The sequence below is a fragment of the Tamandua tetradactyla genome, chromosome 12 (genome assembly GCF_023851605.1).
Source record: "Tamandua tetradactyla isolate mTamTet1 chromosome 12, mTamTet1.pri, whole genome shotgun sequence".
Classification (NCBI taxonomy): domain Eukaryota; kingdom Metazoa; phylum Chordata; class Mammalia; order Pilosa; family Myrmecophagidae; genus Tamandua; species Tamandua tetradactyla.
Genome location: NC_135338.1, coordinates 56,285,852 through 56,516,698, shown reverse-complemented (window position 1 = coordinate 56,516,698; position 230,847 = coordinate 56,285,852). Strand labels below are relative to the sequence as shown.

The 230,847-nt window shown below is 45.7% G+C and overlaps 1 protein-coding gene, 2 long non-coding RNA genes and 1 other non-coding gene across 10 annotated transcripts; 3 read left to right on the top strand and 1 right to left on the bottom strand.

Moving 5' to 3' along the window:
* Positions 1-59,061: 59,061 nt before the first annotated feature.
* LOC143651524 (uncharacterized) lies at positions 59,062-66,770 on the top strand. The gene is made up of 4 exons (XR_013160008.1): positions 59,062-59,337; positions 59,415-59,506; positions 61,559-61,687; positions 66,598-66,770. It is a non-coding gene; the product is annotated as an uncharacterized LOC143651524 (long non-coding RNA).
* Positions 66,771-81,178: 14,408 nt separating this feature from the next.
* Positions 81,179-86,010, bottom strand: LOC143652170 (uncharacterized). The gene is made up of 3 exons (XR_013160460.1): positions 85,133-86,010; positions 84,722-84,808; positions 81,179-83,221 (listed from the first exon to the last, which is right to left on the bottom strand). It is a non-coding gene; the product is annotated as an uncharacterized LOC143652170 (long non-coding RNA).
* Positions 86,011-86,396: 386 nt separating this feature from the next.
* Positions 86,397-204,779, top strand: CLMN (calmin). 7 transcript variants are annotated; one of them, XM_077123460.1, is made up of 14 exons: positions 86,397-86,519; positions 169,998-170,059; positions 172,985-173,080; positions 175,091-175,174; positions 181,493-181,585; positions 182,970-183,160; positions 185,619-185,812; positions 186,653-186,735; positions 190,152-191,819; positions 197,537-197,727; positions 201,771-201,831; positions 202,431-202,501; positions 202,905-202,971; positions 204,558-204,779. In XM_077123460.1, exons 1-14 carry the CDS (start codon positions 86,438-86,440, stop codon positions 204,717-204,719), a joined length of 3,105 nt encoding a protein of 1,034 aa, XP_076979575.1. In that variant the 5' UTR covers positions 86,397-86,437; the 3' UTR covers positions 204,720-204,779. The 7 variants fall into 7 exon arrangements, with proteins under 7 accessions (XP_076979575.1, XP_076979574.1, XP_076979576.1 ...); XM_077123459.1 differs by having other exon boundaries at positions 202,905-203,001; positions 204,561-204,779; XM_077123461.1 differs by lacking the exon at positions 202,905-202,971 and having other exon boundaries at positions 204,557-204,779.
* Positions 180,903-181,066, top strand: LOC143652745 (U1 spliceosomal RNA). The gene has a single exon (XR_013160809.1). It is a non-coding gene; the product is annotated as a U1 spliceosomal RNA (small nuclear RNA).
* Positions 204,780-230,847: the final 26,068 nt, after the last annotated feature.

Here is a 230,847-nt window from a genome sequence, read left to right as displayed (position 1 = left end):
GAAAGGCTTTGCTTCTTCCATAATTTGTTCCTCCAAATGAGAATACTTTTTAATCTGCCATTGTTTTAGTAATGCATAGCTTTCCAAAGCTTTGGCATCTCTGTTATCTTAAGAAACACTTCTTACATTTTGAGAGGAGAGCAACAGGGCCCCTGAGGTAGGAAACAGTGAGTCCATAATCCCTCACTTTTTAAGTAACTGCTGAAAGGAAAAATCAAAGTTCTGGCCACCATCTCAATCTAAGGAATGCTAGAACTGTGAACGAACCAGCAGGACTTTGAAATGTCTAGATCAGGGATGCAGCTCAGCTAACACACCCTGGAGTTCAATGCTGTTCAAATCGATCTCTGAGTTTTCAAGCATCTATGAGAAGAACAAGGACTGGAAAAGGCTGTTGTATCATTAGGAGAGGAACCTCGGTTTTCACAGACCAACTTAGCTCAAAGGCAGATGGAACGATGGGGCCATGGGTGTACAGCTTGTCCAGCCACCTGTGTCAAATGGCAGAACTTTTCACTCTCAGATGGCAGTAAGACCAGCAACTCGAGGTCAATTTTTGCCACAGGAAATTACAGCGGAAAGAAGGGATAATGGCAGGCATTTCTGGATCCATTGTTTTAAGTTTTAGGGTAGTGCCAAATGCCCTCAAAGAAACTCTTACAAATCTTGTGGTCCTGGATAATGAGTCCTCTCACCTTCAAATTAGTTGTCCAAAAAATAAGTAAGACGATGGGCCATGGTGGCTCAGCAGGCAGAGTTCTTGCCTGCCATGCTGGAGACCCGGGTTCGGTTCCCGGTGCCTGCCCATGTGAAAAATAAAAAAAAAGTAAAGCATATTCCATGAAGAAAGACAGAACCCTGCCCACTGGGATACTCTACCATTCAGGTTTATATGGAATTGGTTGTGGATTTAGCCTGTTTAATTGGTTTTCAAAAGCCTTAATCTGTATGTCATAAAGGTATGTGCCACGTGTCATTTCTATTAACTAAACACGATGGGCCTGTTTATTTCTGCAGAAGAGACAACAAACCTCGGATCAGGAACTTCAGTCTTAAAAAACACTGTTTCAGTGAGAAAACTAGATACAGCTTCCCTCATTTTAATTTAGCACCTCTCTGGGGACTCAACCCACTGTGAAAGTAGCATTAAACACACGATTTCTAGATCTTCGTGGAGGTCTTTCTCTCTCTCTCTCCTGTTCCTGGCTGGCTGATCAATTCACTCTGATGACTGTGTCGGTGGTTTTTTTTTTTTTCACCACCAGGTGTCCTATAGAAGTAATTAGCATACCTCCATCTTCTTCTTTGGTTTCCAAATGCAACTATGACGTGTTTAATTGGAGAGATTCATCATCTTGTTCTAGAAGCCTCTTGAGCGACGTGGCCTTGTCAGCCTCCGCTGTCACCGTCTCCCCAGCCCTGGCTTCCACAGCCATCACGTTCGGGGTTTACGTGGCTGGGATTTTGCATTGCAATTGCCCTCGGGCATGCTTTCTGGTTCCCATTCCCAAGTCAAACTTGGTCTTCCTCTGGCCTTCCCCTGCCACTTTCTAAGGGGGGTCGGGGTGGGGGCTCCCCTACCAAAGGACACTCGGGGAAATTGTTTCCAATTGCCCTGCAGCACAGCCTGGTCTGACACTGCAAGTGCGGGCTTCATGGCCTGGAGCGTGTGCAAATAACTGAGAACCTTTCACTTTGGAGTGAGGTGATGGGATGACAAAAAGAGAAGGCAATACTAAATGCAATGTGATATCCTGGACCGCATCCTGGAAAAGTAAAGAGATAAAGGTGGAAAGACTGGTGGAATGCAAATAAAGTCTGTAGTTTAGTTAAGATCGTGCCTGGTGTTCATCTCTTGGTTTTGACAAAGCTATCATAGTTATGTAAGATGTTCACAGGTAGAGGAAACTGTGATGGATGGGTACATGGGGTGATGGGTAAATTTTTTTCAAATTTTCTAAAATTATTCTTTATAAAAAATATTTTTAGAAATATGGTTTTTATGGCCCTGGAAAAATGTCAGGGTTTTCTTTCGCCCTTGACTTACTCCCTTAAGAATATGGATGACTCTTGTTGTAGGAAAAAGAAGATCGTACCCAGAAAGAGAGGGAGTGGTAAGAAAACCTTTTCATCTGGGCATTAATGAAGCATGGACTTGCAGACAGCCTGATCAGGTTTGACTCCCAGCAACCCCACTTGTATGATATTTGACTGCGGGCAAGCTGGCAATTTTCTCAATTTTCCTGAATATTAACACCTACCTTGAAGAGCTGTGGTTGTGAGGGTTAGATGAGATAATATGTGCAAAGGGTTTGGTAGGCTCTTGGTACATAGTAAACACTTAATAATTTGGCAACTATTTATTCTACCATCATCGCAACTGCCTCCTCGATTATGCTAGTCAGGTTCTGAAGATGTGCCTTCTCCCAGACATCCAAGCTTGAAGTTCTCTAGGATGCTTAGTTAGACCCCAAAGCACTGCTTTTCCCTGCCCTGTCACCACTGCTATGGATTTACAAGTGACCTGGAGATACTTGTTGAGAAGAGAGTATAGAATCAGTCAAGGTTCAGATGCAAACAACAGACTCAACCCTGACTAGTTAAGGAGAAAATAATTTATTATGGGATATTAGATGGCTCACAAAACATTAAAAGGGCTGAAGGGGCAGACTCTAGCCTGAGAGTCCAAGAAGAGCTCCTAGCCCCATGTCAGGCTGTCTCCTCATGTACTCCTCTTCCATGCTGAGATTCCTGCAGGAGAGTCTGAGCTGGCACCACTTGGGTCACATCCAGAACTTGGCAGCAAAGGAATCAGGGAACTGTCATTGCTAACTTTACCCTCTGTTGGGGACTGAATCATGTCCCCCACAAAAGACATGCTCAGGTCCCAACCCCTGGTCCTGTGGTGTGAACCCATATGTAAATGGGACCTGTGAAGATGTTATTAGTTAAGGTGTGCCCAGACTGAATGAGGGAGGGCCAGAATCCTTAATCTGGTGTTCTAGTTTGCTCGCTGCTGGAATGCAATATACCAGAAACAAAATGGCTTTTAAAAAGGGGAATTTAGTAAGTTGCTAGTTTACAGTTCTAAAGGCTGAGAAAATGTCCCAATTAAAACAAGTCTATAGAAATGTTCAATCTGAGGCTCCAGGGAAAGATACTTTGGTTCAAGAAGGCCGATGGCATTCAACATTTCTCTCTCAGCTGGAAGGGCACAGGGCGAACATGGTGGCATCTGCTGGCTTTCTCATGGCTCCACCAAAAGGGACTTTTTCCAAAATGTTTCCTCTTTTAAAGGCTCCCAGTGAGCAACTCCACCTTCAATGGTGGAGACACACCTCCATGGAAATTATCTAATCAAAAGTTACCAACCACAATTGAGTGGGTCACATCTCTATGGAAATAATCAAAATGCTCCCACCGAGCAATACTGAATGAGGATTAAAGGATATGGCTTTTCTGTGGTCCACCAGAGATTCAAACTGGTACATCTGGTAGGTCTGAAGTCCTCATAAGCAAAGGGAATTGGACACAGAAAGAAAAGCCCCAGGCAACAAGAAGCTGGAGCTCAATGGGGCCCAGAAAAGAAAGGAAAAGACACCACAATGTGCATTGCTATGTGCCAGAAAAACCAAGGACCAAGGATGGCCGGCAGCCTGCCCCAGAGTGCCACAGTTTTCAAGAAGAAAGCATCACCTTCCTGACACCTGAATTCTGGATTTCTCTTAGCCTCAAAACCATGAGCCAATAAATTCCCATTTTCGAAGTCATCCATTGGTATTTATTTGAGCAGATAGGAAACTAAAGCACCCTCTGCATTATAAGAAGGCATACTGCAAGAAGTTTAATGGTGATGAATGAGCAAATTCACAGTTTCTCCTATAGCCCACCCTTTTGGATACTAATATCCATGCATGCCCCTATTTCCATGTCTCAGCTTCCAAACCAAAGCAGCAGCAGCAACAAGCCCCGACCCATCTAATGGGCGTGCTCAGTGGATCACTAGTCGGTGGATCCACCTCTGTGTTTTACTCATTCATTTTCCTCTGGTTCATTCACAGTCTTAACTTGATGCCCTGATGTTTAAGAAATAAATTATAAAGTAACAACTACCACATCCCAATATATCATAACAAATAATAAGAAAAAAGAGACGGGGAAAGCTTAATTAATATATGTAATGTCTACATACCATGTAGGTAGCTTCTATTGCCTTCATTTCTGCAACTGGTCATGAGATTATAGTTGCTATATCTATACATATATCTATATCTATCTATCTATCTATCTATATATATATATATAATCATTCCATCTTTTCTGTTTCTACACTCTCTTTACCTTGAGGCAGCACCTCAGCTTATCAGGGGGAAGGGAACTTACAGAAAAGTTAACTTTCATTCTGAGACATCTGAACACTTCGTGGGCCTGCTGTAAGGATTGCTTTGGTCTCTTGTGCCATGAGACATAGTGGCATGGAGACAGCCCTAGAAGATAGAGCCTTGTGTCTTGATTGTTTATTCAGTACACAGTACATATACCTCATCTCATAGGACAGCACCCCACCCTCAGAAGCTGTTGCCCCTTACCTGACACTTATTCATTCTCAGTAGACCATTCCTCCATTCTATGTCATCCGCTTCTGCTTGAAGAGGTACATGTTAAGACCAGTGAATCCTATGAGCACCAATCTATTTCTTTGGTCATGAGTTCATTGTCCAGAGTAATGCTTAATGAGATAAATATTGAGGTGTGAGGCACTAACTGAGATTCTGGGTGGTGTTGTTGAAGCATGACAGAGAAGGCAAATCCTTATCAAGAAAAGAATCTACAAAAGAATCCTGTGTCTCTGGTCCCACTGGGAGGCCACCAATGTAATTAGTTCTAGTGGGAGGCGAGCTGGTCCCTATAGAGAAATGGGTCATATCAGGGGCCCTCTGCTGGTCTCCCTTATTGACAGATTGAAAATGTGTTGGAGGCAGTGGACAAATTAGCTATGATGAGAAAAAATCCGTTGTTGGGTCTATGCATAGGCTCCACCTGCCACCACTCTACCACGCCTCCACCACTCTACCACGCCTCCACCCTTGCTACCACGCCTCCACCACTCTACCACGCCTCCACCCCTCTACCACGCCTCCACCCCTCTACCACGCCTCCACCCCTCTACCACGCCTCCACCACTCTACCACGCCTCCACCACTCTACCATGCCTCCACCCCTGCTACCACGTCTCCACCACTCTACCACGCCTCCACCCCTCTACCACGCCTCCACCCCTGCTACCACGCCTCCACCACTCTACCACACCTCCACCCCTGCTACCACGCCTCCACCCCTGCTACCACGCCTCCACCCCTGCTACCACGCCTCCACCACTCTACCACGCCTCCACCCCTGCCACCACGCCTCCACCCCTGCTACCACGCCTCCACCCCTCTACCACGCCTCCACCCCTCTACCACGCCTCCACCCCTGCTACCACGCCTCCACCCCTCTACCATGCCTCCACCCCTCTACCACGCCTCCACCCCTGCTACCACGCCTCCACTCCTGCTACCACACCTCCACCCTTGCTACCACGCCTCCACCCCTGCCACCACGCCTCCACCCCTGCCACCATGCCTCCACCCCTCTACCACGCCTCCACCCCTCTACCACGCCTCCACCCCTGCCACCACGCCTCCACCCCTCTACCACGCCTCCACCCCTCTACCACGCCTCCACCCCTCTACCACGCCTCCACCCCTGCTACCATGCCTCCACCACTCTACCACACCTCCACCCTTGCTACCACGCCTCCACCCCTGCTACCACGCCTCCACCCCTGCCACTGTGCATCCATCCACCAACCTTGCCACCATGACTCCACCCTTCCACATGACTCCATCCCCTGCCACCATGCCCACTTTACTCATGAGCAAGCAGTGGGATAGCTGGGGAAGAGACTGACTGACGTCCATGGGATGGGCCATCTTATCACCTGATTACAAGAGCCTCCTCTATGTGGATCGACTTTTGGTGAGCATCCATTTAGTATATGCATTCTTACTTGGGAGACCCACTCTGGAAGGGCTACATGTGTATCTTCTCCTCAAACCGTTTGCCACCAATCCTCCAATCTTGGGCTTTTCAAGTCCTTGGTCATCCTACTAAACCATTCATTCACTAAAAAACATGTATCAAGCTCCTACCATGTGTCAGGTATAAATAAAATTGTGACCTAAACAAACAAAAGGCCCTCCCTTCATGGAGCTTACTTTCTGGTGATGGTCACTGCTCATTTATCTATGTAGATATGAAAGTCCAGTTATTTCTCCTCCCAGGCAAAGTGGACAGCCATGTGAATAGCTCAAATGCCCCCCTGAGAGCATCTGCCTTCCTCACTGTGCTTCGTCCCCAGCCTTCAGGGGGCTGTACTCTGTACCACTCTATTTCCATCAGGTCATGTAAGGTCATGTATAAAGTGGACTCAAGTTCCTTGCTCCTACAACATCTGGTCTTGGGGAATTGTGATGTGTCTATGGGTATGGGATGAGGAAGAGGTGACTATGTGGCAAGAGTAGATGTCCTCGGGGTGAGAGCCACGTACACGTGAAGGTCACAGGGTAAGCCAACGAGACAGTGGGAAGAGACCTCACCCAGCAATTGGGCCCCGGCACTGGGATCAGACAAGGTGAGGTCCCCACTCATGGAGAGTCTAGACAAGCAGGTACTGAGGCCCTTGCAGCCCACGTATGGCTTCTGAGCACTTCAGCACTGGAATAGCTCTCTATCGGCTCATCCCGGCACCTCCTGGGAAGAGGACTCTCTCTCTGGCAACACTCTGGGATTGACCTCCAGGGACCTGGGATTCTGCACCCCAATCTCTAGCAGCTCATTTGTGACCATTGTTTTGTGCCTTCTCATGCAAGGCCCTGTGTTGCTCTTTATATGCCTCTTGCTCCATCTCCAGGTCTGCCTGCTCAACCTTCTTGCCTTGGCTTCAGCTACTGCACCCATGAATTTAGGTCTGTTTATGTTTGTTCTGATGCTCATTCCTCTAGGGCAGGGGTTGGCAACTGCAGCCTCTGCCTCAAATCCGCAGCGGCCACCTGTATTTGTACAGCTCAAGAACTAAGAATAGTTTTTACATTTTTAAGTGGCTATATTATTAAACTGTTACATTTTAAATGGGTAGAAAAGGTACCTACATAATATCTTCAATTTTGCCTCTTGGTCTGCAAAGTTCTAAAATATTTACCATTTGGCCCTCTACAGAGCCCCCGTTTGCTTCTGCTGCTCAAGAATATTGCTTGCTCATTTTCCTGCCTCCTTCTCTCCACCACCCGCATCTCTGCATGTACCCACCTCTTCTCCCCAGGATCCTAGCAAGGCCCCTCTATGTGACAGACCCAAGGCAGGCTGCTCGGACCTCCCTGAGGGCCAGGGAGAAACCGCACTGGACCCAAGTCAGGGGAATGGCTCCACGGACAACGCTGGTAAATTTTGATAAGTCATGCCCCCTCATGCTCCAAGTTCCTCTCTGTGAAAGGGGGAGTTTGGGTGCGAAGCCCTTAGGAGAGCTTGCCCAGCAGCTTCTGTCCTTTTGAAGCCACACAACCATGAGAGCAGGTGGAGAGAGAGCAGGGCACCCGGGACAGCAGGGAACTGAGCCAGGAGACCTCTTTTGGGTAGGGGCAATGCACAGTGGATGGCACGGGCACATGTGTGCACCTGTGCAGACACACAGCACACACGGACACACAGACCCACACACACTTGTGTGCTTTCACATACATACCACACACACACTACACACAGACACAGAGCACACATGCCATACACAGATCACACCACACTCACAGACACACACCACACAGGAGACATACACACACCACATGAAGGACACACATACCCCACAGACAGACTCACACCACACTCAGCAGACACACACCCTACACAACAGACACACATGCACCACACACAGACTCACACGACACATGCACACACACACAGCTCTCTCTGTCAGGCCTTTTGTGACCCTGTTTCACTGCTCAATAGATGGGGGGGCCACACCCGAGTTCAGGGGGCATGTCCCTGGGGATTCCCTCCTCGTCTCTCGGCTCAGCTAAGCAACTCTTTAGAAACCAGAAAATTAAATTTGGGGCCATTTCTCGGTTCTGGATATTGTGAATAATTTGAGGATTACTCTGGGCAAGGAAAAGAAAATGGGTTTTCTCTTTTGAAACACTGGGCTTGAAAAGAAAACCATGGATGTGTGGGTTCATGAGCATTTGGTGGGCGAGGCTGGGAGCAAGAGGGGTCCAGGGCAATCAAGAGAACATCGAGGCACTCAGCAAGCACAGCCTTTTGGGGTCGGACGAGGAGTGGGTCATACAGGGGCAATAGGGAGAGAGCTCACATTTAATAAAAAAAAAAAAAAAACATCTTTTTACAATCACGTTGTTGCTGAAAGATATGTTTGACCTTGACCCAGGAGCCTGGGCCAAACACAAATTGCGTAGTTCTCAGTTCTGAGATGACCTCCAGCTACATCTGAACATGCATCAAGTTCCAAATTTATCTTCGAGCTGGGGGAAGTCAGGGAGAGAGACTTGACGTTATGGGTAATCCTTACCAGGCTTTACACAACACAACATCCGCTGTTTGCTGAATGCTTCTACCCACATTATTTCTTTTGATTCTTGGAACAGACAACAAAGGTATTATCATGTTCCTTCTACTGAAGAGGAAAACAAACCTGAAAGAGGAGAGAAGGCTTCCCCAAGGTCACAGCTGGGAAGTGGCCCAGGGCCCTCCAGCCCCACCCTCCACTTGTAACACCACCACCCAGCTATCCACTGATTGCATTTCCTCAATCTGCAACCCCAAGACTACTGAGGGCAGAAAAAAGAGCAAGTTCTTATGGTTAAAAGAGCAGAGAGTTGGGGCACGAAAATCAGTCACCGAAGTAGCTAATTGGTTGTAGGAATGGCTGCCAAGAGCACTGTGTTAAGAAGGACTCTGAGGCTGTGATCAAGGAAAGTGCTCCATTATCTCTTCAGGATGGTGGCTGTGGGGAGGGGCATATTTGCCATCATTCCATTCGCCTGCCTAGTTTTATTTCTTTTTTTTTTTAAAGGTAAAATTTTTGTTTTTGTTTTTCAGTCATCGCAGTTGTGTATTCTTCACCATGATCCCTTTGAGAACATTTGCATTCCTCCAGAGAAAGAAATGGAAAAAAACAAACAACTCATACATCCCATACTCCTTACTCCTCCCTCTCATTGACCCACAGTATTTCTTTTTTTTTCCTTATCAACTATTTTAAAATTGTTATTTGTGCTACATTCCTTTTTTTTTTAGTTTTAAAATATGAATGACCATCTATTTTCAATACCCCACAATACTGACATTCCTTTGTTCTTCCTCATGCAAAAATATTTTTTAATTTGTACATTTAGTCACTATCATTATACACTCTAGGCATTCCTAGATTATACCATCTCAGTCTTTACTGTCTATCTTTCCTTCTGATTTCATTTGTGCCCCAGCCCTCCTCCATCATTCTCACATTCAGTTTCATTCAGTGTACTTACATCACTGTGCTACAATCATGTAGTATTGTGCTACCCATTTCTGAATTTTTACAATCAGTTCTGTTGCACAATCTGTTTCCCTTCAGCTCCAATTATCCAATCCCTACCCTATTTCTATCTCCTGATAACCTCTGCTCTTAACTGAAATTCTCCAAGTTCACTCATTAATGTTAGTTCATATCAGTGTGACCATGCTGTAATTGTCCTTTTGTTTCTGGCTAACCTCACTCAGCATAATGTCCTCAAGATTCATCTGCATTGTTACATGCTTCATGATTTTATTCTGTCTTACAGCTGCATAATATTCCATCATATGTACGTACCACAGCCCGTTTAACCACTTACCTGTTGACTGCCTCATCTCTTCATCTATAAGAGTAAGGAGATTGCTCTTACTCTGGGCCTGTAAACTCACATGCTTAATTAGTCCAGACAGGGAAGACAGATGAATAGAGGAAGCCAAGTACAAAAACTATTGTGAACAAAGATTATCCACGTCCAGTTGTTGGCACGTGGATAGTGTAAGCTTTGGTTTACTGAATCGTGCAATTTGAAGATAATCCAGGATTTCAGATTTTAGTGTAAATTTTAATTGCCAATTTTTAAATGGAAACATGTGAATACTTAAAAAATATCGTGCAAACTGTGTGTGTGAGCACGTGCACATGTGTGTGTGTTGGGTGCCTTCGGTCTGGATGTGGCCCACATGCCATCATTGCTTACGGACTTTGGTCTAAATAACTCCCCAAGATTTCTTTCAGTTTAGAACTTCTAAAATTGTATGGGGTTCTCAGTAGGACCCATCGTTCTCAACTTGATCACTTATCCACTTGACCTGGGACCATTTTGAGCACCTATTGTGTGCTGAAAGTCAGGCTTTTACATTCATTTTCTCATCCAGGCTTCACGAGGACTCTTCAAACTGTCTCTTTTTCCCATTTTATGCAGCTGCAAACACAAGCTCAGAGAGGCTATTGACTTGCCCAGGTTTACACAGTACATAATCAAATTAAAATTCACTCCTTGGTGAGTTTTCAAGCTTCTGGGATTTGTGGATGGAAACTCCATGACATAATCGACACTAGCGGAAAAACACTCCCCCAACAGGGATAAATGCATAAAGTTAGGTAGAACTTGACCCCAAGTTGCATTTTCTCCACCTCAGCATTTTCAGGGTTCCCAAGGACTGTAACTTGATCTTCTCCAATGAATAACCTAACAGGCATTATCAGAGCTGGGCCAACAAGCCCTCGGTGGCTGTCCAACCCATAAATTGTCCTAAAGGGCTGCCTGGATTTGGCTGTTGATGGAAGGTGGGTGAGATGGAGAGGCCCCAAAAGGCAGTATCTGTCCCATCTGGTCTACATTACAAGGCTGTTAAATATTTCACGCTCTCCATTGTACCAACAAGTGAAAGCAGAACTAGTCTCTTTGTTTAAGTTCCCTTGACTGACACTGCTGGTGATGAAGCAACATGCTTATTTTCTCATAACTGAAGCGGACTGATTCTGTGGGAGGTTTAGGAAAGAAAATAGGCTCTTACCCCACGAAGGCAAGTGGAAAGCCTCCTGATGCTGACGGAGGTAGGAAGAAATGCAGCCTAGAGATGGGGCTGGGAAAGAGAGATGCTTTGCGACGGGCTTGGCCATGAAGATGAGAAGCTGGAGGAGACAGGAGACTTTCCATCCACCTATCCATTCACTGATTCATTTCTCCATTCAACCAGTTACTGATTTGCAAGGACTTTCCATGGTTCAATCCCTGCAATGGGCTCAGGGCAATGTAAGAAGGTATGAGAAGATAATTTTTTATCACCAGAGTCTTTACAGTACACCAGAGGGGAGTGTCATGCCATGTGAAAATATGAATGAAGTGTTCGTTTAGGGTTTATTGTGGTCCCACTACATGCCAGGTGCCAATGTCAAGTAGGTATATAGACATATATTCTACTCTTGAGAAACGAAAGAAAAAAGAAGAGAAGCATGTGTTTCTGAACACCTACTATTCACCAAACTGTAGGGAGGCCCTTTTCCTTTCCTTGGTGAGATGGGAACTCACCATTTTTTCTTTTCCTTGGTGAGATGGGAACTTTTATTTCTATACTTAATGGCAAGGAAGCCAGGGTTTTGAGAGGTTAGGGGTCTTGTCCATAAATGGAGAGAGCGGGAAAGGAGATGGGAATGGCAGCATCCACATCTTAAAATCTCACAACTGATTCCCAAGACCCTGATGAGCAGCTGCTGCCTTCCCTTGCATGACCTTGGTTACCTGGCACAGCCACCCTTTGAAGCGGGTTGAGAACTGACACCCAGAATGACAGTGGATTTCACCCGAGATCAGATATGTAGAGGGAGGCAGAGGTAGAACCCAGCAGTTCCTCCTGTGTTGTACATTTGGCAGCAGAGCAGCTGAGAAAATTCTCTTGGCATCTACAGGTGTCACGCAGTCTTGTAGGCATCCAGGATGGTGGTTAAGATCCTGGGATGAGAAAGACCACCTCAGCCAGCTGTGAGTCTTTGGGCACATTTCTTACCTTCCACAGTCTGTTTCTCCATCTGCTCAGTGGGGATGAAAATAGTACCTACCTGTGGTAGACCAAATGATGGATCTCCTAAAAGGTCCACATTCTACTCCTGGAAGTCTTTGACTGTTACTTACCTTACCTTACATGACAAAAGGGACTTTGCAGATGTGTTATTTAAGGCTCTTGAGATGGGGAGATTGCCCTAGACCACCTGGGTGGACCAAAGGTCATCACATGGGTCCTTATTTGAGGGAGGCAGGAGGGTCAAGTCAGAGAGAGAGAGGGAGGGAGCAGTGGTTGAAGGGATGCCACTGCTAAAAGCGAATGCAAGACTGGAAAAGGCAAGGAATATATTCTCTCTGGGAACCTTCCTTCATTCCAGATGGAATAACTCCTTATCAAAACCTTGACTTTAGTCTTATAAGACTTATTTTCAGACATCTGACCTCTAGAACTGGCAGATAAGAAATTTATCTTACTGGAACCACTAAGTTTGTGGTAATTTTGTTACAGCAGCAACAGGATGCTAATACACAATTTCATAGAGTTTCTGTGAGCACGAAATGAGCTGATCTCAGCCAAGCACTTAACACAGAGGTGGGTACAAGTAAGTGCTCAAAAAATAGAGGTCACTGTGATTTTTACTGTTGCCACCATTATCATGTGTTATGGGGCCACAGCCCGGGTGCTCTGAGGAGCTCTCTGTTCTAGGGGAGATAAGAGCCTGTGCCTTACCTGATGGAGCACCTGGATAAAGGGGAGATGAAAAGTAGCTCAGATAATGAGTAATGCTCCCCCACGGGGGCACAGAGCTTCAGAAGGAAGCTCTCCTGAATGTCATCAGTGATGTCAGAGCATCTTACCCAGCTCCAGAGCAGACTGCAGGTGGGACGGGGAGGGGAACTTGTCACACCCTGTTGGGGACCTGATTCCTGGTCCACCATCCTTCCAGGTTCCCTGTGCTAGTTTGAATCTATTATATACCAGAGAAAAGACCATGTTCTTTTAATCCATTAATGTGGGGGCAGACCTATTGTGGGTGGGACCTTTTGGTTAGGCTCTTTCAATTGAGATGTGACCCACCCAATTCAACGTGGGTCATAAATCTTCACTGGAGTCCTTTGTGAAGAGTATAAAAGACTTACTGTCTTTTCTCTATAAGCCCAGAGAGCTTATAGAGAAACAGCCTGGGAGAAAAAAGCAAGGACCCACAGGACCGGAGAAAGACAGCCATTGAAACCAGAAACGGGGAGAAGGACCAGTCGATGTCTCCATGGGTCTCCCCATGTGACAGAAGAACCTGGGATACCAGCAGTTTTTCCTCAGAGAAAGTATCTTCCTCTTGATACCTTAATCTGGACATGTTCATGGCCTTAGAGCTGTAAATTTGCAACCGAATAAAATCACACTGAAAAAGCCAACCCATTTCTGGTATAGTGCATTCTGGCAGCTTTAGCAAACCGAAACACTTTCACATAGCCTACAAGGGCACTTTCTTGTGCATTGACTTATTTAAAACTTATTGAATCCTTATAATAATCCTCTCTTGTTTTCCAAGCATTATTTTTAATTTCAAAGTGGAAATAGCTGAATTATTTTCTGATAAAAATGTAATGCATACTCCTTGGAGCATATTTGGTAGATGTGGAAAGTGTTATTTTCTAAAGCAGCATTTGTGACTGATGGATTGATTGGATTAATGGCCCTGAATCTTCACTCCTTTCTATAACCCCTCCTTTGGGACCCTCCCACTTTAGGTGGGGGATTTCCCATGCCCTGGCTCTGGGCTTAGCCATATATGTCTTGTTTGGGTCAATGGAATGGTAGCAACCTGACCTGAGCAGAGGCCTGAAAGCAGTTGCACCTTTGCTACCACTGTAAGAACAGGTCTGAGTGAGCCAGCTGGAGGACGAGACACCTGTGGCTCCATGTCCACCACATTCCAGCTGACAGCCAGCTGATGTCTAGACTCATGAGTGAGCTCAGCCAAGACCAAATGAACTGCCTTGCTGAGCCCAGCCTGGCTAAGTGAACTCCAGATTCATGAGTTCAATAAATGCTTATTGTTTTAAGTCCCTGAATTCTAGGATAGTTTATCATATACCATTATTGCTAAAACACTTAACTGAAACAAATAACAGTTAGAACAATTATCACTGGCATGTTCTGAGGCTTTACTCTGGCTAGACACACTCTTTCTTTCTTCTTTTGTAGACACATTCTTAAATGCTTTATAGATGTCAGGGTTTCTTACTGACATACCTGGGTGAGAATCACTTAGAAGCTTGCAGGAGTGTCCCCAAGCCCTAACTTAGTTTATGTTAATCAGGGGGGGAAAAAACCCTGAGGAAGGGTCTGGGAATCTGAATGCCAGCCTTGATTCTTGGGCATCACAACGTGTTGAAGCCGTTTAACACTGCTGGCTTCCTTTTGGCCTACCAGCAACTTCACCAGACAGAAATTCCCATGCCCATCTTACAGATGTGGAAAGTGAGGCTTAGAGAAATTAATTTGACAGTTTAAGGTGGAGCCAGACTTGAGCCCAAATGTTGTCATAGTCAAAGACCAAGATCTCAACCAGTCACTGAATGCCACCACTTGTGGTCAGATGCTGTCCCTGGTCACCAGTGGTAAGTGTGTCTGTCCTGAGCTCATCTGAGGGTCTGGGCCTGCTCCAGACAGAGCTGAGAGGTGGCCAGGGATTGACGAAGTCTGCTTTCATTACTAAAATGGAAATTGATGTTAAATAAGAACATAAATATTTGATTACTCACAGTGAAGACTCTGCATAACAATTTCAAGTCCAAATTCGATATGAAGTCAGCACAAAGTAAACATGACACCTGGGTACCAGGCCTATACGTTCCTAAATGAAGTCGGCTGCTTTTATGCTCACTCGCTCCGCATTTCCCTTCCCACCTCCTGCCCTATAGAGGAGTCTTTGATTTTGTCCTCACTCACAGTGCTTCCAGGTGATGGAAAGTGCCGGTACCTGTCCACAGCCTTCTGGCATTTCTAATGGCTTTGACATTAAAAAAAATCTCACCTCTTAGCCGTTAGGAGCCCTTTGAGTGCAGTCTCCCCTGTCTGAGGTGAGAGGTGATGGTGGCACGGTTTCCTCAGGCCATTGGTTGTTCCTCACAGCTCCCCAAGCAGCTTGTTGAAGGGATTCTTTTAACTGTTCTCTCCATTACCTACCCCCCCTTGCCTTGCCTCGATTTTCCCTCATCTCTTCCATGGCCCTAACCCGAAAGAGGCAGAGTTCTTGGGTTACCATGGTCTCCACGGTCTCTACGGTCTCCACGTAGTGTAGGAAAGCTGCACCCCACCCAGCGACGCTTCCTCCCAGCCTCTCCCCTTTGGCCCAAAAGGATTCTCTTGCCCATCAAATGGCCGGGCAGCAAATCACCCCTAGGCAAAACCCTTTAGCCATTAACACTTCGTGTCCCATCTGTGGGACATGCTCAATCTCCATCTAAACACTATTAAAGACAACATTAACAGGACCTTGAAACAAATTCCAAGAAGTTTCTCCCGATGGGCAGAAACGTGAAGTTGCTTAGCATTTGGGAGCCTGGAAGTTACCAGGTTGGCTGAACTGTGGGGGCAAAGGAGAGGGTGACAAGATGTGAGGTTGTAAAGATGTCCGACAGCCGGCTCGCGCAGAGGAGAATAACAAAAACAAAACAACAACGTCAGCAGTAGTCACAGCTAATTCTTACTGTGCGCCAGGGGTGTGTATTCACTCGTCTGCTCTTCACACTTGCGCTGCCAGGTGGACACTGCTGTGACTCCATGGCCAAGGCGTAGAAGGTAAGTCTGCCTTGCTCCTGCCACTCATAAGCCAGCTCTCCAGCCTCCCAGTACCTTTGAAGGGCTGTGCCCTGTCTCTACTATATCCTTCCAGAACATCCCCTTTGGGGAACATTACCCAAGATTGGCTTTTGTTGCTGCCTCACCCAGGGCTCCAAGCACCGTTTGTCCCAATTTTGCTCCCCTACCCCAGAGACTCTTTGGCAATGTCAGGAGACATTTTGGGTTGTCACAAGTAGAGATGGAGTGTGGCTGGCATCTAGTAAGTGGAGGCCAGGGATGCCACTAAACATCCCACGAAGCACTGGGCAGCCCCTTCTCCCCTCCCCCAGCAAAGAATCCTCTGGCCCCAAATGTCAATAGTGCTAAGGTTGAGGAACTCTGCTCTAAGCCTAAGACCCAGCTTTGTTCTCCCCTGACCTGAATCTGGCCCCCAATATCAGGGTTCTACTTCTGAGTCCCCCCTTTGACTAAACTCCTGAGAGCTCCTTCTTACTTCCACTTAATGACTGCACCTACATTCCGGGTCTTCAGCTCCCTGCTGAAATTAGGGAGGGGGATGGACATCTGCACCCAGTCACCATGACCACCTGCAGCCTGGCCATCTGGACATCCTCCCACCCCCTGCAGAGGGGCCACCTCACACCCTCTCCCTCCCGCAATGCCGACCCTGCCACACAGGCACAACTGTGCCCAGATCTTGACCAAGACCAAGAGTCGTCACCTTGTGCTGCACAACACAAAACAGACCCCACTTGGGACAGCCAGAACCCCTGGCCCTCCCCACCACGGCCGCCAACTTCCTGCTGGTCCATTTCCCAGGCCTCCCAGAGGGCCAGTTCCCTGGAGTTCCAGTGCGGGGGCGAACCGGCAGTAAAATGAAAAGTCTCTGTGACCCATGCCTAAAAATAAAAATATTATTCAATTGGCATGTCTGCAGACTGAGCGCCTGACACAGAAAGCAAACCCATGGCAACTGGGCAAACACTTGGGGAGCCTTCTCACTCAGGTGGATTAGAAAGAATCACGGCTTGGCCTTTGGGAGACAGAGAATGAACAGGCGTCTCCTGGGCATGAGAAGCTCAGCTCCCTGGTTTCTGGGCTTGGGTGTGTTTGGCTGGGGAGAGGTGGAAAGGAGAAGGGTGATGGTTCCCTCTCGGTCCCGTTTGTTTGGGCCTCTGTTGCTTCTTGTCGTATCCCCTCCCCCTCCCTTCCCCACCCTCCCACCCCAGTGGAATGTAGATTCAGAAGTGGATTTCCACCAGAACAGGGGGGACCTGGAGTGTAAATACAGCCATGGGTCCCCAATTAAAGCAAACCTCTTTCCTTTTTCACCCATGTGAAACTTTGGGGTATGCACTAGCCAGACAGAATTAACCCTGGTTCCTCCAAACACTTTGCTGACTTGAGATCTTAGCTTCTGCTCCTTGCCTTGCCCAAAATGCCCTCCCCTCCCATCTTTGCACCACTTAATCTGATCTGCCCTTCTAGACCCAACTAAAACTCCGCTTCTGACAAGGATTTCCAGATTTGTTCCTTCTACCTGACCATGCAGGGTTCCCATGGGACTGTGTCCAAGTTCATATTGTGTCCTTGTCTCAGCAGGGGAGGGGTAGGAGCAAACAGGATGCCAGACAAGCCCCTGGGTAGCTGTGTGACCTTGGACATCCAACCTTTCTATACCTTCACCTCCTCTCCTATAAAATGGGCCCAGCAGCTGCCTGGCAGGGCTGCTGCGATTTCAAAATTGCATAATCCAAGTTAATTGTCTGCACAAGGTAAGACCCTGAAAATGGCAGCCATCACTGTCGATGGCTTCAGGCAGAAAGAGCCTGGGCTCTGCAGTCGGATCTGGGTTCAAGGTCCAGTCTCACTGCTCAATGGATACTGGCCCCTCTGGGCCTTGGGTTCATGAGCTGCAACCGAGGGATAAATAATATTTACCCCGAAGGGTCATTGTAGTATTAAGAGAGTTAACAGATGTGTATGTACAGGTGCTGAGTTAATATTGATAGAACCTGAAACTCAACTATTTTTAGAAAAATGAAAGAGGCTTGCAAGAGTGGGGAGAGATGTATGTTCCCAGCCCAGCCCAGAGGGAAAAGACATGGAACCCTAGCAAGAAATCCAATCAGCAGTACCTGCTTTCATAGCTCTGTCTATATTCTTGCCACGTCCCATGAAGGTAGACATGTATAAGAACCCTCATTGGACAGTAAAATAGAAAAAAACTGACCAGAGGAAGTACAGATGGAATAGAAAAAGGAGGTAGCGTTTTTAAATATCTCTTAAACATCCAGGGCTCCTGCCAAGCTACACCACCAGATGAGGTGGTGTAGGGATCACCTGCTATTTCTGTTTGCCCAACATCCCTTCCCACATCTTCTTGAAATAGGCTTTTCCTCCTTTGAACTGCTCTGTCCTCAATCCATGTGTTTTCTAACACAGCTGCTGTTCAGCCACTGGCCAAAGAGGTAGCCCCGTGCCCAGGCCTGGGCAGTCAGAGCCTCCCATCTCTCTGGCTGTAGTAGTGGTGATAGTCTGGACAACTCACATTAGACCAATTCCTAACTGGGGCTCTACCTGTTGAGACTGGGAAAAAAAGGCCTCTTTTACCTACAAGGTAACCAAGCTGAAAGGACATACGCCCAGAGCTTTCTGTAGCCAATACTTCTTCTGTCTTACTGCAAGGAGGGACTCTCCTGTAGTAGAAAAATCTAGGTCAACACACAGTAGTAAGGGGGTGTGTGTATGTGTGTAGGAGAGGGTGAAAGAGTAACTGAGGCCTGATGACATTATTTGAGTCCTTGGGACAGCTCCATCCACAGACTTTCCATGAGCATTATTAGTCAATTCCTTCTCTTTTTCATTTTAACCAGTTTGAGTTGCGATTCTGTCATCCACAGGTGAGAAAGTCCTGCTTAGTCCAGGAGGGATGATAAACATGAGGAGGGGTTGGACAGCGAGGACCTGTTGGAGAGCACATGAGGTCAGGAAAGAAAGATTCCTGCCCGAGGTGGCAAGAGTGATGGTCTCATCTGAAGTGAGTCTGCTGTAGCTCCCAGAAAGAGGTTCTTTTCAGGAATGCTTGTCTGGCCCCCAGGCAAGGAAGCCTCAAACCAACCCTCTATGCATCTGCCAGAACCATCACCTTCCCAAACCTAAGCTGGGTTTTGCCCATACTGCCATCTTAGTCAATGTGCAGTAGAGATGCTGGCTTATCGCCCATCATGGTCAGTTCCCCTTTGCTTCAGGCTTCCTCTCCCATAGGCTCTGGAAGTGGCCAAGTGACCCAACACCTCTCAGAACTGGTTGGGCCAAACCATTCCCTCTCAGGTAAGCAATAGAGAGACTGTGGACCTATAGAGTTGTGTCAGAGTTAGCCCCTGACAAGCCCAAGCGCTGGCAGGGGTTAGGAACCATGGATAAACTGAGGAAGGGGCATTAGGGCCGCCAGGGAGAAGCAGAGGAGTGGCCATGCTGTCTCCAAGAAAGAGCAGCTTGACATCTTTCCAGTTCCTACGAGGCCCAGCTGTCCTTCCTGTACCTCCTTTCTGGGAGATCCCCTCCGTCCATCAATAACCCTCTTTCACTCGAGTTAGGTGGATAAAGTTTATTTTCCTTGCAACTAAGTCATAATAGTATCACCTTCATTGCCTGTTAGGCAATTTATCTGTAAGAAACAGAAGTTGACTTTGCTTAATTAAGCAAGGGGGAATTTACCAGAAGGCCGGGACAGCCGAACAATCTGGCTTGGAAGAGACAAGTGTCAGGAATTTCTGAGAGTTTGAAAGCAAGAACTGCTCAATTGAGCACAAAAACTGGTATAAATCAATTCCAACTGGGTTTCCCTTTCTCAGGTCCCATGTGCTATCAGAGACTCAAAGACTTAGGAGAGCTGGTCCAACTGGCCACATGTACCCACACGCAGACCCCATGGTTGCGCTCGACAGTAAGAGGGAGGATCTGGTCAAAGGAGCTCTTGAGGCCCCTTGGGCTTCTATAGTGGGAAAGAAGGGACATAAATTTATCACTTTACCAAGATTTCCCAGATTCAGGGAGAGGCAGGTCACCCAAAAGAAGTAGAATTGTTAATAGGGAGAAGAACAAATGCTGGGAAGTCAAAACATGCACAAATGAAATCTCCCGATCTCTAAAGCTTAGGGTCACTCTTCATTGGTCTGATTCTAGTTGCCAAAATCTAAGCCGATGGAGAAGGACGGATAGGGATATAAGTGGTTATGTTCCTTGCAACTAAGACATGATGGCGCCAACCCAGGAAGGGTGGGCAGAAATCAGTGGAGGGAACCTTCAGTGGGGGACTGGGGTGGGAAACAGATCCAGAGCACACAAGGAGGAATAGGCCTCAGGCTAGAGGAAGTTACCTTTTTTGCTAAGACTGGGAAGGAAGAACAAGCAAGACTGTTGGACGTGAGCTGGGGAGTGCAGAGGGCAGGCATAAGGGACACACACACAGGAGCGCTGCATTTCTCCCTGTGATTGGGTTGTAAGTCTTTTCCTGAGAGTGAAGAGGCTGGAGAGAAGGGGAAGCTTGCAAATTAAAAGCTGTGTGTCAGTGAATGAGCATCTATTCACCCAGCAGCCCTTGGCAGCCAGGGGAGGAGCAAAGGAGGCCAAGGTTGGGCAGAGACAAGGTTAGGTGTTTGCAGAAGAGGTGCAGAAAGAGGGAAAAGGGAAAGGACACTGAGGGTGTGGACCAGAGAGGGGCTGGAGCCAAAGGTCATCAGAAAGAGGCAGCTGACAGGAGGAGAGCAGAGCGGTCCAAGGCCTGGTGGTCCAGGCAGACAGGAGGCTGCCGTCAGGCAGGGCCCACAGAGACCTCTATCATGACCGCTCCCAGTGGCCAAAGCAGAGAGGGAGGCCTCTGGGAGCCAGACGCTCTGGTCATGCATGTGCTCCCTGATGTCCCCCAGAGGAAGGCAGGCCTGCAATGGGTGAGAGAACCAGATGCAATCAGGCTGCTTCCAAACCATGGCTCAGCAGCTTTGCGACCATTGACCTTGAGCTGGTTTCTTCACTTTTGGGAGTCACTATTTTTTTTTTTAATTTGCAAAGCAGGTTGTGAGAGAATGGACAGGTGATGATTCAGCTAAGACTTAAATAATGTGAAAGCAGGAGCCTATGGTGCTCTGGGAGAGAGTGTTTCTGGGGGGAAAGCAGTAGTGCAAAGGCTCTGGGGTTGTGAGGCAAACAGCCGTGCCTGGGCCCTGTTCCCAGCTCACCCTGCTCATGCCCTTCTCTTCCTCAGGTCTTTGCCCGACTGTCTCTTGTCCCACAGGCTCTCCAGACCATCCCTCTCAAACAGCACCTGGCCACCACACAGCCACGACTGGCCTGCCTGGTTTGTCTTCACTGCTCCTGTCATCCCCTGATACAAATATGTATATCAGGGATGTATGCCACGGGCCTCCAGGACTTGTTCTTGGTTGGAGGAACACGGTACAGGGCTTTGGAGGTTTCAGTGAAGAGTTCTGGCCTCATTCAATTCAAGGCCTGGAGCCATTGGAGGGATGTGCCAGGCTCTGGGTTTTGACAAGACCCCTCTGGCTGTTGTGGGGGCCCAGGGCAGTTGTAGGGAGCAAAAGGGAAACAGGGAGGCCCCTTGAGAGATTATTCTCGCATTCAACACAAGGGAGGAATGTGGGTGGAGTCAGTTCAGACCCTGAATACACAAGGGCCACACTTGCAGAGTCAGAGAAGTGATGGGAGCTCCCAGCAAATACTTGTCATAGGTGGACAAGCCCCCCTCTCCCTACCCCACCCCCGACACACACACCTGCCCAGGGCAGAGCCAGGCTATCTGTGGGGCAGAGGGCCAGGTGAGTGGAAGAGGCTGAAGTGAAGCCAAAGAAGCTGTGAGAGATGCAGGTGGGGAAATGGGGTCCTGCTCTGGAAAGCTGATAACAGGCCAGGGCGCTGGGAGAAGCTGGTTCTCAGAAGGAGGGAAACTGAGTCCCAGTCCCAGACACAGAGGCTTTAAAAGCAGCAGGGTCTCTCTTGGCCTTTTGCTAGAGAGCAATCCATGCTTAATGCAAGGAGATGATTCTTTCTTGTACCTCTCCTATGCTGGTTTGAATCTCTTATACCCAGAAAAACCATGTTCTTTTAATCCATCCCTATGGGGGCACATCTATTGTTGGGTGGGGCCTTTTGATTAGGTTGTTTCCATGGAGATGTGACCCTGCCCATTCAAGGCAGCTCTTAGTCTGCTTGCGGGAGCCCTTTAAGAAAAAGACATCTTGGGGAGAGCTCAGACAGAAACGCCCCAGGAGATGCTAAGTAAGGATCCACAGAACCTGAAGAACTCAGAGCCTGGAGAGACCTGAGAGAAGCTAAGAGAGGACCCACAGATGTTTAGAGAGGGAAATGCCTGAGAAACATCAAGAGAAGACCCGCAGGACACAGAAATCCAGGGAATCAGAAGCTGAAAGAAACTAACCTGGAGCAAGCACCAGCAGATGCCAGGCACATGACTCTCCAGCTGACAGAGGTGCTCCAATGCTGGAAGGCTTTCTTCAGAATCCAAGTATCATCTTGTTGATGTCTTAAATTCAGCCATTTCCATGGCCTTAGAACTGTAAATTTGTGAATCAATAAATCTGCTTTTAAAAGCCAATCTAGGGCGGTGGCTCAGCAGGCAGAGTTCTTGCCTGCAATTCCTGAGACCTAGGTTTGATTCCTGGTGCCAGCTCATGCAAAACTAAAAAAAGAGAGAAAAGCCAATTCATTTCTGGTATATTGCATCCCAGCAGCTTTAGTAAACTGGAACCACCCCCTCCCCCACCTCCTCACACACACCTCCCATTTGATTATACTATAGCTGATCTAACTCGCTTTGAGAAGTCTATGCTGGGTGGAAGACCGACAAATAAATAGTTGCTGCAAAGAATGCCGGAGCTGTGATGGACAAGCCTCTGTAGGGCTGTGTGAGTACAGTGCAGAGTGGGCCCTGGCCTGGGGGTGAGAAGTCAGGGCAGGTTTCTCAGAGGAGGTGACACTTGAGCTGAGCCTGGAGAGTGAGTAGCATTTGGACGAAAGGACCTTTTTATATATGACGTTGCCACATGATAACATGTCTCTTTGGGTTATGTAACCCAAAGAATTAAAAAGAACTGAGACCTATCGCAATTCCTTGTGGCCCCATTGTCCCAGAAGGTAAAGTGTCACTCAATAAGAAAATACTAGAATGTGCACATACCAGCATCTACAAATACATATATATATATAGAGAGAGAGAAATATATGTAAATAGTGTTCAGACTCCTCAAAAGCCAGAGACCCATGATCAGCTATAGGATTTTCATTTGCTGCCAACACTTTGATGGATTGCTGGGGCTTAAAATGAGGCTTCTGTCACCTACTTCTCCTAATTATCTTACAGGTTGGAACCATGGGCTTGGCAGACCTGCGTCTGTGTCCTGTCTTTACCACATTCAACCTAGGACAACTCCTCTGAGCCTCAGTTTCTCACCTGTGGCCCTCCCTGGGGTTGCTGTCAAGACTAATGAAGCCTTATACGTGAAGGGTCCCAGCTCATGCCAAGCCCGTAGAAAGTAACCAATAAATGCATGTCCCCTCTTTCTTTCTTTTTTTTAATAATTCAATTTTTTTTATTATATCTTAATTTTTGTTTTATGGAATTTATAATTCAGAGTCTTTAGAAAGATACACAAGGAAGGATTTACAGTGTGGTAAATTTTTTTGTCTCCAGGCCAGTAGTTTTGTAACACTTAGCAAAACATTCTGTGACTTCCTTTCTAAGACCCCCATCTCAATCTGAGGAAGCACTGGTCTATAGTGTCTTGGTCTTTTTCTTTTTCTTTTTTTTATTAATTTAAAAAATATATATAACAACAAACAAACACCAACGTTCTTAACCTACGATCGTTCCGTTCTACATATATAATCAGTAATTCACAATATGATCACATAGTTGCATATTCATCATCATGATCATTTCTTAGAACATTTGAATCAATTCAGAAAAAGAAATAAAAAGACAACAGAAAAAAATTCATACATACCATACCCCTTAACCCTCCCTTTCATTGATCACTAGCATTTCAATCTAAATTTATTTTAACATTTGTTCCTCCTATTATTTATTTTTATTCAGTACGTTTCATTCATCTGTTGATAAGGTAAATAAAAGGAGCATCAGACACAAGGTTTTCACAATCACACAGTCACATTGTGAAAGCTATATCATCATATAATCATCTTCAGTAAACATGGCTACTGGAACACAGCTCTACATTTTCAGGTGGTTCCCTCCAGCCTCTCCATTGCATCTTGACTAACAAGGTGATATCTATTTAATGTGTAAGAATAACCTCCAGGGTAACCTCTTGACTCTGTTTGGAATCTCTCAGCCATTGACACTTTATTTTGTCTCATTTCGCTCTTCCCCCTTTCGATCGAGAAAGTTTCCTTTCCTCAATCCCTTGATGCTGAGTCCCAGCTCATTCTAGGCTTTCTATCCCACGTTGCCAGAAAAGTTTACACCCCTGGGAGTCATGTCCCAGGGAGAGAGGGGGAGTTTGCTTGTGTTGGCTGGAGAGAGAGGCTACATCTGAGGAACAAAATAGGTTCTCTTGGGGGTGACTCTTAGGCCTAATTTTCAGTAGGCTTGACCCTTTTGTGGGGTTAAGTTTCATATGAACAACCCCCAAGACTGGGGACTCAGCATATTGCTTTGGTTGTCCCCACAGCTTGTGAGCATATCAAGAATTCTCCACTTGGGGAAGCTGAATTTTCCCCCTTTCTCACCATTCCCCCAAGGGGGCATGTCCCCTCTTTCTCCAGACTGAGGCTGTCTGAGCTATATAGAATATAGCCTGGTGCCTGGCTCAGATATGGGGTTGGACAAATGATTGGTGAATTGAATTGACTCTGCGGTGGGACAAAACACCCAGAGAACACAATCTGACAAACAAATCCTATTTTGGAGTCTTCTCCAAATAGGGAAAGGAAACCAAGATGCTGAACTCTGATGACCCTCTCATCTTCCCCAGTGGCTACAAATCCCTGCCAACAAGTTATCAGTAATAAATACTTTTCTTGCCAAGCTTTGACATTCTTTTGAACAATAAAGGTGACCCTATGGCCCCACTTATCACTTTCCATGATAAAGTCAGACTTCAGTGATGAGCCAGTTTGGAGGCCATAGAAACATCTGCTTGAGAGCAGGAGATACTATCCATTCGGGACAAGGGCTTCAAACGGGAGAGTTCCATGAAATAGAAAATCCCAACTCCACTTCTCTCACTGATAAATGTCCTCAGAAACCCAATCTGATTTGGGTCCCAAACGAGAAAAATAAAACCAGAAACCAGAGACATGAATACCAAATTTTGTTTTGTTTTCTTACCTGCGTGCATGCATTCTAAAAGAGAAAGGCCAAAGTCCTCCTATGAGGATTTTACTTTCAACAAGGTTAAACTTCTTACTGAGTCATTGCTCGCAGAGCAAATATTATGAATTTTAAGGTTTGGAAATATTTTATTGATGTGCACAAAGTTTCATGTCTATGAACAGAAGGAGAGGACTAGAATTTCCCTGAACAGACACTGTCTGTCTGGTCCGTGGTGATATCCCCAGCCCCTAATATAAGGCCTGGCTCTTAGCAGATGCTTATCCAATATTTGCCCATTAAATGAACTAAGCTGCAACCTCAAACATAGTTAAGACAATCATACTCCAGTTTATAATTATTTTAGAGTCACAGTAGCTTTTCCTTTATGTCACTGGAAAACCTAAAATAGTTCAAGTCTAATATATCCAAGCTTCAGAAAAGGCTATGACTCAAAGGAAAGTACTCGAACACCTCAACTTCATATCAGGACCCAAGTCACACTCTCTCTCCACCCCTTGGGTAAGTTAAACAACCCTTCCTAATATAGACCATCTGTCCTCTTCCCATTTCTCATTTGAGGAATGTCACACACACAGTGAAGCAGTTGCCATCAATTTATTCTTCACCAGTCACATGCTGGCATGTCACCAGCAGAAATGACTCTGTGAAATTACTAGGAAGAATTCAAAGTCAGGGGTTTCTACATCTCCAGCTATACAGCAGTGAACAGGAAAGAGCACAGGACCGGCCCCAGACTGAGGAGGAGCTGCTTGGAGTATAACCAACACTGAGTAATGTTGGGACTTAAGGTGATGGAAAAGAGAAGGTAATGAAAAGTGAGGGGTGGAAACAGAATCGAGAAACTCAGCTGGACACATATATTTTTTTAATACTACATACCAAAAAAAAAAAAAAAAAAAAAGAGAGAGAGAGAAAGAAAGAAAAAAAACAGAAGGAGCTCTGTGGAGCTAGAAAAGTTATCTAAACTAAGCCTCCTTATAAAAGCTCAAGAACACTAAGTTCACACAAAAACGAACAATAGAAAATTATAAGGGAAAAATCCTTCACCAAGTTACAAGAAAAAAAGAGAATAAGCAGCAAAATGATATCCCTACAGGCAATGAAAGCACAAGAGAAAGACATATTCACCAAATAGATCAAAACTGAAACCTACTACTTTGAAATAAGCTAAAAGTCACTAAAAATATCATTTAGGGCTCAAAAGAACAACACAAACTAGAATTTGAAGAACTAAAACAATGAGGTGAGAAAACTTAAGAATTGGAAATAGAAAAAAGAGATTAATTTAGGGATGAAGACAAAATTAGAAGAAACACTGTCAGAGACAACACAAAGAAAATATAATAAGAGAAATAAAAGGAGAAAATTAGATAAGTTTTAAAAAATTAAAAAATGAATAAAGAGATAAAGAAGATTTGAGAGGAAGTGACAAATATTGAAAATAGGCAAAGATCCAATATATGGATAATAGGAGACCCTATTTTTAAAACAGGGGAAAGGACAACAGAAGAGAACAAAGACTAAAACTATAAATCAACATTTTTTCCTGGAAAAAATTTGAAATTACATGTTAAAAAAGCACACTGTATACCTGAAAATACGGACCAAGAACAATCAACAATTCCAAAGCATATTATATTAAAACCGCTGTCCTTATGGAACATAGAAAAAGTCCTTTGGGGGTTTAGGTAAAAAAAAAAAAAGAGCATGTAACCTATAAGGTAAAGAGAATTGGATTATCATTAAATTTTGTTTTTATCATTAGATTTTAAAAATAGTAACAATTATTCCCAGAAAATGGAATTACTTGGTTCAGTTATTCATGGAGAAAAAAATGTGAACCAAATATTTTATTTCCAAGGAAACTGATTTTTAAGGATAAGGAATGTAAAGATAACACAAACTATTGTTAACATGTAGAAATCAGGAAATATTTTTCCTGTGATTCCTTCCAAAAGGAAACTACTGGAGAAAAAATTTCAGATGAGCAAAATAATAGAGGCATTAAAAATGACTGTGGTGAGCAATAAATAAATACATACTTACAGAATTAAAGCCAAATTAGCTTGAGAAGGAGGATTATTGTATGTACTGGGCATATGTTCTGATGAAAGTGATATAATACACTAACAGAAGAAAATGGGGAAAAAGAAGGAAATATGCAGAAACATTTTAAACAGTTTTCAGGAGTCATAATTGGGATAGTGGTATTAGTTTTTTTATCCTGAGATTTTTGTGGATATTGGGTGAGATAATGCAAATGAGTAGTTAGTAATATTTTAAATATATTCTCTCTCTTTCTCCATATATATATATATATATTTACATTTATTTCTTTATTTGTATTTGTGTATATATTGTTGAGAACCAGATGCGCACTATGAATAAAAGGAAATGCAAATTTAACAGAGGAGAAAATAAGTTTAAAAACATTTGTAGTATTGATTTGAATTAAAAACATCAGTTTGAACTCATGAAGTATGTTTTTGCTCATCATATATATATCCTAGCTCTATGCATTGTAAAGTCCTAGAAACAATATATCACCATATAAAAAAATTCAAAATAAATCATAGACCTAAATGTAAGAATTGAAACTATAAAATTTATAGAGGAAAATGGGAAAAAATTTTTGTGACCTTAGAATAGAAAACATTTCTAGACAAAATATAAAAAGTACTATTAAAAAAGTGATCCATCAGATTGCACTCAATTGAAATAGAGCTTTGATTTATTTGTTTGCTTTGATCATGGTGATAGTGAGATTACTATCACATTTAAGCTTGACAAAGCCAAAATAAATAAAAATGAGAGTGAAAGACAAAACAAAACAAAACAAGTCACCAACTGGAAGAAAATATTTGCAATACATGTACCTGATAAAGGACTTGTACCCAGAATACAGAGCAAACTCCTAGAACTTAATAAGGGGAAAACAAACCCAATGTTTTTTCAAAGTGAGCAAACATATTGTGAACCATTGGGTGTGCACTTTGCATGGATACATGGTATGTGAATATATAATATACATCAACAAAAATAAATAATTTAAAAAATAAGCAAGCAATTCAGACACTTCATGAGAGAAGATCTTGAAGTGGCCAATGGACGTGAACTACCTCTGCACACATGCTAGAACATCTAAACCAAAAATTCCAACAACAGTAAGTGTTGGCAAGGATGTCGAGTATTGTTGGACTCTCCTAGATCGCTGGTGGGCATGTAAATGGCACTAACAATTACTGTGGGGCAGTTTGATAATTTCTTATAAAGTTAAACATATACCTACCACACGACTCGGCAATTTGCTCCTAGGTATTTAACGAAGAGAAATGAAAACACAGGTCCACACAAAGACTGATACAATAGAATACAATTCAGCAACTGAAAAGGAAAGAACAAAACAAGCCAATTGTAAAATAGAGCATTCTGTCTGCTTCCATGCGTAAGAAGTTGCAAAATTATTCTGTCCTGACTGAAATCAGATTAGGGTTTGTTGCTGGGGTGGGTGTTTGGCTTAAAAGGACATAAGGGAACTTTCTGTGATGATGGAAATGTTCTTCTCTTGATTGGGGTAATAGTTACACAGGTATAAAATTTGTCAAAATTCATCATACTGTAAAATTTTTTCTAAAGCATGCCTCGATAAAGTTGACAAAAATAATAGAGAGGATTGTGGGAAGATGGTGGAGTAAGAAGCCCCAGGAATCTGTTCTGCTAAAATAACTATTGAACTCTTATTAAACTGTCTGAATCAATTACATTGAAACTATGAATCCAGTGGATCACTGTGCAGGATCCAGGGAAGAGCTTGACAGAGATATGGTAAATTGCAGTAAATACTGCTGAATTTCACTTATTTTTTTTTTCATCACATAGTTGTATATTCATCATCATGATCATTTCTTAGAACATTTGCATCAATTCAGAAAAAGAAATAAAAAGAAAATAGAAAAAATTCATACACGCCATACCCCTTACCCCTCACTTTCATTGATCACTAGCATTTTAATCTACTAAATTTATTTTAACATTTGTTCCTGCTATTATTTATTTATTTTTAATCCATATTTGTTACTCATCTGTCCATAAGGTAGATAAAAGAAGCCTCTCTGTTATGCCTTAACTAAAAAGGTGATATCTATTTAATGCATAAGAATAACCTCCAGAACAACCTCTCAACTCTGTTTGGAATCTCTCAGTCATTGACACTTTATTTTGTCTCATTTCTCTCTTCCCCCTTTCGGTTAAGAAGGTTTTCTCAACCGAAAGTGCTGAGTCCCAGCTCATTCTAGGATTTCTGTCCTAAGTTGCCAGGAAGGGCCACACCCCTGGGAGTCGTGTCCCACATAGAAAGGGGGAGGGCAGTGAGTTTGCTTGCTGTGTTGGCTGAGAGAGAGGCCACATCTGAGCAACAAAAGAGGTTCTCTTGGGGGTGACTCTCAGGCCTAATTTTAAGTAGGCTTAGCCTATCCTTTGCAGGGTTAAATTTCATATGAACAAACCCCAAGATTGGGGTCTCAGCCTATTGCTTTGGTTGTCTGCACTGCTTGTGAGAATATCAAGAATTCTCCACTTGGGGAGGTTGAATTTTCCCCCTTTCTCACCATTCCTCCAAGGGGACTTTGCAAATAGTTCAAATCACTCTGGGATTTATTGGGAGATTACTGTAGACAAACATACAAAATCTCATGCTCTACTCAAGGTTCCATGTACTTATGATGTTCAATTAAGCTGCCCACATAAGTTATATTAGGAAATGTACTAGTCAAAATATAAATTTTGTACCAAATAAATATTTTTTGCTTTACTCCCACACATAAGTTAAAGTTTTTAAATATTAATTAGCATCTATTTTCAATACCCTGCATTATTGACATTCCTTTGTTCTTCCTCATGCAAAACGTTTTTAAATTTGTACATTTAGTCCCTACCATTATACACTCTAGGCAATCCTAGATTATACCATTTCAGTCTTTATCGTATATCTTTCCTTCTGATATCCCTTGTGCCCCCAGGCCTCGTCCCTCTAGCATTCTCACATTCAGCTTCATTCAGGGTTCTAACATTGTTGTATTACAGTTAGGCAGTATTGTGCTATCCACTTCTGAATTTTTACAATCAGTCCTGTTGCACAAACTGTATCCCTCAGCTCCAATTACCCAATATCCACCCTATTTCTACCTCCTGATGCCCTCTGTTCTTAACTGAAATTATCCAAGTTCATTCATTAATGTTAATTCATGTCAGTGAGACCATGTAGTATTTGTCCTTTTGTTTCTGGCTAATCTCACTCAGCATAATGTCCTTAAGGTCCATCCATGTTGTTACGTACTTCATGACTTCATTTTGTCTTATAGCTGCATAATATACCATCATATGTGTATACCACAGCCTATTTAGTCCCTTGTTTGTTGATGAACATTTAGACTGTTTCCATCTCTTGGCAATTGTAAATAATGCTGCTATAAACATTGGTGAGCAATTGTCCATTTGTGTGTTTGCCCTCATGTCCTCTGAGTAGATACCTAGCAATGGTATTGCCGGGTCATATGGCAATTCTATACTTAGCTTCCTGAGGAACTGCCAACTGCCTTCCACAGTGGTTGTACCATTTGACATTCCCACCAACAATGGATAAGTGTGTCTCTTTCTCCACATCCTCTCCAGCACTTGTCGTTTTCTGTTTTATTGATAATGGCCATTCTGGTGGGTGTGAGATGATATCTCATTGTGGTTTTGATTTGCATTTCCCTAATAGCCAAGAAGTTGAGCATCTTTTCATGTGCCTTTTGGCCACTTGTATTTCTTCTTCTGAGAAGTGTCTGTTCATGTCTTTTGCCCATTTTGTAATTGGGTTGTCTGTCTTTTCATTGTTGAGTTGAGCAATCTCTTTATATATTCTGGATACTAGAGCTTCATCTGATATATCGTTTCCAAATATTGTCTCCTATTGTGTAGGCTGTCTTTTTACTTTCTTGATGAAGTTCTTCGATGCACAAAAGTGCTTAATTTTGAGGAGTTCCCATTTCTTTCTTTCTTTCTTCAATGCTCGTGCTTTGGGTGTAAGGTCTGTAAAACTGCCTACTAGTATAAGATTTATAAGGTATTTCCCTACATTTTCTTCTAACAGTTTTATGGTCTTAGATCTAATGTTTAGGTCTTTGATCCATTTTGAGTTAATTTTTGTATAGGGTGTGAGGTATGGCTCCTCTTTCATTCTTTTGCATGTGTATATTCAGTTCTCTAGGCACCATCTATTGAAAAGACTGTTCTGTCCCAGGTGAGTTGGCTTGACTGCCTTATCAAAGAGCAATTGTCCATAGATGAGAGGGTCTATATCTGAACATTCTATTCTATTCCATTGGTCAGTATATCTATCTTTATGTAAGTACCATGCTGTTTTGACCACTGTAGTTTCATAATACGCCTTAAAGTCAGATAGCATGAGACCTTCAACTTCATTTTTCTTTCTCAGGACACTTTTAGCTATTCAGGACACTTGTCCTTTCAGATAAATTTGGTTATTGGTTTTTCTATTTCTGAAAAGTAAAGTTTTGAGATTTTAATTGGTATTGCATTGAATCTGTAAATCAATTTAGGTAGAATTGACATCTTAACTATATTTAGTCTTCTAATCCATGAACACAGTATGCCCTTTCATTTAGTTAGGTCTTCTGTGATTTAATAATTTCTTACAGTTTTCTCTGCATAGGTCTTTTGTCTTTTTAGTTAAATTTATTCCTACATATTTGATTCTTTTGGTTGCAATTGTAAATGGAACTTTTTCATGATTTCCCCCTCAGATTGTTCATTACTAGTGTATAGAAACACTACAGATTTTTGAGTGTTGATCTTGTAACCTACCACTTTGTTGTACTCATTTATTAGCTCTAATAGTTTTGCTGTGGATTTTTCGGGGTTTTTGACATATAGTATCATATCATCTGCAAACAGTGAGAGTTTTACTTCTTCCTTTCCAATTTTGATGCCTTGGATTTCTTTTTCTCGTCTAATTGCTCTGGCTAGAACTTCCAGCACAATGTTGAGTAACAATGGTGAGAATGGACATCCTTGTCTTGTTCCTTATCTTAGGGGGAAAGTTTTCAATATTTCTCCATTGAGGATGATGTTAGCTGTGGGTTTTTCATATATTCCCTTTATCATGTTGAGGAAGTTCCCTTCTATTCCTATCCTTTGAAATGTTTTCAACAGGGAAGGATGTTGAATTTCCTCAGATGCCTTTTCTACATCAATTGAGATGATCATGTGGTTTTTCTGCTTTGATTTGTTGATATGGTGTATTACATTAATTGATTTTCTTATGTTGAACCATCCTTGCATACCTGGGATGAATCCTACTTGGTCATGGTGTATAATTCTTTTAATATGCTGCAGGATTTTTGCATCTATATTCATAAGAGAGATTGGTCTGTAGTTTTTTTTCTGTGATGTCTTTGTCTGGCTTTGGCATGAAGGTGATGTTGGCTTCATAGAATGAGTTAGGTAGGTTTCCCTCCTCTTCTGTTTTTTTTGAAGAGTTTGAGCAGGATTGGTACTAATTCTTTCTTGAATTTTTGGTAAAATTCATATGTGAAGACATCTGGTCCTGGAGTTTTCTTTTTGGGGAGGTTCTTAATGACTGATTCCATTTCTTTACATGTGATTGGCTTGTTGAGGTTGTCTATTTCTTCTCGTGTCAATGTTGGTTGTTTATGCCTTTCTAGGAAGTTGTCCATTTCATCTACACTGTCTAGTTTATTAGCACAAAATTCTTCATAGTATCCTCTCATTACTTCCTTTATTTCTGTGGGGTCAATGGTTATGTCTCCTCTTCCATTTCTGATTTTATTTATTTGCATCCTCTTGTTCTTTCTGTCAACCTCACTAACGGTCCATTAATCTTATTGATTTTCTCATAGAACCAACTTCTGATTTTGTTGATTTTCTCAATTGTTTTCATGTTCTCAATTTCATTTATTTCTGCTCTAATTTTCATTATTTCTTTCCTTTTGCTTGCTTTGGGTTCATTTTGCTGTTCTTTCTCTATTTCTTACAAGTGGACAGGTAATTCCTCAATTTTTGCTCTTTCTTCTTTTCTGTTTTAGGTATTTAGAGCAATAAATCTCCCTCTTAGCACTGCCTTTGCTGCATCCCATAAATTTTGATATGTCATGTTTTCATTTCATTTGCCTCCAGATATTTACTGATATTGTAATTTCTTCCTTGATCCACTGTTTGTTTAAGAGTGTGTTGTTGAGCCTCCACATATTTGTGAATTTTCTGGCACTTTGTCTATTATTGATTTCCAACTTCATTCCTTTATGATCTGAGAAAGTGTTTTGTATGATTTTAACCTTTTTAAATTTACTGAGACTTGCCTTGTGACCCAGAATATGGTCTATCCTTGAGAATGATCCATGAGCACTTGAGAAAAAGGTGTATCCTGCTGTTGTGGGGTGTAATGTTTTATAAATATCTGTTAAGTTTAGCTCATTAATTGTATTATTCAAATTCTCTGTTTCTTTGTTGATCCTCTGTCTAGATGTTCTGTCCATTGATGAGAGTGGGGAATTGAAATCTCCAATCTTATGGTAGATGTGTCTATTTCTCTTTTGAGTGTTTTCAGTGTTTGCCTCATGTATTTTGGAGCATTCTGGTTTGATTCATAAACATTTATGCTTGTTATGTCTTCTTGTTGAATTGTTTCTTTCATTAATACATAGTGTCCTTCTTTATCTCTTTCAACTGTTTTCCATTTGAAGTCTAATTTGTTGGATATTAGTATAGCTACTCTTGCTCTTTTCTGATTATTTGCATGAAATACCTTTTCCCAAAAGATACGTTTCACTTTCAACATATGTTTATCCTTGCGTCTAAGATGTGTTTCCTCTAGACAGCATATAGATAGGTCCTGTTTTTTAATCCATTCTGCTAGTCTATGTCTTTTGATTGGGGAGTTTAATCCATTAACATTTAGTGTTATTACTGTTCTCAGGGTAGTACTCTCTTCTACCATTTTGCCTTTTGGATTTTATATGTCATACCTAATTTTCCTTCTTTTTACCTTTATGATAGTCTTTATTTTCACACTCTTCTCCACACATCTCTCCCCTGTCTTTTCGTATTTGTCTCTAGTACTCCCTTTAATATTTCTTGCAGAGCTGGTCTCTTGGTCACAAATTCTCTCAGTGATTTTTTGTCTGAAAATGTTTTAATTTCTCCCTCATTTTTGAAGGACAATTTTGCTGGATATAGAATTCTTGGTTGGCAGTTTTTCTCTTTTAGTAATTTAAATATGTCATCCTATTGTCTTCTCACCTCCATGGTTTCTGCTGAGAAATCTATGCATAGTTTTATTGGGCTTCCCTGGTATGGGATAGATTGCTTTCCTCTTGCTGCTTTCAAGATTCTCTCTTTTTCTTTGATGTCTGACATTCTGATTAGCAAGTGTCTTGGTGTATGTCTATTTGGATCAATTTTGTTTGGGGTACGCTGCACTTCTTGGATCTGTAATTTTAAGTCTTTCATAAGAGTTGGGAATTTTTCAGTGATAATTTTCTCCATTAGTTTTTCTCCTCCTTTTCCCTTCTCTTCTCCTTCTGGGGCACCCACAACATGTATATTCATGTGCTTCATGTTGTCATTCAATTCCCTGAGTCCCTGCTCATATTTTTCCATTCTTTTCCCTATATTTTGTTTTGCTTGTCGGATTTCAGATGTCCCGTCTTCCAGTTCACTAATCCTATCTTCTGCCTCTTAAAGCCTGACATTGTAGGTTTCCATTGTTTTTTTCATCTCTTCTACTGTGCCTTTCATTTCCATAAACTCTGTGACTTTTTTTCAGACTTTTGATTTCTTCTTTTTGTTCATTCCTTGCCTTCTTTATATCCTCCCCCAATTCACTGATTTGATTTTTGATAAGGTTTTCCATGTCTGTTTGAACATTCTGAATTAATTGTTTCAACTCCTGTATCTCATTTGAATTGTTGGTTTGTTCCTTTGACTGGGCCATAGCTTCAATTTTCTTAGTATGAGTCATTATTTTTTGCTGGCATCTAGGCATTTTAATTACCTTAATTAGTTTATTCTGGAGATTGTTTTCACTTTTTTACCTAGGATTTTCTTGCTGGATGTCTTTGTTTTCTGTTCTTTGACATTCAGTTCAGCTTATTCTGGACCTCTAGCTTAGGTTTTGTTTAACAGATCAGAATTTTTCAGTTTTTGTTTTCTTGTTTCTTGCCCTGCCTGTATGGTACCTTTTTTTTTCCCCCTTAGGAGTGTCTGCTTAGTTATTATACACCCAAGCCAGGTTTTCCCAGACCAAACTGGCCTCCTGTCAGGAGGAAAGAGTCACCTGCATCAGTTTTCCCTGAGGGTGAGACCCAGCAGGTTGAAAGGCTTTCCTATGAAGCCTCCGGACTCTGTTTTTCCTATCCTGCCCTGTATGTGGCACTTATCTGCCTGCAGGTCCCACCAGCATAAGATGATGCAATACCTTTAACTTCAGTGGACTCTCCCTGTTGGGGGCGCGGTGGAGACAGAGGAGAGGTTGTGGTCTGGTTTTAATTGCTTCACTTTTCCAGACCCTGGGGGCTGAACTCCTTCAGGGAGGGAGGGGTTCCACCTGAGCTGGGCCCCACCCTTCTCCTGGGGAAGGCACAGGCTGCAGACAAACACTCAAACAAGCTTAATTCTGCCTATGCCTGGGGCAGTGGAGCCCAAGAAGCCCTGCAGCTGTATAAACAGCAGTTGAGCCATAGAAACACAGTCACCGAAACAAAAGAGAAAAATCCTTTTCAGAGCAGGACCCCCATTCCTTGGGTTTGCCAATCAAGCACTTAAGTTGATACGTTGCTCTGTGCATCTCCAGGTCCTATGTGTTCCTCCTTTCCTGCAGGGCCCAGACCTTTGAAATAAAAAAAACCCTCTGTTTTGTTTGTTTGTTTGTTTTCTTTTTCCATCAGCCCTGCCCCCTCTGTGCTGGGGCAAAAACCAGCAACCTCCACTTTTACTTGAGGTTCAGTTGAACTGGGGCCTATTTTTAGTAGTCAGAATTTGTTGATTAATTCCACTATTGAAGTTTTGTTGTGTTCAGCCCCAGCTCCTGGTAAACTCTCCTCCCTTTCCCCTCTGGGAAGCAGCCTGTGGGGGGAGGGGCGCTGGCCGCCCTAAGCGTTCTTACATTAGAACTCTTAGTCTGAGACTTTAAACAAGTCTCTTAAATATGTTCCAAGAGCAAAAGGAATCTATATAGAAAGAACTAAAGTAAATTAGGAATACATTGTTGGAACAAAATAAAGAGATAGAAATTATAAAAATAAAAAGAATAACCAAACAAAGTTCAAAGTATAATCATTGTAATTAAAATGGAAAAACTCAGAATCAGATAGATTCAACAGCAGACTTGGACAGGAAGAAGAAGGAATCAATGAACTTGAAGACAAACCCATTGAAATTATCCAGTATAAGAAACAGCTAGAAAAAAATAATGAAAAATGAACAGAGCCCGAGGGACTCATGGGGCACCTTCAAATGTGTCAATGTACACATCATTGAAGTTCCAGAAAGATGAGAGTGAGAAAGGGACAGAAAAAGTATTTGAAGACATAAAGGCCTAAAACTTCACGAATCTGAGGAAAGACACAGATATACACATCCAGGAATCTCAATGAACTCCATGCAGAATAGACTCCGAGGAATCTACACCAAGACACATTATAATAAAACTGTCAAACTCCAAAGACAAAGAGGATTTTGAAAGCAGCACCTGTCACATATAAGTGATCACCAGTAAGACTAACAGTGAGTTTCTCATCAAAAGTCAGGGAAGCTGGAAGACAGTGGGATGGCATATTTAAAGTCCTTAAAGAAAATGTCTGTCAACCAAGAATTCTATACCGGGCACAATTATATTTCAAAACTGAAGGAGAAATTATGACATTTACAGATAAACAAAAGCTGAAAGAGTTAATTACCAGAAGAACCGTCCAACAGGAAATGTTAAAGGGAGTCCTTTATGCTGTGATGAAAGGACACCAGACAGTAACTTGAAACCAAAAAAGAAATAAAGAACATTGGTAAAGGTACCTAAAAGGTAAATCTAAAAATCCTTTATTATTGTACTTTGGGTTTGTAACTGCTTCCATCCCCCCAAATGGTTGAACAAACAAAAGTGAAAAATAACATTTAGCATCTATGCTAATGGGCATACAATGTATAAAGATGCAATCTGAGAAAATAACAATATAAAGGGGGCAGGGATGAAGATATATAGGAATAGAGTTTACAAATTGAACTAGGTTGGTATTAGTCTAACTAAGTTGTTATTATTTAAGTGTTAATTGTAATTACAAAGGTAACCACTAAGAAAATAACTAAAAAAATGGAGAGAAAGAAAGAAGGAAATCAAAATGGTATACTACAAAAAAACAACTAAATACAAAAAAAAAGGCAGTAATGGAGTAACTGAGGAACAAATACCATACAAGACACATAGAAAATAAAGAGCTAAACGGTAGAAGGAAATCTTGCTTTCTAAAGTGAAAAGACAAGTTATAGAATAGGAGAAAATATGTGAAAATCACAAATCTGATTAGGGTTAAATATCCAAAATATATAAAGAATTCATATAACTCAATAACAAGAAGACAAACAATGCAATTTAAAAATGGGCCAAAAACTCATATGAGTGACAGACCCTTCCAACATGAAAAAGTAAGAATGGCCATAGCCCAAACACACCTAAAGTGAGGAATAGAAAGATCAAAGGTGCTGGTGGAGTTACACAGAGAAGATAGGATGTAACAAATGAATATGAATGCTAACTCATAAAATTGATGCCTCTTTTAGTCTCCAGTATCTTAAAGCAGCTAGAAGTAATAACCTAAAATTGTGGAATCAAAACATTTTCAAGCTCTGAAATATGCTCTACAACTAATTGTGGTGCTGTGCTTTGAAATTTATAGCTTTTTAGTGTATGTTATTTTTCACAAAAAAAAAGAGAAAGAAAACAGTTGATTGTGGTGATAGAAAACTATTTATTCCTTCTAGCCTTCTATATTCTGGAGCAGCTAGAAGGAGAAATCTCAGAGGATCGTAGGGTAGCCCATGACAAACTCTGAGATCTGTCCTGTAACTTCTTGTTGAAGAGTGCTTTGAAAACTATTGCTAAGTATTTCTTTGCTTTGTTTATATGTTATACTACACGATAAAAAAGTTTTTTTAAAAATGGGCCAAATATTTGAATAAACATTTCTCCAAGGAAAATATTCAAATGGCCAATAATTATGTGAAAAGATGCTCAACATCATGAGCCATTAGAGAAATGCAAATTAAAACTACAATGTAATACCACATCACACCTACGGGGTGGTTATTATTTAACATTCTGAAGAGAATGTGTATTGGTGAAGAGGCAGAGAAGCAGGAACCCTTGTATATTGCTGGTGAGGATCTAAAATTATGCAGCCACCGTGGAAAATAGTTCAGCAGTTCCTGAAAGTTAAACACGGGGCGTGCTATGGTGGCTCAGTGGCAGAGTTCTCGCCTGCCATGCCAGAGACCCAGGTTCGATTCCCAGTGCCTGCCCATGGAGGAAACAAAAGAAAGTTAAACACAGAAATATTGTGTGACTGGATAATTCCACTCACATGTCCCTGGTGGGGAGCAAGGAGCCTGGAGGACACAGGACCTGGTTCCTGCATGAGCAGGGGCCTAGGGTCTGATCAGAGCAGAAGTTCCAGCCCCGACCTCAGCCTACCCCACAGAGGCAGTCCCAGCCCTGGCAGTCCACCTCCTATGTCTCTTTACCTGTGTCACCTTCTCCAGCAGCCAGAGTTTGCCAGAAATGTCAGGAGCTACTACCCAGTGTAACCCTCAACAAATGAAGGCTGGGGTGACTCGAAAAGCACCCCAGCTTCTTGCCCCTTGGTGGGGAAATTCTGAAGCATGCCCCAAATAGCTTTGCAGAGGGTCCCGGTGGGACAGAGCTGCGGTCACCCAGCACTGCCTCTCTCTTTTGTGACTTTCCTCCCTTCTCCATCTCTCTTCCCCATTCTCCCCTGCACTTCCTGAAACAACCTCCCATTTACACCCAGTTTCTGGGTCTGCTTCTCAAGGAACCCAAACTAAGGCACTGAGCGAATGGACAGAAGTGAAGGATAGCTACAAGGAACTAGGAAATTGTCGTGGATTGCTCAGGGGTAAAGCAAACAGCTCCCAAGTCCTGGATGGACCAGCATCTCTACCATCATATGCCATTATGGGGCCACCCCTCAAATCCATCTACCAGAAAAAATAAAGTTCAACCTCATAGTTTCCATCTTATTGCTAATCTTGAATCTTCTATTAGTACTAGGCTGGTTATTCATTTGGTTTGGGGGCCAGCCATATAAAGAAAGGGCCACCCCCGGCCAACCTGGGGACAAGCGGGGCTCCCAGAGCTGGCCCTTGCTCCCCACACTAGTCCTTTCCTTGCTTCAAGCTCAAGAACACTCCTGCCATCTGTTAGCTCCAAGCTGAGTGCAAACTTCACGCCCGATGGGAGTTTTACACTTAAATCCCCTTAAAGAGGCTATTTAACCCACCAGCCTCTTTCCCGTCTGGGACCCCAGAGGAATTGGGAGTCATGGAGACCCAGTAATTCTATCTTCTCAGGAGCAAGTGGATCCCCAAGGCCTGCATGACTTGGAGTGCTTCTTATTTGTGTTTTAATGTTTTCAAACTCCTGAGTCTTTCCCCTGAGCTCTGAAGAGGCCTGAAGTCTTTCCACCCCACCTGCTGCCTCCCAACACAGAGCTCTGTCTGCATCCCTGCGGCCAGGGGAACGGCTACCCTCACACCCCCTCATCCACCGACAGGCCACTAAAGCCCAAACTCGAGGTGAGGATCAAAACAGGCCAGGCCAAGGCGCTGCCAAGCCCGACACAGAGGGCACAGGGGGCGCGCCCAGCAGAGAAACCCGATTCTCCTGGAAATGGCTGTTCGCCATGTCTGCAAGGCCAGCTCCAATAAAGCTGCTCCAGAAGGCCTCAAGAACCCCCACCATCCTCCATCTTTATGGAGGTGCCAATAAAAATCTTAGAACATCCAGCCTGTGAGTCCCTTGGCACTGCCTCGGGGCTGTAAACTGGGATATGAGCAGCTGGGGAGCGGGGAGGGAAGAGGTCTGCACTGGAGAAGGCCCACCAGCCACCAGCCTGCATGGGTCAGAGGATCTGGGAGCCGCTGCTAGGGAAAGGGCAGGCCAAGTTTCCCTGGATGGGGTGGGCGAGCCTGCCTGCTGGGCCCTGGGGCCTCTGCTGCAAGACCAGCCCAGAGCTGTAAGATCCATGGGAAAGAGTCACAACTGCCCAGCAACTACAAGTTCTTAAAGAAACTTGGGAGCAGCTGGGTCAGGAAAACTGCAGACCCTGTGGCAGTAAACTCAACTCCAAGGACCCCTTGGGGACCCAACTGTGTTCACTGACAGAGGGGGATAAAACATCGGCATGTTCGCATGTGTGCGTCCATGGATGTGTGTGCATCCGAGTCCACGAGTACTGGGCAAATACCAGTCCTGTCTGTGGGCATATGCATGAGTGTGTGGGGCATACACAGTGCACAGCATGTCATTGTGAGTACACGGGATAGCCAGATTTAACACATCAAGTGTGGGATACCCAGTTAAATTTGAATTTCAGACAAAACATGAATAAGGTTTTAATACGACTATGTTCCAAATATTGCATGGGACTTGCTTATATTAAGAAATATTTGTTGCTTATCTGAAATTTAAATTTAACCAGGCGTCCTATATTTTATCTGGCAACTCTATATGTGCATGAGTGCCCAAATTCAGTGTGGCACTTGACATTTTGAGATTATAGGACAGTCTTTGGTAAGGAGGTAAATATATATATATGTATGTTAGAATGATAGGCCTCAAAAGTTCTCTTAGTAGGTTGCTAGGTCAGACTCGCTCAGTAAGGGAAAGGCTATTTGTCTTGAACGGTGTGATTGTAACTTACATGGACTTAACAAGCAAATTTACCTCTCAGGGCTTGCAGAGAGAAAGAAGTAACAAATGGAAATGGCAGGGGAGGATCTTTCCTGCTACTCCCCCCAGTGAATGGAGTCACCCAAGTGAGTTTGGGTTTGGAGACTTGAATTGGAGGCTCCCTCCACCGTCTCAGCCCCCATCATCCCTCCCAATAGGAGGACCAGCCAGCCCAGGGCCCTCTACTGTTTAAAGACATACATTTTACTACCCTATGACTCTGAAATGTTAGCCAGCACCTTCATTTGTGGCTTACTACAGATATAGCAATCTGCATGGAGAGTGTACTAGTTTGCTAGCTGCCAGAATGCAACACACCAGAAATGGATTGGCTTTTAATAAAAGGGGATGTATGTCATTAAAAATGTGTAGTTCTTCAGAGGAAAGGCAGCTAACTTTCCACTGAGGTTCTTTCTTACGTGGGAAGGCACAGAATTATCTCTGCTGGCCTTCTCTCCAGGCCTCTGGGTTCCAAAAACGTTCACCAGGGTGATTCCTTTCTGCATTTCCAAAGGCCTGGGCTGAGCTGCTAGTGCTGAGATAAGCTATGCTGAGCTACTTGGGCTGTGCTACATTGAGCTCTCTCATTTAAGTGTCCAGCCAATTAAATCAAACATCATTCATTGCAATAGGTACACCTCCTACCTGACTGCAGATGTAATCAGGAACAGATGAGGTTCACATGCCATTGGTTCATGTCCACAGCACTAGAACTAGATACCTTCACTTGGCCAAATTGACACCTGAATCCAGCTACCACAGAGGGCAATGGAAATAACTGGTTTATACCTTCTCCTGGGCTCCAGATAAATTGAACATCTAACACAAAGTCTTTTTGCCCCTTTGGAAATGGTCTCAGCTTCAAACGTCCAAACACTATGAGTATCCCAAAGATAATGCATTCACACTCATCACTGCATTCCTGCCTAAAGTAGTAAGTGTTTCCAAACTCTTCTTTTACCTAGTGCTGGATGTAGAATGTGGAGAAAGGGGAGTCCTGGATCTGCTGGGGGTGAGAAGAGGATGTGTCCACCCAACTTGGCCCTAGAGATACTCCCATTGAAGAGTCTCAAGCTGGCAGTCTGTTGGTCAATTTGGGCTGGCCAGCAGCTTACTGTATTTTTTAAATGCTAGTGTTCAAATGCTTGTATGCACGGCATGCTCCCTTCAGTTTCACCGTGTACCTCCTACCACTGTGATCTTTGAATCAGCTGTTAACCCATGCATGCTACCCAGAGGAAAGGGGTGCCCACAGTACAGACGGGGTTGGAATGTGGGTCTCCCCACTCCCAGCCATGACACAGGTCTGTTCTCCTTTCCAGTGTGCAGACCCAGCTGTGGAGGAGTGAATCCCCTCATCCAGGGTACAGAGGCAGGACATGATGTCCCCAGCCATGTCAATTTGGGAAGACTTCTTAGCAAGTGAAGACCTGGGAAGATGCTACCCTCGGCTCTGATCAGGCAGAAACCATGTGTCATAATGACCCAGCTCTGTTCACAGGTCTTTACCTCTTTCCCTCATTTAAATTAATTCACTGCTTGGAATCCCAAGCCTCTGCAAATGGACCAGAACCCCTTTGTTCCAATGGGGATGTTTTTGGTATATAGGGAAATCATGAAAGCCAATTGTTAATTTTTCAGGAATTTTGTAATTACTAGAAACAATAAAAATGAAATTATACAAGCTTATGATTAAATAAATTATATTAAAAACATAGATAATAAATACTTGAAACTCATCACTTCTGTATTACCAGAGTTCTCCAGGGAAACAGAACCAACAGAAGATACACACAAATGTATCATGAGAATATTATGAGATTTATTATAGTAATTGGCTCCCATAACTGTGGGGATGAGCAAGTCTGAATTCCACAGAGCTGGCTGCAGGCTGGGAACTCCAATGAAGGTTTCGACGAGTTCCCTGGGAGAAGCTGGTTGGCTGAAGTAGAGATAGAAATTCTCCTTTCTGGCTGCCTGAAATCCTCAGTTCTTCCTTGAAGGCTTCAATGGATTGGATGAAACTTCCCTCATTGCTGAAGGCAGTCTCCTTTGTTGGTTGTAGACGTATATTATCAGCCATAGAGGTGACCAACTGACTGATGATTTAAATCCATGAAATATCCTCACAGTAACAATCAGGCCAGTGCTTATCCAAACTGGATGCTATGATCCAGCCAATTTGGCATGTGAACTTAACCATTACAATTTCCTAATTATTTTGCTATTTTTTACTATTCCCCATGCTCTTAAGGTTATTTACATCTATTATATCTGCATGGTGGTAATATTATGTAATAGGCTCTGTGAATCTCTTCCCTATTTCAAATTCAATAATGTCACTGACATAAATAGCTTGAAATCCATCATGGAAGGAGTATTTGCACCATAGAAATCAGCAAATGATTTATTGTTTCATTTTCTGTCTAGACTTTAGAAGGTAATAGAGAAAATTTAATATGCAGATTGTTAAAGGATAATTTGTAAAACAAAAAGGTCAAAATCATGACTCATACAGATATAAAATGGATTCAAGTCAAATATTTTTTTTAATTCATCAATTAAATGAACTCCTTACTGAGGAACAAGTAAGGGGTCATAACTTGTTCAGTGAGGATTTGTTTGCCTTACAGAGGTTTTTCTGTTTTCTACCTGACAAAATTCATTTGCTTAGTCCTGAAGAGGAATCATTTGCATAGCCATGCAAAGAAAACATTTTCATTTCTATCAATTTTCAAATTACAAATTTAACTTCTCTGCAGAGCTGTAAAATACCTTTGTCAAAGGCAAACAAAGGCATAGATAATCCCTGGAATGTCTAGAGTTCCATAAAAAGAATATCCAGTAATCCTCTTTTGCCCATTTAAAAATCATCCATAAGTTTTCCTAACAAGATCCAATTTGAAAGTGTGTTGCTCCAGAAACAAAAGGACAAATATTGTATGGTCTCACTAATATAAGCTCACTATAATGAACAAATTCTGAGGGTTAAATTCAAGAGCATAGGTTACCAGGAGATAGAAAGTGGACAGAAATTGGGCAATCAATGATTAAGGAGTATGGAATGTTCAATAAGATTCATTGTAAAGGTTCGGAAATGAATAGCACAATACTGTATGATGGTAGTACAATACCGTAAGTGTAATTCACGTAGCTGAGTGTGAGTATAGTTGAAAGAGGAAGGCTAGAGTTGTGCATGTTACCAGAAGGAAAGTGAGATGTAAAAACTGGGCCTGTATAACTTAGGGAAACCCAGAGTGGAAATGATGGTGTTTAATTGTACAAAAATAGGAGAGTTCTTACATGAATAGAACAAATGCACATCACTATTACAAGGTGCTAATAATAGGGCGGTATATGGGAAAAAACCCACAATTAATGTAAACTAAAGTCTATAGTTAACAGTAACATCGAAATATTTTTTCCATTAATTGTAACAAAAGCACTATATCAAAGTTAAATGTCAATAATAGAGGGATAAAAGGGGTATGAAAGTTTTTTCTTCGGAAGAAATGAGAATGTTCTCATATTAACTATAGTGGTGAATGCATAACCATGTGATTATACCAAAAGTCATGGATTGTACACTTAGGATAGATTGTATGGTATGTGAATAAAACTGTTTTTTAAAAAAGTGTGTTGCCGCTGTCACTGTCACATTGTAAATAGCACAGAAATTGAGAAAATATTCTTCCAAGATTTGAAAACTATTGTCCAATTCAGTAAAGAAGTTGTTTACATCATTGTGGGATAAGTGACATTTTGATGGGCATCTTTATTATTTCATTTTTGCCTTACTCACTAAATTAAATGAAAATGCCAATCAACATTCATGTCAGGACTGCAATCATTAGTCAAGGATGTAAGCGACTTCTTTGCTGCACTGGATAACAAACGTTTACTTGCTGTGGTCTGATTTTGTCAAATAATGCTTGAGTGGTGACCATAGGTTGGCTGCAGATTCAGCATACAGCAAAATTCAATGAAAACATTCTATGAGAACCAGTTAGCCATATGGAATTTATGATAAGGAGCATTATATTTTTATTATTGGTAAATTGTATGCCACAATCCCTTATACCAGTAAAACTTGCTGCAAACTATGTACATAATATGTCTGTATACATGTTTTCCTAGAGCCCCAGCTGTTAAAAATTTGCTGGCACAGCACTGACTGAGAGCCTTCACACCCCATCTAGACCATAGCATTTGATTTCTTTTTTTAAACTACAAAAGTAAGAATATTTTATATATCAGGAGCCAGCCCCCACATACATACACCCCTAAAAAATCATGAAACAATTATTTTCTCTTTACTCGGGATGTATTTCTGATCTATTCTGTTCTATTCTATTTGATTTTGTTCCTTAAGATATCTACTATCATATCCTAGCCTCTCACTGATTTCAGGAAGATCCCCACTTGCAGCTGAAAACCCCCTTACCTAAACTCACCTCTCCCCAGCCCTCTTCCATTCCTCTTCTCGCTCTCACCATCACATTTTTAAGTCCATCTCGGATGCTTTCCACATCAGCCTTCAGGCTGACTGCTGCTAGATTAGCTCTCTCTGATAAGCTCTCTCTGTTCAGGGTTCCAGCATTTTCTATGCAACCGTCCATCACAACACTTTTTTCACACTGCTACTATTTTATGATCACCTGTGTCTGGCCCTCCTGACTTAAACAACACAGAGATGGGGTTAGCTCATATTCATCTTTGTAGCTGCAGTGCTTGACGCAGTGTCTGCACAGAGAAGGCACCCAGGAGGGTCTGTGAATGAATGAATGAATGATTGAGCATATGAAGGAATGAAAATGACAGTGCACTACCTCTAATGGAAAAATAGTCTTTGGTTGAGTAATCACTTATTCAGCCTTGCAGAGACTCATAGGGAGCAGCTAGAATTATCATGCCCATTTTACAAGACACTAAGGAGCTGAGACACCTGCATGGAGAAATACAGGCAGCTTCACTCTTTGGCAATGCTGGCACTGGGAGAAGAAAGGGGGCGGGGTGGAGATGGGGGGCGGGTACAGCAATGATGATTATTATGCAGAAGGAACGGGCACATTTTTTCCACACTGGCTGAAACAGGACGCAAAGCTGAATGCTGATTTGTAGCTGTTGGAAATCAACATGCATCACTTGCAATGGAATTCTAGAAATATGTAGGGCCAAAAACCAACCAAACAAACAAACAAACGAAACCAAACACACGCACACATTTAGTTTCTTGGGCAATGGTAACAATCAAATCAGATGCTAATCCAAAACACATCTGTTATTTTAGCTTTTAATCCCAGCTGACAACTTTCTAGCCTGTTTGTTATATAAGCTGACTCGGCTCCAATTTTGGTATGAATTGTGTTAGATATGGTCACCTGGATTTTATTCATAATAAAATGCTATTATATACCAAGGTCTGACTATTGTCAGATTCTTTTTATATAATCTTTTGTAAATCTCACAATAACCCCATGAGGTAGTGATTGTTTATGGTGGTTTAGAGCTATGGACCCCAGAAAAACATGTTCTTAAACTTAATCCATTCCTGTGGATGTGAACCCATTGTAAATAGGAGATTTTGATGAGGTTACTTCAGTTAAGGAATGGCCCAGCCTAATCAAGATGGGTCTTAATCCTATCACTAGAGTCCCTTTTAAGCAGAAAATTCAGACAGATGGAGAGGAAGGCATGGGACCCGAGGAGCCAGGAGAGGCCCCATGTGCGTTGCCATGCGATAGAAGAGCTAAGGACCGAGAACCGCTGGCATTCAGCCCCAGCACACCGCAGTCTCCGGAGAGAAAGCATTGTCTTGCTAACATCTTGATTTTGGACTTTTCCGAGCCACGAAACCATAAGCGAATACATCTCTGTTGTTTAAGCCAACCCATTGCGTGGTGTTTTGTGTTAGGATTTGGGAAACTAAACACTGATATCATCCCCAGTTTAAGATGGGGAAACTGGATTGGAAGAAGTCCTTCAGTCAGCAAGTGGCCAAGTTAGAATTTGAATTCAGTGCTCCCAAACCAGCCTTCCTCCCACATTTATGTCTAGAGCTACACAAGGGCTGAAATATCAAAGGAGTCTGTAGCAAAGCATCCATGATCTGTTTGCCCCACCCCTGTACGCTCCACCTGTGGCTCCTGGCTGGTTACAGATGTGCAGGGTCAAGGGCATCCTGCCTCCCTGGGTGCTGTCAGGGAAAAAAAAAAATGCAGGCTTTGAGGGCAAACAGAGCTGGGTTCGAATCTTGACTTTACTATTTCCCAGTTATGTAGACTCTCCCCGAACCTCAGACTCCTTATTATGAAATGTGGGTAAGCATGAGGATTAGATGAGATAATGGGAGGTGGGGGGCTAGGCGACATCAATCCCTTCCTTACCCCATGCCCCGGGGAGGGCCCTGCCCAGCGAGTGTAGCCTGAACCCTGCAGAGGCCACTTTGTCCAGGGAGAGGAGGCTGCACACACCACAACCCAATGGCAACAGCACATCACAGCGATTACATGCGCTTTCACCTGCTCCACGCTGCATGGTTTTACCCCACTCTAATTCTCCAGGCAGGGAAGAGGTGGTTGTTCTCCTGTTGAGATGAGGAAAGAGGCTCAAGCTGAAGGACCATGCACAGCCTCTCCTCTCTTCCTGCTTCCCTAACCCTACATTCCTTGACCTCCTTCACGAATGTGCCGCTTCCATGTACCACCATGACTTACCTACTGCCATGACTTAACTGCATTTCAGAGGAAATTTTATTTCACTACCATAAATTGGAAACCAGCAGTGGCGGCCGTGAAAATGCTGTAGCTATAACAAATAATTGGATGAAAGTAAACCCAAGTTATTAAATTCCAGCTAGAAATGCAATTGTTTGTCCCTGGCTTTGAGGCTGGGGCCTGTTCTCTTGGTTAAAAAAGGGAGAGAAATGAAACTCAAAGAAACTTCTGGAGACTCTCTCTTTAATTTAACCAGAGACTTGAAAGCAAATTGAAAAGGAAGAATTATTTAGTTTTAGTGGTCTGCTGCTATTTAATGGCTCAGTCCCTGTGCCATCAAAATCACCCCTGAGCTACTAAAATCACCCCATTTGGGGAAAACCTTGATAGACACGATCCCACTTAGCTCTCCAAGGGGTGCTGTGTCTTCCCCAGTGTCACACAGCAAGAAAACTAAGAAGCAGTGGCCTTTGACTCCTCGGCCAAGCTATTCCGCGGCACCACGGGGTCCGGAAATGCTCAGGGAAGGATGTGAAGGGCTTCCCTTACTGTGAACTACTGAGTTAAGCATATATAAAATATTCCGTAGTAGATTGTTCTAGAAATGGGGCGATTGAAAGCACTGGCAGTGGCCCCCTTCCAGAACGGAGATGCCCCACAGCCCCCATGTCACATAGTGAATCATGTCCCCTAAAAAGACAGGTTCAAGTCCTGACTGCCTTCCTGTGAATGTGACCTTGCTCCCCCATGGGGCAGGACTGAACAAGGAAGAGAGGCTGGAAAAGTTGGGTGACTGCTCTGGAGGACAGCAGGTGAGTGGTTGAGCGGGAATCCTCTCTTGCCGGGAATTGGAACTCAGCTGGCCCAGCTTCCCCACACACAGCGGTAACTTGACTTCCTATCTTGAATGCTGTGAGCCCCTTGTAACAAGAAAAGAGCTAAAAGGCTACACTTACAGGATGTGCTCTTGACCCAGGCATATGCTAAGACCTGTCTGGCTGGTTGAGCCCTTGCAATGACCCCACATGGCAGGTACTTTCATAACTCCATTGCCTGGATGAGGAAACAATTATGTACCTTGACCTGGTCCCAAAGCTAGGAGAGGGGCAAGGCAGGGCTAATCCCTGGTCCCTCTGCCCTGAGCTAGAGTAGCCCTTCTCTTCATTTATGCCCAGATGGACATGGCCAGAGAGTGGAAAGAGAGATGGAGATGGTCAGGGTCAGGAGAGGCACCCAGTGGGAGACGCTGCAAGCCCAGAGGAGGTCATTCGCGGTCACTGGACCCCTCATCTTCTATCCCCCTCTCCTTCCAAACTTAGCAACCCACCGCTTCACTGCAGATGAACTGATGCTTCCTGGCCATCCTCTTTGCACAGCATGGTGACTGTGAAAATCAGAGCTCATTCCCAGGCCACCCTGGTGAGGAAAATGTCCAGCCCCTTAACGTGAGGACCACATTTGCTTGTTTCATTAAACACCAGAGAGGAAGGACCCAAGGCTGCTTTCAACCGGTCACCCCAACATCAAAGTGAGCAGATGATGACCCGTCTCTGTCCTCACCTTCACCAGACATGCCCAGGAACTGAAGGGGCCCAGCATTTTGCTTAGGAATCTTCCCGGGTGGGTGTTGGCTGCCCCAGAGTTCCTCTGCATGCTGCATGCCCAAACTGACCCCTGCTCTGCAGCAAACTCCCAGATCCTGGCTGAAAGGGAGACGAGCAAAGCAGCGAGAGGAACGCCTCCCGGCAGCGCGTGAGTCACATCTCCCACAGAGACACGTCTGAGTCCCAGTCCCAGGTCCCGTGCACGGGAACTCATCGAAGAGGCTCTTTGAAATGTGATTAGTTAAGATGAGGCCACGCTGAATCAGAGTGGGTCGCAATCCAACATGATGGGAGTCCTTAAAGCCAAGGAAATTTGGACCCGGTCAGGAGGAGGAGACAGACGGGAGACAGATGGCCGCGGGACAGAGGCAGAGACGGAGTTTCGGGTTTCCCGCGAGCCGCCACCAGAACACCCCACACGTCGAGAAAGCACATCCTGCCGACACCTTGATTTTTGGCTTTCTAGACTCCAGAGCTGTGGGACAGTAAATCCCCGCAGTTTAAGCCAACGGTTCGCAGTGTGTGCTACAGCAGCCGCGGCAGGCCAGGCCGGGCCCTCTCTGTGAGTGAGGTCTGTTCGCGTGTAAAGCACACTCACGTGCACAGCACCGCCGGGACGGACCGACGGCAGATGCGCTGTTCTTTCCACTGCAGAGAGCCACTGTTTGCATGCCTGGAGCCAGGGCTTCGGGGGCATGCTTCAGAGGACAGCTCAGCTAATGCCTGCAGGTTTCTCTCTACCTCCCCAGAGGAAAGATGGTTAAGTTAGTGAAATTCCAGAATGAACCTGATTGAACCAAGAAAGGCACTCCCTGGCAGGATGCGGAAAGGGGACATCCAGGAAGGGGCGGAGCCTCTGGAGCCACTTTTGTGAGCAGCTCCTTAGCCAGAAGGATCTGTGGAGCTGGACGCTCAGGTGCCAGCCAGGCTGGGCAGCTCCTGCGTTGGTGCCAGCGCTGCCAGTGCCCCCACACTGTGCACTCTCCAGTAGGGGGTGGCATTACCTTCGCACAGCAGAGTGCAAACTCTTGCTGCTCTCAGAGATACCCCTGCTGCAGGCCCTGTCCCCAGAGTGGATTCCTGCCCTGCCCTGGGCTCAGACAGCTGGCCGTTGGCAGGCCACCTGGGACCCCTGCCTGACAGTCACTTCCTACATCCTTAGGGAGAGAGCAGCAGTCACTGGGACAGCTGTCATTCACTGGGCACCAACTATGTGCCAGATTGAACCAAGCAACCTCACCAAAACCTCATGGAGCCCTCCTCTGTAGGTGTAAGTATGCCCATTTTACAGGTGTAAAAGGTGAGGCTCAAAGCAGTTAAGCCTCTTGCTCAAGGCCACACTGTCACTAAGCATCTTAGCTGGGGTTCTCTGCATCCCAGGTCACTCTTTCTGCCCTGTGGCACAGTTTCAGTTCCTGTCATCCCCTGGGAACCAGGGTTTCTGGGGCTGGTCAGCACAGGTAATGACCATCAAATGCACCCCCAAGCGGGGTCGCCCAGCTTCTGCAGCCCGGTGGGAAGAGACCTGGTCCAAAGTCACAGTGTGACCTTGGGTGAATCATTCCTTGTCTCTGGCTGAACCAAAAATTCCTCATCTCCCAGGTTGTCAGGAGGCCAGGGCAGATGATGTCAGGTAGCACCAAGAAAGATAAGAGCCGGGGACATCCAGAAGGCTTCCTGGAGGCAGTGATGCCTCCTCTTGGACCTTGGGACTCAGTAAGTTCTGGCCCAGAGAACGTGCTGGGTAGGTGCTTTCAGAATTTTTGATGGTTTCTTGTGTAATTGTTTCTAATCTGAAGATTAAACTCCTGTGAGTGGGGCCACCACACACACACACACACACACGCACACACAGTGCCCAGCAGCAGAGGGCTTTTGACTGCACAGTAGGTATTTTTTTCCTCCTTACCTGCTCTAATATGCAAAGAATCTAAGGTCATCGAGCTCCCCAGGGGACATTCTTAGTTCTAATAACTTGGCTCAGGTCGGGGGCAGGGAGGCAGAGGCCAGGATGCTGCTCTCCTCCAATGCACAGGGCAGCCACACCGCAAAGAACTGTCAGTCATGCTAAAGGGAGAGGCCCTGCCCCAGGCCGGCCCCTCTGCCTCCTGATGTCCTCCAGGTGGGGAAATCAAGCTCCTGCTGCTGAGAGGCCCGTACATGGCATGGTCCTGAGGCTCCAGTCCCTGGGTGACCCACAAAACAGCAATGCCAAAGCCAGGAGCTGCCATCCACTGAGATGAGCCCGTGGGCCTGGCCCTGTGTTTGTACTGGGCATGTGTCATCCCATTTAATCCTATAGCAAGCATGTGAAGTAGGTACTGTTATAAACCCAGGCACGGAGAGGTTAGATGGCCTGCCCAGGAAACAGAGCAAGGATTTGAGCCTGGGACTGTCCCACATTCTTTTCATTACACAGCCCCACCTCCCACAGAGTTCCTTTTGAAAACATGGGTAACCTTGTTTTCCCAAGCAAACAATTATCCTTCTGTGATCTCCAATCTTTTGCTCTCATGGTAATAATGATTGCACTCCTGTTCATTCAGGCTTTTCTTGACCTTCTCATTCCCAGCGGCCTTTGGACGAAATGTGAGGCCTCCCAACCCCAGTTTCCCCACCTGGACAAAGGGATTTCAAAGCCTCGTACAAGGCTGCTGGAACCGTGGCCTGAGACCCTGGTCCACTGCCTTCCCCTCCCCACAGCAGATGCTCCCACCTGTGTGGTGCCTTCCCCAGACCCAGGACGAGCCCGGGTCTGTGCTTACCCCCCGCCCCTCCTTGCCTTTGCAGCAACGGTCCTATTGGGGGTGGCTGGGCAAGAATTTTCCAGGGCCAGAGCTAGGGAGGCTTTGCATACTTGTGTGGGCGGCCAAGCAACAGCCCCGACGTGAGCCCCTGAACAAAGAGGCCTCACAGGGCCTCCATCTTGCAACCCTCCTCTGGGGCTGCTGCCACCCACTCAATGGAGAGCCTGTGGCAGGGCTGAGCCCACCACATTGTGCACTGTCCCCGGCCAGAGGGCAGCCACTGTCAGAGGGTCCTGCGGCTGATGAGGTTGTACAGGGGGACATGGTGGAGAGCGAGTGGGGGCACAAGAGGGCTCAGGGCACACAACCTCAGCGACACTATGATTTGTCTTAAGGCCAGGGCCTGGGGAACTGACAAGATGAAAGCCTTCCTGGGCACCGCTCTGCCCTTGGACAAGGCATCTTTGCCTGGACTGACCATTCTCCTACCTCCTCAGGCAACCCAGCCCAGCTCAGAGGTGGAACGAACCCCCAGCAAGAGCCAAATGTTCGTTTTTCACTGAACTGGAACAAGACTTGCATGCTTTTCTGAAATCGTTCATTTGGAACTTGTGTGCATTTGTTTATTCATCTACTAAGCCCTGACCACTGCCACGTGGGCCAGGCACGGGTCTGGGTGCTGGAGCTATGTGGAGGGTAAGATGTCAGGTCTGACCTCAAGGGGTCACAGACATGTAAACAAATATGAAGGAATGTTCGAGATATATTGGCCATCTCCATGACCTTAGCGCAGAGCACAGGCCTGGGAGATCTGTGCACAAAGTGGGCTTCCTAAATCTTTGTTCAGTGGAGATGGGGTGGGGGAGTAGAAAAGGGAGGGGTACTCTAATAAAGTGTGATGGGTTGCTGTAGGGACAGCCAGGTGAGGATGCTAATCCTCTCAACAGCCTGAATCAGAGGCAAATCTGGATCTCACTGACTCAAACTGCCTGTTTCTAAAAGGAAGGAAATGAAGTAATACAAGAATGAAAGGTGTAGTTGAGTTTTCAAAGAACCAGAGGGCATCCTGAGACAATTGCCTGGTTGTCCATTAATAGATCCATTCACTTATTACATCATACTTGCATTCAATCAATATTTATTGAGCACCTGCCTCAAGCCAGAATCTGTAGTGTCTAACCCCACCAGCTCTTCCATAGCAATGTAAAAGTGTTCCCTAGAGGGGCTCGTTCAGGCACAGGGACCCATAAACCTGGGTTCAAATCTCTGTTTTCACTTACTAGCCAGTGATATGCACAAGAAATTTAATTTCTCTGATCTTAAATCCTTGCTTGGAATGGCACCTGCCTTACACGGTTTTAGAGACAGAAATATATAGACAGGTCCTGACATGTATCAGGCTTCATACATGGGGCTGTCAATACCTGAATCTTTTATATGTGTACTGGTCTTTACAGCTCACAAAACCCCTTTGCTTTCAATGTTTCACTTTGGTTTTCACAATAACCCTGAAGGTTTAGCAGGACAGGTCTATTTGTTAGTCACTTTACAGAAGAGAAAATTGAGGCTCAGAGAGGTGAAGCAACTTACGAAGGGCACACAGAGCTCAGGGTCAAAACTGATGTGGAATCCCAGAGCTTAGAACTAAAAGTGTGAGGATCGATGTGATGCTGTTGTCAAAACTTCCTAATGCTGTCAGGAGACTCTTGAGGACTGATATTTCCAAAATAATCAGTCCCATTCAAGCTATGGGAGAGGAGACTCTGCATCAAAAACTGAGTAGCCACCACCTATTTTGTGTGTGTTTATGGCCCAAGGGATGTTTCCAGAGGAGCAGCTGGTGAGGCAGGTCCTATTTACCAAAGATGCCCCCAACAGTATCTCCCATCCCAAGTGCTCTTCTGCTTGTGTGACTTTCCTGCCAGCCTGCTAAGAGGAAGAGTCTAATTCTTTTCCTTTCTAATCTGTGCTTGGATGTCGTGGCTTGCTTGACCATCAGAATGTGGCATTAATGTTCTAGTTTGCTAGTTGCCGGAATGCAATATACCAGAAACAGAATGGCTTTTTAAAAAGGGGAATTTAATAAGTTGCTAGTTTATGGTTCTAAGGCTGAGAAAATGTCCCAATTACAAGTCTATAGAAATGTCCAATCAAAGCCATCCAGGGAAAGATACCTTGGTTCAAGAAGGCCGATGAATTTCAGGGTTTCTCTCTCATCTGAGAAGGCACTGGCGAACACAGTCACAGTTTCTCCCTCAGCTGGAAGGGCGCATGGCGAACACAGTGTCATCTGCTAGCTTTCTGTCCTGGCTTCCTATTTCATGAAGCTCCCCAGGAGGCATTTTCCTTCTTCATCTCCAAAGTGCTGGCTGGTGAACTCTCTGCTTCATGGTGCTGCAGCATTCTCTGCTCTCTCTGAGTCTCCCATTCTCCAAAACGTTTCCTCTTTTTTAGGACTTCAGAAATTTATCAAGACCCACCCAAATGGGTGGAGACATGTTGTCACCTAATCTAGTTTACAACCACTCTTGATTAAATCACATCTCCAGGGAGATGATCTGATTACAGTTTCAAACATACAGTATTGAATAGGGATTATTCTGCCTTTATGCAATGGGATTAGGATTAGAACATGGCTTTTCTAGGGTCCATGCATCCTTTCAAACCAGCACAATTAGTGATGTTCTGGGGCTTCTAAGGCCAGGGCAAAGGAGCCTTGTGGCTTCTGCATGGGTCTCTTGGACTGGGAATGATCCCCCAAGAATGGCCACCACACTGTAAGAAGTCCTTCATGGACAAGGCCATGTATGGGTGATTCCATCTACAGGCCTAGTTGTGCCCTGTCTAAATATCAACTGTGAGCTCCCTTGGACACCCTGCATGGTCAAGACTTCAGATATTTCCAACCCCAGCCAAATTCCAACTACAAGCAGCAAGAGAGACTCCCAGTAAGAACCAGTTAGCTGAGCCTGGACAAATCACAGAACTATGAGAGATATGACATTCTGGTATTTTAAGCCGCCGAGCCATGGAATGGTCTGTTACACAGCAGTGGCTTGTGGCACTCTTTACTTAAAGAGAACTGAGGATAAGAAATTACAGGAATACCTTGTTTTATTGTGCTTCACTTGATTGCACTTTGCAGATATTTGATTTTTTACAAATTGAAGGTCTGTGGCAACACTGGTCAAGCAAGTCAATCGGTGCCATTTTTTCCAACAGCATATGTTCATTTCATGTCTCTGTGCCACATTTTGGTAATTCTTGCAATATATCAAACTTTTTCATTATTATTATGTCTGTCATGATGATCTTTGATGTTACTATTGTAATCATTTGGGGGCACCATGAACCACATCCATATAAGACGGCAAACATCATCAGTGACGTTGTATATACTCTAACTGCTCTGACCAGCCCGCTGCTCCTCCCTTCCCTGCTATTTCCTGAGACAGAACAATATTGAAATTAGGCCAATTAATGCTCCCATCTTGGCCTGTCAGGGTTCAAGTAAAAGGAAGAGTTAAATGATGAAGCTTAGTGAGGCAGGTTAAAAGTGGAGAAAGGCCAAAAGCAAGGCCTCTTGCACCAAACAGTTAGCCAAATTGTGACTGTAAAAGGAAAGTTCTTGAATTAAGTTAAAAGTTCTACTCCAGTGAACACATAGATGATAAGAAAGTAAAACAAACTTATGCTGATATAAAGTTTTGTTGGCCTGGATAGAAGGTCAAACCTGCCACAACATTCCCGTAAGCCATAGCCTAATTCAGAGCAAAGCTCTAACTCTTCAATTCTGTGAAGGCCGAAGGAGGTGAGGAAGCTGCAGATGAAAAGCTTGAAGCTACCAGAGGTTGGTTCATAAAGTTTGAGGAAAGAAGCCATCTCCATAACATAAAAGTATAAGGTGAAGCAGCAAATGCTGATGTAGAAGCTGCTACAAGTTATCCAGAAGATCTAGCTAAGATAATTGATTCACTAAAGAACAGATTTTCAATGTAGAAGACATATTCTTCTATTGAGAAAAGATACCATCTAGGACTTCCATAGCTGGAGAGGAGAAGTCAATGCCTGGCTTCAAAGCTCAAAGGACAGGCTGACTTTCTGGCTTGGGGGTAATACAGCTGGTGATTTGAAGCTGAAGCTAATGTTCATTTACTATTCCAAAAATCCTAGGGCCCTGAAGAATTATGTTAAATCTAAACTGCCTGTGCTCTATAAATGGAAAACAAAGCCCGAATGGCAGCACACCTGTTTACAACATGGTTTACAGGATATATTAAGCCCACCATTGAGACCTACTTCTCAGAAAAAAAAAGATTGCTTTCAAAATATGACTGCTCATTGACAATGCACCTGGTCACCCAAGAGCTCTGATGGAGATTTACGAGATGAATGCTGTTTTCATGCCTGCTAACACAACATCCGTTCTGCAGCCCATGGATCAAGATGTCATTTTTACTTTCAAGTCTTATTATTGAAGAAATATATTCCGTAAGGCTATAGCAGCCATGGAGACTGATCCCTCTGTTGGATCTTAGCAAAGTCAATTGAAAACCTTCAGGACAGGATTCGTTATTCTAGATGCCATTCAGAATATTCATGATTCATGGGAGGAGGTCACAATATCAACATTAACAGGAGTTTGGAAGAAGCTGACTCCAACCCCCACGGGTGCTTGTGAGGAGTTCAGGACTTCAGTGGAGGAAGAAAGTGCAGATGTTGTGGAAATAGCAAGAGAACTAGAACTAGAAGTGGCATCCGAATATGTGACTGAATTGCTGCAATGTCATGATAAGATTCTCACAGATAAAGAGTTGCTTCTTAAGGATAAGCAAAGAAAGTGGTTTCTTGAGATGGAATATACTCGGGAAAAATGCTGTGAACACTGGTGAAATGACAACAAAGGATTAGACTATTACATAAACTTAGTTGATAAAGCAGCAGAAGGCATTTGAGGGGATTGACTTCAATTTTTTCAGAAGTTCTGCTATGTGCAAAATGTCACTTAACAGCATTACATGCTACAGAGAAGTCTTAAATGAAAGGAAAAGTCAAGTGATGTGGCAAACTTCATACTTGTCTTATTTTAAGAAATTGCTCCAACCACTCCAACCTTCAGCAAGCACCACCCTGATCAGTCAGCAGCCTCCACCAGCAAAAGGATTACAACTTGCTAAAGGCTCAGATAATGGTTAGCATTTCTTTTTAGCAATAATGTATTTTGTAATTAAGGTATACATGGTTTTTTAAGCATAATGCTATTGCACATTTAAATAGACTACAGTATAGTGTAAACGTAACTTTTTATGGACTGAAAAACAAAAAATTCATGTGACTTGCTTTATTGCCATATTCACTTTATTGCAGTGGTCTGGAACCAAACCTGCAATATCGCTGAGGTGTCCCTGTAATCAGGTATCCTTCCTCTGGGCTCCCAGAGCCACCAATATGATCACTACCAGCATATCCTGGACCCACATTATTTGTTTGTCTTTCACATAAGACTGTGACTTCCAGACTTCAGGGAATATGTTAGGGTTCTGGGGTTGCTAGCAACAGAAACGAACACTGAGTCACTTGGGTAAAGCACAATTGATTGGGATCATTTGGGAGAGCTAAGAATTAGGATAAAAATCAAAGACTGGATTTAGAAAGGAGTGAGGAAGGGGGCAGGGACAAATGAGAGTCTTTTTAGGTGCCAGCACCAAAAATAAATAGCAGTTCCTTGTCATCTCATGTCACTCTGCTCAGTGCTCAAATTCCAGGGGGAAACTCCTGATTGGCTTACATTGGGCCACCTGGATGCCAGTCCCACCAATGCTGTATCCATTTGGGAACTGTCCCCTCAACAAAATTGGTGCTGATGCCAGAAGAAAGAAGATTGGGTACTGAGCAGGCAAAACTGGGTCTCCACATCATCTGAGCCTCATCTGTGCCTGGTTCTGTGTCTGGGATATATCAGATATTCAAGAGAGGCCTGTTTAATCAGTGAGCAAACAATCAATGAATGAATACTTGTGCATGAATGAATGAGCGAATGATTGAAAATGAATGGGCAACACATCAACTTTTGACAACATCTGCCAGATAGGATAGCATTTGATCTCTCCTCCACCCAGGGAAGCATTTCTCTTCTCAAGATGGTTTTCCAAGCCTCAAATCTACAATGTCTAGACTTTTAATCCCCTAATCCTATCAGTTTAAGAACATTATACTTTGAACAGAGTCTGTGATGATTCCTGAAAACACCTCAGGAGCAGTGACTCCCTAACCCTGCTTGATTTTAAATTAAGTTTTCAGGGACGAGGTGATGAAAGAGGCAGATGTGAGGGAGAGTTGACTCTGAGGCCAGGAGCTGGGAGGCCTGGTGTTTCCCTTGCTGGGTCCACCAGGTGTTTAGCAGAAGACAGCTGGGTGATGCTTGGTCTGCTGGAGACTGCACTTCACCTCCACACATCTGCCCGAAGCTACACAATAAAGGACATCAGATCTTTTTCCTCATCCCTTACACCTCTGGCTGAGAGTTAATGGTCGACTTCACCAACCCCCAACCAACAGTCCTGCTATTCTATTCTATTCCGCTCCATTCCCTTCCATTCCATTCCATCCCCTTCCATTCCATTCCATTCCCTTCCCTTCCATTCCATTCCCTTCCATTCCATTCCATTCCATTCCATTCCAGCCTAGCCTACGCGACCTTATTCTGTCTAGTCTAGGCTAGTCTAACCTACTTCTCCTGAGTCCAGAGAGGTGAAGTACATTGCACAAAGTCATGAAACTCCCAAGTGGTGTAGCCAGGATTTGAACTTCTGTCAAATCAGACTCAGAGGCCCATCTCCATTCCCTTACCTCCCACTGCTTTCCAGAGATTAAACAAAAAGGCCTTTGAACTGAAACTCATGGACCTAATTCACAAGTGAGCCTCCCAGAGCCATTTCTTCTTGCTTTTATACAATTCTCACAAGTGTGATCATTTGATCTCCTTCTTTACAGATGATTAAAAACAGCAAGGAGCCAGGAGAGAAGCTGTAGAAGGAGGCATGTTAATAGTGACAAATAGGAATGGATTCAGGATTCCAGTTACAGTAAGTAGTGGAGTAGCTTCAATCAGGCTGAGACACCTGATTATAATAACTCTGGACATGATGTTTTTTGAACAATGGTTTGGAGGCAATGAAAAGCAACCCAAACTTGGAGGGGATGTAATTCTTGAAATACAGGAAATATTATTTTGCTGATCTCAAAGAAAAAGCTTTTGGTTTCGTTCTCCCTCTCTCTTTCTCCCTTTGCCCCTCCTCCTCTCCCTCTTTTGTTTTCAATTTTAATTTGTTCCCCTTTTCTTATATTTTAAGGTGAAAGCTTAGGTCATAAATTTAAGACCTTTGCTCTTTTCTAATAGGCAATTAGTATCATAAATTTCCCCCTAAGCACCACTTCAGCTGCATTTACAAATTTTGATATGCTGTGTTTTTGTTTTCATTCATTTCTAATTACTTTATAATTTCCCTTTTGAGTTCTTCTTTGGCCCCTAAGTTACTTAGAAGTATGTTGTTTAGTTTCTGACATTTGGTGGCTTTACAGATTTGGGGGAGGTATTGAACTCTAATTTAATTCCACCGTGAGCACAGAGCACACTTTGTATATTCGGAATCTTTCATGTTGATTGAGAATTGCTTTATAGTCCAGAATATGGTCTATCTTCTTTGTGCATTTGAAAAGAGTGTGTATCCTGCTGTTGTTGGGCAAGGGGTTCTACAAAAGTCACTGAAGTCATGTTGATTGATGGTGCCCTATTTGTTGTTTCCCTTTTCCCCTTGTTCTGCCTTCTTTCGACTGAGTATTTTTTATTATCCCATCTTATCACTTTTGCTGGCTAATTAGCTATACCTTTTTGTTCTTTTGGTGGTTGCTTTAGGGTTTCTAGTACACACTTTTAACTTCTCATGGTTTCCCTTCAGGTGAGATTATACTACTTCACATACTGCATAAGAATTTGTACCAGTGTACTTCCACTTACCCTCCACCTTGCCTTTGGGCCAATTTATTAGATATTTTAGTTCTATATATGCTATAAACCTCACAATATCCTGGTAGTATTTGTACCTTAAACTTTCCATTTTATTTTAAAGGGTATTTAAAAAGGAAAACCCTCTTTTGTATTTATCTACATATTTATCATTTCCAGAGCCTTTCATTCCATTTAAAAGACTGACCACACCAAGGATTGGCAAATCACAGGGCAACTGGAGCTCTCATGCTAGAGGGGTGTGGGGTTGTCAAATCGTGCAGCCACTTTTGAAAACAGCTGGGCAGCGTCTTATAAAGCTAGACATATGCTGACATAGGAGCCGAACATTCCGCTCCTAAGTATTTAAACAAAAGAAATGAAAATACATTTCCATGCAAATATCTATACATGAATGTTCATAGGAATTTCATTTGTAATAGCCCCAAACTGAAAACAGCCCACTGACCATCATCAACAGGTGAACAGGTAAACTGTGGCACATCCATATAAGGGAATACTACTCAGCAATGAACAGGAACATGCTACTGACGACCACAACAACATGGAAGAATCGCAAAATAGTTATGTTCTGAAGAAGGCAAACCAAAACAAAAGAGGACAGATGCCATGATTCCAATTAGATACAATTCTAGAAAATGCAAACTATAGTGACTGAAGGCAGATCATTGGTTTCCTGGGATGGAAGGTGAGAGAAAGGGACGGGTTCCAAAGCAGCAGGAGGAAACTTTGGGACAATGGATATATCCATTATCTTGATTGTGGTGATGTTCTTAGAGGTATATAGAGGTATATATATGCTGAAATTTCTCAAAGTTTACGTTTCAAATATGATCATATATTGTATGTCAATCATGCATTCATAAAGTTGTAAAAGTTTACTGGATGCACTTTTAAAGCAGATTGGACGTATCAGAAGAAATTATCAGTGAACTTGAAGACAGCACAATAGAAATTACCCAAACTGAGAAAATAATATTGGAAAAGATGATAAAGTAAGCCTCAATAATTTGTAGGTTAACGTATGTACGACCAGAGTCCCTTATGGGGGCAGAAAAAATATATGAAGAAATAATGGCCAAATATTTTTCACATTTCCACCAAACTACAGGTCCAAAAAACTTAAACATCAAGCAGGAAAAATATGAAGAAACTGACATCATAATCAAATGTCTGAAAATCAAAAATGAAGAGATAATATCAAAAGCATCCAGAATGAAAAAAGATGCCTCAAAGACAGGTGAGCAATAACAAGGATAGCAGTCGTCGCTCCGCAGTGGCTGGGAGAGGGTGCTGTGTTGCTGGGGACACGGGGCGTTGATGAGCAGGTTTAAATCCTGACTCTGCCGGGAACCAGCTGCCTGAGTCTGGCCAAGGCATTTTCCACATAATATCTCCCTCTCAGGGTGTTTGAGGATTGCAGGAGAAATGCAGTTCCCAGGGCTTGCATGCAATGGGCACTTCATAAAACTTTGTAGGTGAGGGATATGGCCTACCCAGCCATCTGGGGACTGGGGGGGGCTGCACTGGTGGCATAGGCTCATCAGCCAGGAGGGTCCCGAGAACACCTCCCTTCAGAAATTCTGAGCCCACATCCACGCACGCTACAGAACCCATCCCACACTGACCCATGAAGCACCGTAAAATACTGAGAGGAAGATGAGTTTCTTTGCAGGTTCGCCTTACTTGCATGCACTTTATAGGTGCTACACAACTCTGTCCCTTATCTCATTTGACCTCAGCATAAAGCCACCCGCCCATTTCACAGAGGAGAAGAATGTCTACCAGTGGGAAGTAGGGATTTGCCCAAGGGCCCAAGTAGATGGCTCAGCCTGGGCTCAAGTCCTGCCTAAATCTCTGTCTTCTAATCCCCTGGGCTGCACAGAATTCAGTTGTTGTAGATGCTGGAGGCTTTCACCCCATAAATGACGCTTGCAAATGTCCCTGGAGCCAGGTGTGACCAATAAAATATTAAACAAATAAGGGCTCTCAGAATCTGCAGGCTACTTCCTGGAGTGCTGGGGCCAGCAGACATTATGAGGGGTGGGGGGTGGCCCCTTCTCTTGGGCAGGAGCCCTTTATGGGGGGGTGGGGTGTTTGGGGTTGATGGGCTTTGAGGGCCAGGCCACTGGTCTCCTCTTCAAACTTGTGCAAACATCTGAAAGGATGTCCAAAGCCTAGAACAGTGCTCCCAGGTTGACAGAGCTAGATAGAGAAAGAACTGGAAGGAGCCTTCTACAATGATGACCCAGCACCCCTACTTCTCCACTGTGGCCCAGTGAGAAGTGCTAAGGAACTGTTCATGGCCACAGGCCAAGGTTTTCCCATCCTCCTACCACCGTTCCCCAGCTCTACCTCCTCCCTCTTTGTGGCCTATTTCCTCAGACCAAGCAAATGGCAAAGGCACCCAGTCTCCACTTTTCGGCTGTTTCTAGATGCTTTGTTCTCTCTCCATTTCTCTGAGGCTGCCTGATGCTTGTTTGTTTGGCTTTTTCTTCCCCTGCATGAAACTTGCTCCTTTTCTGAAGCAGAAATCTGGGTATCTTTCTGGAGTCTCTTTTCCAGAACTCCACCCTGAGGCAGGTTTCTGGGACTTCGAATCTCCCAAGTGCCTACCCCCGCCCCCATCTCAACTTCAGTCTGACCAGGACTACTGCAATTGCATCTTAAGGGGTCACACCCCATGGGGACCCCAAAGTCAGCTTAAGGGGTTTTATCCTACCTCCCAGTCTTCAGAGGCCCCCTTCATCCAAGCCACTGCAAACTGACATCAATCCATGAGGAAAATAGCATTTCTTGTTATGGAAAGTACTTCCATCAAGTTTCTTATCTCTTCCTCCTCTCGCAGGGAGACCCATCAATTTTCTCTATGTAAAAATTCTGGAGCTGCCACTAGACTCCCTCCAATCTATCCTCTCAATACCCTTGTACCTTAAGTCTTTGTCTGTAAAATAGGGACAATGACAGGATTGCTGGAAGGCCTCGTGCCTCAAGTGGGCAGGACTGGAAAGGTGCACCCACACTGTCCTCTCCCGTGCCCATGCCCATTTCTTGTTCCAATCTGCTCCTGGGGGCCAGTTCCTGCTTCTTGATGAAATCCTGGGTAGACCCCAGGTACTACTACTACTAGCAATTCTATTGTCACAGTGGACCCCTGGTTCTCATTTCAGTAAATATTATGTGCATTTCATGAAATAATCAAAACTCCTAACTTCTCCCTCCTTGACTAGGGCCTGATGCAGGGGAGGGCCAGGCAGTGTTCTGGACTCTGGGAAACTCTTCTGTATCTTCCATTCCATTGTCAACGTAAATACTGTTCCTGTGCTGCCAAAGCCTCCTCAAGCAATTGCTTAAGGCTCTTGATGTATCTTAGGAATGAGTCAAACACCAGCCCGCTGTGTCTCCAAAGCTGCAGGAGACATGATTGACCCTCTCACCAGCCTTGGATGAGACATGCACTGTCCATGTCTCCCTGGTTGGAGGCAAGGGTAGGGGTGGGGAGGTGACACGAGGGCTTGCAGTGCACACTACTTTGTTAAAGGAATCTTCCAATCTCCTGGCCTTGCCTTCATGTTCTGGAGTGGAGACAGGAGTCATGCAAGTCCGTGTTGTTGTTTTAGTTCCCTCCTTTGCAAGTTCTTCCTGGGTAGTCTGGTATCCACCCTAGATGATGAGAATTAGTAACACCCATTCATATGACCCATCATCTGGTCCACCTAAATGCACAGGTTATGAAGTTCTCCTCCATGTCAAGGGCCTAGCACACAGCCAGCACCAAGAAATTTCACTATTCAATTGTGTAGATGAATGTTAGCTAAAACACTGTTACCGCTATTACCTTGGCCCAGGCTGTTTTGTTGGCCTCAGTGTCCTCCAGCAGCTCTGGTCTGGGGGACCTGACCTCTTCCATCACAGTCCACCCTGGTCGCAGCAGGCTCTTCTGGCATGGCCAGATGAAACTGACCCCTCTCTTATTCTGGTGTTCCCCATAGTCCACACTCTGCCTCCACCCTGACTCACTGCTCAGCCTCCACCTGCTGTCATGCCCCGCCCCGTGTTCCCAGGTACACACACACACACACACACACACATATACTCTGGACTTTGAACCCTGGTTTGTGCATTTATGTCGTGAGCCTGTGCTCTGCAAAGGCTGTTGAATGAATGAGTGATGAGTGAAGGAATGGATGGAAACAATAATGAATCAAATTTTTAAAAATCAATTGCTAGAAAAAAAAGTGAAATCCTCCTCCATATATCTTGTCAAAAGTTATACCTCTGTGAGCTGTGCAAGTGGGACCTTGGATGGCTAAAATAAACTAGGGAATTTTCTCTGCACTAAAGTGTATCTAGGTTTGCATGGAGTTATAGACCGAGTGAAAGCAAGGGCAGGTTACGCTGCAGGGCTTTACAGCAGACACCCAAGTACCCTGCCTCTGGCGAAATCCAAGTCCCTGAGGCGATTCTAAGCCAGGCCCTGAGGGGGGACCGGCTGCTCCTCCACTCCTCAGGGAGCTCCAGAGGGCTGAGGGTGGGGAGTGGTGACTGTCCTTGCGGCCTTCAGTGGACGCTTGGGCATGCCCTGTCCATTTCGATTCAGGACTTGACCCAGTCTCCTCTTCACTCCATGGTCTCCAGACTCTCCCAGTTTGCCAAAACCAATGGTCACTTTTCAGCCCTCATTGTCTTGGCAGACTTCACTCCAGTTGATCACTATCTCTCCCACCTTGAAACGCTTTCTTCATTTGATTTCTGGGACACCACACTTCCTGGTGTTCCACTTTGCTAAAGCTGCCGGAATGTAATATACCAGATATGGGCTGGCTTTTTCAAAAGGGTTTTATTAGGTTACAAGTTTATAGTTCTAAGGCCATGAAAATGTCTAAATTAAGGGACCAACAAGAGGACACTTTCACTGAAGAAAGGCCGATCCAGGGTTCTCTGTCACATGGGAATCACATGGCAACATCTGCTGGTTCTTCTCTCCTAAATGTCTCTGGGTTCCTGTGGGTCCTTGCTTGTTTCTCCCAGGCATTTCTGCCAATGCCCTTTCTCTCTCTCTCTGCATGAGCTCTTTTTAAGGAGTCCAGTAAAGGATTAAGAACCACCTTGAATTGGAAGAGGGGGTCACAGCTCCATGGGAACAACCTAATCAAAAAGTCCCACCCACAATAGGGCCATACCCCACAAATATGGGTTAGAAGAACATGGCCTTTTTCCGTGGTACATATCAGATTCAAACTGGTACACCTGGATGTCCTCCTATTCAGCCAGCTACACCTTCTCAAATCTCTTCTCTCCTCTCTTCTCTCCCCATTCTTCTCCCCCTCCTTATCCTGAAATTACTCCTTTGGAGCCCTTGTCCATTCTCAAGACATTAGACACATTTATACACTAGTGATTCCAAAATATTTGCCTCCAACCCTGTCGTTTTCCCCGAGCTTCAGGTTCGCACAGTCACCTAACTGACACCTCTACCCCTTGCATGTCTCCAACTTTGGGCTCCTGGTCCCCACACTTCCCTCCCCATATTTAGCCCTGCCCCACCCCTGCACTGTCCGTGCCCAACTCTGTAAGTGACAGCACATTTCCCCCAATGCTCAGACCAACCACCTCACGTCACCGGTCTTGACTCTTTCCCCTCTTTACACCCATCATTGGCAACACCCTCAAGCTACCTCCTGAATCCCAGGCTTTATCACTGCCACCACTGCCCACTGAACCTCCTCCTTGGTCCACCTGCTACCACACCCTGCCCTGTTGATTCTCCATGTAGCAGCCAGAGTGATCTTTCAAGAAAGAAGGTCTGATATGATATCAACTCTGCTCAGCTCACTGACCTTTTCTACCCTCTCCATGACATTCACTCCACTCTGGCCATGATGGCCTTGGTGGTACTTGAGCCACGAACTTAATTCCCACTGTGGTAGACAGCATTACACTTCCTAATTCCTCACCCCTCCCTCTATCCGTGCCCTTTGCCATGTGACTTTGTAGTTGCTCCCACTAAATGCAGAATTTACTTCTCTGGCCCATTGATTCTAAGTTTGACCATGTGACATGCTTTAGTCAATGGACTATGGATAGAAGTCACAGCATGCCAGTGCCGAGTCTTTGCCTTTAGTGTTCTCACCTATTTCTTCTTGTCAGCCTGCTCTCCTGCTTCCAACATGAAGACACACCATCATTATTCCACTGGCCCAAGGAGGTTGAGAGACACACGTATGCAACTTGGTGTCCAGCTCAGCGAAGCCCACCCTTCAGAAGCCATCCACCATCTGACCTGCAGTGACAACATGAAGAACAAATAATTACTGCGTTAAGTTTGGGAATGTTTGTTATGTATTTGATATTGTGGCAATAGCTGACTAATACACTCCCTCGGGACATTTGCTGTTACTTCTGCCAGAAAAGCCTGTTCTCCAAACAGTCACATGATTCATGTCCTCATTCCAATTTCTGTTCAAATATCACTTGTTCAGAGAGGGCTTCCCTAATCACTCTATCTAAAATAGCCCCAACCCTTCCTTTCACTCTTCTTTCTGTTTTTTCATAACACTTCCTGTTACCTGAAATTTTATTGATTATTTACTAATGTGTTTATTCAGCCTTTCATAGGAAAATGGAAACTCTGTGAGACCAGGAGCTTCATCTTATCTGGCAAATAGTAAGAACTTAAAAATGGATGATATTTGATGTTTGTACAACTTATCTTTGCCCTCTTCCTCATCCCACCCATAGAGAAATGGATTGACTGATTGACTCAAAAGTCATATCTTTTCCCTCATTCATCAAGGTGGGGCTAGCACAAAAATGCAAAGTGACCAGGCATTAGGGTGCTGGAAAGAAAAAAAAAAGCTGAAGCAAAGAATCTATAAAACCCACAAGCTGTCACACCAGCCCCAGGGGAAGTACCCATCCCGATGGTGATTGGGTGTGAGCTGGTGTTTGTCCATAAAAGCACATTTTCTTAGCAGGTCCCTTCCTAGAGCTCTCTCTGGGGGCCTCTTTGCAAGAGAACATGCCCCAGGCTGCAAACAGCAACCCAGAGTGGTGCTGCATTGTGTATTTGCCAAATGCCACCCACACTCCCCATCTTACTGGCATCAAACCATAAGGAAGTTTGATGTCTGGCACTGTGTGAGGTTTTTTGTGAACTTTATGACTTTTACCCTCTCAAGCACTTTGCCCAGTAAACATCACTATTATTATTATTATTATTTACAGAGGAAACTGGGCAGTAAGGAGCTTGCCTGAGAAACTGGCAGAGCTGGAATCTGAACCCCAGGCTTTCTGATGCTGAAACCCATGTGGCTTCTTCCACCTCCTTGTACCATCTCCCTTCACAGGGAGAGCCAGAGATGAGGTCAGTTTGCCCAAGATCTCAGAGCTGGTGAGCCTCAGGGAACTGAGCCCTCCTAGCCTGAGAGTGAGTGCTTTGATTCTCTCCACGTATGCCTGGATCTGGAATTTGCTTTTTGGAAACTTCACATTGGACCTGACCTGCTTGCTGTGATTATTTTTGAGGTAGTCTTAGGTGGGATAGACAAACCATTCTCTTTTGTGGCTTCAGATCCTGGCCTTCTCTTGTAATTCTTTAAGAAAGAGGAATTGCACCTATGTAAACCTATAAATAGAGGTATAGACATAGTTATAAAGACAGAGAACTATAAAAAAGGAAGGAGGAAATGGTCATAGAAATATAGAAAGAAAAGCAACATAGAAGGAGAATAAAAATTGCCTTGGAGTCTATAAGGAAATAACACAGCACGGAGCTGAGCTATGTACACAGAAGCCTCTGGCAAGAGGACAAAAAAGATGCAAAAAGTTTCTGGGCAAATAACTTTGCAAAATGCTGTGCAAAGGTCTCTGGGTGTGTTCCCAGAGGGCAGCAGTGCACAGTGGCAGCACAGTGGGGAAAGGACAGGATGGAACCAGTGGCAACCAGTGGTCAAGTCAGTTCTGGCTGCTTGGCCAGAAAAGGAGAAGTGGGTACTGGATAAACCAGGAAAGAGAGGAATCAGCCTGTGATTGCTCTGTGGGTCTGCCTAATTTCCAGTATCTCCGGGCAGTGTAGGGGCTACAAGCAGACACTTTGGCGAGCTGGTTGTGATACTATGAGCAAATGGCTTCACCTTCCTGGGTCTGTAAATCAGTGATAATAGCATCTACCTTGCAGGATCCCAAGGGGAAAAATCAAGATAGTCCATGAGCCTAAGCTCAGGACCAAGAGTCCAGAAAATGGGGATGGGCTAGAGCTGACCTGCTGCTGACTTAGGGTGGTTTGCAATTGCATGTGGGCCTCCTTTAGTTCAGGCTAATATTAAAAATGATTTGTATCTTTTGAACTTGCATGAGCCAGAGAGGATGAAGCAGGTGCAGGTCTTTATTATTTCATAATGAACAATAGTAATCCCTGGGCTGCTCCCCCAGAGACTTTGCATTTGCATATTTGTTAATTGCCTGCCCTGTTAGAACATGCATTTTGCATTTTGTAATGCAGAGAATGCGGATATGGAGTCTCTCACTACATCTCTAAGACCTGCTACACAGGTCAGGAAAGGTTGCTGGCATGCAAATGTGCTTGCCTCAGAGCTGAGTCACACCCTTGGCGGGATGCAGGGAGGACCCTCGTTCTTGTACACTCTCCCCCAGAGACAGCGCTGCAGCCACTGCTCTCTGTGTGTATTAGGCACCTGATCAGCATAATAGACTCAAGGTTCAAAGCCAAGCACCAGCAGCACCTCTCCCTGGAAGCCTTCCCCATCCCCCAGGCAGAAAGAACCCCCTGCCCTGTGCTTCCATAGCCCATTGTTAGGGCCTGTCTTTTTCCACTGATCATAACTGCCTTGTACTCGTACGTGGGTCCGACATGCTCGAGGACAAAGCCAGCTAAAAGACCGCGAATTTCAGGGCAAGAAGATTGAACCGGGTTCTGCCCTGCAGTAATTCTCAAACTTGAGTGTGCAGCAGAATCTTCTGGACGCCTGTCAGAACGTGGAAGCACTGCATCCCACCCCCGGAGCCTCTCACTCAGTAGATCTGGGATGGGGCCCAAGAATTCACATTTCTAACAAATTCCAGAAGCTGGAAGCACTGCTCGGGGTCGGGAGAGCCAGCAAGGCTCCTGAACCTTGTGTGATGCATGAGACACTTGGATTTCATCAAGCATAGGCTCAGGTAATCACGGGACCTTTGGGGCTACCTTTTCTCACCGTTCATTTTACCCAGGCTCAGAGAGGGGTTGGGATCCCTCCTTTGCTTCCATGTTCAGCTTACACAAATATCCTTTAAAAAACAAAGCATCATAGGTGCACAAGGGGTCCACGTGATTGAACCACTTTGCAACATTGTTTATAGAAGCAAAAAACTGGAAACAACCTAAAGAAGAGAAAGGAGAAATATGTTTCGGGTTAATCATGCAGAGAATAAAGTTGAGTGTGCCTATCAGCATTGAAATGCTTTGAAGAAGGATATATTGCATTATGCAAAGTTTAAAATGTATAAAATAAAACTCTTTTGTCATTAAGGGATATAAAGTATGAAGATGTTCACAGGAATACGGAATAGCAAATTCTGAATAGTGTTCACATCTGCAGAGGAAGGGGGAAGTATGAAACTGAGGAGGGTACAGAGGGGAATTCTGTTTCTGTTATTCATGTCTCAAGCCAAGGGGTGGTCATCCAAGTACTCATTATATTTTTCTTTACACTTATAGGTCTGAAATATTTAACATGAATAAGAAGCATTTCTCCCCTGCTAGAAATGCATCAACTCAAATCAGACCTAAGTGTCCCAAAAGACACAGATGTCGGCAGCAGCCCAAGAACCCTTATGTTCCTTTCCAGCTGCAGGATTCTCAGAGCCCAGGGCCTGTTGTGGGGGGAGAAGCAGCAGGCAGGAAATCTGAGGACCTGGGTCAAGCCTGGATGGTGCCCCTAGGCTGTGGGGTTCCTGTCCCCCCTCTGGGCCTCAGTCTCCTCATCTATAAAATGGAGAGGTGGTCTCGCTCTTCCCTGGGGCTGCCCTGGTGTTGACAGGGTAGGATTCCATGTCAAGGGGTGTGCCCAGACCTACTGACAATGAGCTTTCCTTAGGACCTGGAGGAGGGGAGGGACAGGGCTGGGGGAGGGGCACTCCAAGGAAGACTCCAAGGAAGCTTGAGGAGCAAGCATTCATGTGGGGAGCATCTTCATCCCCACATGAATTTGGGTAATAAATAGGGCACTCCATGGGAAACACTCCCCATAGTGGCGCTCAGACCTTCCTTGAGCTGTCATTTTATTTGGCATCCATCCTGGCCCAGGAAATACTGTTCTCTCTGTGTTCTCTGGCTCCCTGCTCTTCTCCACCACCACCACCACCGCCGCCGCCCTTTCAGGGATGGCAGGTGCTTTGCCTATGACCTCAGTCAGTCATGCAGGGGAGATGAGCAGCTATCAGAGGGGTGGAGCCGAAAGACGATGCCATCTGAAGGAAGTGTTGTCAGGATGCCTCTGGCTGCTGGGCTGGGCAGGGAGACTCGTTGGAAAATGAAGCCATAATCCCAGCGAGAAATGCGATGGCAGTGGGAGTGGGAGAAATGGCTGGATTAGGAGGTTTTTTTTAGGTAAAATTGATAGAATATCCTGGTGGATTGAATGTGAAATGTGAGAAAAATAAAGGAGACGATAACAACCATGAGGTTTTTCCGAGCACCTGGAGGGATGGAGTACCCAAATATTAGGATCCGAAAGACTGTGGGAAGAGCCAGTTTGGGAGGGGGGATAAGGGAAGGGGTTTTGGATGTGTTGAATGTGAGATTCTGCTTAGACTTCAAGCAGAGACTGGTGTAGGCAGTTAGATATGAGTTAGACATTTGGGAGTTCTCAGTGTATAGATGATGTATTAGAGCAACAAGGCTGGGTGAGATCACCAAAGCGGGGGAGTAAAAGGAAAAAGAAGAGGACCACAGCTCAGATCTCTGGAGCTTGCCAGCATTGAGATGCACCTGCACACCACACCCAGCTCTGTGCCAGTTGCTGTGGGAGATGTGGATGTGAATGACACCCCATTCCCATCCTCAAGGAACTCAGAGCCTCGTAGGGAAGACGGAACTTGCGTCTCAACTGCAGATCGAAGTTGCTCTACAACATGGAAAGTGCTCAGAACCCAAGCCAGGCAAAGCTGGGGTTGAAAAACATCTCCCCACCGTCACCACTGGCTGTGCCAGTTACCTGCTCTGTGACGATTTTTGAGCCTCATTTTCTTCCTCTATAAAATGGGGATAATTATACAGTCTCACAGAGGCATTGTCCACATGCATACAGAAGGGATGAGTTTAGCACAAAGGAAGCATTAAGCGGCCTGTACTTTTTATTGTTTGCTAACACATTCCCCCCAGCCCTCAGCTCTGGGGTCCCATTTTTGAACATAACATCAGCTGGGGTTCCAGAAACCCCATTCCCCAGGATTGGGCCTGAGGACTTGCCTTGTCCATCACCTGGCCTTTCTCTGTGGATGCTGCTGCCTCATATGGGCTGGGGACACCTGGTGACAAGGTCAAGGCCACTCTGCCCCTTAGAATAATTGAAGATGACAACAGTATTTTGCGTCTCCCCAAAACTGGTAGAGATCAAAGGCAGCACAAAGAAGCAGCTGTGATATGCAGGCATTCTCTGGCAAATACCACCAATTACTGAAAATTGGCCACAGTTCCAGCTATCACCATCAACGGCTGCCTGGTTTCCTTCCCCCAAACAGCTGGAGAGGGGTGCATTTCTGACAAAGGGTGCAAGAGTGCCCACCACCACCCCCCCCACACACACACAGGGGCGCTGGGAGGGCATCCACCTACTGTGGCTCAGACCACAATAGGATTTCTGGTCCTAAGATCAGCCAAGGAGAGGCTGGGCATCTTCTCCGGGTGAACAGGAAGTGGGGAGTCCTGGAAAGATACATGGAGAAGAAAGAGAGCACAGGGGACCAGCAGGGGGAAAGCCGGGCGCTGGGCGCTCTGCACTGGCTTCAGTTGTGCTGTCACTCTGTCCCCTTCCCTCCAGAGGCTGAGTGCGATGAGCAGCAGCTGTACATAGGGTGTCAGAGGAAGATCCTCACTGCCAGCATGAGAGAAAAAAAGGGAAAGGAGCTCCAGAGGGTGGGCCACGGTGGCTCAGCAGGCAGAAATGCTTGCCTACGATGCCAGAGGACCGGGGATCGATTCCTGGTGCCTGCCCATGTAAAACAAAAATTGAGGAAAGGAACTCCAGAAGGTACGACGACAAGGGGAGAGAACGGTAAAGGAGCAAATTATTCCTCCACGAGAGACCATAGGATGTGGCAGAAAAACTAGGGCTGTTCTAGACATGAGAGATAATGGGATTTGATCTCTGTCTCGAACACTTATGAGCTGTGTGACCTTAAATGAATTACTTTGTCTGAGCCTCAGATTCCATATATGGAAAGTAAAGGAAATAATACTGACATCAGAATCATATAAGATGGCACTGTAATATGAGTTGTGAAATTATTGTATTAATGAAAGGTCAAAAGCTGACAGCAGCTTGAGGACCCGAGAGGAGCTCTCTTTTTTTAAAATGTCTAAAGGAAACATGTACACCACTGTCTCTTGTGCCATCCGTCAACCTGTCAACAGGGGTCTAATGCATCATTTTGAGAATAAAATAAAATGGTTTTGTGTTAGGATGGTTTGGGCTGCAAGTAACATGATACTCAATTAACAGGGGCTGAAACAATGAAGATAATGTTTATCTCATCCAGCAGCAGGGCTGAGAGGAGACTCTCCCAGGATTCGTATAACCAGCTTTATAAATTGAGACTCCACCTTCTTCCTATCCTTTGGCTCTGTCACACCCAGTCTCTTGGCTTTTGGTTGCCAGATGTGTTGCCTCAGCCAGAACTGGCTACATAATTGGCAGGCATCAGTGCAAAATAAAAATGCAGGATCCTTGTTTAAAAAGTAGGAAAAGTCATAAAAGTACTAAAATGTAAAACTTCCCTTTCTTCCACAGTCTCTTTCTCAACCTATCAAGGTGTTCCTGGTTGCTATTTAACAACTGTGCTTCCGCACGAGTGCACACAGGTGCCCTGCAACTCAGCAGTTGGCTGCCAGGGTCCCCCTTCCATGAAACTGGTGTGTCATCCCTGGCCTCATTTTTCCTTGCAACAGCCCACAATTCCCGCCCCCTTCCCTAACAGGATGCACTTGATAGCTGGATTGGAAGTGGGCAAGACACTTGCTCCCACCAAGTCACCTGCTAAATGTGTGGTGGCACTGCCAACTCAGAACAGGGACAGTGCTGCCCTGCCCCATGGCACATTGCCCAACCCTGAACCAGCACTTGCAATAACTGAGGTGAAGGCCAATGGTGGGCATAAGGTGGGGAGGGGGAGGCTGGGCAGGGCCTGGGGCTCCAGGAGGAGATGAGCAGGTGACCAAGGGAGGTGAGCAGGTGGCCAAGATCCCCTCTTGGGGAGATGGGGAGGCAGTAGAAAGCAGGGTCATCCATGAACTGGGGCTCCCAGCTCCCAGGGCAGGCTCCTATGTTTCATTGGACAAATTCAAAGATAAATTTATTAAGAAATTGAAGCCAGGAACCACAGAGCATTAAACCCCAAGCAGGGGGCCTTCTGAGCTCAGGCTCCACAAAGCCAGCTGCGGCCTCCTAAACTTTGCACTTAGCATCCTCACATGACAATGTTCACAGGTAGGAAGAAAGAAGGCTTTACTCAGAGCCTCTTAACTTTTTCCATGGAGGAAAATCTTTCCTAAAAGTCCCTAGGGGCCAATGAGATGAAAGTGACACTTCCGCTTTCATCTCCTTGGTCAGAACTGGGTCACATGGCCACTGAGCGTTGCAACGGAGTCTGGGAAAGTGAGTCCACAGCAATCGGAGCTTCTGTGGGGGGAAAGGGGAGGGGACGAGGAGGACAGGGGCTGGGCATGGCTGCGTGTGGGCAGCCGCCTGTGTTGCCCCAGGACCTGCTTTGGGTTGATGGCTCATCAGTGTGAGGAGCTGAGTGCCATCAAACTGCAAAAGGGCGGGGACGGGAAACAAGTGGTGCCAGGCAAGCCCTAAGCCAGGTTCTCAGACTCGGCTCATTACATTCACACCCCGATCGATGGCACCTGTGGTGCGAATCTCACTCTTCCCAGACTGGGAAAGTGAGACTCGCAGTTGAAGGTCCCACAGGGAGTGAATGAAATGAACGGGTGAGAGCGAGAATGGGGATCTCTCTCACTCCGAAGCCCATTCTTGGCCCCCAGTCCTCGTGTGGTCCAGCGCGCGCTGAGGGTGAGAAAATGGGGGGGCCTTGCCCGAGATCGCTTAGTTGGTAAGGAGCAGGGGCAAGACTGAAACCTGGGCCGGTGTTCTTTTTTAATCCTGGTAGGAAGGGCGGGAGGAGAGCTTTCCCTCACAGAATATTACACGGTAGTCAATATTCCACCATTACTAAGTAAAATAAGGAAACATATTTCAGGAAGGCCTCCTGTGAATTTTGTCTTTGAAATATATATGCTGAAGGGGGGACTTGAATAGCAAAATAGTTTTCTAATGGGAGCAAACTAGAAATTTTTATACCGAAAGCGGGCATGTCTCCATGCGTGACTTTTGGACTTCCACGGTCAGCCTCGCGGGGGGCCTTCGAAGCTCTGCTCCAGCACCTGGGTCTCCACGCTGGCTCCGTGACTCTGGGATCATATGTATCCCCCTCACTAGGCCTTTGCTGATGCTGTCCCCCCCATACACACACTGGAAGCCTATCCAACATGCAGGGCTGCCCCAGGGCCAGCCGCACGGGGTAGTGGGAAGAGGTTAGCCTGGAAGCCCGGTGATGGGGGTCTGGACTCTGCCACTCCTCAGCTGGTGGCCTGAGAGTCACTTCCTGTGGCACTCAGAGTTTGGGGGATGCAAGCAACAGAAACCAACCTGGCTATCTTATGCAGGCACGGCAGGCCCAAAAGGATCTCAAAAGTGAAAGGAAAGTGGAGGCCCAGGCTCTGAGGGCAGCATAAGGTTGCCTGGGTGGCGAGAGTTAGGGCAGAGGTAGGGCCAGGTGGCAGGAACTGACATGAAGGTCTCCTCAGTATAGGACACTGTCCTTCTCCTTGGGGTAAGTCATCTTCAGCCTCTTTCAGTGCTTTTCTCCCTAAGCTGGAGAGAGAAATTCCAGGGACAGAGACAGTGCCTCTGATGGACAGAGCTGCGTCGGGGTGGCCCCTGGCCAGTGGGGAGGAGCACCGTGGGATAATCCCACCACGAGCCCAGCACGGGGAAGAAGCAATTCCTCCAGAAGAAGTCAGGATGGAGGGAGGAGTCTATGGGCAGGAAAAATCAACACACAGATACGACTCTTCCCTTTTCACAGCCTCAGTTTCCCCAGCTGTCAGATGGGGACAATGACACCCATCTGACTGGGACATGGTGTGGATGTGGGGCTGTGGTGTGTGCCAGGCACAGGGTACACTGCAGCTGTTCCTGTTAGCCTCAGACCACAGGGCATGGCGAGCCCTGGAGTGTGCTGAGGGCTGGGGAGCAGGTTGGACGGTCCTGCAGGTGGAACTGGATGGGGACAGGCCATCTGAGGCTGCTCCTCGGATGTCGGCAGGTGTTTCCTTCCATGGGGGAAGGAGTGGGACATGCAGGCCTTCATTCACACTTCGTGTTGGGGGCCGGCCCCTTTTCCAGATTGGGACCCGATCTTTAGACACTAAATAGCTCCAGCCATGGGCACTATGGGACCCAGCTGAAGTCCCAGGGGCAGCCACATGCAGGGGCTCATCCCAAGCAGCCTCATTCCCTTGGGGCACTGGTTACCTCCACATGGCCTCCTTGGGAATCCCACAGCACATTTTTAGCTCTCTGGGTTCTGGTTTTCCTCTGAAAGAGTATTATGGGGAATCGCTTGAAATAATTTTGGGGGTGGACAGGTTATCAGATGCTGGAATATGGCCTGCCCTTCACTCTTGAAGAGAGATATGAGGATTTAATTTTTGTTTTTCTTAAAAAAAAAGAAAAGAAAAGAAAAAAGAACAGTTCTGAGGCAGGAGGACAAATAAAATCAAGGAGAAATTATGGGAAATGGTCAGACAAGTCTTGGTTTCCAGATGCTTGTCAACTGACCTCAGAAAATGAGCTCTCCTCTCAGGTATGGGCTGCCAGGTACCCTTTTGGCTGGGGAACGTTGTGGCTGAGATTTAGCCAGAACCTTCTGCCTTCTCACCTGGGGCGCGTCACCAAAATTGGCGGCATTTGAAAACAATTTCCCCATTGCTGCAGTGAGGGGGAGCTCAGTTCAACAATGTGCCCTAGCTGGTAAAGGTCACCCTTTCTCAGAGGATCTGGACTTCTCTCCTCTCAAAATTAGGTGTTGGGTGGAGAACCTGCCTTTCCAATTGGATGAGCTGACAACCTGCCCCACTCGCGAGACCTGGAGTCCTCCAGACAAGAAGAGCCCATTCCTCACGTAGGAGCTGGATGTCAGCGGTGGCGTGACAGACTTCTCTGGTATTGAGGCCCTCCTAGAAACTCATCTCTCTCCCAGCCACAAATCCCCCCCATGTGATGTTCTCTCTCATTCTATTTCATGTCTGTGTGCATTTTCAGAAACCAGGCAAATTTGGATTCATGCAAAGTACAAATTGTAAAAGCAAAGAAATTGGACATTTGAATGGAGGCCTGGTCTTCTCTGATTACTGTGTCTCTGCCAATCCTATTCATCAAATACTCTCTGAGGCCACTGGGGAGGAAGCAGGGAACCAACTTCCAGCAGACAAGGAATGAGAAAAGGTAGTCACCATATTAATAGCAACACAGCACCCACTGGAGCTGGAAAACTTCATTAATGTTAATCTGATTTGGTGCACCAGCCTATTCTATAAATGAAAAAATAAAAGGGACTGATAAGAAGATTCATTCTGCAATCACTGCTGAACCTATGCTAGTGACTGTGTGCCAGGAGCTGAGATTGATTAAGGAGTAAGACTAATAAATGCAGAAGATGAGCATGAGTTCATTCATTTGTTCATTCATTCATTCATTCATTTCCCCAACCAGTTTTAATTGAGGGCCCACCAAGGGCTAGGCAGCATTCTAAGCCCTAGAATCCAGGGATGAACAAGACAGATAAATTCCAGGCCCCCAGGACTGCATTTTAGCAGGGGCAGCCCTGTGGGCAGAGAAGAGAGAGAAAATGAAGAAATAAAGAAGGTAACATCAGCTTGTGAAAAGTGATAAAAAAGAAAGCGCAAGGGTAATGAGATAGTGGTTTCTTACTACAGGTTAGCTAGCACAGGTAGATTTACAAGTTCAGAGGTACATGTGTCTAGAGTCCACATCTACCAGGGGAGGGGGGAGGAAAAGCTTCCTAAAATGTTGTACCATTTTTGAACACCTGCTATGTGGCAGAAGCTGTGCCAAGCACATGCCATATGTTGTTTCTAATCTATGCAACAAACCATGAGATGGGCATCATTGTCCTTACTTTACAGCTGAAGAAAACTGAGGTTCAAATCTGGGGGAAAAGGTGAGCCAAGATGCAGCGTCTAAAATGAGAATAGTGGGTTCAGGGTATTTGTACGGGACCCAGTTTCCCAGAGATAAACTAATTTGTCCACCTAAAGAAGTACCTCTGTTTTCCCAAACTTCTCTCTTCCTCCCTCACTCTCTTTTTTCCTTCTCTTTTTCTTACATCCTTCACCAAATGTTTCTTTAGCGCTGGGGGGTGCCAGCCAGCAGGACCCTGGGTGAGCAAACACAAGTCCTCGCTCTTGTGGTCATAGGTAAATGGAAGAGAAAGAGAACAAGAAGCTCCTAAAACATGTAGACAATTACAAGTGGCCATAGGTGGGGCAGATCAGAGAATGGTGAGAGTATTTAACAGGGGAATCTGTCCTCTACCTCTACATGGGGGTCGGGGCAGGGCAGGAGCGATGGATTATTTTCAAAGATATGGCCCATGGAGGGGTTGAGTTTATTTCTTCAACTCTTGAATTTGGGCTTGGGCATATGACTTGTTTTGGCCAATGGGATACTAGTAAATGAGATGCAAGCAGAGGCTTAAAAAGAGCTTGCACCTTGAAGACTGTCCTTTTTTTTGCCCCATGTGGAATTCTGAGACCATGACATGAAGAACAAAAGGTAGCCTACTAGACAGACTGATCTGTTCTCATCAGCCATGTGCGAACTGCCAAGCACGTAAGGCCACCCTAAGGCATCCAGCCCTGCCCAGGTGCCAACTAACTGCAGATGCTGGAGTGAGTCCAGGAAAACTCACCAGAAGAGCCACCCAAATCACTATCCCAAGAATTCTGAGCTAATTAATGATGGCTGCCTTAGGTCACTATGTTTTGGGGCGGTTTGCTGCACACCAAGGCTAACTGATACAATAGGGAAAGGGCCCCCAATGAAGGGATGGTTGAGCTAGGTGTGAACAGCAGTAGTTAACCAGGGGAAAAAAACTAAGAGAAGGCAGAGAATTACAGGTAGAGGCAAGAGTATGTATAAAATCTTTTGGGAGGAGGGAAAGCTGTGCGTTTATTTTTTAACTCTTTATTGAACATATATCCAGAAAAATGTACAAACTGGCAATTAATTACATTGTGTAACCAAACCCATATAAGAAACAAATTATGACCAGCAGCCTAGAAAACCCCTTTATACTCTTTCCCAGGTCCATCTCTCTCCAGTAGCCTGACTTCTATCGCCATAGAAGTTGTGTGGGTTTTTGAACTTTTTCTCACTGGGGTCCTATAGGATGCTTCTTTTGCTCCCCACTATAGCTATAAGGCTCATCCGTGTCATTCTTTTCTTCTCATTGATGAAGACAGGTCCATTCTTTATATATTCTTTCCTTGATGGATGTTTGGATTGGTTCCAGTTTGGGCCTATAAAGAATAACACAGCTATGAATACTCTTGACACATCTTTTGGGGAATCTATGTCCACATTTCTGCTCAGTGTAGACCTAGCTGGGTCATAGAGTTTGCATATAAAATAGTTCTTTGAGGAGATGAAGGGAGCAGGTGGCTAGAAAGAGAGGTGGGGAAACACATTAGGGGAGGGACCTAACTCTGTAGAGCCTTGTGGACATGGTAAGGAGACCAGTTTTCGTAAGAAATGTGATGGGAAGCCAGAGAGTGAGACGAGCTGGTGGTACTTGATGGCTGAAGTATAAGGTTGGGGCTTCAGAGGAATTAGAGAGATAGGCATTGGTGGTAGGGTTTTGTGAGATGAGGTGGCCTGGGCCAGGCCAGTGGATGTGAGAAAAGTGGATGGTGTTTTAACAAAACTTGTGGGTTAAAACAGCAATGATTGTCCTTATCATGATTTTGAGGGTTCCCTAGGCACAGGTGGGTAGTTCTAATGTGCGGTCTCTCTTGCAGTAGCAGCTGGGCTGGAGCCACTTGAAAGCTCAACTGGGCTGAAGACGAGCTTTTGTCCAAGATGACTTTCTTTTTCATTCATGGGCCTGGTGCCTAAGCTGGGCTGGTTGGAGGCCTTGGGCCCTGGTGGGATATCTCTCTCTCCATCCCCATGTGGCTGGCTTGACTTCTTCACAGTCTCTGATTAAATGGCAGCTAGCTTCCCCCAGAGCAAGTGTTCTAAGAAGCTCATTCCAAAGCTGCAAGGCTTCTCACAACCCCATCTCGGAGATACCACCCCATCCCCTCGACCATGTCAATCTTTAAACCCAGTCCAGATTTAAGGGAAGGGACATTAGATTCTATTATTCCTATAAGGAGCAGTGTGCAGGTATAAGGAGAAGAAAGGATGGCGGGCATCTTTGGACACTAGGTACCATGAAGAGTTTAGGAGATCTTTATGAACTGATGGGACTTGTGGCTGATTTGGATGAAGCCTTCTACCCTCTCCCCTTTGGAATCTAAAATCCAGGAACAACACAAAGCCTACATCCTTTGCTAGCAGAAGCTCTCAGGGGTTTCTTCACAAGGTGATACTGCCATTTGGGATGCTCAGAGGTCAGCTCTCAAGCACCCCACACAAAATACACCTTCCTTTAGAGGGCAGTGGAGAGACAATTTTTGTTCCTGACCTTGCCAGGGGTGGTCTTGTTGACACAAACCCAACAATTGGCTGAACTTATTTTCCAATGAATCAGTAACTTGAACTGTTGCACTTAGTAACCTGGACCAGTTCAAAAAGTTCAAAGGCTGCTGGTGTGCAGCAGAGAGAACAGACTTGGTTTCTGTATAATATCTGAGATTGAGGCCCTCCGTGGCTAACCAAAGCCCCATGTGCCCTTGAGCATGATCCTGAACCTGGTCAGTAAAATCAAGATGACAATAGTACCTCCCTCAGAGGGTTGTTGGGACGATTGAATTATACAACAAATGTAAAGCGCTTGACGCAATGCTTGGCAGATGTGAATGCTGGGTGAACGTTAGCTGTGTGGTGTATAATAGAAGCATAAGACGTTTGTGGAAATGGAGTCTCCTGCACTGGCAGTTCAGGGACCATCAGCTTTATGGTCTGGCCTAGTGATTTTATTTATACCAAGCTTTGGCTTTAAAACACCTCTCCTGAGATTATCAGCCACAAAGTTTGCTCTTGATTCCAAAATGTTAATATATATTTCTGCAATGTCATTCCAAACATATTTTTTTTCCACCCTGGGCAGCATCCTATCTCTCCCCTCATCTTCACATTGCCAACATCACACTTTGTGGGGAAAAATGTTTTTATCATCTGCTTTACTGGAAAATGTACTCTCCTAAAATAGTGTTCTAATGTCTGCAAAAAAAATTAACAGAGCTGTCACCAGGGAAGCAGCCTTTGACGACTCAAACCTGGAAGAAATGAAGTGCTTTATTTGTGGAAATTGGGGCATCCGGTGCTGTCTACTTAGGGAAGCAGGTGTGCTTTTTTTGAACCACCCACCAACACCTCCACACACCATAAAAAAAAATTAATAAAATACCAGCAAATACATTAACATTTAACATTACAGGTAGTCTCCCAAGTTCAGGGGTAGTTTTTCCTCCAAATACAGTTCATTTTGTTTGAACCTTATTGAAGAATAGCATCTCTTCTCCACCTACGTATCTCTCATCTCACAGCAATCTTGCCAGGTAGAATGGCATGGCCTCATTTTTCTGATGAGAGCATGGAGGCCCAGAGAGGTTAAGAACTTGCCCAAAGCCATATAGCCCATGAGTAGTCAAAGCAGAACTGGCTCCTTCTCTGACTGTCCACTGACCACAACACCACATGCCCTCCGTCCTTTTGCTTGAACTTGGATTTCACTTGTTTCTCAGCATCTCTCTCTACTACCAGGCTTCCCATGAAGCCCTGCAAGGTTCCTGGAGGCAGGTAACAACTTAAGGGAGAGTTTAGCAGGAAGATCTTTAGCAGACACACAGACACCTTCATTCCTAAGTCTCAGAAGAGGCACTGACTCCCCTGAGGAGCCTGTTGCTTAATGAGTATGAAGAGTTACTGCTTGGTGAAGCATAAGTATAATTGATTTATTCATGCATGTAACAAACACTTATAGAGTGTCTACTAGAGGTTTGGCATGGGGTTGGGCTCTCAGGATACAAAGATCAACTAGCCCTGCTTTCAAGGTGTTTTCGAGGATGTGGATGTGCAGAAGCATTTGGACAATGGATGATCCTCCAAAGGCTCCCTCTGCCCTTATGACTTGGTCCAAATCCCTGAGTCAGACCTACAGAGAGCCAAGGCCCCCTTCTTGCAGGCAGATTTGGGGTCTTGTTCATGGTTGGATCCCCAAGACTTAGCCTCAGAGCCAGGCCATGGGTTGGCATTCAATGAATATTTGTTGGATGGATAAATGAGGCTGGGGAGGGGGGTCTTTACAGCACAGCCTGTGACATCATAATGCAGACCCCCTGCCCAGGAGATGTTCTTGGTCTAATCATTGCTTACTCTAGCTGAGATCCACTATAACCTCTGAGCTGGAATTAATTTGAAACTCCAATTGGTTTTCACATACTGATGAACACTGACTTTACTGGAGCTGAGAGTTTTGGGAAAAGTTATATAAACATGACAATAGAGAGGTACATATGACCACTGACAAATTGCTACATATTTGTCTGGTCCATAGTATAAACTCTTGCTCAGTTCTATTTGGGACAGAGATGGGCAGACAGTGAGGACTATAGGACAAAGACTGGCTTGGCTTCCCTCTGTGACCTTGGGCAGCTGAGAGGTTTTAAGCCCCATCTAAAAATGACCATGGACTCGTTGGCTTAATGAGGTCACTATGAAGATGAGATGAGCACTGGCTATGGAAGGGCTTTCCAAACCCTAGAGGGTGGGGCACACACTAGAGGTTATGGCAGTGACTACAGAAGGCAGCTTTCCGCTGACTGACATCCCCCACTGCACTCCTCAGCTGGCGGTGGCTGGCAGGTACTTTAAAGTTATCTTCACTGCATTTATTCTTTCCTAAAGTGGGTCTGGGATGCAGAAGGACAAAGTTTCCTGCCACCACTCTCTAGGTTTTCTGCCCAAAGTCAGCATCACCCTCAAGCTGCAGCAGGAAGAGCACCGGGTCCAATGTTTTGGAAGCCAATATGTGGCCAGGGATGTTGTATTCAGTGCCCTGAGATTGCATCCAGGGATTCTCTGGGATTCTTGGACTCCAAGCCCTTTCCCTTAGCAGAAGTCAGTTTTAAACAATGACAAGGACTCTAGCAGTATTGGGCAACTTCTATAAAAATCATTCTCCAGAAACTCCCAGGAAGCCAAGCCTTTAAGCAGAGCACTTCTCCTCTGCACCCCCAACCCTGAAAAGTACAAAAGAAAAAAGAGTACTGTTAAGGCAAGCAAAGGGACAAATAGCAATTTCCTTTGCAAGTCCCACACCCCTCTCTCCCAGCCAGAACTCCAGACCTGTGTGGCTGCACACACCCTGAGGAGAAGCCATATCTTACCTTATTATTTGTCTGGTGCCCAGCAGCTTGCCCTTGGCCCAGTGCAAATCCACATATTTTTACTACCGCCCCAGAGATTTACTTGGGCCCAGGACATGGAGATCAGCTGTTTGTCAGTTTGGATCCCACTTTCTGATTTCGGATCTTCAATAAGAGCCATTCAATCATCCATTCATTCTCTACTGAGCCTCCTCTCTATGCCAGGCACTGGACTAAGTGCTTGGATAGAGATACAAGGCATAGCCCATGTTCTCAAACACATCACAGTTTACTTGGGGAAGCCATCAAATAAACTTATAATTATAATGCAATGCGTAAACAGTATGGCAAGATTCATGGGCTATTACGAGGTAGAAATGAATATTTGGGAATTGTGCAACGTGGGCACTAAGTTGGGCCTCGGGGAGAAAGTTCTCCTAAGGTGGACATGGTTGAGCAGGAGAAAGGCAGGTGAAGAGCAGGGAGCATTTCAAACAAAGGAGCCAGAATTGTGTAGAGGCTTGCAGGTAGCCACAGTATGGGCAGGACCTGCAGCAGCTCAGGGGCACTGATCAAAAAGTGGGAAACTAGGCTTGATGGGCCAGGAGGTAGCACCCCTTGACCAATCAAGTTCAGTGGAAACACTGAAATGGAGAGGAGTGATGCAAAGAAAAGAAGTTATTTAGGCTGGGGGTGTGTGTGTACAAATCAGGTATACAGTTGGTAATCAGTGCTGATCATGACCCCCTCCTTGTCAAATGAGGCAGCATTCAATGCACATGGACAGACTTCTTTAGATCATGAAAAATGGCCTATCCTTGCAGCAACCATCCTAGATAGACATGGTTTAAAGCCTCAAGTTTCCTGCAATCGGCCTCATGCTAGAGAGGAAGGCTGATTCTCTTGGCACTCTGGTTTGGAAGGAAATAAAATGATTTTCAGCCCAACTTTACCCCACAGCAATTACAGAAAATAAATCGAAGTTTAAAAACAGGGAGATGGCTAGCAGATGGGGCAAAATTAGTTGCGCCTGGCTAGTATGACGCTGGTACTGCAGGACCAGAAACGTCCCTGCTCCCTGCACTGTGAAATAACCATACATTTGTCAGTCAAGTTAGGAAGCCCGCAGCTCCCACCACCAGCCCTGGACCCCACGCTCAGGTTTTCATGAGCCCCTGATGGTGCCAGGAGGCTCCACACTCCAGGTTTCCAGGCTGCAGATGAGGATACCTGGGGCAAGCTGGGGGACTCCTAGAAAGGGCCTGAAGTAGAAAATAAGGTATTGGATTTTTTGCCTGATTATAAAAATCTGGGGTTATGATTGAAAACCTGGAAAGTAAAATGAGAAAGAAAAAGCAATCTAGAGCTCCATACCTTGGCATTTCATTCCTGTTCAACTTGCCTTTCCTGCTAGAATGTCAATTCACAGGGACATCTTGTACCTGGCTGTGGCCCCCTTGCCTACAAGAAGGCAGTAGACAGAAGGCAACCCCCCCTTCACCAGGGGCCTGTCTCCACTACCCTGCTGCCCAGGATTCTGCCCCAGCCATGGCTCCTCTCATCCTCAGGCCCAGCCGATTCTGTCCTTTCTGAAACTCATCTCCGTGTGCAATTATCTTGTCTCCCTGCTTACTGGCAGTTCTCCCCTACCACTCCCTCCCCCAAAAGGAGCCGGATCACTTGCCACTAGACTCACTCTCCCCAAGGGCCCTGCCTCCAGAACACAGAGCACCTCTGTTCACCCGTGGGGGCTCCATAATCATCTGTTAATTAAAGCATAATTACCCCATCCCTGGTTTCCAGGATTTCAGTGCTGCGAACAAGGCAATAGTGAACAGGGGCCCATATGCCTAAACGCTCAGCCACCCTGGCTCAGTTTTTTTCTCCTGGAATACTCCATATTTAGAACCATTTTCTGGGTGGCCTTACAGACCAGAGAAGGGACAGGGCACTGAGTTTAGGGACCTCACACCCCAAACTCATTCCAGGCCTTGGGAAAATACTGTAGTTTCAGAGACTGGCTTTTCCCAGGTGTCAAGTGAACAAAGAACTATTTGCCCATAGGTATGAGTTGTGGGCCCTAAACAAGATTGAGATCCTGGAACTCTCAAGAGTTAATGGAACAGTGAAGAGAGAGGAGAAAAACCGAGACAGGCCCAACAACATGGGCATTTTCAGTAAAGTCCTGTGACCCAGCGGCAGGGTCACGGAATTTCCCAGCCCTTCTGGCTCATCCCCAGACCAGGGTTACATTTTAGGCAGGGCTCCCAGGTTAAAGATTCCCAACATCCAAACTGAGGAGAGCGGCTCTTCTTCCCTGAATCCCACTTTGGAGACAGAAGGGGGGACTCCCATCAACCCATTCTCCGCACTAGTTTACCCCAAACCTAGGCCTTGGCCCCTCCCACCACTTATCAGAAACCCCCAAGGGTCGAGGGTGGGGTGTGAGTTAAGCCCCCTCACCTCGCCTGGGGGCTGCCTCTCCTAAGAACGGGGGTGGGGGTTGGGAGGGTGACAGAGGACACGAGGTAGATGGTTGGGGGGGCGTCTTATCCGGGAACAGGGTGGGGGTGGAGGAGGGAGGCTTGGTAGCAGGGATTGGAGGGATGGGGGCTCTGGGACCAGGTACTGAGACTAGAGGGCTCAACCCTCGGCTGCGTCACCAGGCCCACCGCCCCCTGAAACATCACAATCTGGGGTGTGCATCACCGCCCATTGGCAACCAAACAATCCAACAAACACCCCCGGGGGAAAAAAAAAAGAAAGAAAGCGGCCAGAGCCCAGCCTCCCTCCCCCGCCCCGCCCCCGCGCCCCCCGGGGCCCCCGCCCCCGGATGGGGGAGTGACCGCGAGCCCCGGCGCCCCGCACCCGCACCCCGCGCCCGCCCGCTGCCCGCCCGCGGCGGGGGCGGCCCCGACCGCGCCGCGCGCCCCGCCCGCCCGCGCTCGGCGCCCCGCGCCCCGCCCGCCGCTCCTCCAGCTCCGCGGCGCCCTCGCCGGGTGCGTGCCGCTCGCACGCCCGCCCGCCCGGCTCTCCGCGCCCGCCGCCCGCGCCCGGCCCCGGCGCCCCCGGCCCTCCCGCGCGCGCTTCATGGCTGCGCACGAATGGGACTGGTTCCAACGCGAGGAGCTCATCGGACAGATCAGCGACATCCGAGTCCAGAACCTGCAAGGTAAGGACCCCCAGGCGTCCCGCGCTGTGGTGTGATCGGGAACCCTGGGGAGCCGCGCCGACCCGCGCCGTCCCCGTGACCCCGTCCTGACCTCGTTTCTGTCACTTGACTGGGGCTGGGAGGGGAGAGGGTACTCGGGATGAGACGCCTCGCCCCCAAACCCCAGCCAAGTCGCCCCCGGCCCGATTTACAGTTGCCCAGGAGGTGGGGCGGCACACGTGTGTGTGAGTGTGTGTGTCTGTGGTTGGGGGGCGGGGGGATCCGTTTTCATTGAGGAGACTCGCCTTGCGCGGAACTCCCCCCTTCAGCCCGGGCTGCGAGTTTGGAGAAGTTCTGTGTGTGGGCTCTTGGGGGCGGTGGCCCAGGTCAGGGAGGGGAGGAGAAAGTGCGGCTACGCGTGCGTGTGTGCTCTACTCTTCCGCTGTACCTTTGAGACTTAGGAGGACTGAAAGGGGGTCGGGGGTGGGGTACCGCAAGGAAAGGCCGGGGTAGAAGGGGGCCAGGGACACGGCTGCGTGGGATCGGGAGGGCTCCCCCGCCTCTCCTAGATCCACTTTCCTTGGGTGCTGCCCCTCCTCGGGCCCGGGGAGCAGTCTGAGGAGAGGACAGCCGCAACCCCCCCTCCTCCATGCCTTGCCCTGGCGCTGGACACTCAAACCCTAGCAGAACTTCCACTGAGAATAGGTGAGGGAGAAACTCTGGGTGCCAAACGCGGTCTGCCAAGGGCTAGGGGTGGCATGTGCCGCAGGTGAAATGTGTTTATCTTTCAAAAGAGTTTCTTCATTATGGAAACTTAGTACAAAAATATTTACAGGAAGAAAATCCCTCTGCCCTCCCACCCCAGTTCCACCAAATAGCTGCTACTCGGGTAGGGGTTCCAGCTTCTCTCCTTTCCTAAGTGGGCTTTGCAGAACTGGACAGAGTTCCACTTCCGGTCTCTCTTGACTCACATTGACCTCTGCAGGTGAAGTTGCCGTAGCTGCTTCCACTGAAGGCTTGGGTTCCTAGGGATTCCAGGTTGGGGGTGACTCTGAAGCCAGCCAGGTGACCTGGGTATCTCCTGTTCAGCAGGTGCCGTGCCTTTACTCTTGGAGGGCAGGGAGCCCCAGTGGGAGGGGTGCAGTCTGGGGGCTGGCTGGGCAGTTAGGCTTAAATATTACACCTTCTAGAATGTTTCCTGGGAACCTGCGTGGACCTGCTCCACCCCTAGATTGGGCAAGGACAGTGCTGGCAGAGGTGGTTTGGATCCGGGGAGGGGAGTCCAGAGCCGTGGACACTGGAAATTGAGTTTGGTCTGGATGCCCCTTATTTCTTCTGGCTGTGATTTGTGTAAAAGGAGGAGGCTCAGTCTGGAGAGATTGAAAGTGATCCCTTTTGCCAGTAAGCTGCTTATCTGGATCCTGTTGCCTGCGAAGAACTGACATCCTATTTGGGGTGGGCATTGGTAGCTTTTGCTAGGTCGGCATCTGATTTGGGCTCTCAGGGTATGTGTGTCTTAAGTGATCAGTGGGTGTTTAATAAGTACATACTCACTAATACTTGGTAACAATTTCCCACATACTTTTAAAACCTCTTTATGACTGGGTCCTGAGCTTCCAGCAGCAGCTTCCAGTGTGGCGACTGACTTTTGTGAAGGAATGCATTGAGGCATTATGAATGGTTAGTTACACTTAGGGTTATGGGAGAAGGCTTTACAGAATGGAAATGATATGAGATGGGTCTTGAAGATTGAGTAGGAGTTCATTGAATGGGCTCCTCCTCCTTCTCCCTGGGGTCCCAGTGAACTGTCCTCACTTTTAGGCAAATCCCAGTTACAGTTCGAGCATAAATGGCCTTTGAAATTTTTAAAAACCTTTTAAATTGATACACACACACAGCAGTCATTGGAAGCGCTACAAATTTTTACATATTGATGCACCTGTGCAACCACCACTCAGACCAAGATATAAATGATTTCCAGTACCCAAAATGAGTCCCTTTTCCCTCTTCCTAGTCAGTAATCCCCTGCAAAGATAACTTTATTTGGATTTCTGCCATCGTAGATTAGTATTACCCTTAGAACTTCACATAAAAATAAAACATAATAGTATATGCTTTTTTGATCCAGCCTTTTTTACTCAACATTTATGTTTGTAAGCTTTATCTATGTTGTTGCCTTTATCACTAATTCCTTTCTCTTGATGAATTCTGTTACTGGGTATGGCTGGGCCACAATTTATCTCTTCATCTGTTGAGGGGCCTTGGGGTTGTGTGCAGTTTGGGGCTATGATACATGAAGCTTCTCTGTCTTTTGGGGACATTGACCCTGGCTTCTGTTGGGCATATACTCAGGAGAGAGTCTGCTAGGTCAGGTTTGTTGCTCTGCCCAGCATTGCTGGGAAGGCACTGGGAGTGGATTTGGGGGCAGGAATCTATCTTTACTTTCTTGACTTTTCCCTTGGTTTCCCTGTGTCTTAACTGGATGTCCGATAGACATTTTCTCTCCATGCCTCTGTGGTACTCAGGAAGCCCCAACCAAAAGGCCAGGTCCGGAAGGCTTCCCACGCTGTACTTAGAGCACCTGCCAAAACCAGCTGGTGGACATTGGCCCAGCCTTGGACTTGTTGGATGACCAGCTCTGGTGCCATTGGCATCTCATCTCGGTGTGGGTGGCAGTCAGGGGAGGCAGGAGGAATCCGGCAGAAGGATCTTTTTTCTAATGTATGCTTACTTGCAGCACAGGTAGCTGCAGTTGTCGTGGTGATGGGACGCCAGGTACAGTGGGATCTCATGAATTTGTAATAATAGGTAGTAAGGAGTATTCCCAGCCTCCATCTGCAGGTAGCAGTTGCTCTCAGGGTCACACTGTTCGGATTTTTTCCAAAAAGCTTTGACTCTCTCTCGGGGACCTGGTACGGTAAGGAGGGGCAGCCCTGAGATTACAGCCTCTGGGACATTGCCTTTCAGGGAGAAGGTTTTAATGGGATACCTAAGTCTATACATCTTTGTAGATGTCTGTATGTTCATGTGAACTTGGCGGTCTCTTAGCCCCTGCTTACTTGCCTTCACTGTCATCCTGAACTGTGGGATGCTGGAATCCATGCAGATATGATTGTGATGTCACCTAAAGAATGCTGGAATGAAAACTTCCTGTCCTTCCTTTGGAGCTGGAATGAGCCAAATAGAGAAAATGGCCTCTTCCAGGGGTCATCAATTTCCTGCATTTGGTACAGAGACAGATGAAGATTCTCATCTGTGTTTCACTGATGGCAGAGGATAGGAACCCTTCCAGGCAAAGATGCCTGTGCCACCCTCACAGGGTCCCTTGCAAGGAAATGGGGGTGTCCCAACTGTTGACCTTTGCAGAGAAAGGAGAATGGAATTGCAGGGATGTTGGCAGCCTCTCCCCAATGGCCTCCACTTCTTTGGAGCCACAAAGGGTAGAAATGGAGCTGGGGCAGTTAGTTAACTGACCTATACCTTAATCCTCTGCTTGGTTGTGGACTCTGGCACCTTTCCACTGACTCACCATCCAGCTAAGTGTTCTCCCAGTTCTGGGATCACTCGGGGAATTGGGTCAAAAGGATTTCAGGCCAGGATTTGAAGATGTTCCCATTCAGGTAGGAAAATTTGACTGCCCAAAGAACCGATGACCCTTCTCTGCTCAGTTTAGCGAATGTGTGACAAACGCTGGCATCATGCAGATTTTCGTCCCTGCCTTCAAGGAGCAGGAAACTGTTATGATGCACCCAGCCAGACTGGAGTTGCTCAACAGTGGTTCGAATTTTCTGAATCTAGAGGCAGTGACATCAGCTCCGTTTGGGGCTCTCTTGTTGGTTTGGCCCTTTTGGGGTGTGATGCTGTAACTCTTGACCTCATTGTTGTGATCTGGCTTGACTTGGGCCAACACCGAAGAGTGGGCTGGAGGGAGCCAGAGCTAGACAGACAGAGGGTCATTCCAGTGCCACCATGGGGAACCAGGCAGGTATGTCCGCTGCTGCCACTTGGGCCCTGCTGCCAGTGCTCCCTCAGGGTCTTCACTGGCCTTAGCAATACCCTCACTGGAGGTGGTAGGAAACAGAACTGCCAGGAATTAGCAAATAGGAGCCGCAATTTGGAACCCTTGGCATTGACTGCCAAATGGAGGGGGGCACAGCTGACTTTGCTGAGCATGTCCCATCCACCACACCCTGTGCTAACTGTGCTCTGTAATGTTTCCCACAAGCCTCTGCAGGATGCACTGTTACTCCTTCTCATTTGGAAGTGGAGCTTGGAACCCAAGTCAGACTAACTCCAGTGTCTTTCTAGTCACTGTATGGGTCTCAGGCCAGGGTTTTTTTGCACAGGTTTAGGGGCTGTTAGCCTCAGGGCAGTGATCAGGGTAGGCATCTCAGGAGTGGGCTTTGGAGCTGGGCTTTGAAGGCTGAGATTCTATACTTCTGTTCTAAGTGGCTGGAATAGCCTAAAGGCTCTGGGCCAGCACTGGGCCTGCGTGTTTAAGATGGAGCAGTTCTGGCCCCTGTTCCTCGTCCTTCCTTCCTCCTTACTGTGCCACTGATGCAGGTGCAGGCACAGGTCCTCCTGCTGGCCTGGACTCTGCAGTGACACATTTAGGGTCTCTGGACTTTGTTTCACCTCCTCCAATCTACTCACACTCAGCCACCCAAACCCTGCCAGTCTCCATGGCCAACAGCAATTCCTCAACCCCAAGGGCTAAGGGCAGCAGGCCCGTCGGCCCATGGGTGCCATGACATGAAAAAAGTCTGGCTGCAGTGGTTTATAGAATACAGTCCATTCAAGGCCCTCTGTGGTCTGGCTCAGAAAGTCACACCAGCTCTACTCCCTTAACTACTCCTTATCAACACCCTCTCCTGCCAGTTCTTTGTCACTAGACCATCCATGGTCGGTTTTATCCAGGAACCAGAGAAGAGAAGGATCCGAGGAGGGGCCTTTCTCACTCCCACCTCCCCCCACTCTTGGTGGGCACCACAAGTGCGCTGGAGGTTTCTATATAAAAACTGGAATAAAATCAAATGCAGATGTTTCATGTCCTCATGGAACTTGCTGCCTATTAGGACACTGCCCCTGGGGCTCTGTGCTGGGTTCTGGGATGAATCATCGTTCAGAATGTTTCTTTCCGGCTTCTGGCTGGAGTCGGGCCACAGGCTTTGAGTTAACTCTGGACTTCAGGCAAGGGGCTGTGTTCTAGTTCCAGCTGCACCACTGACACCACGTGTGGATTCTTCTAGAGGGGTTTTCCAGGTGGAGCATTATGCAGTTGGGGAAGCCATGGCTGAAAACTTCTGGATTTGCTTTCTTGCCATCTTTTTGTGGGATCTGGGATCAGTCTCTTCCCCTGACTGCTTCAGTTTCCTCGTATGAAAAATGAGAGGGACTGTTGGGAGGTTGGGTCAGGAGTGGTGGGGCCATGGCAGAGCATGCCTCCCTCAAGCCATCAGCTCCCCAGTTCCTGGCACATGGGTGGGAGGCCTGTGTGTTTCTCTGGGCACCGCTGAGCGCATAATTCAGCCCCATTGGCCATGTTCCTGGATTGCTTTCACTGTCAAGGGCTGGAGACTCCTGTCCACCAAAGGCCCCATGTAGAGAGGATTGTAATTTATAAGCTTCCTTATAAAAGTACACATTGCTAATTGGTGTCCATTCTTTGTTTATACTTGGCTGATCAGTTACTGGTTCTATGAAAAGGTCGGGGAAGGTCTCAGAGATCTACTCTGAACCAGCTGTGCTGGAGTCACAGGTACTCAGGGAGATTTAGGGTGCTGCCCCCATTTTCACAGTGGCGAAGGGTTCGGGCTCCTGACCCCATCCATGCTCATGGGTGCCCAGGGTCAGTTTTACCCATGCTACCTATCAAGAGTGTTCGTGGGGCCAGACGGCGAAAGCCCCATCACCTAAACAGTTTGTCGGTAAGTGAGAGGGAAGCTGTCTAGCCAGTTCGCATACCCCAGGAAGAGGTGTTTTGTGGCAGTGGCCATGGTTCATGGTCGGCCTTGACTCCCTGTGGGCAGCTCAGAGCAGCTTGCTGGCTGGGGGTGCGTATCGTAGATGGATGGGACATCCGACCAGATCTGGTGCTCTGGTGCTCTGTGGCCCTTTGCTGGAGAGGCCAGATCTCATTCACTACCCTCTCTGACCTGTGGAACACTCTGGCATTTAATTTTTACTGGAAAAACTGAGGCACTGGGCAAGTCCCCTTGCCCAGAGGTCAGATTTGCCCTGTTTCAGAGGAGGAGAGAGAAAAATAAAGGAGGTCTCTTTTTAGCGGTTGAACCATTAAAGTGAACTCCCTGTTCCCATAGAAAGCTTTTTTTTTTAAAGCCTTCTCCTCCCCCCCGTCTCTTTTATTTAAACAGTGGTAGATTGTGTCGGTGACAGAAGGAATTAGAAGCAGCATCAAAAATCACAAGTTTGACTTTAAAGAATCTTTTACTTTTTTTCTTGGTCCCTGGTTCTGCCTCCTTTTCTTCCCTTGATTAACTTTTTTTTTCCATCAGAGCAGGAATTGGCAATCTAAGGTCATGTGACAAATAGAACCTTCCACCCGCTTCTGTAAATAAAGTTTTATTGGAGCACAGGTCTGCCAGTTTGTTTGGATATTGTCTGTGTCTACTTTCTGGTTTCAGTGGCAGAATTGAACAGTTGCTTAATTCTACTTGCAAAGCCCAAACCATTTATTTCTTGACCCTTTACAGAAAATAAGGAAAGAGGAATACTGATAGAAACTGCTAGTAAATGCTCTCAACCAAAGGAAAGGGGTGTGTGTGTGTCTTGATCTGGGGGCCAGTCATGCCTATCTATTGTTCAGTGTTTTCACTAAGCTGATTGCTCCCTGCTGGTACAGTGGCCCACTCTGAGCCGAGGCTGTCAAGATACCCATGGGCCCCAGAACCAGAGGTGTTAGCTTTGACCTGTTGCCCTGTGCCTCCAACGCATTCTCTTTCACTGATATTCTGCTTCCAGTTTTATCCAGAAGAAAGCCTCAGTTTGGCTCTAATATGGGTCTGCGTGACACATAATTACCTTACTTCCCCCAAGCCAGAAATGTACCGGAGGGCCCAGGAGGCAGGAATCACAAGGAGAGGCAGCCAGCTTCCTTGTGGAGCAGGAAAGATGTATGCTTATGTTTCTGAGTTAGCTAGTCTTGGAGGCCTCCTCATTGAAAATTGGGAACCTGGAAGGTTTCTGGTGAGGGTGGCAGGGACCATAGGACAAGCTGGAGATACTTATGGTGATGACAGCAAGAACTGCTTGGCAAGTGTGATGGCCCAGCCTGAGTTTCAAGGGCCCAACAGTGGGGCTGGGGTGCATTTGGCATCTGCTTTGGAAATGGCTATGTCCACATAAAGTGTGGCCATGCCGTCCACCAAAGGTGATCCATGCTCCTGAAATGCTGGCAGCTAGGGATCCAGGGAGTTTCTGAACCAGAGAGGACAGAGATTTGACAAGGTCAAGGTGTTAGAGCCAAGGATGGTCAAGGTGGCTGCTGCAAGAGAACTAGGGGTGAGGGACCTAATCCACCCTTGGAGTCGGGGGTGGGGAGAAAACCCTGTAACTGCAAAGGCACGATGTGTGAAACCAGAGGGTAGGGGTCTGCGTGGTGGGGACTGGAGTCATGGAGAGACCTGGTGGGTTCTCGAGGCCAGGCTTGAATGTGAGAGTACAGGGAGGTGGGTTCCAGAGGGAGCCCATCTTGAGCACTTGGAGGTCATAGTCCAGAGCTTCCAAGGGTGAGGAAAAGTCAATAAGGAGTTGGGACATTTGCCTAAACTCTCAGGTCTTTTTGGTGTGGGCCAGAAGGACCTCTCACCCCTGGAGAACCAGGGGTCTCACTGAAGGAGCTTTAGAACTCTGTGGATGTCACGTCTATTGCTGCTTTACCCTCCTGGGGGTTCTCGATGGAGCTAGAAACCTTTGCGATATTTATATTCTTCTCCTCTTTAAACTATTTTTAAGCCTCCATGTTATGACATACTTAAAAAGCAGTGTTTTGAACTGATCCAGCAGGAAACTGGGCCAGGGGGTGGGGTAGGGGGCGCAGAGACCTTCTGCCAGTTGGGTGGGGGCAGAAGTTGAGTCTTCAGATGGTGTTCTTCCCTTGCCCCTCATTTTCTCCCCATGTCCTGCCTGGTCAGGGCCCCAGAGTGTGTCTAATCCCCTCCACCTCTCTGTTCTTGCATGCTTTGCCCACATCCTTTTTTTCTTGCTGGGACCAGTTTTCCTTGACTCCCGCGCCTTTACCCCTACAATCCCATTCAGCTCTGCAATTCTAAGCTCTCTTTCTTGCCAGGGTCTCCTTCCACCAAGACTCCTCCTAGCTGGCCTGTGGGCCTGGCTCTGCTGACTTCTCTCTACCTTCTCAGCACCAGCTGCACCCAGATATCCTCCTGTCCCACACAAGCCTCCCACATTCCATTGCTGTACCTTTGGCTACCCCGTTCCTCCTGGTGAGAATGACCTTGCCTAGAGTAGCTTAAACCCCATCTACGCCCCCTCCCCAGAAAAAATTTACAGCCACCTCCTCTAGGCTCCTGGATGTGGGCTCCGAATGCTACATAAACACTTCAAATCAACCATGCCTGGGGGCATGGTTCCATAGGAAGGATACATCTCTGTCCTTCCAGTCCTTAACTCAGTAGATCCTCAGAAAGGTTTGCAGAATTAATTACCAATGGCTTGCAAGCCTTCTCCTCTTCCCTGGAAGAGATGGCAGCTGGGAGACATTTGCCCACATGGACTGCCCTTTAAGGTCCACGGAAGCTTGTGGAGACCCAGTGCACATACGTCAAGCCCCAAGCTGGGTGTGCAGTGTCCTGGGCTCTAGTTTCAGGGCTGCCACCAACTGGTTATAGAACAGGGCACTCCCTGGTAGGCAGCAGAAGGGGAGGACTTAAGTATGTGGAGAGGTACAAGTGTGGTCCCACAGTCCCGTTTATGCGGGAGCCCAGATGAAGGTGGGTGCTGGCATGGTGGCCCCAACGGTAGGCAGCCACGACCTGAAGAGAATGCCATAGTGACCACTTGTAACACACCCCACGGTGTGGTTCCTGGGGTTTCACATACTCTGACAGCAGCATCACCCCTTTTCTAAGCCTGTGTTCTTATTTGGAATTGAGATCTGTGAACTCTGGAAATGCATTTAGCCCCTAATGAGTTATGCCCTAGATATTCTGGATAAACTATCTTCTGCCTTATTTGAAATACCAAAGTCTGTTTAGAATATACGAGAGCAACACTAGGGCCTCGGTATGAAGGCACTTCTCGACTTTGTGCTATATTAGGTCAAATGTTGAAAGTCCAAGGCTAGACATAAAAGTTATGAGGAGGCTTCAATGCCTGAAGCATGGGGAAAAAAGTCCTGATGATGTCTTACCACTTAGGCGAGGTTGAATGACACCACCCTGTTCTACCATTACATCGGTTTCCCCCAGTGCCCCTAATCCTCTTGGTTGAGTGCATGGTCAACCCATAACCTTAATTGTTCTGGTTGCATTGTTGATTCTATGATATTAAGCTGATGAAATCAAGAGTAATCACTAATAATACACATTTTTTTCTGCTTCTAGTTATTTTTATAAACTAGAGCAAAATGCAATAAAATATTACAGTAATTTTCCAAATGAGGGTATAAGAAAAATGGTAGTATGGTATAAAAATTGCTCGGCCCCTTCATTATCAGGCTGTGCTGTTTTAAAGTTGTTATGTACCTCCAGAAGAGCTGTGCTCTTTTAACCCGATTTCATGAGAGCAGGCTTATTGTGGGTGGAATCATTTGATTAGATTATTTCCAGGGAAATGGTTCTCTGCCCACTCAAGGTGGATCTTAATTAGCTTATTGGAGTCCTTTAAGGGGAGAATATTTTGGAGAAAGAGCAGACAGATGTCTGGAGAAGCAGAAGGGGCTGAGAGAGAGCCCTTTGAATCCAGAAGCCTGGAGAGAAGGACAGCAGAGGTCACCATGGCAAATGCAGGTTATAAAACACAATCACCTCCTTCCATCATTTAGTTCCACCCTAACCTCCCATGGTTGATGTTAAAGCTCCACTTTACAGTACAGACACTAAGGCCCAGAGTGGTACAGAAACTTCACTCTGTCCCAGAGCCAGTGAATGGCAGATTAGAGGTTTCGTTGTACACACTGGTGTTCTTAGAGCCTGTGAGCACTAGCTGGGGGCCTGTCTGCAGAAGGTACCCCTTCTCCTTTCATGTCCACAGGGCCTGGGTGGAGCTCTCCCTTGGAGAATCAGTCTGGCCTTTGAGGCTGACTCTAGTCTAAAACAAAACTAAACTTGATACCTTCCAAATCAAAGCTGAGGCCCTTGGGTGTTGGGAGTGGGGTATTGGCAGACCTGAGTGATGGCTTAGTTGAGTTCCCAGGGGGTGAGTTACTATGATACCATGGGACTGCTGGTGGGCTATAGCAGAGCCGGTGAGGAAAGGAAGAGGAGGAGCCAGGAAGCAGACAAGTATTAGACCCTCAACAGATTCAGCTTGCCCAGAGTGGGCACTCCTGCACTGCATTAGTGATGGTTTGTCTACTGTTGGTTTGCCCTGGTAGACCAGAAGCCTCTTGGGTCAGGCACTGGGCCTGATCTCTTGTTGTATTCTAGGGCCTGGCTGCCTGTCCTTGACCCAGTGGTTGCTCAGTTCAGATTTGCTGAATGTATGAATGTGGAATCAAAGGGAAAGTGTAGACCTGTGGTCCATGAGAACTGGGTTTGAACCCTTTTTTAGCATTGGGGCTGATTGTGGGTGTCTCTGAGCCTCACAATGTCTTTTTGGTGAAAAGGGAGGATAGTCCCAATTTCTCAATGCTGTTAGAATATTCAGTGAAGGTCACCTGTGTAAAGGACTCCCTCAATGTCTATTTCCTCTTTCCTCGCCTTTTTCAATTCACATGTACCTATAGTTCTAGAAGGTCAGTGTGAAATTCAGCAGTCCCTCTAATTTCCCTGTCCCCAGAGGCAATTGTTGTGAATTTTTTAGCTGATGATTTTGGTATTTTCCTCTGTGTCTGTAAATAGCTACCTGTATTGTTTTGTCTTGATTTGGGTGTTGTTAAACTTTTATTTACCACTGTGGGAGGTAAAACGTAGGTCTACTGTTTACCTCTTTAACCTAAAATTTTTCTTCTCCCCCATCTTCCCAGTACATTTATGTCATGATTTTGGTAAGATCAGTAAGTAAGATAAGTTAGGGTTTATACTGTTGACCGCTAAGTCAGTGCTATTCAGAGATTAGTCATGGAGTGACTTTTGATCACGTTTCTTTTCCTTTCCTTTTTGTTTACCTTGTAGTTAAAAATCAACTGTTTGTTAACATCTTGGGTGCTTATAAATTCATCCCCAAAGTCTCTGTCACTCTTCTAGACATCTGCTCAAGTTGATCAGATAAGTCAAGTAAATTCTCTTGGTTTCCTCCTCTCCAGCAAAACAAGTTTTGGTTCTTTCATGTGCTTGGGTCTGGACTCATTGCCTTCACACCTGACTCACCTGTGGCCCCCCCTCACCTTTCTCTTAGGTGGGAGTTCCTGTTTCCTGTCTTCTTCTTAGGGCTAATCCTTTGTGCACAGGAGCACATCCCTCCTAAGAAAGCGTGTCTGGCTGGTAAATTTTCTGTGAACTTGCTATTGGGAAAATTAATCTATTCTCCTCTAATTCTTGATTGCTAGTGCAACCTAGCAGCAATTTCAAAGTGGGAAATAATTTTCCTTCACAGTTTTTAAAAAAATTTTTATTCTAGTATCATATACACAACCTGAATTTTTAATCACATTCAAATATATAATTCAGTGCTGTTAATTCCTTCAAAGTTTTGAAGTCCTTGCTCCATTGGCCTTCTCATTTCTCAGGTTGCTGCTGATAAGTATGCAGTCATTTCTGATCCTCTGTGTAGGGCCTGTTTTTTTTTTCTCTAGGAAGTTATAGTATTGTCTTTTTGTCTCCAGGGCCCTTAGACTTCAGGGTGCCCTGCCTTGGTGCTGGCATTTTTTTCATCCATTATTCTGAGCACTTAGTGAGACCTTTCCATCTGGAAACTCATGTCCTTTAGTTCTGGGAAAGTTTCTTGGATTATTCCATTGTGACTTCCTCTCCTTGGTTTTCTCTGATGTTCTAGAACTCCTGCTATTTGGATATTGGTCCTCCTGGACTGATCTCTGGTTCTCTTATCTTTTCTATTTTCCATCCTTTTTGCTTTTGCTCTACTTTCTGAGAGATTTCCTCAATATACTCTATTTCAATTAATCACATTTTTAATTTGCAAGCATTCTTTCTTATTCTGTCGATAAGCCTACCCTCTTTTCATGGCTGCAGTATCTTCTTTTACATGCTGAGGACAGTAATGTTGGCCAGTGGTGGTGGCATTGGCAGGAGGCTGCTTTGGAAGAGTTGACACAGTGGCTGAGAGCCTGGATCCTGGAGCCAGATCTCCAGGTTTGAAGCCCAGCTCTGCCACCCGTTGACTTTGTGACTCTGGGCAAGTTATTGAACCTTTCTATTTTTCCAACATCTCCTGTGTAAAATGGAAAAACAATATCGATTCCTGCCTCAAGGTTTGTGATTACCTTAAGATCCTAGAGGTAGGGTCTTAGGGCTGGGAGCTGCCAGGGCTGTATCTGTTCCTTCTTCTTCTCTGCAGAGCTATGTCCCTTCTTTGTTCCTGTGTGTTTGGCTGGGTCTAGAGTTTTCATATTAGATGTTTCTTTCTTTAGCTGCCTCATAGTTATTGTTTGTCTTCTCAGATTTAAGAGTTGAAAACTAAAACATAGCCCTGTAAGCTCGGAGCTTATGGGACAGGGGATTCTTGAATGGAAGCTTCTCTGATGGGTGCCCTGGCTGGGTGTTTCAGGGGCTGGCAGCCCCCATGTCAGCATCTTTAGGCCTTTCCGACTGGGCTGGTCAGATTGCCTATAGAAGAGTCTTACAGGCTCTGGTCTGGAGGGTAAAGGCCAGGCCACTGGGGATCTGGTTGCTGAGTGAGGGAGGATGGCTGGTGTGGGGAGGGGAAGGATGTCCTCTACATCAAATATTGCATAAAATCACTCTGTCTGCCTGTTTTCAGCACAATTCCCTATCCTCTGAGTGCAACCCTGAGGCCTTCTGTTCCACCCTCTTTAGAGAATGAACTTCCAGTCCTCTGCCTGATGGGGGAGAGGCAGGCAGGTGGTGGTGGGATATGGGAAGAGAATATGGGGAACCAACTGGTTCTTTCATTTAATCCTTTTATTGTATCCTCCATCCCAACCCTGTTTCCCGAGATACTTGTCATCAATAATTCCTGAAACTTCGGGCCTTCTGGGTTGTAAATGAGGTTGGTTTCAACTTTCCTTGTTGCCACCTAGAATATAGATTTGAGTTTGCTGAATCAATTACTGCTTGTCTATCTACTTTTTACCCTCAGAACTTTGTTATTATCTCTCCTTCTTCTATTTGCTCCATCCTTAAGGGTTTATATTCTAAATATATAATACACACAACGAACAAAATCCCTTTACTCTGGGCTTTAGTGGACATTTCAGAGGGACTGAAATTGCAAGATTGCATAGAGTCTCCCTCTTCCCTGGGAAGTTTCTCTCTTGTTCAGGACAGACAGGCTGGCCATTCTCCACTTGCGTCAGAAGCCAGAGAACAGATGCCACAGTGTCCCGAGTTTTGAAGATTTGAGGCCTGGTGATACCTGCTGGCCATTTCCCTTCCATTTTGGCCATTCTTCTCAGAAACTGATGCTGAATCCTGGTTACCAGGAGAATCTGGCACCTTGCAGAGAGGGTATGGGTCACCCCTCATGACCCCTTTCCTGACCACACAGACAAGTGCCCATGGTTCCCCTGTGGCTGGGGAACTGGAAGTGAGGGGAGCAGCTGCAGAGCTGAAGGGGATTTCTACCCAGGTCTTGACCCCCCATCCATGGGATTAAAACCTCTTCTCAACTTGGCAGGTGGAATTTTAATCCAACACCTGGCACTGTCCACTGTGTACTCGCCGTTGTTTAGAAGCTGCAGCCTGTGTTGCACGCAGGGTACACTGACACCTCAGGAGAGAAGCATCCAGCTGCTCACGGAACCAGGTGTTTGGTTTCTGCATTGTTTGATTTTGCAGGCCTGCCTGCTTTTATGAAGCCTCTGCAAGCCCAAACCTAAGGCTAGCTTGGGGAGAACTGGATGGTCCTGAGGTTTTAAAGTTCAGATAATCCTGCCTGAGCCTCCAGGCTGACTCGACTTGACCTTCTAGATTTTTGAGTGGATTGGATTACCCAGGAGGAAGAGCATTGTGGAAACAGACTTTGGAGAAGCCAGTTAAGATGGAACCAATGCATGAGCCTGCAGGACCCTTGAAATGATGCCTTTTTATCTCCCAGCCCTTACCAAGTAAGCACAGTTGCTCAATAAGAACAAAATCGGAGGAAGGAGAGTCTACCCTTCTAAAGCCAAGCCTGAATTTGGATTTTAATGCTTTCACTTTGCAGCTGTGGAGCTTTAGGCAAGTTACATAACCACGTGGAATTTTGGTCTCTTCTCTCCATAACATGACTTTAGTACTCAAATTGCCCTCCCAGGGTCACTTGGAGGATTGAATGAAGTAGTAAGTGTGAGTGCCTGGTGGTAGGAGGACCTTGTCGTGGGATGGACAATGATCCCCACCCCCCAAATTCATGTCTAACCAGAACCTCTTTTAGAAATAGGATCTCTGAAGAGGTAGTCAAGGTAAGGCTCAAGATGAGACCACACTGGTTTGGGGGGTGTCCTAAATCCAGTGAAAATGTCCTGTTCACAAGCAGACATGGAAGAAGCCTGTGAGGAGCTGGAGACCGAGACAGGAGTGAGGCAGCGACAGGCCAGAGGAATCAGCAACCACTAGGAGTTAGGAGCAGGGCCAGGGAGGGTCCTTCCCTAGAACCTGCAGGCAATGGTGGCCCAGCCGACACCTTGATTTTGAACTTCTAACCTCCAACTGGGAGAGAATAAACTCCTGACCATCCAGTTTGTTACAGCAGCCATAGCAACTAATGCGCATTAATACAGAGCTGTCACGTAAATGTTGTTTCTTTCCTTTCTTTATTTAAAGTAAAAGGAACTTTTTGGTATGATGGTTGGTATCTTGGTAGCAGCTCAATGAATAGGATAAGAAATTAGTCAATTCATTAGCATTTGGAGGTTGTGCCATCTCGTGAGCCAGATGGAGTTCCTGTCAGAATCGGTGTCCATGTGGGGAGCACATGGCAGTAGTTTACAACCATTGAGTTATCTAAACCGAGGCCTGGAGTCCTTCACAGGTAGGAGAGGTTATTGGGTTGTGACAACCAGATAGTGTCATGATAGCAGGACCTTGGGGTTGGGTGTAGATTCGGGTAGGTGGAGATTGGCAGGGATGGCTTTCCAGGTGAATGAACTGGCTGGGGATATTCAGGAAGGGACAGGTCCAGCCTGACCGGGGCAGGGGCCCTGCAAGGGGGAGAGGTCCTCATTAATAATGAGACAACCCTGTTGACTCGATTCCCCCATGCAGCAACTCCACCCCTGGATGTGGTCTAGACTGGCTCTTGGGCCCAGCATTCCTTCTGTGAGTGTAGAATTGTCACTGTTGGTTTTGGGCCCAGGACGGTCTAAGTTGAGCAAGATATCCCTTATGTTTCAGGTTTAGTGTCCCTTTCGGAGCCCACTCAGTATCAGTGATATGACAACTAAGATTCCCACTTAGGAGTGGTACCAACTATTTGAGAGGTACCAGGGTGAAATGAATGCAATTGAAGGGGGAAGCTGGGTTTTCTGAAGTGCTGTATTCACTCATGTACACACAGCATTGTGGTAACGATGTGTGCCCCTCTTTCAAAAGACTCTTTGATGGGAAGCTCCAGCTCTGAGGCTCTTGGTAAATCAATAGTTGATGTAATAGGTTGTCCCATGAATTGTGTCCATTCTAACTGAGTAGTCTCCAGTTGTTGAAAAAGTCCAGCAAAGTGACACAATAATGCATGATCCTTTTGGATTACTCCGTGGAAAATTACTTAATGCATCAGGTGCAGATGCTGCAACTTGTATTTCTGCCTTCCATAATATTGCCTGTTTTCTCATCAAGTCAAATCGACCAGAGCCTTTCTGGTTCTTGAGTTAACTTTATGCAACAGCGAGTTATATAAGTATTTATTGAGTGTCTGCTTGATGCCAGGCCCTCTCACAGACCGCAGGGATACAGAGGTGAGGAAAACAGGCCCAGACTCTGCTTCATGGAGGGGAGCCAGTCACCACAGGGACCCAGCAGGATATGAGGCCAGCCATGATGGGCAACTCCTGGGGGAGCTTCTAAAGGCTTCTAAAGCTGGGAACCTGTATCAGGTTTCAAAGTGGGCGTTCCCAGACGGAAGGGGAGGAGGGACGTCCTGTGCAGAGGAGAGGGCCCAGAACCCATGCTCAGGTGGGCGAGAACGTAGCTCAGGTGGGATGGAACCCAGGCTCAGGTGGGCGGGAACTGGACTTCTGGGCATGGCTCCATGTGTTAGGTTGGGAGAACCTAGCAAGCACCCTGCCCTGGGTGACAAGGGGCAGACTTTGGAACTGGAGGAAAGGGGTCTGGATTTTTTACTTTCAACAAGGCAAAGTAGCCTGGGGGCTCTGGGCCATTTTCAGAGAGTTCAAAAGGTCTGGGATTTACTTCCTTTAAAATCAGCTCAGTATCAAAGAGGCACCCCAGACACTGATGCTACAGCGCTTGGCTCTGACGCCTGCTGCAGGCAGGATTGGGGTGACCTTTGGGGTCATGCTGCGCCCTGGTGACCTGTTATTATCTTCTCACTCTTCATTTTTTCCACGCCCATTGCGTCCATTCCCATTCTCTCCGCCCCTCCATCCTGGTCCAGGGCAGCTCTGCCCTAGGTGGGTGGGGCCCAGTGCCTTCAAGCGTCATTTTTCTGGTTTGTGGATGATTAAAGTGATGAAAAGACTGCTGAAGCTGATGATGAAGATGAAGATGGTTGTTCCAGTTTGCTAGCTGCTGGAATGCAATATACCAGAAATGGAATGGCTTTTAAAAAGGGGGATTTAATGAGTTGCTAGTTTATAGTTCTAAGGCCAAGAAAATGTCCCAATTAAAACAAGTCTAAAGAAATGTCCAATCAAAGGTATCCAGGGAAAGATACCTTGGTTCAAGAAGGCCGATGAAGTTCAGGGTTTCTCTCTCAAGTGAGAAGACACATGGCGAACACAGTCAGGGCTTCTCTCTCAGCTGGAAGGGCACATGGCGAACACGGCATCATCTGCTAGCTTTCTCTCCTGGCTTCCTATTTCATGAAGCTCCCCAGGAGGCGTTTTCCTTCTTCATCTCCAAAGGTCACTGGCTGGTGGACTCTCTGCTTCATGGTGCTACAGCATTCTCTGTTCTCTCTCAAGCTCTCTCTCCAAAATGTTTCCTCTTTTATAGGACTTCAGAAACTAATCAAGACCCACTCAAATGGGTGGAGACATGTCATCCCCTAATCCAGTTTAACAACCATTCTTGACTAAATCACATCAACCAGGGAGATGATCTCATTACAGTTTCAAACACAGTATTGAATAGAGATTATTCCACCTTTATGAAATGGGATTTACATTAAAACATGGCTTTTCTTAGGGGGCATGCTTTCTTTCAAACCAGCACAATGGTGATGATGGCATCCATCCCCTGTATCCCTGATATGTCACCGTGTAGGGAACTCCTACTATACGGCAAGAAGTATTCTTTTATTTAATGCTCATAACTCCATGAAAGCTCAGAGAGGCTAAGGAAAAGGTTCAGGATCACACAGCCTGTGTCAGGGTTGGTATTTGGCCTTGGACCTGTGTCCTTCCCGCCAAGCCACACCTGGTCTCCCCAGCGGACTTGAGCTTGACTGTGACTGACAAGTAGGAGGCCCTCACCTTATTCTTTCTCATCTTTGGACCTCAGTTTCTTCAGTGTGAACTGTGCTGTCCATTACATTCGTCCAAACTGAGACCTGCTGAGTGTAAAATATACCCCAAAATTGAAAATGTGATAGGAAAGAAACAGAATATAAAACATCATTTATAATTTTAAATATTATTTTGTATAATATATCTAAATATCCAAATATTTTAGATATGATGGGTTAAATAAAATATATTATTTTAATTAATTTCACCTATTTCTGTTTACTGTATTTTATAACATGGCTGCTAGAAAATTGAACATCATATGTGTGGATTGCATTATATTTCAATTCCATAGCACATGATTGGACAATAATTTCTAAGGACCCTTTAAATTTTAGTTCTCAGACTTTAGTGCTTGTTTTCCTTTTCCCTCAACTGTAGTTTTTTTTGTTTTTTGTATGCTAGATGGTGGGGGTCACATTTCATTCTTTTTCTGAGTATCCCATTATTGCCACACCATTTGTTGAATTTTTGTTTGTTTTTTATTTCTTTTGTTTGTTTGTTTGTTTGTTTTTGGGTAGTACATGCCCCGGGAGTAGAACCCGGGTCTCCCACATGGCAGACAGAATTCCGCCACTGAACTATTCTACCTTACACCCCCTGTGCAGTTGTTTTGAGCCCTGCATCCCCCTTCTGAATCATTTGCCCAATGTTTAGCCCTGAGATTCTTCAGGGGGACTCCTGATTTTTGTCCCCAGCCTGTCCTTTGACTCTATGAGAGGAAAGAAACTCGCCTATTCTAGTGGCACCAGCCACCGTGTCTCACATGCTGCATCTGCGAAGGGGAGTGAATTCTGCACTCCTCATGGGGCTAAGATAAAAGGAAGTTACGGCGTTCCCGTGCGTAGTGGGTGCTCCACCCCTGTCTGCCCTCCCTTATTGGCATTTTAAGACTGACATTTGTCCCCATCAAGACGGCAGTTATGTTTGTATCATCTGTGTCATCCGCTGTATTCATTTCCCACCAGAGCTGGGTGGAGATGGTCCATGCGTCCATTGAGCCGCGCTGTTGGTCCAGCCTCTGCTGACTCGTGGTGTTCGGAGGTCCGGGAGGCGGGCAGGGAAGTCAGAGGCCTCTGAGCAGAGGGGGCAGCCATGTGCCCAGCATCCTCCTCAGGTGGCCGGAGACCCCCTCCCAGGCCATCCGTTTGGGCCTCGAGGGTCCCAGACCTGAAGATAAAGAGTGCAGTGGAGATTGGAGGTGCAGGTGTGGCTAGGGGTGGCAAGGAGAGGGGCAGCTGGTGAACAGGGAGACAGCAGGAGGGGAAAGGGAAGGGACGCCACTGCCCTTTAAGGGTTGTTTTGGCTACAAACAGAGTCTCATGTGTGACAGATTGCTGGGAGAGGCAAACCACAGAGGCAGATTCCAGGGTGTGTCCCTTCCCCTCCTGGGCCTGCATTTCCCACCCTCTAGTCCCCCATAATTGGTGGGAAACAGTGCTGGCCTCATTAAGGATGCCACCAAGCCCTGGGCACAGGTGGCAGTGCAATCTGCAGGGGGATTATCTGCTCCATTCGTCATCTGTGGCAATTAATGTTTTTGGTTTGCTATGCATAGAAAAGTAGTCTCGCCACATTTTGGGGTGCCACCATCCTAAGACAACTGATACCTTCAAGTTCTTCTTTTTGGTCCTTCTTCATATATGAAGATGTGTTTGACACGCCTCCGTCACCCGCACGGGTCCTGCTTCTTGCTTTCCCATGTGGTGCTGTCTCCAGTGGCTTCTTTTATGCCTTGGGAACGCTGCCAGACCCGGTGCTGGCTAAGGCCCCCTTACCCTTCGACTTACGTCCCAGCTCTTGTCACTTGGTTGTCACACTGTTGTGCTGCCGCCTGCTGACTTGTCTGGCTCCCCCTCGGAGGGCAGGGTCTGGTCTCAGCCGCTCTGTGGACCCCTCCTGCGGGAGCCCGCTGCCCTCCTGAGTGCGCCCCAGCGCCAGCAGCAGAGCCGGCCCCCCAGCATCTCACTCCCTAAAGCCGTCTTGACTCTGGGGTGATGTTTTTCTAGGTGCAGCTTCCCAGGAAACGGTGACTGGGTCAGATGATTACGGCTCTTGATAAACATTTGTGGCAAATTTTCAACTCGGGGCTGCCGACCCTCTTCTTTTGGAGGGTGTCTGTGTCCCCCCAGCCCCTTTCAGCTGGCACTGAGAGAACATGAGCTGACACACCAGTTCTAATGGGATAGCGGGGACTCGAGAATGAAATGGAAATAACAGTCTGACCAAAGCTTGGGCCGCCCCCAGCCACTCTTCCCGCAGCGGGCTGTGCGCCCCGGGAGAGGCTGTGTGGCTGACCTGGCGGCCAGGCGCCCACGCCGAGGTGAAGCTGCAGGGCTGGCCTTCCTGGGGGAGCAGCATGGAGGCCAGGAGGCGCCCAAGCGAGGTGCGGGGAGGAAAGGGGGTGGTGGCAAGGTCAGGGCTGAGCCGCTGTGGATTGAAAGGCAGAAACCATCCCAGTGGGAGGAGGTGGGGTGTAGAGTGAAGGTCACACAGCTTAGAGCCCTGGTCTGCAAACGTCAGGATCTTCTTTCTTTGTCAGTAAAATGGGGCGGCTGCAAGGAGCACACGATGAAACCATTTCCAAGAGGGCCTGGCTCAGCCTGGGGACTCCGCAGACACTAAAAACAGTTGCCCTGTAGGCTTGCTGAGGCAGGGATGCCGCCTTGTTGTCTGTAGATCAGTGATTCTCAAACTCTAGGTCGGTGGTTTTCAATTCAGGACGATTTTGCCTCACAGGGAATATTTGGCAATGTCTGGAGTCATTTTGGGGTGTCTCATCTTAGGGGGTGGCGCTGCAGTCCTGGGTGAGGGGCTGGGGATGCTACTGAAACCTTCAACGCCCAGGCCAGCCCCCATCGCAAAGAAGGATGTGGTCCAGAAGGGCCGTGGTACAGAGGTTAGAGAGCTCTGAGGGCTTTGAAACCGCCGATGGGGGGACCCCACGCCCAGAGTCTCTGTCTCCTGACTCGGTAGGTCTTGGGTGGGCCCCGAGAATCTGCATGCCTAGCAAGTTCCCAGGTGCTGCTGGGCTGAGCGCTCAATAGGAGCCTCTTCCGGAATTCACAAGGCCGGGGCGTGGTCCCTGCGCCCAGCCCATGCCATCTCCTCTGCTCCCAGCTGATGCTTTCTTGAACACTTACAGTGTCAGGCAGGGTGTGCAGTGATTTGTCTGCATTTCTCAGTCATCCCGGGAGCAAGGGGCTTTTATCGACACCCCCATTTTCCAGATGAAGAAACAGAAGCTCAAAGAATGTGGTTCACACCAAGTACCAGGAAGTGTTCCCTTCTCCCTTTCTCTCGGCCCAGTTTTGCTGTGTTTATCAGATTTGCTGAGGGAGGGAGTGGGAAGGGGCCCCTGGGCTTTGGCTCTGGGCCCTGGGGAAGAATGGACAAGGAGATCAGAAGGGTGAGGAGGAAGCTTTACAGGGCTGCCAGCTCTTGGGAGACCAGAAATGGCTGAGCGGAGGCTCAGGGCTTGGCTGGAGGCATAGAACACTGGGCTGGGTGCCTTAGCTGCCCAGGAACTCCTTGGGCTACCTTTCCCTGGGGCCCCTGAGGTTGACCTCCATGCCCTTTGGTGCCGGCTTGGTTTGGTGTGGGGAGCTGAGGTGTAGGCCCATGGAGAGCAGAAGAGACAGTGAATGGCACGGGCTGGGCTGAGCATTGGATACCAACACTTGTGCAGCTGGGGTTGGGATCTTGCATCCTCCTGAAAACTTGCACAAAGGACTTGCCACTGGGAAAGGGGGAAATTGCTATACCTCTCTTGGCATCAGTGCAGATAATCCAGTGCTTGCCATGTGCATAGCTCAAGGCCTGACTCAAAGCAAGGCCTCTGAAGTTAACAGCTGATGATTGTTGTCTGTTGAGAAGCTGTAGGACCCCAGTCGGCTGCTAGCCTTGGTCTGCATCCAGGAGGGAGATTTGAAAATGGCTGGACCTGCCTTCCTCACACAGTGGTGGGCCCCTGGATCAGAAATGTCCCTCTCTCCATTCCCTGCCTGTCTACCCTTTGCCACTCACCCCTTCCAGGCAGCCTTCCTTGATTACTTCCCTAACTTCCAGTGCCCAGTTCTTCGCCTGTGTTCCCTAGTGCATGTTGGCAAGTTTGCCTGCCCTTGTTTCTGTTGAGTTCTCAGAAGCACAGGCTTTTTGGGGATCCCCTGGGATCCCAGAAGAGGGCCTGGTACAGAATGGGGTGTTCAACAAATACTTTAATGAATGAAGGCCGGAGGCTCTGACGGATGGCCCATGGGGCTGTATGGGGACCTGGCTTTTGGGGAGCACCCTTGCTCCCATTTTCAGAGCGACTCCCTGTCAGATGTTTTCCCATGGGGACTGGGCACTGAGAAGCCAAGAATGCTGTCTCTGGACTCTGGGTTTCCTCAACTGCTCCCTTCTGACAGGTGAGCTTCTTTGGGTGGGAGGAAATGGCCTGGGGAAGCCACAAGGAGTACTGTGCGCAGTCCACATCCCCCCGGGCCCTCCACCTCCCTGGCTCTCTGTTGGCTCTCACTTCCACTAGACGGTAAGGGCTGTGAGGGCAGTAGATGTTTGAATGAATGAATGAATGCTGGAAAGTGATGAAAGAGCCTTTGTATGGGGCATCAAAATAACCAGAACTTATGGGGATGCAAGAGTATTACAGTGGTAGAATTCTTGCCAGCATGCGGGAGACCCGGGTTTGATTCCTGGCTCGTGCATCACCCCCACCCCGCTCACCCAAAAATTCAACAAATGGTGCTGCGGTGATGGGATAGTCACATGGAAAAAGAATGAATTGTGACCCCTACCATACAGAATACAGAAGAATAAATAAATAACTGAAACTTAGTGGTAAAACATGCTTTTAAAATACTTTTTCTCCCAAAGATGTCGGGAAACCGTGGACTGAATCACAAATTGGCCGCTCTGGCTGTGGCCTTAGCAGGTTTGCTCCCCTCTCTGAGGTCACTTTCCTCTCCTGTAAAATGGGGATAATGAGGGTTAAATATGCTTCTTTATGTGCAAGCGTCTCCATTTTGTTTGTGCCTGCTGTGTCTGCTGCCCGTTCTTTGCAGGTTCAGATGGGCCATTTTAGCAAAAAAGTGCATGCTCATCCTGTGTTTACGCTTGGACCACTTTTAAGCCCAAGATTTACTTAGCTTGGGTGAATAATTTCTTTAACGTAAAGATTGCATGTTCTGGGGAAGGTGGCTTTAACAAACACGTAGGAGGAGCCCCTCCTCTTTAACATTGCAGACCTGGCCCTGCAGCCCTTTGAACCATCCCTCTGTTTCCCTGAACCGGTTTGGTCTCCGGGGGTGGCAGGCGAGACAAGAAAGAGCTACTTGTGGCCACGAGGACACCCTGCTGCTGCCTCATTGGTTCTCTTGGGAGAGGCTGAGCGTAAGCAGTCCACTCTCCCTCAGCGCATCTTTCTATCCAAATAATGACAAGAGCAAAAATGTGTTTTGGGATTAATGTAGGCTAACCTGTTGTGGGGAAGTGAGGGAGGGCTGCAGGTAGGACCCAGCCGTGAACTGGGCGGGATGGGGGTGGTCAGGGCAGGGTTGGGAAACAGTAACTGATGTCTTGAGAGCTAGGATTTTCTAGAATTCTGCGACTTGACTGCAGTCTTCTACCAGTGCTGGCAGGGACGTGGCGCACCTGGAGCACTTGTGCACTGCTGGTGGGAATGCACAGTGGTGCAGCTGCTTTGGAAAGTCAAGCATCTATTACCATTCGACTCAGCAGTTCCCCTCCTAGAAATGGGAACACGTCCACACTCAGATCTAGGTGGCAATGTCTATAGCAGCTTTACTCACTAGAGCCAAAAGCTGGAAACTATCCCAATGTCCTTTAATTGATAAATGGAGAAACAGGTCATGGCACATTCATACATCAGAACACTGCTGAGCAATTAGAAAGAAAAAATGATGTGTATACACACCAACATGGCTGGATTTCAAAGATATTATGCTAAGTGAAACAATCCAGATTCTCCAGGTTGTACAGATTGGGTGATTCCACCGACATAACATTCTGGAAAGGGCAAGAGTATCAGGACAAAAAAAACCCATGGTGATCAGGGGCTGGGAGTGGGGGAAGAGGATTGACTACAAAAAGGGCACAAAGAAACTTTTAGGGTGATAGCAATAGTCTGTACCCTGACTGTGGTGCTAGTGGCATGACAATTTGCTTGACAAAACTCACAGAATTGTATGACAAACAGTTTGAGTTTTACTTTACACAAATTACGGTTCAATATGGCAGACTGAGTGCTGGAAATCTCCTCCTTATCACACTTTCTTCATGATTCTGGCGTGTCCATATAAACAGAACTGCACAAAAATGGCCCTTTGTGTTCTGTGACAGATGATGTCAGCGCTTTCTAAACTGATCTTTGAAATCCCTTCCTCATAAAAACCAAGGAACACCACCGAGAACAGGGCATGGATTTACCTTGTAAATGAGACTTTACAGACTTCTTTCAAGCCTAGTAAAGTGAGACCTGCAGAGACCCACAGGTGGGAGTGTGACGGCTACTCCTTCACCGCGGTCCCTGCAGGCCCTGGGCCAGAGTGCTGTCTGGGAACAGACTAGCTGGCTTTCCTTGGCCTCCTCCACCGCAGAGAGAGTGAATTCTTTCTTCACTACTAATGGGAAGACGAGATTCAGGAGCACAGACCATGGAGTCCAATAGACCTGGGGGTTACTCTAAATCAGTCTGCATTAAGTTTAGCTGTGAGTTATAGAAAACCCAACATAGCAGTCAAAAAGAGAAATGTATTTCTGCCTCATGTAGAAGCCTTGAAGTAGGCGGTCCCAAGCTGGTATGGTGGTTGGGAACCACAACATTTGCGAGATCCTGGGATCCTTTCAGCTCACAGCACTGTGGTCCCCCAGGTGTAGTACTTGACTTCATGGTCCAAGATGGCTGCTCGAGAGCCAGCCATCGCATTAGGGTTTCAGACAGCAGGATAGAAGAAGGGCCAATAAAGAAGGGTCAGAGGGTGTTCTATAAAGTCTTGGCAAATGCTGAAGTAGTGAACGCTGAAAAATTGCGCTGGGGAAAATACAGGGTTAGATTCCTATGAGCCTCTGCTCAACATTTTCATCACTTGATCAAGACGTAACTTTGTTTTATGTGTGTTTCTGTTTAAAGACACCTTATTTAACATGTATTGATGATTCATTAATATTGAACTCATGGCTAACAGCGCTATCACTCAAGCCTGAATAAAGCTTATCTCGCACACATGTTTTCTCCGTAAGGCACATCCCAGCCTTCTTGCACCTGGGAACACTAGACAGCACATCAACACTACATTTGGGATCCATTTCAACAGCAAAATCACCAACAACAAATGTAAAAATGGGGAAAATGTGGCACTTAATATGCAGCATAAGAGCTGAAACAAGAGGGCTGAACATCACCTTGTTCTACCTCAGCTCTGCCAGTTGCCACCTGTGTGGCCTCCCTGACCTTCTGTTTTGTCCTTTTCCCCGGGCCTAGCACCAGGCCTGCTTGAGACAACTGGACAGACCTGCTTGCGAAATGTCAGCAACTCTGTGGCAGCCCAGCCACTGTCCTTTTTCTCCTTGAGGCCACAGCACCATAGCCAGGTTTTCAGGGGAGGAAGAGAGCCCGAGTCCCCTCCACTGTCACATTTCATGCTGCCCAGTGCCTCTTCTCTGCAACACCCCCACCCTTGAGAAGTGAGAGGAGCAATTTGCTGCATGTAAAAGTACCTGGATGGACCCCAGGCTGCTGACAAGTGGCTCTCTCCATGTGGTAGACTGGCAGGTATCTGCTATTTTCTTCTTTTCACTTACGCATATTTCCTAATTTTTCTACAAATAACATGTTGAGCTTTTACTAATAAGAAACGCAACTGAAGTTTTTTAAAAATGGGCTCCCGGAATTCTGCTTGGTGCATGGGAGGCCCTCAAACATCCTTTTGAGCCTTGCCCCCAGGTACGTCACTCAGTCGGAGTTTTTTTCTGTCTCCATTTTAACAAACCAGATGGAAATGGAGCTGTGCAGAAAAGAGCTCCCCATACCAAGCCTGAGACTGCACTCCTTAGGAAAGACCTGCTTTCAAGGCTGGTCCTTGGCTGGTGCCTGGTAGGTTGGTGTCCCCACCATTCCTTAATACAAGTGGCTCATATGCCTGAGCTATTTGTATAAACGATGTGGTTTGTGCTGAACACCTGCCTCCTTCTGAGAGTCTGGAATGTGTGTACATGCTAGGCAGAGGTATTCTTATGTGACTGGCCCCCAATAAAAACCTTGGGCCCTGAGTCTTTAATGAGCTTCCCTGGAAAACAGCACTTCACAGCATGTTGTCACAACTCATTGCTGGAGGAATTAAAAGTGTCCTGTGTGGCTCTACTGGGAGAGGACCCTTTGAAGCTTAACACCTGGTTTCGCTTGGTCTGGATTCGCCCCATGTGCCTTTTCTCTTTGCTGATTTGGCTTTGTAACTCTTCACTGTCATCAGTGGTAGCCATGAGTATGACATAGGGTGAGTCCTGTGAGTCTTCCTGGTGAATCATTGAACCTAGGGTGGTCTTGGGAGCTCCCAATACAAGGACTTATTAAAATGCATGGATGATTTACATTACAAAAGTAGCATTGACTTTACACTAGCCTGGTTTCTGAGTTCATCATTTGACAAAGGCTGCCCGGGAAACCTAAAAAGTGAGCCAGAGTCTGGGGCTGCTTCTACAGTGTGATCTTCCTCAGTTCCCCTTCCCTTCCCTGAGCCCATTTCCTCCGGCATTAAATGAAGGGGGTGGACCTTGTTCCCCATTCTGATTGATTGGTTGTGGCTGCCTAGAAAAGGATCCTGAGGTCAAGCCTGGGTTCATAAAGGATGGCATTCTCGGTTTGATTAGCAATGTCTGCCATGGTGCAGGATGACACGTATTCCCTTTAACTAAAATTTGTACTGTCCCAAGACTGGACTCTCTCGGAGGTCTCTTTGACAGTCTGCATATCTATGAATGATACCCAGGGCCAGTACCTAACTTGCGAGGTCCGGTGCAGACTGAGAGTACAGGGCCCTGGCCAGGGACAGGGAAGTCAGTTTCTCCTTCCCAGGGGCCCACTGCCCGAGCCCAGTGGAAAAGCCACCAGCAAGAGGTTGCATCCTCCACAATAGGATGCTCTTGGTTCTTGGGCTGAGGGTGGGCTAGAGGCCATATACAAATACACAAATCCTCCAAATCTGGATGTTAAAAGTGCTTGGAAGAAAATAAACGTGAGTAAAGGGATAAAGCATGTGACGGGTAGGGGTCAGTGTGGTCTTCAGAATGGTGGCCCCCAAAGATGTCTGTGTTCTAGTCCCCCGGACCTGTGAATATGCCCCCTTAGCTGGCAGAAGGGACTTTTCAGATGTGATTAAGCTAAAGATCTATAGATGGGGAGATTATTTGGGTGGGCCTAGTGTCAGCACATGCGTCCTTAATAGTAAAAGGGTGAAGCAGCACATCAGGGTCATATTGATGCAATGTGAGAAAGATCAGCCATTGCTGGCTTTGGTGATGGAGGAAAAGTCCATGAACCAAGGAAGGCTGGCAGCCCTAGAAGTTGGAAAAGGCAAGGAAAGGGATTCTCCCCTGGAGCCTCCGAAGGAATGCATGCCAGCTGCCACCTTGATTTTAGTGCAACGAGACCCTTTTAGACTTCTGGCCAGATCTGTAAGATAAGAAATCTATTTTTTTAACCCACCAAGTTAGTGATAATCTGTTACCATAGTTATAGGGAGCTATTTGTGGTCTGGGGAAGCCTTTCTAAGAAGTTGAACAATGAGAAGCAGCAATGACGCAGATTAAAGTGAAAAGCTCTTTGAACCGAGGAAACAGCAAGTGCAAAAACCCAGAGGTAGAACTGACCTTGGCTTGTTTGTGGGTCACTCATCTGTCATTGGCCACCTGACACTTTAAGCTATTTGGTCTTTTGATCAGCCCAAGACACTGACCTTTTCTCCCTCAGGCTTCCCCTGCCTCCTTGTCTTTGCTCCTTGTTTTTGCCCCTCTGCCCTGAGTGCTCTTTCAGCCCAACAAACTCTTATGCATATGAAGAGGCCCAGGTCCGTGTCACTTCCTCAGACAAGTCTCACCTGAGGAAGGGTTCCACTCTCAGCCCTCATCCTACACAGTGCCTTGTGCCTTAGTCACTTGTTTATCCATTTATCTCCTGTGCTGGGCTGTTTCCCAAGAGTAAAGGCAGCCTCTCATTTACCTCTTTATCTAATCACCTGGGGCAGTGCCTGGTAGCTGGAGGTGAGATGTTTGATGAATGATAGCGCTGACCTCAGAACCCATTGTTCTGTAGCCACCAAATTCTTTTTTTTTTTTCATATTGGAAAGCAAATGTATAATTTAAATTTTTTACGAAGTTTAAAATGCAACTGGAATGAGAGCAATTTTTGTATTACCCCTTTAAGATATAATCAATAGCCACCAAATTCTTAGGTTAGTCTTCCCTGACCAGCTGGGAAATATTGCATTGCCGCCTGGACACGTTCTCCCCAGGGACCATGTCCTCCACCCTTGTTGTCAGGAACCAAAATATAGTGAGCTTATTTTAGGGCCTGTGTAGTCAAGAGCCAGCTGCCAACTCCAGGGTGAGTGGAGGGTTTCAGGAAGGGGCTGTTTGCAGAGGTGGGGCTGGGCAGGGTACAATAAACAGCAGACTGAGGCCATTACTGCCTCTGGGCCTCAAGGGACCCCTACGGCCCTATACCCTGGGGTGAGGGATCCCCCTTAAGAGCACAGGCTTGGTGGAAGGATGTAGCCTTGGCCAAAGGGAAATCCATACACGGGACTCTCTCCGCCCCCCATTGTCTTGCCCACACCTCCCTGTTGGCTGGACCCAGCCAATGGCCAGAGGACAAGGGCGCCCAGCAATTCCGCCTGGGCAGGGGTCAGCCTCCCGGGGCGCAGAGCGGTCTGAATGGGGCGGGGTGGGGTGTGTGCAAATGGGGAGTAAACGGCACAGGGACTTCCGTCTTGATCCTCCATGAGCTCTTTAAAATCCATATTCTTCTTTGCAAGTTATAGATCTGGAAGAAGCTGGCCCAGTGTTGCCACCAGGAAGGGACAGGTGAGGGAGAGGAGCTTGGATCCGGGCCTAGGGCTGGCTCCCATCCTTCCACCCGGAGGCGCCGACTGCCTGCAGGCCCTGCCCTGTCCACACACGGGAGCCTCCACCGGCCCCTCCGCCCCTCTCCTTCCCGAGGTGCCCTAGGGTTTTGTCTCCTAGAGCCTCGCTTTCTTTTCCTCCATTGCAGCCATCATGGTTTATGATGCTCTGGTTCTGCTTTCTTGATTAATGCCCGTCTTCCTGGAGAGGGCAGGGGCCATGCTGATTCTCTTATCATTGTAGCCTAGTGGTGCCTGGCACATAGTAGGTGCTCAGCGAGTACTTTTAGAATATGTGGATGAACCCTATGTACTGCCCACTGGTTTCGGGTACTTGCGCCAACAGGCTGAGCACGCTGTCCTGGCTGGGTGTGCCAGAAGCTGCACCGAGAGGTAGGGGCACCCCAACTGGGCCTGACTCCTTGCCCTGCTCCCCCTCCTCAACATCCCACTGGTCTTTTCTCAGTAGGGACAGGGTGACCGCCCCCTGCCTCAGTCTGCAGCCCATCCTCCAGCCGGACAGCGGACACCCTCCCTCCCTCCCTACTGGCAGTATAGCTGGAGAGCTAAGTGCCAGACTGAAGAGGGAGGTCAGGGGATTTTTTTCCCCTTATTTCTTCATGCTGCCTCCTTCCTAACCACTTGGAACCATGCCAACCCAGGGGTCTGAGGGATGGCAGGTTTGTTTGGTGGTCCCAAGACCCCTGAATTGGGAGGGAGGCCTGGAACCTATTCTCATCCCAGTAGGGACAGCTGCAGCTTGGGGATTTACTCTTACCACAGATTTTTTTTCGTGTCACCATACAGCAGGTAGCACAGCAGCTTGGCTCTCCCCTAGCAAACCAGCTCCAGGGTTGGCTCAGCTCACCCTGCCTGCCCCGGTCGGGTGCTCAGAGCCAAATCCGAACCTCTGCTGGCCTCGGGCCCAGAGAGAACAGCAGTGGGAACCAGAACCTGGAAGACCTCCTGCAGAGGGTTCAAAATACATATGATTAATTTATTGGATTTAAGAATAAATTAGAGAAAGCTTGGAGAATAAGAAAAACAGAAAAAAGAAAATTATCAAGCCATTCACCCTGGCACAATTATTGTTAGTTTGGTTTTCACTTCTAACCGTCCCCCAAATACATTTGAGTTTATTCCCATGGCCAGGCCAGGCTGTGTGCAAAATTGCCTTCTGCTGCGGGTGGCTCCCCTGCTCACCGTTCCTGCTGCTGGATCCTGTAGGGTCACTGGGAAGGGCTGCCTCATACCCACTCTCTGCCTGGGCTGGAAGGGAGCCAACCATGTCCACGGAGGTGCACACATTTTGGGGCATCCGTCCCCTGCTTCCGCCTGGGTAGCCCTGTGCTCTCCCACATTCTGGCCTTTCTGAGGCTTTTCCTCCCTGAGCTAGTTTTGTTAATCCATGAAGATTTCTCTCCAGCTCCCAGCAAATCCTTGTTCCTAGGAGTGCTTGTGTTTGTACTGGGGGGCACAATGCATTGATTCTCTCCATCTGGGAGTCCAGAGGGCAGATGAAGTCAGAGAGTACCCCCTGTACCCCAAGCACTGTTCTCAGGCTTTTGAACTGAAGCTATTTAAAGTCAAGGGCATCTTCTTGGAGGAAGGGAAAAAATCGCTAAGGAAGATAATAAGGCTTCTACTTACACCACCCAGAGGGCCAAGAGGGCCGAGGACTCCAAGCCTGGAGTCCCCAAGGGTAGACTCCTCTTATTCTTGGTCTTTGTTTTGTTTTTATTTTAATCCATTCTGAGGGAGGGTTTTGGAATTTCCAATGGTTTTAAAAATAGCCTGGCTTCTGGTTTTAGAGGTGGTCCATCATGAAAGTATTAGTGTTCAAGGAGTATGATGAATACAACCTACTCTCAAAAGAAAGTAAATTGATGGATAGATAGAAAGATACACAGATACACAGATGATAGATAGTGTGCTAGCTTGGAGCTGTGCACCCCAGAAAAACATGTCCTTAATCTTAAACCCATTCCTGTAGATGTGAACCCATTGTAAATAGGACCCTTTGATGAGGTTACTTCAGTTAAGTCCTGGACCAAATGAATCAGGACCAGTCTTAATCCTATTACTGGATGCCTGATAGAGAAGTCCACACAGAGAGAAGCCCTGGGGAGCAGCCAAAAGCTGGAAGTCAAGGAAACCTGAAAGAAAAAGGAGAAAATGCTGCCATGTGCATTCATGTGATGGAAAAGCCAAGTACCAGGGATCACCAGCAGCCCCCAGAATGTCACAGTCTCCAGGGAGAAAGCATCGTCTTGATGATGCCTAGATTTTGGACTTAACCTCAAAACCATGAGCCAATAAATCTCCATTGTTTAAACCAACCCATTGCGTGGTATTTGCTCCAGCAGCCAGGAAAATAACAGCTGGGTGGATGGGTGGATGGATGGAATGATAGGACATATGTGGCAGAATGTTAAAAATTGGTGGATCTGGTTATGTGGTTGGAGGGGGCTATGTCGGAAAGCTTTGTATGGTTTTGTATTATTTTTTGCGACTATCCTGTAATTTTGAAATTATTTTTTAAAAAATTTTATTTAAAAATAGTACATGTTTTCACTGTCTAAGATAAGGGAAAGACCAAAAATATAAGAAGAAAATAAAAATCACCCCAAAATGGCACCACCCAACAATGGCCACAGTGAATGTTTTGATGTGTTTGCTTTTCCAGCTTTTCCTCTGTAAATGTGTTGACAGTTGTAACATACATGGTGTAGCCAGGTATTCGAGGCGTGGTGTCAGGAGTAACTGAATTCCAGTGCAGCCGTACTACTTACCCAGCAAGTGATCATGAGCTAATGGTTAATTCTCTCCATGCTTCCCTTCCCTCATTGTGAATTGAGCCTGAAAATCAGACTTTCCTGCCAGAACTGTGGTGAGGTTAAAGGAGCCGTGTGAGTACATGTCAAGCCCCAAACTCAGTGCCAGGCATGCAGTAAGCACGTGATAAATGCCTGTCATCACCATTAGCTACTTCAGTCAAGTCATATATATATAGTTTTGACTCCTGCTTTTTTTACTTTGTGTTATAGTATCAGAATTTCCTCATGTTTTAAATGTCAGATAAACATCATTTCAGTGGCTGCATGAGAATTCTCCCGAGATTTGTTTTACTGCTGTTGGCCATTTAGGTTTTCTCTAACTTTTCACTGTTTTTGGTAAATCCGACTGTGAGGAACTTCCTCACACATTTGCTTTGGTCCCATTTCTGGTGATCTTTTATGACAAACACCTGGGCGTAGAAATATGGGGTCACAGAGCAGGGGCATTATGTCTGGGAACCTGGATGACATGAGGTTGCATTGCCTTTGGAGGGTGTTTTAATTTGTAAGCTGCTGGGATATGATATATCTGAAATTGAGTGGCTTTATAGAAGGGTATTTATTAAGTTTGCAGTTCTAAGTCCATGAAAATGTCCAAATTAAGGTATCTAGGGAAGGTTGATGATGTTCTGGGTTTCTCTCTTAGCTGGAAATGCACATGGCGATGTCTACTAGTTTCTCTCCAGGAATCTTCAACGACTTCCCCGGGGGCTCTGTTGGTTCCGGTGGCTCTAAAGCTTTTTCCAAATTGATTCCCTCTTAAAAGGCTGAAGTAAGCAATGCCACCTTGAATGGGTGGAGACACATCTCCATGGAAACCATCTCATCAAAAGTTACCACCCACAATTAGGTGGTTCACATCTCCATGGAAACAATCAAAAAGCTCCCACCCAGCAATAACGAATTAGGGTTAAAGAACTTGGCTTTTCTGGGGTACACAACAGATTCAAAGCGGCACAGAAGGTGATGCTGCTTTGCTGACCCAGGGGTGTGTGCTCAGATCAGGCTAGTCCCGTCTTCACAAGCATGCTGCTCGGGGCAAAGTTTATTTGCAAAAGTGATCGTTCTCAGCTCTGCCGGTCACCAGGAACCTCTGGGGATGAGAGACAGGTGCTCGGGCCAGTGACATGCCAGGGAGGGTACAGTATCTGGATTTTCTGTTTGTTTTGCACAGGCAGCATGCCATCCTAGCTAATTAGTCAGCTCTAAGAAGGGTAGGAACTGTAGCGAAGCAGATTTGCGTGGGCCGGAGAAATCTGTTTACAGGCTGCTTGGCCCTGGTTTAATACCAGCCTGCAACAGGTGGTTTCCTGGACAGCGAGCCAAGCCCCAGACAGACAGGAAGCATGGCACCTGTGCTCAGCAAGGGGGAGGATGTTGCCATCGGTAACCAGGGACTCAGTCGCGTTCCCTGTTCCGCTCCAGCCAGCCAAAGCATTTTCCAAGGTGGTTTCTTTTTCAATTGTCCTTGTCCTTTGGGGGAGGAAGAAATGAAGAATTCCACAGGAGAATTTGGTTAGGTTGGGTCCCTGCAGGTGGCTAAGAAGATGAAATCATGACACCAGCATCATAACAACCAGCATTGATTGAGCACCTACTGCATGCCAGTCACCAGGGTCAGAGGTGGAAACACGAGAGCAATGAGGCTGTTTGGGCATCTGCCAGCTCACAGCATTTTAAGGAGGTGTGTTAGTTTCCTCTGGCTGCTGTAACAAAGGACCACAAACTTAGCTGCTTAAAACACACTTATTCTCTTGCAATTCTGGAGGTCAGAATTTGGAAGTGAGCCTTGTGGAGATAAAATCAAGGTATTGACAGAGGTGGTTCCTTCTGGAGGCTTCACAGTCCATTTCCTTGCCTTTTCCAGCTTCTAGAGGCTGCCTTTGTTCCTGGGTTTATGGTCCTTTCCTCATTTTCAGGGTCAACAGTGGAGCATCTTCTCTCTATGACTCTCCCTTGTCACATGACCTTCTTCTCTTCTGTCTCAAGTCTACCTCTCTTTATTAGGACGTTTGTGATGGTATCTAGGGCCCACCTGGTTGGCCCAGGATAACCTCCCCATCTCAAGGTTCTTAACCACAATTGCAAGGTCCCTTTAGCCTGTGCAGATAACATCCACAGGTTCCAGGGATCAAGAACTGGGTATCTTTGGGGTCCACTATTCAGCCTATCCCCAGAGGCTGGACAGGTAAATGATTGCAGGTGCGGTGTACTACGTCCTGTAATAGGAGCTGCAGAGTGCAGCAGGGTACAAAGCATCATCAACGAGAGAGCACTGTGCACCCAGCTGAGGGTTAAGCCCTGCAGTCCATTTTTACATGAGGGGTTTTGCAAACTGCAGAGGACTCTAGAGAGATTCTTAAGGATCCATATTGACGATGTTTCCTTGTCCACAGAATATTGTGGTACTCCAGGATGCTGAGGAGTAGGGTGTAGTGGATCCCTGAGGACCTGGAGTTTGAGGACACACCCAGGGAAGTGGCATAGGCCTATTCCCCAGGAACCCTTTGGCCATCTAGCAAACTGTGCTCGTTGGAATTTTTACAACTGCAAGGACCTGAGTAGAAACAGCCTTGAGTTTATGGCAGTGTATCTTTAATGAGAGGATTAAGTAGCTTTTCTTTTTGGAAGGTTAAATAATTTTGAAGCTATAAGCCCTAAAGATTATCCCCCAAAGAATGGGGACCTTGCCTTGACATTTTACATGCCCCAGCTGTGGTGTGTCATTTCTTCCTCTCCTTTAATCATTGGCTCTGTGAGGGCCACCTGCAAGGATGCGACTTCCATATGGGTCACTGCAGTAAGTCACCCTTCCTGTTACAATTCTGGGTCACCGCCCGCCCAGTATAATTCACATGTTTGAGGGTAGTGGAAAAGCTGACCGCCTCAGACCAGCCCCACCCCAACCCCCTAACCCCCAGCATTCTAGTTGAATTGATGTTTACTTGCAAAAGTGAGTGTCTTAATTTCCTAGGGCTACAGTAACAAATTACCATGGCTGGTGGTTGAAAACAAGAAAAATGTATTCTCTCCCAGTTCTGGAGGCTGGAAGTCTGAAACCAAGGTGTCAGCGGGGCCCTTGTTCCCTTGGACGGCTCTAAGGGAGGGTCCTTCCGGCCTCTTCCAGCTTTTGAAGGTTCCCAAAAAGCCTTGGCATTCTTTGGCTTATGACACCTTCACTCCTATCTATGCCCCTTGCCTGCATGTGGCCATCTTCCCTCTGTGTATGTCCGTCTGTCTGTCTCCAGTTCTCTGTCCTTAGAAGGGTGCCAGTCATTGGATGTAGGGGCCACACTACTCCAGAATGGTCCCGTCTTAATCTGATGACATCTGCGGAGACCCTATTTCCAAATAACGTCACATTCACAAGTACTGGGGGGTTAAGACTTAATTATATTTGGATGGAGACATAATCTAACCCAAGGGTACAATAGAAGATGTGGAGTCAGGGCAGCCAGCTGGCCTTTTGGGCTGATGGGCTTTTAACAGGGATGATTGGTTTCTCAGAGTTTGGGATTGGGTTCAAAAGAGACAGAGAGGGCAGCAGCACAAAAAGTCGTGGGGAACGGGGAGCAGCAGTGGGAAGTAGGGGTTCCTTTGGGTTTGCCTTGTTTTCTTTCCCTGATTTGAACCTTCGCTGCCTTCAGTACTTCTATTTTTAACAGTTTTTTAAAGATTGAGGTATAATATGCATAAGTAAGTGTGCTCATTGCTAAATATATAACTTGGTGGGTTTTTTTTTAATTGAGTATAATATACATTCTGTGAAGTGTGCAGTGTGCCCCAGTTATACATGTCCAGTTTAGTGAATTGTAGCATGTGCACACACCTTTACAACCATGACCCTGATGCAGGTGTGAGATGGTCCAGAACCCCAGCAGCTTCCCATGGGCCCTTTCCCTGTGAATGGCCACCCCCAGTGGTATCTACTATTCTGACTCCTATCCCCACAAGGGCTATTGCTGGTTCTTGAACATCATTTAAATGGAATGATACAGTATGAATTGTTTTGTTTCTTGGTTTCCTTTGATCCTAAAATATTATGTCTGAGAGATTCATTCAGGTGGGAAGTAGTCATTAATTCTTTTCCATTGCTAGATAATATTCCTTTGTACAGATACACTACAATTTGTCTGTTCTGTTGATGCGCCCCTGGATTGTTTCCAGTTTTGGATACATATACAAGGCGTATATGTATCTTGGTATAGACAAAAGCACTAATTTCTTCTGGAGTGGAATTCCTGGATCCAGGGGTCGACATGCATTCTGCTCTTGTATGTGCTGCCTAACAGCTTTCCAAAAGGGTGCCAACTTACATTCTCGCCAGCTATGTGTGAAATGAGTTCCGACTTCTTAAAGTACCCTGTAAGACCTGTAAGAACTGAATCTGCCAATCTCTTCAGCCTCATCTTTTGTCACCTACCAGAGCACTGGGCTCCAGATGCTCTGGTTTCATTTGACAAACACGCCTGATTTTCTTGTGCCTCTAGGCCTTGTCATCTGCTGTTCCCGCTCCTAGATCACTGTTCCACCCCCCGCCCTGCCTTCTCATTCTGGCCAACCCCTATCTCAGGCTTCCCTTAGTTGAATCTCTTTCAAGAAGCCCTCCCTGACCCTAAGGCTTCATTAGGTACCCTCTTTGGGTTCCTTAGCCCTTTGAGCCAGCCAGATGGTAGCTGTTGCCACTCTGGGTTGCAGTTGCCCATGGAAGCCCTCTAAGTATGGGTGCTTGTGTAAAGTGCTCTGAAGGCCCGTGCTGCACCCAATACAAGGTGTATATGGAGAGATGCTTCTGTGGCGGTGGAAAAACTATATGGGGTTTAGGGTCATGAGGATTAGGTCCTCTTCCAGGCCCCACCATTCTCTGCCATGAGGTCTTAGACAATCACTTTCCTCACCAGTCTGTTTTCTCTGCAAAATGGGCATAAAACCTGCCCCAAGTAGGAGTCATTGAAAGTTCCTGCGAGATCGTGGGCGGGAAAAACTTTGTAAATTGGAAGATGATGTTTAAGTTTATGTTGAGAATCTTGATAGATGTTCAGTAATTGTTTGTGGGTTGATTGAGAAGTGTGGGGGAGGGGAAAAGCAGGAACTTCTCTTTACTCCAGAAGCACAGGAGCATTTAGAGAGCAGTGGGTGTCTTTGAACATGAATCATGAGCTGTGAGATCCCAATCCCATAAAAGATCCAGAATCCCAAGGTGTCTCTGGATGCTTGAGTGCCCTACAGAGTTCTTATGATGCCAGAGCTCTGTGGCAGCGGTTCTCAGAATGTGGTGCCTGGACCAGTGCGCATCAGCCTCACCTGATGAACCACCCGAGACCTTGTTGGCAGTGAAGCTTCTTAGGCCCCACTACAGACCTGCTGCATCAGAAAGTCTAGGGGTACTCCAGGCTAAGTGTTAACAAGCATCCTGGTGATTGTGATGCACGCTCAGGTTGGAGACCCCCTGCACTTCAGGAAGGGGCCCTCACACCCTCCTCTCTCCTTCTCTGAGCAGAGGAAAACTACGGATCCAGCTGCTGCCTCTGGAAGGCATCCGGCACCCCAGAGATGCCTGGGCCTCAGAACCATACTGGGAGGGGCAGGCAGATGGAGGCAGGCCCGGCACATCTGGCCCTCTGGTGTGCATGATGCATGTGGCTTTGAAGGAGACTGACCACAGGGTTCAGCTAGGAGGGCACATGGACACACTCTACCAAACAAAGAGCAGAGACGGTGGTGTGCACAGAGAGTGTGTATTTGTTTACATGGATGCTGACTTAGATGGCCAGACACCTGGGGCTTCCACTGTTTGGGGCAAAGTCAGCCCTCAGAATCCTCTCCCGCTGCCTGTGCAGATTTCTGGGCCTGGCACGTCTAGGAAGGAGCTACTGTCATGACACATGGAGCCGCTGGCAGCCAAAGCTGGGATTCTGGGAAGGGCAAAGGAAGGGAGCCCTGGGAGTGTGCCCTGAGATGGGAGGCAACTTAAGAAGGGCCGCTGGACTCTCTGTGTTAGTTGTTAGCTCTCCTTCCCAAATCACAGGTGCTCATCTTTCTGGGTGGGTGTCCGCCTGCAAAGTCATGTGCAGAGCTTTCTCTGAGGTCCTGTGACAATTTGAGGTTGGCATGTGACAAGTGACACATAAGTCTATGATGGTCCCAAAATGACCTGCCATGAGGCACATTTTCTCCTGGGCCTTTGTCCTTATGTTCTCTCCATCTTCCCCCTCCAGATATCCCTTCTTCACATATTTAATTCCTGTGAATTTTTTCTGTTTAAAATCCCACTTGTCTTTCAGGCCTCCACCTCTTGAGTGAAGTCTTCCTGATGCCTTCTCCCCCTGCCCCGGGTTGGTTAGTGCCCTCCCCTGGGCCTCTACCACGCCCCCCCCCCCACCTCAGTTCCAGAGCCCGCATGCTCTGTTGCTTTTTTTGCATCATAGTCTGTCTCCTGTGTTGGACTGGGAGTTCCATGAGGAAGGATGTTGGTGAACCATCATGGCGTGTAAGAGAGGGGAAGAAGACTCTGGAGTTGAGTGGGGCATATCTCCCTGTCTTACAAGCTGAAGGCTGATGCTGGGATGGGAGCCCAGCGCTCGGATGCAGATATCACTGTTCTCCTTGCCCCCCTGCCCCCGCTTGGCCTCTATTCTTGGGACATATGACGTCACCTTTTTCAGTACTGTCCTGCTCAGTAAAATATGGTTAATAGTATCAGTGTCCTCAAGCTTGGAGAATTGAGTGATATCTGCAGGGGTCTTGTGGTCTGGACCGTGCTGTGTGTGACAGAGATGGGTGAGGGAGGAGAGTTTCGTGGACATAGATCATTTCAATTTAACATGACAGGTGTGAAGTTGGGAGAACGTTTCTGTTTTAACTTTATTATGGAAAATATCAGACAAAAGGGGAGAGTGCAGCATGAAGAACTCCCACATATCCATGACTCAGCTCCAGCAATTGCTTATTCATGACCAATCTTGTTTCATTGATATGTATCCCCCCCACACACACACACACATTCTTCCATCTCACAACCTGCAACTTCATTAGGTTTAATTGTCATAGTCTCTTTTATTTTTGTATGCGTTTCCCTGGACATTCTCTTCTTTAATGACTGAGCCTAATGAACTCCTGTTCATCCTTCAGAACCCAAGTCACATGTTCTCATCTCCTTGTGCAGCTGATTCCCTGAGGAAATTGTTAGTCATGATCAGGGCCACATGACCAAATCCAGCAGATGAAGATGGGTGGTTCTTTGATGAACTGGAATGGTGGGGCCTTCCCCACCCAGTCCTCTCTCTCTCTTTCCCTCTCTCTCTCTCCGTCCCTCCCTCCCGCCCCCCCTCCCTCCCTCCCTCTCTCTCTCTCTCTCTCTCTCTCTCTCTCTCTCTCTCTCTCTGTCCCTCATCCAGCACTGGAACAGGCTATCTTGGTGGCAGAAAGTAGTATGTGTTCGATATCAGAATTTCCAAAACTTGCTTCCAAATTTCCATATGTGAATAGAAAGATTTCAGCTGAGAATGTAATTGAGCGGGATGGTCTTAATTTTGAGCAAGAAAATGTTGTCACTGCAGATTACAAGAAATCCTAGGTATATTGCCTAGTGACAGGCTTGATTCTGGTTCTGTGCACTAGTAGATGACATGTTTGGGGTGAGGTGGGATAAGGCGAGGTATGGAATACCTACCACTGTATTTCCCCTGGGTCCTTAAAGCAACACATCTGAGCAGGGAGTCTGCTTCACTTTTGCAAGGCTGAAAGATTTCCGTATCAAATGATTTCCTACTGATGTGGACTGTTTCAGACAGACCCAGAGCATTCTGGACACTCCCTGGGAAAGCACCTGTTTATCCTTTAAAATGCAGCTCAGGCTGGCATCCTCTCCTCCAGGAGCCTTCCCTGCTCTCTCCAAGTCTGGATGAGTTTACCACCATCACAGATTGAAGACTGGGTCTTATTCACCTCTAGACTTTGAGCTGCTGGAGGAGGGATCCACTTCTTCTCTGTGACTGCACAGGGCTAGGTTTGCTCTCAGGGCTTCTCAAATAAATGACTAGGTAGACAGACAGGATGCTGCCCCCACCTGGTCCCCTGCAATTCACCCTCATCTTCCCATTTCAGTTTCCCACTCCGTTTCTCTTCTTTGATTAGCTCCTCTGAGTATTCCCCCAAACTCCTATAATAAAGTGTCAGCAATTTTCTCTTTTTTGAAAGTTCAGAAAGGAAGCAGTTGAAATTACAAAGATTTAGAGATAACTACAACATTGTCACACCTGAAAAACCTATAAAAACTCCTATTTCATATCATACAGTATCACCAGTGTCCAATTTTCCCCCACTGTCTCATGAAACGTTTTTGGTTTTACTTTTGAAATTGCTTATTCTAGCAAGAGTTGCCCCTTGCATTTGATTGTTTTGCCCATCTCCCAAGTCTCTTTCAAATGGAGGTATGTTAAGGGAGAGTTTGGAAATGCTTTTGTTTTTTAAAGGGTTTGGGCTGCACTCCCTGGTGGCTGGCACACTGTCCTGGCATATGCTGCTGGAGCTCTGCAGGTACCTCCTAGCTCTGTTCCCGTCTGCACTTCCGCCTCACACAGCAGTACCTTCTTATTCGTGCTTTTATTTTATTGTGTCCAAAACATCCTACAGTTGTTTTATGCAACTAAGCTAGACACTGGAATGTAGAAATGAGTTTCATCAAAAAGTTATTAATAAAACACCTAGGATCTGTTGGTCTGTATTCACCTCTGTGTGTGTGTATGCACATCGTGTGTGTCCATGTATGACGGTGTGTGTGTGTGTGTGTACATGTGATCCCATAAATCTGCCATGCCATGCCTCCCTTGGGTCTTTATTCAAATGTCGCCCTGGCCACTCTTTAAATGGGGGTTTCTCCACCTTAGCACTATTAACATATGCGGCTGGATCAGCCTCTGTCGTGGGCTGCCCTGTGCCTTGTAGGATGCTCAGCATCCTCCTGGCCTCTCCCCACTAGATACCCGTAGCACCCCTCCCCCCCCCCCACCCCACCTAGCTGTGGTAGCCAAAAACATCTCCAGGCATTGCCAGGCGCCTCCTGGGGCAGAATCACCCTCTGCTGAGACCCGCTAATATAAACTACAACCACCGCTCCCAGCCCTTCCCCACCCACATCTGCACCTGCCTCCTCTGCTTTATGGTTCTCTTTAGCCCTTATTCCCAGGTAACTATATCTAAATTATTGTGGGCCTCCCCGTACTAGACTGCAAGCCCTGTTCATCTGGGATGTGTGTCACGGTTCCATCCCCAGGGCCCAGCCCACTGCCTGGCACATTGGCGGGGTCAGTGTTTGTTGAATGCACAAGTGAGTGTCTTACAATGACACTGAGGAACAGGTGAGGTTAGGAAGGCAGTCAGGGCCGCCGCGCTGAGCAGCCACCCAGGGTTCAGAGACATCCTTGCAAGGCACCTGCTGCACGTGATCAGCTCCTTGGGGCCAGAAGATGCATCCCTCCCAACGGTTTCCAGGGACGTGTGCCCAGTTGCCTGGGAACCCGGCAGGGAAGGACACGTGGGAGCACGCAGAGCTGAGCAAACCCACCTGAAGGGGCGTGTTTGCTGCCAACCCCCAGTCCCATGATGACAACTTATCACGGGCCTGCAGCTGCTGCCCTTGGACAGGGGTGGCGATAAAAGTGCCCACTGATCTCATGGTGCTGGAGCCCACGAAGCCCTGGAAGGTTTATAAGACGCCATCAGTGCAGGGTGGGGGTTGACTGGGGGCGGGGGGAAGAGAAAAGACAAGCATTTCTATGCAGAAGGATGGAAAGAAAAACTAGAGGCAGGAGAGAGGAATACAAGCTTGCAGAGATCCAATGGCTAAATGTTTCCAGAAGAAAGCAACTTGGAGCAAAAAGGTAACAGGGATAAGGAACTAGACACAGATGTGGGGAAGAAAAATTAAAAGTCACAAAATAGAAAAATCACAATAAAGGACGGAGGACAGCCGATTGGCAAAGCAGGGCTAAAATAATGAAACCGAGAAGAGAGAAGCATGCAAAATTCTTCCTTGCCTTCCATCCCCGCAAAGATAGGCAGAGAAACGGAAGTGAAATACCTCCCTGACATGGTTAAAAGATCTTTTCTCCAGCTGACAACCGAAGGGGACGAAGGACTCTCAAGATTGGACAGCTGAGTGCAGACTAACCAAGATACTGAGAGCTTTTGAGCGGGGGCATGAGTCCATGGAAGACAGGTCAGTGGTGGGTCATTTTATTATATAGGACCAGGTCTGGCAAACAGTAAGGGCTTAATAGATTGCAGTTATCATCATCCTAATCAGCACCATCATCACTATTTCTGCTGATCTAGGGGGTGTGGTCAGAAGAAATTAGACAATGAGAGCACAGAGCAGTATTTATAGAAGCCCAAGCCAAATATATAGAACACTTATCTACCTTCCCCCACCTCCTCTGTCGCGGCTTAAGAGATTCAAGGTTATTAAATTCCCAGGATGCCACTGAGGAGTGCAGACAAGGTATGTGATCCTTATGATGGCCCACAAACACTGCTGAGCCTTCCAGGGCTTTCTGGAATGTGGCTGATCATGTTGGGCGTTGTATTAACTTGTGAGTGAGCCAGCATCAGATTGGGGCTGTTAGGCTTTATCAGAAGACAGAAATTGCTCACAGGCAGCTCCTGGGGATGAGGGAACTCTGGTGGTATAAACGCCTCCCCCTCACTGACAAGCTCAGGGTGGACGCCGGCCGCGGGGTCCTCCAGGGCAGGGGTGAGCACACAGGAGGTCGCCTGGATGGGAGCACGCTGTGGGCGGAGGGCATCCAGGGCTCACCCCCAGGACAGACCCCTATGGGACAGGAATCTTCTCGGAGCAGTCCGTAGCAGGGCCAAGGGCTGGGATGTACTATGTGGTAGGCATATGTTTGGTGGGTCGTTAGGCGCTGCCATGTAAGCAGAGGCAGTCTCCCCTCCCCTTCCCTTCCCTTCCCGGCCACCCCCTCTATGCCTTCCACAGGCCCTCTTGGAGCGTTTCACCTGCTGGTCTGCAGCCCGGAATGCAGCTCCCCCCATGTTTGTTTCTGACTCCTCCCCTGCCAGTCCTTTAGTGTATGCTAAATTGTGCCTGGGGTGGGGGGTAAGGGGCATGATGCATGCATATGTGCGTTTATTTGGTAGAAGTCTACAATATTTCTAGAAGGAATCACAGGAATCACTAATCACATTGTTTGCTTTGGGGAGGGGAACAGGTGGCCGGAGCTAGAGGTGGGAGGGAGACTTTTTACTGCATTTCTTTGTATTATACTTTTTGAATTTTAAACCATCTAAGTTATTTATTCAAAAATTACATTAAAATAACTAACCAGAGTAGGATTTTATGAACCTTGACGCAGTGTTCCTTTTTGGAGTATTTAGGAACAACTTGCAATTAGTTTATTTGTTAGGGTTTAGTTTTCCTTCTTTCCCACTAGAATATAAACCTCTTGACGGCAGGGGCCTGTCTGCCTTGTTCCTTAGTATCCAGCACACAGTTTGGCACATGCCTGCCTCAACTGTTTGGTGAGTGAATACAGAATGAGCTAATTCAGAGCACCGGCTGGGGTATTGTGATACTGGGAGTGAATCTATATCCTCCAGACTTTGAAAGCCACCCTGGATATGATGCAAGGAGCTCACAACTGGTCTCAGTGAGTTCACTCTCTAGAATATTCCCATGATTTCTGGCCCCCGGGCCAGGGCCCGGCACAAAGTCGGTACACAGGAGAGATGTGTTGGCTGCATGGATGAATGACTTCATCTTCAGCATTCCAGAGCTTTCCCCCAGTGCTATTCTGTGCCCAGGCCCCACTGAGGTTGGGGTTTAGCTGTTGCTGCAGCTGGCATTGCTTTATCGATGACCCTCTCTTATCCTCTCCCTGCTGTGCTTTCTCCTCCCTCTCCCCCTGTCTGTCTCCCCAGCCAGCATTCTCCTGGCCAGCTTTCCCTCCAGCTCAGTGGTCTCCTTTCCTTCAAACCCTCCCGCAGCCTCTCTTTTGCCACGCATGGACTAAATACTTTGCTCTATCCAGGAATAATCCCTGTGTAACATTTTGGCCTTTTTCATTACATGCTTTTCTCCATTAAGTGTTTACTTTTTCTCTTGAAAAGAATACAGGATCATTATTGTCAGTGAGGGAGGATGTAATAGTCACACAGAATAACACACAGCACTTAACAAAAATACATAGAGCAGACTGCTGATACACACAGTAACATGGAGAAGTCTCTGTGTCATTCATGGAGCAAAAGGGAAAGAGACACCAAAGACCCATGACTCCTTGTGTGTGAAGTTTAAGAACAGGCGAATTGAATGTTTGGTACTAAACATCAAAGTAGCCCTTACTCTGCAAGGACAGGATGGATATGGCCCAGGAAGGGGCCTGAGACAACTTCCAGGGGTAATGGAAATGTAATGTATTCTTGATCATGCAGAAAGATGGATACATAGGCTAAAACGCATCAGCCTGTACCCTTAATATTTGCTTATTTAACTGGATGTCAGTTATGCCTCAATTGGATGAAAAAAAGGCAGCTAGTACACTACATACCACTCTGTGTCCTGTGTTTTTACTTAATATATTTAAGCTTAGTGCCATAGGTAGCTCTGCATCACAATTTAAATGGCTGTGCAGTATTTGATTACATGGATGCCATTCATATCTTCCAACCAACCGCTTTCCCAGGAAGAAAACCCTTCTGAAATGATCTTTAGCCTCCTCTTTTTTCCTTCATTAATGTGTTCTCTGCAGATAAGCCAGGGAGAATGTGCTGCTGCCCTGGGTTAGAATTGTTAAATTATAATTTGGTTTGTAAGGAATGACTTGAGTCCAGCATCATCAAAATTAAAACTTTTGTACTTCAGAGGATGCCATCCAGAAAGAGAAAAGATAATCCATAGAGTGGGAGAAAACATTTGCATATCATGTATTCTAATAAGGGATTGTATTCTGAATATATGAAGGACTCTTACAACTCAAAATTAAAAAGACAACCCAATTAAAAAGTGGGCAAAGGAGTTGAATATACATTTCTCCAAAGATACACAGATGGCCAAATAAGTAGAGGAAAAGATGCTCAGCATCATTAGCCGTGAGGAAAATGCAACTCAAAACCACAATGAGATACTGTTTCACACCTAGTGAAAGATAGTTACCATCAGAAAGATTAATACTGCTGAGGCTATGGAGAAATTGGAACCTTATCCTCTGCTGATGAGAATGTAAAATGGAGCAGCCTCTTTGAAAAATAGGCTAGTGGTTCCTCAAAAACTTAAATGTAGTGTTGCTATATGACCCAGTAGTCCCCTTCTGGGTATATAACTTGTACACACATGGTCATAGCAGAATTATTTCATACAGCAAAAATGGAAACAAGTCAAATGTCTACAAGCTGATGAATGGCTAAACAAAATGGGGTATATACCCTTACAATGGAATATTATTCAGCAATAAAAAGAAATGTAACGCAGATTCAAGCTGCAGTGTGGATGAACCCTGAAAACATTATGTCAAGTGAAAGAGGCCATTTACCAAAGGCCAAGCATTTATATGATTCCATTCATATGAAATGTCCCACCTCTACTGTTTTGATTTGCTAAAGCTGATGAAATGCAATATACCAGAAATGGACTGGCTTTTAACAATGGGAATTTATTAGCTTACAAATTTACAATTGTAAAGCTGTGAAAATGTCCAAATTAAGGCATCAACAGGACCGTGCCTTAACTCGGGGGCTCCTCTGTCACATGGCAAGGCACATGGTGATGGTCTGCTGGTCCTTCTCCCCTGGGTTTCATTGCTTTCAACTTCTGGCCTAAGTGGCTCTCTCTCCTACCTTCTCTGGTCCTCTTCTCTGAGCTTCTCTTAATTTCATCTCTTAACTTCTGTATGTGTTTTATCCTTTTATAAGACTAGTAAAAGGATTAAGACCCACCTTGAAAGGGCTGGGTCACTTCTCAATTGAAATAATCTAATCAAGAGGTCCCACCCACAATAGCTTGACACCCACAAGAATGGATAAAAGGATGTGGTATTTTCTGGGGTACATAATAACTCCAAACTAGTACATCTATGAAGACAGAAAGTATATTAGTGGATGCCTGGGGCTGGGGATTGGGGCACTAATAGAGAATGACTGTTAATGGACAAGGGATTCTTTTGGGGGGTGATGAGAAAATGTTCTTGATTTAAACTGTGGTGATAGCTGCAAAACTCTTGCATATACTAAAAACCACTGAACTGTACACTATAGGATATGTGAATTATACCTTAAAACAATATCAAGCACTTGGTAAATAAAATGGGAAAAATATTTGTAATTGAATTACCCTAAAAACGTTGAAATAACTGATCATGATGTGGAGCTAGTCATGAAAGAAGCATCGACTGGTGTGGATCAAAAATTCAAAATTCTGAAACTGAAAGAGGATGCTATTAATAATTACATTTGGACAATGGAGATAAGCTGGGTCGTGCAGTTACTTAAGATCTGACTAAGCCGCCTCCTCCAGGAAGCTGCTCGTGGTCATGGGAGTCAAACCTTAGGCCCAGGCTTGGCTCTTCCTCTTGATGACTGTTTGACCCTGACCAAGTCATCCTCTGGTCTTGGGTTCTGTTTTCTTATTCATAAAATAGAAAAACACGTGTTAAGGTAATGCTAGCTGCTACAGCAGATAAACCTCTGAATTGCAGTTTCTTATTCAATTCAGAAATTGAAGTTCAAAGTCCACTGAGGCGTGCAGGGCAATCCAGCTAGTAGATGGAGTAAGGAGGACGGAGGGGAGGATCCCTTGGGAGGGCAGAGGGGCTGGGCCGGGATTGACACTTGTCCCTTCCACCGCATTCCATTGCCCAGAGCTCTGTCCCATGATCCCACCAGGAGGCGCTTGGCCCAGGAGATGCAGTCAGGTCCCAGGAAGGTCCCTGTGTGGAAGGGAAGGAGCTTTTGACGGGCAGGCAGCCCCTGTGCACCTAGGGCGTGCTGGGGTTTGTGGTCTGGGAGGGGCACCAGGCAACCACGGACAAGTCTCCCCGTTATTATCCTTAGGAGACTTGAAAGGCAAGATATGCCCACAAAGCACCATTACTTTTATCATACATCAGGAAAGCCTTTTCAATGCTGACTTGGCCAGGCTGCCTGAACCACTTTTCAGTATATCTCCCCATGAGAAAGGATATATATTTTTAAATGAACAACTATGAACTCCCAAATCCAAAGGCTGCAGCACTCCTCGCTTGCTCCTGCTTTGTTGCAGCCTGAGGCTGAGCAGGAGATGTGGCTGCAAGGGGCAGGCGTTTCCTGCATGGAGTGGTGATTTTTCCAGTGGCGGAGTCATGGCCTGGCTGCCCACTGCTTGCCGCTGCCAATAGGAATCTCTTGCAGGGCTGTTGCTATAGAGAAAATCTGATTGTATTCAAATTCAAGCTAATCAATTCAGAATCTCACCCGGAGGCGCTTCCTCTTTCTGCCTCCCCCAGGCTGGTTGAAGGTAAATGTTCTGCAGGGCACTGTCTGGGCATGAAAAGAATACCTTGTTCCTTCTGATGCCAGCCAGCTGCTCAGAATATGATTCACAGGGAAGCTAAAATGAGAAATTGATATGGTTGGAGCAGTTGTAAATTATTTCAGATGGAAGGTCTGACTCACAGGTAGCGCGTGCTCTCCCCACCCCCCACTCCCCCATTCCCACACTGACACGAGTCACAGTCACACTTGTACTCATTACAAACCTGCTCAGAGAGGCAGTAGTCTTTCCGGAGGAGTGCATGGGGTCTGGGAAGCCTGGGTCTGACTCTGCCCCCTGCATTTCCTAGGGATGTCACCTGGATCTCTCTGTGCCTCCGTGGCCTTGCAAAAATACAGGTCACTTGTTGAGCCCCTTCTTCACACCAGGCATAGTGGGGATTTGTGATTTTCTCCAGTTTTAAAGACAAAGTTTTATGTGACTGGCCCAGAGTTGGAGAGGTGCTAAGAGGAAGAGTGGGGACTGGGCTCCAGGGTTGGTCCCCAAGATCAGCCTTTCCCTTGGTGCCCACAAAGTGCAGGTAAAATGAGGTGCAGTTAAACTGAGGTGCAGATGTGTCTAACTGAGTACAGCCTGGTGCCTGCCAGGCTGCTGCTCCATCAGGACCAGGTTGCTTTGCCCAAAGGCTGCCACCGAGAAGGCTGGTGTTCAATCTGAACCCAGAGAATCTAAGGTCATGATGGTGATGATGGTGACGCCCTTAGCAGGTGTTCGCTGTGTCAGACATTTGTCTAAGCTCACCACAGGTGCGCCTTGAATCCTTGCCCAAGCTTCTCCCCAGCCTCCGCAGCCCTTGGCCCTAGGCTCTGCAGAGCCCTTTACAATATAGCAGATGACCCTGGGCTCAGGCCATTGGGAAGCCCTGACAAGCAAGCATCCAGACACTAGGAAGGGAAGAGGCCTGGACACAAATCAGGCTGCAGCACCAACCCTTAAGAGTGAGAGGGGGAGGTCCAAGGGTCCAAATAAAAGTGGATGAAGATGATGATTGTGGCAGCTGGCATTTGAGGAGGGTCTTCTCCAGCCTGCATGTCACCAGTCGGCAGGTCCAGCCACATGTTTGCCAACCCAGTAGTTTGGGTTTTTGTTTGTTTGTTTGTTTTTGCATTGGCAGGCACTAGGGATCGAACCTGGATCTCCAGCATGGCAGGCAAGAATTCTGCCACTGAGCACTGTTGCACTGCCCTGTTTTTGTTTTTTTAATTTTCTATAGTGGAAAAGCTTAAAAGCATACACAAAGTAGACTCAATGAGCCCCCATGCACCCCTCACCCAGCCCCACAGCCATCAACCCTGCCCACCCACTTCCCACTCACTCCCCTCTTATTATAATTTTTATACACATCCCAAATATCGTATTTCACCCATAAATACTACAGTGGTATGTGACAAGTTTTAAATCGTCACATATTGGTTGGCAACACTTAAAGGAAGGAAGGTGCCACGAAAAACCGAGGGTGCAGGCGTCTCTTGCAGAAATCATAAGATCCTTCTGTGTTGGGCCTGTGTCCAGCCTGGCGGCAATCAGCTCGAGATGAGAAGTGCCTGCCCTCTTTCGTCTGTGTTTTCTGGTTGCACCATCCTCCCCTTCCCTGTTGACTATTACCCTTGGCTCCTTCACTCATTTGTGTGACTTTCCTGGCCCTCGACAGGGATTTGAGGCATTTTAAGGACCTTAGTTCGTTTGATCCCCGTTGTAATTTCATTGCTGGCTCTGCTTTTATGGAGGAGAGCACAGAGGGTTAAAGAGATTGAATGACTTGCTTGAAGTCACCCCCTGAGAGACCGAGTTGGAATCCTCACTCAGGTCATGGGGCCCCGGGTGCTGTGCCCCTGCCCCCTGCAGTTTGCAAAGGGATGGGTTATTCAGGGTTGGGTCTGGGCTTACCCAGAGAGCTGAGGGGGTGCTGTCCAGGGGCTGGGCAGGGCCAGAGCCGCATCCGTGGCAGCAGTGCCCAGAGTCCAGTGAGTGGGTAGATGTGTCACGTGCCCAGTGGACTCTGGTGTCGAGTAGCACCTACCTCTGAGGCTGAGCTGACAGAGCACAGGGCCCACCCACATGGGCTTAGGGAGGCTGAGATCTGTTGGGACCTCACATGCAGGCACTGACCTGAACTGGTCACAGAGCCATCCCTGCTGGTGGGCAGGGCTCCTAGCTAAACTGATCGATCCAAAACTGAGCGGGAGGGTTGTGGCGGGTGGGGCTCTCTGACCCAGCTAAGCAGGTCCAGCTCAGGAGGGATCTGAATACCTCCCTCCCCTTCTTCTTCAGCTTTCCCACCATCATTTACTGTAACGTCTTGTGGTCACTCAAATTAGGTTATCATTACTTTGAGGATGAGAAAGGGGTCTTTTAATTCCTTGTGCTCCCCATGTTTCTTAGCACAGAGCTAATTATGCAGCAGGGTGAATGGCTTCCCAAGGTGCTCCAGTGTCTGCCTCATCTCCTCCTACTCACCCCTTCCCCATCCCCTTCCCTCTTGAACACACCCCTCTGGTCTCCCCTCCCCCCAAGAATGCCCACCCTGCCAAGCCACACCATCCTCATTCACCTTCTCTTTGCACTCCACAGGGAATATTCAAAAGTGGGAGGTGAGATGAGATAGCCCGTCCCAGCTCCTAACTGAAACACCCAGTTATTCTAAATGTGTATTCAGGCTCCAGTACATTTTAGGGCTCCAGAGTTGAAATTCTGACTTTGGGGACAGAGTGAGCAGATACTTCCTTCTCCTTTCCCTGGACCACACCAAGAGCCCTTTCTCTGGCTGGGCTATGGCTGCTTCCGTTTTCTCATCAGCACCTAAAGTAGAGCCTTCAGACTGCCCCATCTCCCTATCCCCACCAGTAGTCCCTGCTTCAAAGTTGTCCAGACTGAATAAGATAAGTGTCTAAAGCACTTAGCACAGTGCCTGCCTATTTCCATTAGGCATTTGATAAGCACCAAGTGGGCATCTCTTGGCTGATTTTCGCTTGTGCTAGATTATTTTTCAGGTCATAGCTTGCTGAGCTGTCCTAGTCTTTGGGGTGTTAAATTTTGTTTGTCTTTTGAGGGGGCAAGTGGGGAGTTGGGGTTGGTCTTTGGTGAACAGTACAGCTGGTGAAAAGCCAAGTTTGGAGTAGCCAGGTTGAAAATTGGGTTAACCATACGGCAGGTACAGAGCTCTGAGAAAATGTAGATTTAAAGAGAGTCCCTGGAGCCGGCTTTGACCTGGCTTAAATGCTTTTGAACAGTGAAGACATTCAGTTGCTGGAGCCCCCATGATGTGGAGGGTCGTGTGGAGAGTTCAGATTGCTTGCCTGGGGCGTTGGAGTCTGCAGACATGGGTGCTGGTCTGGGCCCAGCATCTGTCATCCGTGTCCTGATGCCATATCTTCTGCACCCAGGGCCAAGTGGCCACTCTGAGAAGGAATCCCCAGAAAAGGCATCTGGTAAGAGGGAGCTGCTTGCCAGTGGTCAGGATCCATTACTTCTCTGAGTGAAGCAGGTGGATGCACTCAAAGGCCAGGCAGTGGGAGCCCAGGGATGGTTTCCAGGTCCTTGCCCGGAGTGCAGATGGGCTATGGGGAGCTCCATGTGTACCTGTAGCAGCTTAGGATGGCCAGGCTGGAGGAGTGATGCTGCCCAACAGCTGTTTTGTACCCTGTGGGTCCCACTGCAATGGCACAGGGCCGCTAACACCTCAGTGACACTCAAGTTTTTGAGAGTTGAAAGGGGATGCTATTAATTATTGCACATGGGCAATAGGGATAAATGGGATCATGTGATCACTCAACACAGCCTCCTCCAGGAAGCCTTCCATGGTCACTCCAGCCTTTATGTTTACCACTGATTTGATGTCGATTTGACCATTGATCTGGCACTTGACATAGATTGCAAAATAGTAATTAATCCCCCCCACACACATAAACTTTTTGAAGGCTGGGGATTGATCTTTTATAGTTCTTTGTATGCTCTGTAATAATGGGGAGCACAGAGGTGCTTCCCCCACCTTAGAGAGGACAGGGCAGCATTTGAGGGAATTTGACATATTGAAGTACAAGGTGGATGTTGGAGCTGTGGGTGCAAAGGCTTGGGGGCACCAGCAAATAGGCAGGTCGGAGAGCTACAAATGGTTTGTGGCTGCAAAGGGGAATGAAGGTCAGGTGTGGGGATGAAGAGGAAAATGGAGTTGGGGCTGGAGAGGTGGGTGGAGCCACGAGTTTTCATATTAAGGGGTCCTAAGGTGACGAAGGGCCTTGGAGGGGGTTGTGCACTCCATGGCTCGAGGATGGATGTGATTCTTTTGTAGGGTAGAGTTCCAGCCAGGTGCAGGCCCAGGTGCAGCGCCAGGTGCGGGCCCAGGTGTGGGGCCAGGTGCCGGGCCAGTGAAGGACTCAAAGGAATCGGGCCTGGCCCTCAGGGAGCTCACAGCTGGGTACAGTGACCCTCCATTTCCCGGCCCCCCAGCCCGTGCTAACAACAGGATCCCCAAACAGAACCAAGAGCACATTTTTCTGGCCCTGCTCCCGGTGGCTCTGTGGGAACTGAGCCTGTTTAATTTCCTCCTGCATGTTCCCTGAAACCCCATGAGAGGTCTGGAAAGGTGGGGTGGGCGTTGCCGTCTCTGTTCTTGCGCCTGGGTCACGCCTGGGGTAGGGGAGCCAGGGGCCCGCCAGGGCCTGCCAGGGCCCTCCAGCTTCAGCACCCCCCAGCTTCCCTTGCTATGGAAAGCAAGTCACTGTGTTCACCTGGCTCATTCCTGCTCACCGGAGGTAAAGGGAGGCCTGTGCCATCGACTCCCTGAGGTCTGCTCCCTCCCCTTTCCCTGCCCTGGTGGCAGCTCCTGCTCATTGCAACAGCCTCCATGAACTAACTCCATAAACAGGCACACAAACACAGCATACTACACCACACACACACGCACACAAACACCATGATGTTCTCTGTTACCAGAAGCTGCAGCACCAGCCTCCCCCCTCCCCCCCATCCCTCCCCCCATCCCTGCCGCATGCTCTGTTCCTGGCTCCTTGGCCTGACTGAGGCTCAGGGCCAGGCCAGAGGAGGCTCCGTGGGGCAGAGGTGGCAGTGTGTCAGAGCTAGCCAATGTCAGCCTCGCTGGCACCGCACTGGGCTCCAAATCACCTCTTCCCTCCACATTCGCCTCTTTGGGGGTATCCAGCAAACGTGATGCACTTCTGTTCCCTCTTCCCCTGGGGTAAGCAGACACCCCAGGCCTCATTGTCCCTCGTGCATGGAGACCCAGTCCAGTTGGCCCGTTGCACCAGCCTTTCAGACAGGGCGGATCCGTACCGGGGTTAGAACGGTCTGTTAAAAGATGGAACCGTGTCAACTTCTTTTAGAACATTGTTGTCAAGGAAACAACCAGCTTCCTTGAAGGCAGAGAAACTCCTGTAGCTTTTGGGCAGCATAATTATTAAAAAACAAAGAGTTGCTACCATTGAAGGCAAGAAACAAACACTACCTGCCCTTGAAAACAGGCGGCTTGTGCTCTTGCCTTGTATGTCTAATTTTAAATCCTCAACACAACTCCTGCCCTCAGTGCCCACCCCATCTGGGCTCCAGGTATTGCTTCAGTAATTCTACAGGTGAGAAAGAATGCATATCAGAGAGGTTAAGCAATTTGTCTTTGACCACACAGCTGGGTCCTAGAACTACAAGAGGAACCAACTTCTGCAGCCTCCAAAGGCCTTGTGGGGCCAGTACACTCCCCCCCGCCCCCCACAGTAGTGTCTTGGAGAGGGCAGCCTCCTGGCCCTTTCCTCCTTTGGGAGTGGTTGGGGCTGGGAGGTGCCTCATGGGAAAGGGTGGAGTACAGCTAAGCTTTTCCATCCCTGCAGATTCTGGCATTCTCTATGTTCCGCTCAGAAGGCCTGATTTTGACAGGCAGGGAGCCTGTTATTTTTTTTTTACACTTACCCAAGGCTAGGTGTTGAAAGTAGAAAGATTTGCGGGATGAAGCTTAGTTCTGGAATTTTCTAGCAGTGTGGCTTGAGCAAGTGCTTCAGTATCTTCATTGGTGAGATGGGGACAATCTAAATATCTGCCTGTGTTAGAACTCTGGGTGGCAAGTGACAGAAATTAACTGGAACTAGCCTAGGCACAAAGGAGATAAATCAGTTCATGGACTTCAAGGAAGAGATAATCAACAAGCCATCAGCCAGTCAGGGATGCCGCTGAGTATCTAGAGTAAAGGAAAACAGGGGCTTGGACCTTGCCAGTTCTTTTATTCCTTTTTCATCGCAAATCCTTAATTCATATTATCCAGTTCTCTCAGTCTCTCCATCAAGAGTATGAAATGTGGCTGCCACTAGCTCATTTCCCAGTTATGGGCAAGAGACATACATCCTAAGTCTAAACCTGCCAGGGAAGTAGCTCGTTGATTCAGCGTGAGTCCAATGACCCCTAAGCCAATCTGTGACCTGGAAGGCAGCTGCTGAGATTTGGTGGCGTCACCTCTCAGAGGCTGTAAACATCAGACTAGATAATGTTCATGATTACTTTAGCCAACTGCCTGGCTCTGGAAATGTTAGCTCTCTGTCCACCCCCATAAATACTTAATTCAGGTTAATTGAAAGAGAAGATTAATTTGGATTAGTGAGGTGCATTTAAAAAAGTGTTAAACATTTAAGCACATGGTTATTCTGTTAACAAAACATTTTAAATGGCTCTTGCTGGGTCTAGGTCAGCAGTTTACATTTACACTTGGCATCCTTCAAGTCCAAGAGAATGACGTAAAATCTATTGTTCGTAGAGGATAAAGAGAGACAGTGATTTAAGACAGTAACAATGCTTCGTCTAGACTCAACTGGCAGTTAGCAGGTACTCAACAGTGGCTTAATTGGATGAACAAAATACGACAATTCATTTTACTCTTGCCTCTGCCTTCAGTTTACTTCTGGAACTCCTACTAGTATAAACTTCAACCCAGGATGAAAAATCACATATTTTAATTTAATGGATCCATGCAAATAATGGCCTCATTGTGTAGTTGGCCCCTCTCATCACAGTGCACCCGAATCTATTTTCGTTCCGCGTCTCCCTCCCAAGGAGCGTGGGCTCAATAAGTCCCAGAACATACCATCCGTTGTTTGACATCGTTCCATCCTTTGCTGTTCCCACTGCTTGGAATGCCCTCTCTTCCCCTTCTCTATTTCCTAAAATCCCGCTGGACCTTCAAGTTTCGGCTGCCAGCCCCAGGGAAGCCTGTTCCTCTCTGTTCCCTCTCCTGCCATCCACTGTTCTTGTGTCTGTTTTCCCAGTAAGATGCTGACTGGGACACGGTATTCACCAGTTTCTCTCCCATTCCCAGTGTATTGCTCTGTTTCATTTTTAAATGAATAGATTCAGGGGGACCCAGGAGCCACCTGGCCTTCTTTGTGGTCCTGCCACAAAGAAGCTAGATGTCGAGCACATGTGTAAGAGACGAGGGTGGAGGCAGGTGTTCAGGCTTCCCTGGCAGAGGGACACAGCTGCCCCTGGGGGGTCTCTAGGAAGCCGGCCTTTTCACAGGGAGCAAAATGTGTGGTAAGGAAAGCTTTTTCTAAGTGTTGAGCACTGCAGTTATCTGCTGAGTCACAAGGAGGCCCCTCATTGCAGTTTCCTAGACCTTGACACGTCACTGTGAGCAAAGTCAGGACAGCGCCTGCACATGAAGCAGTCAGGGAGCCTGTGCAGAGTGTGCCCTTCGGGGAATAGAATAGGATTTAAAATGATGCAGAAAGGAGGACTGGGAGGTCCTTTCCGACCCCGTGCGAGGAGTGGGTGGCAGGGGCTTGGTTGGAGGCTACCCCAGGGGAGCAAAGTGGGGGGTGCGTTGTCCCCCTGCCCAGTGGCCATGTATCTGGGTGGTTAAGAGCCTGACTACCTGGGCTCACATACGGGTCCGCCCACTTCCAGCTGTGTGACCATAGGCAAGCTGCTGTGCCTCGGTTTCCTCATTTGCCAAACAGGGGTAATGATAGACGCTGCCTCATAGGGTTAAAACAATTAATGTGAGGATCAAAAGTATTTATTTAGGTCAAGTGTTTAGAATAGAACTGGAAAAGTCCAATCAGTTATGCTATAACACTCCACAGGTGTTCCCAAAGGCTTGGGCGCTGTGCAAAATCACACAGGAATGGAAAAATGGGAGTGAGAGATAAAAAGGATTAGGCATACCAGACTTAAAAGCTTTGTTAATGACACATTTTAAAAAAAGAAGCAACCAATGGGAACCTACTATAAACAGTAGTACAGTTTACACGTGGCAAACGTGGTTAAGAAATAAATACTACAGTACATAGGTCATTTTCTAGGGAAGGATTTGAAGTCAGCTTCTTTAAGTGGGCATCGGAAGTGTTGCCCACTTGTGAGTTATTGGAAGGAGGGTTATGAGAAATTGGATGGAAAATTTTAAGTCCAGATATGAATGGTTTGGCTCATAATGGAGACCTTGTTTGAGGAGCGTGTGTGTGTATGTATGCATGTACATGCACAAGTTTTGTGTATTCCTGACCTAAACAGTTTTACCCAGCTGGGTGCAGGTTTTTTTTTGTTTCTTGCAAATGAAATTGTGCATAAGCAAACACAAAATTTGCTTCATGTATATTGTCCCTTAATAGCAATTGCATTGGGACTAATTCCTGTTTTTGAACAAGCATTGTGGCAGAACTGGCTGTCCCTGCTGCACAAAATTCTGTGCACTACTTGACTGGATGCTCATGGCTCCTGGGTCACGGGACTGGGCATGCTATCAAGCTCGTCATCCTCAGCTCCGCACTATGAGTGAGGAAGGACCGGTAGTTTCACCACCCCCACTATATAGACAGGAAAGTGAAGGCTCAGAGCCCAAGACCCGTTCAGCAATTCCTACAACCCAAATTGGCACTGCCAGGCCTTTCCACCTCTACAGCTGCTCCCAGATCTACCCATGTGGGATACTCAGCCCAGTGTGGAATGTTGAAACATACAGATTCCCAGGCTTCTTCAACTGGCATTTGGATCCAGTCTATCTGGGGTTGGGCCCAAGAAGCTGATTAACAGGAATCCCAGTGATTCTTCTGACCCTGCAATGCCAGGTGACACTGTCCTGCCTCTCCTTACCATGGTGCATAGAGACATGACTTGGGCCATATTTGTCCTTGTGATGATCAAAATGTATAAAAAACACTTCCTGGAAGATGGCGGCTTAGTAAGACGCGCGGATCTTAGTTTCTTCTCCAGGACACCTACTAGGGGAGTAGAAACGATACAGAAAGCGCCCAAAGCCACAACAGAGATAAAAAAGACAGCGTACCCCATCCTGGAACGGCTGGCTGGCTGAGAGAAGCAGCTCGGGTGAGATCGCCGAGGCGCGCGGGCCTTACCGGGCGGGGTGGCAAGCGGCCGGAGTTACTCCCTTCCCCCTTCCCGGGCCGGCTGGGAGAATTGGAGAGGTGGTCCCCTGAAACCAAGGCGGCTGGCGCCCACACCACGCGCAGCCCCCGGACCAACTGAGAGAATTGGATCGGAAACCCCCAGGCCGCGGAGAACAGTGACCCCGTGACTCCCGGGGAACGTGCACTCTCTCGGGTGGGCCGCTGCCGCTGGCGCCCTCCCGCCACGCTTGTTGCCCAGGGCCGACTAGGAAATTCGGACGGGCTCTTTCCCTGGCTGCGGCGACCAGCAACCCTCCCTGCGTTCGGACCCCGGGCCGGCTCAAGCCGCTTCGGCTAGCGAACCCCCAGGACGGCGAGAGTTTTCCAAAGTTTAAGGTCCCACAGCACCTTTTACTGGTGGGACCCGCAGACAAACGTGTGCCACGAGCGCCACCTACTGGGCAGGATAAGAAAAACAGAACCCAGAGATTTCACAGAAAAATATTACAACCTTGCTGGGTCCAACACCAAGAGAAATCTGAATAAATGCCCAGACACCAGCAGCAGAAGATAACTGTCCACGCTCAAAAGATTGAGAATATGGCTCAGTCAAAGGAACAAACCAATAGCTCAAATGAGACACAAGAGCTGAGACAACTAATGCTGAATATACGAACAGAAATGGAAAACCTCTTCAAAAATGAAATCGATAAATTGAGGGAGGACATGAAGAGGACATGGGCTGAACATAAAGAAGAAATAGAAAAACTGAAAAAACAAATCGCAGAACTTATGGAAGTGAAGGATAAAGTAGCAAACATAGAAAAAATAATGGATAGCTACAATGATAGATTTAAAGAGACAGAAGATAGAATTAGTGATTTGGAGGATGGAACATCTGAATTCCAAAAAGAAACAGAAACTATAGGGAAAAGAATGGAAAAATTTGAACAGGGTATCAGGGAACTCAAGGACAATATGAACCGCACAAATATACGTGTTGTGGGTGTCCCAGAAGGAGAAGAGAAGGGAAAAGGAGGAGAAAAACTAATGGAAGAAATTATCACTGAAAATTTCCCAACTCTTATGAAAGACCTAAAATTACAGATCCAAGAAGTGCAGCGCACCCCAAAGAGATTAGACCCAAATAGGCGTTCTCCAAGACACTTACTAGTTAGAATGTCAGAGGTCAAAGAGAAAGAGAAGATCTTGAAAGCAGCAAGAGAAAAACAATCCATTACATACAAGGGAAACCCAATAAGACTTTGTGTAGATTTCTCAGCAGAAACCATGGAAGCTAGAAGACAGTGGGATGATATATTTAAAATACTAAAAGAGAAAAACTGCCAACCAAGACTCCTATATCCAGCAAAATTATCCTTCAAAAATGAGGGAGAAATTAAAACATTCTCAGACAAAAAGTCACTGAAAGAATTTGTGACCAAGAGACCAGCTCTGCAAGAAATACTAAAGGGAGCACTAGAGTAAGATACAAAAAGACAGAAGAGAGAGATATGGAAAAGAGTGTAGAAAGAAGGAAAATCAGATATGATATATATAATACAAAAGGCAAAATGGTAGAGGAAAATATTATCCAAACAGTAATAACACTAAATGTCAATGGACTGAATTCCCCAATCAAAAGACATAGATTGGCAGAATGGATTAAAAAACAGGATCCTTCTATATGCTGTCTACAGGAAACACATCTTAGACCCAAAGATAAACATAGGTTGAAAGTGAAAGGTTGGGAAAAGATATTTCATGCAAATAACAACCAGAAAAGAGCAGGAGTGGCTATACTAATATCCAACAAATTAGACTTCAAATGTAAAACAGTTAAAAGAGACAAAGAAGGACACTATATACTAATAAAAGGAACAATTAAACAAGAAGACATAACAATCATAAATATTTACGCACCGAATCAGAATGCCCCCAAATACGTGAGGAATATACTGCAAACACTGAAAAGGGAAATAGACTCATATACCATAATAGTTGGAGACTTCAACTCACCACTCTCATCAAGGGACAGAACATCTAGACAGAGGATCAACAAAGAAATAGAGAATCTGAATATTACTATAAATGAACTAGACTTAATAGACATTTATAGGACATTACATCCCACAACAGCAGGATACACCTTTTTCTCAAGTGCTCATGGATCATTCTCAAAGATAGACCATATGCTGGGTCACAAAGCAAGTCTTAACAAATTTAAAAAGATTGAAATCTTACACAACACTTTCTCGGACCATAAAGGAATGATGTTGGAAATCAATAATAGGCAGAGTGCCAGAAAATTCACAAATACGTGGAGGCTCAACAACACACTCCTAAACAACGACTGGGTCAAAGAAGAAATTGCAAGAGAAATTAGCAAATACCTCGAGGCGAATGAAAATGAAAACACAACATATCAAAACTTATGGGACGCAGCAAAGGCAGTGCTAAGAGGGAAATTTATTGCTCTAAATGCCTATATCAGAAAAGAAGAAAAGGCAAAAATTCAGGAATTAACTATCCATTTGGAAGAACTGGAGAAAGAACAGCAAGCTAACCCCAAAGCAAGCAAAAGGAAAGAAATAACAAAGATTAGAGCACAAATAAATGAAATTGAAAACATGAAAACAATAGAGAAAATCAATAAGGCCAGAAGTTGGTTCTATGAGAAAATCAATAAGATTGATGGGCCCTTAGCAAGATTGACAAAAAGAAGAAGAGAGAGGATGCAAATAAATAAGATCAGAAATGGAAGAGGAGACATAACTACTGACCTCACAGAAATAAAGGAGGTAATAACAGGATACTGTGAACAACTTTACGCTAATAAATACAACAATTTAGAGGAAATGGACGGGTTCCTGGAAAGACATGAACAACCAGCTTTGACTCAAGAAGACATAGATGACCTCAACAAACCAATCACAAGTAAAGAAATTGAATTAGTCATTCAAAAGCTTCCTAAAAAGAAAAGTCCAGGACCAGATGGCTTCACATGTGAATTCTACCAAACGTTCCAGAAAGAATTAGTACCAATTCTCTTCAAACTCTTCAAAAAAATCGAAGTGGAGGGAAAACTACCTAATTCATTCTATGAAGTCAACATCACCCTCATACCAAAACCAGGCAAAGATATTACAAAAAAAGAAAACTACAGACCAATCTCTCTAATGAATACAGATGCAAAAATCCTCAATAAAATTCTAGCAAATCGTATCCAACAACACATTAAAAGAATTATACATCATGACCAAGTAGGATTCATCCCAGGTATGCAAGGATGGTTCAACATAAGAAAATCAATTAATGTAATACACCATATCAACAAATCAAAGCAGAAAAATCACATGATCATCTCAATTGATGCAGAGAAGGCATTCGACAAGATTCAACATCCTTTCCTGTTGAAAACACTTCAAAAGATAGGAATACAAGGGAACTTCCTTAAAATGATAGAGGGAATATATGAAAAACCCACAGCTAATATCATCCTCAATGGGGAAAAATTGAAAACTTTCCCCCTAAGATCAGGAACAAGACAAGGATGTCCACTATCACCACTATTATTCAACATTGTGTTGGAGGTTCTAGCCAGAGCAATTAGACAAGAAAAAGAAATACAAGGCATCAAAATTGGAAAGGAAGAAGTAAAACTATCACTGTTTGCAGACGATATGATACTATACGTCGAAAACCCGGAAAAATCCACAACAAAACTACTAGAGCTAATAAATGAGTACAGCAAAGTAGCAGGTTACAAGATCAACATTCAAAAATCTGTAGCATTTCTATACACTAGTAATGAACAAGCTGAGGGGGAAATCAAGAAATGAATCCCATTTACAATTGCAACTAAAAGAATAAAATACCTAGGAATAAATTTAACTAAAGAGACAAAAAACCTATATAAAGAAAACTACAAAAAACTGCTAAAAGAAATCACAGAAGACCTAAATAGATGGAAGGGCATACCGTGTTCATGGATTGGAAGACTAAATATAGTTAAGATGTCAATCCTACCTAAATTGATTTACAGATTCAATGCAATACCAATCAAAATCCCAACAACTTATTTTTCAGAAATAGAAAAACCAATAAGCAAATTTATCTGGAAGGGCAGGGTGCCCTGAATTGCTAAAAACATCTTGAGGAAAAAAACGAAGCTGGAGGTCTCGCGCTGCCTGACTTTAAGGCATATTATGAAGCCACAGTGGTCAAAACAGCATGGTATTGGCATAAAGATAGATATATCGACCAATGGAATCGAATAGAGTGCTCAGATATAGACCCTCTCATCTATGGACATTTGATCTTTGATAAGGCAGTCAAGCCAACTCACCTGGGACAGAGCAGTCTCTTCAATAAATGGTGCCTAGAGAACTGGATATCCATATGCAAAAGAATGAAAGAAGACCCATCTCTCACACCCTATATAAAAGTTAACTCAAAATGGATCAAAGATCTAAACATTAGGTCTAAGACCATAAAACAGTTAGAGGAAAATGTTGGGAGATATCTTATGGATCTTACAACTGGAGGCGGTTTTATGGACCTTAAACCTAAAGCAAGAGCACTGAAGAAGGAAATAAATAAATGGGAACTCCTCAAAATTAAACACTTTTGTGCATCAAAGAACTTCATCAAGAAAGTAGAAAGACAGCCTTCACAATGGGAGACAATATTTGGAAATGATATATCAGATAAAGGTCTAGTATCCAGAATTTATAAAGAGATTGTTCATCTCAACAACAAAAAGACAGCCAACCCAATTACAAAATGGGAAAAAGACTTGAACAGACACCTCTCAGAAGAGGAAATACGGATGGCCAAGAGGCACATGAAGAGATGCTCAATGTCCCTGGCCATTAGAGAAATGCAAATCAAAACCACAATGAGATATCATCTCACACCCACCAGAATGGCCATTATCAACAAAACAGAAAATGACAAGTGCTGGAGAGGATGCGGAGAAAGAGGCACACTTATCCACTGTTGGTGGGAATGTCAAAGGGTGCAACCACTGTGGAAGGCAGTTTGGCGGTTCCTCAAAAAGCTGAATATAGAATTGCCATACGACCCAGCAATACCATTGCTAGGTATCTACTCAAAGGACTTAAGGGCAAAGACACAAACGGACATTTGCACACCAATGTTTATAGCAGCATTATTTACAATTGCAAAGAGATGGAAACAGCCAAAATCTCCATCAACAGAAGAGTGGCTAAACAAACTGTGGTATATACATACGATGGAATATTATGCAGCTTTAAGACAAGATAAACTTATGAACCATGTAATAACATGGATGGACCTAGAGAATATTATGCTGAGTGAATCCAGCCAAAAACTAAAGGACAAATACTGTATGGTCCCACTGATGTGAATGGACATTCGAGAATAAACTTGAAATATGTCATTGGTAACAGAGTTCAGCAGGAGTTAGAAACAGGGTAAGACAATGGGTAATTGAAGCTGAAGGGATACAGACTGTGCAACAGGACTAGATACAAAAACTCAAAAATGGACAGCACAATAATACCTAATTGTAAAGTAATCATGTTAAAACACTGAATGAAGCTGCATCTGAGCTATAGGTTTTTGTTTTGTTTTGTTTTGTTTTGTTTTGATTTTACTATTATTACTTTTATTTTTTTCTCTATATTAACATTCTATATCTTTTTCGGTTATGTTGCTAGTTCTTCTAAACCAATGCAAATGTACTAAGAAATGATGATCATGCATCTATGTGATGATGTTAAGAATTAATGATTGCATGTGTAGAATGGTATGATCTCTAAATGTTGGGTTAATTTCTTTTTTTCCGTTAATTAAAAAAAAAAAAAAAAGAGAAGGGATAATTGGAGATGAAGGGATACAGACTGTACAACGGGACTGGATATAAAAACTCAGAAATGGACAGCACAATACTACCCAATTGTAATGCAATTATGTTAAAACACTGAATGAAGCTGCATGTGAGGTATAGGTTTTTTGTTTTTGTCTTTTTTGTTTTTTTTTCTTTCTATTATTGTTTTAATTCTTATTCTGTTGTCTTTTTATTTCTTTTTCTAAATCGATGCAAATGTACTAAGAAATGATGAATATGCAACTATGTGATGTTATTAAGAATTACTGATTGTACATGTAGATTGGAATGATTTCTAATTGTTTTGTTAATTCTTTTTTTAATTAATAAAAAAAAAATGTATAAAACGACATGATCCGTGTAAATGAAACCTCGTTCCAAAGACAAGTCCATCTCGCCCTCAAGTCTGACCTGTGCCCCCCAGGAGGCAGTGTGGCCCATGTGGAAAGCTCTTATTCAGTGGCATTGACCTGTACTCTCACTCTCTAACAATGAAGTTGTGGGCAGGTCACTACTGAGGAGGGGAGTGGTGGGGATCCCAATTTTATGGATATGTAAGCCGAGGCACTCATGGGCTCATACCTGGAAAACACTCCACCTAGTGCAGCACCAGCTCCCTTTATTTGCCCCTTTGAACTTTCGCTCTGGGTAGTTGGGGCTCATAGTAGGCATGAGGCTCAGGAGGGTCTTTGTCGGGGAAGCACAAAGACATGATGCTGGAAAGCAGCTTGGACTCATGAATTTGAACACGGATCATTGAGACGCAGGGCTGGGGGGCTGTTGGGTCTCCATTCACTATCATGAGTCAGGTTCTAAGCACTTGAAACACACCAGCTCTCCTTTCATGCTCATGGGATCCCCAGGATTCTGAGGACTAGAATTACCCCCACTTTACCAGGGGGCACTGAGGCACAGTAAGGGGAAGCAACTTGCCCACTGTCATGGAGCTCATCAGTGGTGGAGCCGAGCAGCCTGACTCAGCAGTGTCTGCCCTGACCCTGACGGTTGGCTGCTGTGGTTTTTAAACTTGTTAAAACATTAATAAGTTGCTGCCCTGCTTCAGAAGGTCTGCTCAGCACCCGCTGGTGCCCGTATCGTGATTTCCTGTCCCTTAGAGAGGAAGGACCACCCTGAGTCATAACTGGCTTTGGGGCCAGACTCTGCGGGAGCTGGAAGGAAGAGACGCAAAGCCAGAAAGCAGCCTGGAGGGAAGTTATTTTCAATCAAGTTGGGCTCTGCCTCCTAATCCTGCAGGGGTGTGGGGCCTGGCTTGGGCGCTTGGACTCGAGTTTAGAACCTAGACCGAGAGCCTGGAGAATAAGCAAAAGGACAAGAATGTGTCTCAGAAAACCGCCGGACAGGAAGAGTTACATCTACTCCCGATGAAAGGAGCAATTGGCAGTTGGGAGGGAGGGCTGTTCACAGCAAAAGCCCCCAAATTCTCTCCCTGATGCTGCTTGCTTACTTGGAGAATTAGAGTGCATTTACTTAAGACGTTTTGATTTTTTTTTTTTGCCTCTGTGATCCTCAGCACTAAATTCCCTCACCTCTGAGCTTCACTTTTCTCATTGTGCAGTGGGCTAATACCCACCTTACAAGTGCTCAGCCCAGTGCACAGAACTTGCTCAATAAATACAGTTTTCACAATCAAGGGTAATAAAAGGCCTTTCTGATTTGGACCAGGTATTCCTTGTTCAATGGTTTAATTTATCAAAATTAAGATTTTCAGGTTTGGACAGGTAGGAACCCATGTGTTTTAAAAACTATTTGCTCAGGAGGTGAGTCTTTTTGTGCCCCATCTCTGGTTTTATCAGGTTAGTTGATGAGAATAGGGCATTATTTTTACAGGCAGGATGATTGGACCCCATCCACTAAGCTAATATAAAGTGCAGAGGCACAAACTTTTCAGAAGGCAGGATGGTGGGTGGTGGTTTTATCATCATCATCTAGGAACTAAGAAGATGAAATCGTCTGCAGTCCTTCAACAAGCTCCCATTCCCAAACACACACGCTTGAGATCACTGAGTGCAGGCACCAAATGCATATCCCACATGGGAAATAAAAAGTGTGCTCAGGAAATCCAGAGGTTAGAGGAGGTGATAGTTGGATCTCCAGGTGGTCCCTGGAGCAGATTTCCTGTATTTGTCATTAAGAACCAGCTCTCTCCTAATGCCTTTTCAAGATCTTGTCTTTGCCACCTTTTTGAATGCCCGCCCTTCCCAATCCCCCATGCCCCCATACACAAACATTTGGCTCATGGTCTCTGAGACATTTTCCTAATCCCCCATGTTGTTCATTGGCCCCAAGCAACGTAAGTATTTATGAGCCCTTACTTATGCCTTAATCTCTTGCATTCATTCATTCTTTCACTCTGTGAAAAACAAGCTACCTGGTTCACCAAAATAGCCTTTAGTATGGTTAATCTGAGGGGTTTTGGAAAGTGGGTGCTACCCTCCCTAGCTCTTTAGGGTCTGTAATTGTTTTTTAATTCTTGTTCCCAACTCAGCTGCCAATATTTACTTAAGTCGGTTGGCTCTTGGAACAGAATTTAGATGTTGTGGAGAGCTTAAAGAAGGTAAAAGACTTCACAGAAAGCCTGTTTTCAATAATTTGGTCTCTGAGCCATCCTATCCTGAATTATTCTCCACTTGCTTCATGAGAGAATGGAGGTGCAAGAGAATTTCAGGTTCCTCAGAAAGTTAAATATAGAATTATCATATGATCCAGCAATTCTCCTTCTAGGTATATAGCCAAAAAAATTGAAAGCAGGGACTCAGATACTTGCACACCAAAGCACAGCACCATTCACAATAGCCAAAGGAAGACGCGACCCAAGTGTCCATCAACTGATGAAGGGATAAATGAAATGTGGTATATCCATACAAGGAATATTATTCATCCATGGAAAGGAGCGAAATATTGATTCATGCTACAACATAGAAGAAACTTGAAAATATGATGCTAAATGAAATAAGCCAGACACAAGAGAACACGTATTTTCCAATTCCACTTATACGAAATATCTAGAATAAGCAAGTTCTTAGAGAATGAAAGTTGATTAGAGTTACCAAGTGCTGGAGAGAGGGGGAGTGGGAGTTACTGGTTAATAGTTGTAGAGTAGCTGTTTGAGGTGTGGAAAAAGTTTGGTAATGGGGTGACTGTGATGGTAGCACAGTATCATGAATATAATTAATACCATGGAATTGTACGTTTAAAATGGGAAATTTTTATGTTAGTTCTATTACCCCAATAAAATTGAAAATAAATAAATAGAGATTTGCAGATTGTAAAGTGCTATTGAAATGTAGGGGCCTGCAGGTATTAATGTACAACAACTGCTTATTATTGGCATATTTATAACAGCAAAAATAGTGGAACTAATCTAAAACTTCAACAGTATGGTTTGTGGTTGAATAAACATTCTTTTCAGCATCACAAATGATGTTTATAATAACATGAGGGTGGGTATTCTATCAGTTAGGATTGTGTTCAGCTGTAAGTAATAGAAATATCTGATTTGCAGTGGCTTCCTCAAAGAGGGATTTATTTCTCTCATATAATTGGAGATATGCAGCCTGGTACCAGTTCTGTGGCCCAGCAGGGCCATCAAGGAACCAGCTACTTTTCCTCACTGCTCAGTCTTGGCTGTGGCTGTTAAGTTTCCTACTTCATAGCTCCATTCCAGGAAGGCACACACCTGTGTTTTCTGCTCCCTTTTAAAAGAACATTCCTGGAAACTCCTGACTTGCACTTCAAATTCATTGGTAAAACTTTATCACATGACCACCCCTAACTGCAAGGGAGGTTGGGAAATGATTATCTTAAAACCAGGTCGATTGCCATGGGATTCAGAAGAAGGGAAACAATGGGTAGTGGAGAGACCACCATCAGTGTCTGGCGCAGTCCACGCATTAACCACCCACCATCCATCCGTACCCTTCCTCCCGTATGTGAACTCATTCACCTTCTCCCCAAGAGAGAAAGCCAGGAGGTTTCAGTCTGTTACTGCAGCTGGGGCTCAGAGTCCAGGTCGGTGAAGGACTGTGTCTGTCTCTCCATCAGGTTTAAAAGTGTCTGGTTCCTTATGGTTAGATGACCTGCAAATGAAAGGACAAGTTATCTGTCCCTCCAGCATGTACAGTCATGGAGAAGGAGCAAGATAAATAATAATAACAGCAATAACAGGTGCCATTCAGAAAAGGTGAGAAAAAAAATTTGATATGCTTTCAGCAATGCCTGCCACACTCCGAATCAGTGTGCATATGCAACATGGCCAAAATGGTGTTAAAACAAGCAAGCAAACAAAAGACAACCCAGAAAACATACAGAAGAAAAATTAGAAGGAAATAAATTGTCTTAGAATGATTTCGTCTGTGTCATTTTGTTTCTGTTGTGTTTCCTATTCTTGTCTACTGGTATCTATTAATTTTAGAAACAGAAAATCCCTTTGTCAGGTGCTATATTTGTAAATATTTTTCCCTGATTGTCTTGAGGTTAAAAGATCAGAAATAACACCTTGCATAGGGTCAAGTATGTAATGATTCTTTTTTAAAAACTAAAACTTAACATTTCTATTAACTTGCCTCCCATGCCAGAGACCCCAGTTAGATTTTCCAGAGCCTGCCCATGCAAAAAAACAAAAAAACAAAAAAAACCCTATCAAATGCATCCACGTGGTTAAGCAGCAAAATGGACACAATCATAAAAAACAGTAGCCCCTGCCCCAGCTCTCCCCACCTTCGGGACTCATCCCTGCAGGGAAGGCTTTTAGCATTTTCAGACTGTGAAGATGGAATTCTTCCCTTAGAGGAGCTGCAGTCTGGTCGGGGAAGAATTGAGTGAACATATTTGAAATTGCTAATAACACAATCGTGAACAGCATGCAGCCATCTGCAGGGGACCTGCTGAGGTGGGTGCCCTAAACTGGAAAGACTTAGAAAAGTTCTGTGGATGATCCCCGCCCTGGTTTATTGGCAGGTCTGTGAGCAGAGCTGCTGAATGACCTGGGGGCGTAGTCTGGGTCAGGTCGGGAGGCAGTGTTGGGTTATGGGTAAGACGGACACAGGCTTTGGGGCCAGGTCTAGGTTTGGAACCTGGCTTGGTCATTTACTAGATGGTGCCCTAACTTCTCCCTGCCTTGCTTAGCTCGTTTGTAAACTGGGGGCTAGAAATGGTTTGAATTAAGGACTCTTCGTTGCTGCTTTTAACATTTATTGATTTATTTAAATTCTCTATTCTTGCCCTAAATTTGGCTTTTTATAATTTTCTAGGAGTTTGTTTTAGTTGTGTTTTTAAACTTTTAGAATGCAATTGCTTAATTTATATTTTTAAAGCTCTTTGACTCAGGATCCAAATGACAGCTGTCCATGCCATCGGTTGGCATGTCTCTTAAGCTTCTAATAATATGAGCGTCATGTCATCTCTTTTATCCTTCACTTGTAGTGGAAGAAATTAGTGTGCTTTTAATCATGGCCACCAGAACCCCACAGGAAGGCATGCTTAAGCTAAAAAGTTAGATTTAATTTAGGGGTTCAGGGGTTCAACTAAATCCAAGGGCTCAAGCGTGCAGCAAAGCTGCAGGAACAGGCTGGAACCGACTCTGCTTTGCATGCTTTCCCTCTTCCTTTCTCTTCCCATCTCTCACCTCTGGGTCTTTCTCATTTCCTGAATTTAATGGCCTCCGCTCTACCTTCTCCATCCAGGGAACCAGCCCCATGGGGGTGGGAAACATAGTCCCACTCTAAATCAGGCCTTACCTTGATCTAGAGCACCCTGCCCTTACCATATAGCTCAGCAGCAAGGGAGGGATGCCCCATGGAAGGGGTGCTCTGCACACCACTCAGGAGTGCATACCACCTTGATTATACCTATCTCCCAGGGTTGCTGGGCCAGAGAGGTGATGTGAGGTGTGCGCAGTGCAGGGCGCATAAGGAGCCCAAAATGCCCGGCAGCTTTAACAACAAAGAGTGGACAAGAAAACCTCTTTGGAATCGGAGCAAGTCCTCAAGGTACAATGGTGACAGGTGGCCTGGCGCCTCTTTGTATCCTGAGAGGCAGTCAGACACGGCGCCTGAATTGGCTGCTTTGTGTTTGTGGTGTTTGTTATCCAGTCTGGCTCGTTCTCATCGTACCTGCACCTGGGCGCAGATAATGCTGGCCTGGGAGAAATTCATTCAACAAGCATCTGGCCTGGGAACTTGGTGCCCAGAACAGCCCCATGTGGGAACTTTGATTGATTCCAGCCTGACTCCCAGGAATGGAGCTGGAGCCATAGTGATGGGTTCCACCACGGATGGACCTCCGCAAACCCCTGACGGCGGGGGCACTATCCAGCTCCCCATCCTTCAGCGCTGGTTCCTGGCTGTCGTCATCTGGGATTTATTGATTTGATCCCTTTTGTGCTTCACATTAAGAGCTTAAGCAGAGCTGTAAGCAGGAACTACACAAGGTCCAAGGGGCAGATACACAGAGAGAGAAAACCTAGTTTTTCTTCCTGCGGCCACATTGGTGAGGTTAGATTTATAATTTAATAGTTAAGGTAAGAGGTTGCAGCCAGTAAGCCAGTGATCCAGGCTGTATGGAATTTGGAATAAAGGAGGAAGCATCATCATGGGCGTGGTGATGTGGAGAACCCAATGGATTCAGTACAGTAAGGAGCTACAAGATGACAGGTTTCAGTTTGATATCAGGAAGCTAGCCATCACAGCTGTCCAATGGTAGAACTGATACTTCGAGAGGTACCAAGTGCCTCATCCTGGGAGGCAAAGAGTACATCAGTGGATGGGTTGTCCATTCATGCACATTCATTCATTTATCCTTTCATCCCACAATCATCTGTACTTATGCACCAGCACTGGGGACACAAAGATGTACCAAGACACTCCTATGAATTCATTCTTTCATACATTTATTCATTCATTTAATATACTCTACATTCTTGAATAAAAACACCTGAGGTGGCTTGCATAATCCATAAATTATATAGAATATGAATAAGAGACTCTATATCAAGGAAGATTTTCATAAAAATTGCAGCTCAGGGAGAAGTTAATATCCAGATATGCAGGCCACAGTCCCACCTATTTGCTAAATTTAGACTTCAAGTTTGTGGGTGAATTTCCTGAGAACAAAGCAAGAAAAGTACAACTGGTTATAAGATCACCATTGCCCCAAAAAGGCAAACTGAGCATTTGCAGCAGATTCTGCTCTTTTGCATAAGAATCTGTTCAATAATCTGTTAGGGATAGGAAATATCTCTTCTTGGTAGAGTTCTATTGTGGGCTTATCGCCTACTTACATGTGCTAATTCGTTGATAAATAAAAAATTCATCCCTAATAAAACTTTTGATAAGGAATAGTTTTCATAGCCTATCTGTAGGGAGAAATTACAGTAGCCTTTCAAAAGAAGTAACAAAACTTTCTTTCAGTTCATGAGATTTTCATCTGCCTGAAAAACATTCACTGGGGTTTTTCAGTCCAGAATTACCTGATGGAGAATATATCTGTATGGTTTTAACTTTTCTCTAAAATATTAAAATTTGAAGAAACTGGAAATGTTAGGCCGGGAATGGGGCATCCAAATAGCCTTCCAACATCTGAAAGCTGGCCTTGTGGAAAAATAAAAAAACTCAATGGATTCAGTAGACTAGGGAGCTGCAGGATGATATCAGGAAGCTTGCCACCAAAGCTGTCCAATGGTAGAACTGCTACCTTGAGAGGTACTGAGTGCTTCATCCTGGGAGGCATTCAAGTAGACTCTCAATGAATTATATGATGCAATTGGATGGGAAGCTATACTCAGTAACCTTAATTAAGGGCTTCTCCAATCAGAAGAATGGATTGCTGAGTTCTGTGGTGGGTACAATAATTCTGGGTTCCTTGTGGTATTAAGAAAATGGAGTGAAGACTACATCCCTTGATCTACTAAGAAGTTTTATATAGAAGTAGCTCTGTTTTTTTTTTTTTAATCTGTTTCTTTTTAAATTTTATTAAAAGGAGAAGGAAAGAAAAAATCAAGGATGGTTCATTTGTTTCGTCTTTCTTCTCCATGCTGCATCCCTTGGGCTGTTTAAAAAAAGGAAAAATTCTAGCAGGGATTGAGGGGGGAGAGGACTTAGTGATATAACTTGATTTGAAAAAACCAGTCATTAAAGAAGGAAAACAAAGGCAAGAATTATTAAGTCTGGTCACCCCAATTTTGTAAAAGGGAGAAAACTCAAGTGGAGTTCTTTGATTTGCAGGTACTGAGCATTCAGTTTTTGTGCTACCTTTATTTCCCATGCATTTACTCCGCCCCCCCAACACTGCCCCACCATCCTGCCACTGCTATTTGATTTTCTTATAATAATAAACAGAATGCAAGCACATCCCTGCTCCTGAAGACTGAAACTGAGTTTTAAAACTTGGGCCATGAGGGGTACAGCCACCAGTATGATCTAAATGGCTGCTTAAATCAGCCTGTGGGGCTTGTGGAACAGGAATTGGCAAACTACGGGCCACCACCTGTTTTTATAAATAAAGTTTTATTGGCACACAGCCATGCCCATTTATGTATTGTGTATGGCTGCTTTTGTGTAAGAACAGAAGAGGTGAGTGGTTCCAACAGAGACCGTGTGGCTTGCCAAACCAAAGAATTACCAGGAAAACTTTGCCAGCCCCTAGTCTAGAGCCATGTCCTCAGCTCTAGCTAAGTATCAGAATCACTTGGCGTGTTTTAAAAATACAGATTCCCAGGTCCCCAACTCCAGGAATTCAGATTCAGTTACTCTGGAGAGGAGCCCAAGCATTTTTCAATTTTGAGGTGATGGTCATGTGCAGCCAGGATTGAGAATCACAGGTGTAGTCCAAGTAGTTTTTTAAAAATTACAGAACTGGAATTTACAATTCTAGAAGGTTCCTACACAGTGACAGTGATCCAACTTGACCTTGATGTCAAAGTACAGAACCTGCAGTCTGAACCATGGGGACTCTGGCATATGGGAGAACTTGCAATGGTAAAAGCCTTCCAGAGGGCAAGCTGTGGTATATACATAAAATGGAATATTGTGCAGCTGCAGGAAGGAATGAAGTCTTGATGCATGCCAGGATGTGAATGAACCTTCTAAAGGAATGAACCTTTAACTCTAAGAGTTAAATTTAAGACCATAGGTTATCAGGAGATAGAAAGAGGACAGAGATTGGGCAGTTGATGCTTACAGAATACAGAATGTTTAAAAAGGTTGATTATAAAACATTTGGAAATGAATAGCACGATATTGTGTCATGTTATCAATACTGTAAACTAATTAATAAAGCTGAGTATAAGTAGGACTGAAAGAGGATGATTAGGGTTGTGTATATCATTGGGAGAAAGCTAGAGGATAGAACCTGGGACTGTATAACTGTATACTGCAAAATCTGAAGTAGACGAGACAGGTGATTAGTTGTGCAAATATAAGAAAGTTTTTACATGAACTAGAACAAATATATGTCACTGTTAAAAGGTGTTAATAATGGGGTGGTATATGGGGAAAGATACAGTTAATGTAAACTAAGGTCTATAGTTCACAGTAACATTGTAATATTCTTTTATTAGCTGTAACAAAGACACTATACCAGAACCAAAGGTCAATAATAGGGGGATTTTCTTTTCAGAAGAAATGGGAATGTTCTCATATAAATTGTGGTATGAATGTTTAACTGTGTGCTTATATGAGGAGCCATTGATTGTACACTTAGAATGGACTGTATGATGTGTGAATAAAACTGCACATAAATAGATAAATACATACAGCCTTCCAGTGACGATGATGGTGAATTTCCCTGGCCTGGGTGGGAACACGTGGCTGTGCGTGTGTGTGGGTGTCATGCTCAGTGTGTGCATCTGGGGGCATTTATGTATTGAGCCAGTTTTTGTTTGTTTTCAGACGGATGCATTTCGAGAAGGAACCGTTGGTGGCATGTGCAGCAATCGTATTTGTCGTGTTGACACAGCTTATTCCCCCAGAGCTCCAACTCAGGCAGCCTCTCTCGTCTCTCGCGCTAACGCGAAATGTTGGTGACAGTTCTAGCTCAAGGAGAATTTGACACCTCTTGCCTTCTTCCATCGCTGTTTCAAATTGTCGCCTCCCCTGTTGTGGTCTCTGTTGCTTAGGACAAGAAGTTAAATTTGGGTGGGCCACGGTGGTTCAGTAGGCAAAGTTCTCGCCTGCCGTGCCAGAGACCTGGGTTCGGTTCCTGGTGCCTGCCCATGCCAAAAAAAAAAAAAAAGAAGCTAAATGCATGCTAATGTCAGTTTTTGTTGGCAGGCTGACAAGTTGTAAATGGGAATTTAAGGGTTTGCTTTACCCCTTCCATTTAAAGCAGATAAATGCCATCTATCTATCTTGCCTTTCACTGTCCTTGTGTCCTCTGTGGCTGTGACTGCCTTTTGCCCCTCCTGGCTGCTTGGGGTATGCAGATGATGTCTAGTGTCAGCATCGCACATTCCAGCTCAGGATTGGTCTGGGACCTTCCCACCCGCATCCTGGGAACGCTCTCCATCCCTGGCAAACCAGGACAATTGGTCACCCTAACTCTAAAAGACTGTGCAGCTCTTTGGCCCTGGAACATTCGTAAAAACACTCGAGCTGGGGGGGTGAGCATGGGGTGTTATTAAAGGCAGCTGTGCTTCAAGAGTTACAGCAAGGTCATTTGTATGAGGTTATGTGTTTTTTGCCTCCTCTTAAAAAAACTGAACCCAAGAAGTGGAGGGTGTTCTTTTGTTAAGCTATTGAGCTCTGTTCACAGGAGACAAAATACTGGCTGGCCTTTCTCCTGCAGTTGCACCAACGTGAGACAGATTCTTCACAAGGGACCTGTAGTGAGATGTTTGCTTCTGGGGGCGGTTCTCGCAGCCCAGTGAGGTGCTGTGGAATGACTGTCAGCCCAGTGATGAGGCTATATTCTTTTCTTGATGATCACCCACAGCGGGGGGCAAGTCACTTCCCTGCTCTGAGACTCAGTTTCCTCATCCATGCAGGAGACGTCATCCCTCTCCTGCTGGGGTTGTGGCGAGGCTTGGATGAGGTGATGGATGTCAAGTGCTTGGTGCTCGGTACATGGAAGATGCTTCCCAAGTGCTGACTCCCTCCCTCCCTCGCATTGGGGCCGGATTCTCACTCAGGGCCTGCATTACTTAGGATGGGCGACTGCTGTCTCAACAACCCCAAAAGGGCGGTGGCTTCAGTGCAAATATAATTCTCATTGGATGGTATTTCTCATGGTGCAGCCCCGCCCCCCGTGGGGGGTCCTTCCCCCGAGGGAGGCTCAGGAGTCCAGGCTCCTTCACTTGAGGGGCTCTATCTTCCAAATGGGGAGAGGACACGTGCATGGGGCTTTGGCTGGGCGCTTTGTGTGGGCCATGCCTGGAAGTGCAGTACTTCACACTCCCCCACATGCCACTGGCCAGAGCTCAGCACGTGGTCCCTGCCCACTGGATGTGTCATGCATGTGGCTGTGTGCCCAAGAGGGAGACGAGGCGGGGTGCAGCACATGCCGGGTGGGGGTGTGGCTGCCCCACTTGCTGGCTGTGGGGGCCCCAGTGGAGATGCCCCCCATTAAGGAACATCTCTCTGCATTTCCGAAGCAGGAATCTACAAGGGGGGGCTGTCATCAGTTTTCATGGAAAAAGGGTCCCTCTCTCCTTCCCTTCTTCCCTCCCTCCGTGTATCCTTCAGTCCCGAACCTGGTGAAGGCTTTAAAGGAAGGCAGCGAGGACAGGACCTGTATTTACTACCCACGGCGTTGCCAGGGGCACCGCTGTGTCTTAACTGATGGGCGGTGAGTGGTTTGTAGGAGAGCACCTAAAGCCCCGTCTCCTCCTCAGCTGGCCCCTCAGCGCGTCCCACCTGGGTGGGTCCTGTACCCTGGTCTGCCCCTCTAGGTGAACACTAAACTCCCTTTTCCTGATCCTGCTATTTTATGGCTGGCTGGCGTCATCTGTCATAAATCAAGGTGGGCTGAAGTTTAGTGTGAGGTTAGACAGAATCACATGCAGAAAAAACTAGAGCGGGTTGCTTTTTTATTTTAGTTACAGGCACCTATATATATATATATACATATACATATATATAGCTTAAAACTTAATTTGGTGTGTAATTGGGACTAGCTCTTTGGAGCCCCAAGTTATGTGTTTTGGAGCAGCTGAGAAGCAGGGGCATGGTGGGGCAAACCATGGTATGTTAATTGGAGGCCTCTGGACCCTGTGAGGGAGTTGGATTTAAGTCCCCGCTTAGAATGAGCTTGGCAGTTTTATTTGCGTCTCTGCGGGTGCGTGGCTGGGGAGACCACCAGTTTGCATGCGCTCGTGCAACTTCCTCGTCCCCCACACCCATGCCCTTGGCGTATCCCCCGGCCTGCCCAGGAAGAGAGAGAAGGTGGTGGAGGAGCCAGGGGAGGGAGGGTCTCTTGCAGCTTCTGGCCTGCATCTCCTCTGCACATTTATTTGTAGTTGTTGCACGCTGCTTTGGCCCAAGGTCCCAAGGAGGGTTTTGCGTTTTATTACCAAAGTCTCGATAAAAGGGACTTGGGTCAGAGCAAGCTATTCAGGGAGGAAAAACAAAGGAAATTAAATGCAAAATCACTGCTGGTGAAAAACCACATGGAGACCTTGACTTTAATACCTCCAGAGCCACTGGGGGGAAGTGGCCCCCAGGAGTCGGAACCGACTCAGGCCTGGTATGCCTGAAACCTGGCCCCTCTGCCGCTTAAAAATAAATTGCCATTTAATTTGTTTCTGAGTTTTATTTCTCAAGTGAACCAGCATGGGGCCCATGTAATGAGGTTGTGTTTCTGGGAGGTGTTGAAAGATGGAGAAAGAAGTGAAACCACCAAGTGGGGGTCCTACAGGCCAGGACCTGGGGCAGGAGGCTTCTCAGTGGCTGCTGCAGGGTGTCTGGGGGTCCAGCAGCCCCGAGGCAGCTCTGGGGTGCTCTGAGCAGCTGCTGGGGGGCAGTCAGAGACTGCCCAAGTGCAGACTTCCCAACTCATCATTTTCTGGGGACAGCGGGTGTATTGGACGGTCTGACGCCTGCCTAACTAGCAGGGCTGACTCGCTGGGCCACCGAGCAAGGGGAGATATTCATTCCAATGTAAAGATCCAGGCCTGAGCTGAGGGAGTGAGGTTTTCATGGCTAATGTGAGCCAAGAAGGAGGGCATTTGAGCCATGGAGAAAAATGAAGCTAATAGGCCAAGGAAGAAAATGGGCTTCCCACACAGTAGAGGAAATAAGTCATCTGGGGCCAAGGATGGGAAGGCATACGGAAGCTTCTCAGAAAAGGTGGCATATATATAAGGATGAGCAAGAGATTTTTGCACCAGGGAGTTTTCAGAGGAACCCATAGACACAATCACCAAGTGGGACCAGCTGTGGCTGGACTCTGAAACTGTGCTGGCGCTGGGTACAAGCAATGTGCTTTACAGGAAATAATGCTTGGGGCATGGGCGCAGATGTGTGCCAGGGTCTCATCCCCTTGCGCACAACAGGAGTGGAGGATCTCACTGAAGAATACACGTCTCTGCCTCCCTGCCCACCCTGCCTCCCCAGCCCTGAGGGGTCGGGGGGCCCTTCACTCTCGGATAAACCTTCCACTGGAGATAGGAGCTCCCAACAGCTGCCAGCCAAGGTGGCCCGACCACTGTTCCCAAATGGCCTTGCTGTCCCAGCCCTGGGTGTGTGGCTCCCCCACCCCACACCCAGCATCCTGGGATCCAGCCGGGACCCACCCTTCCCTGCCATGCGGTGTCTGTCCTCTCCATGCCAGACCCAGCTGCAAGGAGCCAGGCCCGCTTCTCCCACCCTCCCCTGCTGCTGTGAAAAGGACTTGGCTCTGAGAGGCCTCACTGAACAAAAGCCACGAGGGGCCATCCGCAGCAGTGAGGTGCCCCACATGGTGGGATAGACGCTTCTGTGAGCACTGACCTCCTTTGTGCATCCGACAGCGACTTCGTGGTCTTATTTCGTTCCTCGACAGCCCCAGGAGGGAGGTGTTCTCTCTATTTTATAGAACAGAAACTCACCTTCAGAACAGAACAGTCACTTGCCCAAGGTCAGCTGCGTTGCTGTGTCCCCACTCCATGCTGAGGTCTTTGCATGCTTTATCCTGGGGAAGCCTTGTCCTAACTGTCCCCTTCCCCTCTTCTCTGTGACCTGCCTGTAACCTCCCCTTCCCCCAGCTACCTAGTGACCTGAAGAAGAGCCACTACTCACCCATCCCCAGACCAGACAGAGCTGGTTCTCAGTACAGCCTACACCTGATGCTTTGACACATTTACACTCCCAACTCCACGTAGCAGGTACTGGGATCCCCATCCTACAGATGGGAAAACTGAGGCCCTGCAAGGAAGCTGACTTTGCACAAGGCCCCTCAGAGGGGATTCTTAGCAGAGCCCTCTTGTTTGCTGAGGTTCTTCTCCATCCTCGGGAAGGGAAACCTGAGGCAAGAGCAACTGGCAGGGGGTGTGAGTGGATGGGGTAACCTTGAAGGGTGGGACGGGAGTAAATCTCCCAGACTAGGCTCTGGGCCTTTGGGCAGGGTGGTTCCTTGTCTTGGGCCTGTGGTGGGCAATATAGGATATAGAGTGGCAACCCTGGCCCCCACCCACTGGATGCCAGTAGCATCCCCCCCCCCGCCCCTTTCCCACTTGTGACAATCACAGAGGTCCCTCAGACACTGCCACATGTCCCTTAGGGGAAACCTTGCCCCAGTTGAGAACCGCTGGCCAAGAGCTGGGCCTAGGGTCCAGCCTGTGGAGGTGTCCCCAGTGTGGGCCAGGGTGAGGGAGGCCGATAGGCCCGAGGGCTTCCAGGAGATGGTCTTGGAGTGGCTGAGGAGATGTCCCCAGGGGACGCTGCAGACAGAGTGGGGGTGGGGGGTAGGGAGGATGAGGGAGGCAGGCACACAGGGTGGCATCGACCTGGAGCCAGGGCAGCCCATATTCGAAACCTGCTGTCCCACCGAGGGGCTGGCTGGGTGCCCAGGACACCTGCCCTCTGGGAGCCCCAGGCACCTGATGCACAAAGCCAGGACAGCACTAGGCCAGCTTCATAGGGCCATTGTGAGGCTTCGGTGCTGGGCGCCCAGCGAGCAGCGGAGACTGTTCCTGGGCCCACAGCTCCATCCTCTGGGCCCTCACAGCCCTGCTCAGGGGCTCCTGACACACATCTCTCCTCCTCTCCGTCTGCTGTGGTCGCTGCGGGAAGGCAGCTTTGGGAGCCTTTGAGCCTGTGGAAAATCCCACAGTGCTGCCAGCTGAGGCCGCCTCTCCGGGTGCCCCTCGGTCCCTGCACGCCCCTGCGTCTGTGCCAGCAGCTCAGGGAAAACCAGAGACCAGGCCACGCCTCTCCCTCTGACCCCTCCGCCCACCCAGGCACCCTTCTTTGGAGCAAAGGCTCCCACCAGCCACCCTGGATGGACCTCAATGAATAAGTCTCGCCTTGGGGAATTCTGATCTGCTGATCCTCCCAGCCTGAAACACCTCTCAGTGTCCCCTCTGTGGCAGGAATTCAGTGAATAAAACCAGGCCATAGGTTCCCATTCTCAGGGTTCCTTTAGAAGAATAAGGGAAGAGCAGGAAATTATTTCTTCTTGTCCAGAGCCAGCAAACTACTCCCCATTTAATATCGGTGTCGTAGCAAGCCCAGGAGCCCTATTGGTGTCCCCATCTTGGTCTGTGGTGGAACCTGCTTACTCACCTGTTTCCAGGTCAATGCCAGGAAGAGGAGCCCACTGGCGTTCTCTAGGTTGCTCCAAGAGGCCTGTAGGAATTGTGCTAATTGTCTCTTCCTCCAAAACTGTTTGCACCGTAGTTACCTGCCTATTCAGATTTCCAGGCCTCAGACCCAGAGGGTGTGAGTCAGCAGTTCTTTGGGATGGGGTCCAGGAATCAGCATTTAACTGTCCCTTAGAGGCCATTCATGTTAGGGATCTGTGGGGCACATTTTGAGAAATTTATTCATTTGCTGACCACTTTGAAATGGTATCCACGAGTGTCTACATGCATCAGTTCCTTACGTGTAGGTGTGAATTGTTCTGGAAAGATGGTCATCAAAATGCTAGTAGTGGCGATCTCTGGGTATATGACTTTTCAAGTTTTTTAGGTAGGTTTCTCTGCGTTTTTCTTTTTTGCTTTAATTTTTTATAAAGAGCATTTAATTTTTATATACAGATTAAAGCCGTGAAGGCTTTATAATATAAAGGGGGGAATATAAAACATAGAGGGAAGTAGGTTCGAGGGAAACGCAGAGATGGGGGTGGAAGGCTATATGTGAAAATGAATATATATTAACTCTTACATCCCGCTGTCTGCTGGAGCAGAGGTGGAACATTTTGTAACTAGATATGCTTCCAGCTCCTGAGAGGACCTGCAGGAACGTGGAATGTCACACTCTCAAGTTTAAAATAGTCTTTTTTTGGCAATCCCAGAGCCAAAGCCAGGCTTGGGAATTTGGAATGGTTAAATCAAGCCAATAAGCTGGACCTCCATCCCTGGAGTCCTGTTGTACCCTGCCGGGCCCACGGGCACCCGGGCCAGCTGGGTGGAGCTGGGGATGGCGATTTTACAGCCCCGTTACCTCCTCTATTGTTGGCCAGTAAATTTACACCGGCCACCGCAAACACTCCCAGAGAGGGCCAGACCCTTCCAGAGAAACGGTTTCCTACACCTTTACAACGCGATGGAGCGGTGGGGGAAAGGGGGCCATTGGATTTATGGGAACTACATAAAGTTTATGGAGTCTTGGCAGGCCAGAAGTAGAAAGGGCTTGCAGGATGGGGGTGTGGGTATTTTAAAATAGGAAAGGCCATGAAAGAGTGTCAGACCTTTGCGTCGAGACACTAGACAAAATACCCAAGTCCAGAGTGTGATTTGTGACAGGGCCAGGAGACTTGACCTTCTTGGAGAGCTACTGGGGATACTTTTCATGGTGATCTCATTTAATCTCCGCAGTGGTTCTACGAAGGAAGCACGGTTGTCCACATTCTGCAGGGAGGAGACCGAGGCTAAGAGATTTTGAAGGTTATGACCTTGTCCAAGGTCGTCAGCTCATGGCATGTGGCACCGAAGCAGATGTTCTGGGGCAGGCTCAAATTCTCACATGATGTGTCCTAGTTTCAGGGCCAGAAAATACGGTGTCCATACCGTATTTCTGCTTGGGACTCACCTGCTGTTCATCTGTCATTTGATCTCTGTCCCCTGATATCCTTCAGTTGTCACCTCCCATAGGGCTTGGGGTGAAGCTGATTTTTTCTCAGGTTTGCTCACTGATTTTAGCCAGAATGAAAGTGCAGCTGCCCAGAGGTTAGCTGTGAATCAGGGCACGTTCAAGCGCGGAGCCTGGTCTGCTTTCAGGAGCCCCTCCCTGTCCCATTCCACCCTGGAGTCCACCATTTGGAGGACTGCCCCTTTGGGGTCAGCAATGACCATTTCATTCCTGGCTGCATGTAAAATTTCTAGTTCATTTCTGTTGCATGTGCATCTCATGGCATTCATGTTTTCCTCTCCTACTTGGCTGTGAATTCATTGAGTGCAGATTCAGTGAATGCTTAATTCTTCACCTCTGTTTGTGCCCACAGGTCCTGGCATAGTGCCCAACATGTAGCAGTCACTGAATAAGTCTTGGCTGGGAGGATGGGTGAATAGATGGATGGATGGATGAGAGGATAGGTGGATGAATGGACAGACGGGTGGGCGGGTAGGTGAATAGATGAGTGGTGGATGGATTGGATGGGTGGGTACATGGATGAGGCATGTATAGACCACCTCTTCATTTACACCCTCCAGTGCAGTTAAACTAATAGCCTAACCCAGATCCTCTCAGACTATAACTAAATGCACTTCTGTTTCAGGGGACCTACTTTGCTCCGTCTGAAGCCATATGGAGAAACCAGCCTGAGTGTTTGAAAGTGTGTGTGTAAATACTTTACAGTCCCCATAAACTTGTTTAAAGACAGTTGAGGGTGAAAGTATAAATTGGGGCAGCCTTTTGGGAGGACAGTTTGGAAGTAGCTATTAAAATTTTAAACGTGCCTACCACTAAGACCCAGCAGTTCCACTTTTAGTTGTCAGAAGTAAAAAACATTCTCATATGTCTATGCATAGAGAACCACGAACCAGGATGCTTGTAAAAGAATGTGCGTTGCTACATTGCTGATAGTGAAAACTTGGAAATAGCCTAAGTGTCCATCAACGGGGGATGGTAGATACACAGTGGAACATCCATACCATGGAAAACGCTGCAGCCATTAAAGAGAGTGAGGCCAGTGTGTATGTGCAGACTTGGAAAATGGGCCTGGGGCAGGGGCCCTCAAGTCTTCCTTGAGACCCCATGACTCATGGATCTCCCAGGTGCCTTCCAGCTCCTTCTCATTTCTATTCACTTCTTTTCCTTTCTTCCTTCTCTCTCTATCCACAAAGAGCAGCTTACTGAAATTACATCTTTAATTCTTATGTCAACTGCCAATGACCTTCTCTTGCAGAAAAGAGGGAAAATGAGAGAAAAGCAGTTATGGGCGTAATTATTGTCTGCTGGCTCTTCAATTAAAAAGATTAAAAGGCACAATATTAAATTTTGATTTATGGGCACCACTATCATCTACCTAATAATGAGACTGAGAGGGAAAAAAGTATCATAGCTGTCACAGAAAACTGTAGCTTTCTCCCACTCCAGGAGATAAATTGGCTCTCATTTTCTTATTGCTAAAGAAATTGTGAAGTGGTTTTAAACATATGTGATGTGTGCTTCCAACATGTTGAAATCCAGAAGTTAGTAATTTAATAGACGTCTGGTTCAGGCATTTCATGGAAGCGTCATGAGAAGCCTGACAGCTGAAGCCAAGGAGGCTGCTGCCGGAGCCCACCGCCCAGCCCACCCCACCCGGCGGCAGCTGACTCATCACAGAGACTCCCTGCCATCCACTCAGGCACCAAGGCAGTTAATGCCACGGGGCTCAGGAGGGAGAGGACCAAGCACACAACCCAGAGTGACAAGGGTGTGGTCCACGTTCTGACTTTTCTGCTTGTTAATTCTTTGACCCTCAGTTTCTTCATCTGTACAATAGAAATGACAACCTTACTAATTATGACTTTGTGTGAGTCCATTTCTGGTGCATCCATTTGCCCATCTGGAGGTTATACTAGAATGTGGTGGTTTGGAGCGATGTACCCGAGACAAACATGTTCTTAAACGTAGTCTGTTCCTGTGGGTTTGAACCCTTTGGAAGCAGGACCTTTTGATGAGGCTACTTCAGTTAAGGTATGGCCCAATTCATTCAGGGTGGCTCTTAATCCTATTACTGAAGTCTTCTGTAAGTGGAAATGAAAGTCAGACAGATAGAGAAAACGCCTCAGGAAGAAAGAGATGAAGGTCAAGAGAACAAGGAAGAGAAGGGAGAGGTCGGAAGAGGCCGCCATGTGCACTGCCATGTGACAGAGATGCCCAGGACCAAGGATCACCAGCAGCCAGCCCCGGCCGCCAGTCTTTGGAAAGAAAGCATCGCTGTGATGACACCCTGATTTAGACTTTTTCCTAGCTCCAAAACCCTTAGCTAACACATTCCCTTTAAGTCAATCCATTGCATAGTATTTGCTTGAGCAGCCAAAGAAACCAAAACATAATACCTACCACAGAGGGTCACAGAAGGATAAGATCGGTTAACGCACATGAAGTGCTTAGATCAGGGCCAGACACCTAGCAAGTGTCAGATTTTTCCTTAATCATTATGATGACTATTCTTATTACGATTGCAATCTCCTTGGCCATAGTTGGAAGACAGGACCCAGGGTTCCTGCCTTCATTTCCAGGGCGCTGGCTGAGGTGGGCTGGACAGACTGTGTGGTTCCTAGTTCTGCCTCTCTCCAGCTGCTGCCCTGGGCAAGTCAGGTTAACCCATCTGCCCCCCATTGTGTTTGTCTGTAAAAGAATAGTTTGCCTTGCCCGGGTGTTGTGAGGTTTAAAGATTAATGGAAACAAAGTGCCTCAGATGTCATTAGTACTTGGTAGACGGCAGTTGCCCTTGACAATGAAAGATCTTTTCTTAAGAAACCTGTGTGGGTAATCCTGTCTCGTAGGAGGCAGTGTCAGTGTCTGGTTTATACCTGCTGTGGCTCTGTGGCAGACACCTTCCTGGAAGGTGCAAAATCTACCCTGCCTCTAAAAGCAATAGCTGATAATAGTAATAAATAGCAGCCGGTATACCCAGGACTGCATAGAATGTGGTATGCAGAATCGCTGGTCTTCTTCCCCAGCCTACATGCTGCCAGCTGCCTCCTGGTCCTCATCGTACACAACAGAGCTGGAGGTGGGAGCCTGACTCAGGCTCACAAAGCTAGGAGCTGATGGAGCAGAGAGGCCCCCGGGGCCATCTGGTTCTTCCCACCACATTCTGGCCCATTTCCTAAAGGTTGCTCTCCCACCCCACCCTATCTCTTCTCTATGCCGCTTCCTCCTGCCTCTCCCCGTGGTGAGGTGGGTGAGTGATAGCGTTGCCTCGTGGTTTGAATTCTCACGTCCCGCTGTCGCTCTTTGAGCCTGAAACTTCAAATGCTCGAATGTTCATGTTATGTTCTGTAGAACATCTTATCCTGTGTGTCTGAATTTGTGGGTTAAATAGATGCTTGGCAGTTGGGCTGGGGCAAATGGATTCTGAGTGTTGAGAGCCCTTTGCCAACCCCCTCTGGGATGGCATCTGTTCTTATATGGGACCCACGGAGCCCCCGATGCCATCCACCAGGGATCTCCCCTTGGGATGGGGAGGTTGGGGGGTTTTCACCTGTTTCTGTCCATCCCGCTGATGGCATGTCTTTGTTTCAGTTGAAAGGGAAAATGTGCAGAAGAAGACCTTTACTCGGTGGATAAATCTACATCTAGAAAAGGTAAGCAGGCCACTTGGGTGTTTGTGGAGGGATGGATTCTACAACTGAGTATGCAGTTCAGTGGAACAGTAAGGGGGAGATGTTGTGCTCTTTGTGATTGTTATTGTCCGTGTATTGTTTACTGAGTGTGTCTCACTGCAGAGTACCAATCTGGGAGTTGGGAATGAGGAGGTAAATGAGACATGGCTCTGCCCTCCTGGGATTATCAGTCTGGCCAGAGAAAGGGAGGTTCTATCTCTAAATAGAAATGAAAAAGTAAATTCCAGAAGACATTTATTGTTGAGCATCCCCAACTCTTCTGTCGACAGCAGTGGGGAGTGGTCCTTACAGCATCCTGACTTCCCCAAGGGTGTTCTCAGTTAAGAGCCATTTGCAGGTATTTTGGATTGAGGATGCAGGAACTCTCATCACCTTTTAACCAAGCCAGATTCTCTTGTTTAATCATTTAATGTTACTGTTAATTAATACTATCAGCTGTCTGGTCACTCTGCCTCAGGCATTCGCCCAGTGCTTCCCGCAGAATGTCTCCTTGGATCTTCACAACAGCTACATTTGTCCTCCCCGCCTTTCACAAAAGGGGAAACAGAGGCACAGACAAATGAAATGGCTTTACTGAAATCCCACCAAAAAAAAAGGGAACTTTTTCTATGGCTTCTCCTGTGTCATAAACGTAGTGACCCTTTCCTTCCTCACTCCCCCTTTGTTAACTAACATTCTAGGGCCAGTGTTTTGAATTGCATTTTGTCTGCAAGCTTTCCATGCACACACACCGTGAAACAAAAGCAGCTGAACCAAGCCCTCCTGTGAAAGAGACAAAATGCTGGGTCACAGCCGAAGGTCAGCCCTGAGCAGAAGGGCGAAGGGACGGAGCTGAAGTCCCAACCCTCTTTACACGCCAGGCTCCACTGCAAAGCTGAGGGAAGCACTAAATTCCCCAGGGTGGAGGGAAGAGGTACCATTTTTTTCTCTTACTAGGAAAGTTGATTTATTGGGATTCATTTTTACTGACTTCACTTCTTTCTTCTTATCTCCCATTATCTTTATTCTCCAAACATACCCAGCCAATAGCCTTGCCTCTTTTTGAGGCTGGTAATATCCCAGTACCCCTCTTTAGTGGGTTTAGGTCATGTATATTTTCTTCTCTCCTCTCCTCTTAAAAAGTACGAGAGTAGCTACAGACTCATTCTAAGCAACAGAAAAGAAAGATTCTTCGAGGAGATAATTGATATGATTAGAAAACAGAAATGAATTAAGGCTTCTAGGAAGTGGAGCGCTTATTCTCGTAGTTTGCCTTTGGGCCTCTGCTAGGGCCCTAAGACTCTATGTACCACATAGGAAGTCTTATAAATCATCTGCCAGTTGTTTTGTCTCTATTGGTGCATTTTCGCCAGTGCTCTTAAAGTGAGGTGTTATTTTTGAAAAAAAAAGGAAAACCATTCCTGAACCTGAACTCACTCTACACCTAAATTAGCACCTGACGTTTGTCAAGGTAGCTTGGAAATTCCTGCTGGTGGACGGGGCACAGCGGTGGAGTATTTCCCGTTTTTAAAATTAAAAAGTAAACACAGAAATGCTTAAAGGAAACACCTTGCCACCCAAAATGAACCTTGGTTGGCGTTTATCAGATGAAGGATCTTTTTCATTGGCCCTTTTGTGGGGAGGTGGGTAACCCTGCTCCAGAAGATAAATCCAATAGCACCTGAAACCGATGCCTTATAAACAGGGCAAAATTAACAGCCATGTTTCCAACCTTGAGACTTGCATGAACAGCCTTTCATGTTAAAGGAAACCTAGGAATTCCTTGGTGGATTGGGCTTAACTGCAATTTGAAGGCTGTCAGAAATATTTACTAAGCCTCTGGCTTCTGAAAAAGTTCCTTAATTTACCGGAGGAGTTAGCTCATGAAGAAACCCTGGGGGTGCTGTTTATTTGGTCATACCAATCTCATGAAGCCCATGGAACGTTCCGGGCCCTGGGGCTGTTTTCACTGGAGCAGTTTCAATTCCTCCTCCTGCCGTCTTGCAGAAAGGGAAGCCGGCCAAAGCCACGTTTGACGGCGCTGGGCTGCACAGACTTTCGGGAACTGTCAGTGGAAATTATTCTTCAGGTTTAACTCTGCAATAAAGCTTGGCCACTGTCGGGACTGGTAACTGGACATTTTGTTAGTCCGTTTATCAGAGGCGAGTTTGCTCAGGTCTCCTCAAGGCTCGAGTTTTCTGCCTGGCATTAACAGGAATAACATTTCCGCAAGAGTCTCAGTAACCCAACGCTGTCCTGCTTGGCCGGGAATGTGCTCTGGGCGCTTTGGGAGCTTGCCAAGAAAGCAACTTGCCTTTTGGTTTCAAGTTATTGTTACCCTTGAAGCAAAGGCCTTTTCTGTGCACCTGTGAGTAGAACAATCCTGCTTGTATAAGAAGTAGGGAAATGCCACCTTCCTTAATAAAACATAAAACACGGACACTCCAAGGCTGCTGCTGTGGGAAGTATGCTTTCCCAGAAGAAAAGGAGGCAGGGCCACAGTCCCACTGTGTTTCCTGGATTTGCCTTTCCTCCCTCCCCCACGCCCGGCCTCAAGGTCATTAATCTTGTCCCATCTGTGAGCACCGAGTCCCACCGTCGTACCCAGGAGCAGAAGTAGCACCCGGCCAGCCTGTGCCCCCGTTGCCAAGGGCCCAGTACCAAGAGGTAAACTTGTTTAACCGGCCAACCGATGCTGAGTCTCCTCCCCAGTACCCCTGCCAAGTGGTTGTGTATCTGCTGCATGGGCCCCCAGCCCTCCAGTGGGGTAAGTCAACTCCCGCTTACTACCTGTAGACAGATCTGAGTGTTTGGAAGCTTCTTCTTGATCTGAAACCCACATCTCTGAACTAGTTTTATGGATTATACAGGTTGTTAATTGGCTGTTTTCTTTCTCTTCTTCCATAGTGCAACCCACCTCTAGAAGTTCAAGATTTATTCATTGATATTCAAGATGGCAAAATCCTAATGGCTTTGTTAGAAGTCCTGTCTGGTCGAAATCTGGTATGTATGTTGCAGAAGGGCCAGGAAGAAATAAAATGCAAAGGAAAACACTGTTAAAATTTTTTTTCTTCCTGTCTATCTATTTAGCTCTCTAATCTATCCATACAGCTATACCTACATCTTTCTTTGTCTCTGTGTCTATTCTCTCTCTCTGTCTATCTAACCTATAACAAGAGACTTTGAAGAGTGACATTCTTTTGTCAGTGTCTAAGAATGAAACGATTATATGTAACACACATTTCTATTTCAGTAAGAAAATAAATGTCCAGTCCAGTGTTTTCTGTGAGTCTATTATGGCTAAAGATTGGAACTAGATAAAATTTAGCTTAGGCAGCCATTATATAACTGGAATGACAACTAAGAATCAGGAGGATTGAGAAGAATGTCTTCTTACCAATCAAATTCTATTATCAGCCCTGAAGCAAAAACTAGAACTACTGGCTTCCAGAACATCCTCACCATAATAATCTAAGTATGACTGAAGTTGAGCCAAACTAGCCGATCTTGACATTCGCTCTACTTTGCACTTGAGCCAAGCTTCTCCAAGTCACATATACCCATTTGGTTGTGGTTTGTCCTCTTTCTCCCCTGCACATGTAGCAGTTTCTCATTCTCAGCTCTATTGACCTTTAAAGCTAGATAATTCTTTGTTGTGGGGGACTGTTCTGTGCATCCCAGCGTGTTTAGCAGCATCCCCAGCCCCTACTCACTAGATGCCAATAGCATCCCCCTATTGTGACTATCATAAATGTCTCCAGACGTGGCCAAACATTCCCTTAGGGAGGACAGGGCAAAATGATCCTGCCCAAAATGCCAATATATTGAGATTGAGGAGCCCTGCCCTAGAGTCAAGGGTTTAATCTAACTACGATGATCCACTGCGGCTAATCCAGAGGGGCAACGATGGGGTCCCAACGCTACCAAACCATATCCCCAACTTCTGTTCTTAGACTTAAGTTAACTGGAATCTTGGCAAAGCCCTTAACCCTTCCCAACTTTGTTTTCCCTGTAACAAAATGGGAGATGCCCATTCACTGCATTCTAATGGGACCATGTGTGCAAAGCTATATAGTGAATTCTAGTGAAGTTTGGACCCATTACAATAAAAACAATATTTCATTTCTTAGCAGGTTTCACCATGAGCCAGCAGCCTGGTCCCCAAAGGCTTCCTGGAAAAGTGTATTCTATTCCCTTGTTCTGTGTTCCCAGCACTTAGCCTCCCCATTTTGTTGCCAGACTAGTCTACAGCTCTGTGTCCATGATGGGCATCCACTGGGAGTCCTTGATTCCTGAGCTGATGCACACTCAGTGGGGTGGGGTGGTGGGACAACCCAGCCAAGAGTTGGCCTTGACTTTCCCATCAGCTTGGCCTGACCAACACCCACGGTTCGCTTTGTAATGTAAGACCCCCACCTAGAGAGCACTGATGAGCTAATGGAGGATTAGTCGAATTGCACCCCAGAATGCAGAACTAACGTTTTCAGATGCTTTCCCAAGCTTTTTTCTCTTTTTTTTTTTGACCTGGGATAACTGTCCACGAAGCTCTTGGCTGGAAAACAGAAACATCTGGTACTTGCTGGATGATTTAGCAGCTGTGTGGTGATGCTTACAGCCGATGCTCTCTGCTCTGACAAAAGGCATCAATGCAGTTAAGAGAAAATGTTCCTGAAGGTCTCTGGAGAAGCGAGAAATATAAAAAGCCAGGAGCTGGGTCAGAAAGAAAAATTTGACAAATTTGTCCCTTGTTTAACCCACTTTGGTTCTCCCTATTCACCAACTCTAGTGAGTTAAGCCCCAGGTATCATAAATAAGGACAACCTTCGAGGGCCCCCTGATGTCACAGTTGTAATAGTAAGCCCTGTGACATGCATGCAGGTTTGGAGGCAATCCAGGTGGGTGTTAGCTGTGAACCCTGTACTTTCTCCTGAAATTAGTGTAGAAAAGTAAAGAAAGAGAAAAGTATACCTGGTAGCCCCATTTCTTTTATGTTTGTTTTGTTTTGTTTTATAGCTCCACGAATATAAATCCTCCTCCCATCGTATTTTTCGGTTGAACAACATAGCGAAAGCACTTAAGTTTCTGGAAGATAGCAACGTAAGTATTTGAAATGCTCCTTGTTAATCCAGAAAAGGAGATAATTTGAAGTTTTAGTGCCGATCCCAGGAGAGACATGAGATAGGGACTCTGCTGTGATAGTCAAACTGCATGAAGTTTAAAACCATTCAGGTGATTTATCAGCTGGGGATATGGACCCTGACTCCCTACCTGCCCCTTCACATCCATCAGGATCAAAACTCTGATGGGCATTCTGGAGGAAAGGACACAGCAGCTGACTGCCTGTCACATCTTCAGAATTTAGTTGACATTTTCTTTTTTCTTTTTCATTCCTCTGAATAATAGTATGGTGAGCAGAATGTAAACTGTCATTTGGAACTCAGAATGTGAGAGAAGCAATCCAGAGAAAAGGTTAAGGGAGCCAGGGGGAATAAAATGACAAAATTTTCCCTTCTTTGTTGTAACTTTCTAGACTTAAATTAGATTTTTCTGTGTTTTTGGACTCTGCTTCATGCCCTTCAGAAATAAGAAACCTAGAGGGTTGAAATTTCCAAAGCTCCCTTTTCATTAGCTTTCACCAATTAATCTGGGTTAAACAAGACAAAACAAAAAAAAAAACTTGGCTTGCCTGACACGTCAGCATGACTAGTAAAACTTCACTGTAAAGGGTAATTCACTGGGGATTCTTCATGATAAGCAACAGAAATTGAGCCTGTCTAATTTAAACAGAAAAGGAATTTGTTGAAAGGATGCTGAATAGCTCACGGAATGCCTTGATGGCCAGGAGAATCTGGGATGGAACCCAGGGATGCCAGGCGCCAGGACCAATGCCAGTGTCCCCCAGAGGGGTTGCAGTATCCCTCACCATCCCTGGGTGGGGTGGGGGGCATCACTGCCGCCCTGCAGCCGCCACAGTGAGCGCTCCCCAGTGACTCTCTCAGCATCACTCACTCTAGATTCAAAGTCCTGGGCTGGAGCATCTGGCCGCCAAGCCTGGGTCCCAGCCCATGTCCCAGCTGCTGGGGGGCCTGGGGGAAGCACCTCTGTGGCCTTTGGCTTCTGAAGAGGGAGGTGGGCTCTGCCTTCTAATAGCTTATGGTGGGAAAAGCCCCAGACATAGGGAAGGGGTCCAGATGCTGGTGGCCAAAAAGCACTGAAAACAGCTCCCCTTTGTGCAGAGCCAGTTACCCGCCAACCTGCACCCTGGCACGGTGCTTAAGAAAGAGCCCAGGCTTGGAGCATTACCACTTCGGTTTCCAGTGACGGCTCCCCCTGACTCACTGCAGGAGAACAGTGGGAAAATTACGTAGCCTGTCTGAGTTTCCATGTCTTCATCTGTGAAATAGAGGTGAAAGTAAGAAAACCTACTCGGGAAAGGTGTGAAGGTTTGAATGTGCCAATTTGGGATTAGTCGAGCGGTTGGCACAGAGGCAAGGCTTTGCCCACTTCGGTCTTCCTGCATCACCTGCTCCTGGGACCATCTCCAACTCCTGCCTGCTCCGACAGTGCCCTGCTTGGCTCTTCTGAGCGGCATCCACCCCTGGGTTCCGTTTCTGGAATTGAGGGATGCCTTTGGACAACCGCCCTGGACACTCGTTGCTCTTCCTTCCATCTCAGCTGACTCTAAATAATCTCCTACTATATCCGCTGTTTCCCAGGGCTGCTGTAACACAGCATCACAACTGGGTGGTTTAAAACAACACAAATTTATTCTTGCGGTCCTGGAAGCCATAAGTCTGAAATCAAGGTCTCGGCAGAGCGCTGCTCACTCTGAAATCTGTAAGGACAAGCTGTTGCCTGCCTCTCTCCTGGCTCCCGGTGGTGGCTTGCTGGCATTCCATGGTGTCCTCTGCTTCCGCTGACCCCTGGCTTTCTCCCCTGTGACTCTATCTATATCACTTATCCTCTTAGCAGGACACCAGTCATGTTGGATCAGGGCCCATCCTAATCCACTGTGGCCTCAACTTAACTAAGAACATCATCCAAGACCCAAATAAGCTCACATTGACAGGACCATGCATTAAGGCTTGAACATGTCTTTCTGGAAGACATGACTCAACCTGTCCTAGATTATGGAAGCAAAACTCTCCCCCTGCCTTTATCAGAATTACTCAGGCAGGTTATAGGTTTGCTTCCAGCTGTCATTCAGGGCACCTCTGCCAGGCATCTTCTGGGGGCCTGGAGCTGAGCTCAGAGTTGGGGGTACGAGTGGAGGTGCTTTAGAAATGCATCTGTCACTCAAGGAGTTTCAAGACAGCACACGGACCACAGGATGCACTTTTCCCTGCCGAGGCGAGACCGGGCAGCAGAACTAGGGGAACAGGTGGAGAGCTCTCTGGAGAACAGAACCAGCCTATGCCCGGGGAAGGCAATGCCACAGAGCCTGGCCAGGGCCCGGACAGCCTAGCCTGGACATGTCAGGCCTGACATCCAGCAGATACTCTGTACATGTTTCCCAAACACTCTGCAAGAACTGCCTCCCAGTACTTTGTCCACTAGGCTGCCATAACAGATAGCAAACAATGGGTTGACTTAACACCAGGAATTTATTGGCTCATAATTTCAGAGGCTAGAAGTCCAACACCGAGGCATTTCGGCAAGGCTGCTCTTTCCCCTTGAGTCTGTAGACTGCTGGTACTGGCTGCCCCAATCCTTGGGGTTCTCAGCTTGCATCTCAACCTCGGTCACATGACCACCTCTCTCTCTTCTTGTGGCTTCTGTCTCTTCCAGTTTGCTGCTAACTTCCTGCTTCCAGTTCCTCTGGCTGTGTCTGGATTTCCTCTCTTAGGAAGCCCTTCTATCACAGAGTTAAGGCCCGTCCTCCCTCAGTTTAGCCACACCTAAATAGGATTTCTGAAGATCCTATTCAGACACTTCCACACATTAGCTGATAGTATATTTTCAGAGGGACCTATTTACAAATAAGTTCACACCCACAGGAACACAGATTAGAGTAAGAACCTGTCTTTGTTGGGATACATAATTCTCTCTATCACAAGTATAACAGCATGTTAAAGTTTCCCCCCTTTTTCCTTCTTGCTTATTAGAGAATCTGGAAAGATTCCATATGGGGATGTGGTATACCAGCTTTGTGCCCCATTTGGCCCCATTTACCAGGCGGGTAGGACAGGTGAACAGCCCAGTGGGAAGGTGAGCACAGGTGGAAACACATTTCACTTGCAGTCTCTGGCTCCTTCCCCAAATTCACAAAAACTGGGTGTTGGTCCTTACTGGGCCCTTTCTGCTCCACTGTCACAGTTCAAGGGAGAAGGGGCCCCAATGCCCCGCTAAGCCAAAGCAGTGCCCAGAACAGGATGACCAGGGCTGGCAGGGACAGCAGCCAGGTCCTGTGTGTCCCTGGGTTCAGGTGCTGTTAGTGGCACCTCCCCTGTGATGAGACCCCCCTGAGCACAGAGCTTACCCTCAGGTCAGAGAGCAGCTGCACCACAGGCCTGGCTCTGCGGCCAGTGACAGGTCATTCACCCTCCCTGAACCTCAACTTCCTCATCTATGAAATGGGGATAATAGTACCTCTCGAATCAGGTTCTTGTGAACCTGTAACGATCTAGGCCTTAAAAATCACTGAGCAGAGAGCCAGCATACCCCAGGGGAAGCTGTTGTCACGAAGATGGGATCGCTGTCCCAGCCCAGGGTTCGCACTCCTGCTGGATGCAACAGCCCAAAGCGGGACGATGTCGCCGTAAACCAGCTGTTTCACTTGTTCAGCCTGGAAAAAACAATGAAGTTAAGAGGAGGAGTGGAAGGTCACCCAAGCTCTTGACTGCAGCCCAGCTTTTCCATTGTCTGAAGGCCACAGATTACTAGACAGTGACATGGCACCCAGGCGAGGTCTTCCCTCGGGCATGTCTGCCCTTTGGGGCCTTGCACCCACCACTGTTCCTGCCTAGGTTCTCGGTGTCATGACCAGGAAAGGGTTTGTTCACCAAATGACCCTCAGCAAATCTGAGCTGGCAGGTCCTCCCTGCCATGTCCCCTCTTCTGGGTGGCTCTCCGTTGTACTCAGTGCATCCCTGCAATGCTGTCTGTCATTTGCTCACTTTTTCCCTGCAAACCTTGGTGCAGAGGGTCATGGCTGTCAGTTGCCATTTGGGTTTTCTCCAGGCAGGGAGAAGGCTGGGGGTGATAAAGTTGACTAACTGCTTTGATTTCCCCATACTGGAATGTCTGCAGGAAGCCACAGAAATGGAGGAGCTGTCAGAGAGAGAGGATTAGGAGATGAGGAGGCAAAATATCATAAGTGATTCATCATGTGTGCCGTGCCCCCTGACGAAGGTAGACAGAATATCAGGCCCACGTTTGATCGGATGTGTTATTCACAATATCAACAGCTTCCTTCCTGGCCTCATACCCGCCGGTGTGGTCTGAATTCCCTGCGTGGCATCTGTACACAAGACAGTCCTCAGCCAGGGAACCGAAAAGCCTCTGCCTTAATTCGCTTCAACCTAGGCAAAGTTGATTGCTATTGTCAGAAACTCCCAACAAACTGGTAGCATCAGAGACCAGCATCAAACCTTTTAAAAAGCCATGAGAGAAAGAAAACAAACGGAGGGAAAAGAACAGTCTTTATATGAGAAGCTCTTCCAGGCAGAATTTTGCAGAGTGAATTTGAAAGTATGCCTTGATATTCTTTGTTTTCTCTCTCATCCCCCTGAAAAACAGCTTTTACATTTGTAAAGGGTTGTTAAAAAAAAAAAAGAAGAAGAAGAAAATGTGATGGAGACGGAATCTGGCCTGTAAAGCTCAACCCCCAATCCTATGTACTTAAATTTTGTTTGAAGAATAAATCAGTGACTTGGTTCAGTGTTCCTCTAACTTAAGCATGTCTAGGAATCATCTGGAGGGCTTGTTAGAATGCAGATTGCCGGGGCCCCACCCCCAGAGTTTCTGACTCAGTAGGTCTGGGGTGGGCCTGAGAATTTGCATTTCTAGCAAGTACCCAGGTGCTGCTGATGCTGCCAGTCCAGGGACCAAACTTTGCAGACCGCTACCTCAGGGGTTTACGAAATACATCAATTAAATAAATAGGTAATTCTCTGAGAGTTTCTACAGAATACATGTTAAACCAACCAGTAGGACATTTTGTGATGATGCAGAAACTCTAGTGTAGGCCTCATCGCGACATGCTATTTGTAATAACAATGGAGTGACTATTTCTTATCCGTCTGTGGTCCGTGATTGCATGTTCAGTACTTTGTGTTTGTCCAAGAGGTGTTGAACCCTGGGGGTTTGGGGTTTTGTTGTAGCATGCGGGCAAACATATTGGATACTATTTTGGTTTGCTAAAGCTACCAGAATGTAATATACCAGAAATGGATTGGCTTTTACAAAAGGGATTTATTAAGTTACGATATTGACAGCTTGTCAAAGTCCTACCCTTGTGACCCTCTAGGATCACAGACACATCAATCCCATATTTCCATGGAAATGTCCAAATTAAGGCACCAACGAGAGGATACCTTCTCTCAAGAAAAGCCGATTGAGTCCAGGGTTTCTGTGTCCCATGGGAAGGCACATGGCAAAGTCTGCTGTTCTTCTCTCTGGGCTTCTGGTTTCAAACAGCTCTCTCAGATCTCCCAACGTCTGTGTCTAAGCTTTCTCCAAAATATTCCCCTCTTAAATGTCCCCAGTAAGTTAATGAAGACCCACCTTGAATGGAAGGATTACATTTCCATGGAAACAACCTAGTCAGAAGGTCCTACCCACAGTAGGTCTGCACCCACAAGATTGGATTAGAAGAACATGGCTCATACTTACCTGGCAGAGGAGACACCATGATCACGTAGGTGGTTTTCCCAGGGCGAGGCTTATCCATTGCACTCTGGATATGTTGACTGCTGCAATTTCCCCAAATGTGGGAAACTCGACTGCATAGTTTGTGGTAGTGAGGGACTGCGTTTGCGCTATCCCCTGAAAAAAAAAAAAAGAAGAACATGGCTCTTCTGGGGTATATAACAGTTTCAAACCAGCACAAATACTTACATCTCCTTCAAAAAGACCACTAAAACCTCACTAGCTGGGAGACCCTGGGCACCTTATTTTAAACCTCTCTGAAATTTCCATAGCTGAACTGTTGAGATTACAGCAGTACCTAAATTGTAGGATGTTGTGAGAATGCGCTGAGTTACTATTTACACTCAGAATAGAGTTTGCATGGTAAGTATTGCATATGTGTTTACCGAATACACTTTTGCATGCCGGGTGAACCCGAGACGTGACTTTAGGCAGAGCGTTACAGCACAGGGTAAGCCAGGACATGGGCTTGTGAGGGCATCAGATAACAGCATGTTTCAATCTGCCTGGCCATCTACTTGGAGCTCATCTATTGCTTCTCTCCAGGTAAAATTGGTTAGCATCGATGCGGCAGAAATAGCAGACGGCAATCCCTCTTTGGTTCTTGGGCTAATATGGAACATAATCCTCTTCTTCCAGGTAAAATGATTTCCTTTCCAGAACATACATGATAATGATCTTCTCAGGTCTGTTTAGCAGCAGTGAGAGAGAGTAGGATCAGACCAGGGGAGAAAATGAGATTTCACTTCCAGTGGATTTTTATTTTTTCTGTTTACTGAAAAATAGCCAGAGGAGCCTGTTTCCTAAAAAAAAATTTGAACACCATTAGTTTTAAAAGGGGCATGAGTTGTTTTCTCCAGAAGAGTATATCCATCCTCTTAGGATTTGAAGTTAGAATAAATATTTACTTCAAAAAACAATTTTATTCTAAAGTGCCACAAACCTCAGAAAGAACTGAGCAAATACCAAAAATTGAATTTGGAAGAGTTATTTCCCTAAAATTACATGAGTGTTTGGCAGAGGCAAAGAAACTGTCCTGTAGATAGTTCTGGAAGAGGAATATGTGATAGGTTGCATCTGGTGTAATTCTATTTGGAAATAGAGATGTTATACAAGAAGGGCAGCATCTGTTACTGGAGTTCAAAGGTTCAAAGTTGCAAAGGGTTTAAATTGTGTTCAAGTTCATTTCCCTGAATAAGAGTGGTGATCTGATGACTTGTCTTCTATTTCTTAAGATAGAAAATCATGGTCCATTGTTTATTACCTTCCCCCAAGAGTAAAAATGATCTCCATGGGCTGCAAATAGGGGATGGGGGTGATTTGCTGGACCATTTGACTCAATTCTTGTATTTCAGAGAACAAAGATCACAGATAAGTTATGGGCACAACCAATGCATTTCTGTGTGAAGCTGGGACCTAAGGGACGAAACAAAAGCTTATCTCTCTGAGCCTCAGTTTTCTCATCTGTGAAATGGGAGCAGTGGTCATAATATATATATCCCACCAAGATAAGCCATGAGAAAAAGCCCTCTACCAACTGCACATTGGCCTTGACATTAGGAATTGAGGCTCATTGTTAAACTTCCTGACAAAGTCTAGAAACATCCAGAAAATGTGTTGAAAGTCAGGCCTTAAATCCTCCCCAAATCTTCATTCGTTCATTTAGTAAATGTTTATTGTGTTGCTCCTATGAGCCAGGTACTGAACATACAAAGTCCTGCCGTTGTGACCCTCTAGGATCACAGACAAGTCGAGCCCACATTCTAGAACTTTGTGGTACAGGCCATGAGCAAGGTATGAGCAAGTTGCTATGAGAGCATTGAGGGGTGGCTACTACCTCGGATGGAGTAGGAGAATGAGGAAAACATCCTGGAAAATTTAACACTGGAGCTGGGTTTTGAGGGATGAGTAGGAGTCCGTCAGACCAGGCTTCTCCAACTTTGCTTTGTATACAGATTGCCTGGGAGTTGGGGGGGAGAGGGTAATTTGGTCTCTGGAACCTGAGATGCCATTTCCCTTCCAGATTAAGGAGCTCACAGGCAACCTCAGCAGAAATTCTCCATCTTCCAGCCTGTCACCTGGCTCGGGGGGCACAGACTCGGACTCCTCCTTCCCCCCCACACCCACCACCGAGAGGAGCGTGGCAATATCAGTGAAAGACCAGAGAAGGGCCATCAAGACTCTGTTGGCGTGGGTCCAGAGGAAAACCAGGAAGTAAGTCTGCAGCCCTCCTCCCCTGTCTGTTTACCCAAGCCGCTTTCAGGGTGGGCAAAGAAAAGGGAATTGACATTTATTATGTGCCAGTTAAATAGACTATTAGAACAGGGAACACAACATTTTTTCAGTTTTTGCAAAAAAAAAAAAAAAAGAGGGAGCAGAATTCTATAGTATGTTTGGTTTGGAGAAAGCTGATGAGAGGACTTGAATGCAAATCAAAAGGGCTTCCATCATGTTAAGTCCCCAGATGGGCATATCTCTTGGATTCTAATAACATCTGCATATTTATTACATTTTAGGGTGTCTTTCAAACTCATTGCCAACTTAAAAATAATAATAATAAAGGCTGAAAAATACATTAAGTCTGGTCTTCCCAAAACCAAAACAGTGACTGGGAGCAAAGTTCCCAGCCTGAAGCTGAGGTCTGTGTCCCAGCAGGGGGTTTCAACAGATTTGCATGGGGGTCTTTTGACTCAGCACCTGGGCCATGGGCTGGGCTGGGCAGGAAGCCACACACACCCAGGTCCGCCCCAGCTCTGCCATGCACAGATTCAGTGAGGTCTTAGTGAATCACTCATTCTCCAAGGCTCCTCTGCAGAATGACAATTTATTATTCACTGCCTTAGGGGATGGCTAGGATTAAATTAAATCAAATATGTGAAAGCTCCTTGCACAGAGCTATCATGTAATAAGCAAATGTTGGTTCCCTTTTCTCCAGTGTATGGAAATAAAAGATGGAAGGGAGCTTAGATCTTAGGAGCTTGGGGTGATGAATTGAGCATGATAGATTAGGGGTGATTAATCTAAACAACCATTAAATGTTGAAAAATGAATCTGCCAAGAGAACTCATTGCCAGGGGTTAGGGCTGTGGGGAGAGTGTGACTCTAAAGGGGAAGAAGTTCCTTTGGAGTGATGGAATGTTTATCTATCTTGATTAGGGTGTTGGTTACACAAATCTGTACTGTGAGAAAATTTCATAGTACTATACACCCTGCTCCCCATTCCATCCAGCCCCCAGAATGAATGCATGCAAAAAGTGGTAAACTCTGAATAAAGCAGTTAATAAGTGAATAATCTTGTACCAATGTCAGGCTTTCCTGGTGTTGATAACATACCCTGGTTATATAAGGTGCTAGCACTGGGGGAAACTGGATGAAGGGTATACCCTTTACTAATTTTGCAACTTCTTATGAGTCTTAAGTGATTTAAATATGAAAAGGCTTTTTTTTTTTTTTTAAAGGATTCAGTTACCACAGTTGAAAGATTGATGAGGTCTCTGGGGATGGACTCTAAAGGGAAATTAGTGCCTGGCAGAATTATCTGTTTTTTGTCCCTCACTTTTTTTTTGGTGGGATGGTCTGAGAATTGAACCCAGGTCTCCCACATGGAAGGTGGGCATTCTGCCACTGAACCACCTGTGTACCCTCACCCTCACTTTTAAAATGATAAACTTATTTACATTCATAAGATATTAACTGCCACTGAACACCTGGCTTCCACGGCTGCTCACTCTGTTGCTACCTGCGTCGCTCACTAGGTTGAACGTGTGACATTGCCGTGCCTGTTAGGTCGGCCGAGTGTCTCTCCCCATAGCCCCAGCAAGGTCATGTTGTGCTGATTCCCATCTTACAGCTGAAGAGTCCGAGGCCCAGAGAGGGTTTGTGACTTGCTCAAAGCTACACTGGAGGAAAGAAGGGCAGCTGGGATACTCTCTTTTGTTAAATTTTGACTATCACTGATAAAATAAATGGTTTATAAAATTCTTCCTTTATATACTTAAGAATTAGAAACACGATATTCTTTTTTAAAAAAACCTTCTTTCGTGGCCACATATAGATAACATTTCCAATTTTAGCCACTTTCAAGTATGCAATTCAGTGGTGTTGATTACATTTGCGAGGTTGTGCTACCATCACCACCGTTCCTCACCAAAACTTTTCCATCATCCCAAATAGAAACTCTGTGCCCATTAAGTATTAACTCCCCATTTCCCACCTCCACCCCTTCTGTCTGTCTTCTTTCTGTCCTCTAAATTTGCATATTTTAGTTATTTCATTCAAGTGAGATCATAGAAATATTTTTCCTTTTGTGTTTGGCTTATTTCACTCAACATGTCTTCAAGATTAATCCACAGTGTAGCAATGCATCAGAACTCCATTCCTTTTTTTCACAGCTGCCTAATACGCCAATGTAGGTATATACCAAGTGATGAAATATCCATCAACAGATGATGGCCCAAACAGGGTCCTACTTCGCCTCTTGATGTGACGTGAGACCTTCCTATTGTGTTTCTCCGGAAATGGAACAATGAATGGCTCAGGGCAGCTCCCCTGGTGGGCAATCGGCAGCTCCTAGCCCAGTTCGGAGGCTGGTGAGGCTGCTGCGTGCTGACCTCTGTATCTTCCAGTTTACTTACTGACCTGCATTGCTGCCTTGCTACTGTTTTTTTATTAGGTATGGCGTGGCGGTGCAGGACTTTGCGGGCAGCTGGAGAAGTGGGCTGGCTTTCCTGGCTGTCATAAAGGCCATCGATCCCAGCCTGGTCGACATGAAGCAGGCCTTGGAAGACTCCACCCGGGAGAATCTAGAGAAGGCTTTCAGCATTGCCCACGATGCCCTTCACATCCCCAGGCTTCTGGAGCCGGAAGGTAGCAGTGGTTCTCATGCTCTCTTCCTTTTTAATGTATATATTGGCTTATGACAAATGGAACACCTGCTGCTCCATATAGAAAATGTGTAAAATACAGAACGAGTATTAACTTGTCCTATATTCCTATCACTTAGAAAATACATTCTGTCCCCTATATTTCCATGCACCTGCTTATATTTCTTGTGCGTAATTGGGATTACTCAATGTATGTATAGTTTTGTCATACTTTTTTTTACTTAACGTTATAATTACGACTTAAGTATGTTGCATGGTGCTGTAGAGGCTTCATTATATATTTTTATTGGCTGCGTAATAGCCCATCTAGTGGCCATACCATAATTTACTTAGGTCTTCCACCACTGGTCGACACTGAAGTTGTCTCTAAGATACTCCCTTTTATAAATAACACTACAGTGAACATCTTTTTTTCTTTTAAATCAAGCTCAGCGTACATCTCAGATCATTTCTAAGTCCCATAAGCAGAATGGCAGACTCAGAGAGCCCATACCTTTTTAAGGAGTGTGGCTGTGTCCATTAAATTGCTTCCCTGTGGGTCAGGCTGGTTTCGGACTCGCGCCTCCAGCGTGTCTGGTTGCCTCGTTCACTGTGCTCGCTGTGGGAAGGACTAAGACGGCGAGGAATAATAGGTGGAGTTTGAGAGTAAGGAGCTTTGGGTCTTGCATCCCAGCTCCCCATCAGCCATGGGGATTTTCTCAGGAGTAAATTAAAGAGAAAAACTCAGTGATCGGTGTGCCCCTACATCCTCACATGTCCTGCTCACCCACTTAAGAAGTTGTGTATTCATGTATGCTGCTAACTGCTTTGTCCCTCTTAACAGACATTATGGTTGACACGCCAGACGAGCAATCCATCGTGACATATGTGGCACAGTTTCTAGAACATTTTCCAGAGTTGGAAGCCGTACGTTTATTTTTCTTACCTTTAATTCCAAAATTGTACATTTTCATTAGCTGGCCAGCCGATGAAGCTGGAACTTGGTTTGAATTGTTCTGGGTGACAAGTAATACCAATCAAAAGTTGATCTCAGGGCCACACTTGAAGTGGTCTTCCGGTTTGGTGATGCATGGTCCAGGAATTGAACCCAAGTCTCCCACATGGAAACTGGGCATTCTACTACTGAACCACCCATGCACCCTTATTTTAGAATCTTTGTTCACTAATTCTTACCCTGGGTCATAGATTGGCCTACTTCCATTGACTGTTCTTTCTCTTAAGTGTGGGTCTCATTTTTCTACTTCATGGTGCCTTAAAATTATTTTATTCCAGATCTGGTATATCAAATAACAGACAGATTGGTGCAGGTGATATTTTTACCTCAAAGAAAGCAACCATTTCCCAAACAGGCATCTGAGTTGAAGGACTGATCCCTTTGATCTCATCAGGAGTTGAGTTGGTTAGAGGCTGAGTTATTTAATTTCAGCACTCTTGTTCTCCAGTTTCTGATGTTTTGAGGATGCAGTCAATCCACTCTGTCTACCAGGGCTTTGGGACTAAAACACTGAAGTAGCACTAAGATGATTCTTTGCCTTTCAGCCCTGACCCCAGTTGCCTCTTACTTATCAAAAGTACCTATGTAGGAGAATTGGTACGTGAGGAAAATCGGTTTTGCGTTTGGGGCCCTTCCAGATTCAACCTCTCATACCAGCCCCCATAATGGCTGATTTCTCCTTATCCAAAGTGGGTTAGCTCTTCTGCTAGCCCATACCCAGACTATGCAGTGGCACAGGTATGAAGTAGCTGCCGACTTCTGCTCACCTTGGAAAGGCTCTTCCTTCTCTAGAATTAAGTTCCTTGATATTTCTTTGCATCCATAGCTTTTTTTTTTAAATAGTGTTTTTTTAATATATATGGTGTCTTCATATTTTAGCAGGAACAATAGCTTTTTTGGGGGGGGGGGGCGTGGGGGCACATGGTCTGGGACTCAAACCCAGCCCTCCCACATGGAAGGCGAGCATTCTACCACTGAACTGCCCATGGACCCAAAAATAACCTTTTACAACTACTAATGTCTGAATCAGAACACTTTGCATTACTTTTTTTAATTGAAAGTACCCTTTTAAAAATATATCTTTTAAATACTTTCACAATTATAGGACATTTGCAAAAAATAATACCTACCTCATGCAGAGAACTCCCAACATCCACCAAATTTCAACATTTCGCCACATTTGCTGTATCATTCTAGCTAGCTATCCATCTGTCTTCTAAACACTTGACAGTAGGTTGCACACTTCATGCTCCTTGAACACTTAATACTATAGTGTTCATTTCCTGCAAATATTTACTTATGTAACCACCTTAAGTACAGTTCTCAAGTTCAAGAAATGTAACACTGACATAAACCTTGCAGTCTATACTCCAATTGTTTTCATACATCCCAATAACGTTCTTTGGGGCTTGTCTCTCCTTTATTAGATCCAATCTGGAATCATGTGTTGCTTTTAGTTGTTATTGTCTCTTTAATCTCTCTCCTTTTCTCTTTCTCTGTCTCTCTTTTTTTTTTCATTTTCTCTCTTTTTTAAATTGTGAAGACATATAGACAACATGAATTTTCCCATCATAACCACCCCAACTATACAATTCAGTGGGATTAAACTCACAATGTTGTGTTACCTTCACTTCTACCCATCACCAGAACTTTCCTGTCAGTCCAAAGAGGAACCCTGCACCCATTATACCTTAAATCCCCGTTCTCCCTTCCACCACCCCAGTAACCTGTAATCTGCTTTCTGTCTCTAGGAAATTGTATATTCTAGCCATTTAATATAAGTGGAATCATACAAAATCTGTCCCTTTGTGTCTGACTTATTTCACTCAACGTGAGGTCTTCAAGGTTCAACCATATTGTCGCATTTATCAGAACTTCAGCCCTTTTTATGGTTGAATAATATTCCATTGTATGGATATCCCACATTTTGTGTATCCATTCATCTGTTGTTGGACATTTGAGTTGCTCCCACCTTTTAGCTATTGTGAATTATGCTGCTGTGAACATGGGTGTACAAATATCCGACTGAATCCCTGCTTCCAGTTCTTTTGAGTTTATACCTAGAAGTAGGATTGCTGAGCCATATGGTAGTTCTATTGTTACCTTTTGGAGGAACTGCTAAACTGTTTCCACAGCAGCTACACCATTTTACATTCCCACCTACAATGTACTAAGGTTCCCATTTCTCAGTATCCTCATCAGCATTTGTTACATTAAGTGTTTTAATAATAGCTGTTCTAATGGGTGTGAGGTAGTATCTCATGGTGATTTTGATTTGCATTTCCCTAATGGTTAATGATGTTGAGTACCCTTTCATGTGCTTGTTGGCCATTTGTATATCTTCTTTGGAGAAATGTCTAGTCAAGACCTTCCCCCATTTTTGTAGTGAAAGCTTGAAATCTTTTCTCATTTCTTTCTGTGCATGTTTCTTCAATATTTTCTTTGTGCTAACCATTGGGCTTAAATTTAACATCATAAATCCCCACAATTTCATTTGCTTTGATACCAGCTTAACTTTAATAATATACATGCAGTACCTTCTTATACCCCTCTATCCTTTCACCTTTAGGTAGTTTCTTTTGCAAATTACAGTTTTATACGTTATAAGGCCAAAGTATTGATTTATCATATACTTTTTATGCATTTGCATTTGAGATGCTTTAGAAAGTAAAAAGAGGGGTTATAAACACAAAAAGCAGTAATATTGGTATTTATACGTACCCATTTCATTACCTTTACCAGAGACCTTTATTTCTTCATATGACTTCAATCTATTGTCTGCTGTCCTTTCCTTCAACCTGAAGAACTCCTCTAAGCATTTCTTGTTCAGACAGTTGAGTGACAACACATTCCTTCAGCTTTTGCTTATTTGGGAATGCCTTAATCTCTCCCTCATTTTTTACTTTTTTTGGCATGGGCAGGCACTAGGAATCAAATCCAGGTCTCTATCTCCCTCATTTTTTAAAGACAGTTTTGCTAGATATAGAATTCTTGGCTGGCAATTTTTTTCCTTTCAGCACTTGAAATATGTCATCCCCTGCATTCTTGCCTCCATGGTTTCCCATGAGAAACAGGCACTTAGCCTTCTTGAGGCTCCTTATGTATGACCCTTTGCTTCTCCTTTTCAGCTTTCATGATTCTCTCTCTTTGGCATTCAATAGTTTGTCACATTTCTGGATATTAGTCTGTTTGAACCTATCTGTTTGGAGCTTGTTTTTGCATTACTTTTGAAGTGATGTTTTTGTGTTTGATTGCTGTGCTTTTTGAGAGCTGAATACAGGGTGTGTTAAAGCACTCCTATTTCACTTTGTCCTGTGTTTGTTTTCAGGAAGATTTTGTGGACTCAGATAAAGAATTCCCTATCGAATCCACCTTTGTCCACATTAAAGAAACCTCTTCTGAACAGGAGAGCAAAGTCTTGCTTCTGACTGAAAATGGGGAGCGTGCCTACACCATTAACCATGACACCAGTCACCCCCCACCCTCTAAAGTCTTTGTCTGTGACAAGCCCGAGAGCGCAAAGGGATTCCATCTGCAGCCCTGCCTGGGTGGTGCTTCTGGCCAGGCACTGTCGGACAGCTCCAGTGAGCTGATGCAGCACATCATTGACCAGGTCCTTCAGGGTGGCTCGTGTAAGACCGATGACACCACTGAGCCACCTCCAGAGTCTTCCATTTTATCATCCAAAAAGGATGGCCGCAGGTCCAACTCTTTGCCCATCAAGAAAACTGTCCACTTTGACTTCGAGGCAGATACTTACAAGGATGCTTCCTGCAGTAAGGACTCTTTCCATAGCCAAGATCTTCACTTTGATGGGAGCCCAAGAAAGGCAAAGAAATTGATGAAGCAGGATGGATACATCTTGGCAAGAGAGACTGATGAGGAAAGGAGACTGAAACAGGAAGCCGCAAAGACTGTGGAAGCAGCCTCAGACGAGCCCCCCGAGGATGTTTCATCGGTGGACGGTATGATCAGAGATTCTCAGTCTCCCCAGGGTTCTCCCTCCTGGAATGGGGCATTGGAAAGTACAGCCACCCACAAGGAAGAAAGCTCTTCTCTTTCATCTCTTAGAGAAGATACTGTCTTGGCCGACTGCTTGGAGATCAAGGTTAAGCTGCTGACTGTAGAAGCCATGGATAATGAAGACTATTTTGAAGGCATACCATTAAAAGCCTCTAAATTTAGCAGTGACCTAGCTGATTTTGCTTCTACCAGCCACGCTTTCAATGAAGACCCTTTGCCTCGGGAAGAAAAACCTGTTGAGAATGCCATTTCTGAGGAATGTATTGAAGAATTGAGTAAAAGGAGAGCTAAATCTGCCCACAAATGGAAAGATTCACCTGAGCCCCAGGTGAAGCCTGACCAGCACACGCTTCCCAAGGGCCCTGGACAAGAAGCCCAAGGCTCTTTGGCTCTGGAAGAGTCACCTGTGGATCAAAACCCAGAAGTATGTGAAAAGGCAAAGCAGAAATCCCCTCACCGCCACGGTGGCGAGGACGAGGGGGAAGCCGAAGACCTCGAGGGGGATGAAGACCTGCCTTCTGACCCCCCGAGCTGCAGTGTCAGCCTGGAGACACTCAGGAGCCACAGCGAAGAAGGCCTGGATTTTAGGCCCTCGCCGCCTCTGTCAAAGATTTCTGTCATCCCACACGACCTCTTCTATTACCCGCACTATGAGGTTCCTCTGGCTGCGGTTTTGGAGGCCTACGCAGAAGGCTCAGAGGAGCTGAAGAACGAAGAGATGGATCCCGAAGAACCTGACGGTTACTTGCCCGACCTGGATCCCAGGGAGGAGGCGGCCGATGACTTGCGGAGCGGCTGCAGCTTTTCGGCAACGAAAGAGGACCTTCCCGGTGCCAGCCTCCGGGTGCAGTATCCCGACAGGGATGGAGTGGACACCAGCCCAGCCTGGGACGCTGCCCCCTGCCACAGCCATGAGGACCACCGGCAAGGGGAGGCCAGAGAGAGTGGCCAGGCCCCTGCAGACAACAATCAGGTATTGATGGTGGGAAAGGATTCAGGGACTCTGGGTCACGCCCTCACCGGTGGGGGACTAGGAAATGCTGTACTTCTCTGAAGCTCGGGTTCTTCCTCCATAAAATAGGGACAAGGAGATCCCCACCCACCCCCAGGCGTTCCAGGTGTGACATTTAAGGAGAGGTTCACACTCGGTCTCCTGCAATGCAGGGTTCACTCCTTAAATGTTGCACCCTGGGGATCTGGCTTGCCTCACCCCTGTTCCGGCTCTCCTTATAGGGCTGCTTTGGGGATCACATGAGGTCGTGGTTAAAGGTCCAGCATGACAGTAGTAGAAATAATTTTACAAATAATAATAATCACTGCTAGTGGATTTTAACCCCCTTCTCCTACAGCATCCTGGGAAAACAGAAAAAGCGAGGCCTGACTTTGGGCTCCAGCCTTGATTTTCAGGCCTTTTGTGTGGTTCCTCTCGTTTGAAATGAGTTGTGTCAGCAGGTTAAGGAGGGGCTCAGGTTTCTGAGCTGGAGTTGCTGGTGTGCACTTAGCTCCCACTTGGCCTTCCGGTTTCATCACTCAGCAGCTCAGGTGGGTCACTGGGGTGAGTGGCTGATTCTGCAGTGAGGTGGGGGGTGGGGGCACCCTCCTGCAGCTGCGGCCAGAAGGTGGATCCCAAACCAGACGGGGCCCTGGGGTGAGGAAGTCTGAAAGCCTAGGAGCAGAGAAGCCCAGGCCCGGCCCCTGGATGAACTTCACCACTCTCAGTGCAGCCATGTGAGACAGAAGGTAAAGAGGACAAGGCAGACTTCAGTGTTTAATGCTGGGGAGTGTGAGCCCCTACCTCCACCCCCACCCTTCCACCCCCATAAGAGAATATGGCATCAGACATAGGGATCAGGTCCTGTGAAGGGATCCGGGGATTCATCGGAGGGGTGCCCCCCACCCCCCACCCATACCCACCAGGACTGCATCGGGGGGCAGCCTCTGGAACTGGGGAGGGGGTTCTGGGCAGAGGATGTGGCATGTGCACAGGAGCCAAGGTAGGAAATAGTACAACACTCAGAGGGCGTCGGCCACCCCTGAGCACTGAGTTCCTACCTGGTCACATCCCATTGTCTCTACTTGAGTTCCCTCCATACCCTGCAGAGGGCTGCCTCTCAGACTCCCCTACCCCTGTCTCCAGGATAAAGCCTAAATTCTTTAACATGACCTTCAAGACTCTCCCCTCTCTAACATCACAGCCCCCCTGCCCGTAACCCCTCCCGCCCGCCCCTCTAGCCCAGCAGCCTCCCTACAGCTGCACTGTCCTTCCCCATCCAACACTGGGCAAATAGTTATTCACCTTTCAAAGCCCAACACAAGGGCACCTCCTCCCAGAAGCCCTCCCCTCAGAACAGTTGCTCCCTCTTCTGAACAATGGTAACTGTTCTTTATAGTTCTTTACTTTAGAGCTTATCCTAATTTGCATGGGTTTCATTTTTCTCCCCCAGGAGAGAATGAGTTTTGTGTGCTAATCTTTGGACCCCCAGAGCCCAGCACAGTGCTTTTCAGGCCTGGAAGTACAGGAGAGGTTTATAGCATGACTGTTTGGGAGGCAAAAAGCAAAAGTAAAGTAGATGAAGTAACAATATAAACATGGTGCAGTTCTGGAAAGTAGTGTTGGGTGCACCCCAAGGTACAGCCAGTGGAATGAGAAGGACTTGTGTTCTGGGAGCACTACATTTCAAGAGTGAATTTGAGCAGCCTTGAAAGACAGTTAGGATTTAGCAAGGCCAGAGTGGCGACTCAGTTGTATTGGGATTGCCACTACCCAGCGCCTGGAGCACCGGAAAGAGCAGAGTTCCGGTCCATTCCCAGCCTAGTGCCCAGCCTGCAGGGCCGCTTGCCTTTGGTTCTTTGGTTGCTTTGCCATGTGTTCTCCATCTTTAGGACGGACGGAGAAAAAGGTTGGGTGGCTCTGCAAGTGCCAGCACCACACCTGCCCTCTTCCCCACCTGCTCTGGTCTGAAGCCAGCACAGGCCTTTCCTGCTGGAGAAGGTTCTTGGGTGAGATGGGCTGTCCTGTCCCCAGGCTGGAGGATTGGGCCCTGGAGTGAGTCTCTAGATTGTTATGGGCCAAAAGCTCATTTAGGACCAAAGAAAGGGGACTCAGTGGGTAGTGAGGAAAGAAACTGAGCTGCATCTCTCCCTCTCCTTGTTACTTTAAATGACTAATTAGCGGCTCACATCCTCTCTCCTGTCCTATTGAATTTGGCCTGTGGAAATGCAAATGTGGCCTTTCATTCTTTTAAGCTTTCCTTCCCTTAGATGCCAAATGCCAATTGTGCCAAGGCAACAGAAACACACGATTTGGGGGTGGATGAAGGAGCCCCAGAGTGGGAATCAGGAGATGGAGGCTGGAGTCCCGTTTTCCACTGCCCTAACAGGGGCATCAACTCTGCCTCTCCTGAAGATGACCTGCTTCCTGGGGTTCTCAGCCGTCCAGGAGCATTTGCCCGCTGGGCCCGCCCACCTTGCTCCTGGCTCCCAGTGTAGCCCCAGCCTTCATCCCTGAGAGTGGAGGGAGGGCCTGAGTCCCCACCACAGTGAGATCTGTAAGTCTGACCTCCTGAGAGACTAGCAGACGAGGAATGCAGCGTTTCTCTAACACCTGGTCCTTCTGTAACTAAAAAGCCATCTTTTCCCAGCCAAAGAGACAGGAAGTGGCAAAAGTGTTAGCGGACAAAGGCCATGGATTCTTCAGCCCGACAGGCTCAAAAACCAATTCCTGAGACAACGGGGGTTTCAAAGAGAGAAAGAGTTTATTACAGCACACGTAGTAGGAGAGCAGATGGCCTAATGGCCCAAAATCTGTCTCCCCGAACTGCAGTAATCCAGGTAGTTGTATTAGAGAAAAGGTGGGCAGGGTTTAGGATAGTGAGTGCAGTGGCCCCAGATGAAGTTATTACAGGTGCGCTGATGACTGAGCCTGCGCAGACTGACTACAGGCTTAGTCACCGGGTGCAGGAAAGACAACGGCAGAATGGGTGTAGGTGCCTGGTAGGTAGAGTCTAAGCTACTGTGCATGTCAGGTGGGCCCTCTTAAAGTTACTCTAATCTCCGTCCTCAAGATAATTTGGGACTTGGGGTGGGTTAGTTCTGGGCAGACCCAAGACCCTTCATTAACAGTCATCAGGGGCTGTCTTTAGTGATTACAAGACTCTGAAGTTGAAAAACTGGAAAAACCTCAGTACCAATGAAGGTTAGTCACAAGGTTTTTACAATCTTGTGTAAAGATTGTAGCTCTTATGCAGAAGATAAGGGCTATACAACCATTATCAGAGATAAGGCAGCTGGATTACAACTCAGAGATGTCAGGTATTTCCCTGTCAACTCTGATATGCCAGAAAGCAAAAAGAAATATTTATATAACAATTCAGTAATCAAAATCATCCCTTAAATCCTGATTTCTTGGTCACAAAAGTTTTTCTTTTTCTGATCTGAAAGACAAAAATCCTTTTCTCTTTCACCATTCAGAAAAGGTAGCATTTGTCCCTTGATGACGAGGCTGGACTGTCTTTTTAAATCCCAAGGGTTTTTGTAAATTTGCAGGAAACTTTGTTCTCCTGGGGTGCCACTGACCTGGCCACTCTAATCCTCTTATTCAGACACCTGTTGGGCAGGTACTTCCAGGCTCTAAAGGAATTGTAGAGAGGTGGCTCCAGTGGTTCCCACACTTCTGGATTTCAGGCGTGAACGTGGCAGCTGGGTTTCAGTGTGCCTGCTGTGGACTAGTGGTCACAGAACTGTCCCTACCAAATGAAAGCTAGAGATGTCACACTGTAGTTCACCTTCAGCCATAGGCACCCCAACATGTCCTTCCCCAAGCTACATGTTTGCTTGTGTGTCTGCCTCTCCAAACCCAGGGGCCACCTTGCACCTCTCGGCCCACGTGGCTTCCAGAATTTCTTCCTCTGTTTAAGTGGGATGATGGTTATATGAAAGGTCCAACTGTCGCCTACAGTAAGAGGCATCCTTTTTAGGAAACAATGTAGTATCCTGGGGAGAGGATAGCAGTTATTATGCTCCATTGACTGATGAGGAAACTGAGGTTCAGAGAGACAAAATCAGTTGCTCAAGTTTACATGGCAGGCTCAGCCAGGATTTAAAACCGGATCTTCCTGGTATAATCTAAGAATGCCTAGAGTGTACAATGATAGTGATTAAATGTACAAGTTAAAAAATGTTTTTGCATGAGGAAGAAGAGAGGAATGTCAATATTGCAGGGTGTTGAAAATAGATGGTCATTCATATTTTAAAACTTCGACTTCTATGCAAGACTAAAGCAAAAAATATTTATTTGGTACAAAATTTATATTTTAACTAGTGCTTTTCCTAATTTAACTTATATGGACAGTGTAATTGAACACTGTAAGTACATGGAACCTTGAATAGGGCATGAGATCTTGTAGGTTTCTCTAGGATACTGGATGCCCCCAATAAATCCCAAAGTGATTTGAACAGTGAATAAAGAAGTATTTGCAAAGTCCCCTTGAGGGAATGGGGAGAAAGGGGGGAACATTCAACTTCCCCATTTGGAGAACTTCTGATATTCTCATAAGCAGTGGGAACAACCAAATCAATAGACCAAGCCCTCAATCTTGGGGTTTGTCCCGATGAAACTTACCCCTGCAAAGGATAGGCTAAGCCTACTTAAAATTAGGCCTAAGAGATACCCCCAGAGAACCTCTTTTGTTGCTAAGATGTGGCCTCTCTCTCCCTCAGCCAACACGGCAAGCTAACTTCCTGCCCTCCCCCTCTCTATGTGGCACATGACTCCCAGGGGTGTAAACCTCCCTGGCAAAGTGGGACAGAAATCCTAGAATGAGCTGGGACTCAGTATCAAGGGATTGAGAAAACCTCCTTGACTGAAAGGGGGAAGAGAGAAATGAGATAAAGTGTCAGTGGCTGAGATATTTCAAACAGTCAAGAGGTTTTCCTGGAGGTTCTTCTTACACATTATGTAGATATCCCCTGTTTAGTTTATGGTGTATTAGAGTGGCTAGTGGGAAGTACCTGAAACTGTAGAGCTGTGTTCCAGTAGCCATGTTTCTTGAAGATGATTGTATGATGATATAGCTTTCGCAGTGTGGCTTTGTGATTGTGAATACCTTGTGTCTGATGCTCCTTTTATCTGCGGTATGGACAGATAAGTAAAAACTATAGATAAGAAATAAACAAATAGTAGGGGAACAATTGAGTTCCCCTATTTAAAAATAAATTGAGTAGATTGAAATACTAGTGGTCAATGAAAGGGAGTGGTAAGAGGGATGGCATGTATGAGTTTTTTCTTTTTCTTTCTTTTGCTGGAGAGATACAAATTGTTCCAGCAAATGATCATGGTGATGAATACACAACTATGTGATGATATTGTGAGCCCTTGATCGTACACCATGTCAAGAATGTTTGTATGTTTGTTTGTTGTTTATAATAACAATATTAAAAAACATATTTTTTAAAAAACAGATCTTCCTAACCCCCTAGCCCCCATGCTCTTTTTACTCCATTGACTGGAGGCATTTGAGTTCTGCTCAGAGCAGAGGGGTTCGGAGGGGTCTCTCTCCCATGGCAGGCTGTGCTGGATGCCATGTGGGGGCCTGAAGTCCAGCGGTGTGGGGTGGCTAATTGCAGGCACTTGCATCACCTCTCAGCATGGAATACTGATTTGTGTTTGGTTATTTTGTTGTTAAATCCCAGGAATCCCCAAACTTGGAAAATTTAGCAAAACCTGTAGAAGAAAAGGTAATGAAAGAACCAACCAGCTGCAAAAAAAAAGAAAAAAGGAAACATGTGGACCCCATAGAAAGTTCAATATTTATAGCACCTGGAACTGTTCGCTCCTCAGATGACCTTGAAGAAGACCCCACCGACCACAGAGTCCCTTCCAGGTATTTTATTAGTGTCTTTTCATCCTAGAGGCCAAGGTAACAAGTGACTCAGACTTCGTCCCATTCCCAGTTGCTGATTTGATGGGGGAGGACCAAGGTGGGATTGGAGAGCACAGGCAGCTCAGAGTCCTGCAGGTTCCCTGGGGAAGGGATGCTCTTACGGAGCAGTCAGAAGGACGTGAGTCTTGCCTTCTCCCCTCACTCTATATACGTTTGGGTGGGAATGAGCAGTCAGCAGTGAAAGCACTGTGGAAAGGAACAGACTCATGGCTCTGCCTGCAGGCCCCCTGCCCTCTAGGCGATGCGCGTTGGGCAGCCATTTATGAGCATCTTCGTGCTTAAAGCCCATGCAGCCAGGTGCCCTTTTGTCCCAGCTTTGTGGATGTCAGGCATTTATATCATGCTTTCCCCTGCAAGTGAATCCAAATGGAAGTAATCGTGGTTGATTTATCTGGAGGGAGGAGCCAGGAGGATACTGAGCTTTATCTGATCCCCTGGAAGCTTGCAGCGCACAGCTGCTCTGTCCCTTCAAGGCCATCCCATGAGTGGGATTTGTTTAACTTCAGAATGTCAGACGACCCTGGTATCTCTCCATCACCCATCTCACTGTACCCAGGCATATCACATACATTCCCTCACTAATTCTATGGCCACCCCCTAGGCAGGGAAGTGGGATTATGTATACCTCATTGTTGCAGACAAAGTAGCTCATGGGCACATAGCTTCCCCAAGGTCTTCCAGTTTAGGAGAGCAGAGCTAGAGTCTCAAATTCAGACTCAGTCTGCCTCCCTCATCCCTGTTCTTTTCAGGCAATAGTCTGAGTGGTTCTGGCTGCTAAGGGAAATCACTGAGATATGCATCTCGGGGGTGGGCAGGGAGAAGCCCATACAGAGAGATACTGAGAAGCTGGCAGGACACCCAGCTTTCCACCTCCCTTCTGCTTTGTTCCCAAATCGGGGGCTACAGGACTAGTGCTCTTGGTGACTTCCCCATAACCCAGTGAAGGGCCATCGGTCATTTTCCAGACCACTTGGCTTTTCTCCCTAGACAGGGAAATTCTCAAATATTCTTGAAGCAGATACTCTGCAATAGAGTCTGCTAGACCTGGGAGCTGCAGAAGAGGGAGAAAAAAGCCACAGGAGCTCACAGGGTAGAGTTGGACCTGCCCAGCTCTTCTACTAGGACTGGGTGGAACAAAAGTCAGGATGGGGAAAGAGTGAGGATTCCATGATTTGGAGCTCAGAGGCAGGTGGAGAGGATCAGGGCAGCCTGGGGGCTGGGATGTCATTGGAGCTGAGCTTTGAGGGATAAATGGGATTTGGATTTAGGAGAGGGAGGGAGAAGGCATTTCAAGTGAGAGAAAGAGCCCAAGCACACAGCTGGCACACTGCAGGTGCCTCAGTAAATATCTGTTGAGTGGAAGGAAGCAGGAGGTAGAAGCGCGAGGGATCTTAGATACATGCTGCCCCCCAAATAAACCCCATCCAGTGAAGAGGAGACAAAAGGGGGATAAATATTGAAAAGTATGCTGTTACTTCTGTGCATGTGAGAAGGAAGCCTGGTTAACCTTTCCATGCAGAGGTCTGAAATGTTTAGTGCTGGAGAGAGTGAGCTCTTTGCATACAGCTGGTAGTTGTTACCTTTCCAGTTCCTTCATCCCACCTCACCTCACACCCAGTTGTGGCAAAGCTGTAATGATTACAAGGCGTGGGAGCCAAGGTGAAAGCTCCATAGCAAATGCAAGCAGATATAATGCAAGCAGATATTGTTGCCATGTGCCAGGCTATTTCATGGTCCCATTTAACATACAAGGAAACTGAGCTTTAGTTTCAGAGAGGTCAGTGGCTGACCCAAGGTTATTGAACATGCCTGAGCCCTGAGACCCCCTCTACCCAGATGCAGGATGCCTTCCTTGCCGTACCTGCTTCAGGTCACCCCCCCCCCACCGGGGATGTGCCATTGGTCGAGGCTGAAAGGCTTATTGTTCCAGAGCCTGCAGACCCAGTGTGGTATCTGTCTCCCCAATCTTATTCCCAGCCCTTCCTTCACCTCTCAGTCCCCTCATTCCCGGTCCAGTCACCTTGGCCTTAGTTGAGTTCCTTGACTACCCACTCCACAGTCCTTTGCATCTGAGGACCTTCTCTCTGCCTGGAACACTGTCCCCTGCCTACCTCTGGCTCCATTCCTTCTCAGCCTTTCAGTGTCAGCTCCAATACCACTTCCTCCAAGCAGCCTGCTTGGATTTCCCCAGGCTATGTTTGAGCCCCCTTTATATGTTCTTATAGCCCCTACTCTTCACAACCTTTATCAATCAAAACTAATTTCCATAGCCATTTGCATAAGGACGTCTTTTCCTTCTGCCTGGATTGCTCATGGTGAGCTAGCTCTGAAGGCAGGAGCCATGTGCATAAGATGTGCCATCACAGCCCCAGCATTTAGTAGGGCACCAGGCCTGCAGTGGACATTCAGTAAGAATCCTTTGGGTGAATGAATCAATGAAGGATTGTTCTCCCTCTGTCTGCTGTCAGCACCTTGCGGGCAGGAGCTGGGTCCTCCGCAGCTGGCCCTGGGTCTGGTGCACAGTAGGTTCTTTTAAATGTTGGCTGAAAAAATGAAGTCTAGAATTCAAACCCACTTTGAAATTCATGTTGATTACACTGTGCACACATGTCACCCAAAACAAAGCATGCCACAAATAAAGGGGAAGGGAGAGAGCAAGCATCCCCCAGCTAACTGGGGGCGGGGGGGGATGTTGCAGGGTGCTTTCAAGCACTGCTCATTTTATCAGAAATCCATTACAAACCCATGTGGGTAAGAGATTGTCCCTGCAGCTCCAGGCTCTCCAGTGTGTTGGGTCAGCTCTCATAGAGGACACCACTGGGTTCTAGGAACTCAGGTCTCTTTTGACTTTGAAATGTGCATTTTGCCTCATTTCTGTGCTGTGATAGCAGGGAGGGAAAATTAGTGCAGACTCTGGCGTGAGGATAAGGACTGACGCCTCCCCGAGCCTAGCATGTTCCTGGCACATAGTAGATTTGTAGTAATGTATGGGTTGTGTCCAAGGCAAGGGGAGACCTCGGTATAGGTTTTCAGAACAGGAGCAGGCAGGACTGCCAAGGCTGCCGGTGATGAATTCTCTGGGAGTAAACTCTTGGGTCCAGTGCCTTTTTTCAGGAAACGAAAAAAGTGGACTTTCAGTGGACTTGCCTTACAGACCCCCTGAGGCAGTCGAGGTGCCTCTGCAGCACCGGGGCACATCAACACCAGGACCTAGTTCTCCCAGTGAGCGCCAGAGCAGGGCCAGAGACTGTTGCCGAAAGCACACTGTTATCCCCACCATCACCTCCGTGGCGTGGGAGGGGGATGTGGGAGGGATCACCTATTTTACAGATAAGGAAAACTGATCAGAGACGTGTATGTGCTGGGCTGTCATTGCCGGCTGATCAGCCAGGAGCCAGGACGGCAGCCCAGGTCCATGAGGATGTCTTCAGCCTTAGTCCTGGGCATGCCACCTCTGTTAGGACAGGGGCACACCTCACCAACCCTAACCCACGTCAGTCTCCATAAGAGCAGGAAATTAGCCTCTTCATGTATGAAAAGGCAAGAACTTGAGAAGCAGAAAGCAGCAGGTTCACAGGAAGGAGCCCCCAGAAGGGGGTCAGGCTACCCTGGCTAGGTTCAGGGCTGACTTTTGCTTTGGCCGGGGACCTCAGGAGGCTTGGAAGAAGAGGTCACTTCCTGCTCTAAGTCCTATGATGTTAAAGAATAGGCGGTCTGCCTTCTATTTAAAATTCTGACTTTCCTCCTGTTTTTTTTCTTTTGACGAGGGCCTAGTGCATCCCTCTGATATCCATTCTTCGGTTTGTAAGCACACTCCCACCAGGGCAGACATAGTGGATAAAAACTCTCATTACTGTCCCTGGGTCTGAAATGACAGTTTGCCTAAATCCACATGTGGTGGTCTCTGGGTGGGGGTGACCGTCAAACTGAGCCACGGGGAGCTGTTGGTGGCCCCAATTCAAAATGGTGTGTTTGTTTTTCAGGGCTAGTCACAGCGACTCCAGCATTTACATTCGACGACATACTAACAGGTCTTTGGAATCGGTTAGTACGTGAATTTCTTCTCCCTCCCTCTAGCCCCTGCTAATCATTTCATTTCCATCCTTCCTCCTCCCCAGCCCAGAGCTTTGAAATTACTGACGTGCAACAACTATACTTTTGGATAGAAGACAAGCACATTGAAACCTTGTCACTAGACACAATCCAGTCGGATATCCAGTTTGGGCATGGAGGGACGTAAATAAAGCAATGTTTTCAAAGCCAGAAGGCCTCGTTGTTATAAAAATGCACCCAAGCCTCCCCCCTACCTAGAAAGGTCATGTCGTGCTCAGTGATGGGGGCGCAGCGAGAAGTGGGTGGCGATTTACTAGCTCTGGTCGAGTCAGTCCGTGGTCCACGGCACGTTCTGATTCTTGGTTTTAGGTGGGGTGGGGGGGCGTCTTTCCAGCTCACCAGGGCCGGCGGGGCAGGCTGTAGAGTAACCTGAGTGCTTAGCTGTCTGATTTTGAAATTAGATGTTAGGAATATTGAGAGAAGCGTGGCATGCTCGGCTTTGTGTGTTTAAAATCATTTTATTTTCTGTTTCAGAGATTTCATCTTTACTAATTGGGTTGCGGGGGTTTTGTTTATAAATTTCACTGTAGGATCATTTTAGCTATGTTCAATCGAGGAATGCCGCAGATCTGGATGAGAGAAGAAACCGAATGTTAACCAGGTTAGTGACTTTGTTCTGCTCTCAGTTTTGTGCCTTAATTTTTCTTTTTTTAATCATGTAGCCTGCCTTACGGGGATGGTTATTTTCAAGCCATATTTTGTTGATAACAATATGAATAGTTGGGGAACATGCAGGGAAGGGTTTGTTCCAGACAAAAGGGATATGACTTCAATCTTAGTGGGAGGCAAAAGCAGACATGAGCCAACATTGCCATGTCTTGGTTCAGAAAATGTGCTAAAGACGGGTTGGGGTTGCAAGGCTTCCGCTGCCTTTAAACCAAGCAGTGGCGCCGGGCAGGTCTAGACGGGAGCGCCAGGCCCGAGGGGCGTAGGGGTGCGTGGGCTGTGCGTGTTCCGCAAAGCTGAAGCGCTGACGGCTGTTCCATTCTGTGTCGCCACTGCAGGTACAATACTCAGAAGCTCACTGAGCTGATTTTACAGTTTTATGGCATCAGAGCAGACATGAAGAGGGAAGGCAAACATGCCAGGATGTCTATGAAAGTATTTCTTAATGTCGAAGCAGTAGATGGCCTAGTCGAATTGCTAAATTGCTATAAAACCATCCATTTAGAATAGAGGAAACCAGAAAAAATCTCTAAAATTCTGGCGGACAATTCTGAGGTGACCCTAGGCCTGTTAGTCATTGAATCACTTAGATTGAAAAGATATTTGCCAAGGATTTGAGCTGGCTGGGAAGGACTAAATTATTGGAATTAAAAGCCTCTGTGTAAATATTGCCCTTACCCAGGAATGGTCCTTAGATCACCGCCCTAATGATTCCCGAAATAGAGGCAAGATAAGCTTCCCTCCCCTACCATAAAAAGGGAATTTTAATTCAAGTTTTTAACCAGCCTTGACAGATTCATAGAGAAATACTTTGAGCTTTTATGTGGTGGGGGCTTTGAAAATGGAATCAGCAAGGTTGAGATAGCTGGTGGATCTCCATGCTTTCTACACTGCACATTTATTTACCTTTGCAATAAAAAACGAGTATCAATTACATTTTTTCTAATATTTTCTAGAAGCCCTTTTAAGAAAGAGAAAAGCAGTTATTTGTTCTCTGTGTGTGAATCACTCCATGTGTAGATGGTGGCAGAGGTTTAATCCCATTTTAGCCCCAGCCACTCACTGTATCAGGAGGCAGTGCAGTGATGGAAGGGTTTTGCCTCATAATCTCCATCCCTTAAGCCACCCCAAAGAGGCTTACTCTCTAGGCATCTATAAATGCAGCTTCAAGCTAAGGCCCCTTAGTCCCCCTGCCACTCTGATTGTCACCCTAACTCTTCCTTCTGTAGAAATTCTGGAGCTGTTGTTTGTCGCCACCATGTAGCACCCTTCTGGGCTTCCTTGTTATTATTTTTGCCCCCCCCCCCCAAAAAAAAGGTCATTTTAGCACTACCATGTGTAAAATAAAAGAAGAAAGATAAATCTGAGCCAAAACAAATCAAATAAATTTTTTAAAGGCTATATTCCAAAGCCAAAAGCTTTTTGATTTTTGGGGGTGGGGGCGGTAGTGGGGGTGAGGGGTGGTTGGTTGCCTTTGTTTATTTGTTTCTGATGGCTGTTTTAAAAGTATCTGTGATTTGGGAACTATCCATTCTTTTAGGTTACTTATGAAGTTCCCCTCCATTACTAACGAATGACAGAGAGCTAACAGTGTCTAATTCTGCATTATGGTGAATTCTTTGAGGGCAGCCGTGGTGCAATGGAAAGTGTCCTGGTCTGGAATTTAGACCTGGTTCAGGTGCAGCTCTATGGCAAAGTAATCATGTGAACTTGGGCAAGTCGCTCCATCCCTGTGAGTCTCAATATGCCCAGCTATGGCCCAGGGATCACAGCTCCTCAGCTCAGTGTGTAGAGATGAGGCATTAGTGGGAGTGTATGCACGTCTGAAAGCTCTGCCTTGGGGTCTGCACGCTCAGTGCCAGGGAGGACACCCTAGGCTCTCCAGATGGGCAGTGAGGTTGGTGTAGGGGGGCCGTGGGCTGTGCTGGGTAGGCTCCCCTGCCCTGGGGACCCACTAGTAACTGCCTTGCCTCTGTTTTCCCTTCTGCAGGAAGGCCAGCCACTTGGGGGAAGCCACACCACACGAGAGCCTGCAGAGCGACTCGCTGACGCAGTTTGTCCAACAGCCAGATGTGATGTATTTTATTCTCTTCCTCTGGCTCCTGGTTTACTGCCTGCTGCTCTTCCCACAGCTGGACATCAACAGACTCTGATGTGTGTGTGTCTGGATAATAAAGACAGGACCTGACCAGGGGCAGGGTTCTTTTACTTCATTTTATTTTTGCTTTTGTATGGGGCACTTCTGCAGACAGTATTTTGTTTTTTGTTTTTTTTTTCATGTTTCCTTTTTTTTTTCTGTAAGAACTGTGAATGCTTTTTTTTTTTTCCTCTCTCTTTGGCATGTACTCCAAACTCAGGTGTGTGTTGGATTTGAAGGTGAGGCTCTGTTCTCACGTGCCTTGCTTTGTAAGACATTAAGCATCATTACTAATATTGAGCCATAGCCTGGGTCTTAGCTTATCCCAGAGACAGGGTTTTCAAGGTCCTGGATGAACTTGAATTACTTATCTCTTAGATGAGAACAAGGGTGGGTGCCCCAGGCCAAGCTACCAAGGGAAAGAAAACTGCCCCATTGTCCTCCAAGAGGGGGTGTTTTCAGGATGGTCCTTTGTGTCCATGCACCCCTTACAGCCTGGTGATTGATTGGTCGTATCATTTGGGGACATTGGAGGGCACCTCGCTGCTGGCTCTGGGAATGCACCTCTGCAAATGACAGAATCCAAGGAGGAAAAGGAAAACTTTGTCATGAGCTGGAATGCACTCTTCTTTCCCCTATTGTTGGTTAATTTCTTTTGTTGTTGAGGGGTTGGGGTGGGGAAGTGCATTTTAACTTCACTTCTGTGGTCTTACAATTGAGATAGAGCTGTGATTTGCAAACCTTTTCAGCCAATGGAACCCTCCTTTCAGATGAAATCTTATGGGGCCAAATCAGAGATGCACTAAAAGTGGAGCTCTGGCTGAAAAGGGGCAGGTGCAAGGCCTCGGCTGCCCTCCAAGACCCCTGAAACATCTCTACTGGTCCCTAAGGCCCACAGGGCAACATAGAAAGCCCCAGTGAGGAGTGTGGAAATGGCTGATGTATTAGAGCTGGAAGAGATCCAGCCAGGTTCCTACCCAGAGAAAGCTTTGGCACACACCTGCCTCAATGCAAGTCTTGGCATGGTTATCCTTTGTGTCAGTCATAATGGGTTTCTTGGAAAGGCTTTCTGGAAAGCGCCCCATGATTATACCAGAACAGGCCATTTCTAAGAACAAAGCAAGGCGTTTTGCCTGCCCTGCCACTTTCCTTCGGCCCTGGGCTCCCTCAGTTCTCTTTTCTCTGCCAACATGCATGTCAGTCATGACTCTGTTGCTTCCTCCTCCCCTCCTCCTCTCCCTCCTCAAGCATGTATCAGGTAACCCTTATAACACTGCAAACCAGAGTTCATCTTGTCTGGGTTTAAACCCAGAGAGGCAAAGCAAACTGACCAGGGTCGCACAGCCAACCAAGAACAAAATTGCAGTGCACACCCGGTCTACCAGGTCTACCAGATGCCCAGTCTAGATCCTTGCAGGTCCTGAGAAGAAAAAGGAAAGATGAAATGATGAGATTAAAATGTTCTTATTTCAACAAAGCAAGAATTTTAGGTCAACTACCAACCTTTGTTTTTGTCTCATATTTTCCCATAAGGAAGTTTTATTTGCCTTCGGACTCATCCCCTATTACTTCTAAAATGCCTCAACAGCTGTAACAGCTTGTCAGCTGACATACCAGCATTGTTCTTGCTCCAGAAATCATGTTTCCTTCTTGACAAGCCAAGCACTGCCTATTTCAAGCAGTGGGTTTCAAGTTTACAGAATCCCAGGATGGCCAAAAGAATTTACATAGCACATTCGAGTCGTTGACAGCCAGACTGGCCTCTAACCTGGACTGATTATAGCTTGCCTCCCCTCCCCGAAAGAATCTAAGTCCTTCAAGCCGAAAGCTGTTGGGAGCTTGGAGTGAGTCCATCTTGAAGGCTAAGAGTACCATGGAAAAATGAGCTAGTTAATGAGCTTCCTAGCATCATTGAAAGCTCAAAGATACAGATGATAAAGATTGTGTGTGTGATATTTTATAACCCTGAATACTAGCAGTCCTCACCTAAATTAGATGCTTGAAGAACCAGGAAGATTAACCCAAACGGTGATCACTTTACAGACGTAGACCTTGTTCAGAAACTCTCCTCAGGCTTCATCTCCTGCCCATCACTACTTTTAATATTGTTTCAAACTATCTGCTGGCAAGGTGCCCAAAAGTCATTTGGTTCAGGTTGGCAATAAACTGATTTTTTTTTTTAAGGGAAAAAAACTCAGTTTAGAACTAGATGGAAGATGTTATATTAGCGGAAATGGGGCATTCAGGACAAACCATCCCATTGTTACAATTTATTTTCTTTTTAAAAAAATTTATTTTTAATTTTTTTCTAAATAGCACATGTTCATAGTTTAAAAAGAAAACAGTTATATACAACTAGCAATCTCCTAAGTTTTGCTCTCCAGAAGCAACCACTTTTCAACTGTTTTTGCCATTTCTCCTAGTATTTACCTGCGCATTTCTACATAACATGCTTATATTTCTATTTTTGTTTTCAGTTCATTCAGAAGTGCTCTCCTTGCTATATTGTAAATGAGGATTTCACTCTTATACATATCCCCTGGGTTTTTCTAGAAGAGTGAGATCACATTATTTGGTACGTCCTTATTCACAGTGTTGACATTACTATGGCCATGTAAGAACTATTTACTCCTGAGCCAAGTAGTGGACTTCCTTGTCAATTTTTTCTCCTTAACATGTTATTCTTGTGTGTATCACATTTTTTAGTAACTTCCTGACAAAGGGAGCATGGGAAGTAAATATTGTAAATATTCTGAGATTTTGCATAAATTAAAATGTCTTTATTCTGTCCTTATCCAAGTGGTTGGGTATAAAATTGCAGATGGAAAATAATCCACCATACCCTCCCCTCACCTGCCTCACGCCCAGGATTTTGAAGGCACCATTCCATGTTTTCTTGCTTCCAGTATGGCTGTTGAGATTTCTGATGCCCTTCTGATTCCTAAGCCTTTCTATGTGACGTATGTGTGTGTGTGTGTGTGTGTGTGTGTGTGTGTGGATGTGTGTGTGTGTGTTTCCCCCTCCTTGAACATGTTTAAGATCTCTTTATTCTAAGTCTTCTGAATTGGCAAGATACCCTAGATACTGCACCCCATGCTGAGCCCACATGGGAAATCCCTAGTATTTTCTTGTGATTGTTCATATTCTTTCATTCTTACTTTCTGGAGTGCCTGTCATTCCATTGTTGGACCCTCCAGATTGATCCTCTACTATATATCATGTTTTCTATTTCTGTTTCTTTTTTTTAATCTGCCTTCAGGGAGAATTTCTAAGCTTTATCTTCCCAATATACATGATGATTTTTTTTTTAATCTTTAATTTCCAAATCACTTTATTGTTGTTCTCTTGTTCCTGTTTTATAGTATCCTGTTCTTGCTTCATTGATGAAGATCTTATCTTTGTGGATGTTATGATAGTGCTGTTTGTTTGCTTGACTTTGAAGTTCTTTTCTGCTTCCTGTATTGCCTTTGTTTCCTCTAAGTTCCTTTTCTCTTGGTTAGGCTCTCCTCTGTCTTTCATGTTAGAAGTTTTCCTCAAATATTTGGGTGATCCTAGGGATCTGTTTACTTTTAAGCTAATTGGATGCTCTGTGTGTTAGCTGGTGGGGTTTTCTGGAAGGTCCTCAGATGAGCACTTAGTCTCTTCATTGGAAAACCCACCCATCATTATTGGTAGGTCTTTTCTTTGGGGACCATTCAGTTTCTTTAGAGCTATTTCCATTAATCTCCTGATTGGAGATCAGGGCTGCTGCTAGCCTATGCAGTGTCCTTGTGCAATTTAGAAAAAAGCATCCCCTCTGGGTGGATGGCTTAGAAAAAGGGCACCTGGCTTGACTGACAGAGGATACCAGTCAAAGGGCAAGCAGGGGCAAGGCTTGAGGAGTGAAGCAAGACTAGAATTTCACCCTCAGTTGTCCCCCTCAGCCAGGTGCCTTTGTGCAGTGCACAAACTGCAAGCTCATACCCAGAGACCCTGTACATGAGAGCACAAGTTCTGGCCACTGAGCAGGCAGCCTTATCACTAGTCAGTATTAGGACTCTCACCAGCGTGTTCTCACCTGGTGTCCCTGGGCTGGAGCTCTAATCCCCCCATGCAGTAGGAGCAGGATGGTCATCTGGCTGCACAGGGAGAGAGAAGTGGCCTGAGACTCAACAAATGCCCTCATCTTCATCCCTACATCTCATCCCCACCTTTCTAATTCCAATCCCCAAGCCATTTCTGGATGCCATACCAGTCCCTTCTGTCTACTTGGTGACATCCCCTCTGCAAGCACAGGCATGTGCTAGTAAGGATCTTCCACCCTGCTTTCTCCATCAGCTATGCATCTTACCATAACTGGCTTGGCAGTTCTTGCCCACCGCTGTCTCTTCTCCATTCCTTTGTCTTCATGGTGTTGTAGCTTTCATTCCTTTGCTCACAGGGTCTTCTGGAGGGAAGAAATGAGCACATGTGTTCAGCACGCCATTTTGAACCACAAGTCCCATTCGGGTATCCTCATCAGTTTTTAAGATGCTTCCTGCTCTAAATTGTGAACGTGCCCTGAGACCATACTTTTGCATCATGGTCTGCTGAGTGCCTATGTCTAATGCTGTGCCAAGTGCAAGAGAAGGTGAAACAGCCTACATGTGCTGCCTGAGTGCCACAATTAAAATAGTCGTCCTCCTTCCCTCCCCCCTGTTTTACCTGCTCTTCCCACTAAACTGACTTCAATCTCTACCTCCCCGCAAGCTCCAGGCTGTGTGGTCATGTGTCTTCTAGGCTTTCTTTACCATCTTCACTTCATTTAGGAAAAAAGTAGCCCCCTCTGGTACCTCCCAGTGAACAAACAGGCTGGGTCCTATGTCGGAAAGCATTTCTTCATAGAACCTTATGCCGTTCCATAGTTGGCTGCAGGGCCACTACAGGACCACTGAAACTGCCTTGTCAAAGCCACCTTCTGTAGGAAAATGGGCCCCCAGCTAGGACACAGCACCAGGAGTACACCTCTCCTTTGCCACCAGGGAGACAGCCATCCAGGACACTCTTTCTGGGGTCCGGCATAGTGCCCCCCAACCTCTTCCCAATGCAATGTTCACCTGCTCTTTGGAAAAGTAGGATATTTGGAAGTCAGAAGCATTGGGGGCTGCCTGTAGAGTCAGTCGCCATAAATTGTGGACTATTTGACACCTTAGGGGTCATCTAGGATCCTGCACCCTCATTTACAAGGTGAGAAAACAGAGGATCAGAAGGGGAAAGGGACTTGTCACACTGCCTCAGGATGGACAGTTGATTATGAACTAAGTAATTATGTTTTCTACAAAACTCCAGCTTCCAGGCACTGAATCTAACCATCATCCGCTCTTCCTGCTAAAAACTGAGAATACCATGGAGCCAATCTCTCAAACAAATGTCAGGGTGAATGAATAGGAGATGTCGGAATTAATTAAGGCTTCTTTGGCAAGGGACCATCTTTTTCTGGGGTGATGTCATCAGAGCGCAGTTGTGTGACCCAACTTTCATGTGAGCTCAGTGCTCTTAAATCTCTGGGAGCCCCACCGCAGACTGAGTATGGCCTCTCCCCTTTTTGCTTGGAGGCACCAAGCTCAGGGATCTCCCCAGAATTACCTGACTCCACTTCTCCATTGAGCTTCGCGTCCCCAGGCCCCTGAAGCGGGCTGTTTTGGTGGCTTCTCAGAACCTTCTCAATGACGCTCTTGCCAGGAAGCAAAGGCCTTAAGGCACAGACCTGGCATAAGCTCCACAGACACAGTGTTTGGGGAAGATTTAATATGTTGGGCTGGGGCTGCTCTCTGGAGAGTCCCTGCTGAGTAGTAGCCAGGTTTCCACAGGTCCATCAAGCTGGTGAGGGGCCTCTCCAGTGACAAGCTCCAGGCCCTGGGCTGTGAGGCTGAAGGCTGAGAGCAGGCATGGGCAATCACATGTTCATTTCCTGAAAACTGCGGCAGACTTTTTCCCTTAACAGCCAGTGGGAGGGAACCAGAAATGAGACAAGAGAGCCTCTTTGCATGATGTTGAGCTCAAGAGATCTTTCTGCCTCTGCCTTTCATCGGCATTTCCTCGAGGAATAGTCAGCAGCTCATGGAGATGCACCCGATGCACAAGAAGCATGGGTTCCTCGTGACCTGAATGCAGGAGCTTCCATTTCCATCTCGTGCAGATGTTGCTGTTGTCTTCAGGCTCCACGTGAGCCACTGGCCATCCGCTGTCTGATTATTAAGACAAGCACAACACAATGTGACCTGGAGATTCTGTCCTTTCTCCACTATTCTGAGGAAGACTGGGCTTGGAGTGAGCTTGGTTGGTAAGGTGGCAAGAGATTCCGGGAATTGTGGCTCTCCAAGATCCAGGAGAGGTTATTAGAGATCCTTAGCTGCTCTGACTGTTCTGGAACTGCCAACCTCTGCTGTGCTGGGAAGGCTGATTTGTGTTTATAACTTTTTTTCTGCGAACCTCAATGAAAACACATCAGCCAAACAATCATTCCCAGCCCAGGGCTGTGGCAGCAGATGTGCCAGAAAACATTCTAGTTTATGGGAAAAAGAAAACAAATATTTTGTGTTAAATTTGAACAAATTGTTTTTCAGTGTTCACAGAATTTGAACACTCCATGGCCCTCATCTCACTGCTGATTTTTTTTTAAAGTCCTGACACACAGATGTCAAATCTGGCTTTCATCTAGTAGGGGTCTCTTTAGCCAACTCCACCCCCCCTTTTTTTTTAATCACTCCCTGCCTCCTCCCTGGGGATCTACTGTGGGACAGGGAAAAACTTGGGGTTTGGGAGCCAGCCAGACCTCGGTTCAGATCTCTGTTACCAGATAGTTGGGCAATAATAGACAAATTAACCTCTCTGAGCTTCTGTGCAGAGAAGATATTCAATGCATATTTGTTGAATAAATAATATCTTCATTGCAGGGTTGTTATGAAGTTGTAAAATGCTTGGTAACTCTTTGTTCTCCATTTCCTTCTTCTCCAAGCTTTTAAATGTGCCTCTTTTCCTAACATTCAATCTACCATAGATTCTTCCAACCTCTATCCAAACCGCCACTTCCTTGTCAGCTACTCTATCAAATCTGAACTCAAGCTTTTTGGCAGAAGGAAGTTGAAGCCATTGTATATCCATTAACTCGTTTAAGATGGGAAGTGGTTATTTCCGAGAAGGAAACCAAAGTGCAGAAAAATAAAATAACCAAGTCAAAGATCTAGTAAGTGGTAGAACCAAGAATATAGGACTCTTATTTTCAAGCTCTGTTTTTTACCCTAGACCCCACGGCTTAGAAAATAAAGTTGTGCCCTAATGAGATTCTGATTCTCAGTGTCTGTGGCCTATTTGGCAAGTTGTGGGTAGAAATTCTCAAAGCTGGGAAGGTGGCAAACTTTACTAGTCACATTCTGTTTCCTCATCTTGCGCCTGTCTCCCCCTTCCCAAGTTTCTCCATACTTTGCCAACCCCATATTGAAACAACTTAAATCTCTCCTTTATATGTACAAAAATGACTGTGAAAGCCCCAAATTCATGCTTTAGCCAATGGTTGCAAAATTGCAACCAAAATTGATGGCTTCTCTAAAAGGCCTCTATCAGTGAAATCTCAGTACCTAACATGAAAGAGAGTTCTTTGCTAACTTCAATTAAATGTACATCCAGCTCCAGCTATCCACCTCTCCACTTCCAATGCATGCTTTTCAAAGTAGGAAAATTAGAGTTTCTCCATCAAAAAGCAAAGGAGAGAAGACCTGAATAGAGAACAATCAAATTGTGCATGGACTACTTGGAATGATCATAACTGGTTGGTCTATGAGACAGAGCTCATTGTTTTCCTTTAAGAGTCACAGTTGTTGGAAAAACAGAAAAAATAATTGGGGGGTAGTTTTATTATATTTGCAGCAGCTACCACTTTAGCCCCATCAGAAGTTAATAGGAACAAATTTCCTGAGAGATGCTGCTGTGAAAACAAGACAGTCACAAAATGCCTGTGCTCCTATATGTCAGGCAAGAATTGAAACATGTTTTTTTGTATGCTGTATGGCAGGGTCACGTTTCATCATTTTTTCCATGTGAGTATCCCATTATTGCAGCACCATTTGTTGAATGTTTGATTTTTGTTTGTTTGGTTTGTTTGTTTTTCGGGAAGTGCATGGTCTGGGAATCCAACCTGGGTCTCCCACATAGCTGGCAAGAATTCTACCACTGAACTACCCTTGCACCCTGAAACGTGTTTTCTAAAGGAAACTCTGAGGACATCTCTGATTTAGAGTTGAAATCATTCCAGAGAAGGACAGCACTGGCCTGGGTATCACGAACCCGCATCTCAGCCCTGTTTACCTGTGGGGATACCTTGAAGTAGTCCATGTACCTCTCTGGGTTAGAAGTCGGAAGACTTCTTAAAGTCCATTCTGGGTTTAAAAATCCCAAAGTTAGCAAATTAGATTTTTTAAAAATCTCAGTAAGTGGCCTGTTTGCTTAAAATAAGTACACCTCTATGTAAATGCATTCCAAAGTTTAGGACATTGTTTCCCAGTCTTAGTGTCTGAGAAAGGTGCCTTTGGGGAAAGCGTGGTGAAACCAAAGACAATTTGTTTAAGGTTTAGGGATGAAAGTTTGGGATAGAGTCTGGGAGATCTGCTTCCCAGCGCTCAGCAAACTAAATTGGTCTCTTTCAAGTCAACATCTGAGGCAGTTCCCTGGAGAAATTCTTTTAAATTCAAAATTTCAGCTGCAGGAATAAATCCTTGTAAGCCACTGGGCTTTCCCACCCCTCCCATCTGTTTTTCCATCCCCAGCAGGGACTCCAAATAAATAGACAGAAATTCCACTGAGAATCAGAGCGCTGTTTGCATTCTAACACTGAATCCCTTAAGCCAAAGTTCCAGGTTGGTGTAGAAAGTCCCTGGGTTGGGAGTGGTTCCTGGGGGGAGGGAGTGGTGAAGAGGACACCTGCTCTTTGCCATTGAACTTTTGTCATAAGACCGCTACCTGCTTCAGGTACACTGGATCTTAGCCAAAGACAAATCGTAAAAGTAGGAGATAGGGTTGTACTCTATGGAACGTGTTGGGACAAATTACTAAACCTGGAAATAGGAGTATTTTCAGAGCATAGTATATTGGATGGTGATAGTGGTTTATTTTTTTTCCAAGTCTGTAGTTTGCTTAACAGATTTAATGCTACAACTTCTTTTCATGTAATGGCAGGAGTTACTTGACTTGCATTGGGAAATTTCTGCTGAATGCTCTAAGAGAACTATTGAGGAAAAAAGTGAAATGTTATTTTGTAGCACAAAGATTATTTTGTCTATTTAGTATATACCTAGCTGTAGCTTTGTAAAAAGGGATCTTTGTAAAAAAAAAATATTGTATGAATGTGCACTCTTATTTATTGATTATTGTAAATGAAGATATAAATGACTCTTTGCTTAATTTATACCTGTGGGAAATTAACTGGAGTATTCATGATTTGACTGTTTTCTATTAAGGAATATTAGGCTTGGTGCTAGGATGAATGATTTGTGTAAAATTACATGTATTCCTAAGAAATTTTTTGAATATAAATTTTATGAACTGACTGCCTCATCGATTAACAGTTATTTCCATGTGTCCATGCCTTGGCAGACCAGAAATTACAATATCTTCCCTTTGTCACCCCAAATAGTACTGTTGACAGGGTGCAAGTGAAGCCCATTGCTCCAGAGGTTGTAGAAATTGTAGGTGTGTGCCCTTTGTAACTGTGATGTGCTCTTAAGCCTTTCCACTTGAAGTTCCAGGAAGAAATACTAACAGTAGCAACCAGCATGGCTAAAGTCAGACTGAGTTTGGATCCTGGATCTCTTACTAGTTGTGTGACCCATGGTCAGTTACTTTGGTAGCCTCAGTTCCCAGAAAACACCCTGAATCAACACCCTGAACCCACTGGCTGGTGGGTGCAATCCCAGGTCAATGAGAATGAGGCAGGGAAGGAGGGAAAATGCAAGGTGCTTCAGCCAGAATTTTTTATACACCTGCTTGGCATCACCACTGTTCTGAGTACTGAGAATACAATAGCAAAACTGGTCCTTAGACTCACAGAGCTTGCTTTCCCGTGTGGAGGAGACACTGAACGAATAGGTAAAATATATAATACATCAGATATACAGCAGTAAGTACTAGAAGAAAAAGGAGAGAAGGGGGATCCGATTGGGGATGGAGAGGGTAAAACAGTGTTCATAGGGTCATCAGGCAGGGCCTCTTTGAGGGGGAGACATTTGGCAAAAGACCTGAAAGAGAGGCAGGGATGAGTCACTCAGACATCTAGGGGAAGAGCTTTCCAAGCAAAGAGAGCAGCATGTGCAAAGGCAGGATTTTGAAGGAACCATGAAGAGACGAGTGGCTAAAATAAGGTGGTTGAGGGGAGGGGAGGGAGGAGAGGAGTTTCAGAGGTAAAGTGGGCAGCCCAGGTAGGGCCAGGGAAGGACTTTGGCTTTACCCTGAGTGGGGTAGGAACCACGGGAGGGTGCTGAGCCCAAAATGACCCATTGCAGCAGGCTAGCACTGGCCGCCTTGATGAGACTCAACTCGGGTGCAGCCTGGAGGCCAGGTTGGAGGTCCTGGAGGCAATCAGGGAAGCGAGGAAGATGGCGCAAGCAAGGCTGGAGCAGTGCACGTGGTGGGCAGCAATGGGATTTGGAGTGTATTTTGAAAGTAGACCCTCTGGATTGGCTAACGGATCGGGTCTGGGGCAGATGAGAAAGAAGAAGGTCCAGACAGGCCCCCAGGTTTTGGCCTCAGCAGCTGGGAGGAAGGAGGTGCTTTTACTGAGACAGGGGAGGTGTAGGAGTTGCAGGTCTGGGGAGGAAGGGCAGGCACTTTGCTTTCTTCTTTACTTCGGAGAAGGCTGTGCCCCCAGCCCTGCGGGGTGGGGCTGTGCCGGGAGCACCAGCAGAACAAAACTCCCGTCCGCTGCCAATGGGGACCCTATGGCTTTTCCCCTTGTCCACAAATGAGCCTTTCAGAAGCTGAGAACTGCTCCCCAGTGCCAGGCCCTGGGGTCACTGCTCATTATGCAACACTGGGGGATGGCTCGGATTCCCCTGGCCCAGTCCCAACGGTCCCTTAACCGCTCTGCTGCTGTGTCACTTTGGGGCCTTGGGAGTCACCGGTGGGTTTGGGAACCGCAATCCACGGTGCACCTGGAGGCCTCTCCCACCGGCACCCCACCCCGGCCTTCCTATCACCCTTTCAGCTCTTCAGGGCACTCCAAGGAGAGGCCTCGCCACCTCTCTAGTGGTCGTTTCCACACTTGTAAACATTTCAATACGGTTTTCAGGAGGCCCTTAACACACCTCCTTTGACTTGTGAAGAGCCTTTTCCCTTTTAGGATGGCAGGAGGAAAAGGAGAAAATACAGGGAAAAATGATAACTATCAAGGCACATTTAAAAAAATATATATATATTTATATATATATATATATATATATATATACAAGGAAGACCATCCTGTGCTTAGAGCTCCAAAGCCTGTAACCCATCTGTGTAATATTTTCACTTGGTAACATGAGTCCTATTTGGGCCAGAATGAATATGCCATGAAAAGCTGGAGAGGTGAGGATAGGGTGACACTTATTCTTTCCATTAATTGCTGCAAAACTTTTAGGATTAATTTCAGTGGCATGTGACAGCATACCTCCTCAAAGCAATGACATAAAGGTGATGGAAGTTTTATTTTTCCTCTCATGTGAGGGGCAGTCCAGGGTTGGGGTGGCAACTTCCCAGTCTTTCCTGCTCTTCCCAGTATCTCCTATCATCCTTGTCCTGCTGGTCCCAAACAGTGCCTGTCCCTCCGGTCACCAGAGCCACATTCTGTGCTACAGAATGCAAGAAGGGGCAGAAATAACCTGCCCCCTGCCTTTTTCTTTTTAATTAGAGATGTTGTAGGTCTACAGAAGAACCGTACATAAAACACAGGCTTCTCATCCACCACCCCAACAGCAACAACCCGCATGGGTGTGCAACAGTTACTATAACTGATGGCAGCACATTTTCATAATTACATTATTCACTATGGTTCATGGTTTAGCTTAGGTTTCCCTGTTTCTGTTGAGTTGTTCCATGGATTTTTAAAAAATTCCGTTGCCATGTATAATGATCTAACATTTCCCCTTTTAATCACATTCAGATATATATATTTCAGTGCTGTTCATTACATCCGCAACATTATGCTACTGTCCCCACCATCTGTTACCAAAACATATGCTCCCTCTGCCTTTTAAGACGTCTCAGAAGAACCCCACAGCACACCTGCTTTCATCTCATCTCCTTGTCCCCAGCTAAGTCACTGGCCACAGCTTGAAGGGGTAGGGGAATGTGTCCTCTGGTGAGACATTGCTAGACGAATTACTACTGAAAGGAGGGACCGTACCCTGGGACAGGCAGCAAGCTGCCTCCGTGACATCTGCCGAAGGCCTGACCGTGAGGCGTGGGCCCGAGGTGGGCGGCTCGTTCAGCAAGCAAACCTATGGAGGGCTTAGCATCTGGGCGGCGTTGGGGACTGGTGATCCAGAGAGGAATGTTCATTCTCCAAACGAGCCCACCAGGTTGCTGGGGAGGAAAGTAAGGTACAGCGGACCCTTTTGTTTGGAGTTCTGTTCTGTAGTCACCATGAGCAGTGAGTTCGCGTAGACTGAATCCCTGCCCCTGGGGAAACTGTGGGTAAAGTTTCCTGCAAGCATCTGGTCACAACATTATCATCAACTAATCAATACATATCGTTGTTTTAGGTGTGCCTCTGTTTAAACACACTTTAAGTTATATTAATTTATATTAATATAAATAATATAAAATTATAATAATATAATATAAATTTAATTTAATTTAATTTAATTTATATTAAATTATATTCATTAGCATTGAGCTCATGGCCAATGCTATACGCACGCCTTAAGGAAGCTTACCTAACATACACACACACACACACACACACACACACACACATAGCCCAGCCTCCTCATGCTTAGATGACTAGACAGCACTTCAGCACTATGCTGGAGGCATAGTTTTATTTTAAACAGCAAAAACACCAAGAGGTAAAAAGAAAAACAAAAACTTTGCGAAAAACAGGGCTTTAAATACACTGCAAAAAAAACACTTGTTTACGGCAGGAGGGCTGTAACAGAAGGGCAGGGGGTCACCTCGTTTGGCTGCAGCTGGAAGCATGCACTTCCGGTGATTCAGATTTCCCGTCACTCTACGTGTCAGGAGGGAACGCGCAGCGAGTGCCGATTGGGGGTGACAAATTGTAACAAATGGGCGAATTCACAAATGCAGGATCAGCGAATAATGAGGGTCCCCTGTTTATCATTTGCTGAGCAACCCCCTCGAGCACCACGCTGCAAACTTCTTAAGTGACCATAAGCTACTCACAACACTGAGAGGTAGGTGGCCCCACCTGCCCTATGAGAAGGTTGAGGCTGGACGAAATGAAGTAAGATGGTGCACAAAGCGCGGAATAGGAACCTGGGCCCCCGGATGTCTTCCATCCCATCTTCTTGCTCTCTGAACCCCCAGAGGTGGCCTCCAAGAGAACATGAACTGGGGTCCCAGATTTGCAGTTATTCTCAGGCTGAACTTGCAGCCCACGAAGGCTTCCGGCTGAGTCTAACATTCCCCCCCAGAGGTGAGTTCTTACAGGTACCCCTGGCAAGTCTCTATCATCCCCAAGCTTCAGTTCCTTGAATGCAAAATGGAAATAACCACTCACCTTAAGGATTGTATGGAGCTACTATATGTAAAAATACCTGAGAAATAAACCAAGAAGCCTGGACTAGTGTTCATAATAGTACGGGAGTAATAGAACACAATAATACTTTTCTTAAAGCGCCAATTATTTTTTCCACAGTAAACAACTCCCCAGTTTTCATTCTTTGTAGATGTTTCAGCACCACCAATAACCCTGAAAATGCCCTGATGTCCACGAGCTTTCTCAAGAGCAGCGTTTCTACAATACCATCCTCTCTGGCCCAAATGCTGTGATTTGGTCATGAAGGGGCGGAGCTAATTCATGCCGACCCCCGCTTGAAGTCAACCTCAGCTCTACTGTTATAAAACTGACCCATCTGTAGTGACCGCAAGTCAAAAGTGGAGGCTGAAAAAGGTGTGCTTTTTCACCTGATCCTCAGAGATAGATCTGTGTTTGGGGGTGGCGGATGAGGAAGGCTGGCTTTCCAATCACTTATGTGCCCTTTTGTGCATAAGTATTTGCTAAGAAGTATTTTAGATGTTCTAGCAAACCTTTGTCTCCTGTGGGGTGGAGCTCCATTCCTGGAGGCTCTGGGAGAATTCAAGATGGCACACTTTGGAGGAATCTCCTTCCAAAGACAGCTCGGTTAGGACCGTGAGCCAAAGCCTTGTCTATATGGGGACAGAGCTCCCTAAATTAAGGAAGGCCCTCAGGGAGCAACCAAACCAGGGCTTCCCAAACCAGCTGGGGTGAAGGACTTAAAAAAAAAATGATCAGGAAAAAAAATGTGAATTTTTTTAAAAAAGTATAAAAATACAAACCCTAACTTTTTTATTATCAAACTCAACAGATATGCAATGATGTCATCATGTCCCTGAAAGAAGTCTAAATGCTTGCTCTCGAATTCTGAATTTGGCTTGTAGGGGACCAAGGATACACAGCAGTCCAGAGGCCACTCTTTGAGAGGCATTGTCTCCAACCACCTGTAGTTTACATCTTTTAAAGGGAAATTAGAATCTTTGTTTTCATTTTGATGCAACCACAATAATTACTAACTAATAAGCACTAATCTAAATTTCCATGTCTTGAGCCATCAGTTTATTTTCTGATCATTTTCAGTTTGTTCTCAAAGAGTGCAAGAAGCTTGCAAATATACAATCTAGTTTTTTTTAAAAGTAGTTGTCAGTTTACAGAAAACGTGTAGAAAATAGAGCTTCCATATACACACAGCCCTCCATATATTTACGCACACAGTTTTCCATATTATTGACATTTTGCATTAGTGTGGTACATTTGTTACAATTGGTGAACCGATATTGTTATAATTATACTATCAACTATAGTCCACAGATTACATAAGGTTCACCCTTTGTGTTTTTCTATGGGTTTTAAAATTTTGTATTGTGGTAACACAGATGCAACCTAAAATATACACTTTCTAGTATATGATTCACTGGTGTTAAATATACTTAAAATGTTGTGTTGCCCTCACCACCATCCATGCCCACAACTTTTCCATCACCCCAAACAGAAACTCTGGATCCCGTGAGTATTAACTCCCCATTCCCTACCCCCACCCCTACCCTCTAGCCTGTTTTCTAACTTCTGACTTCATACATTTATATATTCTAATTATTTCATATTCGTGAGCGCATATAGTATCTATCCTTTTGTGTCTGGTGTATTTCACTCAGCATGATTTCTTCAAGGTTCACCCATGGTGCCACATGGCTCAGAGCTTCTTTCGGCATGGTCTAATTTTCTTTTGAAGATATCCATCTAAGTTTCCTAGAGAAGGGGTATTTCTTATCTTACTGAGGTATAGAGAAGGGTCATTTGCATTGAAGAGGAGAAGGAGAAAGAGGAAGAGGAGGAGGAGGAAGAGGAGGAGGAGGAGGAGGAAGAGGAGGAGGAACAGGAAATGGAGGAGGAGGAGGGGCTGTCCCACTGCCCCACACGCTGAGCCGGGCTGACACCAGCTGAGGCTCCATCCCCACCATGCTGGGCTGGCCAAATCCCATGGGAATTGGCTGGTGAAAGCATCAGAAGAACTTTTCCCCCCACAGTGGCTTGATCAGTTCAGCTGTGCGGCGCCTTCACCGAGCACACTAGAGGACTTTCTCCTGCCAGGACATCACACTCTCCAGCACCCAGGGTTGCTGGGGACACGGGAGATTTTTGACCAGCTTCCATTGTGGGTATAGTTGAAGTCCCAGCTACAGAAAGTCAGCATCCTCCGGTGTGGTCAAGCCACCAGACAGGCTGAGTCAAAGGAGACTGCTCCCCATCTCTTAAGCCTTCAAGGAGCTGCAGACACAAACTGGGGAGGGGGTTGGACCCCGAACTTCCTCCCGTGTTCAGCCTGTGGAATGGAGGACCAACACTTCATTCACTATGGGGACCAATGAAACAGGTGCTTTGTACCCCAGACCAGAGGTGGACACCCCATTACGTAGGTGCTGTGGGAGAATGTTAAGCATTTCTAAATCTATAAAAAAATAGCTTTCACTTTTATTGTCTGTGTAAATAGTGAGACTAAAGTCTAGACTGTGCCTTCCCCCTCCTTTTCCCGCACATTCTTTTATTCCTATCTTAAGGCCATTGTTACAAGGCCAGTCCACCAAGAAACGTGGTCTCCATCAGTGAGGGATCACACGTAGCTGTGCACTACATGGCGCCTTCCCCACACGGGGCTTGAACGTTCTCACAGGTTGAGGTTAGTGGCCCTGAGGCTCAGTGGCTCAGGATATCTTTGGTGTCTCAGGTTTCTTCTGTCTTCCAGCTCTGCCATCTTTAGCCCACAGTGTCCTTTGGTCATAAAATGGCCTCTGAATCTTCACCTCATCCTTATGCCAGGAAAGAAGGAAGCTGCAAGGAGAGAATAAAATAGAAAGTCCCTGTAGGCTGTCATGTGGGTCCCATTGGCTAACACTGTAGACCAGGACCACGCCTGGGCTGCAAGGGAACCTGGGAAGTATAGTTCTGTAGCCAGGACACTGCTGCCCTGCCCGAAAAAGAAATCGTCCTGTTAATAAAGAAGGGAGAATGCCTACCGGAGAGGCAATGGGTAGGGTCTTGTTCATTTGAGGGAATGAAGTTATCCCATTATTTCCCCCATAGAACAATTAATAATATCGGCTACTTAATTACCTATTATAATCCAGAAAGTTTGTCAGACTGTTGATGCTCATTCTCTCCTTCAATCCACACAATAATCCCGAAGGTAAATTATTACTATTCCTATTTTATAGATGAAGAAATAGAGACTGAGGAATATTACATGTCTTGTCCAAGGCTTCACACAGGCAGTAAATGACAAGGTTTGAATTTTAACCCAGCTCAATCCCTAAAATCTAACTTTCCACTGTAAACCAATATGCATCTTGATTAATGCCTCTGAGGAAGGGCTGATGCTGAGGGATTTTCATATTTGGAAATAATTTTTCCAAATTCCATATTGTTTGTAATCTAGTCATGTTGTCTGCTTCCTGTCTCAGGGAAAAATTCACTGGTATAAACAGCGTGGTGTCCTGTCTCAGACTGCCACCTGCTTTATTTCACATTCCTCAAATATTTTCGTAGTGAAACTCCTGTAAATACGAGTGCTAAAAAACACACCTTTCTCTATTTCTTGGCATTCAGTGGGACCTGAGTCTTAAGGAACTCAGTCAGTTAAGATTCTTAGTGGCCCAGAGCCTTGCCCATCTCAGATATTTATTCTTCACTGCATAAAAATTAGACTGAAAGGTACTTCGTCTCTCTGGACCTATTTTAGGACCAAATTCTATGACTACATCAAGTGGTCATTCATTCAAAAGTCACTCACTAAACCACGCACAATGCATCTCATGAGCTCTGTTAAGCTCTGGTAATTCAGAAGGAAATATGTGAATAAGCTGGGGACTCTTGGCAATAGCTCGTTTAGGAATTTTCTTGGCCCTAGTCACTTAGCCACTTAATATAGATCATAGAATATTGGTATTCAGCATCTACTATGTCCCAAGCACTGTGATGGGTCTGGAGAAGACAGAGAGGAATAAAGTATTGTTTCTTTCCTTCTGATAGTTCGCTGATTTGATTTATACCACTTAATTTAAATTGGATTGAGGGCAGAAATGTCTTAACTATTGATGGAAAATAGCAGATCTGTTCAAGACCAAGTTCAAGGTTAGTATTTCTAATTAGATGCCAAATGCTGAATTTCAACAAATTTCTACCTGCTTTGGCTTAACAGTAAAAGGGTGAAGTAACTATATGAAGTTTTTATACCACTGAAAACACAACAACAAAAATATTTTAAAGAAGAAAATTTCTCTAGTAACCACTTAACACATGGGCTGTTTTAACTTTTCCATTTACTTCAGTTTTTATGAGAACGTACATTTTTTATGAATTTTTACTAATCATGGTATAGATACAAGGTTATATTCTGCAGTGTTTGGTCCAATCTTCCTCTCGCTCATATGCATTTTCCCACATCTCTAAATAGACTGCATAAATATTTTAGTGGCTACAGAATATCCCATCTATTATGATGTTTTACTTAGTTAGCACTTAGTTTTTGTTATTTAGGTTGTTTTGAATGTTTATTATGATTTTTTTAAATGCTACTATTAACAACTTCAATTAAATGTTTCATTTGCATTATTTCTTAGCAAAAGTTCAGAAATGCAATCTCTAGTTCAAAAGAGTGACTCCTATCAAGCTGATTTCCAAAACTGTTGGACCAATTTTCATTACCTCCAGGAATATATGAATATGACAGTTTCAACAGAGCTTAACCCAAAGTTCTGGGCATTATCATTTAACTTATTAGTTAATTAAAAATATATATTTTTTAAAAATGATAAAGGAAGAAGTCAAAAGCATAAGAGAGAAAAAGACAGTATGAAAAAAAGAATAGGCAGATTTAAAAAAAATCAAATAGAAACTTCTAGAAATGAAAAATATGGTCATTTAAATTAAAAATTCAGTGGATAGTTAAGCAGCAAATTAGCCAGAGCTCAAAAGAGATTGAGTAAACTATGAGACATCTGAGATAATTTCCCCACTACAAGACTCTGAGAGTTCAGAGTTATAAAGGGACAAGTAACTGTAAAAGGGAGATTGTTTGCAAAAAATGGCCACAATTATGAGACTGTGATCCCAGAATTTATTCTCTAAACTATAATGTACAGATCACAAATAGAAATGTTCAATAAATGTCATTTTCTTAATTTTATAAAATTTAAAAAATATATATATTTTAGAAATATAATTATAAAAGCACACCTCATCATTGTTTTGATTTTTTTTTTTAGGTCTGTTCACATTTCTTTACAAGTTGACTGCCCTTATGTGAAATGCTAATGTCTTTTGTACATTTTGTCTATTAGGGTCTTGAAGATTTCATTATAGCTCCAGCTTTTAATAATATCAATTACTTTTATCACTTGCATTTAATTGCAGCTCAATTTTTAGAGTAATTATTTAACACCATTTTCTAGCAACTTATAGCTAATAGAGATAAACAGGGCAAATGAGTCCCATGGCTTTTAATTTCTTTAAGCAGAAAGTCTAAATTGATTAATAACTGCCCAACTATTAATAATTTCACATAATATATGAAACAGAGTAGATCCCCCAAAATATATAGCTCCATCTGCTGTAAATACCTTGAATTGGATATCTCTGGGTTTTATACATCATGGATCTAGTTTTTTATTTTCATAATGTAATTGTGGGATCTGAAGTGATGTCAAGCTCAGAGCATTTGACTAGGGGTGAAAACACAATTAAAATAAGTATCCCACTCTCAAAGAGCTCCAGTTGAACATTTTGAATGCAACCCCTAGTCCAAGCTCATATTTGATGACCTGTTGATCTTGTGCTGCCTCAGAAGGGCTGAAGTTTTGTGATGTAAGAGAAGTTACTCTACTTTATCTAAAACCACAATCATGGGATGCAATTAAGTGATAAGTAAAAGACTTTTGTGAAGGGTTGGAGAGGTGGGTCAAGTAATGGAAATGTGGGGAAAGGGGAAGGGGAGGCCAGCATTTAAAGGCAACGAAAGGCCATGGGCAGAGGGGACAGCGCCATGGCAGGCCAGCATTTATGCCTAATGCAAGCCAGATGTCATGTTCTGAATTAGATGAATACCTATTGTCCAGGAGATGAAACAGATACTCATATAAAATCCATACCCTGCAAAAGTGCTGGAATAAAAGTTTGTGCAATGTGCCTCAGAAGGAGAGAGAAGGAAGCAATTAATTCTGCTGCCGGAAGCAAGAGCTGGATCAGTGGGGAATCCAGTCACAGACTGGGGCAGCCTCACAAAGGAGGAGAGAGCTGAGATAAGCCCTGCAGGTGGATAGGAGTGCTAGGGCACAGGAAGAGAGGAAGGGCATTTGGGCAAGAGGGACAGTATGAACAGCTATATAGACATGTCAGATTTTATCATGTATTTAGGAAATGGTGTAGCCTGGCATAATGAGAGTGTAGTGAGGTGTGAGGGCAAGAAGCTGCATAAGCAGGGACCAGCCTTTGTCAGACGTTGAACTCCAGGGTAAAAGTGTGTAGATACACTGGGGAGCCATTGAGAGCTTTAAGTAGAGATGAGACAAGAAAACAATTAACTGAAAGCAAAAGGGAGGGTGGAATGTAAAGAGATTGATTAGGAAGATATTACAAAGAATTTAGAAGACAAATGGTGGACCAGAACTAGGCCAGTGACAGTTTAAAGAGGAAGAAATGGAATCAAAAGAGGGAGTTAATTTTACCTATGAAATGGACAGTGTTTGGCAATGAATTGGTCTGGGATGGTACCTTTAACCAAGATAGGACATTCAGAAGGAGTGACCGGGTATTTGATCATGATCCACCTGCTAGAACAGTAAATGACACATAAAACGTGCTCCATTGTTATCAAAATTATCTTTATATCATTATTCTCACTATTCAAAAAGTGTTTTGTGTTTTGGTTTACCAGCTGCTAAGACAAATATCATACAATGGGTTTGCTTACCAACAGGAATTTGCTTGCAGTTTCAAATGTTAGAAGGCTTGCTTCTTCCTGGGGTTGGCATCTTCTAGCTAGCTGGCAATCTTTGGGGTTCTTTGGTTTTTCCATTACCTGGCAAGGTACATGATGGCAAATGTACCTTTCTCTTCCGGGTTCCATCAGCTTCAAGCTTCTGGCATCTCCCCGTAGCTTCCTCTCTGTGGCCTTCTCCATAAAGCCTCCTGTAACAGAGTTCAGACCTATCCTGATTCAGTTGGGCCAAACCTTAAATGAAGTAATCTCATCAAATGGTCCTATTTGCAGTGGGTTCACACCCACAGGAATGGGTTAAGAATATGTTTTTCTAGGCAACATATTCCAGTCATCTTTTTTTCTTAACTTTTTATTGTGCAGTATAACATATATACAAAGAAAGAAATAAAAAAGCAATAGTTTTCAAAGCACTCTTCAAAAAGTAGTTATAGGATAGATTCCAGAGTTTGTCATGGGCTACCATAGAAACTTCTCCTATTTTTCCTTCTAGCTTCTCCAGAATATAGGAAGCTAGAGGGCTTAAATACTTTTTTATCATCACAATCGAATTTTTTTCCTTTTTTGTGTGTGAATAATAACATATATACAAAAACGCTTAAATTTCAAAGCACAGCACCACAATTAGTTGAAGAACATATTTCTTACTTTGACATGGGTTACAATTTCACAATTTTAGGTTTTTACTTCTAGCTGCTCTACTTATCTGGACCAGGGACCCATCTAGGGGTTGTAGGTTTCTGACAAGTTACTCTAGTGCCTGGAACTCCTGTGGAATATTATATATTGCCCTGGGTGTTGTTTAGGATTGGCTGGAATGGTCCTGGTTGGAGGTTGGCAGGTCATGATAGATAGAAAGGTCTACCTGAAGCTTGTGTAAGAGCAACCTCCAGAGTAGCTTCTCAATTCTATTTGAACTCTCTCTGCCACTGACACTTTATTAATTACACTTTTTCCCCCTTTTGATCAGGATGGAATTGTTGATCCTATGGTGCCAGGTCTGGATTCATCCCTGGGAGTCATCTCTCACATCACCAGGGAGACTTTCACTTCTGGATATCATGTCCTTTGTAGAGGGGAGGGCAATGATTTCACTTGCAGAGTTGGGCTTAAAGAGACTAAGGCCAGGTCTGAGCAACAGAGGTCTTCCAGAAGCAATTCTTAGATATGCCTATAGGTAATCTAAGCTTCTCCACTACCTACCTAAGCTTCACAAGAGTAAGCCTCATGATCGAGGGCATGGCCTATTGATTTGGGTCTCCCTAAGGTTTGACATAGTATCAGGGGATTCCCTGATGGTAAGGTTTAATGCTTCCCTAGTCTTTCTCCCCCCCTCAGGGGACTTTGCCAATACTTTTTGATCAGCTGCTTAATGTACTCTAGGATGTTTCCAGGCATTACAATGATCTATACAGGATTAAAGGACCTCTTTCTCATTCTGTGCTTCCTGTGTTTCAGTTGTTCAAATGAGCTATACAGATAGGTTGAATTAGATTATGCACTACAGAAAATTTCAGTTCTAGATCGAATAAACCTTTCTTCCCTTGGTCTCTAAGAGTATGTGGGTTCTAAAATATAGACACTGTCTTCCTTACCCCTATCTTCTGAATTATTTTAACCCCAACCTGTTTGGCTTTGTTCTTATCTCTAAATATCAGGTTATATATATAAAACAGCCTCTCAAAATCCAGAAATAATGATCACCACTCCTGACTTAATGTTTCTGCCCTAAAAGCTTACAATCTAGTCCCCTGTTTTCTTATAAACATTTTCTAAAGGTGACCATGCCATTGCTGTTTTTTTGTCAGTGGCTTATTTGTCTCACCAAATGTCCCACATGTTCATTCATGTCATTGCATGCCTCATGACATTGTTCCTTTTTGTAGCAGCACAACCTTCATTCATAAGTATACACCATCGTTCACCAATCTACTTCTCCATCAGTGCATCCTTCAACCACCTGCATTCATCAGGCATCATGTAGAGGGTCCAAAGTCCACAGTCCATCAACATTCTCAATTTTAGATAATTTCATTGTTCCCAAGAGAAAGAAAATCGATAAACACACCCTCACCAAATAAGAAATCTAAACCTCCTCTTAACTCTTGTCCCTCACCCCATTATTTACTTCTGCTGTTGCTGTGGTAGTGCTGATGGTTTTCTTTTGAACATAGTTCATAGCATGCAATAGCAGTTTTCCCCCTGTACCCTGGATTTAAACTCTTTATACAAAAATCATATCTTCGAAAGAATTCTTATGAGAACTCATTCATATTTCTAGTGTGAGTCAGTGGGACACATAAGTCTATACAACCCCTTTCAATCCTGTTCATCTTCAATATGTTAGTATTACTTCTAGACCCACTAGAGAATCACCTTCACTCCTATCTATTTTCTTACATTGGAGTTCAACCTCATTAGTTAATGGTTCACTCATATCTAGCTTCTATGTATCTCTAAGTCCTCTATACTCTGTATTATAAGCCTCTGATTATACCTTTATGCTGGTCATAAAAGTGGAATCAAACAGTATCTGTCCTTTTATATCTGGCTAATTTCACTCAGTATTATGTCCTCAAGACTCATCCATCTTGTCATTAGCTTCAGGGCATCATTTGTCTTACTGCTGCATAATATTCCATCGAATGTATATACCACATTTTTTGATCCACTCATCTGTTGATGGGCATTTGCTTTGTTTCCATCTTTTGGCAATTGTGAATAATGCTGCTATGAATATCAGTGTGCAAATGTCTGTTTGTGTCATTGCTTTCAGCTCTTCTGAGTATATACCAAGTAGTACTATTGCTGGGTCATAGGGCAACTCAATATTTAGTTTCCTAAGGAACCGCCAAACAGTCTTCCATAGAGGCTGCACCATTATACATTTCCACCAGCAGTGCATAAGTGTCCCAGTTTCTCCACATCCTCGCCAACATTTATAGTTTCCTGATTGTTTAATAGCAATCATTCTTATAGGTGTGAGGTGGTATCTCATTGTAGTCTTGGTCTGCATTTCCCTTATAGCCAATGAAAATGAGCTTCTCTTCATGTGCTTTTGATCCATCTGTATATGCTCTTCAGAAAAATGCCTATTCATATCTTTAGCCCATTTTAAAATTGCATTGTTTGTCCTTTTGTTTTGAGTTGTATGATTTCTTTGTATATACAAGAAGTCAAAACTTTGTCTGATATGTGATTTCCAAATATTTTCTCCCATTGAGTTGGCTGCCTCTTCACCTTTTTGACAAAGTCTTTTGAGGTGCATTTGATTTTGAGGCGTTCCTATTTATCTATTTTTTCTTCTGTTGCTTGTGCTTTGGGTGTAAAGTTTAGGAAGCTACTAGGTCTTGAAGATGTTTCCCTACATTTTCTTCCAGAATCTTTATGGTGCTAGGGTATAAGACAGGGGTCCTCTTTCATTCTCTTGACTATTGATATCCGGTTCCTCCATGCCCAATTATTTAAAAGACTATTTTGTCCTAGTTCAGAGGATTTGGGGGGCCTTGTCAAAAATCAGTTAACCATAGATGTGGTGGTCTATTTCTGCACTCTTGATTTGATTACATTGGTCAATGCTTCTGTCTTTGTGCCAGTACCATGCTGTTTTGACCACTGTGGCTTTATAATAGGTTTTAAACTCAGAGAGTGTTAATCCTCCCACTTTGTTCTACTTTTTTAGGATGCTTTTAACTATTTGGGTCCCTTTCCCTTCCAGATGAATTTGGTAGTTAGCTTTTCCAAATCTTCAAAGTAGGTTGTTGGAATTTTGATTGGTACTATGTTGAATCTGTAGATCAATTTGGGGAGAACTGACATCTTAACTATATTTAGCCTTCCTATCCGTGAGCAGGGAATGTCTTTCCACCTATTTAGGTTTTCTTTGATTTCTTTTAGCAATGTTGTGTAGTTTTCTGTGTACAAGTCCTTTACATCCCTAGTTAAGTTCATTCTTAAGTATTTGATTCGTTTAGTTGCTATTTTGAATGGAATTTTTTTCTTTAACTGACTCTTCAGCTAGGTGATTGCTTGTGTATAGAAATGTTACTGATTTTTGCACATTAATTTTATATCCTGCCACTTTGCTGAATTTGTTTATTAGCTCAAGTAACTTTGCTGTAGATTTCTCAAAATCTTCCAAGTATAGTATCACATTATCTGCAAATAATGTGAGTTTGACTTCTTCCTTTCCAATTTGGATGCCTTTTATTTCTTTGTCCTGCCTAATTGCTCTGGCTAGAACTTCTAGCACAATGTTGAATAATAGTGGTGACAGTGGGCATCTTTGTCTTGTACTTGATCTTAGGGGGAGGGCTTTCAGTCTCTCTCATTGAGTACGATGTTTGCTATCAGTTTTTCATATATTCCCTTTATCATATTGAGGTAGTTGCCTTTGATTCCTATCTTTTGGATTGTTTTTATCAGAAAAAGATGCTGAATTTTGTTGAATGCTTTTTCAGCATCTATTGAGAAGATCATGTGATTTTCCCTTTTGATTTGTTAATGTGCTGTATTACATTAATTGATTTTCTTGTGTTGAACCATCTTTGCATTCCTGGTATAAACCCCACATAGTCATGGTGTATAATTCTTTTAATGTGCTGTTGGATTTGATTTGCTAATATTTTATTGAGAATTATTGCATCTATGTTCATAAGGGAGATTGGCTGGTAGTTTTCCTTTCTTATAGCATCTTTACCCAGTTTTGGTATTAAGATGATATTAGCTTCATAAAATGAGTTAGGTAGAGTTCCTTTATCCTAAGTTTTTGGAAAAGTTTGAGCAGAATTGGTGTTAGTTCTCTCTGGAATGTTTGGTAAAATTCCCCTGTGAAGCTATCTGGCCCTGGGCTTTTCTTTGTAGGAAGATTTTTGATGACTGATTGAATCTCTTTACTTGTGATTGGTTTGTTGAGATCTTACATTTCTTCCTGAGTCAGTGTAGCTTGTTTGTGTGTCTACAGGAATTTGTCCATTTTATCTAAGTTGTCTAGTATGTTGGTGTATAGTTGTTCATAGTATCCTCTTATGATTTCTTTTATTTCTTCAGTGTCTGTGGTAACGCTCCCCTTCTTGTTTCTGATTTTGTTTATTTGCATCCTCTCTCTTTTTTTCTTTGTCAGTCTTGCTAGTGACCCATCAATTTTATTGATTTTCTTGAAGAAGCAACTTTTGGTTTTATTGATTCTTCTTATTCTTCTTTTTTTCTTCCATTCATTTATCTCTGCTTTAATCTTTATTATTTCTTTTCTATTTGCTTTGGGGTTAGTTTGCTGCAATTTATCAAGTTCCTCCAGGTGTGCTGTTAAGTCCTCGATTTTTACTCTTTCTTATTTTTTTAATACAGGCATTTAAGGCAATAAATTTCCATCTCAGCACAGCTTTGTCACATCCCATAAGTTCTGAGAAT

What these genes read in the sequence shown, in the direction of transcription:
- CLMN (XM_077123459.1), top strand. Translation starts at nt 86,438, where the DNA reads ATGGCTGCGCACGAATGGGACTGGTTCCAACGCGAGGAGCTCATCGGA. An exon ending in ACATAATCCTCTTCTTCCAG is followed by an intron (nt 181,586 to 182,969) that starts GTAAAATGATTT and finishes TTTCCCTTCCAG; the next exon opens with ATTAAGGAGCTCACAGGCAA. An exon ending in CCCCTGCAGACAACAATCAG is followed by an intron (nt 191,820 to 197,536) that starts GTATTGATGGTG and finishes GTTAAATCCCAG; the next exon opens with GAATCCCCAAACTTGGAAAA.